Raw genomic sequence first — 283,234 nt, forward strand, 5'->3', positions numbered from 1 at the left:
TTTTCACAGTGGCTTCAGAATCTCTCTTTTTGTGACTTTCAGCCTAAGAATAAAGTAGGAAATGAAACAAAAGAAGTACGACTGTTGGAATGGGATTGTTCCGTGACTGTCATGTATAGGAAATGTTGCCTCAGCAGTCCAGACTGAAATATTTCTTTAGTGTTTATTTGTGTGTTTGTTTAAGGTTTTGATGAACTTACTGATTGGTAATAAAAACTGATCTCACTCAAAGCTGTGTTCTCTTTGCATTTTCAGATGGCTCTTTAACTCAGGACCACTAAACATGCTGTAAAAGTTGCTCCTGGTAAACTTTTTTTAAGGGAAATGATCAAAGATGACAAACTAAGGATTTTTCTGCCCAAAATCTAAACATCTACTGCTCACCTTCTCCAGAAAGTGGTTTTGTTATCTGCTAAGCATTTCCTCTGAAAACATTCTCCTTCAATTCCCTTCATGGATGTTCAGACCCAGTTTCTTACCTAAGCTACCAATGAGATCAGCCTTTTGTTTGCAAAACCTTGCTCCAACTACCTTTCTAAAATCTATCATCTCAGACTTTCAGCTGATTCCAACTTGCTGATTTTGCAGCCCTGGACCACCCCCTTTCCCCACCACACATATCACACACACACACTAACTCTACCTCACACACCAAACACCACCAGGCCAGGCAGGAGAATGGTTGGAATCCCTGACTGATGCATTTGCTGTGGCAAGATCCAAACAAAAGCCTTGTGGGGAATAACATTTGGCATGTGTTAAATCATTCTGACTTGCTCAGGCTCTTTAAAATTGTGAGAGTTTTAGGGAGACCTTTGCTCTTCAAAACATGCTCTGCTTGCTGTTACAAACTCCCAGCTCCTTGGTGATTAAAAGCAAGACAAAAACGGCCCAGCCCACATGTACCACTGCCCTAGCATTTACTTACAAAATCACAGAATTGTTAGGGTTGGAAGGGACCTCAAGCATCATCCAGTTCCAACCCCCCTGCCGTGGGCTTGGACACCTCACACCACAGCAGGTTGCTCACAGCCACATCCAGCCTAGCCTTAAACACTTCCAGGGATGAGGCTCCCACCACCACCCTGGGCAACCTGTGCCAGTCTCTCACCACTCTCATGGGGAACAATTTCCTCCTAACATCCAGTCTGCATCTCCCCACTTCTAGTTTTGCTCCATTTCCCCCAGTCCTATCACTCCCTGACACCCTCAGAAGTCCCTCCCCAGCTTTCTTGGAGCCCCCTTCAGATCCTGGAAGGCCACCAGAAGGTCTCCTCAGAGCCTTCTCTTCTCCAGACTGCACAACCCCAACTCTCTCCATCTGTCCTCATAGGAGACAAACTTATGCTTAAAGCCAGCTTGTAGTGGATTTCTCTAGTATCACAGTTCACTCTTCCTGCCATGCTACTTGACCTGTCCTATTGCACACCACATCTCCTCTTCGTGCTATGTTCTCTGCGCTAACCTCTCCTCTATTTCAAACTATATCCTATGGCAACCAACACCAACTGCATCAGTTTTGGACAAAGAGGGCCCTTGGTCTCCAAGCAGTATGGTTGGAAACTCTGGTGGCCCAAAGAGAGAATCAGGCCTGGTGGTTTGAATCTGTTTAAGAACTAAAAAGTGACTCGTGGGTTAAGTGTTAAAAGTACAGGTTCTTGCAGTTCTAAGACCAGAAAACTCTTTTTAAGACCAGAAAACTCTTTTTTTTAAACTTCAAGTAATTCAGCTTTTATTTCCCTGCCTTCATTTGGATCAAAGCAGCTGCTTTGATTTAACTCTGTTCCTAGATTCATAGAATGGTTTGGGCTGGATGTTATCTTAAAGATCATCTAGTTCCAATCCCCCTGCCATGGGCAGGGCACCCCCTGCTCCCCATCCCCTACTAGACCAGGTTGCTCACGGCCTCATCCAACCTGGCCTAAGGTTCCCACCCTACCCCAGTTCCCCAATCCTGGTAAAGCCAGACAAGATCCCAGCTGTCCATGGCTAGCACAAGGAACCAGAGCTTTCCCCTTCCCAGCTCTGCACTGACTATAAATAATGCCTTCCACATATCTATTTCCCAGCTACTTTGTTCACAGTGTCATTTCTGTTAAGTACTTAGGTAGCATGAACCTCATCAGCACAAAGAGGAAGCTTCACTGAAAACCTCATCACAGTTAGCTACTGAGAAATCCAAAGCTCCGAATCCATTTGTGTCCTTCACTGACCTGCAGCTGGTCGTGGTGAAAGGTTGTCATTACCAGGTTATGGATCCCAACAGCCTCATAGCAAAACTAAGTACTATTTCTTCTCACACCTATCCCCCTCTGAAGTGATCCCTGCAAGAGTAAAGGCTGTGGGCTAGGAGCCTTTAGGCCTTTGCATCGATCTTGACTTTGTTCTGTCCTAAGCACTTTTGCCATTCCCACTCGCCCTCATTGTAACCCTCCCAGCTGCTCCTTCCAGTTCGCTTCTTCCAAGCAGCCCTAGCAAGACAAATGGTTACTTCAATCCCACTGCTGTCAGCCTTTCCATTTCCTTAGCTAAAGGGAGGAGAATTCCTCCTTTGCACTGCTCAATGTCACCCTTTGGGCTGGTGGCACTGAACGTGGCTATAGGTGGCCGTGTGGATTTTTTGTGTGTGTGATATGAAAATGGTATTCACAGAATACACTTCTTTACATTTGCCTTAATTTTGGCCTCTATAAACAAAGTCCTTCTGCAGTTAGATTGTTTGCTACGTCTGCTTTTGGATACTTCTATTTACACATTTTTATCAAAAATATGCTATTTACATATGCTTAGTTAATTAATTTCCTCTACGTTTTTGTTTCAGCTCCTTTACAGTGTAGAAAAATACCAATTCTCAAGAGCTTTGTTTGTATTGTTTGTTTGTTTTTCACCCTAGGGAAGCACTACAGTGAAGGATTTGTTTCTAGATGGGCAGCTTCTGGAAACTCAAAACAACCCCAAAGTCACTTTGTAACTCCTTATGGAAAGTGAAATCTACAGAGACAACAAAAAATGAGAAGTGAGAGGAACCAAATGATTCCAAAACTCCTTGTGGAAAGGGAAATCTACAGCCACAACAAAAAATGAGACATGAGAGAAACCAAGTGATGCCTGAAAAGAAAAACAGAGCGGATCTTCCTCCTGGTAGAAAACACAGGTAAGAAATAGCTCCAGCTGCAGTCCTCTCTTTCCCCAGTCTATTCCAAACACATTTAAGCATCAATATTGCCCTGCATTTTTTTTTCTTTCCTGTTTTGTTTCGTTTGTTTGTTTGGGTTTTTTTTTGACTGCTACAGCATTGGCCTCTTATATTCACCCCCTCATCCAGAGCCCAGGGGGTGCTGGCAGCCTGGCCTCGGTGCCCTCCCTGCCTACGCGGAGCTCTGGGAAGAGCGATCGTCGTGGGGGCTGCCGTCCGAGTTCTCCGTCTCGCCCTCGGAGATGGCCTGCATGGGGGTGTTGTAGAGCCTGCAGCGCACGCTGTAGCGACTGCTGCTGGCTGCGGGGGGCGCCCGCGAACGCCCCACACGCGACGAAGCCGACATAGGAAAGCTCTTGGAGGAGAATCCTTCTGCGTTGACCCTTGGGGAGCAGGGGGAGAGCGGGGACGACGCATCAGGGCTCGCTGAGGGGGGAGGCTCCTCCAGGCTCTGTGGGGGGTCTGTCATCAACTCCCCAGGAGACTTGGGCAGGATAGGGCTTTTCAGAATTTCGGTGGCAGACATCCTGTAGCTGGAGTCGGAGCGGCTGCCCTTCTTAAGGAGCAGAAGTTTGAACTCCTCGTTGGAGGTGTTGGACTTTTTGGCGTTCCTGTATATGAGCCCAGGAGACCTCTGACTGCTCATGGGAGTGCCCACGCCACTGGCCGGTGGCACGTTGCTGGTGGGCAGGGGGTTGCTGGCAGGGGGCTGGCTGCTGGTTCCGGATGAGGCTCTCAACCTGTTCCTTACAGAAAGGTCTCCGGAATCCTTTCTCCCAAGAACTTTTCTTTTGGATCTGTAAAAACACAAAGGAACACCCTGTTATAGGTAATCTTTGTGGAGAAGCACTTCAGGCTGGCCTAAGGTTTGACAGGCTGACTGTGCTTTCATGTTAGCTAGAGCCCTCAGAATCCTTCTGTCAGGTTCTGGAGGCTAGCAGAGACTGGTGGCACTTTTAAGCCATGATAGCTGTTGTGTAATGAATGAAGCACTGAGCCAGAGAGTCCCTCTCAACACCCCCCAGCTCTTCCAAAACAATGTATGTATCCTAGAATGGCTCAGGCTGGAAGGGACCTCAGAGATAATTTCCTCCAACCTCCCCACCATGCCCAGGGACACCTCTCAGCTAGACTCAGCTGCTCAAGGCCTCATCCAGCCTGGCACTGAACACCCCCAGGCAGGAGGCAGCCACAGCCTCCCTGGGCAGCCTTTCCAGAGTCTCAGCACCCTCACACTGAAAATCTTCTTCCTCAGCTCCACTCTAACCCTGCTCTGCCTCAGCTTCAAATCATTGCCTCTTGTCCTGTCTCTGGACACCTTCACGAAAATCTTTCTGCAGCCTTCCTGCAGGATCTCTTCAGGTACTGGCAGGCAGCAAGAAGGTCCCTTCAGAGTCTTCTCTTCTCTAGGCTGAACAACCCCAGCTCCCTCAGCCTGTCCTCATAGCAGAGGTGTTACAGAGGTGTACAACCAGCTCTCTGTACAGACAACAATGCATGAAGTCTTCCATAACAATGCTACTACTCTGTGCAACCTCTTCCACATGAAAAATCTGTCATTTCAGTTGTGAGCACAAATTTCAGCTGAATACAAAACACTCCAGAACCGAAGAGATGCCTTCTCATCATCCTCACTGAAACAACTCCCTCAGCTCAGAGCTAGTGGGCAGAAGGCAGGAAGCACTGCAGGTGGTTTTGCTTTGGAGATGTGTATGTTTGTAGAGACAAGAGCCTGATAGAATCAAAGAATGGTCCAGGCTGGAAGGGACCTCCAAAGGTCATCCAGTCCAACCCCCCTGCAGTCAGCAGGGACGTCTCCAACAAGATCAGGATGCCCAGGGCCTTGTCGAGCCTCACCTTGAATATCTCCACAGAATCAACCAGGTTGGAAGAGACCTCTAAGATCATCAACTCCAACTGATCACCCAACCCTAACCAATCAACCAGACCATGGCACTAAGTGCCTCATCCAGTCCTTTCTTAAACACCTCCAGGGACGCTGACCCCAGCACCTCCCTAGGCAGCCCATTCCAAAGGCCAGTCTCTCTGTCTGGGAAGAACTTCTTTCTAAGACCAAGCCTAAACTTCCCCCTGCACAGCTTGAGACTGTGTCCTCTTGTTCTGTTGCCTGGGAGAAAAGACCAACCCTCACCTGGCCACAACCTCCCTTGAGGCAGGGCATCCAGAGAAGGGGCCTCGAGCAGCTCCCTATGCAACCTGTTCCAGTATTCCACCATCCTCACAGTGAAGAGCTTCTTCCTGACATCCAATCTCAATCTGCCCTTCTCTAGTTTGAAGCCATTGCCCCTTGTCCTGTCACCGCAGGCCCTTGTAAACAGTCTCTCCCCATCCTTCCTGTGGGCCTCCTTCAGGTACTGGAAGGCTGCTCTTAGGTCTCCCTGGAGCCTCCTCTTCTCCAGGCTGAACACCCCCAGCTCCCTCAGCCTGTTGTTATCTGCAAAACACCCTACACATGCCATGGAGGTACAGTTGCCCACTAGCCCATAACACAGCTGCTTTTTCTTTGCAACCTGAACTCGATAAACTGCAGAAAACAGCTTCAGGAAGAAGACTTCACTATTAAACAACCATCCCTGCAGCTGTCCTTAGCGAGTGGCTGTACAGAGCTCCCCCTCCTCACGAGGTTAGGTCACCTGTGAATGACTGCAAAGAGGTCCTCGGTGGTGCGCGGTTTGTTCGGTGACACGAAGACCTCCTCGGCCTCAGCCTGGGACTCCTCGCTCAGGGGGGACAGGATGGACTCGTCGCTTGGAGAAGACTCTTAAAGAAGGAAGGAGGCCATGCTGTGAGTCAGACCCCTGCTGTGCTTTGCAACAGCACTGCCAATGGGAGGCACCAGCCCTGCTCACAGCTGAGCAGCCAGCACCACCCTACAGAGGTTATCCTCTGATCTAAACATTGTGGATGGTACAGGGGGTAGCCCATAAAGGGGGCACTGCTAGGGACCAGAGCAGGGATCTCCTGTCTACTGTACAGCTCTGATAAAAAGGCTCTTCTGTACCCAGGGCTAGTGCTGCTCCCTTTTCAGCTGAAACAGCACAAGGGAGGAGGTGAGCGTCAGAGATACGGTTGGAATAGAATCATGGAAATATGGAATCATGGAATTGTAGAGTGGTCTGGGTTGGAAGGGACCTCCAAAGGTCATCCAGTCCAACCTTCCCTGCAGTCAGCAGGGACATCCTCCACTAGATCAGGCTGCCCGGAGCCCTGTCCAGCCTCACATTGAATATCTCCAGGGATGGAATGTTAACGACCTCGCTGGGCAGCATGTTGCAGTGTTGCAGCAGCCTCATGATGCGGAACTTGTTCCTCACATCCAATCTAAATCTGCTCTGCTCTATCTTGAAGCCCTTGCCCCTCATCCTATCACTACAGGCCTTTGTAAACAGTCTCTCTCCATCCTTCTTGTAGCCCCCTTCAGGTACTGGAAGGCTGCTCTTAGGTCTGCCTGGAGCCTTCCCTTCTCCAGGCTGAACAACCCCAGCTCCCTCAGCCTCTCTTTATAGCATTATAAAAAAAAAAAAAAAAGTATTTTTTACTTTCCTCCCATTTAACAGATCAGGGAGGGCTCTGAGCTGAACCCCTCAGAGGCAAGCTGATTTGCAATTCCAGCCTGCATTCTGACTCCTCTCCCAGTTAAGTCTGAAGCTGCCTGGTCTGGCATCGCACAGGAAAGGTTCACAACTGACCTTTCAGCAAGGGCTCATCGGGGCCATCTGTAGTCTCGTCCACCCTGCTGTCCTCAGAGGCACTTTTGGTTGGGATTCCTGATGCGAGGTCATTTTCCTGCTGGCAACTTACTTCGCCAGGTGAACTCCCTGCTGCCATCTCTGCCTCGCAGCTGAAGCTCCCAGGCACGTGGTGGCTTCCATCAGACTGCTGCTGAAGCTGCTCACTGGAAGCCACTCCCTCATCCTGAGCTGGGCTTTCACCCACAGGCTCAGCTTCCAGCCTCCCCTCCCCACCTGCAGAGAGCTTCTGCTGAGTCTGTGCTGGTGGAAGGCCATGCTCTGTTTCTGCTCCCTGGCCAGGCTTATCTTCCTCATCACCTGGGAGGACAGCTGAGCCTTTCTGCAAGCCATCCATGGAGGCAGCACAGCTCTGATTCAGAGTGCCTCCTGGCAAGTGCTCAGTGACCGGCAGCCATTGGTCCTTCCCAGGTTTGATTTCCACCACACTCACGCTTGCTGAGGCTACAGCTTCCTGCTCACAGCTCTTCTGCCCACCGAAGGAGGAGCTTTTCTCCAAAGGTGGCTTTCCAGGGCCCGCTTCTGCCGGGAGAGCATCAATGTAGGACATTACGGCCTCTTCCGTGGAGTACTGGCGTGATACTGGCTTCTTAGCTAGGAGTGGCCTCATTTTGCCTGGAGGAACATCAGCAGCCATCAAGGTGGTCTCCTGGATGCAGAGCAGGTCCGGGGCACTGCATTTCTGTTTGCCACCGTCAGGCTTGTTGACCGCCCGGAGGTGGACGGACTTGAGAACAGAGGGGGTGATGGCGAGGGCGGAGGGCTGGCTGGGGTTGAGGGCTTCCCCGACTGCGCTCTGCTTGCCGTGGCTGAAGGCGTGCAGCTGGTGCCTGTGAGTGAAGGGCTTGCTCAAGACGTTGTGAAGAGCACTTAGGTCGAGGTGAGTGGGAGGTATGATAGGGAGCTCAAGGTCTTTGCTGCCCGAGGCGGTGCTGTCTTTTGAAAGCGGCTGCTGCAGCGACGACTTCCTCTCCGGGACCTTCGGCTTCCTCTTGCTGCCCCCCGGAGACAAGGGGCCCGAAAAGAAAGCAGCGGGAAAAGAGGAGGTGGGCGTCTCTGACTGGCTGGAGTAGCCACTGGAGGGTGAGGCTAACCCCGCCAGCTTCTCGGGGGAGGCCAGTTTGAACTCGTTATCGACGGAGGGGAGGGATGGGGTGGTGGCTCGCGACCCAGACTGGGAGGTCTGGGACTCGGAGCTCTCCGGGGACTTGATGCACTCTATGACCGTCGTACCCGTAGCGGTGCTGGAATTGGACAAGGACCTGTAAGGATCGCTGGATTTCAAGTCGTTCAGAAGCCAGAGGTCTGCATAGTGAGGTTGTTCAGCACCTTCATCTTTAAAGGAGGGGATGTCTGTGGTCTCACATGGAGGGTCCTTCAAGCCACCGTCACCCTGGCTTGCCCAAGGGAGCTCCTGCTTGGCTGGCAGGTTGGGACCTTCCGCTTGGGAAGGCGCATTTGAGAACTCGAGGGGCAGCTTCATCTCCCTGGCGGTATGAGAGATGTGCTGGCTGCCGCTGATCTTTGGTTCTTTCTTGTCAGGAAGGTTGGTGCCACTCTCCGATTTCCTCAGGGAGGAGCTGCGTTTGGGTGGGGCTGGCTTTGCCTTTGGTTTCTTCAGGGAGATGCTCTGCCGTCCCTGCCTCCCGTGGCTCACGCACTCCTGCCAGACACAGTCGGCCAGGCTGGAGGCCACACTCCCAGGCTGGCCATTCTCGGAGCCTGGAGCTGCATAGTTGCAAATGTAGCTTTTGTTACTACCCTTGAGACCGCAGTCAAAGTGCATGGAGGTATAGTAGCCTTCGGTATCCACAGAAAAGTGGGAGCTAGTGTCTGCCTTGTCGGAGGGGGACTTTTCGAGGAAGCTGTCGTAGGTGGCCATGCTGGCAAAGCTGGGACATCCCAGGCTGTCAGCCTTAGGGCGCTCGGGGCTGAAGTCCTGGCGGCAGGAGGCATCGTGGTGGTGGTGCAGGTAGTTCCACTCACTGTCGCTGGTGTTGCTGTTGTTGGGGTCATCCAGCAGGTCCGCCACGGTGGAGGTGAAGGAGCTCGCCCTGTGGCCCCTCACCTTCTCGATGTGGTCACCAAACTGCTCCGTCAGGAAGACGCTGGAGTCCTCGTTGGGGTTGGGAGCGGTGTTGAGCGACAGCTCGGAGTCACAGTGCGAGGAGCCTGTCAGCGGCGGGGAGGCGGCAGGAGGAATGGTTTCAGACGTCTGGGAGGGACACGTGGAGCTGCTCCCGCTCCAGTTGCCACTGGAGGACTGGTGGTCGTCCTTCTGGTCCATGTGGCTGCTGAGCAGGACTCCTGCTGCGGAGATAGAGTGAATGGGGCTCCCGAAGGTGTCCGAGTTGGACGAAATCTCGCAGCTGCCCGAATCTGCCATCCGTGACAGCCGCGACCTGCCCCGCTCGCCGGCGCCGCGTTCGGGGCTGTGCAGGTGCTGAGGGCAAGTTAAACCGAGGAGCTGGTGCTCCTGGGAGCCCTGCTTGCTCAAGCCTTCCTTGCCCTTGGTCTGGATCCTTTCCTGGAAGCGTTCCGCTTCGTACCCTGCGTTCTTGGCGGTGGCATCCTGGTGGCCCTCGCCGGCCCGGGCACCCTCCCGGGGCAGGCTGCGGGATCGGATGCGGTTGCCGACGGCGGCGGCGAAGATGGCATCGCCGTTGTCCGCCAGCACCAAGATGTTGCCGGCGGAGTGGGAGAGGGAGGCGACGACGCTCTGCCCCCTCTGGGCGCGGATCCGGCGCCGGGAGGGAGCGGCGATCAGGATTTCTTCCGTCTGGCACTCGGAGTCCCGGGTGCCCGACCTCCTGCCGCCGGCGCCGGGCAGCTCCGGGTTGGTGTGCACGATCACCGTGCGCTCTCTCGCCACCGGCGACTCGTCCGAATCTAGGACACACGGAGAGCCGGGTGAGCGGCAGCCAGCTCCGGGTTTGCCGGCACCAGGCGCCCCCGCCGAGCAACCCCCAGGGACGTTCTCTGCTGCATTCTCTTTTGGGCTCTCGCTGAGCGCTGGGCCGAATTGAACTTAGCTATCAAAGAGCATGGAAGGCAGAGCTCAGCCCGCTGTGGTGGGGGGAGTTCTCCTAGTCCTGCCGTGTGAGCTCAGTTCTCCTATTTCTGCAATGCGATCTCAGGTGGAGCTGATCTCACCGTGGTAAATACTGAGATCATGATTAAGTTTTCAGGTTGTATCACTCTGTTTCAACCACTTAAAGCCAGTTTCTCGGAGTGGCTGCTGGGCAAAGCACTCCCTGAGCCCCTAAAAACCCTCTTTTGATTACCTCTCTGCTCGGAATTTCCTTTATCTGCTTATTTACTACCAAGAACATTTGGGAGGCCACAGGATCTTTTCTTTCATAGGTTCTCTGGTTGCTCATTCCCCTATGATAAACATTCCCTGTGCTTCCCATCGAGTTTTATGGCAAGGGCCCAGAGCCACCCTGCAGCTACAGATGTGTGTTAAGAAATTAATGATCCTGTTAAGTTTTGGGTTGGGTCAATACCATTCTTACACTAGGATTTCCCACCAACAGAGTTGCTTCTGATTTACCTGGGTCAAAAATAAGGTAGATTTAGGTAAATATTTAAATTCAGGTAAATATTCTTGGTAATAAGAGAAGGAATTAAGGAGAGGAGTGCTAAATAAAAGGGACATTTAGCAAAGCTTCCCATAGAGTACCAGCAGCTCTCTCTAAGGCAGATCCCCAGCTGCTCATCCCAGACTGCTGCCACAGCTCATCACCACTTTGATGAGCAACATCTGTCAGTTCCTTCCCCTTAAGCTCCCCTCACACAAGAAAAAACTTTCACTTCATCTAGTTACTTTTTATGCACATGAGTTCATAACAGAAATAAAATGGGGGGAAAGAAAAAAGAAAAAGAAAAAAAAGGACTGATTAACATTTACACAATAAGAGCTGAACACATACATCTATATTACTCAGTAAGGCCTCCAAGTCCATCAAGGCCATGTGGGGTAATATAGCTTTGTTCACTGTAGTAAATCAAACAAACAAACAAAGAAAATAGTAATAAAACAACCAAAAAAACCAACCAAACCACATTGTCCCCAAACTCCACAAGCATTTAACACTCCCCCAGGTGTCATGTCTTTGGCAGGCTGGCTACCAGCTCGTCTCCCTGCAATTTAAGCGGGGTTAGAAAGCTGTCTACGGAAGAGTTGTATTTATATACTACACCTATTTCTTGTTGCACTCTTCTGGGGATGCCAGAGATGGTTTTCCTCCTCCTCAACTTTCTTCTCCGTTGTAGGACAGATTGGGAATGGACAAGAGAGCAGCGTATGCTAGCCTCTCTGTCAAAACCAACTCCTGCAACCCATAAATAGGTCTCATTAGCCTTTAGAAAGAGTAAACAACTTTTCAATGGCTGGAACACAGTGGGGGTATGTGAGCTCGGATTTAAGCCTGTGAATAAACATAAGGGCAGCCCTTATGTAGCTCTCATGTAAATGGCATCGCAGCGTATCGACAGTTTTTACATCTAAACTCCAGCTCCCCCTCAGCAGCCTGCTCTGCCAAAAATAACAGAAGGCAATAATAAAATAGCATTAACAAAAAACCAAAAAACCACCCAAAACAAAACAACACAACAATCCCCAACCCACCAAAACAAAACAAACGAACAAAAAAGCCCCCCCCCCCAAAAAAAAAAAAGGAAAGGAAAGGAAAAGAAAAAGTTAGGAAGGAAAATAAGAGTTGAGAGCTGTTGGTAACAGTGCATCTTTCTTCCAGCTGTTTATGCATCTGTCATGGGGACAATGCCAGTAACTCATCTGCAAGGAGTAACCTCTTCAGCTAGGGCCTGACTTATTTTTAGCAACTAAGAGTAAGGAAACAATTTGAGGTTCTAAAGCCACATTGAGGGCTTCTTAGGAGACCAATGTGCCAACGTTTCAGTAAGGAAGGAGACAGCTAAGCTGGGGCCAAGTCCTGGTGCAAGTTTAGGGTGTGTTCTTCGTGCAGATGACACAGGGCCAAGGGTGACATAAATGGGCAGCTGCTGTTTATTTGCATCCATCAGTAAGTGGCCTGATTCTCACCAGTGCCCAGCAAATGGCAAGTTGCATGGAGTCCACTCTGGGCATGGCCTCATGCAGCCAGTCATGATCCTCAGTTGGGATTTAGGATCATAGAATTACAGAATGGTTTGGGCTGGAAGGGAGCTCCAAAGCTCATCCAGTCCAACCCCCTGCACTCAGCAGGGACATCCTCCACTAGAGCAGCTTGCTCACAGACTTCTCCAGCCTCCCCTTCCAACATCTCCAGCCATGGGGCCTCAGCTCCCTCCCTGGCCAACCTCTTGCAGTGTTGCAGCAGCCTCCTGCTGCACAACTTGTTCCTCACATCCAATCTCAATCTGCTCTGCTCTCATGTCAAACCATTGCCCCTGCTCCTGTCCCTGCAGCCCTTTGGGCACAGTCTCCACCCTTCATGTAGCCTCCCTTAAGATACTGGAAGGCTGCTATTAGGTCTCCCCAGAGCCCCTTCTCCAGGCTGATTCAGAGCCCAAGTTCACAGGCACACAGATTTATGTCAACAGCCACAGAGAACAGGCAAGAAACCCAGAGCTTTTTTTTTTAGGTTTCCTTGGCATTAGCAGAAGGAAGTATCTTTGACTTTGTTTTTTTGACACTGTGTTGTCCAAGCCAAGTCAAAAGGAGGCCTGCCAGCAGCAGTGCCCACCTGCCCTGGCCTTTTGCAAAGCTGTGTGCTCATGCTCTCTAAAGCTGACCTGGGACTGGTCTGGAAATATCATCAAACCACAGAATGGTTTGGGGTTGGAAGGGACCTTTAAAGGTCATCTAGTCCAAAGCCCCTGCAGTCAGCAGGGCCATCCCCAACTAGATTAAGGTTGCTCAGAGCCCCCTCCAACGTGACTCTGGATGTTTCCTGAGATGAGGCTTCTACCATGAGCAACGTGTGCCAGTGTTTCACCACCCTTCTTGTAAAAACATTTCTTCCTTACATCTAGCCCTAATTTCCCTTTCATCTTTTAGCTTAAAGCCATTACTCCTTGTTCATAGAATCATAGAATCAACAAGGTTGGAAAAGACCTCAGAGATCATCAAGTCCAACCTATCACCCAGCACCTCATGACTAACTAAACCCTGGCTTCAAGTGCCACATCCAATCCATTTTTGAACACCTCCAAGAATGGTGACTCCACCACCTCCCTGGGCAGCACATTCCAATGGCAGATCACTCTATCTGTGAAGAAATTTCTCCTCACCTCCAGCCTAAAATTCCCCTTGAGACTTGTCCTCTTGTTCTGGTGCTGGTTGCCTGGGAGAAGAGACCAACCCCCACCTGTCTACAACCTCCTTTCAGGTAGTTGTAGAGAGCAATAAGGTCACCCCTGAGCCTCCTCTTCTCCAGGCTAAACAACCCCAGCTCCCTCAGCCTCTTGTTCTTTCACAAAGACTGTCCACATCTTTCCCTTAGGCTCCCTTTTAAGCACTGAAAAGCTGCAATAAGGTCTCCCTGAAGCCCTCTCTCCTCCAGGCTAAACAACCTCGACCCTCTCAGCCTTCTATCCCATGTGCCAGGTCCATGGAAACCAAGAACAGAAGGATCTCTGGTACAGTGGTTTGTAATCTTAAGGAATGAATAAAAAAAAAAATTAACAAATTAAACCAAACCAAAGGAGGGGGAGGGGGAAACCAAACCAAAACCAACCAAACCAAAGCAAACCAAACAAAGCTCTTGCTAAGAGGCTGTGTTTTACCAGCGTATAATTATAGAGCCCATAATTATACACAGACATACACGCACAGATCAACACTACAGAACAATGTCAAACAGTAAAAAGTAACTTTCTTGTAAAAGTTCTTCTTGAAATCTACTACAGGTGAGACAGAGGCTTCACAGACAGATGTGTCCTGTAAGCACCAATGCCCCTGGAACAAGCAAAGAGGAAGAACTTTCTTTAATCAGGGAATCAAAGTGCTGTTAGAAACTCCCAACAACGGTTGTTTGCTCCCCACCCCCAGAAAGAAAAGAAAAGTGAATGTTTCTCAGGGTTGGGAGAGGATTTAAAAACAAACAAACAAAACAGCAAAACCAACCAAAAAAAAAAAAAAAAAGAAAAATAAAAAGGGAGAAATTGAGAAGCAAACTCTTTGAAACAAAATAAATCAGTCAGCATCAGTGCTGGGTTCTCAGCCACCGTGAGTTAGCCGAACATGCTCTGTGCGCCGGATGCCCCCAGTGGGAAGTGGCAGAGGGCATCTCCTCCCCCGTGAGGCATTCAAAACTATTCCCATTAGTGCCAATGAGAATGAGAGACAGAAACATCCAGAAAGATTACATACCAGTCTCGCTCGGTAAAACTGAGCGGTGCAAATTTGGGTCCAATCTATGGCGGGTGGAGTCTAGGCAAAAATGGCTATTGCTGGAAAAAAAAGTTAACGTTGGGCCCGGCCCTAACCCTCCTCTGAGCTGCCTTAGGGGACAGTAGCCATGGGAGGAAGCCCACACCAGATAGTTGTCTAGGAAGAGCATCGTTTTCACCCCAGCTTTGCCTCGGGGAAACCTGCCCCGCTATCCATGCCTTCCCGCAGGGATTTCTGTGGGTAGCACCCAGCCTGTGGCCTCAGCCAGCCAGCTCCCAGCCTCCAGGCAGGGAGGTCTGGGAGGGCCTGCGCAGGGTGCTCTGCTGGCTGCCTGCCTTTCCTCATGTGGGAGCCCAGCTGGCCAGAAACTCCATCCTTGTGCTGGGGATACCTGCTCCTGGCTTCCACCTCCTTGGATGGGTGGAGCTGGTGGCATTGTGCAGTGTTACCTCTGCTGCTGGGACTGTCACCAGGACTCACTCAGCTGATGGCTGAGCAGATGTAGGCTTCTCACTGTGACATTGTAGGACAGATGTGCTGCCAGCTCAAAAGCCCAGAGCAGCTCATTTGGGGGCTGAAGCTGGGCCATGGGCATCCAGCCCTCCCCAGCACCACGGTGACCCTGCAGCCTACCTTGCAGGAAGGTTGGGCACCACTGATAGACATGGGACAGAGGCAGTGGGAGGTGAGGGGCTGGGACTTGCCCCACCCTGGCAAAATAGAATTAAATACAAATATTTCCTCTGAGGAATGAAGGCTAAGTAAGAACTCCCTGCCTTTTTTTTTTTTTTTTTCTCCTGACTGTCTAAGTTTTAAAGCATGGAAGTCAGCCCACGTTATGCTCTTGTAATAATCCAAACTTAAGTGTGAAATAGTATGGAGGAAAACTCAGATCAACTTTATCTTTACTGTAGCCCTCTGGAAGGAGAGAAAGGGGGGGAAAAATAACCAACCAAACAAAAACAGCCAAAAAAAGGCAGCCTGATTTTTGATGCTGGAAATAACCAACCCCTTACATTTAATAGGTGATATATCTGCTGCTTCTGGCCACAAAGTCTCCTTCAAATAAATCCAGTCAAAGGTTCTAGAAATCAAAGAGTCAATCTAGCCAAGGTTCTAGAAATCAAAGAATCAATCTAGCCAAGGTTCTAGAAATCAAAGAATCAATCTAGCCAAGGTTCTAGAAATCAAAGAATCAATGTAGGCAAGGTTCTAGAAATCAAAGAGTCAATGTAGGCAAGGTTCTAGAAATCAAAGAGTCAATCTAGCCAAGGGTCTAGAAATCAAAGAGTCAATCTAGCCAAGGGTCTAGCAATCAAAGAATCAATCTAGCCATGGTTCTAGAAATCAAAGAGTCAATGTAGGCAAGGTTCCAGAAATCAAAGAAAATGCCATTACTGTACCTTCAGCACAGCTGCATGTAAAGAGATCTCAGAGCCATGGCCTGCATGCTACAGAGTCCTGTTTAAAGCACTGCAGCTAGCAGCCTATATTCTTTAGTTTCTCTCCTCCTGCTACACATGACAATCATATGATTAATTTCCCTGCCTTTCTGTATTCCTTCACGCAGCTACATTCAAGGAAAGAAAAAAAAGAAAAGGGCCTTCTGAGGTCTTTGTAAATGCAGCCTGTAGGTTATATACAACACAAAAGGACATTGTTTATGCAGGGAAAGTTGTGTGACAGTCCCATAACACCATTCTACAAACGATGGGGCCAAGTTAATCTTAGATGCAAGCTCCATGGACTCCAGCAGGAGGGATGAATTTAGCCCCACTGCCTTCCAGAAACTAAATCCTCGAGCTGGAGGGGAGTGTCTTTGCCCCTGGGCTTCACAACCCCCCAACTGCAAACCAAATTCAACAAAACAAGTAGCTGACCTCCCTTGAACCATGCAATAAATAAATAAATAAGAAAATTTCAAAAAGAGAAAGAAATAGAAGAGATTTGTACCAGTGACATTGATGGGGATAATGCAAGAAGAAATCACTTGGGCATCTTGTTTCATTTTCTCCTCTGGAGTTGGGAGAGGTAGTGCTTTGCTCCAGTTGGTTTGTTTATCCAGTGTAGAAGGGATGTTATGTATTGGGTTTTTCGGCCTCTGCCCTAACATGACATCTGTGTCTTCCTCCTCTGGCGGGTGGGACTGCAAACAAAGACATCCACAGATCAGTGTCTCCCACTGCCCCCCCACCAGGCTGAGTTTGGAAAACAGAGCAGACAGGCAGAGAGCAGAAATCAGCGGCAGGGAGGCAAAGAGGAATCATTCTAGTTCAAGTTCACATGGCACAAGCTCTTCTCCCAAGGGAAGGAAACCACATCCTGCTCACGAGGGGAAAATACCTTGGTGTGGTGGAGTGCAGCATCTCAGCAGGGACCTTCCCAGCAGCATATCTCTGCCCCCAGAAGGGGCACATCCTGCACCCCTAGGTGCCCTCAGTTAACCATTAGCCTCAGACACGTGGGCCCTCATTTGCATTTGCAAGCTATTGAACACCCTCCACACACACCACCACGTTGGCTGATGACCAGCAAGGACTGGCCCCACATAGCCATTCACTCAAAGACAAGCAGCAGAAGGCCCAGAGCTTTAAAGAAGACCCCCTCTGTACTGCAGCAAACCCTTTTGCATTTCATTTTTACAAACACAGGCCAAAAAGTTGCAGCCAGCCAGCAGCTATGGGGTGGGAAAGCAGCAGTGCTGAGGCAGGGGATGCAGGGGGACAGTGGCCAAAGAGAAGAGCAGCCCCCAGCAGAAGAAATTCTAAAGGTTATTTAGAAACCATGCATGTTTGGACAGCATGAAACAAGAGCAGCATGGGAGAGAAAGAGCTGGAGAGGAAAGAAGAGCATGGGAGAGAAAGAGCTGGAGAGGAAGGAAGAGCATGGGAGAGAAAGAGCTGGAGAGGAAAATAAAACTATGTGGAAGAAACACAGATGCTTTGTTTTCTTTAGGGAGAAGCAGCAAACTCCCCAACAACCCTCTGCCTTGCAAAGCCCTGGTAAAAGAAAGCCAAATGAAATGTGTTTTCATCTGCTGGCTACCAACTCAAGTTTGGGGTGAGGGGGGGTCTCTGCCAAAAAAAAAAAAAAAAGTTTGTTTTGCTTGGAAGGGCTGGAGAGGAGAAGCACTTACCTTTTCCTGCTGCTCTCCCTCACTTTCCCCATCAATCCATCCTTCTACAAGCTGTGACAACTCTTGGGCCAGCCCAGAACGTCCACCTGCCTGTGGTTTCTTCCAACTGGCATGCAATCCCTTTCAGACTGCCTCTCTCTCTCTTCACACCTGAATTCCCAGCTGCTTAACTACCAGCCTTCCCCCTCACGCCTGCTGCTTACACTTCATCTGTCAGTTCTAGCTGGGCTAGCAAACAGGCTGGGGACAAACCATCCCTCTCCCAGCTCCCCGGCAGGGCGTTGTGCGGAGCGCCGCAGAATCGCTCCTGCTCTGCCGTTGTACTTCTGCACCTTCTTCCGCCCAGGCTCCTCACAAATCCCCGGGGAATGAACCATCTCGGGCTTGCCGAGCAGCATTTACACCCCAGCCCTCAAAAGCATTTAAGGTCTTGGCTGGGCAGCTGCTGTTTCAGTGGATAGAAGGCAGGCACTTACCTTGCCGGCATCGCCTCCCGCAGCACCCCCGGAGCCGAGACAACGGAGGCGCCCTCCTCCTCCTCCTCCTCCCACTCACACAAAAACTCCCTCTTCCCCGCACAGAATTGCAGTCAAACATTGCAGCCTTCTTTCTGCCTGCAGCTTTTGTGCCAGTCCCCCGGGCAGACATGAATGGCTCATATAAACTTCAAGCACAAAAGACTTTGTTTCCTAGGTAACTCTCCCCCTCCCCTCCAAAAGTTTGATGCAGGCATGGGGGGAAAAAAAAAAGAAAACAACCAACCCCCAACCCTTGGGCACACGCAGGGACAGGCACACAACACACAGACACACACAGAGGCTGCATTTCTTGCTGATTCCTCCCTGGGATGACAATGAAGCACTGGACAAAGCAGGCAAAGTGACCCTTGGCTGCCAGAGCTCCTCCTCTCCAAACAGTGGCATCACACAAAACAGCCAGAAGAATTTAGAGCTGCTGCTGCTGCTGGGAACAATTTCTTACCGTTTAGGAAATAGGAAAAGAGGTAGTTTTGGGGGAAAAAAACCAACACAACAAAACAAACAAACAAAACAACAAAACAAAACAAAAAAGAAACAACACTGCAAGAGAAGCCAATGCTAACACTATCGAGGCCGCCTCGCTTCAGACCTTGTCAAGGAGGCAATAGGAGGAGGTGGCCTCACAACCATGAGCTCCTGAAACCCAGCTGAGGTGAGGAGTCACAGAGTCACAGGCTGGAAGGGACCTCCAGAAGTCATCCAGTCCAACCCTTCTGCAGTCATCAGGGACATCCTCAACTAGATCAGGTTGCCCAGGGCCTCGTTGAGCCTCACCCTGAATATCTCCAGGGATGGAGCTTCAACCACCTCCCTGGGCAACCTGTTCCAGTTGTTCCACCACCCTCACAGTGAAGCAAAGAATGAATGAAAAGGGGAAAGCAAAAAGCAAGTTGTTAATGTGTCCTACTGCCGTTAGAAGCCCAGCAAAGGCTGCTTTCTAGAACAAGAAAAGTGAGCAAGTGAAAAGCAAGCAGGAGGAAGAGTTAGGATCTGGAAGGGAGAAGAGTGAGACAGGGCTGTTAGTGGAAGATTGCTTGGTTGTTTTTTTTTTTTTTTTTTTTTTTTTTTTTTTTTTTTTTTTTTTTTTGTTTGCTTGTTTGTTTCCAGTACCTTTCTACTCCAGGGGGTCATGTGGCAACACTCAGTTGGGGAGGGCGAACGGGTGCTGTTAAACTAGAGATGAGAAATGTGAAGAAAACAAAGGAAAAAACCACAAAAAAACAGTGAAAATTAAAATTGAAAGCACACATGAAATGATTCTGGTTAAAAAACAACATCACCAACAACACCACCACCACAAATCAGGATAAATCAGCATGGGATGCAATGCAAGCTGAGATTCCCACCCTGTTGTCCCTCCTGATGGGGTTTTTGTTGACTTCTCTTATAAAATGCAGCTCCAGCAAACTGTGGTTTGGTGCAGCCTGTGATGGTTTTCCTCCTCAGATCAGGCACAGCTGCAGGAAAATTGGTGCAGCTTCCTTGGACAGATGTGATTATGATTGTCCCAAGAGTGCCTTGTATTGATTTGGTAACTGCCTGGAGCTACAGCAGCACTGTATTGGGTTGGGCTGAGCTGGAGCTAATTCTCCCTGTTCCTCTGGAATACCCTTCACAGAATCAAACACAGAATCAAACAACCAATCACAGAATGTGAGGGGTTGGAATGGACCTCCAGAGATCATCCAGTCCAAGCCCCCTGCCAGAACAGGAGCACCCAGGGCAGCTCACACAGGAACACATCCAAGGGGCTTTGGAATATCTGCAGAGAAGGAGACTCCACAACCCCTCTGGGCAGCCTGCTCCAAGGCTCTGTCATCCTCACAGGGAAATTTTTTTCCTCCTGTTTCCATGGAACTTCCTATGCCTTAGCTTCCACCACTGCCTCTTGTGTTGTCATTGGGCATCACTGACCACAGCCTGGCTCCAGCCTCTGGGCACTCACCCTGCACATCTTTATCAACATGAAAGAAGTCACCCCTCAGGCTCCTCCTCTCCAAGCTCAAGAGCCCTCAGCTCCCTCAGGCTCTCCTCATAAGGAAGATGTTCCACTCCCCTAAACATCTCTGTGGCTCTGTGCTGGACTCTCTCAAGCAGTTCCCTCAGGTCCTTCTGGAACTGAGGGGCCCAGACCTGGACACAAGATTCCAGATGTGGCCTCCCCAGGGCAGAGCAGAGGGGCAGGAGAACCTCTCTGACCTTCTCACCACAGCCTTCCTAATGCACCTCAGGATGCCCTTGGCCTTCTTGGCCACAAGAGCACATGGCTGGCTCATGGACAACCTCCTATCCACTAGGACCCCCAGGTCCTTTTCCCCTTCACTGCCCTCCAACAGGTCAGTCCTCAGCCTGTACTGCTCCATGGGGTTGCTCTGTGGAAGCTCTGATTTGTTTGTTGCAGTATCCTCTTTGCAAAATCATGAATGAAGGATGACTTAGAATCATTAAGGTTGGAAAAGACCTTCAAGAACATCAAGTCCAACCCTAACCCAGCAAAAAAGGAGATAATGGACATAACCCAAATCACAGGGAATTCCAACTCAACATGAAAAAAAAAACTCAGGTGCCAGAGCCCTGGAGCAGGCTGCCCAGAGAGGTTGTGGAGTCTCCTTCTCTGGAGGCATTCAAAACCTGCCTGGATGTGTTCCTGTGTGATCTACTGTAGATGCTCCTGCTCTTGCAGGGGGGTTGGCCTGGACGATCTTTCAAGAGCCCTTCCAACCTCTGACATTCTGTGATTCTACAAAGAAGAGAGGTCTGTTGGTCATATTGGAAAGCTCTAGCCTGTGTTCCCAGGTAGGGGTTGTCACCTCCTCCCTGCATTAGTTATCAAACTAATCCTGTGAACATTTTTCCACACAGTCACTATCAACACAATGGATCAGCCCCAAACTTGACTTTGAAAGGCTTTTCATCACATGGTATCACAGTACCACAGCACATCAGAGGTTGGAAGGGACCTCCAGAGAGCAACCCGTCCAAATCCCCCTGCCAGAGCAGCAGCACCCAGGGTAGTCTGCACAGGAATGCATCCAGGTGGGTTTGGAATGTGTTCCACAACCTCTCTGGACGGCCTGCTCCAGGGCTCTGCCACCCTCACTGGAAAGAATTTTCTCCTCATGTTGAGTTGAAACCCTCTCTGTTCAAGTTTGTCTCCATTGTTCCTTCTCTTATCCCTGTGCGCCACCCAGCAGAGCTTGGCCCTCTCCACTTGACCCCCACCCCTCAGCTATTGATAGACATTGATCAGATCCCTCTCACCTTCTCTTCTCCACACTAAACAGTCCGAAGGGCTCTCAGTCTCTCTTCACAGGGGAGATGCTCAAGTCCCCTAAGCATCCTCCTGGCTCTCCCTTGGACTCTCTCCAGCAGGTCTCTGTCTCTCTTGAACTGGGGAGCCCCAAACTGGACACAGGATTGCAGGGGTGGTCTCAGGAGGGCAGAGTAGAGGGGGAGAAGAACTTCCCTAGCCCTGTTGGCCACACTTTTCTTGCTGCACCCCAAGTATGGTCTCAACTCCAAAAAAAAAAAGAGCTGTGGTGAGCACTCCCAGCCCTTGTCAAAAGTCTCTTCTTGGCTTTCTTGTAGCCCCCTTCAGGTACTGGAAGGCTGCTCTAAGCCCAGAGCCTTCTCTTCTCCACCTCTCCATCTCTCTTAGCCAAATCCAAGCTTCCCCTCCAGGGCTGGTGACTCCACCACCTCCCTGGGCAGCACATTCTAATGGCCAAGTACTCTTTCTGGGAAGAACTTTCTCCTCACCTCGAGCCTAAACTTCCTCCTGCACAGCTTGAGACTGTGTCCTCTTGTTCTGCCACTGCTGAAGAGCCCCAACTCTCCCAGCCTGCCCCCACAGGGGAGGTTTTCCAGCCCTCTGATCATTTTCATGGGCTCCTCTGGACCTGCTCCAGCAGCTCCGTGTCCCTCTTATTCTGGGGGGCACCAGAACTTGTTGGATTTCATTCTCTGCTTGGAGAGTCCATGGCAGAGCCCCCAAGCTGCTGCAGGCAGTGGAAGATCTCCCTGTGAGGCCAGGCTGAGGCAGGTGGGGCTTGGAGCTGGGAGCAGAGGAGCCTGAGGGCTGCTCTCAGTGCTGGGGAGAAAGATGTGCAGGGCAGTGTGGGGAGGACAGAGCCAGGCTCTGCTCAGGGCTGGCCAAGGACAGCACAAGGGGCACTGGGTGCCAGCTGGAGCAGAGGAGGTGCCAGGGAAGAGGAGGGAAAGCTTTTTGGCTGTGAGGGTGGCAGAGGGCTGGAGCAGGCTGCCCAGAGAGGTTGTGGAGTCTCCTTCTCAGGAAACTTTCCAGCCCCATCTGGATGTGTTCCTGTGTGAGCTGTGCTGGATTCTATGGTCCTGCTCTGGCAGGAGGGTTGGACTTGATGATCTTTGGGGATCCCTTCCAACCCTTGACATCCTCTGATCCAACCCTTGACATCCTCTGATCCTATTCCCAGTGTCCTCAGCTCACAGCTGACTACTGAATCAGCCATGCACATTCCTGCCTATACAGTAGCTTTCTCCCCCTGCCAACTGATGCTGAGGAGGAATATTTCTGTCCCTTCTATTTCCAGCTACAAAGCAGAGCCCTGCTCACCTCCTGCCTGCCCCCCAGCACTTCTCTCCCTCTGTGTTCCATCCCCCTCAAGAGCTTTTCTTTTACCTCCTCGTGGGTGGTTCCTTCCCTCTGGGAGCATCACAGCTGTGGATCTGCTACAGCACTGCCAATCCTTTAATGATTAATGTGCTGCTCCCATGTTTTGACAAGGTGGAGAGAAAAGTGAGACATGTTTTCTGACAAGGACTCAGGCTCCACACGACACCCCAGCAGAGGAAGGTACAAAACAGTCATCCCACCACACAGGGTAGTGGATTTGAGGGAGGCTCCTTGCACAAAGAGTGCAGTGCAAGCTCACTCTGATGAGTGCTGCCAGCTCCTCTGGGCTACTCACAGCTGCAGGCAGAATGTGCAGGCAGAAAGTGTACATCTCAGATGTGCCCAGCCCTGAACTCAAGACACTTTCTTACTTCAGGCTTCCTGTAGCTTTAGCACGAAACTGAATCACAGAATCACAAAATCAACCAGGCTGGAAGAGACCTCAGAGATCATCAAGTCCAACCTATTCCTGACCCCTAACACCTCCTGACAACTAAACCCTGCCAACTTCTTCCCTCACATCCAATCTCAATCTGCTCTGCTCTCATTTCAAACCCTTGTCCCTGCTCCTGTCCCTGCAGCCCTTTGGGCACAGTCTCTTCAGCCTTCTTGGAGCCCCTTCAGGTCCTGGCAGGCTGCTCTGAGGTCTGCCTGGAGCCTTCTCTTCTGCAGGCTGAACACCCCCAGCTCCCTCAGCCTGTACTTGTAGCAAGCTGCTCCAACCCCCTGATCATCTTTGTAGCCTTTCTCTGGACCCACCCCAGCAAGTAGGTTTAGATTGGATGTGAGGAACAAGTTGTGCAGCAGGAGGCTGCTGCAACTCTGCAAGAGGTTGGCCAGGGAGGGAGCTGAGGCCCCATGGCTGGAGATGTGGAAGGGGAGGCTGGAGAAGGCTGTGAGCAACCTGCTCTAGAGGAGGATGTCCCTGCTGAATGCAGGGGGTTGGGCTGGATGCCCTTTGGAGTTCCCTTCCAACCCAACCCATTCTGTGATTGTGTGAAGGAAGAAGTGCAGTGAAAATGCAGGAGGAGGCTGAAGTGCAGCTGCAATGACACAGCAGCTTCACACTCCATGCTCTGCCTCAGCAGTGCTACAGGCAGGGTTGTCATGGGAACGTCTGCAAGGAAAATTTCCCTTATTTTAGCAACTCCATAACTTCCTCCTGCTCTCCTCAGATTATTTTTGATCTGTTTTGTTTTGATTTTTTTTCCTCCCTTCATTGTAAAAAAAAAAAAAAAAGCCTGAATGAAAGATATTTATAAACATGTTTGGTTGCCCAGAATCTTTCTGTGGAGAGGCACTAAAGATGCCAGAGGCTTTCAGCTTTAAAAATGAATGATTGGGATGGAGAAAGGAGTAAAATCCTGTTTGCAAAAGCAGGAAGGGCATGGAGGAAGGGAACCAGGGAGCAATCCTCACTGGCTGTCACATCCCAAAAAAACTAAAAGGGGTGAAATGAAATTAGGAGGCAGCAGGTTTGAAACAAGCAAAAGAGACATTTCCCATGGAGATTGTTACAGTCACAGGATGCTGTTGAGGCCAAAACTGTAAATATGCTAAAGAAAATGGAATAAACAAGTCTCAAAATCAATGCAGACAGGTTCCTTGGTGGCTGTTCTTCACAGATTCACAGAATCACAGAACTGTCAGGGCTGGAAGGGACCTCAAGGCTCTGCCAGTCCCAACCCCCCTGCCATGGGCAGGGACACCTCACACCACAGCAGGTTGCTCACAGCCACATCCAGCCTGGCTGCAAACACCTCCAGGGATGAGGCTTCCACCACCTCCCTGGGCAACCTGTGCCAGTGTCTCACCGCCCTTAAGGGGGAAAAATTTCTTCCTAGCATCCAATCTGAATCTCCCCTCCCCTAGCAGGAGGTTTCTCAGTGGAAACATCCACCCTGGGGCTGGCTGCTTGCAGATGTGAGCTGAGTTAGGCTGCTGGCAGCCTCTGGGGCCATCTGTGTTATGCCTGCCCAGGCTGGGGACACAACCCCTCAGGGAAGCACTGTCCCACTTGGGTCCTACAATGCTGACAAGACCTTCAAGGGTGAGAGCTGTAGCCAAGACTTACTGGTAGCAAGTGGCGGTCCTTGATCCCTTGCCTCTTCTGGGTGCAGATTGCAGGGAAGTGAGGGAAGGGAGGAGCCTCCACAGCAAGGGGGCCTTGGACCTTGGGCTCTCTGGTGTCACCTCGGCTTCGATGCTCTGTGTAGGGTGAGAGAGAAGTCTGTCAGAGTCTGGCAGAGTGTCACAAGGCTCTGAGCATCCCCAGGAGCAGCACAGCACAGCCACGCACAGGATGGGATCCCATGGAGGGAGGTCCTCTCCTCACCCGTTGCTGGGTGCCAGGGGAAGGGGACAGGCACTTACCAACCCTGACAATTCTGTGACAGAATATAAAGGTCCAGAAAGAACAAGGGCTGGAAATGTAACAAGAATGTGGCTTCTGCATCATCCAGACCAAGTCTGGCTATGAGGCATGAATCTCTAATTGCAACTGAGGGCTAAGAGAGCTCTACCTTAGGAAGACCTTCATTTATTTAGTTAGTTATTAAACATAACTTTATTTTCTGCCTACTAGTCACATCAGTGTTCCTTCTTTGTCCCTCTGGCTCCACTGAATTAACACAGAAGGACTAGTGCAGCAAAAGCTCTTCCCTGTGCACTCCGCCATAAGAGTAGACCACCTCACCTCACCTCCTCATTACAGGCAAGAGACAAAACCAGGGATGGAGGGGATCAGCCTGGAATAGTCAAGATCTCCACACCCCAGTCCCAGAGGACTCCTCCTTCACCCCAGTCCCAGAGCACTCTTCCTTCACCCCAGTCCCAGAGCACTCTTCCTTCACCCCAGTCCCAGAGCACTCTGCCTTCACCCCAGTCCCAGAGCACTCTGCCTTCACCCCAGTCCCAGAGCACTCTGCCTTCACCTCAGTCCCAGAGCACTCTGCCTTCACCATCAAGCCCAGAGGACTCTTCCTCCACCATGAGCTCACAATATTCATATTCCTCTTCTAGCTTCAGCCCCAAGCCTCTGAAAGTCTCCAGGTGAATGGGAGAATGCTCCTGGGCTTCCCACCTCTAATTTCAGGGGACAGCCAGCTCACTACTGCTGGTTTGCTGCTGCATCCCCTGAGGCACCCAGCTGCAGTCCAACCAGCAATGCTTTCAGCTGGCACAGGCTGTTTCCTGACCTAACATTTGGTTTTAATTACTCCTGGTTAATCAGACAATGAAATTCTGATAGAAGAAACAGGTGAGGGCCCACTAAATATGTCTGGGGTCAGTTTGTGATCCTCATTTCACTCCCATGCAGGCAGGTGACAGGGGACATAAGATAAAGCAGCCCAGGGCAAGCTGCCTGCTGAACCTGCACAGCTCCCTCTGAGCTCAGAGGATGGGAAGCTGCCAAAAGAGAGATTTCTAAGTTTTAGAACAATGAAGCAGCTCCTGACAGATGCCTTCCCCTGCTGCTGTCAGGATGTCTCCTGCCCACAAGATGGCAGGCAGAGATCAGCTTGGTCCTGGGACACTGGCACAGCAGAGTGCCTGAGAGCAGGCAAGGCACAGCTTATGCCCTACCCCAGCACTCCTGAACTCTGCAGAGAGCTTCCAAAGAGCTCACTCATTGGAATGCTTGATCCATCTGTCAGATAATCATAGAATCATGGAACTGTCAGGGCTGGAAGGGACCTCAAGGATCAGCCAGTCCCAACCCCACTGCCATGGGCAGGGACACCTCACACCACAGCAGGTTGCTCACAGCCACATCCAGCCTGGCTGCAAAAACCTCCAGGGATGAGGCTTCCACCACCTCCCTGGGCAACCTGGGCCAGTCTCTCACCACCCTCATGGGGAACAACTTCTTCCTCACATCCAATCTCAATCTCCCCATTTCTAGTTTTGCTCCATCCCCCCCAGTCCTATCACTCCCTGACACCCTCAAAAGTCCCTCCCCAGCTTTCTTGGAGCCCTCTTCAGATCCTGCAAGGCCACCAGAAGGTCTCCTGGGAGCCTTCTCCTCTCCACACTGCACAACACCAACTCTCTCAGTCTGCCCTCAGAGCAGAGCAGCTCCAGCCCTCTGCTCATCCTTGTGGCCCTTCTCTGGACACCTTCCAGTACCTCCATATCCTTCCTGGAACAAAGGCTCCAGAACTGTTCACAGAGCTCCAGGTGTGGTCTGAGCAGAGTGGAGCAGAGGGGGAGAATCCCCTCCCTGGCCCTGCTGGCCACACTTCTCTTGCTGCAGCCCAGGCTCTGCTGCTGCTGGAATGACAGCTTCAGCTTTATTTCTCAGCCTGAGCACTGAAGTTGTGTGCCTGAGCACCCTGCTGCTGCCAGGAGGGGACCCTGGCGAGTCCCCCTGTGGGTGGAGCCGGAGCTGGGCTGTGGCTGAGGACCTACCTCTGCGCAGGGCTCGCAGGTGCTGCTTGGCGTGGCGGTGCAGCTCCTCCACGCAGGGCGGCCTGCTGCAGGGCAGGAAGAGGTTCCTCTGCTGATGCCAAGGGGCTTGGTAGTAGACACTCAGTTTGCTCTCTGCATCCAGGTTGGAGACAGCTGTGGGATGAAAGCAGAGGGCAGGGTGAGGCTGCAGCATCAGCCAAGCAAAGGTCATTGCCTGGAGCAAGCGGCACCACGAGGCAGCACTGGGAGCCTTGCAGCACCTCTCCTCCCACCCACCAGCAGCAACCATTACCTTCTGCACCAGCACACACCACCTTACACCACAACACAGAGTCAGAGAGTCATGGAATTGTCAGGGCTGGAAGGGACCTCAAGGCTCAGGCAGTCCCAACCCCCTGCCATGGGCAGGGACACCTCACACCACAGCAGGTTGCTCACAGCCACATCCAGCCTGGCTGCAAAAACCTCCAGGGATGAGGCTTCCACCACCTCCCTGGGCAACCTGTGCCAGTCTCTCACCACCCTCATGGGGAACAACTTCTTCCTAACATACAATCTGAATTTCCCCACTTCTAGTTTTGCTCCATCACCCCCAGTCCTATCACTCCCTGACACCCTCAAAAGTCCCTCCCTTGCTTTCTTGGAGCCCCCTTCAGATCCTGGAAGGCCACCAGAAGGTCTCCTGGGAGCCTTCTCCTCTCCAGACTGCACAACCCCAACTCTCTCAGTCTGTCTCCATAGCAGAGCAGCTCCAGCCCTCTGCTCATCCTCGTGGCCCTTCTCTGGACTTCCTTTTGCCAGACTGCAAAGGGCTCTCTGGAGGCAAGTGGGTGCAGTATCAGCATTATAGACACAGAAGGAGGCAGCAACCACATTGTAGGCTGTAAAATCAAAAGGCAAAAAAGCTACACAGCCTTGCCACAGTGACATTTTGAGGAAGGGCAGAGGGAGGAATGGGGCTTCCCTTCCCCATTCTCCTGCCAATGTGCTCCTCTCACCAGCTTGGAGCAGAGGAGCCTGAGGGTGACCTCATTGCTGTTGATAAAGATGTGCAGAGTGAGAGCCCAGCAGGTGGAGCCAGGCTCTGCTGGGTGATGCCCAATGCCAGCACAAGGGACAGTAGTGGAAGTTGAGGCAGAGTTGAGGAAGTTCCATAGAAACAGGAGGAAGAATTATTTCCTTTGAGGGTGATAGAACCCTGGAGCAGGTTGCCCAGGGGGTTGTGGAGTCTCCTTCTCTGGAGATAATCAAGACCCACCTGAGTGTGTTCCTGTGTGATCTGTTCTGGGTGCTCCTCCTCTGGCAGGGGGCTTGGACTGGATGCCCCTGGAGGTTCCTTCCACCCCCTAACATTCTGTGATTCTGTGACCTTTATCCCCAGCACTGAGGGCAGCCCTCAGGCTCCTCTGCTCCAAGCCCCAGCTCCCTCAGCCTGGCCTCACAGGGAGATGTTCCACTGCCTCCAGCATCTTGGGGGCTCTGCCATGGACTCTCTCAAGCATTTCCCTGAGCTCCTTCTTTGACCTGAGGGGCCCAGAACTGGTTGTGAAAATCTGCAGAGAAGGAGACTCCGCAACCTCTCTGGGCAGCCTGTTCCAGGGCTCTGCCACCCTCACTGGAAAGAATTTTTCCTGATGTTGAGGAACCTCCTGTGTTCCCCTTTATATCCATTATTCCTTGTCCTATTACCAGGTACCACCCAAAAGAGCCTGGCCCCCTCCTCTTGCCCCCCACCCCTCAGCTATTGATAGACATTGATCAGATCCCTCTCAGCCTTCTCTTCTCCACACTAAACAGCCCTAGGGCTCTCAGTCTCTCTTGACAGCAGAGATGTTCAAGTCCCTTAACCATCCTCATAGCTTTCTGTTGGACCCTCTCCAGTAGCTCCCTGTCTTCCCTGCAGGACCTCTGATTTTTTGGTCAGGACTGCCACCAAACAAGCAGAAATGTTTGCACAACACACAGAGAACTCAACAGTTCCTTTAGAATACTCTGAAGCTGAAGTGGATTTTTGAGGCAGTCCAGAATAGAAACTGAAAGAAGAGGGAAGAGGGAAGAGGAAGCCAGGAGGGAAGGAATGTTCTCAGCCTGTGGTGGGGAAGGAACTCAGAGGGACGGATGAGCCTTGGTATGGCAGAGGACAATGCTGGCCCCAGGACAGATGAGTCCAAAGCCCCCAGGGGTGCAATTAGACTGGATGCTTGAGGAATGGCATCACAACCTCAGAGCTGCAGAGCTCTGGAAAAGCCTCCTGCAAAGGGAAAACCCAAGGAAGAAGCTAAGCAGGCCCTTTCTGAAGGGCATTAGCAGCTGTGGTTGCCTGCCAAGAGAGGGACTTGCTCCCCCTGCATTCCTTGCATACTGCCACACACAGGAGACCTTCCACGTCCTTTGCTCCTGCCCTGGCATCTTGCCTGGCCCCAAACAGTTTGGGCCCGGGATCCTGGAAGCTGGGCAGCATTGCTGGGAGCTGAAATCACAGATATCACGAGAGAAACATTCAGGTTGGAGAAGCCCCTCAGGATGCCCAAGCCCAACCATTAACCCTGCTCTGCAAGGGCCACCCCTAAACCAGAGCCCCAAGCACCACATCCAAACCACCTTGAAACACAGCCAGGCTTGGGGACTCCACCACCTCCCTGGGCAGCACATTCCCATCCCTCACCACTCTTGATGGGAAAAATGTTTTCTTCATGACCAGTCTAAAGCTAACCAGTGGCAGCTTGAGGCCATTCCCTCTTGTTCTGTCACTAATTCCCTGTGAGAAGAGACCAGCACCAACCTCTCCACAACCTCCTTTCAAGCAGCCAGAGGATGCAAGCACAGGACTGAGCCCTGAGGACCTCAAGGCTCAGGCAGTCCCAACCCCCCTGCCATGGGCAGGGACACCTCACACCACAGCAGGTTGCTCACAGCCACATCCAGCCTGGCTGCAAAAACCTCCAGGGATGAGGCTTCCACCACCTCCCTGGGCAACCTGTGCCAGTCTCTCACCACCCTCATGGGGAACAACTTCTTCCTCACATCCAATTTCAATCTCCCCACTTCCAGTTTTATTCCATTCCCCCCCAGTCCTATCACTCCCTGACACCCTCAAAAGTCCCTCCCCAGCTTTCTTGGAGCCCCCTTCAGATCCTGAAAGGCCACCAGAAGGTCTCCTGGGAGCCTTCTCCTCTCCACACTGCACAACCCCAACTCTCTCAGTCTGCCCTCAGAGCAGAGCAGCTCCAGCCCTCTGCTCATCCTCGTGGCCCTTCTCTGGACACCTTCCAGCCCCTCCAGATCCTTCCTGGAACAGAGGCTCCAGAACTGTTCACAGAGCTCCAGGTGTGGTCTGAGCAGAGTGGAGCAGAGGGGGAGAATCCCCTCCCTGGCCCTGCTGGCCACACTTCTCTTGCTGCAGCCCAGGCTCTGCTTGGCTCTCTGGGCTGCAAGTGTTTTTTATTTTCTCCTCTCCTCCTGTCTTCAACCAGAACAACCCCAACTCTCTGAGCCTTTCCTCCTACCATAGCCCTTTGCTGGTTTCCTCACACCCCTCCTGTCACACAGACTGATGCTAGGGGTTGTTCTCAAGAGTTTTGAAGGTTTCCAATCAGCTGTTTCACCCAAGCTGATCAGATTTCTCATTTAGAGACCCTTCTTGTCTTTGCATCCTCTCATTCACTCTCCCTCCCTCCCTCACCCTCCTTCAGCACAGCAGAGACAGGACCCTGCCCAAGCAGAGCTGGATGGAGATGCTTGAAGGCTGGGAGGCTTTAGTGCACTCAGGCATGGTTGTTCTAATAATAACCCCACAAAGGCCAAGCAAGAAAGATTTCTGCTCTATTTATCTGATGGATCCAGGGATTTTCCCCTCCAACTTCCTCTGCTGCTTGAGATGCTTCCCTCCCCCCACTCCTCTGCTCCTCCTGTTTCCCCAATTTCTGTTATTTTCTTCTGCATTAGGTGTTAGAGGGAAAAAAAAACCAACAACAAAAAAAGAAAATTAAGACAAACTTCTGTGTTTCCTGGTTGTAAGATAAAACACAGTTTGGAGAGGAGGGTGAGGAATTGTGCAGCCTGGGGGGAGGCTGAGTAGTGAGCAAGATGTCATGCCCTGAATCCCAGCACAGGCAAAGCACAACTGGCAGCCGATGAATACTTCTTAAACCATTCAAAAGACAAACCCCCACCATTAGAAAGGATGAGACTACAGAATAAGCCTATTCCAGAGGCCAATGGCTCTTAGGAGAGGCTCTCACAAGCCTCTGCAGGAGGCAGAGGAGCTGGGTGGTGGCTATGCACCCAGCAGAACTCCACTGCTCCTGCCTGCCAAGCTGCAGGGCTGCAGGATGCTCTCCAGGCTGCTGGGACCAGCAGTACGGTGCCAGGCTCTGCTTGGGAAGCCCTTCTCCAGCATGGGATCACAGAACCACAGAGTGCCAGGGGCTGGAAGGGACCTCCAGAGAGCATCCAGTCCAAGCCCCCTGCCAGAGCAGCAGCACCCAGGGCAGCTCACACAGGAACACAGCCAGGGGGCTTTGCAATGGCTCCAGACAAGGAGACTCCACAACCTCTCTGGGCAGCCTGCTCCAGCCCTCTGCCACCCTCACAGGCAAAAAGCTTTCCCTTCTCTTGCCCTGGCACCTCCTCTGCTCCAGCTGGCACCCAGTGCCCCTTGTGCTGTCCCTGGACATCCCTGTCACAGGCTGCTGGGGCCAGCAGTATGGTGCCAGGCTCTGCTTGGGAAGCCCTTCTCCAGCATGGGATCACAGAATCACAGAGTGCTAGGACTTGGAAGAGACCTCCAGACATCATGGTGCCCTGTGCTGGGTCCTGGTGAGGGCACAGCTGGAGTAGTGGATTCAGTTCTAGGCATCACAGCATGGGAAAGACATTGAGGGGCCAGAGAGTGCCCAGGGAAGAGCAACCAGGCTGGGGAGGGGTCTGGAGGGCCCCAACTGAGGCAGCTGGGGGAGTTCAGTGTGGAGAAGAGAAGGCTGAGGGGAGAGCTCCTTGCTCTCTCCAGCTCCCTGCAAGGAGGCTGGAGTGAGGCTGGGGTTGGTCTCTTCTCCCAAGCACCCAGAGACAGGAGGAGAGGCAATGAGGTGAAGCTGTGCCAGGGGAGGGTTAGGTTGGATGTGAGGGAAACCAGAAGTGGGTAAACTGAGATTGGATGTCAGGAAGAAATTCTTCCCCATGAGGGTGGTGAGAGACTGGCACAGGTTGCCCAGGGAGGTGGTGGAAGCCTCATCCCTGGAGGTGTTTGCAGCCAGGCTGGATGTGGCTGTGAGCAACCTGCTGTGGTGTGAGGTGTCCCTGCCCATGGCAGAGGGCTTGGAGTGGATGATCTTTGAGGTCTCATCCAACCCTGACCATTCTGTGATTCTTCAGTGAGAGAGTGGTGAGGGGTTGGAACAGGCTGCCCAGGGAGGTGGTGGAGTCCCCATGGCTGGAGGTGTTCAGGAAGCTGCAGCTGTGGTGCTTCAGGACATGGTTTAGTGGGCAGGGGAGCTGGGTTAGGGTTGGACTCACTGATCTTAAAGGTCTTTTCCAGCCTTGTTGATTCTGAAATCTCAGGGTGGATGTGAAGAGTAAACTCCAGCAGCAGAGGGCCATGGCATGGCAAGGCTGAGCAGCCTGGATCACACCACAGCTACCTTGCCCCTGGCAATGGCTTCTGCAAACCCAAGGCAGCACCACTGCCTGGGCACAGGCTGCAGCTGCCCTCCAGCCAGGCAGGGAGGCAGACATGACAGAACAAGTTAAGGCTTAAGCTCTCTGTGGGCAGCAACATCAGCACAATATTATTCTGTCCTGCACTCATGGGTGGACAATTTAAGCAGATTTTTCAAAGTCAAGCAGAAATCTTGAAATGTTTCCTACTGTCCAGTCTAACCCTACCCAGTCACAGCTTGAGGCCATTCCCTCTTCTTCTGTCACTAATTCCCTGCCAGAACAGACCAGCAGCAGCCTCTCCACAATCTCCTTTCAGGCAGCCAGAGGATGCAATCACAGGACTGACCCCTGAGCTTTCAGGACCACTCAACCTCTGATTTTCTGCACAAGGCTGAAGCTTTGCCTGCTGCTAAAACAAAGGCAGCAGCCCTGTGGCAGGGCAATGCAGCACTCAGAGACCACTGGGCTGACATCTCAAAGACTTGCACAGCCAAAGCCTCTCCAGATGCTTCAGCTAAGGGTTTGGCTAAGCATGAAGAGCTCCCTGCCCCTCTGTCCTGGGAAATGAGGCTGGCAGATCTCTTTCAGCAGTTCCTTCCACTCACTGTACTGCACCCAAGGCTGTTTTCACAGTGCTGAGCCTACACATGGCTGTAGCCCCTCATCATCATCATCATCATCATCACATGAATAATAAAGCAAGCAATACAGACTCACAGAATTGTCAGGGTTGGAAGGGACCTCAAGGCTCAGCCAGTCCCAACCCCCCTGCCATGGGCAGGGACACCTCACACCACAGCAGGTTGCTCACAGCCACATCCAGCCTGGCTGCAAAAACCTCCAGGGATGAGGCTTCCACCACCTCCCTGGGCAACCTCTGCCAGTCTCTCACCACCCTCATGGGGAACAACTTCTTCCTCACATCCAATCTAAAGATATCTGACATCCAATATAAGATATCTGACTAGACAAAGGTTTTCCCCAGCTGGGTATGTGCCTGCATGAAATCAAACATTTCACCCAGTGCTACAGCTTCAGAGACCACAACTCAGCTGGGAAGTGACTCAGACTCCAGCTCAGGGAGTGGAGGTGATGCAGAAGGCAGCAGTGGTGCTGCCTGCAGGGCAGTGCTAAAGGAGGCAGCCAGTACCTGAGCCCTGCCTGGCAACCTGCAGAGTGCTGCCAGGTTCAGTGTTCTGAGGATGTGTTCTTGGGTGAACCCCACCTGCAGCACTGCCTCCAGTTCTGGGGCCCCCAGCACAAGAGGGACATGGAGCTGCTGGAGAGGGTCCAGAGGAGGCCACAAAGATGATCAGAGGATGGAGAACCTCCCCTGTGGGGACAGGCTGAGAGAGTTGGGGCTGTTCAGCCTAAAGAAGAGAATGCTCCAGGGAGACCTTAGAGCAACCTTCCAGTACCTGAAGGGGAGTACAAGAAAGCCAGGAAGGGACTTTTGCCAAGGGCTGGGAGTGATAGGATGAGAGGGAATGGATTGAAGCTTGAGGAGGGCAGATTGAGACTGGAGATGAGGAAGAAACTCTTAAGAGTGAGGCTGGTGAGACTCTGGCAGAGGTTGCCCAGGGAGGTGGTGGAAGCCTCATCCCTGGAGGGTTTTGCAGCCAGGCTGGATGTGGCTGTGAGCAACCTGCTGTGGTGGGAGGTGTTCCTGCCCATGGCAGGAGCTTGGAACTGGTTGAGCCTTGAGGTCCCTTCCAGCCCTGACAGTTCTCTGATTCTATGATCTTTAAGGTCCCTTCCAACCTCAACCATTCTCTGGATCCAGGAATATCCATTTCAGTTCCCTACCATGCTCCATGGGAAGACAAAAGCCTAATGAGCCAAGAAAAGAGGGATGGCACAAACAAGTGTTAAACCCCTAACCCCAAGCCTAACTTAGGTAAGGTTCCTGCACTTGATGGGAGGGAGGACTGCTTTCAGCAGGCATGGTGTGCCCCCCACACCTCCACAGCTATGTGTGGGCTTGGGTACAGGCACAGCAGAGCAGGTGACTGAAATCAGTGTCTCCAGACAGCCCTTCCAGTCCCACTTCCTTCACTATCTGGCAGCACTGCTCTCAGCCTGACACTTTCAGAACAGATTTCTCCCCACCTGACCCTACACATCACTCTCACTCTTGACACGCAGCAAGATAAAGTCTCTTATCTCCTGCAGCAGAGAGTGTGGTCTCCAGAAAGCTCTTTGCAAACACACTCTTAGACATCCTCTGCATCTCTGCCTTGCTGCTCTGCTATTTCTCTCCTCTACTGACTCAGACCCAATCACTACTAAGCTTGCTCAAGCTGCTCCCACAGCTCACTACAGACCCAGGAAGATGATCTCTCATGCAAGGACAGGCTGAGGGAGCTGGAGTTGCTCAGCCTGGAAAAGGCTCCAAGGAGACCTTAGAGCTTCCTTCCAGTACCTTTGGGCTATGGGGTATAGCATGGACCTGATGGAGCAGGTCTAGAGGACAGCCACAAAGATGATCAGGAAGCTGGAGAACCTCTGCTACAAGGACAGGCTGAGGGAGCTGGGGGTGCTCAGCCTGGAGAAAATAAGGCTCCAGGCACACCTCAGAGCTGCCTGCCAGGACCTGAAGGGGCTCCAAGAAGGCTGCAGAGGGACTGTGCCCAAAGGGCTGCAGGGACAGGAGCAGGGACAAGGGTTTGAAAGGAGAGCAGAGCAGATTGAGATTGGATGTGAGGAACAAGTTGTACAGCAGGAGGCTGCTGCAACACTGCAAGAGGTTGGCCAGGGAGGGAGCTGAGGCCCCATGGCTGGAGATGGTGAAAGTGAGGCAGAAGAAGGCTGTGAGCAACCTGCTCTATTGGAGGATGTCCCTGCTGAGTGCAGGGGGTTGGACTGGATGAGCTTTGGAGCTCCCTTCCAACCCAACCCATTCCATGACATCCCACACAGTGCTGATGCTTTCAGAGCAGTGCTCCTGATTTCACAGGCCAGCACTCCAGGGAAAACCTTTCCAACATTCATCTACTATTCCACCTGCCTTGTTTAATGCTTAATTTCAGCATGTTGTGGAAAAAAAAAAAGAAAGAAAACCCACCAACCCCCCCTCACATCCCCAGCCTAGACATTCTGGTGATAGGTCACAGTGCCTTTTGGCAGCTGGTTTAATAGACTTTGCCTATTCTGCTACTCAAACCATTCAGTCCCCTCCCCCAGATTTCTATCTAACATCTACACCTGAAGTGCTCATTTCCCAGGAACAACAATTTGAGTCCATGCTGAGCAACCTCTTTACTAGACAAGCAGAGGCTCCCATGTTGGAGCACCTCTTTGCACATCACGGGATGTGGCAGTTCAGGCTGGGTGCCCCCTGCCACTGCCGCATGAGATACACCTCTGGTGTCCTGGGTGCTCACCCAATAGGGGTGGACACAGGAAATGGCGTATTTCTACCCATAAATCCTGCGCCCTATAAAGCCATAGAATCATAGAATCAAGAAGGCTGGAAGAGACCTCAAAGATCATCGAGTCCAACCTGTCACCCTACACCTCATGCCTATCTAAACCATGGCACCAAGTGCCACGTCCAATCCCCTCTTGAACACCTCCAGGGATGGTGACTCCACCACCTCCCTAGGCAGCACATTCCAATGGCCAACCACTCTCTCTGTGAAGAACTTTCTCCTCACCTCCAGCCTAAACCTCTCCTGGCGCAGCTTGAGACTGTGTCCTCTTGTTCTGGTGCTGGCTGCCTGGGAGAAGAGACCAAACCCCTCCTGGCTACAACCTCCCTTCAGGTAGTTGTAGACAGCAATGAGGTCTCCCCTGAGCCTCCTCTTCTCCAGGCTGAACACCCCCAGCTCCCTCAGCCTCTCCTCATAGGGCTTGTGCTCAAGGCCTCTCCCCAACCTCGTTGCCCTTCTCTGGACATGCTCCAGCAATTCAACATCTTTCCTAAACTGAGGGGCCCAGAACTGGACACAGGACTCAAGGTGTGGCCTAACCAGTGCTGTGTACAGGGGTACAATGACCTCCCTGCTCCTGCTGGCCACACTATGCCTGATGCAGGCCAGGATGCCATTGGCTCTCTTGGCCACCTGGGCACACTGCTGGCTCATGTTCAGCTGCTGTCAACCAGTACCCCCAGGTCCCTTTCCGCCTGGCTGCTCTCCAGCCACTCTGACCCCAGCCTGTAGCTCTGCATGGGGTTGTTGTGGCCAAAGTGCAGCACCCGGCACTTGGATTTGTTGAATGCCATCCTGTTGGACTCTGCCCATCTGTCCAGCCTGTCAAGGTCCCTCTGCAGAGCCCTTCTACCTTCTAACAGATCAACACCTGCTCCCAGCTTGGTGTCATCTGCAAATTTACTGATGATGGACTCAATCCCCTCATCCAGATCATCAATAAAGATATTGAACAGGATGGGGCCCAGCACTGATCCCTGGGGGACACCACTAGTGACAGGCTGCCAGCTGGATGTGGCACCATTCACCACCACTCTCTGGGCTCGGCCCTCCAGCCAGTTCCTAACCCAGCACAGAGTGCTGCTGTCCAAGCCATGGGCTGACAGCTTGGCCAGGAGTTTGCTGTGGGGGACAGTGTCAAAGGCCTTGCTGAAGTCCAGGTAGACTACATCCACAGCCTTTCCTACGTCCACCAGGCTGGTCACCTGATCATAGAAGGAGATCAGGTTGGTGAGGCAGGACCTGCCCTTCCTAAATCCATGTTGGCTGGGCCTGATTCCTTGGCCATCCTTCAGGTATGCAGTGATTGCCCCCAAGACAATCTGCTCCATGATTTTCCCTGGCACTGAGGTCAGGCTGACAGGCCTGTAGTTCCCAGGTTCTTCTGTCCGTCTCTTCTTGTGGATGGGTGTCACATTGGCCAGTTTCCAGTCTTCTGGGACCTCTCCAGTGAGCCAGGACTGGTGGAAAATGATGGAGAGAGGCTTGGCCAGCTCATCTGCCAGCTCTTTCAGCACCCTAGGATGAATCCCATCAGGTCCCATGGACTTGTGAATATCCAAGTGACTCAACAAGTCTCGAACTAATTCCACATGGATTTCAGGAGTACAACACTGCTCCTTGACCCCATCGACCAGTTCAGGAGGCCAGTTATCCTGAAGTCCTCCTGCCTTACTGTTGAAAATGGAGGCAAAGAAGGTATTTAGAATCTCAGCCTTCTCCTCATCCTTAGTTACAATATTACCCTCCACGTCCAATAAAGAGTGGAGGCTCCTCTTGCCCCTCTTTTTAGCATTAATATATTTATAAAAATGCTTTTTGTTGTCCTTCACGGAAGCGGCCAGTTTAATTTCTAACTGTGCTTTTGCCTCTCTAATTTTTCTTCTACATGATCTAGCAACATCCTTAAACATATCACTAGTTGCCTCCCCCCCTTTCCAAAGGCGATAAACCCTCTTTTTTTTCCCTTAAATCCTTCAGGAGCTCCTTGCTCATCCAGGCCGGTCGTCTTCCCCGCCGGCTCGTCTTACGGCATGTGGGAACTGCCAGTTCCTGTGCCTTTAGGAGCTCCTGTTTGAAGTAGGTCCAACCATCCTGGACCCCTTTCTTCTTAAGGGCTGTTACCCAGGGAACTTTCCGAATAAGTTGCCTGAACAACCTGAAGTTTGCCCTCCAAAAGTCCAAAGTGAGGGTTCTGTTACTGCTCCTCCCTATTTCCCTGCATATTGAAAACTCCACTATCTCATGGTCACTGCACCCTAGACAGCCTCCAACCATCACATCTCCCACCAGCCCTTCTCTATTTGAGAACAGCAGATCAAGCAGAGCCTTACCCCTGGTAGGTTCACCTAAGAGCTGCATCAGGAAGTTGTCATCCATGCACTCTAGGAACCTTCTGGACTGTCTCCTCTCTGCTGAATTAAGTTCCCAGCAGATGTCTGGTAGGTTAAAGTCCCCCACAACGACAAGGTCTGATGATCTTGAGACAGCTTCCATCTGCTTATAGAATATCTCATCGGCCTCCTCGTCCTGGTTGGGTGGTCTATAACAGACTCCAACCAGGATGTCAGTTTTGTGCAGCCTCCCTCTGATTTTAACCCACAAGCATTCAACCCTTTCTTCTGCAACCTCAAGTTCTGAGGCATCAAAGGATTCCCTAATATACAGGGCCACCCCTCCTCCTCTTCTCCCTTGCCTGTCTCTCCTAAAGAGCTTATAACTCCCCAGTGCAGTACTCCAATTGTGAGAATCGTCCCACCATGTTTCTGTAATGGCAACTACATCATAGTTCTCCTGGTGAACCAAGAGTTCCAGTTCCTCTTGTTTGTTGCCCATACTGCGTGCATTGGTGTACATGCACTTCAGCTGGGCTGCTGATTTCACCAGTTTGTGTGGTCCTCCCTCCTCTCCAGGGAGACTGGTTTCCTCACCCACCCCCTTCAGACCTAGTTTAAAGCCCTCCCAATGAGTCCTGCCAACCCCAGTGCCAGCACCCTCTTACCCTTTCCAGATAAATTCAACCCAACTTGGTCCAGCAGGTCAGGTGCAGTAAGAGTTGCCCCGTGATCAAAGAAGCCAAAATTCCGCTGCTGGCACCATCTCCTAAGCCAACTGTTGATGGTGTGAGTTTTCCTGTTCCTCTCAGTGTACAGCACTGCTGCTGAGGGAACTGAGCAGAACACCACTTGAGCTCCTGCCCCGTCAATCGATTTCCCAAGGGCCTTAATTTCCTTTTTAATCTTCCTGGTGCTGCTCTTTTCAATTTCTTCACTTCCAGCCTGGATTACCAGCAATGGGTAATAGTCAGAGGGCTGGATTAGTTTAGGTAACCTTTGGGTGATGTCCCTCACCCGGGCCCCAGGTAGGCAGCACACCTCCCTATGGGATGGGTCAGGACGACATATGGGTCCCTCTGTTCCCCTCAAGAGAGAGTCTCCAATAACTATAGCCTTTCTCTTTTTCTTTGTAGCACTGGTCCTTAATGTTTGGGGGGGCTGCTTCGTCTTTGGCATCTCCTTGATTGGTTCCTCTACAATACTCTCATCCACATTGCCCTCAGCCTGCAGAGTCTCATAGTTATTGCTCAAGGGCAGCGGGGGAGGGTTGGAGGGTCGGGGTGCATTCCCTTTGCTTCCCCTGACAGGGACCTGTATCCATCCTCCACTGCTCCCCTCTACTGGAGGGGGTTTCAAAGCCTGTTCTCACATATCCAACTCCCTTTCACATTCTCATATGGTCCTGAGCCTTGCTACCTCCGCTTTCAGCTCTGCCACTTCATCCTTCAGCTCAGCTACCAAATTTAGGAGAAAATTCACCTGGTCACACCTGACACAGGTGTCTCCTTCACCCTCCACACCAAGTGCCAGGCTCGAACACTCACTGCAGCTAGAAGCCTGAACACCAGCATGCTTGCAGAGAGACTCAGTCTGGGAACCTACTGCATGTTTAACACCCTTTGTCCGAGTTGTTACCATGGTAGGTACCTGCTGGCAAGAGATCTTGAGACTGGAGTTTTTATTGAGAGTTGTTTTTTTTTTTGTGGGTTGTTTTTTTTTTTCCCCCCTGTATCCTGTCAGCTGACCTGGCACGTGCAAGCAGGCAAGAAGCCTACAGCTCACCAGCCACAATGGCGTCGTGCGCTCAGCCCCGCCGGGTTTTAAACATTCCCACGGCTGACGTCACAATCCCGAGCAGGCACGCAAGAGGACGACCGCTGGTTGTCGCTCTTTGCCAGGGTCCTTCCGTCCCGCAAACCCCGAAAAGAAACGAAAAGAGAGAGAACCCAAAGCAGGCACAGTGGAGCCAGTGTCGATCCCCATCAGCTCACCAGCCAAAATGGCCCATCTACAAAGTCATTCTCTTTCTCTTTCTTCCCTCTCTGCTCCCATGGGAGATGTCCTCTCTTATCGGGTAATGCCGGGGGAGTATCCTCAAGGCCACTTAGGCCTGACTAGGCCTAATGCCACGAGGAGAATGGAGGTGGGGCAGTCTCAGACCTGGCCAGCCTGAGACTTGCCTAGCAGTGGGAGGGGGAAGAAAGAGCCCTGGGGGTTTTGGGTAGACCCTCAGGTGGGAGGAAGGGAGGATTGGGAAGCTTTAGGAATTCTGTGAGGGGTTCTGTATGCTTTTGGGATATTCTTGGCCCTATCCTTTGTAGTCTTTTGTAGCTTCACCAATCACTTTTCCATTTAAACTTTCCATCACTCTCCAATCCGTTTGTGTGAGTCTCATTCTTTTGTCCCTTTCGGGGCAAGAGATGTTCTGGCTGGCCTCAAACCAGCCCACCGGATCACTGAAATCACTGGAATCAATCACTGAATCACAGAGTGTCAAGAGTTGGAAGGGACCTCCAGAGAGCATCCATCCAAGCCCCCTGCCAGAGCAGCAGCACCCAGGGCAGCTCACACAGGAACACAGCCAGGGGGCTTTGCAATGGCTCCAGACAAGGAGACTCCACAACCTCTCTGGGCAGCCTGCTCCAGCCCTCTGCCACCCTCACAGCCAAAAAGCTTTCCCTTCTCTTGCCCTGGCACCTCCTCTGCTCCAGCTGGCACCCAGTGCCCCTTGTGCTGGCCTTGGCCAGCCCTGAGCAGAGCCTGGCTCTGTCCTCCCCACACTGCCCTGCACATCTTTCTCCCCAGCACTGAGGGCAGCCCTCAGGCTCCTCTGCTCCCAGCTCCAAGCCCCAGCTGCCTCAGCCTGGCCTCACAGGGAGATCTTCCACTGCCTGCAGCAGCTTGGGGGCTCTGCCATGGACTCTCTCCAACACTTCCCTCAGCTCCTTCTTCACCTCAGGGGCCCAGAACTGGACACAAGATTCCAGATGTGGCTTTAGCAGGGCAGAGCAGAGGGGCAGGAGAACCTCTCTGACCTCCTCACCACAGCCCTTCTACTGCAACCCAGGATGCCCTTGGCCTTCTTGGCTACCAGGGACATTGCTGGCTGAGGGGCATCCTCCTACCCAGCATCACCCCCTGCTCCTTTTCCCCTGTGCTGCTCTCCAACCTATCTTGCTCCAACTCCTGCACTTCCTTCTTTTCATTTTTCTCCCCCCTCCTTTTGTCTGGATTCCAAGCTGAGTGGCAGAGGTAGGAGCTTGTTTCCACACTCCCTACAACACCCTTAGCACACTTCAGCCACAACACAGAAGACGAGCAGATGGCTGGGAGCTGCTCTGTGTTTGCATCTGAATCGACTCCAACTTTTAGGGAGCAATATCCATAGGATAAAATCAGTTGCCTGGTGTGGCTCCCCTCCCCTACTCCCCCCCCACCCCCACCCCGCCCCATGCCAGCAGATGCTGCAGGAGTTGATAATATGTGAAGATTGAATTGCACCTCCCCCCTGCACCCCTCCCCTCCCCAGACAGCATCCTGCCAGCTCAGGGCTGGGGTCTCTCCGTGGGTGCTGACTGCCTGTGGCTGCTCAGCCTCGGAGCTGTCTGGCACCTCTGCCAGCACTGCTCCTTTAAACACTGCTTGGGAAACCCATTCAGAGTGAAGAGAGGAGGGGAAGGAGGAAGCAGTGAAGTGGGAGGGAGGTGCACATAAAGGATGGGAGGGGATCTGCTGGAGAGCAGCCCCAAGGAGAAGGAGCTGGGAGTGCTGGGGGGCAGCAAGTTCTGCATGGCACAGCAATGTGCCCTGGGGGCCAAGAAGGCCAAGGGGGTCCTGGGGGGCATTCAGAGGAGTGTGGCCAGCAGAGCCAGGGAGGTTCTCCTGCCCCTCTGCTCTGCCCTGCTGAGACCTCACCTGGAATATTGCATCCAGTTCAGGGCTCCCCAGGTCAGAAGGGACAGGGATCTGCTGGAGAGAGTCCAAGGGAGGGCTCCAAGGATGCTGAAGAGACTGGAGACTGCCTGGTGAGGAGAGGCTGAGAGCCCTGGGGGTGGTTAGTGTGGAGAGGAGAAGGCTGAGAGGGATCTGATCAATGTCTATCAATAGCTGAGGGCTGGGGGTCAGGAGGGAGGGGACAGGGACAGGCTCTGCTCAGCTGCACCCTGGGATAGGACAAGGGACAATGCATGGAAACTGCAGCACAGGAGGTTCCACCTCAACATGAGGAGGAACTTCTGCACTGTGAGGGTCCCAGAGCACTGGAGCAGGCTACCCAGAGAGGTTGTGGAGTCTCCTTCTCTGGAGCCTTTCCAAAGCCCCCTGGCTGTGTTCCTGTGTGAGCTGCCCTGGGTGCTGCTGCTCTGGCAGGGGGCTTGCACTGGATGCTCTCTGGAGGTCCTTCCAAGACCTCACATTCTGTGATTCTGTGATTCCAGAAGGGGTTCAGTCATGACAGCTGCAGAGCCTCTGCCTTCCCCAAATGCTCATTAACCCAAACCCTTCTGGACCCCATGCACACCACCTGCCCTTCCAACTGCCCTGCTGTAAGGCAAGCTCCTTTCTCACAGACCATGAAAGAACATCTTGAGGAATTCAGCTCAGCAGGGAGGTAGAACCATTCCTTCTGACCAAGCTGAGACACCAGCAGAAGAACCCTCTTTGGTTTTCAAGTTGTGACAGGACAAGGCTGATGGCTTCACAGCTCACTGAACAAGCCACAGAGTCACAGAATTGTTATGATCCGTGGAAAATACTACCAGGTGCTACAGTGGAGTCCCCAAACCAGTGCTGAACAAGAGATAATTAACTCTTGTGGGCTTGGCTCTGCATTTGGAGTTAGAGTTTGGAAGGGGGAAAAAAAGGCTTTGGTAGGGTGGTGCTGGGAGAAGGACTTCAGGGCAAGCTGAGGGCAAGAGAAAAAGAGCTCCTTCACTCCCTGCCCTCCCTTCTACAGTTTGACATGGGCATCCTGGAGAGAGCTGCAGCAAGGTGGGAACACAAAGCACACAGTGGCCTTGCTGATGGCAGCTGCACAGCAGAACCCCTGGGAGATAGAATCATAGAATTGTCAGGGTTGGAAGGGACCTCAAGGCTCAGCCAGTCCCAACCCCCCTGCCATGGGCAGGGACACCTCACACCACAGCAGGTTGCTCACAGCCACAAGCAGCCTGGCTGCAAAATCCTCCAGGGATGAGGCTTCCACCACCTCCCTGGGCAACCTGTGCCAGTCTCTCACCACCCTCATGGGGAACAACTTCTTCCTCACATCCAATCTCAATCTCCCCACTTCTAGTTTTGCTCCATCCCCCCCAGTTCTCTCACTCCCTGACACCCTCAAAAGTCCCTCTCCAGCTTTCTTGGAACCCCCTTCAGATCCTGGAAGGCCACCAGAAGGGTAGGTGTGGGCTGTCAGCACGGTCCAGGCTGCAGAGCTCAGGGCTAGAGCATGCCAGGAGCTCCAGAGATGAATCCTTCTGACCTGTGCCAGTGCAAGCACAGCACAGCACTCAGTCATACCTTGTCAGCAGGGCCACATTATTGAACCGCAATAACTCTCCATAACAACTCATTAGTGTCACAAAGACTGGGCACTTAATGAAGAGAGCAAGTGCCACAGCTCCTCTTCCTCCAGCAAACCTCACTGCTGAGGTCCAGCTTTGCTCGGCTGCAGCACTGGCATGAAAAAGGACCTGCACATCAGCCAGGGTCTGCCCCTTGCCAGCCAGTGTTGAATCAAACTGATGGTGACCACCCCCAGCTCTGCAGAGCATCCTGCCTGGACAGCAGGCTCTGGTGTGTGAGGTTATCCTGCTGGAGAGGGGCCAGAGAGCATCCCTGTGGAGACAGGCTAGGAGAGTTGGGGCTGCTGAGCCTGGAGAAGAGAAGGCTCCAGGCAGACCTTAGAGCAGCCTTCCAGTACCTGAAGGGAGCTACAAGAAAGCCAGGAAGGGACTTTTGCCAAGGGCTGGGAGTGATAGGATGAGAGGGAATGGATTGAAGCTTGAGGAGGGCAGATTGAGACTGGAAATGAGGAAGAAATTCTTTAGAGTGAGGCTGGTGAGACTCTGGCACAGGTTGCCCAGGGAGGTTATGGATGTCCCCTCCCCTGGAGGTGTTCCAGGCCAGGCTGGATGAGACCTTGAGCAAGCTGGGCTGGTGGGAGGTGTCCCTGGGCATGGCAGGGGGTTGGAACTGGATGATCTTTAAGACCCTTTCCAACCCAAACCATTCTATGAATCTCTGAACCCCACTCTCCTCCTTGAGACATCCTCCAGCTCCCACTCCCCAGTGGGGACCTGACCCTGCAAAAGGATGCTCCCAGCAGCACCCAGCTCAGGCAGGGCTCACTCCTTCCAGGAATAGCCTCACTCCTCCCACAGAGACCAGAGACATCCCCGAGACATTGGGAAACCTGAGGGAGTGTTCATTCTGGTGGGCTCAACAAATGGGCAGCTCTCCTTTCCCCTCCAGCAAAGAGGAGGCAGTAGCTGTGGTACCTTCTCATTCAGCAAAGGCAGCCTGGATCTGAATCACTCTGCCAGAACAACAGCAAAGACACAAGGCCTTGATTGCCTGCCTGCCTTATCAGACACCACAGGAAAAGTCTAGATAAGGACTGCTGAACAAGCCTGCCCTGATTAGCATTCCCCATGCAAACACTTCCCCCTAATCCAGAGTCATTCTGTATCCCAGCAACCCCTAAAATTTCCTTCCCGTTGAACTGCCAGATCTTTATCAAAATGTAATTACAGCCCTAATTTGGATGATAAATTTTGGATTGCCTGTGCTGTGCCAGAAAAAAAAATGTACATATATATATTAAAAATATCACAGAATCAGAGAATTGTCAGGACTGGAAGGGATCTCAAGGCTCAGCCAGTCCCAACCCCCCTGCCATGGGCAGGGACACCTCACACCACAGCAGGTTGCTCACAGCCACATCCAGTCTGGATGCAAAAACCTCCAGGGATGAGGCTTCCACCACCTCCCTGGGCAACCTCTGCCAGTCTCTCACCACCCTCACTTAACATCCAGTCTGAATCACATGAGGTTCAACAAGACATACTGCAGGGTCCTGCACCTGGGTCAGGACAATCCTCATGATCAATCCAGGCTGGGGCTTGAGGTGATAGAGAGCAGCCCTGTGGAAAAGGACTGGGGAGTTCTGGTGGGGGAGAAGCTGGGCAGGAGGCAGCAATGGGCACTGGCAGCACAGAAGGCCAAGGGCAGCCTGGGCTGCATCCAAAGCAGTGTGGCCAGAGCTGGAGAGAGAGGATCCTGCCCCTCTGCTCTGCTCTGGGGAGACCTCACCTGCAGGGCTGGGTCCAGATCTGGAGCCCTCAGCACAGGAAGGACATGGACCTGATGGAGAGGGTCCAGAGGAGGCAACAAAGATTCTCAGAGGGTTGGAGCAGCTCTGCTGTGAGGACAGGCTGAGGGAGCTGGGGGTGTTCAGTCTGCAGAAGAGAAGGCTCCAGGCAGACCTCAGAGCTGCCTGCCAGGACCTGAAGGGGCTCCAAGAAGGCTGCAGAGGGACTGTTCCCAAAGGCCTCAGGGACAGGAGCAGGGACAAGGGTTTGAAAGGAGAGCAGAGCAGATTGAGATTGGAGGTGAGGAACAAGTTGTGCAGCAGGAGGCTGCTGCAACTCTGCAAGAGGTTGGCCAGGGAGGGAGCTGAGGCCCCATGGCTGGAGATGTTGAAGGGGAGGCTGGAGAAGGCTGTGAGCAACCTGCTCTAGTGGAGGATGCTCCTCCTGAGTGCAGGGGGTTGGATTGGGTGACCTTTGGAGCTCTCCTTCCAACCAAACCATTCCATAGTTCTGTGGTATATTCTGACCCTGCTCCCACCTGCAGCAGATGCAGAACCAACCTCTGCATAGAGCTGTCTGAGGACAGAGGTGGAAATCTCAGCACTTTGAGCACTATCCCTAAAGCCCTGCTGCTGCCTGCTGGAGAGCTTCTCTTCTACCTTCCAAAAACTGATAGAATTACAAAGATTTTTTTTTTCCCCCAAACTTGAGCATGTAGCCTAAAAAAATGGATCCCAGGAGAGCATAGCTCCTGCCTGCTCCACCAAGAGAGCCCAAAGGAGAGGAGACAGCCCAGCAGAGAAGCCAAGGAGGTTACGTAGTTTGTGATTCATCAGACCACAGCAGTCCAAACCCACTTCAGTTCTGCCCTGTGGAAATTCCAGGGGGGAAAACTAATTACTTGGATGTCAATGGCAGCACCAATGCAATTAGACACTTGACCTTAGTGCTTCTTGGTCACATGCACAGAGTTGAACTCATTGCTAAATCTGGGGCTGGAAAGTTCTTCTTTCCCTCCATCCCACACACACTCAAAATGAGTGTCTTGCACTTCTCCTGCAGCCCTCCTATGTATCCTTTCCTAGGACAGAAGTGATCTCAGCCCTTCAAAGTGGTTTCTTCACCTCATGTGGAGGCTTGGGATACCCAGCATCGGGCCTCTTTATCCTTCTGCACCTGTGATCGTGCTTGCATGCACCATAAAATGCCTTTCTGACACAACTGTTAGCTTGAACTAACTCCCAGGGAGCTTCTGCTGTCCTTAGATGACATCAGTGTTGTCCTTGAGAACAAGTGGGGACAGCCAGGAAACTCTACTGCATGAACACACAGCAGGATTGCACTGCAGGCTCAAAGTCACATGGTGAGAAACCTGTGCTCCCTTGTGGGCAGCTACATCACTCAGGAGAAGGCTTTTTCTTCCCTGCTCCACTGCCATGTCCAAGAGACTGCTCCAAGCCAAGTGCAGGTTTGAGCAGAGTATGAGGCAAGCAAAGACAGTTGTCAACTGATCACAGGATGTGAGGGGCTGGAAGGGACCTCCAGAGAGCATCCATCCAAGCCCCCTGCCAGAGCAGCAGCACCCAGGGCAGCTCACACAGGAACACAGCCAGGGGGCTTTGCAATGGCTCCAGACAAGGAGACTCCACAACCTCTCTGGGCAGCCTGCTCCAGCCCTCTGCCACCCTCACAGGCCAAAAAGCTTTCCCTTCTCTTGCCCTGGCACCTCCTCTGCTCCAGCTGGCACCCAGTGCCCCTTGTGCTGTCCTTGGCCAGCCCTGAGCAGAGCCTGGCTCTGTCCTCCCCACACTGCCCTGCACATCTTTCTCCCCAGCACTGAGGGCAGCCCTCAGGCTCCTCTGCTCCAAGCTCCAAGCTCCAAGCCCCAGCTCCCTCAGCCTGGCCTCACAGGGAGATCTTCCACTGCCTGCAGCAGCTTGGGGGCTCTGCCATGGACTCTCTCCAGCACTTCCCTCAGCTTCTTCTTCACCTGAGAGGCCCAGAACTGGACACAAGATTCCAGATGTGGCTTTAGCAGGGCAGAGCAGAGGAGCAGGAGAACCTCTCTGACCTCCTCCCCACAGCTCTTCTACTGCAGCCCAGGATGCCCTTGGCCTTCTTGGCTACCAGGGACATTGCTGGCTCAGGGGCATCCTCCTGCCCAGCATCACCCCCTGCTCCTTTTCCCCTGTGCTGCTCTCCAACAGCTCAGTCCCCAACCCATCCTGCTCCCTGTGGTTGTTCTTTCCCAGACTCTCCCTTTGCCCTTGTTGGATTGCATTAATGATAAGACCTAATGCTCAGTGAAGTCCAGAGAGATACTGCAGCCTTGCACTGGTTCCCCTTCCCTGCCAATCATGGCCATCATGGCCATCAGCAATGCTTTTGCTGACAGTTGCAGCAGCAAGATTTCCAGCTGAATGGGCTCAGGTCCTAGAGCAATCTCTTTCCTGTGGTGGTAGAATCCCAGTGGGGCTAAGTCATCCTGCAGTAGAAATGGAGGGCTGTAAGGAACCAGGAGAGACCTGTCTGGAGTCCAGGACTCTTCCAACCCTGAAACACAGCTAAAAGGCTATGAACAGCCAGGCCAGGACACAGAAGATGCTTCCTCTAGTGAATTTTCACTGATGTGTGACCAAACCTGTCCTAAAAACACTCTAAAGTGGGCTAAGAGCCTCCTGTGCACTCCAACTTCATTCTTACTTCTTCTTCACAAAGCCTACAAGGAGGTCATCCCACAAGCTCCACAGGATGGCCACCTCAGGGTTTTTTCTTTCTCTTTGCACTTGAGCAGGGCTTCCTAACCTTCCATGCAGCAAAGGCAGCTGGCTCCTAAGGGGGCAGGCTGCAGGAGCAGGCACAGTGGCTGCAGTCACATGCAGCCCTGCTCTCCTCTGGGCAGTAAATTCCACCTTTAGTGCTGTGAATCTGCACCTTCTCATCTCAGGTGAGCTGAGCTGAGTCAGACAAACCAGCACTAGTGCCTTGGAATACTCCAGGCAAGGGCAGAAGGAACTCCTGAGCCCCCCAGAGGAGGAGGAGGAGGAGGAGTGGCTGCTGGCTCCAGATGAGCAGATCTTTGCTCTCCTTTTTAAAGTGCAAGGATTCCCTGCTGCTGAAGGATGCCACACTCCCATCAGAGCAAAACAAAGTTGCCTGTGCACAGCAGCAGGTTCAGCCTAGTGTCAGAGAGATGGAAAAGCTTCCATGTGCCATGGGGTGGTCCCATGGCTCAGGACAGCCTCTTCCCCATCCCTCCACCTGGTGGGCTCCCTGCCCTCCCAGAACCATACCCCTGGATGAAATCCACGCTGATAGGAAGCTGGATTTGAAAAGCCTGGCTTTGGGCTCTGAGTTACATATTCCAGCACTAAGGCTGACACTAGGAGGGCTGGCAAGAGGAAGAAAGCCACCAGCTTTATCCTCCCCCTGCACGCTGGTGAGTGGCAGGGGGAGGAGTTCAAAATGGTCTCTGTGATGGCTGCCAGCATCTTCATGCTGGCTGCTAAGAAAGAGCCTTAATCCTCCCAGATATCTTCACTGAGGGCTTTCTGAAGGGAAGCAACAGATTCCCCAAGCCTTCAGCAGCAGCAGGAGGAACCTCCTGAAGGAACATTTTGTATTCAGGAGGTATCACAATGTTCCCATTTCTGTTCTCAAGCCCAAGCTCCCCCAGATCTGAGCTCCAGTTGCCATGATAGCCTACAGCTGAGGGTAGGAGGCTACCACATCCATGTCCTGAGCTCCTAGCAAGCAAAGCTGAGCTCTGGCTGCCTCAGCTACCTTGGATGGTCTCCTGGGTGAGAGGAGAAGCAAGTACTCAGCATTGCCAAACAGAAGCCCAGAGAGGAATGCAATGAACCTTCCAGAGCCAGCTGGGCTCCTGGCATTACAGCCTCTGCCTTTGGAACCAGCAGCACCACAAACCCCCCAAGTCCAAACCGTGGCAGAGAGACACTTGAAAAATATAAACCTGGGGATGTTCTTCCCCACCTCCCACTTCAGCCTTGAGGGACCTCTTCTGGACAGGTCTCATTCATCTCAAATGGCAAGACTGCTCCTGCTGACTGCAGGAGGCAGCCAGCAGCACAACCATCCCTGGTGCAGCCTGGCAGACCCCTGACTGATGGCTGTGAGACAGCAACAGGGCAAAGGCAGCACAGGGAGCAGCATGCAAGGGGTTAAGGCCTGCCATGAAGAGATAAACACACATGCATCTACTACCTCAAACAGCCAGAACCTCTTCTGTTGACATTCCCTACCCAGCTCCACTAGAATTCAAGCACCCAGGATAAAATCAAAAAGCAAAGGAAATTGCCACCAAAGCAAGGTTCATTTTCATCTCTGTAGTCGACCAGAACGTCTTTCTGCCTCTTACAAGCAGCACCAAATGCCATCCACTGCAGCAACAAATGCCAGCCAAACCCCTTCCTTCCCACCTGTGATCTTTTAAAAGTCCCTTTATTTCCCATGCAGAAAGCTGTGTGCTTGGCAACCTCTGCATCTCCCCTCCTGACGAGCAGCAGAAATGCTGCATGCTAAGCTCTCTCTCCTCTGTAATACTATGGATTCCCACACCACAGGGAAAAAAAAAATCCTCCTACTACTCAGGCAAAACTTAAATAAACCTGCAAGGGATTTCACAGATGGGAGGCAAGAGCAAAAGTTAAACCTTCAAAGCATACAGAGAGAGAGACAGAGAGAGAGAGAGAGAGAGAGAAATGCCCTTTGCTTGACCCAAAAATAACAGAGCAGTTGTGCATAGGAAAGAAAATGCATTTACCATCGTGGGGACCCTCAGTCATTTAGAGTCTCCAGTCAAGGCTGAGAGCCATTCTGAGACTGCAGCTTTTCCCTCTAACTTCACTGCCCGGCTCTGCCAGGAGCTAGTTAAAAAATGACATCACTGCTGCTACTGCCCTCCTCCTCCTCCTCCCTCTCCCCATTCACTTCGCTAAAAAAGCTGAGGTTGCTCCTCTCCCCCAACCCCCCCCCCCCCCAGCATTGGCTCTCCGGATCTGCTGCTCGCTGCTTGCCAAGTTCCCGGTCCGCAGCTGCCCGTGCGGGTCGGTGCGGGCGCAGGACGCCTCGGTGCGCTCCTGCAGCATCCCTGCGGGCACCCCCCGGCGAAACAAACCAGCCTCTCCCTCCGGAGAGCAGAAAGGGGCTAACCTCCCGAGGTGTAACGCATGATACAGCCAGCTCCCTTGACAACAGGCAAAGAGTCTTCCTCTTTGCAGCAGGAGGAAGAGAGAGAACCCCCTAGGGGCTCTGCCTTGTATCGTAGAAGCACCTCTCTGGGCTTTGCTTGCATCCTCCCTACGTTAGGACTGCAATATGCCTCTTAAAAATATTATAATTATTATTTATTTTTGTTGTTGTTGTTACTACCATTATTATATTTTATTATTATATATGTATTATTATTATTATTTCCCTCGCCCTGAGCGTGACATCATAGAATCAGTCAGGGTTGGAAGGGACTACAAGGATCATCTAGTTCCAACGCCCATCATCAGGCACCAATTCTCCTCCTCTAATGAAAAAAGATCCTGGAGCAGAGCTACCTGGGACGAGGTCAGCTGGAAGACCCAGGCTGAGCAGTTCTCACCCTGCCCTTGCTGTAGACCAGCCCCCCCCAGCGCCGGGATGAGACCAGCCTGGCTGCTCCACTGGCACCAACAGCAAGCAGGCACCCACAGAGCACGCCCCTGGTACCCACGATCCACCTCGCAGCTCCCAATTTGTTTTTTCCCTGCCCTGACCAGCGGGGAGGATGCTGCAGCAAAATCCCTCGGCCGGCACTGCCGGCTGCTGCTGCGAAGCAGCCAGGCTGGCAGCACCTGGCACACAGCCTCCCAGCGCTCCTCTGCTCTCCTCAGCCTGAGCTGGAAACGTCCTCAACCCCTGCCTGACGGCTGAGGCCAGCCCCAGCGCAGGGCCCGTTCATTGCCAAGGGCACCGACCGCTGTCTGCTCCCTACCTGCGTCCTCTCTGCTCGGGCAGCGCTGGGACTTGCGCTGAGCGCTGCCCATCCCCCGAGGCTCCGGGCATGCAGCAGGGTGGCAGGGCTGAGCCCCACCACCCCTGCTGGGGTGAGGGCTGGATGGCAGCTCCCAGGCTCGGCAGGCTCCGCGGCTTGCTCCCATGCTGCTAACCACGCAGGGAGCTGAATGCAGATGCAAAACGCAGAGCTGCATTCTGGATTTCTTAGCACTACCAGCAGTGCTGCAGACCTATCAAACGCTGCACAAGGAAGAGGACTGAGGGGGTGTTTGGGGCTCCCCAGTTCAGGAGGGACAGATATCTGCTGGACAGAGTCCAAAGGAGGGCTGCAAGGATGCTGAAGGGACTGGGAGACTGCCTGGTGAGGAGAGGCTGAGAGCCCTGGGGGTGGTTAGTGTGGAGAGGAGAAGGCTGAGAGGGATCTGATCAATGTCTATCAATAGCTGAGGCATGGGGGTCAGGAGGGAGGGGACAGGGACAGGCTCTGCTCAGCTGCACCCTGGGATAGGCCAAGGGGCAATGGATGGAAACTGCAGCACAGGAGGTTCCACCTCACCATGAGGAAGAACTTCTGCACTGTGGCAGAGGGCTGGAGCAGGCTGCCCAGAGAGGTTGTGGAGTCTCCTTCTCTGGAGCCATTGCAAAGCCCACTGGCTGTGTTCCTGTGTGAGCTGCCCTGGGTGCTGCTGCTCTGGCAGGGGGCTTGCACTGGATGCTCTCTGGAGGTCCCTTCTGTGCCCTAACATTCTGTGATTCTCTGCTTCTGGCATGGGCTGGAAAGAGCCTGGGACTGAGGAGGGATGACTCTGGTGGGTAGGGATGTGGGACCCAAAGCTTTGATGCTCCTCTGGTGTGAAACTTGAGATAAAAGCAGAACAGGTTGTCCTCTGCCACCACTCATTAATCAAACCTCAGTTTTTCCCCACCAGTGAGTTAGGAATATCACAGTCATGAGCAGAAGGGGATGGTACATCTAGGTAGTAGCATCAATACCATCTCTGGAGTCACATTGATTATACATCACATACAGAGGATCAAAACAGGAGTAATCAGCACCAAGTGTTGCCAATTCACCAGGCAAAGCTCCATGCTCCAAGTGTGCAACGCAGCTTCTTCAGGAGAAATTCACCCCTCTGCCTATCCCCTGCAGTCCATCCCCAGCATTTTGGAGCTCCTTTCCCCAAATCTGCCAGAAGAGAATCACAGAAATCCCAGTAACACTCAGGTTGGAACAGCCCCTCAGGATCCCCAAGCCCAACCATTAACTCTACTCTACAAGGCTCACCCCTAAACCATAGCCCCAAGCACCACATCCAAACCACCTTGAAACACCTCCAGCCTTGGGGACTCCACCACCTCCCTGGGCAGCACATTCCCATCCCTCACCACTCTTGATGGGAAAAAATGCTTCCTACTGTCCAGTCTGACCCTACCCAGTCCCTCTTGTTCTGTCACTAATTCCCTGTGAGAAGAGACCAGCAGCAGCCTCTCCACAACCTCCTTTCAGGTAGCTGTAGACAGCCAGGAGGTCTCCCCTCAGCCTCCTCTGTTTCACACTACCAGCTCCTTCAGTCTCTCTCCATCAGATTTCTCCTCCAGGCCCTTCCCAGCTTCCTTGCCCTCCTCTGCCCTGGCTCCAGCACCTCCACATCTCTCCTGCATTGAGGAGCCCCAAACTGGACACAGCACTCGAGGGGTGGTCTCCCCAGAGCTGAGTACAAGCCACCATTGGGTTAAGTTGGTACAGCCTGTGGATAACAAAAGTGTCTTTGTTTAAACCCAATGAGAGTCACTCTCATGAAGGACAGCCAGGTAGAAGTCAGCTCTGGGAAGATACTGGCCCTGTGCTAGCAGTGGGAGAGTGAAGAGTGTCCTGTGGCCTTCCTCAGAGGGCAAGAGAGAGTTCCAGAGAGTACAAAGTTGACAAACCCACATCAAACACTTGACTTAATGGGAGAATTTCTTTAGTGCTTCTGTTTTCTCTTCCTAAATCTGTTTCTCATGGGTCTGGAACTCAAACACCCAAATATTTTATCCCTTGAAGAAACCTTTGAACATCCTCTCCTCCTTTTATTTTGGTTCTCCTAAGCCAGGGCATGCTGGCCAGGAACACTCACAGGCTGCCTTCTACTTGCTTATAAGAGCTCCCAAACATGACAAGTCCCACACTCGGCCCCAGCTGTGGGATGTTTGCCTGTTCTCTCTTACAAAAACACAGGGCAGGGCTGGAGGGGTGGAAAGAATCCAACAGAAACAAGGGAGGGCTGAAACTACATCCAGAGCTCCCCTTTCAAGGTCCCAGTCAGAGAGGTAGGAATCCTTCCAGCTGCAAGAGGAGGTTGCTCACCTTTCCAGCATTTCCCTTCCTGCTGTCCTGACACTACCTCACAGTCTCACTTGGTGAACACAGAGTGGTTCATCTATTTGGGTGACTGAGTTGAAGATCTGTGCTCAAGTAAATGAGTAGCAAGCACCAGCACTGTCCTAAGGCAGGCACTGCAAGTGTGCTGTGAGGGGATCCTGCCCCTCTGCTCCACTCTGGGGAGACCTCCTCTGCAGGGCTGGGTCCAGCTCTGGAGCCCTCAGCAGAGGAAGGACATGGACCTGATGGAGAGGGTCCAGAGGAGGACATGAAAATGATCAGAGTACCTCTGGTTGGGGACAGGCTGAGGGAGCTGGGGGTGTTCAGCCTGCAGAAGAGAAGGCTCCAGGCACACCTCAGAGCTGCCTGCCAGGACCTGAAGGGACTCCAAGAAGGCTGCAGAGGGACTGTGCCCAAAGGGCTGCAGGGACAGGAGCAGGGACAAGGGTTTGAAAGGAGAGCAGAGCAGATTGAGATTGGAGGTGAGGAACAAGTTGTGCAGCAGGAGGCTGCTGCAACACTGCAAGAGGTTGGCCAGGGAGGGAGCTGAGGCCCCATGGCTGGAGATGTTGAAGGGGAGGCTGGAGAAGGCTGTGAGCAACCTGCTCTAGTGGAGGATGCCCCTGCTGAGTGCAGGGGGTTGGATTGGGTGCTCTTTGGAGCTCCCTTCCAACCCAGACCATTCTAAATGGGGTGGAACATGCTGCACACTCTATGAATTCTGAACCTGCCTTAGCAATTGCACCTCCCTCAGGACTTCCAGCAGCCCTCTGCCTCCCCTGAGCACAGGTCAGATCTATTGTGCCACACAAATGAGTGTTTCCCAGCTTGAGAGTCATTCAGACCTGACAGTTCAGACTACTCTTGTGCTTTGGCCAGACTATAAATGCAATCAAGTGTAGTAACAGGCATGAAGAAGCCAGCAGATGAATGTCACACATCTACAGCCTCTGCTATTTTTAACACCACAGAGTGTGCTGAGAGGAAGAACTCAAAGTTCTCTTCTTTAACGATGTCCCTCAAATTCTTTCTCTCTCTTTTTTTTTTAATCTAAATTTCCATACTCTTCCATTTCAGCCCAAACTGTTACAGAGTAAATCAAGGTCATGGCTGTCTGTCACTTCCCAAATCACTCTGGAGTAAAGACTGCCCTCAGCCAAATAATCTCAGTCTAAATAGGAGCTCAGCCTTTCCTGTTTCATTATCCCAGGGAGGTTTCCATTTCAAAGCTGAGTTGGACTACATAAAAATCAGCTTTTAAGCAGGAGCAGGATGAATATTCCTCCCTCCCTCTCTATTTTACCTTCTCAAGGATGAAGAAAGAAGAAAACAAGACCCATGGCAGGGGGCCTGGAACAAGATGGTCTTCAAGATCCCTTCCAACCTAAACCCTTCTATGAATCTTATGAATTTGTTTCTAATTGGAAGCATGCTTGAAAATGTTAGGCAGGTTTGGTTATTCTCTTGCTGCAGCTTAAATCTTCTGGATTTAAATTGGCTGCTCCCTGTACTTTGGGGACTTCAGGGGTCACACACAAGGTACACACATACCTATGGATCTCTGAGTCTCTCTCCACACATACACATGTCAAGGTACTGTGACTGACTTTGGTGTTGGAGCTCTGAACTCCCGAGGCAAAAGAACTTCACCTGTGGAAATCAAAAAGTTCCCCTCAGCTGCCATCATCATAGAATGGTAGGGGGTGGAAGGGACCTCCAGAGAGCATCCAGTGCAAACCCCCTGCCAGAGCAGCAGCACCCAGGGCAGGCAGCACAGCCATGTGTCCAGGCAGGTTTTGAAAGTCTCTAGAGGAGACTCTCCAACCTCTCTGGGCAAGCCTCTATCACCCTCACAGAAATGAAGTTTTTCCTCATCCTGAGGCAGAGCTTCCTGTGTTCCAGTTTGTCCCCAGCTCCCCTCATCCTACCACAGGAGAGCAGTGAAAAGGAACTGGCCCCTTCTTGACACCCACCCTTCAGAGTTTATAAAGGTGCCAGACTCTACCCTTGCCCTTGTTGAATTTCATTCAGTTTCTCTCTGCCCAACTCTCAGCCTAAGTCTCAGTCTCCCTGAATGGCTGGAAGGGACCCCAAGGATCATTCCAAGCCCCTGCCATGGGCAGGGACACCTCCCATCAGCCCAGGTTGCTCAAGCCCTCACCCAGCCTGCCCTTGAACACCTCCAGCCTGCCCTTGAACACCTCTAGGCTCTAGCCTAGAGCACTAGTGGCATTGTGGATCAATCCCATGGGACACCAGGACAGCATGCAAGGGAATGGCATCCTGCAACTGCTTGCCCTGAGTTTTATTACAGAGCCTTGAGTTTTGTTGGCAACATGACAGGCCAAGGGAAAAGCCCAAGCCCAAGGGCCACTGAAGTTTGACAGATGGCAAAACCAACACTAATAAAGGCTTCATACAAAGCAGGATCTCTCTTTTCATCAAGGGCCAGCTCCCAGGGGCAGCAGTCAGGATAAAGCAGATGTCAGACACAAGGAATCAGGAAGGCAAAAAGGTGTGGTGGTTGAACATGTCCAAGGGAGAGTGGAAGTGGGGGGAAGGGAGGGTGGACATCACAGATAGGAAGCAAATGGTGCAGAAGAGACAGTCACAGCCATATGGAAATGCCTGCTGAGGAACTGCAAGCCAGGCTGCTGGGGAGGCATCACCAACCTCACTTCCTCACCACACTCTGCAACTGGAAGGCATCCAAGCATCTATCTCAATTCCTTACTCAACTATATTGCTATGCAGCTTCTTCCTCCTAGTGTCTGTGAGACCTGGCTGAACTCCTGTAAACTCAGAGTAAATCTAGGACTGAGAGCCTGGAATGGGTTGTCCAGGGAGGTGGTTGAGGTCCCATCCCTGGAGGTGTTTAAGGCCAGGCTGGATGAGGCTCTGGCCAGCCTGATGTAGTGTGAGGTGTCCCTGCCCATGACAGGGGGGGTGGAACTGGATGAGCCTTGTGGTCCCTTCCAACCCTGACTGATTCTATGATTCTAGGACTAAAGTCCAGGAATAGTTTTATAGAAGCCTTTCCTTAGTTCATAGTCTGGAAGAGACCTCCACAGCTCATGCAGTCTGACCCCCCACAGTCAGCAGAGACAGCCCCAACTCCATCAGGTTGCCAGAGCCTCATTGAGCCTCACCTTAATACCTCCAGGGAAGGAGCCTCAACCACCTCCCTGGGCAACCTGTTCCAGTGTTCCACCGCCATCATGATGAAGAGCTTCTTCCTGATACCCAGTCTCAATCTGCCCTTCTCAAGTTTGAAGCCATTGCCCCTTGTCCTGTCCCTGCAGGCCTTTGGGAGCAGTCCCTCTGCAGCCTTCTTGGAGCCCCTTCAGGTCCTGGCAGGCTGCTCTGAGGTCTCCCCTGAGCCTCCTCTTCTCCAGGCTGAACACCCCCAGCTCCCTCAGCCTGTCCTCATAACAGAGCTGCTCCAACCTCCTGATCATTTTCATGTCCCTCCTCTGGACCTGCTCCATCAGGTCCATGTCCTTCCTACACACAGTACTGCAGGTGAGGTCTCAGCAGAGCAGAGCAAAGTGTCAGAATCACCTCTCTGGCTCTGCTGGCAACACTGCTTTGGATGCAGCCCAGGCTGTGCTTTGCCTTCTGTGCTGCAAGCTCACCCTGCCTGCTCCTGTCCAGCTTCTCATCCATACCAGGAGAGGGAATTAAAGGAAGGTAACAGAACTGATCTCTGACAGCATTTCAAATCTGCTTCCCTGGCCCTTTGAAATATGGTTCTCACCAAAGCTCCCTGTTCAAACAAGCCCCAGTGCACCCTGCACAGAGCATTGGTCACAGGCAGCTTTGTTCTGCACCCACACCAAATGAGAAGTGACACTTCCCTTCCATTGCAGGCCAGACATCAAGCAGAGTCCTCTCCCCACTGCTAGTTTATTTAAAGCCATGGCTGGCTTTTGGGGGGATCAAAGAGAAAGGGTTATGGGAGGGAGGGGGGGGGATGCTGCTCAGGAGAAGGCTGGGGAACAAACCAGCCCAGTGCTGGCCACACATGCCTCTGACTGCTCCTTCTGGGCTCTTTAACTTGCTGAAATGCAATGTGGCAACAGAATGCCAGAAAGCAGCAGACACTGAGTGACAGCCTAGGAAGCTTTGTCGCTTGGTTAGCAGCTTGGGTCTGTGCAGTACCTCTCTCAAAGGTAAGGAATTAGAATGGAGCTGGAGCTCCTCTCCCATGGAGACAGACTGAGAGAGTTCCAGGGAGGGGATTCTCCTCCTCTGCTCCACCCTGTTCAGACCACACTTGGAGCTCTGTGTCCAGTTCTGGAGCCTCTGTTCCAGGAAGGATCTGGAGGTGCTGGAAGGTGTCCAGAGAAGGGCCACGAGGATGAGCAGAGGGCTGGAGCTGCTCTACTCTGGAGACAGACTGAGAGAGTTGGGGTTGTGCAGTCTGGAGAGGAGAAGGCTCCTGGGAGACCTTCTGGTGGCCTTCCAGGATCTGAAGGGGGCTCCAAGAAAGCTGGAGAGGGACTTTTGAGGGTGTCAGGGAGTGACAGGACTGGGGGGGATGGAGCAAAACTAGAAGTGGAGAGACTGAGATGGGATGTTAGGAAGAAATTCTTCCCCATGAGGGTGGTGAGAGACTGGCAGAGGTTGCCCAGGGAGGTGGTGGAAGCCTCATCCCTGGAGGTTTTTGCAGCCAGGCTGGATGTGGCTGTGAGCAACCTGCTGTGGTGTGAGGTGTCCCTGCCCATGGCAGGGGGGTTGGGACTGGCTGAGCCTTGAGGTCCCTTCCAACCCTGACAATTCTGTGATTCTAGGACACAAGCACTCAGGACATGGATTCACAGCCACCTCCTCCCAAGGGAGAGCAGAGGATGGGATGACTTTAGTCCTTGTTTGCTGACTGTTTATGGAAGTGAGTCCACAGGGGCAGGGGCAAAACTGAGAGCATAGCCAGCACCCACTGGCTGAAATGCCCCAAGCTACCAGCCCTAGGATGGGCACCTGGCTGCCTGCTCTGCATCTAACACTGAAAACTTCCAAAGGTCACTGTGTAGAGAATGAAGAAAGTCCCAAAGAGGAGGAGGACCACAGCTAGGGCTCCAGCCTCACAAGGATGTCTATGAAGCAGAGATCTTCCCCCATGCTGCCCTTTTCCTCAGATACCACCAAAGTGTCCTTCCCCTCTGCCAGGGGCTGCAGGGGCAGCACAATCACCACCCTGCTGCCCTGCCTGCAACAGTACAACATCCACCCTGCCACCACAGAATCTCATAATCAGCCAGGTTGGAAAAGACCTTGGAGACCATCAAATCCAACCTCTCACCCAGCACCATCCAATCAACTAACCCACGGCACTGAGTGCCTCATCCAGGCTCTTTTTAAACACCTCCAGGGATGGTGACTCCACCACCTCCCCAGGCAGCACATCCCAAAGGCCAATCTTTCTGGGAAGAATTTCTTCCTCACACCCAGCCCAAACCTCCCCTGGCACAGCTTGAGACTGTGTCCTCTGCTTCTGTCACTGCTTGCCTGGGAGAAGAGACCAACCCCCCCTGGCTACAACCTCCATTCAGGCAGTTGTAGACAGCAATGAGGTCTCCCCTGAGCCTCCTCTTCTCCAGGCTAAACACCCCCAGCTCCCTCAGCCTCTCCTCACAGGGCTGTGCTCCAGACCCCTCCCCAGCCTTGGTGCCCTTCTCTGGGCACCTTTCAGCATCTCAACATCTTTCTCAGACTGAGGGCCCCAGAACTGGACACAGCACTCAAGGAGTGGCCTCAGCAGTGCTGAGCACAGGGCAGGATGACTTCCCTGCTCCTGCTGACCACACTCTTCCTGATCCAGGCCAGGATGCCCTTGGCCTTCCTGGCCACCTGGGCACACTGCTGGCTCATGTTCAGCTGCTCTCCACCAGTACCCCCAGGTCCCTCTCTGCCTGGCTGCTCTCCAGACACTCTGTCCCCAGCCTGTAGCACTGCCTGGGGTTGCTGTGGCCAAAGTGCAGAACCCAACAGTCAGACTTGCTCACTCTCATGCCCTTGGACTCTGCCCATCTGTCCAGCCTGGCAGGGTCCCTGCAGAGCCCTCCTACCCTCTAACAAATGGACTCCTGCTCCCAGCTTGGTGTCATCTGCAAACTTACTGATGATGGACTCAATCACAGCCACTGCTGGCTCTCTGCTCTCCAACCCCAACCAGGCTAAGCTGGCAAAAGAAGTAAAATATCAGCTCAGCTGTGTTTTTGGAGGGACTTCGCAAGAGGCCAACCAAAGCAAGGAGGCTCCCAGCTCCTAGCTCAGCACAGCAAGAGGTCTCAGAGGAGCCTTGAATGAGGAGAAACAGATTTGCTGCATTACAGACTCGTGTCAGAGGGCTGTGCTGGAGCTTCAGCTGGCAGCAGCTCTCCATTTCTTTGCACTGCTTCTCTTAAGCCAGAGGGCTCTGCAGCCTTGTGTTTCAGATTTTCCCAGCCATCTCTCTCTCTCTCTCTCTTTTTTTTTTTTTTCCCTCCTTAATCTCATTGATCAGAGCCCAACCTTTCTTTCTCTCCTTAATTTTGTTGATCAGATTCCTCCATCCCAGGAGGCTTTTGCAGCCAGGCTGGATGTGGCTGTGAGCAACCTGCTGTGGTGTGAGGTGTCCCTGCCCATGGCAGGGGGGTTGGGACTGGCTGAGCCTTGAGGTCCCTTCCAACCCTGACAATTCTGTGATTCTATGATAGCTCTCTTGTGGTTATCTTCCTCCAGACTGGCCCTGCTGGTTTTGCCATGGGGATGACTTTTATCACAACTCCTGCTGGAGTAAGGCACCTCCTGGTACACCAAAGGCTGGCCCACAGATCAGATTGCAGCAATTAACATCAAGATCACAGAAACCTTCAGGTTGGCACAGATCTTCAGGATCCCCAAGCCCAACCATTAACCCTGCTCTCCAAGGGTCACCCCTAAACCATAGCCCCAAGTACCACATCCAAACCACCTTGAAACACAGCCAGGCTTGGGGACTCCACCACCTCCCTGGGCAGCACATTCCCATCCCTCACCACTCTTGATGGGAAAAAGTTCTTCCTACTGTCCAGTCTAACCCTACCCAGTGGCAGCTTGAGGCCATTCCCTCTTGTTCTATCACTAATACCTGTGAGAAGAGACCAGCAGCAGCCTCTCCACAACCTCCTTTCAGGTAGTTGTAGTGAGCAATGAGGTCTCCCCTCAGCCTCCTCTTTTCCAAACTAACCATCCCCAGCTCCTCCAGTAGCTCTCCATCAGCTTTACGCATAAGGAAATAAGATGCACACAGTATGAGAGGGTAGGCAGCTATGGTACAAACCCTTCAGGTTCAGCTGAGATGGAGCTCTTGCTTGGTTTGGAGCAAATTGAGTTCAAAGAATGGTTTGGATTGGAAGGGAGCTCCAAAGCTCATCCAGTCCAACCCCCTGCACTCAGCAGGGACATCCTCCACTAGAGCAGCTTGCTCACAGCCTTCTCCAGCCTCACCTTCATCATCTCCAGCCATGGGGCCTCAGCTCCCTCCCTGGCCAACCTCTTGCAGTGTTGCAGCAGCCTCCTGCTGCACAACTTGTTCCTCACCTCCAATCTCAATCTGCTCTGCTCTCCTTTCAAACCCTTGTCCCTGCTCCTGTCCCTGCAGCCCTTTGGGCACAGTCCCTCTGCAGCCTTCTTGGAGCCCCTTCAGGTCCTGGCAGGCAGCTCTGAGGTCTCAGGTCATAGAATCATAGAATGGTTTGGGTGGGAAGGGAGCTCCAAAGGGCATTCAGTCCAATCCCCTGCAGTCAGCAGGGACATCCTCCACTAGAGCAGGTTGCCCAGGATGAGGGACAACAGTTTTAAACTAGAGAAGGGTAGACTTAGATTGGACATTAGAAGAAATTCTTTGCTATGTGGGTGGGAGAACACTGCAACAGGCTGCCCAGGGAGCCTCCCTGCCTGGAGACATTCATGGTCAGGTTGGACAAGGCTGTGAGCAACCTGATGTAGTTGGGGATGTCCCTGCAGGGGGCTTGGACTGGATGACCTTTAGAGATCCCTTCCAACCCAGTGCCTCTGGGTAACAACAAACTGTTGAAGACATGATTAGGAAGTACTAACTTCTAATTATTAATTTATAGGGGTACCCAAATAATCAGGGGGGAAAGGGGAATGGAACAATTTCTGCCAAGAAGGTGCCCAGGAAGCTAGCCTGCCTCTGCCAGCTGACATCTGTGCAGGTAAAGGACTTGGTTTGCATAAACCTGCCAAGTAACAGCTCTGCAGGGTCTTCAGTGAGATGTTGCAGAGTGCCACTGGGAGGTGTCCCTCCACAGCAATAGCATCAGGCCAAGCAGAAGAGCTCTGCACCTGGGTTAGTCCCAGGGCACTACCAAAAGGGGAAATGGGGTGGGGGTGATGAAGTCATTAACACCTGGATGCCTGGCACTTCTGTCATTGGGTGCCATCCAGCTGCTGGCAGGGATTTAAAATGACCCACCCTGGCCAGAGAGCTGTGTCATACCTCACAGAATCACAGGGCCACAGAAATCAGCATGAGCACCACAGGGCCACAGAAATCAGCAGCACCCCAGGATCACAGAAATCAGCATCAGCCCCTCAAGGGCCACAGAAATCAGCAGCACCACCCCAGGGCCACACAAACAATCACCACAGAACCACAGAAATCATCACCACAGAATGTTAGGGATTCCAATAATGGGGATTGGAAGAGACCTCCAGAGATCATCCATCCCCTTTTGCTCATGACTGTGATATCCCCAACCCAGTGGTGGGTTAAAAACTGAGGTTTGATTAATGAGTGGTGGCAGAGGACAACCTTTTCTGCTTTTATCTCAAGTTTCACACCAGAGGAGCTTCAAAGCTTTGGGTTCCACATCCCTACCCACCAGAGTCATCCCTCCTCAGTCCCAGGCTCTTTCCAGCCCATGCCAGAAGCAGAGAATCACAGAATGTTAGGGCACAGAAGGGACCTCCAGGCATCATCCAGTCCAAGCCCCCTGCCAGAGCAGCAGCACCCAGGGCAGCTCACACAGGAACACAGCCAGGGGGCTTTGCAATGGCTCCAGACAAGGAGACTCCACAACCTCTCTGGGCAGCCTGCTCCAGGGCTCCATCACCCTCACCACACAACAGTGTCTCCTCCTCTTGAGGTGGCACCTCCTGTGCTCCAGCTTGTGCCTGTTGCTCCTTGTCCTGTCACTGGGCACCACCAAACAGAGCCTGGCACCTGCATCCTGACCCCCAGCCCTCAGCTATTGATAGACATTGATCAGAGCCCCTCTCAGCCTCCTCTTCTCCAGACTGAACAGCCCCAGGGCTCTCCTCTCAGCCTTGTGCTGCTGCAGCCCTCCCCTTGCCTCCAACAGGCTCAGCAGCTGCCAGCACTCCCCCCAGCCATGCACAGCCCCCCGAGGCTCCTCACATTAGCAGAACCTTCAGCAGGCAGCAAGAGGTTTGACACTAACGAGGCTGAACAACAAACCCAAGCCCTGTCCCGCTGACCCCCTTCAAGTGATGGAGGGAAAACTGCTGAAAGAGCTAAGTGCCCAAGTTCAATGATCAAGCCTCATCCTGCTCCCCCTTCCTCTCCAGCCCTTCCTCTCTCCCTCTCCTACCACCTCCCTCCCTCCCTGATCTCCCTTATTAAACTGATCATGCAGCTGATGCAAAACAAAAACGTTTGACTGAATCTGCATATTATTTTTTTTGCCCAGGGTCTCATCCAGTTATTTATTTCATTTAGTGTTTCATTTGACAACAACCAGAACTAAAATCCTGCCCAGTCTGCAGCTTTGGGGTTTGGTGGTTTATTTTTTTGCATGCAAGAAGGTAGGCAAACAGAGCTATTTCTCCATGGACAGCAGAACCAAACCAACTGAGGATGGGTTTACTAAGCTGCTTCTACAGATTTTTATCACCAAACCAATTAGATGGCATCAGTACTGTCATTAAGAAAAGAAAGAGAGAAAGATAGAAAGAAGAAAGGGCTTAGGGTGCTTCATAAAGTCCCTGGGCAGAGAGGAACCTAATGAGGTCCAACAAGGATAAGAGCAGAGTCCTGCACCTGGACAGGAAGAATAAACTGCAGCAGGACAGGTTGGGAGGGGATCTGCTGGAGAGCAGCCCCAAGGAGAAGGAGCTGGGAGTGCTGGGGGGCAGCAAGTTCTGCATGGCACAGCAATGTGCCCTGGGGGCCAAGAAGGCCAAGAGGGTCCTGGGGGGCATTCAGAGGAGTGTGGCCAGCAGATCCAGGGAGGTTCTCCTCCCCTTCTCCTCTGCCCTGCTGAGACCTCACCTGGAATATTGCATCCAGTTCTGGGCTCCCCAGGTCAGGAGGGACAGGGATCTGCTAGAGAGAGTCCAAGGGAGGGCTCCAAGGATGCTGAAGGGACTGGAGACTGCCTGGTGAGGAGAGGCTGAGAGCCCTGGGGGTGGTTAGTGTGGAGAGGAGAAGGCTGAGAGGGATCTGATCAATGTCTATCAATAGCTGAGGGCTGGGGATCAGGAGGGAAGGGACAGGGACAGGCTCTGCTCAGCTGCACCCTGGGACAGGACAAGGGACAATGGATATAAACTCCAGCACAGGAGGTTCCACCTCAACATGAGGAGGAACTTCTTCAGTGTGAGGGTCCCAGAGCCCTTGAACAGGCTGCCCAGAGAGGTTGTGGAGTCTCCTTCTCTGGAGCCTTTCCAGCCCTGTCTGGATGTATTCCTGTGTGACCTGTGCTGGATTCTCTGCTCCTGCTCTGGCAGAGGGGTTGGACTGGAAGCTCTCCAGAGGTCCCTTCCCACCCTAGCCTCCTGTGATCCTCAGCCATGTAGAAACAAGAAATCAGATCTTCCTAACCATGAAACACTGAAGCAGGCTTGCCAGCTCCATGAAGCAAAGGCAAACCCTGCAGAGGCTGAGCAGTCTGTAAATCAGGTTTGATAAGAAGTACCTGTTAGGGAAAGCTTTTACTGCATTCTTTGGCTCCAGAAATGGAAAAAAAAAAAAAAAAAAGAGAAGGGAGGAGGCATCCTTAAATGAAGTGTGACTCTGTGCAGGAAAGCAAACTCTGCTCTGCAGGAGCTGAAGGAAAATATCCTCCCCCCCCCCACTCCGAGCAGCAGCAAGGAAATCTCCCAGAAAAAGAAAAGGACTCTACCTGCACTCTTCAGCCCACAGCAGCTCAGGGCCATGGCTGCACCTCTCAGCAAAGTGTCCTGATGTCCAAGGGCCTCCTCTGCCCTTCATGGCACCCTCTGAGCTCCAGCCACACCAGGCTGCTGCAGGGCTGATGCTAGAGGAGGAAGGGGTGTGGGGAAACAACCTGCTGGCAGGAGGTCATAGCCAGGCTCTGCATGGCCTCCCTGCTCCCCTTCTAAGCACACAGGTGGTCCAGCCCTGAGGCTTGGACCTCCTAATCTCCCCACCGACCAGCCAGGGTAGCAAATGGGAGTGGGGAGCAGTAATCCCCCTGCTCCTTCTGGCCACTGTGTGCAGGGTTTAACACTTTCATGACCCGAAGAAGCTAGAGGTGGCTTCTGCCCTGGCTTGCTTGCAGAGGCACTGGGAAACATTCCTGCTGTGGATGGGAGAGGTGGGACATCTGAGACATCACCCAGGCAGCAAAGGTGAAAAAAAAAAAGGACTGGTAAGGTGTGCTAGGAAGAAAAAAGGGGGGAAAACAAGCCACAGGTGTGCATAAACCCAGCCCCTCACACCCTCTCAGCTGCAGCTCCCTGCACATCAGGCACTTCCCATCCAGCACAGACACCTGCTGCTCTCCTGGCCCAGCACAGGCCAGCAGAAGTCAGCCCCATGCTGTGCCACTCCCAAGGCTTGGCACTGCAATGCCAGCCCAGGGAAAGTGCAGCGAAGAGGGATGGATGGCCAACACCCCCTGCAGTGCTGCCTTGCGTTTCACAAGCATCAGCTGCCTGCTTCCAGCCTCTTTGTTTATGATCCCTGCTTCTGGGAGCTCACAGGATCACAGCCTCACAAGATATCAGGGGTTGGAAGGGACCTTTGGAGATCTTCCAGTCCAACCCCCTGCCAGAGCAGGACCAGAGAATCCAGCACAGGTCACACAGGAACACATCCAGACAGGGCTGGAAAGGCTCCAGAGAAGGAGACTCCACAACCTCTCTGGGCAGCCTGTTCCAGGGCTCTGGGACCCTCACAGTGAAGAAGTTCCTCCTCATGGTGAGGTGGAACCTCCTGTGCTGGAGCTTCCATCCACTGCCCTTTGTCCTATCCCAGCAGAGCCTGTCCCTGTCCCCTCCCTCCTGACCCCCACCCCTCAGTTATTGATAGACATTGATCAGACCCCTCTCAGCCTTCTCCTCCTCCAGACTAAAAAGCTCCAGGGCTCTCAGCCTCTCTTCACAGGGCTCCAGGCCCTTCAGCATCCTCCTATGTGATGGTGTGCAGAACAGCAAGGAGGACAAAAAAGCAATTCCAGCTAAGGAGCACTCCCAGCTCAAAGCCACTGGCAGCTTCCTCATGCAGTGGCATCTCCAATGTCATTATCACTGTGCAGGAGAGACCAATTTCCCCTCTTGTTCACTTTGAAATGAAAGTTGTTCACTTCTTAAAATGAAAAAAATTTCATTTTAAAAATGAAAACTTTCACTTTAAAAATGAAAAAAATCTTCATTTTGAGAAGTCTTGACTGCTGCTTCTGGTTCACTGCATATGGTGATGGGTAACTGGGTTATGGACACATGGAGACCAAAGGAAGGGAAAAGGTGGGATTGGATGTTAGGAAGAAGTTGTTCCCCATGAGGGTGGTGAGAGACTGGCACAGGTTGCCCAGGGAGGTGGTGGAAGCCTCATCCCTGGAGGGTTTTGCAGCCAGGCTGGATGTGGCTGTGAGCAACCTGCTGTGGTGTGAGGTGTCCCTGCCCATGGCAGGGGGGTTGGGACTGGCTGAGCCTTGAGGTCCCTTCCAACCCTGACAATTCTGTGATTCTATTAAAAGAGATTTAGGAAGACATTTCAGTGATGAAAAAAGCCACAATATAGCAAGGGCAAAATGAGGAATTTTCTTTTGGGAGTCTGTGGTTAATGCTCAGGCTGCCCTGGGCAGCTCACCCACCTCAGCCATGAGAAGAAGAGCTGAGCAGTGCAGCTCCAGTCAGGAGGGGAAGCTTGAAGCACAGCAGAGGCTTCTTTGATGCATTAAGACAGCCCAAGACAAGAGCAGATCTGGCTGGAAGGGAGGCAGCACTCTTGGAGAGTGTGACCTACATAAGGGTTTCAGCCTCCCAGGCAGCAGTGAGGGGAAGCAGAGGCTGACAGGGCTCTGGCTCCTTCCTGCAGTGCTCCTTGCTGCAGCACTCAGCAGCTGCTCCCTCCCCTCCCTGCGTCCCTTTGTGTGCCCATCCTGGCAGCAGCAGGAAGCAGAGGGCAGACAACCAGCCCAAACATTTCTGTAGGGTTTCACTGAGGTCTGCCTTATGAGTGAGGGTTTTCAGGGACAATAAAAAGGGAAATTAATCCCTACATTGAGGCAAAATCCCCTGATCTGCTCCCAAGGCAGGCCCAAAGCAACCTTCCCTTCCCAAGCCAGAAATTTCTATTTTTTTCAGTGAAACTAACCTCAGAAATGGAAGGAAGAGCTGCTTTACATTTTATTTTCTCTAGGAAGTAATAATAATTTTTAAAGGGGTGATATACCCCTTTACTTAAAGGGGTGATATACCTTTCTTTCTTTTTTTTTTCTTTTCTCTTTTTTTTTTTTTTTCCCCTTAAACTGACCCCAAGCTGCACAGGAGAAATCTTTGCTCTCAGTGCTTGAGCAAACCTCAGTGAATTAAGTTTTTGTTTTTCATGGCACAGCTGCTGTTTATCTGCAGGGAATCAAACCAGATGTGGAAAAAAAGAAGTAATGGAGGGTTTGGTGGCTCAGCAGCTTGCCCTTCAACCACTGTCTAGACCTGATCAAGCTTGCCCTAAAAAGCTTTGGGGATGGCTGAGTTGCTCTGTCATGGCCATTGGTGCCCACTTGGAGAAGTTGAAGGGGAGGCTGGAGAAGGCTGTGAGCAACCTGCTCTAGAGGAGGATGTCCCTGCTGAGTGCAGGACTGGATGCCCTCTGGAGCTCCCTTCCAACTCAACCCATTCTGTGATGCTGTGAATTGATGATGCAGAGCTGCAAGCAGCACGCAGGGAGGTGTCCTGCACCCCAGCCTGGGGCTGTCTCTGTGTGCATGGCAAAAGAGCTGACTGAGGAAACCAGGTTGCCTTTGCCATGCCAGGCACAGGTCTCCTTCCCCCCTTCCCTGGAGAAATCAGGATAGAAAGAAGCCAAGCTTTCTTCCTTCTTGATGTTTCCTAACTAGGCCAGATCCCTCTGGAAGATGGCCAAAAGTTCATTTAATATTCACTGCTGACCTCTTTTATCCCTCTGAGGTTTCAGCAAGAAGTTAGGTGAAAGCCTTCTCCTTTGTTTGTCTGCAAGTGCCTCTGCAGCCTCCCTGCCAGCCCCTGGAGCAGCCTGCAGTGCACACAGAAAATGATTTATTCAGAGCCACTGCTACCTACTTGCTCCATCAACACACTCCTGCAGAAACCTGCTAGCTGCTGCTCAGGTAATAGTCAGTGGAAATCTCAGCAGCAGCAGCAGGAGGGAGAAAAAAAAATCATCTTATTTTAACATATTTCTTCATGCCTCTTCAGAGCCAGGAAAGAGAGTTGGAAGAGAGGACAGAAATGTCAAAGTCTCAGCTCTTCCCTAGCTGGCTTCACATCACTGTGCTGGTTAGATGGGAGGTGATGCAGCTGTGTAATCTGCAGTGCAAAGCTGAAACCCTCCTGCTGCCCATCAGGACAGAATCACAGAACCATCAGAGAACCACAGAATCACCACAGAACCATCACAGAATCACCACAGAATCATCACAGAACCTCTCTAGTTGGAAGAGAGCTCCAAGCTCATCCACTCCAACCCTCAACCCAGCACTGCAGGGTCAGCACCAAACCATGTCCCTAAGCACCAGCTCCACAGACTGCTTCAATACCCCCAGGGATGGTGACTCCAGCACTGCCCTGGGCAGAACGTTCCAATGTCTGAGAACCCTTCCAGTGAAGAAATATTTTCTAACATCCAGTCTGAACCTCCTCTGGCACAGCTTGGAACCATTCCTGCCCCTGTCCCTTGCCACCAAGGAGCAGAGGCTGTCCCCTCCTCCCTTCTGAAAATTCCCAAGAGGCAGACATTCCTCCCTGGCACTAAACCCTGTTGGAAACCTGCCCAGTTGGGTGACTTTCAGTTCATCCAGCACCAGCTCCTGAAAATGAAGTGCTCCCTTCTGTCCAGGCTCCCAGACCCATTGGAGTCAACAGACAGACATGGACCCTTGGAAGGCAGCTCCCATGGCTTACCCTGGACATCTCCACCCTGCTGGAGTGAATACCCAGAGCACCCCAGAGCAGATACCTCACTGGGAGGGAGCTGCTATTAGTAAAGATGAAGCTCAGCCTCAGCTATCAGTTGAAGTCGTCTCCTCTTTGTCCTTATTCCCCTGCTGGGAAGGCTCTCAAGTGCCCAAGCCCTCAGTGTGAGGCTCCAGGTAGGGCAGTGTCTGTTTTCAATCCACTGGCACCATTTCCCACCTCCCACATTCATTTCACTCTCAGAGAGATGAATTCAAACAGATCCCTTCAACACCCAGGCAGAGTTTTTCTGTGTGTAAACAAACCTCTAACCCTTCCTGAGGGTCTTTTCCTCACAATAAATAAACTTGCAAGTTAATTTTTTTTCCCCAGAAAAGCTGGAACTGAAAACTGCTCATTTGTCTTATTATTTTTTTTTTTTCTTGGCTTCAAATAAGAGCAGAGCAGATTGAGATTGGAGGTGAGGAACAAGTTGTGCAGCAGGAGGCTGCTGCAACACTGCAAGAGGTTGGCCAGGGAGGGAGCTGAGGTCCCATGGCTGGAGATGGTGAAGGTGAGGCAGGAGAAGGCTGTGAGCAACCTGCTCTAGAGGAGGATGTCCCTGCTGAGTGCAGGGGGTTGGACTGGATGAGCTTTGGAGCTCCCTTCCAACCCAAACCATTCTGTGATTCTATGACTCCCTCTTCTGAGCCTAACCTTGACTCTGTGTGCCAAGCTCCACTTACCCAGCAGCTCCCCTGCCACCTCCACCAGCTCTGGGCCTCACAGGAGGAGCCCCAGTGGAACATATCCTCAGCAGCTATCATGCTGCTGCCACATAGCTCAGCTCTCCTTTGATTTGCAGCCTCCTCGTGCAGCTCTGATGCAGGCATCCTGCTGCCCAGCATGGCTGAAGAGCTCCTCTGAGTCCTGCCAAAAACATCTGGTCTGGAGGATTTTCAGGGATCTTAAACCCAAGGTGTTGTCCAGATTCCTCCAGTGATGGGGAGCAAGATGTCTGCACCTGTGGGAGCCTGTTGAACGCTTCCTTCAGCAAAGGATGGCATTGGAAAGGAATAAAGACTTCCTTGGGGCATCCAAATCAATGCCAACGCTCTGGAGGTGGGAAGGTATTTTGTCTCCACAGAAACAAATCCTTCCTAGCAAAGACATTTTCATGGGTTCAGAGAATGGGTTGGGTGGGAAGGGACCTCAAAGATCATCCAGCTCCAACCCCCTGCCATGGGCAGGGACACCTCCCACCAGCCCAGCTTGATCAAGGTCTCATCCAGCCTGGCCTTGAACACCTCCAGGCAGGAGGCAGCCACAGCCTCCCTGGGCAACCTGTGCCAGAGTCTCACCAGCCTCACTCTAAAGAATTTCTTCCTCATCTCCAGTCTCAATCTGCCCTCCTCAAGCTTCAGTCCATTCCCTCTCATCCTATCACTCCCAGCCCTTGGCAAAATTCCCTTCCCAGCCTTCTTGTAGCTCCCTTCAGGTACTGGAAGGTTGCTCTAAGGTCTGCCTAGAGCCTCCTCTTCTCCAGGCTGAACAGCCCCAACTCTCTCAGCTTGTCACCTATAGGGGAGGTTTCTCCAGCCCTCATTTTTCTTTGTTGAAAACTTTCCATGGATGAGAACCACTTTAAAAATCTCTTGTGTCAGCACAATTTAATGTTTCACTAAGTAAACAACCTTTCTTTACCAAATCCAGATATTTTGGACCCCCAAAGTGCAGACATTTCAACAAGTACAAAGCCAAAGAAAGAAACTCTGGGCACACAATGAGCAGCTAGTGGTTAGGTTGGGGTTTTTTTGCTACCAGTGGTGGTATCAAACAGTGAATCATAGAATAATTGTCAGGGCTTGAAGGGACCTCAAGGCTCAGCCAGTTCCAACCCCCTGCCATGGGCAGGGACACCTCACACCACAGCAGGTTGCTCACAGCCACATCCAGCCTGGCTGCAAAACCCTCCAGGGATGAGGCTTCCACCACCTCCCTGGGCAACCTCTGCCAGTGAGCTGCTCCAACAACTCTATCTTCAACACTCCTTTGGGAAATGATTCCACAGCACAGGAACACTCAGGCCATTTTTCCCTTTGAAGAGTTGCTGGTTACTCATCTGAGTAATTCCAGTGTCCAGACCTACTCCAGTCTCTCACCACCCTCATAGGGAACAACTTCTTCCTCACATCCAATCTCAATCTCCCCACTTCTAGTTTTGCTCCATTCCCCCCAGTCCTATCACTCCCTGACACCCTCAAAAGTCCCTCCCCCTTTCTTGGAGCCCCTGTCAGATCCTGGAAGGCCAACAGAAGGTCTCCCTGGAGCCTTCTCCTCTCCAGACTGCACAACCCCAACTCTCTCAGGGTGTCCTCAGAGCAAAGCAGCTCCAGCCCCCTGCTCATTAACTTCTGAAGGTGAGCAGGTCAAGCACAGGGCAGGGCAGGAGGCAGGGCTCAGGGAGTCACACACTCATGCCCTAACTGCAAACCTCCTCCTGTGCTCTGACTCATTTAGATTTAGCATCAATAAAAGAACAACTTGCAACCCCCTGAGTGGCTTTTGGGGGTTTCTCTTTGGTGCAGAGACAGCAAGCAGGCAAGCACACCTGAGCAGGCAGAGGAATATTCAGGTTGAGCCTAGGAATTATTTATACCTGGTAGTTATTTTGGAGGAAGAAAGGCTGGGGGGGAGGAAAGGGGAAGAAGCAGAATGTACTTCAAATAGCATTATTTATCATTTCCTGCCTAAATATAGAGCTGTGGCTCAGGAAGAAGATTGACTTGAGCTATCCTTTCAGCAGCAGAGGGAATGAACCCCTGCTGGGCTTGGCTGGTAAAGCCTTCAAATGTGATCCACAGCTTCAAGTGACAGCATCACAGGGGGTTAGGGGTTGAAAGGGATCTCTGGAGAGCTTCCAGTCCAACCACCCTGCCAGAGCAGGAGCAGAGAATCCAGCACAGGTCACACAGGAACACATCCAGACAGGGCTGGAAAGGCTCCAGAGAAGGAGACTCCACAACCTCTCTGGGCAGCCTGCTCCAGCCCTCTGCCACCCTCACAGTGCAGAAGTTCCTCCTCATGGTGAGGTGGAACCACCTGTGCTGCAGTTTCCATCCATTGCCCCTTGTCCTATCCCAGGGTGCAGCTGAGCAGAGCCTGTCCCTGTCCCCTCCCTCCTGACCCCCAGCCCTCAGCTATTGATAGACATTGATCAGATCCCTCTCAGCCTTCTCCTCTCCACACTAACCACCCCCAGGGCTCTCAGCCTCTCCTCACCAGGCAGTCTCCAGTCCCTTCAGCATCCTTGGAGCCCTCCCTTGGACTCTCTCCAGCAGATCCCTGTCCCTCCTGACCTGGGGAGCCCAGAACTGGATGCAATATTCCAGGAGAGGTCTCAGCAGGGCAGAGCAGAGGGGGAGGAGAACCTCCCTGGATCTGCTGGCCACACTCCTCTGAAAGCCAAGTCCAAGCTGAGCTGCTGGCAGTGGTTGTGAGCAGAAGTTTCCCCTTTGGATGACAGCTGGCCATGAAAACAAGAAATAAAATACGATTTTCACTTAACTCTTGCTAACCTCAGAGCATGGAGGCGGGGGGGGGGGACAGCCAACTCCTTCTTCAGTCATCATTAGTGTGCCCAGGTGGCCAAGAAGGCCAAGGGCATCCTGGCTTATATTAGAAGCACTGTGGTCTTTCTTGGAATTTGTGGGATTTTTGGCATCTTCTCATGCTCAGAAAGTGAGAATCTTCATCTGTTGTGCTTGATTTTTCTCTAGCTTTGCTACACAACATCCTCATAGCCACCCAATTGCAGTTGCCGTGGCCTTAAAGCAACACACCAATGAAACTAGCAGCCAAAAAGGACAACTCAGAGGATCCCAGAATGGCTCAGGTTGGAAGGGACCTCAAAGCTCATCTCCTCCAACCTCCCCACTGTGCCCAGGGATACCTCTCAACTAGATTCAGCTGTTCAAGACCTCACCCAACCTGGCCTTGAATACCATGAACCAGCAGTGCCCAGGTGGCCAAGAATGCCAAGGGCATCCTCGTATGGATCAGAGACAGGGAGGGCAGCAGGGCCAGGAGGTGACATCCCCCTGAGCTCAGCAGCAGCAGGGACAGGAGGTGACATCCCCCTGTGCTCAGCTCTGTTGAGGCCACAGCTCGAGTGCTGTGTTCAGCTCTGGGCTCCTCACTCCAGGAAGGACATTGAGGGGCTGGAGCCTGTCCAGAGAAGGGCAATGAGACTGGAGAAGGGCCTGGAGCACCAGGGCTAGAGGAGGGGCTGAGGGAGCTGGGGGTGTTCAGGCTGGAGAAGAGGAGGCTGAGGGAGACCTCATTGCTCTCTACAGCTCTCTGAAGGGAGGTTGGGGTGAGGAGGGGGCAGCCTCTGCTCCTTGGTGACAAGGGACAGGAGCAGAGGAAATGGTTCCAAGCTGCACCAGGGGAGGTTCAGGCTGGGTGTTAGGAAATATTTCTGCCCTGGAAGGGCTCTCAGATATTGGAATGTTCTGCCCAGGGCAGTGCTGGAGTCACCATCCCTGAGGGTGTCCAAGCAGTGTGGAGCTGGTGCTTAGGGACATGGTTTGGTGCTGACCCTGCAGTGCTGGGTCAAGGGCTGGACTGGATGAGCTTGGAGCTCTCTTCCAACCAGAAGGATTCTGTGATCAGCCAGCTGCAAGCAGGCAACCTACCTCCAAACCTGCCCTTTCTGCTCACTCAGGTGGTAAATCCAAACAGAAGTGAGCCTGCAAGCTTCAAGAGATCCTTCCACAGAGCAGTGTGAGGCTAGGGAAGAAACTAACATCCTGAATTTCCCCAGTTTTTTCCTTTTTTTTTGGTCCTGCCTGCCTCCACAGTGTGAGGGAACCAAGCTGGCAGTGCTGCCCAGGAGAAGGCTGGAGCAGGAGCAGTGTTTCAGTCTTATGTTCCAGCAGTCACCTCCAAAGGTGTGCAAATAGGCAGCACCAAATGTTCCTTTAAGTGATGAAAATTCACAGGAAAATTGAAGTAATGGCCCCTTTGGAAAATCAACCAATATTTCACCCAGCCAAAGAACCCTTTGCCTTTGCTCTCCCAGCACCAGGCTTTGCTTTACAGACCTCAGAATGGACTCTGTCATTTACATTTCATCAGCTACAGCACACCAGGGTGCTATAAACACAGTCCCAAAGCAGCTGCCAGCTCAGCTCCCAGAAGGCAAAAAAAAAAACCACCTCCAACCCCACCAGGCCATCAAAGCCAAGACCTGCTCCAAAGGGCAACACACAGCAACCCTGACCTCTGCTGCCAACAGGGGGAGAGGGCAGTGCCTGCCTCCCACCAGGGACATCAGCCCTCTGCAAGCACTTACAGCTGGGGTGCTCCAAGGGTCACAGGACAGAGAGCTGAGCCCAAGCCAAACTCATGAAGTTCAGCAAGGCCAAGTGCAAGGTTCCTGCACCTGGGTCAGGGCAATCCCAAACACAAATCCAGGCTGGATGAGGAGTGTCTGAAGAGCAGCCTGGAGGAGAAGGCCTTGGGGGTGTCAGTTGGTGACAAACTCCCCAGGAGCCAGCAATGGTCCCTGGCAGCCCAGAGCCAGCTGTGTGCTGAGCTGCATCCAGAGCAGGGAGAGCAGCAGCACAGGGAGGGGATTCTGCCCCTCTGCTCTGCTCTGCTCACACCCCACCTGCAGCACTGCCTCCAGTTCTGGGGCCCCCAGCACAAGAGGGACCTGGAGCTGCTGGAGAGGGTCCAGAGGAGGCCACAAAGATGATCAGAGGATGGAGAACCTCCCCTATGGGGACAGGCTGAGAGAGTTGGGGCTGTTCAGGCTGGAGAAGAGAAGGCTCCAGAGAGACCTTAGAGCAACCTTCCAGTACCTGAAGGGAGCTACAAGAAAGCTGGGAAGGGACTTTTGCCAAGGGCTGGGAGTGATAGGATGAGAGGGAATGGATTGGAGCTTGAGGAGGGCAGATTGAGACTGGAGATGAGGAAGAAATTCTTTAGAGTGAGGCTGGAGAGACTCTGGCACAGGTTGCCCAGGGAGGCTGTGGCTGCCTCCTGCCTGGAGGTGTTCAAGGCCAGGCTGGATGAGACCTTGAGCAAGCTGGGCTGGTGGGAGGTGTCCCTGCCCATGGCAGGGGCTTGGAACCAGATCATCTTTAAGGTCCCTTCCAACCTGAAGCATTCTATGAAATCTATGAACCTCTGAGGCCATCACCCTCTCTGGTTTACTCCACTGAAACAAATGAGTAGCTCCCAGCTCAGTGAGCAGAGCCCTGTGTGAGCACACAGCAGTGGTTCACAGCCTGACCCATTTTCTCTGCTGCTCATGGCAAAGCATCCTGCCACAGCTGCTGCAGTCTGCATGCTGCTTGTGCCCATGGTAGGGGCAGAGGTGGCATCCCTCTGGACGTGGCTGTGCTTCCCTGGCACACTAGGGTGGTGGATAGGAACCAGCTGCCTTCCCTCCAGTGGAAGGGCAGAGCTGTGGTGGCAGCAGTGAGACCTGCCTGCTCTTGCTGGTCCTATCCATGGCCAGGCTGCTGCCCAGCCTGGATTTGTGCTTGGATTGCCCCCACCCAGCTGCAGGACCTTGCACTTGGTCTTGTTGAACTTCATGAGGTTGGCTTGGGCTCAGCTCTGCAGCCTGCTCAAGTTCCTCTGGATGGATCCCTTCCCTCCAGCCTCTCAGCCACCCCACAGAGCTTGGAGTCTTTATGCACACTGATCTCCTTCAGAGAACCACAGAACTGTCAGGGCTGGAAGGGACCTCAAGGCTCATCCAGTTTCAACCCCCCTGCCATGGGCAGGGACACCTCACACCACAGCAGGTTGCTCACAGCCACATCCAGCCTGGCTGCAAAAACCTCCAGGGATGAGGCTTCCACCACCTCCCTGGGCAACCTCTGCTCCAACAACCCTACTTCAACACTTCCACAGCACAGGAACACTCAGGCCATTTTTCCTTTTCAAGAGTTGCTGGTTACTCATCTGAGCAATTCTTCTCCTCCCTTGGTCTTTACTTGCTCTACAGGTGCAGAATCACAGAATGCCAGGGGCTGGAAGGGACTTCCAGAGAGCATCCATCCAAGCCCCCTGCCAGAGCAGCAGCACCCAGGGCAGCTCACACAGGAACACAGCCAGGGGGCTTTGCAATGGCTCCAGACAAGGAGACTCCACAACCTCTCTGGGCAGCCTGCTCCAGTGTTCCATCACCCTCACAGTGAAATAATTCTTCGTCCTGTTCCCATGGAACTTGCTATGCCTCAGACTATTGCACCTCCTGGGCTGTGGCAGCACCAAGCCAGCCAGGTTTAGTTCCTGTAAAGCACAGCCCACAGCCTAACCAACTCCAGCCACCTCTGCTTTTCTGGCTGCTGAGGGATCAGAGCCAACTCCAGAATTCCAGTTCCAGATGGATTCTGAGAGAGAGAATTCCTGCCTCCTTCCCTGGCACCTGCAGTTACTCCAGGATGCCTGATGCATTAAAGCTGCTTTGAAGGCAGGCTGTGGAGCAGTGCCCACCTTCCCACAGGCTCCTCTGATGTGACTCTGTTCCACTTCAAAACATCAAACCTACCTTTCATGTCCTTCCCTAGAGCTTAAGCTGCTCTTTTAAGAAGTCAAATCTCACTTGGTGATTTTCTGCTCATTTTTCCATCCTGCCAAGGCCTGCCTGCAGCCCTGCTCAGCACCACTCAGGATTCTCAGTGCCATAGTCCTCATCCAGTTCAAGCTCCCTGCTTGAGTTAGCAGCAGAATGAGAGAATCATGAGGTTGGAAGGGACCTCCAGAGTGCATCCAGGCCAAGCCCTATGATGCATCTGCCATCAAAAACCACCAGAACCTCTGTTGTGAGGTGAGGGAGCTGTGGAATCGATCACAGAATCACAGCATGTGAGGGGTTGGAAGGGACCTCCAGAGAGCAGCCATCCAAGCCCCTGCCAGAGCAGCAGCACCCAGGGCAGCTCACACAGGAACCCAGCCAGGGGGCTTTGCAATGGCTCCAGACAAGGAGACTCCACAACCTCTCTGGGCAGCCTGCTCCAGCCCTCTGCCACCCTCACAGCCAAAAAGCTTTCCCTTCTCTTCCCCTGGCACCTCCTCTGCTCCAGCTGGCACCCAGTGCCCCTTGTGCTGGCCTTGGATATCCCTGAGCAGAGCCTGGCTCTGTCCTCCCCACACTGCCCTGCACATCTTTCTCCCCAGCACTGAGGGCAGCCCTCAGGCTCCTCTGCTCCAAGCTCCAAGCCCCAGCTCCCTCAGCCTGGCCTCACAGGGAGATCTTCCACTGCCTGCAGCAGCTTGGGGGCTCTGCCATGGACTCTCTCCAGCACTTCCCTCAGCTCCTTCTTCACCTCAGGGGCCCAGAACTGGACACAAGATTCCAGATGTGGCTTTAGCAGGGCAGAGCACAGGGACAGGAGAACCTCTCTGACCTCCTCCCCACAGCCCTTCTACTGCAGCCCAGGATGCTCTTGACCTTCTTGGCCACCAGGGCACATTGCTGGCTCGTGGTCACCCTGTTGCCCACCAGCACCCCCAGCTCCCTTTCCCCTGTGCTGCTCTCCAACAGCTCAGTCCCCAACCCATCCTGCTCCCTGTGGTTGTTCTTTCCCAGATGCCAGACTCTCCCCTTGTCCTTGGTGGATTTCATTCCATTTCTCTCTCAGCCAACCCTCCAGCCTGTCCAGGTCTGGCTGAATGGCAGCACAGCCTTCAGAAAGAAAAGGACAGGAGGCAAGCAGAAGTCTCCAACCCCCTGTGGTGTGGCATTGGGTCTGCAGGGACGTCAGGCACAGCTGCATTGTCTCCCTCCAAACTCTGCCCTCTGACAGGGGCTGGCTGCTTGCATTCAGCTGTAATGCCTCCTGATGAAGCTCTCTGCTCCTGTTTTCCACATACAGCAACACAGCCAAGCTCCTCATGGAAGACAGCATGCCTGGGAGCAGACAGAGCTTTAAAAGCCTGCAGCTTTGCAAGCCCCCAGAGCATCAGCAGGTGCTTCCCCTCATACCCAAAGCAGCTAATTGCAGGGTGGGTTCTGGCCTCCAGGATCTCTTTTCTTCTTGGTGTTTTTGTTTTTGTTTTATTTTTTAGTCTCAAAGTCTTTTGAGTGCTTTCTGTAGTTAGTGACCACACACACAAAGAGGTCTTTCATTAGCAGTGCTCTTCAGGAAGACAGGGCAGGGAGTAAATGATGCTTTCATGTGGCCTTGCACAGCTGCAGTGGGCTGACAATGACACTTGTTAGCTCCTCCTGCCCTGCAGCTCTGCACCTTGCAATCAAAGCTTACGACCACCTCCTCTTCAGCCAGCCTCCAGAACTTTGGGGGAAAGTGTTTTGATGAGCTCCTGTAGGAAGATGGAAGGAAGCCAGCAGTGTGCCCAGGTGGCCAAGAAGGCCAAAGGCATCCTGGCCTGGATCAGGAAGAGTGTGGTCAGCAGGAGCAGGGAAGTCATCCTACCCTGTGCTCAGCACTGCTGAGGCCACTCCTTAAGTGCTGTGTCCAGTTCTGGGCTCCTCAGTCTGAGAAAGATGTTGAGATGCTGGAAGGTGTCCAGAAAAGGGCACCAAGGCTGGGGAGGGGTCTGGAGCACAGCCCTGTGAGGAGAGGCTGAGGGAGCTGGGGGTGTTCAGCCTGGGGAAGAGGAGGCTCAGGGGAGACCTCATTGCTGTCTACAACTCCCTGAAGGGAGGTTGTAGCCAGGGGGGGTTGGTCTCTTCTCCCAGGCAAGCAGTGACAGAAGCAGAGGACACAGTCTCAAGCTGCACCAGGGGAAGTGCCATTGACCTTCTAGGCTGCCAGTGCCAATTGCCAGAACTTGAGAGAGAGGATCCTGCTCCTCTGCTCTGAGGGGACCTCACCTGCAGGGCTGGGTCCAGCTCTGGAGCCCTCAGCACAGGAAGGACATGGATCTGATGGAGAGGGTCCAGAGGAGGACATGAAAATGATCAGGCAGCTCTGCTGTGAGCACAATGACAGCCTGAGGGAGCTGGGGGTGTTCAGCTTGGAGAAGGCTCCAGGCAGACCTCAGAGCAGCCTGCCAGGACCTGAAGGGGCTCCAAGAAGGCTGCAGAGGGACTGTTCCCAAAGGGCTGCAGGGACAGGAGCAGGGACAAGGGTTTGAAAGGAGAGCAGAGCAGATTGAGATTGGATGTGAGGAACAAGTTGTGCAGCAGGAGGCTGCTGCAACTCTGCAAGAGGTTGGCCAGGGAGGGAGCTGAGGCCCCATGGCTGGAGATGTTGAAGGGGAGGCTGGAGAAGGCTGTGAGCAACTTGCTCTAGAGGAGGATGCCCCTGCTGAGTGCAGGGGGTTGGACTGGATGAGCTTTGGAGCTCCCTTCCAACCCAACCCATTCTATGGTTCTGTGATTCTATAAGCAGGTAAAGAAGGAGAGGAGGAAGAGAAGGAGATGTGTAAGGTATGAGCAAGAGAATGGGATCCACAGCCATGGGATAAAGACTGCACTCTCAGAGATCTCCCAGTACCTTTTTTCCCAGTTGAAAGTGATGATTTTTTTTGTTTGTTTGGGTTGGTTTTTTTTTCTCCATGCACATCTCATTTCCACACTGTTTTGGGTTTTTTTTGGCCCCCCTTTTTTCTCTCCACCTCTGTAAGCTTTTCCTTTTAAGGCTTCTGCTTCACCTTTTGGCAGCACCTGGCTCCAATATTTCTTTTGCCTTTTCTTTTTTTCAATCTCATCAGCTTGTTAGCTTTAAACAACCCACAGGCTGCATCAAAAGGAGAGAAAATACAAAACAAGAACCCCTATTAACCTCTGTTATCCACCCAAACTCATTAACTCTGACCCCTCTCCCCAATTATCCCTGCAGAGGGAAGCTGCTTTTATGAGCTTCCTGCTCTTTTTTCACCCTGCCTCTCTGTGGCTGCTTTCTCTTGCTGCCTCCCCTTGCAGCCCCAATGGCTCCACAAGCCCTGAGCTACTGCAAGATGCTGAGCTGCAGATCCCTGACCAGCAGCCAGGGTACCCTTTGGGTGCCTCAGGGGCAGGGGGGTGAGGCAAGAGGCTGCTTTTCACTCCCACTTCTGGTCACGCTCTGCTTGTGGAGTCCACAGGCAAGGGGTGGTGACCTCTTAGCTTCTGACCTTGGATTATGGTTTAGGTTTTTTTATAAATGGGCTTCCTGCCTGCTGATTAAAGCTTGTTTGCTGAAAGCAAGGGAAAAAAAATGGATTAAAGAGGGTAATTATAATCCTGCTAATTTCTGTGATTCTCCAGGCTAAGCCATGCCTGTATGCAGAGGCAGCTGTGGGCACACGTGCCTGGGATGCTCTGCCTGGGCATTGGGTTTCAACCTGTGCCAGCAGTGAGGGAGGCAAAGATGATGAAGTGGCTGCTGTTAGCCCTCCCTGTGCCATATGTCTGCCAGCACACACCAGCCTCCTTCCTTTGGCACTCACAGCTAACTAAAAGCAATGAGGAGTTCCAGTGTGCCAGGCTCTCCCTCCTGATGAGGGAAGTGATTCTGCTCCAGCGAGACCTCACCTGCAGCACTGCCTCCAGTTCCAGGGAGGGGACATGGAGCACAAGAGGGACATGGAGCTGCTGGAGAGGAGTCAGAGGTGGCCACAAAGATGATCAGAGGATGGAGAACCTCTGCTACAAGGACAGGCTGAGAGAGTTGGGGCTGTTCAGGCTGGAGAAGAGGAGGCTCCAGAGAGACCTTAGAGCAACCTTCCAGTACCTGAAGGGGGCTACAAGAAAGCTGGAAGGGACTTTTGCCAAGGGCTGGGAGTGATAAGAGGAGATGGAATGGATTGAAGCTTGAGGAGGACAGATTGAGACTGGAGATGAGGAAGAAATTCTTTCCAGTGAGGCTGGTGAGACTCTGGCACAGGTTGCCCAGGGAGGCTGTGGCTGCCTCCTGCCTGGAGGTGTTCAAGGCCAGGCTGGATGAGGCCTTGAGCAAGCTGGGCTGGTGGGAGGTGTCCCTGCCCATGGCAGGGGCTGGAACTGGATGATCTTCGAGGTCCCTTCCTGAACCTGAAGCATTCTCTGAACCTCTGAATCCATGAATTGCTACTCACCAAGCAGCCTCACACACAAGGGGAGAGCAACTGCAGCTGTCCCATCCAGCTCCATGCAGTGTTTTGGTCCTCTCTCTAATCAAGCAGAACCACAGTGCCACACTCCCAGTGCCCTCTGCACTAAAGGAAGGTATTGTTCAAGCAGAAGCCAACCATGTGGACTGGTTGCTACTGGCTGTATGCAAGTGGAGGGGGCCTTGGTCAGAGTCCAAGAAAGCAGAAGGCAGCAAGCAGGAGAAACTCAGCTCCTGCCTGCAGGAGAGATTGTTAATGATAGCAGGGCTGGGGTGCAGCCATCAAGCTCAGCACCACACAAAACAAGAGGATCAATTCAGACCTCAAAGCAAGAGGGAGGGCAAGGCTCTGTCTCTTGGCAGCCCCTCCTCAGTTCTTTTGTGCCAAGGAAGGAGTCAGATGGGCAGCCCTGGAAACTGAGCTCCTCTCTGCAGCTGGGCAGGGCAGGCAGCCCAGTGCAGACTTCAAGGAAAACTAAAGGCTTGGCTCTGGAGCTGCTTTGGACTGGATCTAGAAGCTGATTGAGAGACTTTTCAATGTGCTTCATGAGCACCAGAGCTGTTGGATTAGGGCTTGGTGAAGGCAGCATCCAGAGCAGGGGCTCTGGCTCCTCTCCAGTGAGTACAGTGCTGCAGGACACAGACAGGGAGGGTGCAGGCAGCCAGGGCCAAGGCACAGGATCTGGCCAACCTCATCCTAACAATGTCAGTCACAAAAACTGACTCCAAAGCACCCATCTGAGTGCACTTTGAGGGACAACAGAGAGGAAATTGCTGTTCTGGGTTTTTTTTCCCCCCTGACAAACACTACAGAAAGAAGCAGTGCAGAGCCCTCAAGGTGTTTGCTTTTGGGTTTGTTGCCTTCTCCTTAGCAGCTGGCCAGCAGCAGTGCTGCAGGAACCTGCAGAGACATCTCAGGCTAATTGTCACATCCCAGGGGGTCTGACACTCCAGCATTACCAATCCAGGAACTAAAAACCCCAAGAAGTGGCTCTGCTGTGCAGGCATTACAGAAGTGGCCTCCATTGCAGGGGGTCTGGCTTTGATGTCAGAGTCCTGCACTGGGCAGGAAGAATAAACTGCAGCAGGACAGGTTGGGAGGGGATCTGCTGGAGAGCAGCCCCAAGGAGAAGGACCTGGGGGTGCTGGGGGGCAGCAAGTACTGCATGGCACAGCAATGTGCCCTGGGGGCCAAGAAGGCCAAGAGGGTCCTGGGGGGCATTCAGAGGAGTGTGGCCAGCAGATCCAGGGAGGTTCTCCTCCCCTTCTCCTCTGCCCTGCTGAGACCTCACCTGGAATATTGCATCCAGTTCAGGGCTCCCCAGGTCAGGAGGGACAGGGATCTGCTGGAGAGAGTCCAAGGGAGGGCTCCAAGGATGCTGAAGGGACTGGAGACTGCCTGGTGAGGAGAGGCTGAGAGCCCTGGGGGTGGTTAGTGTGGAGAGGAGAAGGCTGAGAGGGATCTGATCAATGTCTATCAATAGCTGAGGGCTGGGGGTCAGGAGGGAGGGGACAGGGACAGGCTCTGCTCAGCTGCACCCTGGGATAGGACAAGGGGCAATGGATGGAAACTGCAGCACAGGAGGTTCCACCTCACCATGAGGAGGAACTTCTGCACTGTGAGGGTGGCAGAGGGCTGGAGCAGGCTGCCCAGAGAGGTTGTGGAGTCTCCTTCTCTGGAGCCTTTCCAGCCCTGTCTGGATGTGTTCCTGTGTGACCTGTGCTGGATTCTATGCTCCTGCTCTGGCAAGGGGCTTGGACTAGAAGCTCTCCAGAGATCCCTTTCAACCCTTAGCCTCCTGTGAGCCTGTGACACAGCTGGGTGGCCACTGGGGTGCTTCTACCTCGTTGGATGGTCCCAGATGCTCCCTGCTGTGCCCTGCATGAAGCTCAGCTTGCTGGCAGTGCTGGGGTCCAGCCAAAGCTGTCCTCTCTCCCACCCCCACACTGGTACCTAGCTTGTCCCCCTGAGACAAGCATCCCTCATCTTTTGCTCCAGCAGCAGCAGCAAAATTAAAGCAGCAGATGAGAAATACTCAAGATTTTCAGCACTCCCTCTCCATCTTCCTCATTGGGAAACTGCTTTCAATCACTTTATGGACTGAAAACAAAGATGAAAGAGAAATAAATAAATAAATAAATAAAAACCAAACAAAAAACAAAACCCAACCAAAACAACCTCTCAGTTGTCAGAGCAGCAAACCAGAATTCCCTGAGCTCCTTTCAGAAGTGCTAATATCCTCCCCTAGGCCTTCATTATATTGCACACAGATCTGCAGTCCTCTGCACACAGACAGGGAGGGAACAGCCTGGAAAATAATAATAATAATAATAATAATAATAATAATAATAATAATAATAATAATAATAATAATAATAATAGGGCAGCTTTAGGTATTTAGTTATTTATCTATCCACCTAGTTATTCGTTAATTAAAAATATAAACAGCAACAAAAAAAAAATGTTGCCAGCTCCAGCAAACAGCAGATAAGAGAATGGAATGAAAAAAGGGAAGGCTTTGGTTCTAAGAGCAACCAACCCATTTTGATTTTCAGAATAACTAAATTTGGTAAGATGGAAGCCTCAAAATAGTATTTTTTTTTCTTTTTTCACTTTAAATTTATACTACCCAAGAAAAGGAAATCACAGCCAACAGGTTTTGGGGAGACTTCTCCAATTTTTAGGAATCATCACTTTCAACTGGGAAAAAAGGTACTGGGAGATCTCTGAGAGTGCAGTCTTTATCCCATGGCTGTGGATCCCATTCTCTTGCTCATACCTTACACATCTCCTTCTCTTCCTCCTCTCCTTCTTCACCTGCTTATAGAATCACAGAACCATAGAATGGGTTGGGTTGGAAGGGAGCTCCAAAGATCATCCAGTCCAACCCCCTGTACTCAGCAGGGACATCCTCCACTAGAGCAGGTTGCTCACAGCCTTCTCCAGCCTCACCTTCAACATCTCCAGCCATGGGGCTTCAGCTCCCTCCCTGGCCAACCTCTTGCAGTGTTGCAGCAGCCTCCTGCTGCACAACTTGTTCCTCACATCCAATCTCAATCTGCTCTGCTCTCCTTTCAAACCCTTGTCCCTGCTCCTGTCCCTGCAGCCCTTTGGGCACAGTCCCTCTGCAGCCTTCTTGGAGCCCCTTCAGGTCCTGGCAGGCTGCTCTGAGGATGAGCAGAGGGCTGGAGCTGCTCTGCTCTGAGGACAGGCTGAGAGAGTTGGGGTTGTGCAGTGTGGAGAGGAGAAGGCTCCCAGGAGACCTTCTGGTGGCCTTCCAGGATCTGAAGGGGGCTCCAAGAAAGCTGGGGAGGGACTTTGGAGGGTGTCAGGGAGTGACAGGACTGGGGGGAATGGAGCAAAAGTAGAAGTGGGGAGACTGAGATTGGATATTAGGAAGAAGTTGCTCCCCAGGAGGGTGGTGAGAGACTGGCCCAGGTTGCCCAGGGAGGTGGTGGAAGCCTCATCCCTGGAGGTTTTTGCAGCCAGGCTGGATGTGGCTGTGAGCAACCTGCTGTGGTGTGAGGTTCCCCTGCCCATGGCAGGGGGGTTGGGACTGGCTGAGCCCTGAGCTCCCTTCCAGCCCTGCCAGTTCAGTGATTCAATGTTTAAATGCTGCTCTCTGCAAGGTCAGCACAGCATGAGCCACAGTGCAGCAAACCCTTACAGAACAAACCTCAACTCCCTGCTTTGCTGCTCAGGGCACACAGCTTGCTACCCAAAAGGAAAGGTCAGATGTCAAGATGTGATTGATGCCCCTCAAGGATGCCACAAAGGACAAGGGGCCCTTCTCTCAACCAGGGCACCACAGGCCCAGAGAGAAGGTTTTATTTATCTTGGGCTGAGGGTAAGATAACTGCGAGCATCCAGCTGGCAAGGCTGACAGGGCATTTCCCCAAGGCAGAGTCTGAGCCTACAGACTCCACTGGGCAAGACAAACAGATGTACCAAGCACACACTGAGAGCTCCAGCAGTGCACTGATAAGGCTTTACACCATGTCTAGGAACAATCCCACCAAGGTTTATGGCATGGATGCAGTGACCTAGATACTTGCAAGGCTCTTGCAGTAGAAGGCAGCAGAATTATTCTGTTAGAGCTAGCAGAAGGAAGACAGAAACACAGAGTGTGAGGGGCTGGAAAGGACCTCCAGAGAGCATCCATCCAAGCCCCCTGCCAGAGCAGCAGCACCCAGGGCAGCTCACACAGGAACACAGCCAGGGGGCTCTGCAATGGCTCCAGACAAGGAGACTCCACAACCTCTCTGGGCAGCCTGCTCCAGCCCTCTGCCACCCTCACAGGCAAAAAGCTTTCCCTTCTCTTCCCCTGGCACCTCCTCTGCTCCAGCTGGCACCCAGTGCCCCTTGTGCTGGCCTTGGATATCCCTGAGCAGAGCCTGGCTCTGTCCTCCCCACACTGCCCTGCACATCTTTCTCCCCAGCACTGAGGGCAGCCCTCAGGCTCCTCTGCTCCAAGCTCCAAGCCCCAGCTCCCTCAGCCTGGCCTCACAGGGAGATCTTCCACTGCCTGCAGCAGCTTGGGGGCTCTGCCATGGACTCTCTCCAGCACTTCCCTCAGCTCCTTCTTCACCTCAGGGGCCCAGAACTGGACACAAGATTCCAGATGTGGCTTTAGCAGGGCAGAGCACAGGGACAGGAGAACCTCTCTGACCTCCTCCCCACAGCCCTTCTACTGCAGCCCAGGATGCTCTTGACCTTCTTGGCCACCAGGGCACATTGCTGGCTCAGCAGCCCCACTGGGTGATGAACCTGTCCCTCAGCTCTCCCTGAAGTCCCTGAGCAATGCCTGAGCACCATCCCAGTGCCTACACCCAGGAGCTAAACAACCCAGCTGAAGGTGTCTGTGACAGTTGGGTGCAAAGGAGGTTGGCTCAGGACTGGGTAAAGGCTGGCTCCATCCCTGGGTTTCACAGACACCTGTAGGCAGACATGAGCCACAGCTTTGGATTCTACTTCCACCTCAATGGCATTGCTCCAAAAAATAAACCTTCTCCAGCAGGTACCACAGATGGGCACTCAGCACCTTACCAGCCAGAGCAGTGTCAGTGCCCTGTGTGAAATCTGCTGGAAGGAGGATTCCCTGCATTTATCTGCCATGAGATTCTAGCTGACGTTTCAATTTAGTTACCCTGGCATTCAGCTAACATTTAGCTTTAATTCTTTAGTCCTTCCCCATGAGGGTGGTGAGAGACTGGCAGAGGTTGCCCAGGGAGGTGGTGGAAGCCTCATCCCTGGAGGGTTTTGCAGCCAGGCTGGATGTGGCTGTGAGCAACCTGCTGTGGTGTGAGGTGTCCCTGCCCATGGCAGGGGGGTTGGGACTGGCTGAGCCTTGAGCTCCCTTCCAACCCTGACAATTCCCTGATTCTATAACCTTCCCTGCACAGCAGCTACTTACAGCAGGAACAGAACCAGGGAACCATTAAGACTGGACAGAACCTTTAAGATCATCAAATCCAACCCTAACCCAACTCCCATGGCCAGTAAACCATGTCCTGAAGCACCAGAGCTACAGCTTCTTGATGGAGACTCCACCACCTCCCTGGGCAGCCTGTTCCAACCCCTCACCACTCTCTCCATCAAGAAGTTTTTCCTCATGTCCAGCCTAACCCTCCCCTGGCACAGCTTCACCTCATTGCCTCTCCTCCTGTCTCTGGGTGCTTGGGAGAAGAGACCAACTCCAGCCTCCTTGCAGGGAGCTGGAGAGAGCAATAAGCCTCAGCAATAAGCCTCAGCCCTGCAAGCAGCACAGGCATGGGCAGAGCTAGATCCAAGCAGGCTGCTGGACAATTAACCAGAGGACTTCATGTGTACTGCCTAGGGATTGGACAGAGTATGGAGCAGGCTTAGTCAACAGCCACACAGTGAAATTCCTTCAGAAGAGGGCTGGAGAACCTCCCCTGTGGGGACAGGCTGAGAGAGTTGGGGCTGTTCAGCCTGGAGAAGAGAAGGCTCCAGGCAGACCTTAGAGCAACCTTCCAGTACCTGAAGGGAGCTACAGGAAGGCTGGGAAGGGAATTTTGCCAAGGGCTGGGAGTGATAGGATGAGAGGGAATGGATTGAAGCTTGAGGAGGGCAGATTGAGACTGGAGATGAGGAAGAAATTCTTTAGAGTGAGGCTGGTGAGACTCTGGCACAGGTTGCCCAGGGAGGCTGTGGATGCCTCCTGCCTGGAGGTGTTCAAGGCCAGGCTGGATGAGACCTTGAGCAAGCTGGGCTGGTGGGAGGTGTCCCTGCCCATGGCAGGGGGTTGGAACGGGATGATCTTTGAGGTCCCTTCCAACCTGAACCATTCTGTGGATCTCAGAATCTTGTGGTGCTGTCTGATGACAGCCAGGAAGAAGACCACACAACCTGCTGCTCCCTCTGGGTGAAACTCTTCTTCAAATCTCAAATTGCTTTACAGCTGTTCAGCAAGCCTCAGCCCCTCCCCTGGCACTGGCTGCCTGCCCAGTCTGCAAATCCCCCCTGATGGAGGCATCAGTGCCTGTTGGCTGGGGAGCAAGGAGTCAGAGGAAGAATCCTGATTTCACATCCCTCCCATCACCCTGGGAGATTCCCTTCCCTAGGAAGCCTTTAAACTTGAGCCACACAGAGGTCAGGAACATAAATTAACAGACTTGTTATTACTTCTGGGCATAGCTCCCAAGAAAGGCAACAGGAAGAAAAAAAAAAAACAACTTTGGCATTCCTTTCTGCCTCCCTCCCCACCCTGCAAGCCACTGGCAACACCCTGCTGAAGTCACTGGAGCCAATACTCTTTGCACTGTTAATTATGAGTTGGTAAAGCTGTGCTGTCATTATCTCCAGGAGGGGATGTGGTGATGTTCAGACCTACATCTAGGAAGAGGGACTCTTACAGATCAACCTGTGCAAGACCAAGAAACTGATGCTCTGTGGTGTCTTACAGAGCCCAGGTGTTGCTCTCAATTTGACAATGACCAAACAATAAATGATCAAGATCAGGAGCAGAAAAGCTACCACAGAATGTTAGGGGTTGGAAGGGACCTCCAGAGAGCATCCATCCAAGCCCCCTGCCAGAGCAGCAGAACCCAGGGCAGCTCACACAGGAACACAGCCAGGGGGTTTGGAATGGCTCCAGACAAGGATCTGATGGAGAGATTCCAATGGAAGGCTACAAGGATGAAGGAAGTGGAGGAAAGGCTGAGAGGAAAGGCTGAGAGCCCCTGGGGCTGTTTGGTCTGGAGAGGAGAAGGCTGAGAGGGATCTGATCAATGTCTGCCAATAGCTGAGGGCTGGGGGTCAGGAGGGAGGGGACAGGGACAGGCTCTGCTCAGCTGCACCCTGGGACAGGACAAGAGGCAATGGATGGAAACTGCAGCACAGGAGGTTCCACCTCACCATGAGGAGGAACTTCTTCACTGTGAGGGTGGCAGAGCCCTTGAACAGGCTGCCCAGAGAGGTTGTGGAGTCTCCTTCTCTGGAGCCTTTCCAGCCCTGTCTGGATGTGTTCCTGTGTGACCTGTGCTGGATTCTGTGCTCCTGCTCTAGCAGGGGGTTGAACTGGAAGCTCTCCCTTCCACCCCTTAACCTTCCACCCCAGGGTCCCTTTCCACCCCCTAACATCCTCTGATCCTGTGAGCACTATGCTCCTCTAAAGGAAGCTTTGCATTGCAGCTCAGGAGGTACAGAAACCATTGCGCTTGTGCCCAAAATGCCAAGCCAGTCATTTCCAGCCTGGTGTCTTTGACAGTCTTAATGAAGGAGCTCAGCAGAAAAAAAAAAAACAACCAAACCAACCAGGGGCTGGAATAGAAAGAGAGATTCTCTTAGGAGGACTGACAAGCTGTTAGATTAAGACTGCCTGGGACCTGCCCTAAATATTCTTAGCCACTCTCTGAGGTCACTTCCTCACTTTCCTAAGCATGGAATTCACTTAGATGTTCAGGAAAACAAACAAACAAAATCAAACAAACCCCAAAACTAGCAAGCAACAACAAGGAAAACCAAACCAACCAAACAAAACCCAAAACCAAATGAAACAAGCAAAACAAATCCCCAAAATTAACAAACAAGAAAAAACAAACCAAACCAACCAAGTGTACAAACAAAACCCCAAAACAAACCCCCAAAATCCCAAACTAACAAACAACAAGAAAAAACCAAACCAAGCAACCAAACCCTAAAACCAACCAAACAAACCCCAAAAACCCTAAACAAACAAGAAAAACCTAACCAACCCAACCAACTGTACAAACAAAACCCAAAACCAAACAACAAACAAAACCCAAAAAATCCACAAACAAAAAAAATCAAACCAAACCAACCAACCAACCAAACCCCTAAACCAACCAAATAAACCCCAAAACCCCCAAAACTAACAAACAACAACAAGAAAAACCAAACCAACCAACCAACCGAAATCCAAACCAACCAAACCCAAAAAAAACCCAGAACTAACAAACAACAATAAAAACCAAACCAAACCAAACCCCAAACCAAACAACAACAATAAAAACCAAACCAAACCAAACCCCAAACCAAACAACAACAAGAAAAACCAAACCAAACCCCAAACCAAACAAACAACCCCCCCCCCCAAACTCCCAAAACAACAGAAACAAACAACCAAACAAAACTCCCAAACCAATCAAACCCCTCAATCCCAAGCCAGGGGGTGCTGGGGAGAAGCAGAAGTGGTGATGTGTGGTGTCCCAAGCCTCTGAAGGTAAGCAGGGCAAAGCTCTGCCTTCTCCAAATGCCCTAAATGCATATTTCCAGGAGGGAATGCAAGCACTCCACAGAGGCTGAGGATGTGCATTTTAAGTCCAGCTAACTACATAGTGACACAACCAAGACAATAATCTCCATTAAGGACATTCTCAGTGGGGTTGGTGTGGTTGATTTCCCTCTCCCCCCTGCCTCCCCTCCACATTAGGAAACTGAGCAGTTACTAAGCCATCAAACTGCAGATCAGCTCCTAGCTACTGCATGTCCTCAGGGCACTGCAGTGCTACCATGCCTGTGCTGAAGCCTAGAAACTTCCTTATGAGGAAAGGAGAGAGGCTCCCTCTCTTTCTCTCTCTCTGGGGTTTGATAATTAACAGTCATCTTCCAAGAGATCTCCTACAACTGCAGTTTCTCTGCTGCAAGCAGGATCCTGCTCGAGTCACTGCTGAGCTGTGGACTCATCAGGAGGAGAGGAAACAGGGAAAAAAAAAAACCAACTCAGTTGAGAATGGACTTCCTGAATGAATCAGAGAATCAATCACAGAATCACATCACAGAACAGAGAATCATAAAATCGTAGAGCATAGAATCATGGAATCATAAAATCATAGAGCACAGAATCATGGAATCATAAAATCATGGAACATAGAATCATGGAACACGGAATCATAGAATTAATAAATCATAGAATCACAGAGTCATGGAATGGTTTAGGTTGGAAGGGAGCTCCAGAGGGCATCCATCCAACCCCCTGCACTCAGCAGGGACATCCTCCACTAGAGCAGCTTGCTCACAGCCTTCTCCAGCCTCCCCTTCAACATCTCCAGCCATGGGGCCTCAGCTCCCTCCCTGGCCAACCTCTTGCAGTGTTGCAGCAGCCTCCTGCTGCACAACTTGTTCCTCACATCCAATCTCAATCTGCTCTGCTCTCCTTTCAAACCCTTGTCCCTGCTCCTGTCCCTGCAGACCTTTGGGCGGAACAGGCTGAACACCCCCAGCTCCCTCAGCCTGTCCTCTCCAACCTCACAATCATCTTTTTGACCTCCCCTGGACCCTCTCTACCAGCTCCATCCTATACCCCACAGCCCAAAGCTGGAGGCAGCAGGACTCCCTCTTCCCCAAGGCAGTGCTGCCCACAGGGTTTGGCCAGCAACTCAGTGGGACCAGAGTCACCACGCTGGTGGATTTGCAGTGATTTCCAGCCCCTCCAGTACAATACCTCTGGAGGGCTCCATGGGCCAGCTTAGTTAGTCCAGTCCAGTCAATCTCTCATGCGAGAGAGAGCCTCCAAACTCTACTGAGCCTTCTCTTCTCCAGACTGAAGGTCCCCATCTCCCTCAGCTTGTCCTTGCACCAGAGGTGCTCCAACATCCAGGATGTGGCTATCCCTGACCCTCATCTGCAGACAAAAAATCTCTTGCACAGCCTTACAAATATTTCTCTCTGGTCACAGCCCTGCTGGCCTGAGCACAACCAACACAGGGACATCAAAAAGGAGAGAGCACAGAAAAGAATAAGCCTCAGCAGGGTCATCAAGGGATAGATCAAGAAGAAAGCAAGGCAGCCAGCACAAGAGGAGTGGGAAAGCAGTGGAGCTTTCAACAGCACACAGGGTTTGGGGCCACAAAGCTGACACTGAGCCTGCACACTTTGCATTCCAACCTGACACATTTATTGGAGCAGCAGAAAGCTAATGTTGGCCTACCAACAACTGCTGTCCCCTGTAAATCTCTGCAGGACCTCCCTTGAAGCATTCCTGCCTGCCATTTATCTCACAGGCTGCAGGGAACCCTTTGCCCTCTTCCATTCAGTGCCCATTAAATCAGACACTGCATTGCAGGGAGAGGACCAAAGCCTGAGGGGAAGACAGACTGCTCCAGGACAAGCTTCAAAATGTGGCTGAAGGATGAGACCTCACCTGGAGTACTGTGTCCAGTTCTGGTGCCCCCAGCCCAAGAAGGACATGAAGCTGTTGGAGCAGGTCCAGAGAAAGGCTACAAAGATGCTCAGAGGGCTGGAGAACCTCCCCTATGGGGACAGGCTGAGAGAGTTGGGGCTGTTCAGCCTGGAGAAGAGAAGGCTCCAGGCAGAATTTAGAGCAACCTTCCAGGACCTGAAGGGAGCTACAAGAAAGCTGGGAAGGGAATTTTGCCAAGGGCTGGGAGTGATAGGATGAGAGGGAATGGATTGAAGCTTGAGGAGGGCAGATTGAGACTGGAGATGAGGAAGAAATTCTTTAGAGTGAGGCTGGTGAGACTCTGGCACAGGTTGCCCAGGGAGGCTGTGGATGCCTCCTGCCTGGAGGTGTTCAAGGCCAGGCTGGATGAGACCTTGAGCAAGCTGGGCTGGTGGGAGGTGTCCCTGCCCATGGCAGGGGGTTGGAACGGGATGATCTTTGAGGTCCCTTCCTGAACCATTCTGTGGATCTCAGAATCTTGTGGTGCTGTCTGATGACAGCCAGGAAGAAGACCACACAACCTGCTGCTCCCTCTGGGTGAAACTCTTCTTCAAATCTCAAATTGCTTTACAGCTGTTCAGCAAGCCTCAGCCCCTCCCCTGGCACTGGCTGCCTGCCCAGTCTGCAAATCCCCCCTGATGGAGGCATCAGTGCCTGTTGGCTGGGGAGCAAGGAGTCAGAGGTCCCTTCCCACCCAAACCACTCTATGAATTCATAAATCTATCAATCCATGAATCTACCAATCCAGGAATCTGTGAACCTATGAATCAATGAACGTACCAATCCATGAATCTACCAATCCATGAAGCTCTCAACCCATTGGACTTCTGTGCTGCCTGTGCCCACTGCTGGCTCCTGCCCAGCTTCTCCCCCAGCAGCACCCCAAGCACATCATCAGCCCAGCTCATAAAAGAACCAGAGGAAGCCAAGAGCTGTGTTGGACATGCAAGGTATGAGGGCACAGGGTCAGGTGTGCCCTCCAACACCTGCTGCACTGAGGGGATGGAGCTGGGCTGGCAGGGATGGAGCAGCTGCTTGCCAGCAGTGTGCAGGGCTGCAGGGCTGCCCTCCCAGAGGCAGCCTGGATTTACTCCCAGACTGCCAACACAAGCCAGGCATTGCTCTCTTCTCTTACCAGTGCTAAACACAAAGCTAGGAAGGTTCTGCCCAGCCAGTAAAGGCAGCAGTGTGAGATTCAAGAGGGCCAAGGCACCAGGGGGAATGAGAAGCTGTAGAAGAAGTTAGTAAGTGGTGGAGGGATTTTTTTTTTTCTGGCTGAACTCTGTGTCCAAGGGACCCTGGAGATCCCCAGGCACATAGCTCCCAGGCCTGGTCAAAAAGGAGGCTGGGACAGACCTCAAGAGAAATCCACAGCAACCCCTGTGCCTGCTGCCAGAAGGTTCTGAGTGCTGTACAGCACAGGGCAGGGTGGAAAACCAGATCAGATACACACCTGCCTGGGGGCCAACCTTGTATCCCTTGGATAAAGCAATCCTCCTTTGGAAAACTGCCTTCAGACCTCTTCTGCCCAAGGTGAGCAGGCAACAACCACCCCCTGGGCTGGCTGACCTGGGGGTGCCACAGTGATGCCATGCCATGAAAGCAGAGTTTGCTGTCAACTCACAGCACCTGCTCACAGAACCAGTTTGAAAGCAAACAAGGAAGAAGGTTTAGCTCTTGCTATCCCTTGGAATGGTTGAGGAGTGTGGGAACTCAAACAGAGCAAGCTGCTATGGTTCTGTTCTGCTGTGTCAGCAGTTTTGGCCTGATGAAGCACACCTCTCAAGGTTTCATAGATTGGTTTAGCTTGGAAAGGACCTAAAAGATCATCTAGTCCATATCCACCTGTCTTTTGGGTACCTCCAGGGATGGTGGCGCCACCACCTCTCTGGGCAGCCTCTTCCAGTGGCCTGAGAACCCTTTCAGAGAAGGGCAACAGAGCTGGGGAAGGGTCTGGAGAACAGGGCTGGGGAGGAGCAGCTGAGGGAATTGGGGTTGGTTAGTCTGGAGTAAAGGAGGCTGAAGGGAGACCTCACTGCTCTCTACAGCCCCCTGAAAGGTGGGGGTTGGGCTCCTCTCCCTAGCCTCAGGTGATAGAAGAGGAGGAAATGGCCTCAAGTTGTGTGAGGGGAGGGTTAGGTTGGAGATTAGGAAGAATTTCTTTGCTGCAAGAGTGGCCTGGGATTGGCACAGGCTACCCAGGGAGGTGGTGGAGTCCCCAGCCCTGGAAGTGATCAGGAAGCCTGTGGCCATGGCAGCTGGGGACATGGTGTGGTGGCCATGGTGGTGGTAGGTTAACAGTTGGAGTCAATGGTCTTAGAGCTCTCTTCCAGCCCAGGGAGTTCTGTGATTCTGTGTTCTCATGCTCTGTGCTATTCTGGAATAACCAGGCTGGAAAACACCTTCCAGACCATCAGGTCCAACCTCTCACCCAGCACCATCTGATCAACTAACCCATGGCACTGAGTGCCTCATCCAGGCTCTTTTTAAACACTTCGAGGGATGGTGACTCCACCACCTCCCCAGGCAGCTCATCCCAAAGGCCAATCTCTCTGTCTGGGAAGAATTTCTTCCTCACACCCAGCCCAAACCTCCCCTGGCACAGCTTGAGACTGTGTCCTCTGCTTCTGTCACTGCGTGCCTGGGAGAAGAGACCAACCCCCCCTGGCTACAACCTCCCTTCAGGGAGTTGTAGACAGCAATGAGGTCTCCCCTGAGCCTCCTCTTCTCCAGGCTAAACACCCCCAGCTCCCTCAGCCTCTCCTCACAGGGCTGTGCTCCAGACCCCTCCCCAGCCTTGGTGCCCTTCTCTGGGCACCTTTTCAGCATCTCAACTTCTTTCTCAAACTGAGGGCCCCAGAACTGGACACAGCACTCAAGGAGTGGCCTCAGCAGTGCTGAGCACAGGGCAGGATGACTTCCCTGCTTCTGCTGGCCACACTCTTCCTGATCCAGGCCAGGATGCCCTTGGCCTCCCCAGTCTCAGCTGTTGCCAGGAGCAGGGCTGCAGCTCACACGTGCAGCCACCACCACAGCTCTTCCACACACCTACAAGATTTTATCAGGGCTGCTGTGATATTGTAATCATCTTGCCCTGTGCCTGACCAGAAGGGTGGCACTTTAATTACCCCTCAGAAGGCTGGCTGCAAGTTGGCTGGCTCAGAAGCTTTGCTTGCTTCCCATTGCCTTATTGCTGCAGGCTGTAGAGAGCCTTTTGCAATAACTGAAAGCATCTAAGCTATGGAAACATTATCCCCTGGAAAAGTGAAAACAAAGCAGGATTGGGGTTTAGGATGGCTTAGCAGAGGCAATTCTCATCCAGAGTCCTCACATTCTCACTGAGGCTTCAGTTTATTGAGTCCCTGATGTTTGGTGTTGCTCTTTGATCATTAAAGTCCACTCTGGGTTTCTAGGGCACTGCTGAAGCAATGCTCTGGCAGGCTCCATGCTCAGTGCTGTTAAAGCCTGCAGAGAAGAAAGGCTGAGTGAAGGGAGCAGCACAAAGAGAGGGGCAAAGCAGAGCCACCAAGGCTTCCCCTGGCAGCTAGAGGGAAGCCTGGCAAAGAACTGATCACACGCTGACTCCTGTGGCAAACCAGACTTCCAATTGCTCCTCAGGTAGCAAGGATGTGGCTGAAGAAATGAGAAGGTGGTGAGATGGGACCCATTCAGACTGGCTTTATCTTGGATCTTACAGAACATGAGCTGCAGAAGCACTTCCTCTTTTCTTTTTTTGTCCCAAAAAGGTTCCCAAAATGAAAATAAAACTTTCTGATAGGTCTGAAAAAACTCATAGGCTTGAGCAGGTCTAACCTGGTAGGACAGTGGGAGAACAGCAAGCAAGCAAAATAGCCAGGGCTGTTCAGGCAAGAGAGGAGAAGGCTCTCAGGAGACCTTCTGGTGGCCTTCCAAGATCTGAAGGGGGCTGCAAGAAAGGGGGAGGGACTTCTGAGGGTGTCAGGGAGTGATAGGACTTGGGGGGGATGGAGCAAAATTAGAAGTGGGGAGATTCAGATTGGATGTTAGGAAGAAGTTGTTCCCCAGGAGGGTGGTGAGAGACTGGCAGAGGTTGTCCAGGGAGGTGGTGGAAGCCTCATCCCTGGAGGTTTTTGCAGCCAGGCTGGATGTGGCTGTGAGCAACCTGCTGTGGTGTGAGGTGTCCCTGCCCATGGCAGGGGGTTGGGACTGGCTGAGCCTTGAGGTCCCTTCCAACCCTGACAGTTCTGTGATTCTATGCAAGCAGTCTGTGGAAACCAAGACCAGAGTTAGCCATGGCAGCCATAAGGACATGTCAAAAGGTCTCAGCTTCTTCACTTGGTGAGAGCATAACCTTGATTTGGAAAAAAAAAAAAATATATGTATCTATCTATCTAAAAATTCCAATTCCCCACAGCTGTAAAGGCAATGTTTACAAATGAGCCAATACTGCTCCACCTGGAGCAAGCCTTCCAGAAGTTCTTTCCCAAGGTATAAGCAGTCCCTGTTGATCTGAACCTCAACCACAGCCAAAGTGGGGATAGAAAAGGAGCTGGGTTGTAAGGGTGCCCTGCAAGATGCTTGAAGGGTTGCCAATGCCTTAATTAATCAATGACTTGTGACAGCAAATTAAACACAACTTCTCCAGAGCAGCTCACAATGTTCAGGCACAAATCACAGAACCACAGAGAGTGAGGGGTGGAAGGGACCTCCAGAGAGCATCCATCCAAGCCCCTGCCAGAGCAGCAGCACCCAGGGCAGCTCACACAGGAACACAGCCAGGGGGCTTTGCAATGGCTCCAGACAAGGAGACTCCACAACCTCTCTGGGCAGCCTGCTCCAGCCCTCTGCCACCCTCACAGCCAAAAAGCTTTCCCTTCTCTTGCCCTGGCACCTCCTCTGCTCCAGCTGGCACCCAGTGCCCCTTGTGCTGGCCTTGGCCAGCCCTGAGCAGAGCCTGGCTCTGTCCTCCCCACACTGCCCTGCACATCTTTCTCCCCAGCACTGAGGGCAGCCCTCAGGCTCCTCTGCTCCCAGCTCCAAGCCCCAGCTCCCTCAGCCTGGCCTCACAGGGAGATCTTCCACTGCCTGCAGCAGCTTGGGGGCTCTGCCATGGACTCTCTCCAGCACTTCCCTCAGCTCCTTCTTCACCTGAGGGGCCCAGAGCTGGACACAAGATTCCAGATGTGGCTTTAGCAGGGCAGAGCAGAGGGGCAGGAGAACCTCTCTGACCTCCTCCCCACAGCCCTTCTAATGCAGCCTAGGATGCCCTTGGCCTTTTGACCACCAGGGCACATTGCTGGCCAGGTGGACCATGGGTTCTACCACAGGCAATACTACAGCACCAATACAGCAGCAGACTGCAGATTCTGAGCTGCCAGCTTGGTCATTTGCATCAACACTGGACACACTTCAGGTTCAATTTGCACACAACAGCCTGGCCAGTGCTAACTCTGGAATGCTGCAGCTTGGCAGGGAAGACCAAACTGCACTGTGCACAGTCAGAGGCCCCCCAGGATCCCAGCCCAGCACCCTGCAGTGCCCTTTGGAGGGATCTGCTCAGCCAGGGCTCCCCATGCCACTACAGAGCTGCCAGATGAGTCAGTTTCCAGGTTTCACCACTCTCCTTCTCTCCCTCTTTCCCTCCCCTGCACACAGTGTGTACACAAACACTCCCACAGACTCAGCAGAGCTCTTGCACACACCTCTGCCAATCCCTTTGCTGCATATTTATGACTTCCACTAAAACTGGCAGGAGTTCAGTGGGGAAAGGAATGTGTGTTCCTCTCTGTACCATAACACAGCCAGCACTGCTTTCTACCACTGCCATTTGTTGTGTGGGAAACATTCAGAGCACGCAAAACACTTAGGGATGTTGGAAAAGGGGAGGGGAGAGACTGTCATAGAATCACAGAATTGTCAGGGCTGGAAGGGACCTCAAGGCTCAGCCAGTCCCAACCCCCTGCCATGGGCAGGGACACCTCACACCACAGCAGGTTGCTCACAGCCACATCCAGCCTGGCTGCAAAAACCTCCAGGGATGAGGCTTCCACCACCTCCCTGGGCAACCTGGGCCAGTCTCTCACCACCCTCATGGGGAACAACTTCTTCCTAACATCCAATCTCAATCTCTCCACTTACAGTTTTATTTCATTCCCCCCAGTCCTATCACTCCCTGACACCCTCAAAAGTCCCTCCCCAGCTTTCTTGGAACCCCCTTCAGATCCTGGAAGGCCACCAGAAGGTCTCCTGGGAGCCTTCTCCTCTCCACACTGCACAACCCCAACTCTCTCAGCCTGTCCTCAGAGCAGAGCAGCTCCAGCCCTCTGCTCATCCTCGTGGCCCTTCTCTGGACACCTTCCAGCACCTCCAGATGCTTGTTCCCATCAGGAGCAAATGCTTTTATCCATCACCCTTTGGGAGAGCAACCTTTAGAATGAAGAACAAGACTCTCCGTTCTGAACTCAGAGTGCCTCAGTCACCTAAGAGAGCAGGGTATCATCAATTAACAAGAGAATTAACTGAAGTATTAGAAACTTACACCAGAAAATTGCTTAGACACAACCACAGAACAGAGAAGAGTAGGGAAGGGCTGAGGCTCCACAGGTAAGTCACAGAGTCACAGAATGCCAGGGGCTGGAGGGGACCTCCAGAGAGCATCCATCCAAGCCCCCTGCCAGAGCAGCAGCACCCAGGGCAGCTCACACAGGAACACAGCCAGGGGGCTTTGCAATGGCTCCAGACAAGGAGACTCCACAACCTCTCTGGGCAGCCTGCTCCAGCCCTCTGCCACCCTCACAGCCAAAAAGCTTTCCCTTCTCTTGCCCTGGCACCTCCTCTGCTCCAGTTGGCACCCAGTGCCCCTTGTGCTGGCCTTGGCCAGCCCTGAGCAGAGCCTGGCTCTGTCCTCCCCACACTGCTCCTCTTCACACTCAGTAGCCCCCCAACACCTTCCAGGTCTAACACTTTCCCTCCTTCATTCTCTACCAATTTTGCTCTCAGCTTTCTGTGTGAGATGAGAAACATTTTCAATACCTCAGGTTCTGCCAAAGAGGGAAACCAATCCCAAATCCCAGGCTACTGCTTGATGTGCTACATCTGGGGTTCACTCAAAGCCTTGTCCTTACTTTCTAAATCAAGAATTAGAGTCATGCAATGGCAGTTTTAGCCTCCTACAGGGATGCAAAACGCCCTTCAGAGCATCAGGTTGGAGGAATTCTTACCTTGCTGAGAAAATGCTGCCTAAGAATGCCTCTGACCTGAGCTGAGCCCCTTTGAACACCTCTCCAATGAGGACAGGCTGAGGGACCTGGGGTTGTTCAGCCTGGAGGAGACCTTTGCAATCCCTCTGCAGCCTTCTTGGAGCTCCTTCAGGTCCTGGCAGGCAGCTCTGAGGTCTCCCTGGAGCCTTCTCTTCTCCAGGCTCCCTCAACCTGTCCTTGTGGCAGAGATTCTGCAGCTACCTGACCATCTTTGTGGTTTCCTCTGGACTCTCTCTATCAGGTCCATGTCCTTCCTGTGCTGAGGGCTCTAGAGCTGGACACTGCCCTGCAGGTGAGGTCTGCCCAAAGCAGAGGGCAGGATCCCCTCTCTCCAGCTCTGGCAATGGGCACTGGCAGCCCAGAAGGGCTGCCATTGGCCTTCTGGGCTGCCAGTGCCCATTGCTGGTTCCTGTCCAGCTTCTCCCCCACCAGCATCCCTGATATTTTTTTCCACTTTCTGGATCAGGCTGAGGCCACCAGCACCCAGTGCATCCTGCAGGTCTGATGAAGCTTTCCTCTGGGTGAAGCTACAAAGCCATGTGGAGAGCAGCTCTGTCCTGTCCATTTTCATTAGGTGGGAGCTGCAGAGCTCGTTTGCAGTGCATTAATGAAGTTGTTCCTGTTACAGCTTGGTGCCAGCAGGAGTTCTGATTGATTAAAAGTAGCCCCAGCCATGCTCTTCTCCAACAGGTGTCAGAGGTCTGCAGCTGAGTGCCCACAGAAATGAGACTACTCCAATTTGCCTTTCATTAGCCAGCAGGTTTCAGCTGGAAATACCCTGGAGGAAACTCTGCCCTGCTCTGTGATCTGCAGCAGAAACATTTCACTCCCCTAGGCTCAGCTAAGGGCAGCACTGAACACAAGCCTAGCTTTAAGGTAGTAACTTAGCAGAACTACTCTGGACACAGAGCTCTGCTCCTGCACAGGCTTATTGAACCCAGAGCTAGAAGTGGATCAGGCTGAGAAAGCAAACAAGAAAGCAAAGGGCTGGAATGGAGCTCCTCTGCTGTGAGGAGAGGCTGAGGGAGCTGTGTGCTGGGCTGCAGCCAGAGGAGTGTGGGCAGCAGGGCAGGAGAGGGGATTCTGCCCCTTCGCTCTGCTCTGCTCAGATCTCACCTCCAATCTTGCCTCCAGCTCTGGGATCCCCAGCAGGAGAAGGACACAGAGCTGCTGGAGAGAGGCCAGAGGAGGCCACAAAGATGATCCAAGGGCTGGAGCAGCTCTGCTGTGAGCACAGGCTGAGGGAGCTGCGGGTGTGCAGCCTGCAGAGGAGAAGGCTCCAGGGGCACCTCAGAGCTGCCTGCCAGGACCTGAAGGGATCCTGCAGGAAGGCTGCAGAGGAACTTCTGCTGAGGGGGTCTGGAGCCAGGCCAAGGGGGAATGGTTTGAAGCTGAAGCAGAGCAGGGTTAGAGTGGAGCTGAGGAAGAAGTTTTTGAGTGTGAGGCTGGTGAGAGTCTGGCACAGGCTGCCCAGGGAGGCTGTGGCTGCCTCCTGCCTGGGGGTGTTGAAGGCCAGGCTGGATGAGACCTTGAGCAGCTGAGTGTGGTTGAGAGGTGTCCCTGGGCATGGAGGGGAGGTTGGAGGAGATGAGCTCTGAGGTCCCTTCCAGACTGAGCCACTCTGGGATTCTATGACTAACAAAATTCTTCAGGAAAGTTCCCAGCACCCCTACTTAAGGAGCTGCCACCTGCCTCAGCCCTGCAGCACCAGACAACCCTTGCTTGCTGCAGGGCATCCCAACTGGAGCCCTTTCTGCAGCAGGTTGTTTCTCCAAGCAAGCTTTGTTTGGCCATGGGGAAGGAGCTAACATTAATCCCTGCCACATGCAGTGAGTGCAATCTATATCCAGTCAGAAACACAACAAAGGGAAACATTTTTCCCCACACAACCACAAAATGCTCTCTCCTGAAAGCCAGGGGTGTGGGAGCCAGGGGGTGACAGAAGGTGTCCTGCAGGCATCAAGGAACTGAGTGGCTGCAGCTAGAGGATCCACTCTTACCACCTAGGCTTTCACTTTGCTCCATCAAGTTCCTCATGAAGAGCTCAATCCTCCCAGGTTGTGGTGGTTAAGAAATACCTCTGGATAAAAAAAAAAAACACAACTCTGCCATCCCAATTTTAATAGGGACTCAGCCACTTCAAAGCTCTTCATGCCTAACACTTCTAATCCTTTCCACCACTAGCTGCCTGCCTGCCAAAGTCAAGGCAATTAGTTAAGAAGTCATTAGAAAAGCCCTCAGATATGAGAGCCTTGAAGTCCAGCTCTGTTGTGGCCTCTCTCTCTCAAAAGAGAGAGCTGCTGCTGTGGGTGCTGCTGGTTTGCTATCGCAGGGCTGCAGTTTTCTACCTGAAACACAAATACAAACCTAGCCTGACTCATTTGCTTGGTCTCACGGCATCCTCAGGCACTGGGAGAGGCTTTCTCCCAGAAAGGAGATGAGCAAGGATCAGCAGAGCAGCAGCCACAGGCTTCAGGCTGCCTGAGGGTCTCTAAGGTCCTTTCCACTCTATGATTCCAAAGGGCTGCAGGGACAGGAACAGGGGCAAGGGTTTGAAAGGAGAGCAGAGCAGATTGAGATTGGATGTGAGGAACAAGTTGTGCAGCAGGAGGCTGCTGCCACACTGCAAGAGGTTGGCCAGGGAGGAGCTGAGGCCCCATGGCTGGAGATGTTGAAGGGGAGGCTGGAGAGGGCTGTGAGCAACCTGCTCTAGTGGAGGATCATAGAATCACAGAATTGTCAGGGTTGGAAGGGACCTCAAGGCTCAGCCAGTCCCAACCCCCTGCCATGGGCAGGGACACCTCACACCACAGCAGGTTGCTCACAGCCACATCCAGCCTGGCTGCAAAAACCTCCAGGGATGAGGCTTCCACCACCTCCCTGGGCAACCTGGGCCAGTCTCTCACCACCCCCATGCTTAAGATGCTTCCTCACATCCAATCTCAATCTCCCCACTTCTAGTTTTATTTCATTCCCCCCAGTCCTATCACTCCCTGACACCCTCCAAAGTCCCTCCCAAGCTTTCTTGGAACCCCCTTCAGATCCTGGAAGGCCACCAGAAGGTCTCCTGGGAGCCTTCTCCTCTCCAGCCTGCACAACCCCAACTCTCTCAGTCTGTCCTCACAGCAGAGCAGCTCCAGCCCTGTTGGATGCCCCTGCTGACTGCAGGGGGGGTGGGCTGGATGCCCTTTGGAGGTCCCTTCCAACCCAACCCCATTCCATGTCTGTGTATAAGGCAGGAGTCACTTCAGCAGATCTGCTCCCACCAAGCCCTGCTCCACCTTCTTGGACACCTTCAGGGATGCTTCTTTGCCTCAGACTTTGTGCAAAAGCAATCCCCCAGACTAACCCACCCTCAGTGGCAACTGCAGTCCCAGCCACTCCTCCATGCCATGAGTCATCTCTCCCCTCAGGGCCAGATGATGTATGCTGGGTCAGGACTGCTCTCAGTGTGGGGCCCAGCAACTTCCCTGCCAAGAGAAATATTTGGCCTCTTTCTGAGTGGAGCCCTGAGTGCAAACACTTCTACCTACAGCAGGAGTGAGGAGCAGAGCCATGTCCCAGGGCAAAGCAGGGAGGGGACCAACCTGACAGCACAGCAACACCCAGGGAGATTTATTTCCATTTCTGGCCCATCCCCTCCAGTGAACTGATCTCCTGCTGCCATACAAGCTCTAACCCATGCCAAGACTCCACATCTTCTTGTGGCCTTCCAGCATCTGAAGGGGGCTCCAAGAAAGCTGGGGAGGGACTTTTGAGGGTGTCAGGGAGTGATAGGACTGGAGGGGATGGAACAAAACTAGAAGTGGGGAGACTGAGATTGGATGTTAGGAAGAAGTTGTTCCCCATGAGGGTGGTGAGAGACTGGCAGAGGTTGCCCAGGGAGGTGGTGGAAGCCTCATCCCTGGAGGTGTTTAGGGCCAGGCTGGATGTGGCTATGAGCAACCTGCTTTGGTGTGAGGTGTCCCTGCCCATGGCAGGGGGGTTGGGACTGGCTGAGCCTTGAGGTCCCTTCCAACCCTGACAACTCTGTGGTTCTATGACCTTTGCACTTCCAGGCTTGGCCTCAGCAGTCAGGCATCCTGATGGCACCAACCCCTGTCCCAGTGGTGCCCCCATGTGCTCCCTGGGTATCGCATGTGCTCCCTGGGTATCCCACAGCAGTGACATGCCAGACCTAGCTGCACTGAAGACAGCTGGCACCCTCCCTGCTGACACCCTCAGGGCTGCCAAACAGAAGGGGACCCTTTTCTGCCTGGCTGTGGAAGGTGGCATTGACTGCTGAGCTGTTCCCTCCCTCCTTGGTGGAGCCACACCTCAGCAAACAGCACAGCCAGGTGCAGAGCAAAGCCTGCAGCCCTATGGGGATGCAGAGACACAGCTTGGGAAGCTGCCTACCAAGCCCTTTCCCTCAGCTCATTTGCATCCCAGGGCAGGCTCTCATCAAAGCTGGCATTGCAAAACAGAAACTGGCAGGGACCAGGCACTGGCACAGGCTGTCCAGGGAGGTGGTGGAGTCACCAACTCTGCATGTGTTTGAAGGTGGTTTAGAGGTGGTTCTTGGAGATATGGTTTAGTGGTGAATCTGGCAGAGGAGGGTCAGTGGTTGGGGTTGGTGATCCTGAGAGGCTTCTCCTTCTGAAAATTTCTGTGATTCTGTGACCAAATGCAGGAGCCTGCTGCAAGCACCTCCTCACCAGCCCTGCAGCTCCTCACAATCACACAGTCAGAAAGGTTGGAAAAGCCTTCCTGAGACCACAGAGTCCAACCACCAACCCAATACCACCATGCCCACTACACCCTGTCCGTCCCAGAGTGCCATGGCCATCTGCTTGTTTGAACACCTCCACCACATCCCAGGGCAGCCTGTTCCAAAGCCTGGCCACTCCTGCAGGGAAGAAGTCCACAGGTTCACAGGATGTTGGGAGTTGGAAGGGACCTCTGGAGAGCTTCCAGTCCAACCACCCTGCCAGAGCAGGAGCATAGAATCCAGCACACGTCACACAGGAACACATCCAGACAGGGCTGGAAAGGCTCCAGAGAAGGAGACTCCACAACCTCTCTGGGCAGCCTGTTCCAGGGCTCTGGGACCCTCACAGTGCAGAAGTTCCTCCTCATGTTGGGGTGGAACCTCCTGTGCTGCAGTTTCCATCCATTGCCTCCTGTCCTATCCCAGGGTGCAGCTGAGCAGAGCCTGTTCCTGTCCCCTCCCTCCTGACCCCCAGCCCTCAGCTATTGGCAGACATTGATCAGAGCCCTCTCAGCCTTTTCCTTTCCAGACCCCCAGGGCTCTCAGCCTCTCCTCCCCAGGCAGTCTCCAACCCCTTCAGCATCTTTGGAGCCCTCCCTTGGACTCTCTCCCCCAGATCCCTGTCCCTCCTGACCTGGGGAGCCCAGAACTGGCTGCAATATTCCAGGTGAGGTCTCAGCAGGGCAGAGTAGAGGGGCAGGAGAACCTCCTCCTCCTCCTCTTAAGTTTCTGGCCACACTCTTCTTAAGTTTCTCCTAATCTCCAACCTAAACCTCCCCTGGTGCAGCTGGAGGCCATTTCCTCTTCTCCTGCCACTTGTTAGCTTTGAGAAGAGACCATCCTCCACATCACTCCAACCTCCCTTCAGGGAGCTGCAGAGAGCAGTGAGGTCTCCCCTCAGCCTCCTCTTCTCCAAACCAAACCACCTCAGTCCCCTCAGCTGCTCCTCATCAGCTCTGCCCTCCTGCCAAAGGAAAAGAAGAAAATGGCATGAAAATCCCCAAACTCTCCTGCAGTCAGGAAAGTTTATTGTCCAACCTTGTTGTGGAGCATTCACAACACAACTGAAATATCAGCTCAGGAATAAAATGAACACAGCCACAAAGCAGCCCAGGAAATGTAAACCAGACACAGGCTGACAGGTGGATATATCTATTATTTTTTTCTGTACCTTTCCATTTATTCCAGGCACAAATCCAGGCTGGGTGCAGAGTGGGTTAAGAGCAGCTCTGAAGAAAGAGCCTTGGGGGTGCTGGGTGCTGAGCAGCTCCCCAGGAGCCAGCAGTGCCCTCCTACAGCCCAGCAGGCAGCTGTGTGCTGGGCTGCAGCCAGAGGAGTGTGGGCAGCAGGGCAGGGGAGGGGATTCTGCCCCTTCGCTCTGCTCTGCTCAGACCTCACCTCCAATTCTGCCTCCAGCTCTGGGGTCCCCAGCAGGAGAAGGACACAGATCTGCTGGAGAGAGTCCAGAGGAGGCCACAAAGATGATCCAAGGGCTGGAGCAGCTCTGCTGTGAGCACAGGCTGAGGGAGCTGGGGGTGTGCAGCCTGCAGAGGAGAAGGCTCCAGGGGCACCTCAGAGCTGCCTGCCAGGACCTGAAGGGATCCTGCAGGAAGGCTGCAGAGGAACTTTTGCTGAGGGGGTCTGGAGCCAGGCCAAGGGGGAATGGTTTGAAGCTGAGGCAGAGCAGGGTTAGAGTGGAGCTGAGGAAGAAGTTGTTGAGTGTGAGGGTGGTGAGTGTCTGGCACAGGCTGCCCAGGGAGGCTGTGGCTGCCTCCTGCCTAGGGGTGCTGAAGGCCAGGCTGGATGAGACCTTGAGCAGCTGAGTCTAGCTGAAAGGTGTTCCTGGGCATGGTGGGGAGGTTGGAGGGGATGAGCTCTGAGTTCCCTTCCAGCCTGAGCCACTCTGTGATGATGATTCTGGGCTTCACTCATCATCCCACTGCCGTGGAAGCCTACTAATAACTTTCAAAATTCTATTTAGTTTCCAAACTCAGACCCTAAACCAATTAGCGTGGAAAATTTCACAACACATCAGGACATTTTCTTTAATTAGCGGCCAATTTTTTTTTTTTGACATTGGGAAGTTTCTTTTCCAATAGAGAGAGGGACAGACACAGAGAGATGATAGAGATGATAGAGATGATAGAGATGATAGAGATGATAGAGATGGAGATGATAGAGATAGAGATGATAGAGATAGAGATGATACAGAGATGATAGAGGAGATAGAGAGATAGAGATAGAGATGGAGATAGAGATAGAGATAGAGATAGAGATAGAGATAGAGATAGAGATAGAGATAGAGATAGAGATAGAGATAGAGATAGAGATAGAGAGATAGAGAGAGAGAGAGAGAGAGATGATAGAGATAGAGATGAAAGAGAGAGGTGATAGAGATAGAGAAATGATATAGAGATAGAGATGATAGAGATAGAGATGATACAGAGATGATAGAGGAGATAGAGAGATAGAGATAGAGATGGAGATAGAGATAGAGATAGAGATAGAGATAGAGATAGAGATAGAGATAGAGATAGAGATAGAGATAGAGATAGAGATGTGATAGAGATAGAGAGATAGAGAGAGAGAGATGATAGAGATAGAGATGAAAGAGAGAGGTGATAGAGATAGAGAAATGATATAGAGATAGAGATGATAGAATGAGAGAGAAAGGGAGAAAGAGAGAGAGACTGAGAGACAGAGAGAGAGCTCTAGGTGTCGATACCTGTACAGCTCTAGATATGTAGATTTCTATGTACACACACATCCACATTTCATCCAAGACCTATCTAGTGCAGAAGGGACTTGGTCTGCCTGCCAGGTATGCACTAAGCAATGCCCTTCTGAAGAACCCAATCACCAACACCAGTGGTTTTCAAAGCAACCTTTTTGCCTTTTCTGTGTGAAGCTGGGCTGCTCCCTCAGAGCAGGCTTTGCAGGAGGACCTTTATGGATTGGCTGGATGTCAAAATGCTTTCGGAAGAAGATGGAGGAGGAGGAGGCACCATAAAAAAAAAAAAAACCAAAACAAACTCATTTCTAATGAATCCAAGCTGGTTTGACATCCCTGAGGCAGCCCTGTGTTGGTTTTGGCAGGCAGGAGGTGAAAAATAACACTGAGCCTGGGACCCCAGAGCAGTTTCCTGCATGGGTTCTGGATTTGCTTTGTTTTCTGTTGTGATTGTTGTCATTAGAGGGGGGTTGTAGACAAGAGCATCGTGGTGCAGGGAAGGGGGGGCGGTGCTGAAGTAGGAAGAAGCTAATCTGTCGTGTCATCACTCCTTCAGTGCAAAGCCTAGAAGCTGGGCTGTTTGGCTGTGTTGTTCTTCAGGGGTTATTTTTTCAGTGTGAGGTCTGATAATGATAATCCAGCACCACCTGAACAAACAGGCTGCAGGGCTCTCCACACCACGACAAGTGGGAAGCGAGAGGTCCTCTGCCTGCCTCTCTCCTCCTGCTCCAAGGAAGCTAAAACCCTGTGCAAAGGGCACCTTGTCCTGGCAGCTGTGCCACAGCACACAGCAGATAACCACAAAGCTCTCTCACAGCCAAAAGGCTGCTTGAAGCTTGAAGGCTTGCTTGAGACCTTGACCTCTGCCAGCTGGAGATCCTGGGGCAGCCTCCCCTTTTGGAGGCAGGCACACATCTGAAAGGGAGCAACCCAGCACTGGTTTTTAACAGCCTCCTGCTGCACAACTTGTTCCTCACATCCAATCTCAATCTGCTCTGCTCTCATTTCAAACCCTTGCCCCTGCTCCTGTCTCTGCAGCCCTTTGGGCACAGTCCCTCTGCAGCCTTCTTGGAGCCCCTTCAGGTCCTTGCAGGCAGCTCTGAGATCTGCCTGCAACCTTCTCTTCTGCAGGCTGAACACCCCCAGCTCCCTCAGCCTGTCCTTGCAGCAGAGCTGCTCCAACCTCCTGAGCATTTTCCTGGCCCTCCTCTGGACCTGCTCCATCAGGTCCATGTCTTTCCTGTGCTGAGGGCTCCAGACCTGCACACAGCACTGCAGGTGAGGTCTCAGCAGAGCAGAGCAAAGTGTCAGAATCACCTCTCTGGCTCTGCTGGCAACACTGCTTTGGATGCAGCCCAGGCTGTGCTTTGCCTTCTGTGCTGCAAGCTCACACTGCCTGCTCCTGTCGAGCTTCTCATCCAGCAGCACCCCCAAGTCTTTTTCTACAGGGCTGCTCTGGAGCCCTCAGTACAGGAAGGTCATGGACCTGATGGAGCAGGTGCAGAGGAAGGGCATGAAGGTGATGAGGGGGCTGGAGCAGCTCTGCTATGGGGACAGGCTGAGGGAGCTGGGGTTGTTCAGCCTGGAAAAGAGGAAAGCCTCATCCACTTCTGCCTAATTCCCTCTCTTCTCCTTTTGTCTCAGGAAGCCCAGGCAGCTGTCACCAGCATCTCTCTGGCAATTCTGTAGTGAGCTCACAAGCAACAAGACAGCTAAAAGCAGTCAGAAACAGCTTAATGCTGCTCTTAATTTGCCATGCCCTGAAGTGAGTATTAAGGCTGTGCTCAGCCTCCTGCCCCTGCTGAGCCTGCCAGGACATTCAGCGCCAAGAAGGGAAGCAGCACTTTTTTATCAGCTCTCTTTGCCTTCCCCTCCACCCTCTCTCTCTTTATCTTTCAAGCATGACTGTACTGTTCTCCAAAAAAAACCAGCAGGAACTACTCCAGCTTATCTCAGGGTGTCTGTGCCTTCCTTCCACCCAGCAGGGCTTTAATACTATATTTAATGCCAATTCTAAGTTCTCAAACTGGATTCCCCTCCCTCCCCTCCCCCTCCTGTAAACCTCTGCAGCCTAAGCAAAACTGAATGTGCTTCAGAAGCAAAATGAGGTTGGCTCACACGACACCTTTCAGAGGCCTGCAGCTGCTCCCCTGCCTCTTCATCTGCATCTTTAAGAAGAGAGTATTGTAAGGTACATACCATGGTGTCCCCATCATGGGAATCACAGAATTGTTAGGGTTGGGAGAGACCTCCAGAGTTCAGCCAGTGCAAGCCCCCTGCCAGAACAGCAGCACCCAGGGCAGGGCACACAGGAACACATCCAGGCAGGTCTGGAATATCTCCAGAGAAGGAGACTCCACAACTCCCCTGGGCAGCCTCATAGCCCTCATAGCCCTCTGCCACCCTCACAGTGAAGAGATTTTTCCTCCTGTTTCCATGGAACCTCCTATGCCTCAGCTTCCACCACTGCCTCTTGTGCTGGCATTGGGCATCACCCAGCAGAGCCTAGCTCCAGCCTCTGGGCACTCACCCTGCACATCTTTATCAACAGCAATGAGGTCACCCTCAGGCTCCTCTGCTCCAAGCTAGAGCCCTCAGCTCCCTCAGGCTCTCCTGCACTCCATCATTTTGTGGCTCTGTGCTGGACTCTCTCAAGCAGTTCCCTGAGCTCCTTCTTGAACCCAGGGGCCCAGAGCTCCTTCTTGAACCCAGGGACACAAGATTCCAGATGCAGCCTCAGCAGGGCAGAGCAGAGGGGCAGGAGAACCTCTCTGACCTCCTTCCCACAGCCCTTCTAATGCAGCCCAGGATGCCCTTGGCCTTCTTGGCCACCAGGGCACACTGCTGGCTCAGGGGCATCCTGCTGCCCACCAGCAGCCCCTGGAAGCAGCCAGGCAGGTATGAGGGCAATGCCAGCCCCTGCTGGGGTTGGCTGCTGAGATTGCCCAGGCTGCTCTCACCCTCCTCATTTTCACTGAGGGCTGCTTCCTTTCTCTCTAGGGAACCCAAAGCTGTCCCTAAGCCCCCCTGGCTGCACAGCACCTGGCCCCAGCACGCTGTGCTGCCCCTCTCCTTTCAGCAATGTGCTGGCAGCAGCTTTCCTTTTGTGTCCCCAGCTGATCCCTCCCTCTGCACCCATTCAGCAGCCCTCTGCCCCACTCCCGCTGCTCCCAGCCCCGGCTCCAGCACGGCCATTGTCTCTGGGAAAACAGTAGGAACCCAGAACAAAGGTGCCCAGAGCTGCCTAAATCCTTCTGACATCAGCCCCAGGCCAAGCCAGCTGAACCTGGACCCTCCCCCCAGCCAGGCTCTTTAGGGCTTGTTCAGTGTTGCTGACCTGGTGTCAAATAAGCCGGGGACAGAGTCACAGACTGCCCTGGGTTGGGAGGGACACTCAAAGGGCATCTTGTCCAAGCCCCTTGCAGCCAGCAGGGACACCTCCAGCTAGAGCAGGCTGCCTCCAGCCTGAGCTTGAATGTTTGCAGGCACAGGACCTCAACCACCTCCCAGGGCAGCCTGTTCCAGTGTCTCTCCACACTCATTGTGCAGAACTTCCTCCTGATGTCCAACCTCAATCTGCCCTGCTTCAGTTTCAAACCCTTGCCCCTTGTCCTATCACTCCAAACCCTTCTAAACAGTCCCTCCCCTGCCTTCTTCTAGGGCCCCCTCAGATATTGAAATGAGAAGGCTCCAGGCAGACCTCAGAGCAGCCTGCCAGGACCTGAAGGGGCTCCAAGAAGGCTGCAGAGGGACTGTTCCCAAAGGGCTGCAGGGACAGGAGCAGGGACAAGGGTTTGAAAGGAGAGCAGAGCAGATTGAGATTGGATGTGAGGAACAAGTTGTGCAGCAGGAGGCTGCTGCAGCACTGCAAGAGGTTGGCCAGGGAGGGAGCTGAGGCCTCATAGCTGGAAATGTTGAAGGTGAGGCTGGAGAAGGCTGTGAGCAACCTGCTCTAGTGGAGGATGTCCCTGCTGAGTGCAGGGGGTTGGACTTGATGAGCTTTAGAGCTCCCTTCCAACCCAACCCATTCCACGACTCTGGGACTGTGTACAGAGCACAAGACAAGCCTCTCCCCAGGCTGTGCTGGCAAAGCCTGCCCAGAACCCTGAGGCACTGGACTGGATTTCTCTCAGCTACATCACCCTGCACCACTTCAGCTCACTGGAGGCAAGAGTTACTCACAGGTCCTAGGAAGAAGAACTGAGGATTACCCACAGCTAGAGATGCTTGGGTAGCACTTAACCAAACTATGACATCTACCAAAGCCACTTCCTTCCAAGCAGATCCTTGGGACTCTGAAACACTCTCTAACTCCATGTCTACACCAGGTCCATGAGATCTCCCACAACCACTGACACAACCACCCAGGAGCAACTCTATGATCTCCTCTGACACCAAAAGCCACCAGAACCTCTGTTGTGAGGTGAGGGAGCTGTGGAATCAATCACAGAATCACAGGATGCCAGGGGCTGGAAGAGACCTCCAGAGAGCATCCATCCAAGCCCCCTGCCAGAGCAGCAGCACCCAGGGCAGCTCACACAGGAACACAGCCAGGGGGTTTTGCAATGGCTCCAGACAAGGAGACTCCACAACCTCTCTGGGCAGCCTGCTCCAGCCCTCTGCCACCCTCACAGCCAAAAAGCTTTCCCTTCTCTTGCCCTGGCACCTCCTCTGCTCCAGCTGGCACCCAGTGCCCCTTGTGCTGTCCTTGGCCAGCCCTGAGCAGAGCCTGGCTCTGTCCTCCCCGCACTGCCCTGCACATCTTTCTCCCCAGCACTGAGGGCAGCCCTCAGGCTCCTCTGCTCCCAGCTCCAAGCCCCAGCTCCCTCAGCCTGGCCTCACAGGGAGATCTTCCATTGCCTGCAGCAGCCTGGGGGCTCTGCCATGGACTTCCCTGAGTTCCTTCTTCACCTGAGTGGCCCAGACCTGGACACAAGATTCCAGATGTGGCAGCTTGGTGGCTCTCCCTCCCAGCCAGCAGAGCACAACCCACCAGTACCCTGTGGTTTTACACCAGGCTTTGGCAGGATCACAGCTGCTGCCTGCTCTCACCCTCTTGCCAAGCAGTACCTTTTGCTTTCCCTTCTGTCAAGCATTTGCAAGCTGCAGGAGTCCTCTGCATGCTGCCTAAGTGTAAAGTGCTGTGGGCCCTGGGAATGTGTGACCCTGCAGAGCAGCAGGCAGCCTCCTCTCTGCCTGCTCTGACTGTGGGCAGACTCCTCCAGGACTCTCTAAGAGGCTGACAACTAACCTGGGAAGCAATAAGCAACCAAATTAAAGTTCTTCAGTGGATTGCTAAATTGACTGGGTTACAAAGGGAGGAGAAAAGAAAGCCAAAGGCAAAAAAAAAACCCCAAAAAAACCCTTCCTTCTAGATCCTCCCCCAGAGTCTCCTTACACTTAGTGTTTGGCTACCCAGACAAAACAAAACAAAACAAAAAAAAAAGAAGAAGAAAAAATTCTGTTTAGTGGAATTTCCTCTCTTTTTTATGTAAAAATGATTGCTCTTAATGCTGGGGAATTTCTTCATAGGAGGACTTCATCCTTAACAGGTGCAACTTTGAATGAAAAATTCATCTCTGAAGGTAGGATTGAGGTTCAGTGAAAAACCTCCTTCCAGGGAGCACAGCTGACTCTGTCCTGCTCTGCTGTGCCCAGCAGAAAGAGGACACAGAGCTGCTGGAGAGAGTCCAGAGGAGGCCACAAAGATAATCCAAGGACTGGAGCAGCTCTGCTGTGAGCACAGGCTGAGGGAGCTGGGGGTGTGCAGCCTGCAGAAGAGAAGGCTCCAGGGGCACCTCAGAGCTGCCTGCCAGGACCTGAAGGGATCCTGCAGGAAGGCTGCAGAGAGACTTTTGCTGAGGGGATCTGGAGCCAGGCCAAGGAGGAATGGTTTGAAGCTGAGGCAGAGCAGTGTTAGAGTGGAGCTGAGGAAGAAGTTGTTGAGTGTGAGGCTGGTGAGAGTCTGGCACAGGCTGCCCAGGGAGGCTGTGGCTGCCTCCTCCTTAGGGGTGCTCACCCTTGTGGAAAGTCCCTCTCCAGCCTTCCTGTAGCCATGATTTAAAAGGCAAAATAAAGAAATCCTTCCTGCAAAGGCAAAAAGAGCAAAGCATTGTCAGCTCTGCCGCCTGCAACACCAGAGCAAGGCTTGCACAGCTTTGGGGGGTGAGTGGGGAGGGGTGCTCTGGAAAAGGAAGTGTCTGATAGATACAAAAGGCTACCAGACCAAAAAAAATACTGAAAAATTGAAAGCAGTTAGTGCATGAACTGGCAACAGAGGGAGACTGTGGGGATTTATTTGACAATCCTTCCTACAACACCCCAGCAATCTGATAAGTGGTTGGGACTTTCCTTTGGCCAGAAAAAGAAAACCAACCCAGAAGGAGTCAAGTCTGACTTATTTTCTAAGGATCACATGGAACTAAATCTCTTTTCCTGCACGCTGCCAAAAGACAAACCAGGCAGGAAAGCAGCAGCAGCAGTCTGAGCTCCCTGCATTCCCTCACTCAGGGATTCCCAAACTCTAAACTTGTGGGTTTGGGTTTTTTGTTTCTTTTTTTTTGTAAGCATCCTGCAGGGATTGGTCTTCATGGTGCACAAAAAAAGGCAGAAAGCAGCTGGTCAGCTACCCTTTTATGGCCAGGGCTGCAGCAAGAGGAACACCACAGCCTGGCCAAATATGGAATGAGACGAATTGCTGAAGCCATTTCTGGCCCTGGAGCCAAGCCACTGATTCTGCTTTTTTTGGTTTGTTTTTTTTTATTGCATGTTGTGTTCAGCTAGGCCAAGTCTAACAAAGCCATGGAGATGGAGGCACATCCATGCCTCCTCTTCCAAACATCTCCCCCCTACAAATACCGCACAGCCTGATTGAATGCTGACATTGGCAACAGGAATGATAAAGGCAGACAGGAGAGCAGCCTTTGGGTTTACATTGCAGCCCTCCTTGGTAAGTTCAGAGCAGTTGTGACAGTGTGGAGAACTGGGAGCTGTGCTAGGAGATATGATGTGTTCCACAACAAAACCCCAAACCCATCCTGGGATTGTGCTGTCCTGGAGGAAAGCACAGCAGCACAGCATCACAGAGTGTGAGGGGCTAGAAGGGACCTCCAGAGAGCATCCAGTGCAAGCCCCCTGCCAGAGCAGCAGCACCCAGGGCAGCTCACACAGGAACACAGCCAGGGGGCTTTGCAATAGCTCCAGACAAGGAGACTCCACAACCTCTCTGGGCAGCCTGCTCCAGCCCTCTGCCACCCTCACAGGCAAAAAGCTTTCCCTTCTCTTGCCCTGGCACCTCCTCTGCTCCAGCTGGCACCCAGTGCCCCTTGTGCTGGCCTTGGCCAGCCCTGAGCAGAGCCTGGCTCTGTCCTCCCCACACTGCCCTGCACATCTTTCTCCCCAGCACTGAGGGCAGCCCTCAGGCTCCTCTGCTCCCAGCTCCAAGCCCCAGCTGCCTCAGCCTGGCCTCACAGGGAGATCTTCCACTGCCTGCAGCGGCTTGGGGGCTCTGCCATGGACTCTCTCCAGCACTTCCCTCAGCTCCTTCTTCACCTCAGGGGCCCAGACCTGAACACAAGATTCCAGCTGTGGCCTTAGCAGGGCAGAGCAGAGGGGCAGGAGAACCTCTCTGACCTCCTCCCCACAGCCCTTCTACTGCAGCCCAGGATGCCCTTGGCCTTCTTGGCCACCAGGGCCAAGGAAATGGTCATGGCTCCCAGGAGCCCTCAGACAAAATGTTCCATCAGCTGAGCCTGGGCAGTGGTTTGCTGAGCCACCTCCTGCCTGCCTGCCAAAGGCACCTGGCAGCCTCTGCACCTAAAGGCAACAGCACCATAGAGAAATCACCACCAGGCAAAGCCACTCTGAGCCCTGCAGTTCATCACTAAGACATCATTTGGCTCCTGTGCAGCTCAGCAGCAGCACCTGGGTAGAGGTTGGGCACTGGGGGTTGGCTGGGGCAAGGAGGGGCCTGTGGCACTCAGAGGTGGCAGGTGTCTGTAAGAGGACTGCTGGAGAGATGCTCAGCCAAACTCACCAGGCACACTGGGGAAAACATTTAGCAGTGAATGACATGAAGCCCTGGAAGGACAAAAGCAGTGGCTACAAGCAGCGAGGCTCAGCCAGAGGCCACTGGGCTCACAGATCCCATACCCAGCTCCATTCCTCCACTCCTGCCATCAGCCTGAGGAAGGCAATGAAAAGCAAACAAGGAGACACAAGAGCAATATCCCTGCAGCAAACAAGGAGCAGCAAGTGAGAGCAAGAGGCCATAGATTCACAGCTGTTTGCCCCTGGCCCTGCTTCTCCAAGACATTTTTTGTCCTACTCCATGCCCTCCTCTGCTCTGCTTTGTGCTGGCACAAGCATCTGCTCAGCTCTGCAGGAGAACTAACCCAGGCTGGAACTGATCTAAGCCAAAACCCCAACTCCAGCACAGGGGCAGGAATGCAGAGCCAGGGCAGTGGGGAGGGCACCATCAGCACCTTCAGCAGCAGTACCCCCCTGGGGGGTACCTTGACCCACCTGCAAACCTTGGTGTTCAGAGGCTGTCCCTGTGAGGGCAATCTGCTATCCTCAAGTCTCAAAAGTTGGACTGTAAATTAGGATCTACTTGAGAAAAATTTCACTTCCTTTTCTTCCCTTTCCTTCCTTCCTTCCCTTTCCTTCTTTCCTTCCTTTCCTTCTTTCCTTCCCTTTCCTTCTTTCCTTCCTTTCCTTCTTTCCTTCCCTTTCCTTCTTCCTTTCCTTCCCTTCTTTCCCTTCCTTTCCTTCCTTCTTTTCTTTCCTTCCTTCTTTTCTTTCCTTCCTTCTTTTCTTCCTCCCCTTCCTCCCCTTCCTCCCCTTCCTTCCCTTTCCTTCTTCCTTTCCTTTCCTCTTCCTTTCCTTCCTTTCCTTTCCTTTCCTTTCCTTCCTTTCCTTTCCTTTCCTTTCCTTTCCTTTCCTTTCCTTTCCTTTCCTTTCCTTTCCTTCCTTTCCTTTCCTTTCCTTTCCTTTCCTTTCCTTTCCTTTCCTTTCCTTTCCTTTCCTTTCCTTTCCTTCTTCCTTTCCTTCCCTTTCCTTTCCTTCCCTTTCCTTCTTTCCTTCCTTTCCTTCTTTCCTTCCCTTTCCTTCTTCCTTTCCTTCCCTTCTTTCCCTTCCTTTCCTTCCTTCTTTTCTTTCCTTCCTTCTTTTCTTTCCTTCCTTCTTTTCTTCCTCCCCTTCCTCCCCTTCCTCCCCTTCCTTCCCTTTCCTTCTTCCTTTCCTTTCCTTCTTCCTTCCCTTTCCTTTCCTTTCCTTTCCTTTCCTTTCCTTTCCTTTCCTTTCCTTTCCTTTCCTTTCCTTTCCTTTCCTTTCCTTTCCTTTCCTTCTTCCTTCCCTTTCCTTCTTCCTTTCCTTCCCTTTCCTTTCCTTCCCTTCCCTTTCCTTTCCTTTCCTTTCCTTTCCTTTCCTTTCCTTTCCTTTCCTTTCCTTTCCTTTCCTTTCCTTTCCTTTCCTTTCCTTTCCTTTCCTTCTTCCTTTCCTTTCCTTCTTCCTTCCCTTTCCTTCTTCCTTTCCTTCTTCCTTTCCTTCTCCTTCCTTTCCTTTCCTTTCCTTTCCTTTCCTTTCCTTTCCTTTCCTTTCCTTTCCTTTCCTTTCCTTTCCTTTCCTTTCCTTTCCTTTCCTTTCCTTTCCTTTCCTTTCCTTTCCTTTCCTTTCCTTCTTCATTCCCTTTCCTTCTTCATTCCCTTTCCTTCTTCCTTTCCTTTCCTTCTTCCTTTCCTTTCCTTTCCTTTCCTTTCCTTTCCTTTCCTTTCCTTTCCTTTCCTTTCCTTTCCTTTCCTTTCCTTTCCTTTCCTTTCCTTCTTCATTCCCTTTCCTTCTTCCTTTCCTTTCCTTCTTCCTTTCCTTTCCTTTCCTTCTTCATTCCCTTTCCTTCTTCCTTTCCTTTCCTTCTTCCTTTCCTTTCCTTTCCTTTCCTTTCCTTTCCTTTCCTTTCCTTTCCTTTCCTTTCCTTTCCTTTCCTTTCCTTTCCTTTCCTTTCCTTTCCTTTCCTTTCCTTTCCTTTCCTTTCCTTTCCTTTCCTTCTTCCTTCCCTTTCCTTCTTCCTTTCCTTCTTCCTTTCCTTCTTCCTTTCCTTCTTCCTTTCCTTCTTTCCTTTCCTTTCCTTTCCTTTCCTTTCCTTTCCTTTCCTTTCCTTTCCTTTCCTTTCCTTTCCTTTCCTTTCCTTTCCTTTCCTTTCCTTGTTTCATTCCTTGTCTTGTTTCCTTCCTTTCCTTCCTTTCCTTCTTTCTTTCCTTCCTTCTTTTCTTCCTCCTCTTCCTCCCCTTCCTTCCCTTTCCTTCTTTCATTCCCTTCCTTCCTTTCTCTTCCTTCCCTTCCCTTCCTTCCTTCCCTTCCCTTCCTTCTTTCCTTTCCTTCCTCCCCTGTCCTTTTCCTCCCTCTCCTTCCTTCCCTTCTTTCCTTCCTCTCCTTCCTTCCCTATCACAGCAGGGAAAAACCCACTTGGTTTGGCCAGAGGCACACAGGGCTTTGAGCTCAGGAGCTCCAGCTGCTTACTAGCAGCAGAGAGGAGCCAGCAGAGAGCTGAGCAGAGCCTGTTTGACAAGGTAGGTAAATATTCAGCAGCTGGCTGGGCGCTGATGCAGTTCCACCACTCCCTTAGCCATGATTCAATGTCAGTGTCAGGGGGGTGGTATCCATCAGAGTCGTCACAGAGGATTAAGCACTGCAGGTACAGGTCAGGACCTCCAGCTGGTTCCATTCCTGCCAACTCAAACTGCTGTTCCAAATGCATAAACCAGCAGGTATTTAACTTTTTAGGTATTTTTCCCCTCCATTTCTACCATATGTAAACAGCTTTTAAGAACACCAAAAGGAGCACTGCCACCCCAAAATCAGCCACAAGAGATTATTTCCTTGCCTTCCCCAGCTCCTTCAGTCTCTCTCCATCAGATTTCTCCTCCAGGCCCTTCCCAGCTTCCTTGCCCTCCTCTGCCCTGGCTCCAGCACCTCCACATCTCTCTGGCATTGAGGTGCCCAAAACTGGACACAATACTCCAGGTGTGGCCTCCCCAGAGCTGAGTGCCAGGGGACAATCCCCTCCCTGCTCCTGCTGGACACAGCATTGCTGATCCCAGCCAGGATGCCTTTGGCTTTCTTGGCCACCTGGGCACACTGCTGCCTCCTCTTCAGCTGCTTATCCATTAGAACCCCCAGGGTTGATTACCAGTGCCTAAAGAAATGCCAGTTGGCATTTCTTGCAAGCCAGGCAAGCTTGCCTGCCTGCAGCCAGGCCTGGGTTTCTTTGGCTCTCCTCTCACTGGTGCTGCCTGCACACACCTGCCCCAGCTCCCTGGCACCCAAAGACTCTTCTCAACTGACTCAGGAGGGTGGAGGATGCCTCTGTGGTGACTCCAGATGGGCTGCCAGGGCAGGAGGTGAGCCCTGCTTCCCTGACCTGACTTTGCCCTTCCCCATTGATCAGCTGTTGCGGTTTGTAGCTGATGGCTGTCAGTGTTTCTCCTAGGAGCACTGCACTCTGCAGTGGCAGTTCCTGCCTGCACTGCAGGGCCAGCTGCCATTTGGCAGTCAGCTGCAGACAGCAAGCTCTGAGGGAGAAGCCACATGATTTCTTCTCTTTTTGTTGTCTCCTTGTTTTGCTGCTGTGTTTAAATACAAAACAAAGGTCATCCTGACTGACTGCCAGCATGGAATTGCTCTGTGGAAACACAGAACCAATGCACTGCAGGTAGAAAGGGCAAATGGCCTTTAAGCAAAAGCAGAATATATTATTATTATTATTATTATTATTATTATCATTATTATTATCATTATTATTATCATTATTATTATTACTACTACTATTATTATTAAGAAAATATTTTTTTCATCCTCAGACAGTTTCTTTTTGTGGGTCAAGGAATCACAACAAACTCACAGGAGATGCTGCAGTAGCACCAAAGGAAATACTTCCACTGCACAGAGCTGCAGCAGTAGCAGCAAAGGAAATACTTTCCCTTTCTCTCATCTACTCCACAGAGACTGTCAGCTAAGGAGCCAGCAGCATTTCCTCCTGTTCCCCCGGCACCTCCTCTGCTCCAGCTGGCACCCAGTGCCCCTTGTGCTGGCCTTGGCCAGCCCTGAGCAGAGCCTGGCTCTGTCCTCCCCACACTGCCCTGCACATCTTTCTCCCCAGCACTGAGGGCAGCCCTCAGGCTCCTCTGCTCCAAGCTCCAAGCCCCAGCTGCCTCAGCCTGGCCTCACAGGGAGATCTTCCACTGCCTGCAGCAGCTTGGGGGCTCTGCCATGGACTCTCTCCAGCACTTCCCTCAGCTCCTTCTTCACCTCAGGGGCCCAGAACTGGACACACGATTCCAGATGTGGCCTCTCCAGGGCAGAGCAGAGGGGCAGGAGAACCTCTCTGACCTCCTCCCCACAGCCCTTCTACTGCAGCCCAGGATGCCCTTGGCCTTCTTGGCCACCAGAGCCAAGGAAATGGTCAAGGAGCTCTCCCAGAAGGCCTCAGACTAAATGTTCTATCAGCTGAACCTGGGCAGTGGAGCAGGCTGCCCAGAGAGGTTGTGGAGTCTCCTTGTCTGGAGCCATTGCAAAGCCCCCTGGCTGTGTTCCTGTGTGAGCTGCCCTGGGTGCTGCTGCTCTGGCAGGGGGCTTGGGTGGATGCTCTCTGGAGGTCCCTTCCAGCCCCTCCCAAGCTGTGATTCTGTGATAATCAGAAACCAGCATGACACAACCTGTGGCAGATGCAGCTCCTCTGGCTGCAAACAGAGACATGTCGCTGCAGGCCAGGGACCACTTAGGGGTTGCAAAATAGATTTCAGAACCTATTATATGCATGGAGTGAGCAGAAAAGCAAACATGAAACCTGATGAGTCCAGCCAAGAGTTACCCCAGAGTCTGGAGAAAGCCACTGCAAAACTTGTGAGCACAGTCAGGTGGAAGCAAAGCAGTGCTCTGCAAAAGTGACCTTCCCCTCACCACACCACGACAGCTCTGTCAGCAGGAGATGTGTGGAGGCAAGAAGAGGGAATGAAAACAAATGGGAGTGTCAGATCATCATAAGAAGCTTGCAGGAGAGAGAGAAATCCCAGCTGGAGATGGGTTTTGAAGAGCAGGAATAGGAACAGTTCAGGTCCCATCTCTGCTACCACTCTGGGGGCAAATCACTGCAACCTCCCTTATCAGTTGCATGCAGTGCAGCACTGCTGAGGATCTGTGCTTGATGGGTTCCTTCCCCAGCCATGCAGAGCAGCAGCCATGCACTCAGCACCCAGTGCCCTGGGTCTGGGTTCCTTCCCCAGCCATGCAGTGCAGCAGCCATGCACTCAGCACCCAGTCCAATTAACACAGCAAGTGCTTGGAAATCCCAGGCACAGCCTGTGCAGCACTGGCTATGATGTGGTCTGCAAGCAGGGATGGGAATGAGGGTAACATCTACACAGGAAGGAAGGAAGGAAGGCAAGAAGGAAAGAAGGGAGATGGAAAGAAGGGGAAAGGAAGGAAGGGATGGCAAAGGAAATAAAGAAGGGGAAAAGAAGGAAAAAAGGGGAAAGGAAGAGAGGAAGAAGAGGAAGGAAAGAAGGGGAAAGGAAGGAATGGAAAGAAGGGGGGGAAAGGAAGGAATGGAAAGAAGGGGGGGAAAGGAAGGAATGGAAAGAAGGGAAGGAAAGGAAGGAAGGCAAGGAAAGAAGAAAAAAGGAAAGAAAGGAAGAAAGGAAGAAGAGGAAGGAAAGAAGGGGAAAGGAAGAAAATGAAGGAAGGGAAGGGAGGGAAGGAAGGGAGGGAAGGGAGGGAAGGGAGGGAAGGAAGGAAGGAAGTGAATTTTTTCTCACATAGATCTCAAGTTATGCTCCAGCTTTTGAGACTTGAGGATTCCTATTCTGCAGATTTTCATCCAGCCAGGACGATTAACAGATGCAGCCTGAACCTGAGCCTGAGAAGTATGTCAGGAATTTGGAGTAAGTCATTAATCTCTGCCAGCTCTGGAGGGGGCTGCACTCCAGTGACATCCTCATTTATCTCCTTTGGAGTACCTGTCACTCCCAGACCCCTGGCTGACTTGGTGCAGACCCAATATTCCCCTGCAGCTGAGCTCCCTGCTGAAAATGCAGCATGCAGCAGATGCCAGGCACAGGCTGTACTGCCCAAAGCACTGTCAGTGACAGTGAAGTGCTGGCACCACCTGAGGCTGGGGTTTAGCAGCCACCCCTGCAGCACCTCCTGCTCTGTCACTGCCTCACCACGGTGCTCATGCAGGCTAAGAGACGAAAGCAAAGCAACCACCCAGGATCACAGGATGTCAGAGGCTCTGCCACCCTCACTGCAAAGAATTTCTTCCTCGTGTCCAGTCTCAGTCTGCCCTCCTGAAGCTTCAATCCATTCACTCTCACCCTATCACTCCCTGACACCCTCAAAAGTCCCACCCCAGCTTTCTTGCAGTCCCCTTCAGATACTGCAAGGCCACCAGAAGTTCTCCTGGGAGCCTTCTCCTCTCCAGACTGCACAACCCCAACTCTCTCAGGCTGTCTCCAGAGCAGAGCAGCTCCAGCCCTCTGCTCATCCTTGTGGCCCTCTCTGGACACCTTCCAGCACCTCCAGATCCTTCCTGGAACAGAGGCTCCAGAACTGTTCACAGAGCTCCAGGTGTGGTCTGAGCAGAGTGGAGCAGAGGGGGAGAATCCCCTCCCTGGCCCTGCTGGCCACACTTCTCTTGCTGCAGCCCAGGCTCTGCTTGGCTCTCTGGGCTGCCAGTGCTCACTGCTGGCTCCTGTTGAGCTTCTCCACCAGCACCCCCAAGGCCTCTTCTCCAGGGCTGCTCTCAAGCCAGTCCCTGCCCAGCCTGTATCAGTGCCTGGCATTGCCCCAGCCCAGCTGCAGGACCTTGCCCTTGGTCTGGTTGAAGCTCCTGAGGTTAGGTTGTGCTCACTTCTCCAGCCTGTCCAGGTCCCTCTTTTAATAACGAAAGAAAGCTGAAAACCATCTCAGGGCACGATCCTGAGCATGTGCTGCTGAGAGCAGAGCAGAAGAGCTGCCTGCACATGGTCTGGATCCCATGGCAAGCTCTCCTTGCTGGCCCCATGAGCAGGCAGCTCAGCATCAGGGCAATTACAGCGATTACAACTTGCTTGTGAAACCCAGAGCTGAGCAGAGGTACAAAGAGATTTAAACAGCATCTGATGAATCATGTGAGGAAGGTAGAGCCAAGCTGTGAGAAACATCCTCTCTTGGCTCCCAGCCTAGGGGCTCCCTCTCACAGATGATCTATCAGCAGAGCACATAAATCTCCTTTTATTTCAAAGCAGGAGGTAATCAATACCCTAAATAAGACAAAGAAGGGGAAAAAAAACCCCAAACCAACAAACCCACAACCCAGGGCTCTCTGTGGAAAGTTGCTTTCTTGGTGGAAGGCAGAGAATAAATATCCCCTAATAGGTACCTGCTTGCTTTTAAATAATAATGGCATCGGGTGGGTAATATGAGCTGCCTCCATTAGAGCCCCATTGTGCTCAGAGATGTACCAACAGGTCAGACTGGTTCCAGCTATTCTTGTGATAATGTTCAAAAAAATAAAGGACAGAACCTGGGAAACCACCGAGATGCTGAACCTGAAACCTTCCTGGAGTTCTGACAGAGATCTCCAGGTGAGAAATCCCCTGGGAGGGGGGGGAAATAATAATCTATACTAAGCAAAGTGCTGGGTCAGGCAGTGCTGAATGAAAAAATACACCCAGGGAAAGCACTGGAAACTCAGTCTGCAATCCTTCCTGCTTCATGGGATCTCAGAATCTATCTGGTGGTTGGAAGAGAAATCCAAGCTCATCCAGTCCAACCCTCCACCCAGCACCAAAGCATGTCCCTAAGCACCAGCTCCACACACTGCTTGGACACCCCCTGGGATGGTGACTCCAGTACTGGGCAGAACATTCCAATGTCTGAGAGCCCTTCCAGTGAAGAAATATTTCCTAACACCCAGCCTGAACCTCCCCTGGTGCAGCTTGGAACCATTTCCTCTGCTCCTGTCCCTTGTCACCAAGGAGCAGAGGCTGCCCCCTCCTCACCCCAACCTCCCTTCAGGGAGCTGGAGAGAGCAATGAGGTCTCCCTCAGCCTCCTCTTCTCCAGCCTGAACACCCCCAGCTCCCTCAGCTGCTCCTCATAGCCCAGGGTCTCCAGGCCCTTCTCCAGTCTCATTGCCCTTCTCTGGAGAGGCTCCAGCCCCTCAATGTCCTTCCTGGAGTGAGGAGCCCAGAGCTGAACACAGCACTCGAGGTGTGGCCTCAGCAGTGCTGAGCACAGGGGGATGTCACCTCCTGGCCCTTCTGTCCTCCCTTTTTCTAACCCAAGGCAGGGTGGCAATGATGGAGGGCAGCAAAGGAGTGTGAGTGCTGAGGTCACTCCCTGCAGACACACACACACACAGGCACACACTTGCCTGCTCCCTACACATAGCAAAGAAAATCACAGAGCTTTGCTTCTCCTAAGTAATCAAATGAGTCACATCCAGCCATAAATTAACAAGATTAATAACTGAAGAGCAATCCCCTGCTTTCCATTTGCCCCTGGCACTTGCACACACAGGCATTTCCAGAGGGGGAGTAACCAGAATTTTGCACAAACAAAAGCATCTCTCATCCTTCAGCACACCAGACAGGCATGAGAGGTGGCAGCAGCCTCCCACACCGCAGGATGGCATTTGGAAGGTCACTCAAAAACGGGGTTTGAAATACGCTGGTGGAAGGGACTGCCAAGCCTCCTTTGATTTGGGAGCTAATTACACAGATACTCTCATCCTCTTTGATTCCTCTTTGCATTACCACTATCATAGAATCAGAGAATCACAGAATGGCTCAGGCTGGAAGGGACCTCAGAGCTCAGCTCCTCCAACCTCCCCTCCGTGCCCAGGGACACCTCTCAGCTACACTCAGCTGCTCAAGGTCTCATCCAGCCTGGCCTTCAACACCCCCAGGGAGGAGGCAGCCACAGCCTCCCTGGGCAGCCTGTGCCAGACTCTCACCACCCTCACACTCAACAACTTCTTCCTCAGCTCCATTCTAACCCTGCTCTGCTTCAGCTTCAAACCATTCCCCCTTGGCCTGGCTCCAGACCCCCTCAGCAAAAGTCCCTCTGCAGCCTTCCTGCAGGATCCCTTCAGGTCCTGGCAGGCAGCTCTGAGGTGCCCCTGGAGCCTTCTCCTCTGCAGGCTGCACACCCCCAGCTCCCTCAGCCTGTGCTCACAGCAGAGCTGCTCCAGCCCTTGCATCATCTTTGTGGCCTCCTCTGGCCTCTCTCCAGCAGCTCTGTGTCCTTTTCCTGCTGGGGACCCCAGAGCTGGAGGCAGGATTGGAGGTGAGGTCTGAGCAGAATCAAGGGGCAGAATCAATGTGCAGAACCATCTACGGTAGGAGATGTGAAGCCTTCAACACAGCTTCAAAGATCCTGGAGGTTGCAGTTCAGAGATCTCATAAAGAACAGATGTTAGGTATGGAGCCAGGCTCTGCTCAGGGCTGGCCAAGGACAGCACAAGGGGCACTGGGTGCCAGCTGGAGCAGAGGAGGTGCCAGGGCAAGAGAAGGGAAAGCTTTTTGCCTGTGAGGGTGGCAGAGGGCTGGAGCAGGCTGCCCAGAGAGGTTGTGGAGTCTCCTTGTCTGGAGCCATTGCAAAGCCCCCTGGCTGTGTTCCTGTGTGAGCTGCCCTGGGTGCTGTTGCTCTGGCAGGGGGCTTGGATGGATGCTCTCTGGAGGTCCCTTCCAGCCCCTCACACTCTGTGATGCTGTGAACCTGGGGAGCTATTGCCATGCTCTCACTTTGAGCTCATGTCCTGCATCCTTCACAACCCCACATCACGATGAGCTGTGACCCTTCACCACAGGGGAGGAATTGGTTTGCCCATGCTAAAGGGAACAGGGGAAGCCTGAAGCATCTTTTAACCCTAAACCTCCCCAAGCAGCCTGGCAGTGGTGCCAGAGGTGATATACTGAGGTGTGAGCCAAACCATTTCATCAAAACCTCACCAACTTTTTATGGGGGGGAGGGGGGAGAAATCCTTCAATGTTGAGGTCCAATTACCCTCCTGAGAAGCTGATGTGATCACAGTACCTGTGCCAGGTGAAAAGCAGATAGGAGGCCCTGCTCTCTGCCTGGGGGACTCTGTGATCTAAGCATTTCACCACCCTTAGCCAAAGCCATATGCAAAGGTATGGTGAGAGAGAGAGAGCTGTAAGCAAATGCTTCCCATTTGTACATCTGAAATATTATTACCAAGTGCTGACTCCTCTCATCCAGTGCCTCTCAGCTGCATAGCTCTGGGTGGAAAACAGGGTTAAGGAGTGGCTTCAGAGGCAGGAAAATACTTCACTTACAGATCAGCTGCAGATTTCACATCCAAAGTATGCTTAGTGGGAAAGAAAAAAAGAGGAGAGAGAAAAATCTACAGGCAGGGCTGTCAGGGCCAGCAGAGAGTCAGAGTGTGGAGGAGAAGCACACAAAGGCAACCAGAAAGGGGAGAATGGGGTTGAGCATGAAGGGGGGAAGGACAGGGAGCTCCTCAAAGCTGATGGCAGCAGGGCTGGAGAGAGGGAGATGAAAGCAGCTCTGTTGTGAAAGAGTGGGGAAAAGTTCTGGGTGGGAGATGAGAAAGTGCAGACAGCTTGGAGCACAGAGTGGCTCAGGCTGGAAGGGACCTCAGAACAAAAAAAGCCAACAGTGTAGTAAGCAGCAGGACCCAGCAGAGGGGACTCCTGTGAGGGACACAGAATGAAACCCACACAAAACTGTCAACAGCTCATAGGATCACAGACTGGCTCAGGCTGGAAGGGACCTCAGAGCTCAGCTCCTCCAACCTCCCTTCCATGCCCAGGGACACCTCTCAACCAGACTCAGCTGCTCAAGGTCTCATCCAGCCTGGCCTTCAGCACCCCCAGGCAGGAGGCAGCCACAGCCTCCCTGGGCAGCCTGTGCCAGACTCTCACCAGCCTCACACTCAACAACTTCTTCCTCAGCTCCACTCTAACCCTGCTCTGCCTCAGCTTCAAACCATTCCCCCTTGGCCTGGCTCCAGACCCCCTCAGCAAAAGTCCCTCTGCAGCCTTCCTGCAGGATCCCTTCAGGTCCTGGCAGGCAGCTCTGAGGTGCCCCTGGAGCCTTCTCCTCTGCAGGCTGCACACCCCCAGCTCCCTCAGCCTGTGCTCACAGCAGAAGGAGTCAAAGGTGATGAAGAGTTTCCACTGGGAGGCTCAGGCTGGTGAGGCACTGTCCCATTTTTCCAGAGCAGGTCCCTTTGTCCTGGCCTCACTGCAAAACTACCTCCAGCTTTCCACACCATGCTCAGGCAGCCTTGGCCTCTCTCCAGCCACTTTGTGGGCTTCAGTTGACAACCCTGGCACCTGGGCAGCTGCATTTGGATTTTAAGGTGGCAGGAGGTCACCACTGGCTGCTCTCCATTGCTGTAGTACTTACAGCACCAGCAAAAGCACCAAAGCTCTTCCTTTCCCACAGGAAATGACTGACTTACACTCCATAGAGTCATAGAATGCTAGGGGTTGGAAGGGACCTCCAGAGTCCAACCTCCCTGCAAAGCAGGACCAGTTAGAGCAGGTCACACAGGAACACATCCAGGTGGGAGCTGAAGATGTCTAGAGAAGGAGACTCCACAGCCTCTCTGGTCCCCTGGAACAGGTGGATCAGAACCACAATTCCTCCTCTTCCAGCTCTCCTGGCAGCCACCTGCCAAGAAAAGCTGTGCCCTGACTGGTCTCCTGTGCAGAATGATCCACCCCTAGTGCCTGTGCCAGATGTGAACCACACAGCTGGGCAGCAGCAGGCACTGCTGCTGGGGCTTTTGGAGAGCAATCACCACAGGTTCAGGAAAGAACCTCTGGGTTCCAGTGGTCAGGTCTGGAGCTCTCCACACAGGAAGGACATGGACCTGATGGAGCAGGTCCATAGGAGGCCATGAAGATGCTCAGGGGGTTGGACCAGCTCTGCTACAAGGCCAGGCTGAGGGAGCTGGGGATGTTCAGCCTGCAGAAGAGAAGGCTCCAGGCAGACCTCAGAGCAGCCTGCCAGGACCTGAAGGGGCTCCAAGAAGGCTGCAGAGGGACTGTTCCCAAAGGGCTGCAGGGACAGGAGCAGGGACAATGGTTTCAAACTAGAGAAGGGCAGACTTAGATTGGGTATTAGGATCATCTTCTTCCCTGTGAGGCTGCTGGAATACTGCAACAGGTTGAGACCCCATCGCTGGAGATATTCAAAGTGAGATATTCAAACAAGACCCTGGGCAAGCTGCTCTAGTGGAGGATGTCCCTGCTGACTGCAGGGGTTGGACTGGATGACCTTTGGTGGTCCCTTCCAACCCAAACCATTCTCTGATTCTATGTGCTGGGAGCACATCCTGCATCCCTGACCTCAAATCAAGGAAAGGAAGAAAGAAAGAGAGAAACTCATTGCAGCTTTGTTCCACGAGAGACTTTTCAATGACGAGCTTAAGAGAGCAGAAGGAGTGGAAGGTGATGAAGGGCAGGCAGCTCAGGCTGGGGGAGAAGCAGGCTGGTGAAGTACAGACTCATTTTTTTTCCCCAAAATAGGCACCTTTGACCAGGCCACACTGCAGAACTGCCCCCAGCTGTTTAAAACTACCTCTTAAATCAAGAGTTTAAGAGACCTCAGGTCTGTGCTTGCAGCAGGAAGGTCCACGTTCTCCATCAGCCCTGGAAAGCCTAAAGCAGGACAGAAGGTGATGTTTTCAGAGGGCAGCTCCTAACTGCTGTGCCAATCATAGCTGCAGAGCCCAGAGCAGCAGAAGAAAAGAAAAAGACCTGTGGAGGGGAGAAAGATGCCAACATCACCACACCAAAACTTCCCCTGGGAGGGGCTTGGTCCTTTCCCACTCCTGGCCCTGCTTCTGGAGGAGGGAAGCACTGAGCTGGGGGAGCTGCAGCCCAGCTTTCCCTTCCAGGGCTGAACCCAGGGCACAGCTCCACACCCATTCATCCTGGCTCCTTGCTCCCAGCTCACATTTGCTCTGGATCAGCGCAGGGCACACAAGCACACTGCAGATGAATTAGCTCCCAGAGGTGGAGGCCATGGGGGATGAGGGACACTTGAGCCCCCCCAGCCCATCCCCCAAGCCTGCCAATGCACAGCTCCCCCCCAGTGCTGCTTTTGGGGCTCAACACCAAGCAGCAGAGCCCCATCAGCCCCCTGCAGCCAGCCTGCATGGCTTTCATGCAGCTCCTCTCAGTCAGGAGGCAGCCTGACTGCAATCTGAGTTAATTATGAAGTCAGGGTAATCATCTCAGTCAAATTACCTCTGATATCTCACAGCAGGGCTGGAACTCAAGGTGGGAGGATCTTAATTCCCCTAGACTGGGGGTAAACAAACACATGGTGCCTCCTACAGCCTTGTCTCCTTCCTTGCTGGCTCTGCTCAGGGCATGTCCCACGGTTCCCCAGGACTACAGCAGGCAAAGCAGTGCTGGAACTCCTCCCTCAGCATTTGGGAAACAAATTGGCTCCCCGCTTTGGGTGCATAGAATGGCTCAGGGATCTCAGAGCTCATCTCCAACCTCCCCACCAAGCCCAGGGACACCTCTCAACTAGACTCAGCTGCTCAAGGTCTCATCCTGCCTGGCCTTGAACACCTCCAGGCAGGAGGCAGCCACAGCCTCCCTGGGCAACCTGTGCCAGTCTCTCCAGCCTCACTCTAAAGAATTTCTTCCTCATCTCCAGTCTCAATCTGCCCTCCTCAAGCTTCAATCCATTCCCTCTCATCCTATCACTCCCAGCCCTTGGCAAAAGTCCCTTCCTGGCTTTCTCACAGGATCCCTTTCAGGTACTGGAAGGCTGCTCTAAGGTCTCCCCTGGAGCCTTCTCTTCTCCAGGCTGAACAGCCCCAACTCTCCCAGCCTGTCCCCATAGGGGAGGTTCTTCATCCTCTGATCATCTTTGGGGCCTCCTCTGGACCCTCTCCAGCAGCTCCAGGTCCCTCTGGTGCTGGGGGCCCCAGAACTGGAGGCAGTGCTGCAGGTGGGGTCAGAGCAGAGCAGAGGGGCAGAATCCCCTCCCTGTGCTGCTGCTCTCCCTGCTCTGGATGCAGCTCAGCACACAGCTGGCTCTGGGCTGCCAGGGACCATTGCTGGCTCCTGGGGAGTTTGTCACCAACTGACACCCCCAAGGCCTTCTTCTCCAGCCTACTCTCCAGACATTCCCTGCCCAGCCTGGATTTGTGCTTGGGATTGCCCTGACCTAGGTGCAGGAACCTTACACTTGGCCTGGCTAAACTTCCTGAGGTTGGCTTGGGCTCAGCTCTGTAGCCTGTCCAGGTCCCTCTGGATGGATCTCTTCCCTCCAGAGTGTCAACCACACCACACAGCTTGGTGTCATCTGCAAACTTTTGAGGGAAGGGGGAAGGGAGAAGAGAGAAGGGAGAAGGGAGGCAACTTGGCTCATCTCTTGGCCTCCCACTTCACCTTGCCTAGGTTTCCTTTTTCCTAATAGGATAAATCATTTCTGCCTTGAGCTAAACAATCCTTTTATTGTCAAGCGGTAACAATATTTCATTAATTCTGCCAGTTGCAAAAGAAAAAATGAAAGGGGAAAAAAAGACTCTCTCCATGTCCTGGGTGAACCATCTTCTGCTCTAGCCTGATTCAGGAGATAATCTGTCCTTAACATACACCCTCCTAAGCCTGTAATGCTTAAGTTTTAGATCAGCATAATATTCATTCCTTGCTGTGACTCAGTGGATGCTGCAAGAGATGGTGGAGGAGAGAGGGGAGGGGAAAGAAAAGAAAAGGATTTTTATAGCAGGTTATTTTTATTAGAAAATAGTGTGTTGTATAAACCCAGCCCTTATTGAATTGAGGTGTTCAAAGCAGCTCCTGCAGAGCAAGATTACAGTGAGCAGAGTGGAGGTGAGAAGGTCACAACTGCACACTAAATGCAATTGATTCCACTGGTGCAGAAAGGCAGGAATGTGCTGCAAGGTAATGACAACCACCTGTGGCACAGGGCCCCTGCATGCCTCCATGGGGAGCACACCACACCAGCCTGAGAGCTGCCCTCAAAGGCAGGAATGACAACAACCAGAGCAAAAAGAACAACCTCTGAGTCTCCTCACAGAGTGCCAAGGGCTGGAAGGGACTTCCAGAGAGCATCCATCCAAGCTCCCTGCCAGAGCAGCAGCACCCAGGGCAGCTCACACAGGAACACAGCCAGGGGGCTTTGCAATAGCTCCAGACAAGGAGACTCCACAACCTCTCTGGGCAGCCTGCTCCAGCCCTCTGCCACCCTCACAGCCAAAAAGCTTTCCCTTCTCTTGCCCTGGCATCTCCTCTGCTCCAGCTGGCACCCAGTGCCTCTTGTGCTGGCCTTGGCCAGCCCTGAGCAAAGCCTGGCTCTGTCCTCCCCACACTGCCCTGCACATCTTTCTCCCCAGCACTGAGGGCAGCCCTCAGGCTCCTCTGCTCCAAGCTCCAAGCCCCAGCTGCCTCAGCCTGGCCTCACAGGGAGATCTTCCACTGCCTGCAGCAGCTTGGGGGCTCTGCCATGGACTCTCTCCAGCACTTCCCTCAGCTCCTTCTTCACCTCAGGGGTCCAGACCTGGACACAATGTTCCAGATGTGGCCTTTCCAGGGCAGAGCAGAGGGGCAGGAGAACCTATCTGGACCTACTCACCACAGCCCCTCTGATTCTTCTTGGCCACCAGGGCACATTGCTGGCTCAGGGGCATCCTCCTGCCCACCAGCACCCCCAGGTTCCATCCCCCCATGCTGCTCCCCAACAGCTCAGTCCCCAACCTCTAACAGATGACTTTCTGAAGTAAATAACTGCATGGCTAAGACCACCAAACTCATTCTGTGTTTAAATAAAGTATTTACTGAATAAGAAGAAAAGGGAAGTGTGCAGGGGGCGGGGGAGGGAAGGCTATGTGTGAGTGGTCCACCTCTGCTTGAATCCATAGTAAAGTCCAAGCCAGAATGGAGATCAGTTTGAAAATGAAACCCAGATGGCATATGAAGAGTACATAGGTGAAGTAACCAGAGCGCGGTGGAAGTTAAACAGGTATGGAGATGAAAGCAATGCAAAGGGGAAGATAAGGCAAGATAAGGCATCTGCAGGCTGCCTGGGGGAAGCAGGGTGTGAGGTCACACTGAAATTTTATCTGTCTGGATGCAGAGAAAGCACGTGAAGCATTTCTGCAGACCTGCAGAGTGACCATGAGACCATTCAGGAAAGACCAACAACTTCTCACTGCCCAGTTGCTACCTGCTCCCAGCTCATCTCACATTAACTCTGCCCACTACAGATGTGGGGCAATGGAAGATGCAATGAGGGCAGCTCATGAAGAGCAGAGCTCATCTGCAGTGCTTTGGAAACAGAGGGGATGAGGATGGGGAGAGCAGGAGAGAGAGAGAGTAAGAGCAGGAGGCAGTTAAGTCACCAAACCACCCACACTGCTCTAGATGCAAAACCAAACTGTCCACCAGCAACTGCTCTGACCTGGGACTTTAATTAAAACCCTCACACTTATGTAAACAGCATCACAGGGTGGAGGAGAGCTCCAAGCTCATCCACTCCAACCCTCCACCCAGCACCAAAGGCTCAGCAGCAAACCATGTCCCTAAGCACCAGCTCCACACACTGCTTGGACACCCCCCAAGGCTGCTGACTTCAGCACTGCCCTGGGCAGAACATTCCAAGGTCTGAGAGCCCTTCCAGGGCAGAAATATTTCCTGAGATCCAGCCTGAACCTGCCCTGCTCAACAGTTACCCAAGACCAAAGCAAATGAAGAAAGGGAAGACTGGGGAAGGAAGTTTTTCTCCTTTACCCTGGGAAAAGAGGTTTCTCTCCATTATTCCACAGCTCCTTCTGTGCAGAGGTTTCTCTCCCTTGTTCATGGAATCATGGAATGGTTTGGGTTGGAAGGGAGCTCCAAAGGGCATCCAGTCCAACCCTCCTGCACTCAGCAGGGACATCCTAGAGCAGCTTGTTCACAAGTTTGTCACCAGCTGACACCCCCAAGGCCTTCTCCTCCAGGCTGCTCTCCAGCCACACCTCATCCAGCCTGGATTTGTACTTGGGATTGCCCTGACCCAGCTGCAGTACCTTGAACTTGGCCTTGTTGAACTTCCTGAGGTTGGCTTGAGCTCAGCTCTGCAGCCTGTCCAGGTCTGTGCTGGTTTGAGGCCAGCCAGAACACCTCTTGCCCCGAAAGGGACAAAAGAATGAGACTCACACAAATGGATTGGAGAGTGATGGAAAGTTTAAATGGAAAAGCGATTGGTGAAGCTACAGAAAACTACACAGCATAGTGGCAAAGAACATCCTAAAGCATACAGAGTCTCTTACATAGTACCCAGAAGCTTCCCAATCCTTCCCTTCTCCCACCTGAGGGTATACCCAAACCCCAGGGCTCTTTCTTCCCCCCTCCCACTGCTAGGCAAGTCTCAGGCTGGCCAGGTCTGAGACTGCCCCCCCTCCATTCTCCTCCTGGCATTAGGCCTTGGATACTCCCCCGGCATTACCCGATAAGAGAGGACAGTTCCCATGGGAGCAGAGAGGGAAGAAAGAGGACGAGAATGACTCTGCAGATGGCTTGATAGGGTGCAGGATTTATGGGTAGAAATACGCCGTTTCCTGTGTCCACCCCTATTGGGTGAGCACCCAGGACACCAGAGGTGTATCTCATGCAGCAGTGGCAGGGGGCACCCAGCCTAAACTGCCACAAGGTCCCTCTGGATGGACCCCTTCCCTCCAGAGTGTCAACCACACCACACAGCTTGGTGTCACCAAACTTGCTGAGGGTGCCCCAATACCACTGCCCATGTCACTGACAAAGATTTTCACCACCACTGGTCCCTGTCCCAACCCCTTCATGAAGATGACTTACAAGAGGAAAGCTCTGGCTTGTGGTTGGAGAGGAAAGTGCTTTCCTCTCCCAAAGATGCTTCAGCTGTTCCACTACCCAAACCACAACTACACAGCCAGGGCAGGTAGGGGAAGTCTGAAGAACAGGACAAGATCTCAGTGGCCACAACCAGAGGGTTGGCACTTGGTTTATGGTCTCACCCCACTGAGAACACAGCTCACAGCTGCTGCTGTAGGAACAGAGCCAGGCTGCTATGCAGGGCTTGGGGTAAGAATATTTGTTGAAGGAGTTCTCTCAGTTGCATGTTTTCTTTTCCTTTTTCTTTTCTTTTTCATGTCTCTAAAGGAGAGCAGTTTATGGAAGTAACAAATCAGAGGAAAAAAAAAAAACACCACAAAAGGTTCTGTAAAGGCTTTACAGGAGAAACAGAGAAAACTCAGCAGTTAACTGCCAGAGATTAGAGACCCAAATGTTAATAGTTGGTTGGGAACCAACCTCAGGATTTCAGCTGCCCTTTGGGCTTTGAAGAGCCTGACCTGGAGGCAGAGCCCTACCAAAGAATTAGCAGCTTCTAACCAAAGCAGCAGCAAATGGCAGCTGAAGCGGGGGAGAGAGCAAGATCTGGTTTGTTCAAGGCCAAGTCCATCCTGCAGCAGCAGTGACTCGAAGCTTTAAACACTACAGAGAGCTCTCACTCCTGTGGGGGCAGCAACAGCATCGCTCCTGCCACCTCCACACAGGAAGTGATCCTGGCTTACATCTCAGTTCTCACACTGGCCCACAAACAGACTCTGCTCTCTGGTCTTGACTCCACAAATCCTCCTTCTGTACTGGAGGGCAGCATGTGCCCTGCTGAGCTGAGAGACTCAAAACAGCCCTGAATTGGGAGTGTTCAGCCTGGAGAAGAAAAAGGCTCCAGGGAGAACCTGGAGCAGCCTTCCAGTACCTGAAGGGGCTACAAGTAAGCTGGGAAGGGGCTGGGAGTGATAGGATGAGAGGGAATGGATTGAAGCTTGAGGAGGGCAGATTGAGACTGGAGATGAGGAAGAAATTCTTTAGAGTGAGGTTGGTGAGACTCTGGCACAGGCTGCCCAGGGAGGCTGTGGATGCCTCCTGCCTGGAGGTGTTCCAGGCCAGGCTGGATGAGACCTTGAGCAGCCTGGGCTGGTGGGAGGTGTCCCTGGGCATGGCAGTGGGCTGGAACTGGATGATCTTCAAGGTCCCTTCCAACCCACCCCATTCTCTGAATCCTGCTCTGGCAGGGGGCTTGGACTGGATGATCTCTGGAGGTTCCTTCCAACCCCTAACAAGATTCTGTGATGCTGTATTTTGACATCTGATGGGCATGGAGGTTAATTAAAAAGCAACTGAAGACACTCTTGGAAGGCAATTCCACTTACCCTGCTCTGCAAGCCTTGCATTGCTTTTGCCCTGGGGACTTAAAATGCAGGGCAGGAGGTTTAGTTGAAGATGGCTCTGGCCTCTCCAGGAGCACAGCAGTTAGCACAGGAGCTCCCCTGCCCTGCTGACAGAGCTGCCATGGGCTCCTTTCCACCTCCCATTTCAAACAAGAGCCAGGAACCCAGGGCTGGGGAGAGTGCAGGGTGACATTTCTCTGTACTTACCATGTTGCCTAGTAGATATTTTCATCATGATGGGAAACAATCAATCTGCCACTTTATTCTTCCCTTCCTGTTCTCTGTTTCTGTAGAGCCCCCAGGAAGAGCAAGGTCCCTTCAGACCTCCACACACTTACTACCTTTCTTGACACTGATGTCTCACCTGCAGCCACAAGCTGAGAAATGTCAATCTTTGCCTGACTGACAAAGGGGAATGGGGGACTCAGGCAGCTGATCTTTGGCTCATTTCCTCCACACAGGCTACAGTCAGTGTGGAAAAAAAGAATTTAAAGAATCCCTACTCTGGGTTTTAGATGATGAGTACACAAGAAGTAAGAGATGTCCTGACTTCCTGGAGGAGGAAAGACAAACTCTCCAGTCTGCCAAAGAGCAGAATCATCACATACAGGACAATTTACCTTCCTCATCAAGAAGAAATACATTCTGAGCACTGGGGGTTGTTTCTCCAATGCCAAAAAAAAAAAAAAAAAAGGTACCAACAGCCTTAACTATGACACTCTCAAAAAAAAAAAAAAAAAAGGTACTCTACAGCCTTAACTATGGCAGTTCAAAGAATCCCAGAGTGGCTCAGGTTGGAAGGCACCTCAGAGCTCAGCTCCTCCAACCTCCCCCCATGCCCAGGGACACCTCTCAACCAGACTCAGCTGCTCAAAGCCTGAACACCCCCAGGCAGGAGGCAGCCACAGCCTCCCTGGGCAGCCTGTGCCAGACTCTCACCACCCTCACACTCAACAACTTCTTCCTCAGCTCCACTCTAACCCTGCTCTGCCTCAGCTTCAAACCATTCCCCCTTGGCCTGGCTCCAGACCCCCTCAGCAAAAGTCTCTTTGCAGCCTTCCTGCAGGATCCCTTCAGGTCCTGGCAGGCAGCTCTGAGGTGCCCCTGGAGCCTTCTCCTCTGCAGGCTGCACACCCCCAGCTCCCTCAGCCTGTGCTCACAGCAGAGCTGCTCCAGCCCTTGCATCATCTTTGTGGCCTCCTCTGGACTCTCTCCAGCAGCTCTGTGTCCTTCTCCTGCTGGGGACCCCAGAGCTGGAGGCAGGATTGGAGGTGAGGTCTGAGCAGAGCAGAGCCAAGGAGCAGAATCCCCTCCCCTGCCCTGCTGCCCACACTCCTCTGGCTGCAAGCCCAGCACACAGCTGCCTGCTGGGCTGCAGGAGGGCACTCCTGGGGAGCTGCTCAGCACCCAGCACCCCCAAGGCTCTTTCTTCAGAGCTGCTCTCAACCCACTCTGCACCCAGCCTGGATTTGTGCCTGGTCAGCCACTGACCAAAGCAGCTCTGTGAAGAAAACCCAAGACCCTGCAGGAGGTCTGATGCCTTCCAACGTTTTCTCCTTTAATGACTAAGGGCAGCTCAAGTATTGCTCCACTTTGAGTACATCAGTTTTGGCCTTGGGTTTTCTGGTGCCAAGGTATCCTCTGAGTTACAAACCCCCCTCATGCCTCTGAGGTACCAACAGGCTTGGAAAAATGGATATGGCCTCACTGTCCACTGACAGCCTCCATTCATGTCACTGAGCAAGGAAGGTGATGTAAGAAAAGGTAAGGGAGGTACTAAAGCACCTTGAGTCCAGCAGGAAACCTTCAAGCTCAAAGTGGCACTCTGGCTGCTGTCCCACAGCCCCCAGCAGAGGTCAAGAGCCGAAGCAGGAAATTAGAGGGGAGCAGAATTGACATCTGGCATAGGAAACCTTTAGGGGATGTGGCATGGGAACACCTGGAGAGGCTGATTAAGGACAGGCAGCACACATTTAGACATGGGAGGTCAGGCTTCACTAACCTGCTGGGCAGCTTTGAAGATAATGGTGCCAGAGCAGAGAAGGAAAACATGACAGATGCTGCACAGCACCCCCAGGTCACATCCTGCAAACAGAGTTTTGATGAGGTTCAGCCCCAGAGATGACTAATGGAGGTAAACAGGTAGTGATGGATTGCAAAGGAAAGGAGGGAACTGGCTGTGGAGTAAGAGAGAAAAGCAGGTACTGGGTGGGACAAGGGTGCTGAAAGAGGAGCCCAGATCGACAAGGGCTGTCCCAGACACTGCTTCTGTGTCAGCACCTTCACACAAAAATGCCCTCATGACTTGATGACACTACCTTTGGTCAGGGCTCTTGCACCACTGACAGGTTGAGGGAGCTGGGGGTATGCAGCCTGCAGGAGAGAAGGCTCCTGGCAGACCTCAGAGCAGCCTGCCAGGACCTGAAGGGGCTCCAAGAAGGCTGCAGAGGGACTGTGCCCAAAGGGCTGCAGGGACAGGAGCAGGGACAAGGGTTTGAAAGGAGAGCAGAGCAGATTGAGATTGGATGTGAGGAACAAATTGTGCAGCAGGAGGCTGCTGCAACACTGCAAGAGGTTGGCCTCCAGGGAGGGAGCTGAGGCCCCATGGCTGGAGATGATGAAGGGGAGGCTGGAGAAGGCTGTGAGCAAGCTGCTCTAGTGGAGGATGTCCCTGCTGAGTGCAGGGGGTTGGACTGGATGAGCTTCGGTGGTGTCTCCCAATACAGACCACTCTATGATTCCATGGCAGTGATGAACAATGGCGTCCAGAGTTCCTTCTAGTTGCCAATACAGACTATGTGCTTGCACACAGATGTCCAAGAGCCTCTTCACACAGGGCTGGAGCTCTCATGTGAGGAAACAAATCTAGGCTGAGCACAGTCAGTGCACAAGAATTTGGTTCACTCAGCAAACACAGCTCAGCACAAAAGGCACTAAATCAACGAATCCCTAAAGCAGGAATCAGGCAAAGCTCTATATGCTCAGTACCACAATGACAGCACTCTTTGTAGAGGTAAAAAGGTTTTATGGGTTGTAGTGGGGGAAAAAAACATAATTAAATCCACCAATATATGGCAGAACATCAGAGAAATGGGGGGGAGGGAAGGAAGAAATGGGGGGACGGGGGAAAGAAATGGGGAAAAAAAGAAATGGGGGGGAAAAAAGAAAGAAATGGGGGGAAAAAGAAAGAAATGGGGGAAAAGAGAAAGAAATGGGGGGGAAGAAAGAAATGGGGGGAAGAAAGAAATGGGGGGGAAGAAAGAAATGGGGGGGAAGAAAGAAATGGGGGTGGAAAGAAAGAAATGTGGGGGAAAGAAAGAAATTGGGGGAAAAGAAAGGAATGGGGGAAAAGAAAGAAATGGGGGAAAAGAAAGAAATGGGGGAAAAAGAAAGAAATGGGGGAAAAAAGGAAGAAATGGGGGAAAAAAGGAAGAAATGGGAGAAAGAGGAATAGGGGAAAGAGAAAGGAATGGGGGAAGAAGAAAAATTGGGGGGTGGGAAGGAAAGAATAGGGGGGGGAAAGTCAGAAATGGGATAGAGTCCTGTGTTAGTAGAGACACAGCAATGCCAAGTGGAAAGCAATGCCTTGCTCTGGAGGTGCAGGCTCCACAGATGCTCTCCATTAGTCCCAGCATCACAGGCAGAGTGTTATTGCCTGAGAGGCTGCAAGAGCAGTTCAAGAAAAAGTGAAAGCAGATCTTGGCTCCTAGCAGCCCTAACTGCTGAGGTGGGTGAAGCCAGAGCCATGCTGTGCTCATTCTCACTGGAAAAGAGAAGACTTTGATGTCACCAAGGAGATTTCCAAACCCCTGCAAGGAGCTGACCAAGGTAACCTCTCCCAAGCTGAGATGGAGAAGCAGGGGACGAGGAAGGGATGGTAAAAGAGGCTGCAAACATCTCATATATCATAACTGGGAGTAAAGAGGGGAAGCTGTCAGGCAGCACTGCCTCAGCTGAAGGGTAAGAAACATGTGGAAGAAGTTAGCAGGAGGGGCAGCTGAAACAAAGGCTGCACCACACCAGCTCAGAAGACACCTGGGCTTGTTTCAAGAGGAGAGAGGGGGCTGAGGATGCCTGTGAGAGCCAGAAGGCTGGGGTGAGGATGTGCTGCAAAAGGGGAGGTGTGCTGAGCCAGGTCAAGGGGGCCTCAAACCATGCACACTGCAAAGCAAAATGCCCTCTGCAACTGCCACAGCCACTCCCTGGAGGCACAGTGAGAAGAGCTCCACATGCACCTTCCCCACTGCAGCTGAGAAGAGTTCTTCTCCCAAACACCTCAAGGCTACCAATAGCTAATGGCTGTAATGAGTCAGAAATGAGCTACAGCATCAATGTACCCTGGTGGCCAAGAAGGCCAAGGGCATCCAAGGGCTGTGGGGAGTAGGTCAAGAGAGGTTCTCCTGCCCCTCTGCTCTGCCCTGAGGAGGCCACATCTGGAATCTTGTGTCCAGGGCAGTGTGGGGAAGACAGAGCCAGGCTCTGCTCAGGGCTGGCCAAGGACAGCACAAGGGGCACTGGGTGCCAGCTGGAGCAGAGGAGGTGCCAGGGCAAGAGAAGGGAAAGCTTCTTGCCTGTGAAGGTGGCAGAGGGCTGGAGTAGGCTCCCCAGAGAGGTTGTGGAGTCTCCTTGTCTGGAGCCATTGCAAAGCCCCCTGGCTGTGTTCCTGTGTGAGCTGCCCTGGGTGCTGCTGCTCTGGCAGGGGGCTTGGATGGCTGCTCTCTGGAGGTCCCTTCCAAGCCTTCACACTCTGTGATGCTCTCACCACAGTTCCCATCACTAACAACTGCTCATTCCCAGATAGGAAGAAGGATAACCACACAGACATCTCTACATACCTAGCTCCAGACTAGGAATCTATTATGAAAAAAAAAACAAGAACCCAGGAGGATCAGAGTTTATTATTCCACACTGGCACAGCAACTGGCAGAGAAACAAATCATCTCCTCCCCACGGCAGAAGCACCTGGAACCACCTGGTTCTGATAGAAACAAGGGCCCTGCTGAAAGACAGCCTGGGGCTGGGGGCTTGGAGGCTTCCCCTTCCCACTGCTCTCTAAATCATCTAGTCCCAGAATAGCGCAGCAGGTTTCACCAGGATATTTTCCCCTCCAAGCAGCCTCCACAGCTTTTTTAATGAAGGAAATATAGCTTGGGTGAATTATCATAGAATCACAGAATCATAGAATCAAGAAGGCTGGAAGAGACCTCAAAGATCATCGAGTCCAACCTGTCACCCTACACCTCATGCCTATCTAAACCATGGCACCAAGTGCCACGTCCAATCCCCTCTTGAACACCTCCAGGGATGGTGACTCCACCACCTCCCTGGGCAGCACATTCCAATGGCCAACCACTCTCTCTGTGAAGAACTTTCTCCTCACCTCCAGCCTACACCTCTCCTGGCGCAGCTTGAGACTGTGTCCTCTTGTTCTGGTGCTGGCTGCCTGGGAGAAGAGACCAAACCCCTCCTGGCTACAACCTCCCTTCAGGTAGTTGTAGACAGCAATGAGGTCTCCCCTGAGCTTCCTCTTCTCCAGGCTGAACACCCCCAGCTCCCTCAGCCTCTCCTCATAGGGCTTGTGCTCAAGGCCTCTCCCCAGCTTCGTTGCCCTTCTCTGGACATGCTCCAGCAATTCAACATCTTTCCTAAACTGAGGGGCCCAGAACTGGACACAGGACTCAAGGTGTGGCCTAACCAGTGCTGTGTACAGGGGTACAATGACCTCCCTGCTCCTGCTGGCCACACCATGCCTGATGCAGGCCAGGATGCCATTGGCTCTCTTGGCCACCTGGGCACACTGCTGGCTCATGTTCACGCTGCTGTCAACCAGTACCCCCAGGTCCCTTTCTGCCTGGCTGCTCTCCAGCCACTCTGACCCCAGCCTGTAGCTCTGCATGGGGTTGTTGTGGCCAAAGTGCAGCACCCGGCACTTGGATTTGTTGAATGCCATCCTGTTGGACTCTGCCCATCTGTCCAGCCTGTCAAGGTCCCTCTGCAGAGCCCTTCTACCTTCTAACAGATCAACACCTGCTCCCAGCTTGGTGTCATCTGCAAATTTACTGATGATGGACTCAGTCCCCTCATCCAGATCATCAATAAAGATATTGAACAGGATGGGGCCCAGCACTGATCCCTGGGGGACACCACTAGTGACAGGCTGCCAGCTGGATGTGGCACCATTCACCACCACTCTCTGGGCTCGGCCCTCCAGCCAGTTCCTAACCCAGCACAGAGTGCTGCTGTCCAAGCCATGGGCTGACAGCTTGGCCAGGAGTTTGCTGTGGGGGACAGTGTCAAAGGCCTTGCTGAAGTCCAGGTAGACTACATCCACAGCCTTTCCTACGTCCACCAGGCTGGTCACCTGATCATAGAAGGAGATCAGGTTGGTGAGACAGGACCTGCCCTTCCTAAATCCATGTTGGCTGGGCCTGATTCCTTGGCCATCCTTCAGGTATGCAGTGATTGCCCCCAAGACAATCTGCTCCATGATTTTCCCTGGCACTGAGGTCAGGCTGACAGGCCTGTAGTTCCCAGGTTCTTCTGTCCGTCCCTTCTTGTGGATGGGTGTCACATTGGCCAGTTTCCAGTCTTCTGGGACCTCTCCAGTGAGCCAGGACTGGTGGAAAATGATGGAGAGAGGCTTGGCCAGCTCATCTGCCAGCTCTTTCAGCACCCTAGGATGAATCCCATCAGGTCCCATGGACTTGTGAATATCCAAGTGACTCAACAAGTCTCGAACTAATTCCACATGGATTTCAGGAGTACAACACTGCTCCTTGACCCCATCGACCAGTTCAGGAGGCCAGTTATCCTGAAGTCCTCCTGCCTTACTGTTGAAAATGGAGGCAAAGAAGGTATTTAGAATCTCAGCCTTCTCCTCACCCTTAGTTACAATGTTACCCTCCACGCCCAATAAAGAGTGGAGGCTCCTCTTGCCCTTCTTTTTAGCATTAATATATTTATAAAAATGCTTTTTGTTGTCCTTCATGGAAGCGGCCAGTTTAATTTCTAACTGTGCTTTTGCCTCTCTAATTTTTCTTCTACATGATCTAACAACATCCTTAAACATATCACTAGTTGCCTCCCCCCCCTTTCCAAAGGCGATAAACCCTCTTTTTTTCCCCTTAAATCCTTCAGGAGCTCCTTGTTCATCCAGGCCGGTCGTCTTCCCCGCCGGCTCGTCTTACGGCATGTGGGAACTGCCAGTTCCTGTGCCTTTAGGAGCTCCTGTTTGAAGTAGGTCCAACCGTCCTGGACCCCTTTCTTCTTAAGGGCTGTTACCCAGGGAACTTTCCGAATAAGTTGCCTGAACAACCTGAAGTTTGCCCTCCAAAAGTCCAAAGTGAGGGTTCTGTTACTGCTCCTCCCTATTTCCCTGCATATTGAAAACTCCACTATCTCATGGTCACTGCACCCTAGACAGCCTCCAACCATCACATCTCCCACCAGCCCTTCTCTATTTGAGAACAGCAGATCAAGCAGAGCCTTACCTCTTGTAGGTTCACCTAAGAGCTGCATTAGGAAGTTGTCATCCATGCACTCTAGGAACCTTCTGGACTGTCTCCTCTCTGCTGAATTAAGTTCCCAGCAGATGTCTGGTAGGTTAAAGTCCCCCACAACGACAAGGTCTGATGATCTTGAGACAGCTTCCATCTGCTTATAGAATATCTCATCGGCCTCCTCGTCCTGGTTGGGTGGTCTATAACAGACTCCTACCAGGATGTCAGTTTTGTGCGGCCTCCCTCTGATTTTAACCCACAAGCATTCAACCCTTTCATCTGCAACCTCAAGCTCTGAGGCATCAAAGGATTCCCTAATATACAGGGCCACCCCTCCTCCTCTTCTCCCTTGCCTGTCTCTCCTAAAGAGCTTATAACCCCCCAGTGCAGTACTCCAATTGTGAGAATCGTCCCACCATGTTTCTGTGATGGCAACTACATCATAGTTCTCCTGGTGAACCAAGAGTTCCAGTTCATCTTGTTTGTTGCCCAATACTGCGTGCATTGGTGTACATGCACTTCAGCTGGGCTGCTGATTTCACCAGTTTGTGTGGTCCTCCCTCCTTTTCAGGGAGACTGGTATCCACACCCACCCCCTTCAGACCTAGTTTAAAGCCCTCCCAATGAGTCCTGCCAACCCCAGTGCCAGCACCCTCTTACCCTTTCTAGATAAATTCAACCCATCTTGGTCCAGCAGGTCAGGTGCAGTAAGAGTTGCCCCGTGATCAAAGAAGCCAAAATTCTGCTGCTGGCACCATCTCCTAAGCCAACTGTTGATGGTGTGAGTTTTCCTGTTCCTCTCAGTGTACAGCACTGCTGCTGAGGGAACTGAGCAGAACACCACTTGAGCTCCTGCCCCGTCAATTGATTTCCCAAGGGCCTTAAATTCCTTTTTAATCTTCCTGGTGCTGCTCTTTTCAATTTCTTCACTTCCATTCCACATTAGTATCCCCCCAGAGCTCTGGGCAGGTGGAAAGAGTCCTGGTTATAACAAACTGTTTGCACCAAGTTTTTTGGTTTTGCTTCCCTACAGTAAGTGTCTATAAAAAGCTTTGACTTCCTTGTAAAGCAAATAAAAATGAAGCAGAGAAACGGAGCCTGCACATTCTTGCTGGCCAAGGACCACAGTGAGAGCCAAAACCTTATCAAAGTTTAAAGAAAAAAAAAAAAAAAAGAAGAAGTTAAACCCCCAAACAAACCAAGACAGATGCTTAGCTTAACCTGCAGTGGCACAGTATCCACATTGCTGACCCTTCCCATTTCCCTCACTGCTTTTTGGGGGCTTGGCTGTGCTACTATCTTGCCAGTTCACCCTTGGCAAAAGTCTCTTCCCAGCTTTCCTGTACCCCCTTCAGATACTGGAAGGCTGCCCTGAGGTCTCCCTGGAGCCTTCTCTTCTCCAGGCTGAACAGCCCCAACTCTCCCAGCCTGTCCCCACAGGGGAGGTTCTCCAGGTAAATCACATCACCTCATCCCATGAAATAAATGTCCCTAGACCCCTGAGCAGTGGCCCTGCAAGTACCTCCATGAGCTGAGCCCTAGGCTCTGCAGCTCAGCTGCAGTGCTCCCCTTACACTCCTCGTATCCTGTTGCACAGTAATGGCTTAGGGAAGGGATTTCCAGATCTCCGTCAGAAACCAATTTAGCCCTGAAGAAGCTGAATGAATTCTTGTCAGCTCAGCCTCCACTGATTGCATCAAAGACAAGGACCCAGTCAAGAAATCAGCAAGGCAAAATCCAGGCCTCCATGCTCCAGCTGCTTCCAGATTGTACATTTCTCGTGTCCTTCTTTGGATTAGCTCTTCCTGATCCAAAGGAACTGCTGAACAACTGAGAAGAAGGTCATCCCAGAAAACAAGAGCCCAATTCTGCTACCTGAAGTGATCCAAGTGGCCCAAGGAGAGGCACAGCTCACACAACTCTTGCTGTCAATAGATTCATTCAAGAGGAAGCTTGTCAAGCCCCAGTGACAATGTCTAGGGAACAAGGAAGCCTTAGTGTCCCTCTCCTCCTCCTTCCCCACTTGGGTCAGCCCTGCTCAGTGTGTCTGGTGGTGGCAATTAGCTTCCCCAGCTGCAGTGCACACACTCAGGGGGGCAGGCACTATACAAGCACTGTGGGAGCAGCTCTCCCAGCCCTTTAGGGTCCAGCACCTTGGGATCATGCAAATGAGTAGGACAGACCCAGCTGGGGGGAAGTGCAGAGAGGCAAATCAGCTTGCCCCAAATCCCAGGGTAAAGCCATGGCTTGGCCAGAGCTAGGACACCAGTCCCTACCTCCCAGTGTGCCTTTGCCACAACAGGAGTGTACTCACAGGAAAAAGAGATCCATGAGGAGGGACAAGGATTTTACGGGCCACTGGCACCACAGTCTCACAGTCTCACAGTATACCAGAGGCCGGAAGGGACCTCCAGAGAGCAGCCAGTCCAACCCCCTGCCAAAGCACCATCACTTAGGGTAGTCTGCACAGGAACACATCCAGAGAGATTCGGAAAGGCTGCAGAGAAGGAGACTCCACAAACCCCTGGGCAGGCTGCTCCAGGGCTCTGTCACCCTCACTGCAAAGAAGTTTCTCCTCATGTTCAGCTGAAACCTTCTCTGTTCAAGTTTGTCTCCATTGTTCCTTCTCTTATTCCTGTGCACCACCCAAAAGAGCCTGGCCCCCTCCACTTGACCCCCACCCCTCAGCTATTGATAGACATTGATCAGATCCCTCTCAGCCTTCTCTTCTCCACACTAACCAGCCCCAGGGCTCTCAGTCTCTCTCCACAGGGGAGATGCTCAAGTCCCCTAAGCATCCTTCCCTCACAAAGCATATCCCATCTTTGTTAAGGCCATCTCCCACCTCAGCTCCTCACCCAGCTCCAAGCTGGCACCTGGGTTGGCATCACTGGCACTGCAATGCCCCCAGGGAGCTGGGGCAGGTCTCCAAACCACTCTCAGGCAGGTCCTCTGGCAGACACTGCAGGGTTAATGCAGAGCCACATTCCCCTCTTTTCCTTGCTCAGGGCTCCCGAGGCTTGCTCCAAACCCGGGCTTCTGTGGATTTGGGGCAGAGGCGTTGCTCACGCCCTGGGCCAGCAGTCAGGGCTTGAGCTTTGCAGGTCAAACCTCTAGAGGTGGGAGATTTTCCCACCTCTTTGCTTTCCTCCTAAAGCGCTTCCTAACGACTTTTGCAAAGCCTGCAACGTGCAAGGTCTCCTCCCCTCGGCAGTCTCAACACTCAGCGGAGTCAGAGCCCTTCGCCTGCTCTCCACCCCAGCACCTGCAACCTCTGGCAGCTGCCTGCACTCCACAAGTCTCCGGGGTGAAGGGAGGTGGCTGGGAGTGGGGCAGCTGATGACGAAGCAGTGGAGAGACACAAGGATGCTGCCTGCTATGAGAAGCAGGTCAAAACCCAACCCTCACGCCCTGCCCGTCTGTGCCACACCGAGGCTTTCAGTGCCACCCTTCCGGGCAGACCTTCACATCCCTGCTCCTTCCAAGGCTTTGTTTGACAACAGCATAAACAGAAGCAGAAGGTGGGGTTGGAAAGGAGGACAGGAGGAAAAAAACCCACCAACGGTAAGTAGTCTTTTGTTTACACTGGGAGGAACAACGAAAGGATGAAGGGGAGGACCCAGCCTGACTGCTGGCAGGGAGGGGCATGACCTCCCCTGGCACCACCCAGCTCTGTCCCATGCACACACAAAGGAGCCGCAGTTAAATGAAGCCCTGAAGTTAAACGAAAAGCTCTGAAGCACCATGTAGGAAACGACACAGAGCCCTGGCACTGCTCTCTGCTTGCTATGGAGACAAACTCTTATTTTGGGAGCCAAAGGCATTTGACTGCCTCTGAATCTTCACTTGGCAGTAATGCACAGAAGTCATATTTCCTTTTTAAGGTGATTTTACTTGGAGCAGATGTCAGCACCTGAAAATAAATCCAAAACATACACAGGAAGGACATGGACCTGATGTAGAGGGTCCAGAGGAGGCAACAAAGATGATCAGAGAGCTGGAGCAGCTCTGCTACCAGGACAGGCTGAGGGAGCTGGGGGTGTTCAGCCTGCAGAAGAGAAGGCTCCAGGCAGAACTAAGAGAACATGAAGGGGGATACAAGAAGGCTGCAGAGGGACTGTGCCCAAACGGCTGCAGGGACAGGAGCAGGGACAAGGGTTTGAAAGGAGAGCAGAGCAGATTGAGATTGGATGTGAGGAACAAGTTGTGCAGCAGGAGGCTGCTGCAACACTGCAAGAGGTTGGCCAGGGAGGAAGCTGACGCCCCCTGGCTGGAGATGGTGAAGGGGAGGCTGGAGAAGGCTGTGAGCAAGCTGCTCTAGTGGAGGATGTCCCTGCTGAGTGCAGGGGGTTGGACTGGATGCCCTCTGGAGCTCCCTTCCAGCCCAACCCATTCCATGATGGCCTGTTTGTGACACTCAGTGCTCCACAGGTATTTAGCAGCTTGATGCAGAGGCCAGTGAACAATTTGCACACTGCTATGGTCAAGCCACTTTAAACTCCATCCCCAGCTGCCCTCCTGCTGAGGCTTCTGCCTCTGAAATGATAAAGTTTTAAAGCAAGTATTGCTTGTGCAGGAGAAAACAAAATAAAGGAGAAAGAACCCCCAAATCTATCTTGTTTTGTTTGTCAAATATTGGTCCATTGCTTCATTTCATAACCATTATGTGGGCTCCCCCCCAAAAAAAATTAAAATAAATAGAAGGAGAGAGCAGTGAATGCCAAACGTCTCAAAGAGATCAATTAAAGACCTGCCTAGGGCAGACTGAGCACTAAGACTCTGCACAAGCAGTTTCACTGACCTGCCTCTTGAACCTTGTGCTCTGGTAGCCACCTAACTTAATCTGCTTAGCATGGGAGTCAGCAGTGAATCAGATTCTTAAGCCATCATCAGTCTGTGCCAGGAGGAAAAAACAAACCCCACCAAGCAACATCAGCAGTATTTACTCTGGACATAAATCCTAACATCAGGAAGACAACACAGCAGTGGCACAAAGAAAAATGAATTAACAGCAAGTTTGATCCCCCTCATCCTCAGCCACAAGAGGAGAGGCTTACAGGTTATCCCAGCTACCACTGGAGGTTTGTAAGGCAATTTCCTCTGCTCCCTGAATGCTTATTTGCACAGAGATCCATCTCCACCTCCCCTATGTGACAAGGCTGTGCTGCCATGCAGCCAGACCCAGACAGAGGGGAGAGTGGAGTGAGGAGAAACTGAATGAAACATACAAGGGCAAGGGGAGAGTCTGGCATCTGGGAAAGAACAACCACAGGGAGCAGGATGGGTTGGGGACTGAGCTGTTGGAGAGCAGCAAAGGGGAAAGGGAGCTGGGGGTGCTGGTGGGCAGGAGGATGTCCCTGAGCCAGCAATGTGCCCTGGTGGCCAAGAAGGCCAAGGACATCCTGGGCTGCAGTAAAAGGGCTGTGGGGAGGAGGTCAGAGAGGTTCTCCTGTCCCTCTGCTCTGCCCTGCTAAGGCCATATCTGGAATCTTGTGTCCAGCTCTGGACCCCTCAGGTGAAGAAGGAGCTGAGGGAAGTGCTGGAGAGAGTCCATGGCAGAGCCCCCAAGCTGCTGCAGGCAGTGGAAGATCTCCCTGTGAGGCCAGGCTGAGGCAGCTGGGGCTTGGAGCTGGGAGCAGAGGAGCCTGAGGGCTGCCCTCAGTGCTGGGGAGAAAGATGTGCAGGGCAGTGTGGGGAGGACAGAGCCAGGCTCTGCTCAGGGCTGGCCAAGGCCAGCACAAGGGGCACTGGGTGCCAGCTGGAGCAGAGGAGGTGCCAGGGCAAGAGAAGGGAAAGCTTTTTGCCTGTGAGGGTGGCAGAGGGCTGGAGCAGGCTGCCCAGAGAGGTTGTGGAGTCTCCTTGTCTGGAGCCATTGCAAAGCCCCCTGGCTGTGTTCCTGTGTGAGCTGCTCTGGGTGCTGCTGCTCTGGCAGGGGGCTTGGACTCTCTTTCTAACCCAAAGGTGACAGCAAAGGAGAGGATATATTAATGCCAGGAGACAAAGAATATCTTGTGAGTGACGAGGAAAGTCCTGTAATAGAGTGGAAAGCACAGACAAGACTCATGCAGAGAGATGCTCTCTTTACATCCCCTAAAACAATGCCCATGCTGCAGGCCAAACCTTTGCTCCACAGGGTCTCAAGGAAGGGAAGAAAGAGGCAAAGAAGACCTGGAGCTTCCCTAGCAGCTGGCAATGTGGGTGCTGTGCCTTTCAGGAGCTGCAGAACTGGGATCCAAGCATTAATTCCTCTCAGCCATGCTGCAGAGCCAGATCCCAGCTCCAGCTCAGTGCTGCCCAGCAGAGCAGCTGCACTCCAGGGAGCATCTCCCCTGCATGTCCCTGAGCTGCCAGCTCACAGCACCATCACCCAGACAGCCCAAAGCGAGGCCAGCACAATGGGGAGGCTCACACTGACCTGCTCAACAACATGTTCTGCAGGCACAGAAAGCTGGGGAGGGAATTCTTAGGGTGTCAGGAAGGGACAGGACTGGGGGGAATGGAGCAAAATTGGAATGGGTTTAGGTTGGATTGGAAGGGACCTCCAGAGGGCATCCAGTCCAACCCCCCCCTGCAGTCAGCAGGGACATCCAGCAGGGCTGGAGCTGTTCTGCTCTGAGGACAGACTGAGAGAGTTGGGGTTGTGCAGTCTGGAAGGGAGAAGGCTCCCAGGAGACCTTCTGGTGGCCTTCCAGGATCTGAAGGGAGCTACAGGAAAGCAGGGGAGGCACTTTTTGGGGTGTCAGGGAGTGATAGGACTGAGGGGAATGGAGCAAAACTAGAAGTGGGGAGATTGAGATTGGATGTTAGGAAGAAGTTGTTCCCCATGAGGGTGGTGAGAGACTGGCACAGGCTGCCCAGGGAAGTGGTGGAAGCCTCATCCCTGGAGGTTTTTGCAGCCAGGCTGGATGTGGCTGTGAGCAACCTGCTGTGGTGTGAGGTGTCCCTGCCCATGGCAGGGGGGTTGGAACTGGCTGGGCCTTGAGGTCCCTTCCAGCCCTGACAGTTCTATGATTCTGTGAAATCCAACAAGGAAAGGCAACTGCAGAATGCATCTCCAGCCTCATCTCATCTCCCATCAGTAGCTCTATATGCTTGAAGCATTTTGATGAGCTTCCTGAAGTGCTTGCCTGGATAAAATGGCCATCAAACACCAGTACAATGCAAGCTTCAAGCCTCTTGCCTCAGCTTTGGACCCCAAATGCTCTATGTAATGTGGCAGGAGGACCCCCAAACAGATCAACTCAGGAAACACAGAATGGCTCAGGCTGGCAGGGACCTCAGAGCTCAGCTCCTCCAACCTCCCCACCATGCCCAGGGACACCTCTCAACCAGACTCAGCTGCTCAAAGCCTGAACAACTCCAGGGAGGAGACATCCACAACTTCCCCGGGCAGCAGAAGAGCTGGGACTAGCTACCAGTCTATGGTGGAATATTGATCCTTATAATTATTGATCCAGAGTAGAATGGTCTTGACTCTTTATAGCTATGAACCTCAAAGAAGAGATAGGAAAGAGTCAGCTGGCAAAACTGTGCCCTCTGAGCTGCACAGCTGAGCCCTGTTCCACCACTGCCCAGCCTTATGTGTGTGTGCCAACACAGAGAGCAGAATGCTTTGCCCACAGACCTGAGCCTTAGAGCAGTAGCTTCTACTAAGAATAAAGTAGGAGTCATGTGAGACATTAAAAGAGGGCAATGAAGCACAGAAACCTAGGCTCAGCTTCTCAGGAAAGCAGTGCCTCAGCAGAAGAGGGACCTGGAGCTGCTGGGGCAGGACCAGAGCAGGGTCACATGCTCAGAGGGCTGCAGAACCTCCCCTGTGGGGACAGCCTGAGAGAGTTGGGGCTGTTCAGCCTGGAGAATAGAAGGATCCAGGGAGACCTTGGAAGAGCCTTCCAGAACCTGAAGGGGGCTACAAGAAAGCCAGGAAGGGACCTTTGCCAAGGGCTGGGAGTGATAGGATGAGAGGGAATGGATTGAAGCTTGAGGAGGGCAGATTGAGACTGGAGATGAGGAAGAAATTCTTCAGAGTGAGGCTGGTGAGACTCTGGCACAGGTTGCCCAGGGAGGCTGTGGCTGCCTCCTGCCTGGAGGTGTTCAAGGCCAGGCTGGATGAGACCTTGAGCAAGCTGGGCTGGTGGGAGGTGTCCCTGGGCATGGCAGGGGGCTGGAACTGGATGATCTTCAAGATCCCTTCCAGCCCAACCCATTCTATGAGCCTGTCACACATTTCTTCCCAGCAGCCTCCTTCAAGCAGCAGTGGGGGTGTCCCTGCTTGGGCACATCTAGGTGCCAAGGGATTCCACTCTTATCTCCCACACAACAAAGAGCCAGGGAAGGGGAGCACCAACAGGAGTGCCCAAGTTTGCCTTTCCCTGTTCCAAATGTCAGCACTCTTTTAATCACTAAATCACTCCAGCAGCTTATTAAGCAGATGTCAGAGAGCTGCTGCCACTCTCCCATTCATTTAACAACACTAATGGGTTTGGGAGGTTTTTGTTGGTTTGGGTTTTTTTTTTTTTTTTTTTTTTTTGAGCATTATTTCTTTCTGAATGAAAAATACTCCCTGTATTCAAACATGACCATTTTGGGCTCCACAAGGCAGCCTGTGCGGCTGTTGACAAGAACGCCCCCATATTTAGGAGGGATTTTAACACTGCAATAAGTTTTTAAGGTTCCTCTCCAGCTTTGCTGTCTTATTTCTTTGTCATTTCAAAGCATCCCCTCCGTTTGGTTTTTCCATCTGCAGACAAAACTGACATTCTCCTGACAGATATTATTCACAGGCTGAGGCCAATGCCAGCAGAAGCCCTCAGTCACTTCTCTGATGACAACAGTAAATAAATAATGCACACTTTGAACCTTCAAAGCAGGGCATATAAATATCAGTTTGTTTCCACAGCGCCCCTTCGAGTGCTGAGCTGAATAGTTTCACCACTTCAGCAGGCATCAGCTCTGATTCAGGAAGAGATTAAGATCCATCTGAATCAATTTGTGCATTACCCACACAAGACACTGAATCACAGAATAGCTCAGGCTGGAAGAGTCTTCAGAGATCATCTCCAACCTCCCCACCATGCCCAGGGACACCTCTCAGCTAGACCCAGCTGCTCAAGACCTTCAACACCCCCAGGCAGGAGGCAGCCACAGCCTCCCTGGGCAGCCTGTGCCAGACTCTCACCACCCTCATACTCAACAACTTCTTCCTCAGCTCCACTCTAACCCTGCTCTGCCTCAGCTTCAAACCATTCCCCCTTGGCCTGGCTCCAGACCCCCTCAGCAAAAGTTCCTCTGCAGCCTTCCTGCAGGATCCCTTCAGGTCCTGGCAGGCAGCTCTGAGGTGCCCCTGGAGCCTTCTCTTCTGCAGACTGCACACCCCCAGCTCCCTCAGCCTGTGCTCACAGCAGAGCTGCTCCATACATTCTGACACACGAGCTCTCTATACCAGACCATTAAAACCATATTCCACCCTCCAAAAGCAAAGCTGAGCCAGCTTGTTCCCATTTGAGGAGAAAGCCAGGAAGCATTCACTTAGCAGGACTGCTCCAGCGCACTGCCATGCTCTGCTGCCCTTCCCTTTGGCTACTGACAGCTTCTGCTTTCCCACAAACACAGAGGGGACAGAAGGCACTGCTATCTGCCTTCTCCTGATGCTCTCCTTCCTGGAGGACAAAAGGCTGGAGCAGGAGCTACACCATCTTTGTGGCATCTGCATCAAACCTGTGCTGTCATCCACTCCCACCCAGGGAGAGCACAGACTTCCTGCAGGCAGCAACCTGCTCTGAGCACAGAATTAAATAAAGGGAGGGGAAAAAATCTTTTTTTTTGGTGGTGGTGGTACTGGTCAAACACTGGCACAGCTCATCTGGAGAGCTTGTGGAGTCTCCATTCTTCAGGATACTTGAAACCCATCTGGATGTATCCTAAGCTGCATCAAGAAGGTGGTGGAGTCACCATCCCTGGAGGTGTTAAAAAAAAAGCTTGGATGTGGCACTTGGAGCCATGGTTTAGTTGTCAGGAGGTGTGACATAAGAAGTTGGACTTAATGATCTTTCCCCACCTGGGTGATTCTGTGATCCTGGAAGGAGTGTGGGCAGCAGGGCAGAGAGGGGATTCTGCCCCTTGACTCTGCTCAGACCTCACCTCCAATCCTGCCTGCAGTTCTGCTGTCCCCAGCAGAAGAGGGAAAGGCCAGGCTGGTTGAGGCCTTGAGGAGTTGAGTCTAGCTGAGAGGTGTCCCTGCTCATGGTGGGGAGCTTGGAGGAGATGATCTCTGAGGTGCCTTCCAACCTGAGCCATTCCATGATTCTCTGGCTGCTGCAGCCAGCCCTGCCCTCAGCAAGGCTGGGACTGGATACCCTCCAGAGATGCCTCCTTGCCTCAGTTCTTCTGTGTCATTTGAGTTAGAGCTGAGAGCCCTCATTTGGCTTGCTGCATGCTCAGGCATCAGAGACAGCAGTGTTGGAGGCTTCCAAAGCAGTTCACTGCCTTTTGCTTTGCTGTGGGTACAGCCAGCAATGCCATACCCCTGGCTAGAGATGTCACCAACTAACTCCCCAACTCGTGCAGCAAATGCTACAGGCAGCCAGAGACAGGAAAGGAAGACCACAGAAGGAGAAGCAAACGCAGACATCTGATGCCAATATAGTGTGCAAGGAGGAGAGGCTGTTCTCTGGAAGCCTTTCAGCTCTAAAAGAGAACTACTGTCTGTTCTCCAACAAAAGGCTGGGATTCAGTATCAAACTTTTCTCTTTTTTTGGGTTCTTGTTTTGTTTTCCTCCTTCTTTCCTTTCTGCTCAACAGCTATCAGTCAGACTAAGCATCTTTCTCCACAGCTTCCCTCCACAGATAGAAAAGCGTCCTGCCCATTACATCTTTGGTTATTTCACATCCCGTTGATCACTCTGCCTGGCCAGCCAGCAGAGCAGCAGCAAACCAGCAACCAAACCAAGATAAGGGAAGGAGATTTTTTTTTTCCCCTGGAAAGCTGCAGCTCTGTGCTGCCTCTGTGGTATTTTTCCTCTCCCTTTCACCTTTCCCCTTTCCGTATCTCAGAATCATAAAATTCTCAGGGTTGGAAGGGACCTCAAGGCTCAGCCAGTCCCAACCCCCTGCATGGGCAGGAACACCTCACACCACAGCAGGTTGCTCACAGCCACATCCAGCCTGGCTGCAAAACCCTCCAGGGATGAGGCTTCCACCACCTCCCTGGGCAACCTCTGCCAGTTTCTCACCACCCTCATGGGGAACAACTTCTTCCTAACATCCAATCTCAATCTCCCCACTTCTAGTTTTGCTCCATTCCGCCCCCCCCTCTCCCCCCCCCCCAAGTACTATCACTCCCTGACACCCTCAAAAGTCCCTCCCCAGCTTTCTTGGAGCCCCCTTCAGATCCTGGAGGGCCACCAGAAGGTCTATGATCTTCAGAGTCCCTTCCAACCCCTAATATGCTGTGAACTGTCTCCAGGGCAGCACCCTGGGAAACACAGACTCAGGGATAGGGGTGGCAGAGTCACAGAGCACATTGTCTCCAACCTAGGCAGCTCCACTCTGGGTCCCAGGGACAGGTCCCCCACGGTCAGGCATTACCAAACGACGCAGCCCTTCGACTGAAAACATGAAGAGATGAAAGGAGGGAAACAAAAGAGGTGGGCGGGGAAGGATAAAAGTTCCCAGTAAATCAATGAATGCAGGAGTCTGCTTCAGTCTGCAGGCAGCCCTGGGTAATTGCTGTGAGCTGCTGGCTGTGCTGGGTGGGGGCTGGTTACCGCTGCAAGCTCATCCTCCCCTGCGCGGCTGGGAACCTCCACGCCGCTGAGCTCCCCACTCACTGTCTGTAATTATTGGCAAATTAATCAGGGCAGGCTGTCAGTACTGGGTTCAGGCTTCATTGTCCCATTTCCTTGCAGCCCCAGATTCCCACCTTCCTCCCTTATCCCTCCCACAGAATCACAGAAACATTCAGGTTGGAACAGCCCCTCAAGATCACTAAAGCCCAACCACTGACCCTACTCTGCAAGGGTCACCCCTAAACCAGAGCCCCAAACCACCTTGAAACACCTCCAGGCTTGGGGACTCCACCACCTCCCTGGGCATCACATTCCCATCCCTCACCACTCTTGATGGCAAAAAATGCTTCCTACTGTCCAGTCTAAACCCACCCAGTGGCAGCTTGAGGCCATTCCCTCTTGTTCTATCACTAATTCCCTGTCAGAAGAGACCAGCAGCAACCTCTCCACAACCTCCTTTCAGGTAGCTGTAGACAGCCTGGAGGTTTCCCACTCAGCCTCCTCTGTTCACACTAACCATCCCCAGCTCCTTCAGTCTCTCTCCATCAGATTTACTCTCCAGGCCCTTCCCAGCTTCCTTGCCCTCCTCTGCCCTGGCTCCAGCACCTCCACATCTCTCTGGCATTGAGGTGCCCAAACTGGACACAGCACTCGAGGTGTGGCCTCCCCAGAGCTGAGTGCCAGGGCACAATCCTCTCCCTGCTCCTGCTGGACACAGCATTGCTGAGCCCAGCCAGGATGCCTTTGGCTTTCTTGGCCACCTGGGCACATTGCTGCCTCCTCTTCAGCTGCTTGGCCATGAGCACCCCCAGGTCCCTTTCTGCCAGCAGCTTTCCAGCCACACTGCCCCAAGCCTGCAGCATTGCTTGGGGTTGTTGTGCCCCAAGTGCAGGATCTGGCATTTGGCTTTCTTACATCTCCTCCTGGTAACATTGGCCATGGATCCAATCCCCAGCCCCTGCACACTCATTATTTTCTAGGCTGGCCTAACCCCAGGTCCTGTTCACACAGCAGTGAGGCAGACAAAGATTTCTGAGACCCTCTGTTTCCACTCCTTCAGGACTTGGTCTCTTTCAGAAGCCACAACATAACTCCAAACTCTGGACAGCACAACTCCAGACACAGCTTCAAACCAGGGGGTAGAACATTTTATCATCACTGCTGCTGTCTCTGCTTAGCACTGGGAACACAACCACTCCCCAGTCCTGATCTTCTCTGGAGCGGTGGAGAACCAGGGGCAACACCATCTCAAACCTTGCATTGCACATTAGGGATTACTCCTGGAGTAAGAGAAGGCTGAGGAGAGATCTTATTGCTCTCTACAGCTCCCTGCAAGGAGGCTGGAGTGAGGCTGGGGTTGGTCTCTTCTCCCAGGTAACCAGAGAGGGGCAATGAGGTGAAGCTGTGCCAGGGGAGGGTTAGGTTGGACATGAGGAAAAACTTATTGCTTGAGAGAGTGGTGAGGAACAGGCTGCCCAGCGAGGTGGTGGAGTCTCCATCCCTGGAGGTGCTCAAAAAGCTGCAGCTTGGTGCTTCAGGACATGGTTTAGTGGCCATGGGATTTGGGTTAGGGTTGGAGCCAATGGTCTTCAAGGTCTTTCCCAGCCTTAGTGATTCTAGGATTCCACTTAACAGGGTTTTTTTCTGTCTAAAATCAGCACAAGCAAGATAAGAACCAGCTCTGAAATATTTATCATGTAAGTGTTCAGAGAAGAGGTCAAGAGCCTGTCAGTGGTTGAAGAGGATTTCCTCATCTCCCTCTCAAAGTCTTAAGCCCCCAGTTCCTTTCTTCTCCATCTCCCCAAAACACTGAAGGATTAGTAGGACTGCACTGGGACATTCCATGCACCTTTCACAATGGTAAACCACAAAGTGTGCAAAAGATTCCAACACAGAGAAAGAGACTCTGCTCCAGGAACAGAGAGGACAGGACAAGATAAGAGCAATTAAGGAATAATTAAGTTTGAACAGAAGATATTTAGTTTAGCTGTAAGGGGGGGAGGGGGGAAGCAATAGGAGCAGGAAAGTCCCTGACTACATTACCTAAGGGAATGAGGGATCTGTCACCACTGGCTTTTAGGAAGCACATAGACAAGCAGCTGTCAAGAATGATGCAGACATAGCCTGAAGACATTGAGGTGATCTGAGAGACTTTTCCCAAGCCTCAAGTGGCCTGGCTAGGCTAAGGGGAGGATAATTACAGAGGAGCAAGGCAGCAGCAGGGATCCTGAGGACCTGCTGGAAACAAAACTGCAGTGACAAATGCAGTACTCATGGTTTTGCCCTGCAGAGGTTTGAATATCACTTCCCACCACCCTTCAGTGTGGGTGCAGCCTTCACACACCACATAAAAGTGACTGAAATTGTCCTTGATTCTTATAATACAAACTGATCATTAACAGCACAGTCCAGGAAAAAAAAATAAAACCAAAAAACAGTGCCTCAAACTGAACACTTCATTTATTAATCAAAAATCACAACCCCCCCAGCAGCATGAGTTCCACAGAACCACAGAATGGGTTGGGTTGGAAGGGAGCTCCAGAGGGCATCCAGTCCAACTCCCTGCACTCAGCAGGGACATCCTCCTCTAGAGCAGGTTGCTCACAGCCTTCTCCAGCCTCACCTTCACCATCTCCAGCCATGGGGCCTCAGCTTCCTCCCTGGCCAACCTCTTGCAGTGTTGCAGCAGCCTCCTGCTGCACAACTTGTTCCTCACATCCAATCTCAATCTGCTCTGCTCTCCTTTCAAACCCTTGTCCCTGCTCCTGTCCCTGCAGCCCTTTGGGCACAGTCCCTCTGCAGCCTTCTTGGAGCCCCTTCAGGTCCTGGCAGGCTGCTCTGAGGTCTGCCTGCAGCCTTCTCTTCTCCAGTTCACCACTTCCCATCACTGTGCAGACAAAGTTAGTCATTTCTATAATGCCACAGGCACAACACAACCACACTGCTCCCCTTTCTCACCCAGCTAAAATGATCCACAAGGCACCAAAGGAAAGGCCAAAGCAGTGCACAGGCAGCATAAGCAATATTTCACTGTTCCTTTTTCAGCAACATTTAAAGAATTTGTAGAGGTGGCTCATAAAGTTCCTTCATTAATTCTAGGCCACTGACAGGTGAGCAAGTTCATTGTTTTCATGCCCTCAGCACCAGAGGGACCTGGAGCTGCGAGAGTGAGTCCAGAGGAGGCTACAAAGGTGATCAGAGGGCTGCAGAACCTCCCCTGTGGGGACAGGCTGAGAGAGTTGGGGCTGTTCAGTCTGGAGAAGAGAAGGCTCTGGGGAAACCTTAGAGAAGCCTTCCAGTACCTGAAGGGGGCTACAAGAAAGCCAGGAAGGGACTTTTGCCAAGGGCTGGGAGTGATAGGATGAGAGGGAATGGATTGAAGCTTGAGGAGGACAGATTGAGACTGGAGATGAGGAAGAAATTCTTTAGAGTGAGGCTGGTGAGACTCTGGCACAGGCTGCCCAGGGAGGCTGTGGCTGCCTCCTGCCTGGAGGTGTTCAAGGCCAGGCTGGATGAGACCTTGAGCAAGCTGGGCTGGTGGGAGGTGTCCCTGCCCATGGCAGGAGTTTGGAACTGGATGATCTTCAAGGTCCCTTCCAACGTCAACCATTCTATGAATCCAGCACCGTGGAGCTGCTCACAAAGAACTCAGCCAGGACTCTGAAAGCAGAGGAAGGACCTGAACTCTGAACTCCCAGGCAGGGTCCCAACTCCTTCATTCCAGCATACTACCACAACACTCCTTTACTTCTGGCCTCTCACTGAGAAACAGAAAGCCTTCAACCCCCTGAGGTCAGGCTGCAGGAGAATGAGCCTCAGCATAATTACACTTGAGGAAGAAGCACTTTCACTGAAGTGTGCCTTTGTCACTGCACTCCCTCTCTCACTCTTGCTTCCTAAAAATGCAGACAAATTAGCAAGTCTTTATCACCCTAGGAAAAAAAAAAGGCATCTTAGCATTTTATTGGCACTCAGCCTCCCATTCATCAGGGGTGACATCATTTACACATTTCTATTTCCATCAGCATGGCAATTTAGGACTCATTGTACAATGCCAGCGAGATGCATCCCACTGCAGGGCTCTGATCTCCCCTCTCTGCTGGGAGGAAGGAATCCAGCACCCACAGAAGGGATGCAATCCTTTAATCTTCACATCACTCACTGCACTCAGCTCCTGATCCCTCACTCTGGGAGAGCTTGGGGAAGAAGAAGGACAAGAAGGAAGAAGAGGACCATGATGAGATTCATTCTTCGAAAAGAAAATCATAGAATCAGAAAATGTCTTTTGGGGTGTTTTTTTTGGTTGGTTGGTTGGTTTTTGTTGCTTTGTTTTTATCTAGACATGTGCAGCAGCAGAGATTGTTAGTTAAAATCAGTCTTTAAAAGATGTTTCAATTAGCCAGATCTTTATTTTTCCTCTCTGAAGGGCAGACAAGGAATGATCTGCTTCAGGAATTAACACGGCAGGCTCCCACTGGGGCAGGTGGAGGGGCTGCAGCATGCTCTGCCATAGCACTGCCTCATCTTCTCCTTTGCAAACCCAGAGGCACAAATCCATTTGTTGTCCTCTCAGTCCCCACACTACTCTAAACTAAACAGCCCAGACAGCTCCTGGGCTTCAGCTACCTCATTCTCAGCCACGTGCTGGAAGGTGTCCAGAGAAGGGCCACGAGGATGAGCAGAGGGCTGGAGCTGCTCTGCTCTGAGGACAGACTGAGAGAGTTGGGGTTGTGCAGTGTGGAGAGGAGAAGGCTCCCAGGAGACCTTCTGGTGGCCTTCCAGGATCTGAAGGGGGCTCCAAGAAAGCTGGGGAGGGACTTTTGAGGGTGTCAGGGAGTGATAGGACTCGGGGGGATGGAACAAAACTAGAAGTGGGGAGATTGAGGGTGGATGTGAGGAAGAAGTTGTTCCCCATGAGGGTGGTGAGAGACTGGCAGAGGTTGCCCAGGGAGGTGGTGGAAGCCTCATCCCTGGAGGGTTTTGCAGCCAGGCTGGATGTGGCTGTGAGCAACCTGCTGTGATGTGAGGTGCCCCTGCCCATGGCAGGGGGGTTGGAACTGGCTGAGCCTTGAGGTCCCTTCCAACCCAATGCAACCTGTGGCTCTGTCTAACCACAGGGTTCCATACTAGCAGGAAAGGAGGAGCGGACAGAGCAGCTAAAGCCAGTTCCAGGCACAGTGCAAATCAAACCAGGACAAGGCTGAGGAGTTTGCTGGCACTGATTCTGCTTTCCTTGTCCATTGTGTGCATTGCAGCCTCAGTGCTGAAAAATGTTCCCAAGGTCTTTTTTCTCAGCCTGTTTACCCCTGGGGCTCATATTTTGTGCTGGGATTTTAGCTGTGCCAACAGCAGAGTCAGCTAGACCATGAGTTAACCACTCCTTGGGCTCCTCTGCTGGATTCCCAGGCGCCTCTTGGCACTGCAGTCATTCCTCTGTTACTGGTAAGTAATTGGAGGTGGGGAAGATGTGGGAAGGAAGAACGAGATGCAGGCAGTGGCTTCCACAGAGGAGAAGTTAAAGACAGTTAAGGTCCCAGATGGATAATTTCTTAATTATCTGTATGGATTTGCTGTCTGTCTTTGCTGCTGCTACCACTGCATCTCGTTAGGAGCTTCAGACACTCTCACAATTGGTGTTTCTCTACGCTTTTGAAAATGACTATAATTTGCTTGTTACTTGTGTTAAACAAGGCTTGAACAAGGAGCTTTGTCCAACACATGCTTACCAGCTACTACAGAATCCATAACAGAATTTCCCTCTCTGACACTTGAGGGGTTGGGTTTGTGTTGTTATGAGGTTGGTTTCTTAATAATCTGAAGCATAATAAACCAACCAAAGAGGTAATCCCAAAGGAGAGCTCTCAAAGTGTTAGCCTGGAGCACTGGGACTAGGACTTCACAGAACCACAGACTGTGAGGGGCTGGAAGGGACCTCCAGAGAGCATCCAGTCCAAGCCCCCTGCCAGAGCAGCAGCACCCAGGGCAGCTCACACAGGAACACAGCCAGGGGGCTTTGCAATGGCTCCAGACAAGGAGACTCCACAACCTCTCTGGGCAGCCTGCTCCAGCCCTCTGCCACCCTCACAGCCAAAAAGCTTTCCCTTCTGTTCCCATGGCACCTCCTCTGCTCCAGACGGTCCTTGTGCTGTCCTTGGCCAGCCCTGAGCAGAGCCTGGCTCTGTCCTCCCCACACTGCCCTGCACATCTTTCTCCCCAGCACTGAGGGCAGCCCTCAGGCTCCTCTGCTCCCAGCTCCAAGCCCCAGCTCCCTCAGCCTGGCCTCGTAAGGAAGATGCTTTCCAGAAACAGCAGCAGCAAACCTAAGAGCAAAAGACCCTTGGGAGGATGAGCAATGCAAGAGAGTAAAGGGAGGGATTTCAGTGGCATTGAGCTCAAACTGCAACTCTTCATGAAGATCAGTGGGGTTTGGATGTTACCGAGCCTCCATGTACCAACAAAGTGCCTGCACATAACTCATCCCTGTCCCTTGGGAGCAAGCCCAGTCATAGAATCACAGAATTGTTAGGGTTGCTCACAGCCACATCCAGCCTGGCTGCAGAAACCTCCAGGGATGAGGCTTCCACCACCTCCCTGGGCAACCTCTGCCAGTCTCTCACCACCCTCATGGGGAACAACTTCTTCCTAACATCCAATCTCAATCTCCTCACTTCTAGTTTTGCTCCATCCCCCCCAGTCCTATCACTCCCTCACACCCTCCAAAGTCCCTCCCCTGCTTTCTTGGAGCCCCCTTCAGATCCTGGAAGGCCACCAGAAGGTCTCTTGGGAGCCTTCTCCTCTCCAGACTGCATAACCCCAACTCTCTCAATCTGTCCTCAGAGCAGAGCAGCTCCAGCCCTTGCTCATCCTTGTGGCCCTTCTCTGGACACCTTCCAGCACCTCCAAATCCTTCCTGTATAAGGGAGTCCTGGAGCTGGCCAGTGTCTCTGCTCAGGATCTGGTGTCAAACCACATCAGCCTGTGAATCATTTTTCTCTAGGCTAGCACTGACCTTCATCTTTCAGGAGGAAGGCTCCAGGCCTGATTCATCCTCACTTTATGCCACAGCAGTTCCACAGAAGTCACTGGAGCAGCATCAGTCCTGCTCAGCTGTCAGGAAGTGCTGGGCTCTCTCCTAGATAGCTTCTTAGGAAGGGAAGGGCTGATGAGCAACAATGGTGCTTCTGGAACACCCTCCCTATGGGCACAGGCTGAGGGAGCTGGGGGTCTTCAGCCTGGAGAAGAGAAGGCTCCAGGCACACCTCAGAGCAGCCTGCCAGGACCTGAAGGGGGCTACAAGAAGGCTGCAGAGGGACTGTTTGCACTTCAAAGTTGTTTTTTTTAACACATGCCAAAATGTGCTTTTTAGCATGCCAAAAATACTTCTATCAGTCACCATTCAGCTCCTCACTACCACAGCAAACATCAAAGTGAGTGAGTGGGCACAGATGCACTGGGCAGGAGAAAGGGGCTAGGGCAGGCTGCAGCCCCTCCACAAGCACAGCTGACTGGCCCACACTTTCCCAGCTCCTCAGCTCTCCTCTCCCCTCTGCTACCCATATCCATTTTGGCACTGCCAACACCCTGGTGCTGCCCAGAGGAGCTGCCTGTGCCTGGTGGCACTGCTGGAGCAAACCAGTTCACCCGAGCTGGGGAGCCTGTCAGTCACTGCTTCAAAGCTGCTCCAGTTTTGCTGTGCATAAATTATCCTTGACACCTCCTGCAGCAGGACCTCCACTCTTCCTGTGCATCCAGCTGCACTCCATGGCAGCTCCTCACTGCAGGCAGCAAGGGAAGGACTCTGCTTTCAGGCAAAAAAAAAAGAAAATGTGAACAGGAGCTTGCAGGGGAGGTGGAAGGTGTTCCTTGCAGGGCAGAGTTTTGGAAGGAGCTGAAAGTCAAATCCCTCAGAACACTGATTTGTGTATCCCTTTGATGTGTGGTGCTCAGCCCTGGGGCTGGCTGGCTGTGGCACCTTCTGCTGCTTGCTTTGTGCAGGAGGGATGACAGTTGTGAGGGCCGTGAGTAGAAGGCAGCACTAGTGTGGCCCTGCTCCCCGATCAGCTGTGTTTCCACACCTCTTCTGATGACCCAACCAGTCCCACTCAGAGCACAACCTTTATCTTTTAACCTCCTGTTATCACACTCAGCAAATGAACCACTTCCCATGGCCTGGGTCAGGCATTGCAAACAGCCAGGCAGGACTGAACCCTCCAGCTTCTATCTGCAAAGCCAAAAATACCTTGGCTTTGCCAAATCCAAACCAGAGCCACCTTGGCTTTGCCAAATCCAAACCAGAGCCACCTTGGCTTTGCCAAATCCAAACCAGAGTCATCTTTGCCTTGCCAAATCCAAACCAGAGCTACCTTGGCTTTGCCAAATCCAAAGCAGAGCCATCTTTGCCTTGCCAAATCCAAACCAGAGCTACCTTGGCTTTGCCAAATCCAAACCAGAGTCATCTTTGCCTTGCCAAATCCAAACCAGAGCTACCTTGGCTTTGCCAAATCCAAAGGAGAGTCATCTTTGCCTTGCCAAATCCAAAGCAGAGCCATCTTTGCCTTGCCAAATCCAAACCAGAGTCATCTTTGCCTTGCTAAATCCAAAGCAGAGCCATCTTTGCTTTGCCAAATCCAAACCAGAGTCATCTTTGCCTTGCCAAATCCAAAGCAGAGCCATCTTTGCCTTGCCAAATCCAAAGCAGAGCCACCTTGGCTTTGCCAAATCCAAAACAGAGTCATCTTTGCCTTGCCAAATCCAATCCAGAGCTACCTTGCCTTGCCAAATCCAAACCAGAGCCACCTTGGCTTTGCCAAATCCAAACCAGAGCCAGCTTTGCTTTGCCAAATACAAACCAGAAGTGCCTTTGCTTTGCCAAATCCAAAGCTAGGAGGCAGCTTTGGATGGTTGTGTAGCAAATAGTTCATGCAAATCCTGGCACTGTTGCTTTGTTGTCTTGTTTTATATTTTTTTTAAATTAAATATTCCATCAGATACTTTTCTGTTATTCCAGACTTTGACTAACTTGACTACCAAATAATGCTCTGCAAATATTTACCAGGAATCATTGCATGAGATTTGAATGCATTCTCCTTTTAGAAAACTAAAAGCAAGCTGGAAGAAAGCAGCCATGGCTCAGCTGGAGGCAAACTCTTGTGTTTGGACTGCAACCAAATCTAGCCCCTGGGGAAAAGATAACGGCAGCAGATCAGGAGGCTCTCCCCTGTTTTGCTTTGGTGCACACACAGCCTGGCTGGGATCAGCAAACAAACAGGGCAGCAGCAAGCCTGAGGAAGGATAAATTCTGGGCTTAAGCTGTGAGCACAGCTCCTGTGTGGAAAGCAAGCCAAGAAGGCAGAACACTCAGCAGCCTGCAACTTGGGCAGGACGTTCTGCTGGAGAAGCAAAGCCCAGACATCTCCTTGGGGTAAAGGCTGCTGCGAAAACAGTCAAAAGCCATCCCAACAGCAGTCTGAGATGCCAGGACATGCAGGCACTCCCTTGCTGCCTATGTACAGGATGTAGAATCACAGCATCAGTCAGGGTTGGAAGGGACCACAAGGATCATCTAGTTCCAACCCCCCTGCCATGGGCAGGGACACCTCACACTAGATCAGCCTGGCCATGTACTGGGATCTGCCATGGACCAGAGTGAGCTTGCCACCAGCAGAGTTTTGAGAGTACCCACAGATGCAGGCTGCCTTCCCCCACAAGAATTAACCCAGCCTTGAAAGCACTCCCTTAGGAGGGACCAGAGCCAGGGCTAGGCTCAGCTCCAGCCATGCTATCATTGGCTACACTGGTGCTAGATTTTCTCCCATAACAGCAGCTTTGTTTCATCTAAAAGGACAAACCCAAAACACCCAACCAAGGCAACCCAACCCCCCACCTCACTCTGCTTCTCCATATTTGCACAGCAAAGCAAAGATTTGCAGTGGTGCTAAACACCATGGTGTCAACAGGACACCAGAGCACACAGAAACTGGTGACATGGACCTGATGGAGAGGGTCCAGAGGAGGCCACAAAGATGATCAGAGAGCTGGAGCAGCTCTGCTAGGAGGACAGGCTGAGGGAGCTGGGGGTGTTCAGCCTAGAGAAGAGAAGGCTCCAGGCAGAACTAAGAGAACATGAAGGGGGGATACAAGAAGGCTGCAGAGGGACTGTTCCCAAAGGGCTGCAGGGACAGGAGCAGGGACAAGGGTTTGAAAGGAGAGCAGAGCAGATTGAGATTGGATGTGAGGAACAAGTTGTGCAGCAGGAGGCTGCTGCAACACTGCAAGAGGCTGGCCAGGGAGGGAGCTGAGGCCCTGTGCCTGGAGATGTTGAAGGGGAGGCTGAAGAAGGCTGTGAGCAACCTGCTCTAGAGGAGGATGTCCCTGCTGAGTGCAGGGGGTTGGACTGGATGCCCTCTGGAGCTCCCTTCCAACCCAAACCATCCTAGGATTCTAGGACCTGCATCAGCAGCTACCATAGCTGGCATGGCTTCCCAAGCAGGTATGCCCTGGCTGGAAGCAAGGCTCACTGTGCCTTTGCAGTGACCCATGCTGTCTGCTGAGAGCCCAACCAAGCTTTCCTGCTGCCACCCCAGCTCTCTTTTCAGCTGCCCCCTGCCCCCAGCTCACTTCACCAGCCAGCAGCCCTCATTCACCTTTGCCACGCGATTATGGCACTAATCCAGACCCGAGCTGGCAGCAGCAGCAAAGGACCAGCATCACCCTATTCAGCTGCCCACAATCTACTTGTCATCCTTTTGCGAACCAGTGACTCAGATGTAACTTTCTTGCTGCCTGGCAGACGGTGGAAGCAGGCAAGAGCTCCAAAGAGAACACTGTGGGGCAGGCAGCGAGCCCTGGAGCGTTGTGCAGGGCAGGGCAGGGCAGGCTGCCCACGACCCTCAGTCAGGCTCCAGCAGCATTCAAACAACATCACCCTGCCTGGGGGCAGATTCTTCACCTCCTGCAAAGCCAGACTTTCTCTCAGGGATTTTTTGCTGTACCTATTTACTATGTCTGGAAGCCAAGGGATGGTAAAACAGAAGAGGCAAGTTCTCTGCCTTTCCTGCATGCTCCTGCTGTTAGGAACCCCACTGAAGCCTACCTCTGGGGCTTTGCAGATCACAGAATCACAGAAACGTTCAGGTTGGATCAGACCCTCAGGATCACTAAAGCCCAACCATTAACCCTACTCTGCAGAGCTCACCCCTAAACCAGAGCCCCAAGTACCACATCCAAACCACCTTGAAACACCTCTAGGCTTGGGGACTCCACCACCTCCCTGGGCAGCACATTCCCATCCCTCACCACTCTTGATGGGAAAAAATGCTTCCTACTGTCCAGTCTAACCCTACCCAGTGGCAGCTTGAGGCTATTCCCTCTTGTTCTATCACTAATTCCATGTCAGAAGAGACCAGCAGCAACCTCTCCACAACCTCCTTTCAGGTAGCTGTAGACAGCCTGGAGGTCTCCCCTCAGCCTCCTCTGTTTCACACTAACCATCCCCAGCTCCTTCAGTCTCCATCAGATTTCTCCTCCAGGCCCTTCCCAGCTTCCTTGCCCTCCTCTGCCCTGGCTCCAGCACCTCCACATCTCTCTGGCATTGAGGTGCCCAAACTGGACACAGCACTCGAGGTGTGGCCTCCCCAGAGCTGAGTGCCAGGGGACAATCCTCTCCCTGCTCCTGCTGGACACAGCATTGCTGAGCCCAGCCAGGATGCCTTTGGCTTTCTTGGCCACCTGGGCCCACTGCTGCCTCCTCTTCAGCTGCTTGGCCATGAGCACCCCCAGGTCCCTTTCTGCCAGCAGCTTTCCAGCCACACTGCCCCAAGCCTGCAGCACTGCTTGGGGTTGTTGTGCCCCAAGTGCAGGACCTGGCACCTGGCTTTGTTGAAGTTCCTTCTGGTAACTTTGGCCATGGATCCAATCCCCAGCCCCTGCACACTCATTATTTCCTAGGCTGGCCTAATCCAGGTCCTGTTCACACAGCAGTGAGGCCATTCCCTCCTGTTCTATCACTAATTACCTGGGAGGAGAGACCAGCAGCAGGCTCTCCACAACCTCCTTTCAGGTAGTTGCAGAGAGCAATCTGGTGGTTGCCTTGCCCAGGTACCTGGGAGACAGCAAACCAAAGTAAGGCTTCACTCTTTTGCAGGGCTGCTGACAAGATCCCTTTCTCCTTTTTTTTTTTTTTTTCCCCTTAGATGCTGTATCTGAAGTGGGCAAGTGAGGGGAACCTTACATTTACTCCAGGCAACCTTTCCCTCTTCAGTTGTGGTTTCTGAGGAGAGATGGGCAGCCCCCATCTGCTCCCTGCACTGCCACATTCTCTGCCTGCTCCCACCCACTGCAGTGCCCTTCCAGTCCTGCTGGATCCAGCTGGTTCTGCAGGCTTGCTGAGCATGAACCAAGGAACTCATGTGGATAGATGAAGAGGGGGGAGGAAAAAAACAAACAGTGAAGCACCTGAAGCTGAAAGCAAGTGCAGGCTCTTTGCCTTTTGCTCAGGGTCCCCTCACACAAGCATCCCTGGCAGGGAGCCTGTCCTGGCAGTTTTGCAGATGCTCCAGCCAGGAAAGAAAGAAAAAAAATATCCAACTCCTCTGTCTCTCCTCAGCCCCCAGCCAGTATCTAACTATAATTATTTCAGCCCCACCTCGACGCTGCTGCAGACAACAGAAACAGAAGAGGGGAAGGGAGAAGGGCAGTTGTGGGAGGGGTGAACTAAACACGTCTTGCTTTTCCTTTCCCCAGCCCACTCCCATCCTCCTCCTCCCCAAAAATTGCAACTGGGGGGGATGGGTTAGGACGGCGGCCGTCGATGCCGTCCTAACCCATCCCCCCCAGCTGCAATTTTTGCCTGCCTCTTCCCAGAGGCTTGCTGCAGCCGCCTCAGCAGCTGCTCTTCTCTTTCTCAAGCAAGCAAAGCAAGAGCTAAATTGACCTAATTCCTGCTTGTTTCCCCCTGCTTGTTTCCCCTTGCCCACACAACAGCAGGCGAGCGCCGTGCCAAGGCGCTCCGGTGACGGCGGCGGCGCCGCCTCCCGTTGGTGCGCTCCGATCGCCGCAGGTCCCACAAGGCTCGGAAGCTGCAGCGGTGGACAATGATTGCAGAGAGCTCCTTAAGCGGCCTTCAGGATAAGTGGATTTTGATTTTTTTTTTTTTTGCCCCCTCTTGAACCCTATCGCACATCTTTATCCTGCAAACGTCAGAGCGAGCTATCTGTAAGAAAAAAAAATAATAAATCCATGGAGATGTCTCTCAGCTGCTGTCTCATCTCCTCTCCTGATGCACTCCAAATCTGCAGGCAGGTTTGGACTGTTGGGATGGGTTCTTATTTATTGCTTTTTTTTTTCTTTCAGCAAAAGCTGGATTCTAACTTCAGCAAAAATAACTTAAAATTCATGGAATGGCTCAGGTTGGAAGGGACCTCAGAGCTCAGCTCCTCCAACCTCCCCTCCATGCCCAGGGACACCTCTCAACCAGATTCAGCTGCTCAAGGCCTCATCCAGCCTGGCCTTCCACACCCCCAAGCAGGAGGCAGCCACAGCCTCCCTGGGCAGCCTGTGCCAGACTCTCACCACCCTCACACTCAACAACTTCTTCCTCAGCTCCACTCTAACCCTGCTCTGCCTCAGCTTCAAACCATTCCCCCTTGGCCTGGCTCCAGACCCCCTCAGCAAAAGTCCCTCTGCAGCCTTCCTGCAGGATCCCTTCAGGTCCTGGCAGGCAGCTCTGAGGTGCCCCTGGAGCCTTCTCCTCTGCAGGCTGCACACCCCAGCTCCCTCAGCCTGTGCTCACAGCAGAGCTGCTCCAGCCCTTGGATCATCTTTGTGGCCTCTTCTGGCTTCTCTCCGGCAGCTCTGTGTCCTTCTCCTGCTGGGGACCCCAGAGCTGGAGGCAGGATTGGAGGTGAGGTCTGAGCAGAGCAGAGTCAAGGGGTAGAATCCCCTCTCCTGCCCTGCTGCCCACACTCCTCTGGCTGCAGCTCAGCACACAGCTGCCTGCTGGGCTGCAGGAGGGCACTAACACTGTGATTCTGTGACCAAGTCTGAATACAAAATGCTGAGGGACCTTCCTGGAGTGCACTGTGTCCTGGGGCAGGTTAACTGAAAAGTCTGAACTACTACATATAATTCTCAGTGATCCTTTGAGTCTGAAATCCAAAGTCAGCTTCAAAACACCAGCCCTTGAGAGCCATTTCTGTCTAGCCATCTAGCATCAACCATTTGTATTTCACAGAATCACAGAGCATTAGAGGGTGCAAGGGACCTCCAGAGAGCATCCAGTGCAAGCCCCCTGCCAGAGCAGCAGCACCCAGGGCAGCTCACACAGGAACACAGCCAGGGGGCTTTGCAATGGCTCCGGACAAGGAGACCACAACCTCTCTGGGCAGCCTGCTCCAGCCCTCTGCCACCCTTACTGGAAAGAAGTTTCTCCTCATGTTGAGCTGAAACCTTCTCTGTTCAAGTTTGTCTCCATTCTTCCTTGGCTTATTCCTGTTTACCACCCGAAAGAGTTTGGCCCCCTCCACTTGACCCCCACCCCTCAGCTATTGATAGACATTGATCAGATCCCTCTCACTTTCTCTTCTCCACACTAAAAAGCCCCAGGGCTCTCAGTCTCTCTTCACAGGGGAGATGCTCAAGTCCCCTAAGCATCCTCCTGGCTCTCCCTTGGATTCTCTCCAGCAGGTCTCTGTCTCTCTTGATCTGGGGAGCCCCAAACTGGACACAGGATTGCAGGGGTGGTCTCAGCAGGGCAGAGCAGAGGGGCAGCAGAACCTCCCCAGCCCTGATGGCCACACTTTTCCTGCTGCCCCCCAGGATCCCATTGGCTCTCTTGGCCACCAGGGCACATTGCTGTCCCCTGCAGAACTTCCTGCCAGCACTCCAAGGTCTTTCTCTGTGGAGCTGCTTTCCAGCAGGGCATTCCCTAACCTGTCCTGGTGCCTGCACTTGTCCCTGTTGAACTCCATGAGGTTCCCCTGCACCCAGCTCTCAGCCTGTCCAGATCTCCTGTCAGCCACCCTCCTCCCACCCCCAGTTTTGTATCACACACCCACACACTTGCTGAGGGTGCACTCAATCCCCTCACCCAGGTGAGTGGTAAAGACACTGAACAAAACTGGACCCAGTGCTGATCCCTGGGGCAAAGCTCCTTGATCTGGTTCAGTCACCACAATATTGGCACATCCCTGCTACCAGCATTTGAAAACCAAGAAACTCCCAACCAGAGCACCACATGAAGTCCAAACACCCAGCAGCAGCAATCCCAGCCTAGTTCCTTACTCTTATTTCTCTTTCCAGTGAACTGCATCTTTCCACAGCTGCACAAACCTCTCCTGTCAACCTCAGACCAAACTTCAAGTCCACACAGAACCTGGGTGCTAGGAACAACTGAGCTGATGAAAGGATGCAACAGTCTGAAGCAGAAAAGAAGGGGGCCCAGAGATGAAAGGGAACCCAAAGGCAGGCAGCCTGCACTGGCAAGCACTCCAGCAAGGAATCCCAGCAGTGAAGTTCAGAAGGGGGAGGTTAGATGAGAGGAGGTGCTGTTTTTCTTCGGGTTCCTAATCACAAGCCTGTGGTTCCAATTAGGGAAGCAAAGCTGCCTGCCCAACATGCTGTTACCAGCTTTTTGGCAGGCAAAGCCATTCACAGCAACCAGGCTCTGCCTCCCTTGCACTCCACTATTTGTTGTGGGTTGATTGTTTTTATTTTTTTTTTAATATTCTGTGCTTCTCAGACTCTCCAGTTCTTGGAACAGACTCCAGGCACACTTGGAGAGGGCAAAGTCCCTATCAGATGGATCCTCAAGCAGAACAAAATGTTAGTACTTTCTCCAGGCTGCTATTCAGGCACACCCTTCATGGGATTGCTGTGAAGATGATGGAGTGATTCCAGTTATGATGTATGGAAAGAAAAAGAGCCTGAAAGCAGCAGGAGAGGAGTTGTTAGGGGCCTTTTTTAAACTTCAAGGCTAAAGTTCATGGTAAAGCTCCCCGGAATCGTGCAGATCACTTTCCTTCTGACCTTTGGGATGGGGCTGGGAGCAGGCACAGTGCTGTGGCCCAGTGCTGCTGTGCAGGCTGTGGAGTGGCAGAGGTGTTTGGCTGGACTGGAGCAGAAAGGAGGAAAAGGAGTCTCCTGCTCTGGAACCTTTCCAGCCCCACCTGGATGTGTTCCTGTGTGACCTGTGCTGGGTTCTGAGCTCCTGCTCTGGCAGGGGGGTTGGACTGGATTATCTTTGGAGGTCCCTCCCAACCCTAACATCCTGTGAGCCTGTGAGGGATAGTCACAAGGACTGGCAGCTACCTAGGGGGAACTGGGGCTGCCAAAGTCAGGCTCTGAGACCTCTCCTCTCTCACTTCCCATCCTGCTGTGCCTTGATCTTCAGTGACTTGAGGTGCTTGGTGAGCTCCCTTTTGAGCTTCACTCTTCCACACAGCCTCAGTCCAAAGCAAAGCTGCTTGTGTTCAGCAGAAAACATCCTCCATTTTTTTTTCCTTCCATGTTTACTTAAAGCTCCTCTCCCTTGTATTTACTGGTGCTCTGCCTTTAATAAATAATAATTGTGTGCTTCTTGGAAGCTCTAGGCATCTGAAAGCATAATTAATCATCCAACCCAACCCCAGGAGCCTTCAAATCATCATTAGAAAGAAATGATGACCCTGGAATGAAAAGAAACAAAAAAAAAAATCTTTTCTCTCCTTTAATTGGTGTGGGAAGCACAGCCACAGCTCTCTCCAACAGATGCCTTCTGCACCATATGCACAGACCTGGGCTAAGACCAAACCAGGGAAATCAATTCCAGCTCCCAAGAAGGCAGTGTGGTGCCAGCACAATCTGTCAGGTTGAAGTGACCATGAGGAAAAGGAAAAGGGAGAGGAAAGAGGGGAAAAAAAAAAAAAGGAGGGGGGAAGCATCCTTTCATCTCAAATCAAGAAAGAATAAATATGGGAAGTGATAGTTCAGGGATGAAACAGATGGACACAGGCAACTTCACAAAGCTGCTGCCAGCTGCTGCACATCCACCCTAAAGGTGGGAGTGTGTTCGGAGATTCATGGAATGGAGTGGGTTCGAAAGGACCTTGAAGCTCATCCAGTTCCAAGCCCCTGCCATGAGCAGGGACACCTCCCACCAGCCCAGGTTGCTCAAGACCTCACCCAGCCTGGCCTTGAACACCTCCAGGGAGAAGGCATCCACAGCCTCCCTGGGCAACCTGTGCCAGTCCTCACAGTCACTTCGAGCATGATTTAGAGAATTCCCATTGTTGAACAGATGGCAAGAGAACCTTTTCACTCTTCTGAACATCCAACACCTCCTTAAATCTGGAAAGATAAGCTCAATCTAACTTCCTTTGCAGTGACTGTCAGCCTTGAATGCAACTGGACAGTCAGGATGTACCTGTAGCAACAGCAGAAGCTTGCTTCTAGTCCACATCGAATCACAGAGTGTTAGGAGTTGGAAGGGACCTCCAGAGAGCAGCCAGTCCAATCCCCCTGCCAGAGCAGCAGCGCCCAGGGCAGCTCACACAGGAACACAGCCAGGGGGCTTTGCAATGGCTCCAGACAAGGAGACTCCACAACCTCTCTGGGCAGCCTGCTCCAGTGTCTCACCACCCTCACAGGGAAAGAATTTCTTCCTATTCTCCAGCCTCAGTCTGCCCTCCTCAAGCTTCAAGCTGTGTTCAGAGGGAATCACAGAATGCTGGGCATTGGAAGGGACCTCCAGAGAGCGTCCAGTCCAAGCCCCCTGCCAGAGCAGCAGCACCCAGGGCAGGTTACATATTAATCATACTCTAAGCTAAATGAGCAGCAGTGTCACAGGCTGGGGGTTTTCCCCTGCCTCAGCAGAGCTCCAGGTTAGCTCTGTCCCCATGTACTGGGAAGCTTGGGAAGCAGGGAAAGCTTGGAGAACTGGCAGCTCAGTAAACAAAGTCCAACCATCTGGAGCAGCAGCCTAACGGCTCCAACGGCCATCCAGAGCAGGGGCACCCTCCCTGCACCCCATCTGCCCCCCCTGGGGCCAGGCACAGCCACTGGCATATCCCCATAGCACAGAGGTGGTGCAGAGATCCACCAGCTCTGTTTTTCCCCAGGTACTGACTGAGGCAGCTTCCCAGCTTGCCTCCTTCACCTGAGGTCATAGAATCAGCTTGTGGGATCCAAGGAGGTGCTCAGCACTAACCAGCTGCCAGTGGAAATCAGCTTCCCCTCAGATGCTACCCTGGCTTCTTAGAATCATAGAATGATAGAATTGTCAGGGCTGGAAGGGACCTCAAGGCTCAGCCAGTCCCAACCCCCCTGCCATGGGCAGGGACACCTCACACCACAGCAGGTTGCTCACAGCCACATCCAGCCTGGCTGCAAAAACCTCCAGGGATGAGGCTTCCACCACCTCCCTGGGCAGCCTGTGCCAGAGTCTCACCACCCTCATGGGGAACAACTTCTTCCTAATAGAATCTCCCCACTTCTAGTTTTGTTCCTTGCCATTGGAATAGCCACACCACAGGGCTAAGCCCTTGTGCTCTGCTAGCAGGTAAGAGCAGAGAGCACCAACAGACACCTGATTTCCTTTGCCCTTCCTTTAAATCCCCTGCAGTTTTCACTACTGCTCCACGAGGAGGCAAGGTCTAATAGGTAATGGATTGCTGGGAGGGCAGAAGGAGCAAATAGTTAACTTATTTGTTTTACAAGGACCACAGAAAAAAAAATGAAAAAAGAAAAAAAGGAGAAAAGGAGAAAAGGAAAAAGGATAAACTGAGAAAAGGAGAAAGAAAAAAGAAAAAGGAAAAAAGAAAAAAGAAAAAAGAAAAAAGAAAAAAGAAAAAAGAAAAAAGAAAAAAGAAAAAAAATAAGATATATGAAAAAAGAAAAAAGAAAAAATAAGAAAGAAAAAAGAAAAAAGAAAAGGAATAAAAGAGAAAAAGAAGAAAGAAGAAAGAAAAAAGAAAAAAAGAAAAAAACCCCAAAGCTTGCAGCCTACTATATTGTGCCCATGAACTTTATCCTTCTGAATAACACACAGTGTCCAAGAAAAATTTCCTCCTCCCAGAGTCTGTAACCCAGGACTGGAGGCCAAAGAATCCCAGAAGCTTTAGCAGGCAGCAAGCAGCTGTGTGTCCTGAGGGAATGGCTGGAAGCTGGCACAAAATCCTCCCTGCTCTAACAAGGTTGCCTGGAAGTGGCTTGAACAGAAGAAAAGGGAATGCTGCTCTGATCAAGTGACTCACAGAAAGAGGGAGGGAGTTCTTCATATACTCCTTGGAAAGGATTTCAAAGCTGAGCATATTGTTCCAGGAAACGTTTACAGACTGGAGAAGAGGAAGCTTGGACTTTCATTGGCTTGTTCTGTTGCAACATGGCATGGTTACCAAAAAAAAACAACCCACAACAACCCAAACTCAACAGAAAGAGAGGGAAAAGAAAAGCTGCCTTCTGAAGAAGAGTTGGGCAGCAGGCAAAGGGAGTGCAGCTCTGCTTTCAAGAGCCAGCCAAGACGAGAAAATGAACTGGATTCCATCCCAGCCCCGCCACATCTCACAGAAGAACTAAGCCCAGAGTGACTCAGAGGAGGCCAGCCAGGGCAGCAGGAGCAGCAGAGCCTCACTGCAGCCTTTGAGGCCATGCCTGTCACACACTCCTTGCTTGACAAAGAGGACAGGGGAAGTTTAGGCTGGAGGTGAGGAGAAAGTTCTTCCCTTGGCTAGGGGGTGTGTTGCCCAGGGAGGTGGTGGAGTCCCCGTCCCTGGAGGTGTTCGAAACACGCTTGGCTCTGGCACTTGGAGCCTTGGTTTAGTTGTCAGGAGGTGTTAGGGATTAGGTAATAGGTTGGATTTGATGAGCTCTGAGATCTTTTCCAACCTGGCTGATTCTGTGGCAGCACTGCTCCCTGAAGGTGTGAGCAGTGGCTGGCAGGAGGCACATTTAGGAGGCTGGAGGGCTGGGGGGAGGTGTTTTGGCAGATTGAACATGTTCACACCAACCAGCACACAGGGCTCAACTCCATGGATGCTGCTGTGGAAGAGCTCAAGGACATCACATCATGTTTAGGGCACCAAAGTTTATTACAGGTGAGGCTCCTGTGAGAAAATGGGCAGGGATCTGTGCCTTTCACAGAATCACAGAGTTAACCAGGTTGGAAAAGACCTTGGAGATCACCAAGTCCAACCTCTCACCCAGCACCATCTGCTCAACGAACCCATGGCACTGAGTGCCTCATCCAGGCTCTTTTTAAACACTTCCAGGGATGGTGACTCCACAACCTCTCTGGGCAGCCTGTTCAAGGGCTCTGGGACCCTCACAGTGAAGAAGTTCCTCCTCATGGTGAGGTGGAACCTCCTGTGCTGCAGTTTCCATCCATTGCCCCTTGGCCTATCCCAGGACACAACTGAGCAGAGCCTGTCCCTGTCCCCTCCCTCCTGACCCCCAGCCCTCAGCTATTGATAGACATTGATCAGATTCCTCTCAGTCTTCTCCTCTCCACACTAACCACCCCCAGGGCTCTCAGCCTCTCCTCACCAGGCAGTCTCCAGTCCCTTCACCATCCTGGTAGCTCTGTGTTGGACTCTCTCCAGCAGATCCCTGTCCCTCCTGAACTGGGGAGCCCAGAGCTGGATGCAATATTCCAGGTGAGGTCCCAGCAAGGCAGAGTAGAGGGGGAGGAGAACCTCCCTGGCTCTGCTGGACACACTCCTCTGAATGCACCCCACGGGGACTCATGTGAGAACAGCTCAACAGAAAGTCAGGGCTGAGGGAGCAGAGCAAGTGTGCCTCAAACTGCACTGCCCCCCCCCCTGCTCTGACAGCTCCTCACAGCACCTTCTCTTTTTCTACCCACCCTGTGACTCTGGCTCTAAAAGAAGACAGAAGTGCTTTGAAATAAGCCACAGAGTTTGTTGGGAGGGAGGAGAGCACAGACTCCTAGAACAGCTCAGGTTGGAAGGGACCTCAGAGGTCATCTACTCCAACCTGCCTGCCCTGGGCAATGAGAACCAAGGCTGATCACAGGCCATGGCAGCAGAGATCAAGCCAATGGCCATGGAAGCTGAAAGGATGTTCACTCAGAATGACACCAAGACAAGCAGCCTGACCCAGAAGAAATGAAAGGAATTTGGGGAAGAAGGTGAGCATTGCCCTCCTGGAGATGTGTGCCAGAGGGATGCAGAATTCCTCTTGTTCATCCTTAGGCCTTTTTGTAAACCAGAGATATCCACTTTCTAGCACAGTATGAAGCCTAATGAGGGGTTTGAAGGAAAAAAAATAAATTGGCACTTTGTTCAGCAAACCATTTCCTTGAGAAACAGGATCAGAGAAGCACAGAATGGGTTGAGTTGGAAGGGAGCTCCAAAGCTCATCCAGTCCAACCCCCTGCACTCAGCAGGGACATCCTCATCTAGAGCAGGTTGCTCACAGCCTTCTCCAGCCTCACCTTCAACATTTCCAGCCATGGGGCCTCAGCTCCCTCCCTGGCCAACCTCTTGCAGTGCTGCAGCAGCCTCCTGCTGCACAACTTGTTCCTCACATAAAACCATAGAATGGGTTGGGTTGGAAGGCACTTCCAAAGGGCATCCAGTCCAACCCCCCTGCACTCAGCAGGGACATCCTCAACCTGATCAGTCCTGTCCAGCCTCACCTTGAATATTTCCAGGAATAGGGCCCCAACCACATCCCTGGGCAACCTGTTGCAGTGTTTCACCACCCTCATGGTAAAGAGGTTCTAGAGTCCTGAAGCTCAAGGTGAACAAAACCAAAACCAAGCCAAACACAACCAACCAAACCAAGGCTGCAGCTTGATTCATTATCCTCCTAAAGTCCATTTTTGGTCTCCTTTCCGGTATTAAACACAGCAGGTTTAGAGCATTTTGTCAAAACAGGAATGAAGATGAAATGCTGCTGTGGACTTCATCACCTACTCCTCAGCTCTCTTAAAATAAGAAAGAAGAAAACCAACCCACTCCCCACAAAAAAAAAACAAAACCCAACCAAACAGTCCCAAAGAAGAAGATGGCATTTTCAAAGGAAGTTTTTAAACCCAATAATATATTTGGAGTCAAATCTCAATCTGCTCTGCCCTCATTTCAAACCATTGCCTCTCACCCTGTCCCTGCAGAAGACCCTCAGATGCCAATGCTGCTGTAACCTGGGGAGCCCTAAGTGACTCAGCTTTTGCCTTGGAAATGAAAGGTCCCTGTAGCTCGATGACTTAAAGACATTTATGAAACCCTAACCTATTTGACAAGATATTAGTCACACAGCAAGGGCCAGAGCATGTGAATTAATAGGAGCCAGATGTAACTGCTTAATGGTAACCACTCACTTAATCTGGGGTAGCTCAACAGCCTCACCAAAGAATTAGCCAGTAATATCCACTTAGCAAACATGATCCAATCAATACCAGGATTCTTTTTTTTTTTAAGTGCTGAACTGCTTTTGACACACAGAAAAATGTGGTTCAAATCAGACCTAACTGCACCACAAGAAAAAAAAATAAAGAGAAAGGTTTGTAAAGAAGCCCAAGCCTGAGGGCTTTAAACAATGCACTGAAGGGAAGAACATTCACCATGGGATTCACCCTGGGAGCATGGGGGAAGGAAAGAAGTGGTCCCTCAGTCCTTTTTAGAAGCCATCACACACAGGTTTCATCTTAGATGATCGACCTCCCCCAGTGCTGGGCTTCCAATGAAACCTGGAGTGTTGGGCAGAGCTGTAAGGGGAGGAACAATCAAATTCCCTTCGCCTTTCTCCTCCTGATTGCCCTCATTTACATTAACTGTAAGAGCTAATGGAGCAAGACTGTTACAGTCCCGGTTCAGCGGCACTGACTAACTGGGAACACTAAAAGGGTAGTCAGAAACAGCAAAACGCTTTAGCAATGACACTTTAGCCTTCGTGGGGAAAATAAAAAGACCAAAAAAAACCCAAAGAAACAACAAAACAAAAAAGAGAAAAGAGAAACACACACAGGTGAAAAAAAAAAAAGCCTAACAACAAAAGCAAAACAAATCTCAGACAAGAAACAGACAAAAACCTAAACAAAACCAAACCAAAACACAAACAAAACCAAACCAAAAAGCAAACAGCACTCAAAAGGAAAAATAAAAACAAAACCCCCAAACAAAATAAAAACCAAACCCAAACAAACAAAACCAAAACAACAAGAAGAAAAACTACCAAAACACAGAACCACAGAAACGTTCAGCTTGGAACAGAGCCTCAGGATCCCCAAGCCCAACCATTAGCCCTACTCTGCAAGGGTCACCCTGAAACCATATCCCCAAACACCACCTCCAAACCACCCTGAAACACAGCCAGGCTTGGGGACTCCACCACCAACACAACCAAACCCCAAACACCCCAAGACTTCATGAGCAAACCTCACTGCCCACAGCTGATCTGATTTTCTCTGTGCCCAAACTGCAGCTGAATCAAACTTCCTGCTGGAGGTGGTCTCAATCCAAGCCCTCAACCCCACCAAACCCTGCAACTGTCTTGCCTCAGGCCAGATGTGGTCCCTAAGGAGCATCCCAGCTGTAGTTTTCAGGTAGTGTTTCATTAACCTAAGCATTAACCTAACCACAGGTTAGTCCCTGGGCTGGCTCATACTCAGAATCACAGAATCAACCACGCTGGGAGAGACCTCCAAGATCATCAAGTCCAACCAATCACCCAACCCTTATCTAACCAGCTAAACCATGGCACAAAGCAGACACCAATGAAGCCAATCCAGTTGGATCCAATGCAGAGAACCTCAGGAGGTTCAATAAAGCCAAATGCAAGGTCCTGCACCCAGGTCAGAATAATCCTCATGATCAATCCAGGCTGGGGGATGAGGAGATTCAGAGCAGCCCTGCAGGGAAGGACTTGGGGGTGCTGGTGGGGAGAAGCTGGACAGGAGGCAGCAATGGGCACTGGCAGCACAGAAGGCCAAGGGCAGCCTGGGCTGCATCCAAAGCAGTGTGGCCAGAGCTGGAGAGAGAGGATCCTGCCCCTCTGCTCTGCTCTGGGGAGACCTCACCTGCAGGGCTGGGTCCAGATCTGGAGCCCTCAGCACAGGAAGGACATGAACCTGATGGAGAGGGTCCAGAGGAGGGATACAAAGATGATCAGGGGGCTGGAGCAGCTCTGCTATGAGGACAGGCTGAGGGAGCTGGGGGTGTTCAGTCTGCAGAAGAGAAGGCTCTGGGGAGACCTTAGAGAGCTGCATGTCAGCATCTGCAGGGGACCTCCAGGAACGCTGCAGAGGGACTGTTCAGAAGGGGTTATAGAGATAGGACAAGGGGCAAGGGTTTGGAACTGGAGCAGGGCAGAGTTAGGTTGGACACCAGGAGGAAGTTCTGCACAGTGAGAGTGGTGAGAGACTGGCACAGGCTGCCCAGGGATGGGGTTGAGGCTCCATCCTTGGAGATATTCAAGCTCATGCTGGATGTGTCCCTGGGCAGCCTGCTCTAGCTGGAGGTGTCCCTGCTGCCTGCAGGGGGTTGGACAAGATCCCCTCAAGGCTCCCTTGCATCCCAATGCACTCCCTGAATCCATGAAGCCCAGCCCTGAGCTCTGCACATCTACAAGGTGCTTAAAAACCATCAAGAGCACAGCAGTGCCCAGGAGGCTGAGCCACTGCACTACTAGAGCTGAGCACACTGCAAGGACCTCCAGAAGCAGGCTGCCACATCTCCTCCAACAGGTCAGAGCTCCTTTGCAGCTTCTGGCACCCCTGCTGCTCCCCCTGGAGCTGCCCTGATGGGTGCTGAGCCCTTGGTGGAAGCCAGCCCCGTGGGGTTCTCAGGGTGCAGTCGCTGCTGTCACAGCCATACCCTCAGCAAGGTTTGTGCTAACCAGGCTGCTGCTGTCCTCACAGTACCCAGCTCACAGCTCCAGGGTGCCCAGGTGAAGCTGCCTGCTAGGGGACCTGGGCAACCCTTCCAGGCTGTTTTGCAGGCTGCAAAGCTGGGGCTGGGGCTGGGGCTGGCAGCCAGCCCCACATTGCTCAAGGCTTGGCTGCACTTCAGTGCACTCCCAGCACGCTCCACAGGTTGCAGGTGCTGTGGCCCTCCTCCTCCTCCATACCAATCAGAAGGTGAACCAATTAGCACTCAGTTATTCCGCCCATTAAATGTTAACTTCCCCAAACCATGTCAGGATCCAAAAGAGTTTGGTTACTAAAAAAAAAAAAAACCAAAACAAAACCCAACCCCAAAGTGCTGCTTTTGCAAAGCTTTGACTTTCTTGGCTATTTCCTTCCAAAGGTCACAGGGAGCAGGTTTTTAGGATTCAAAGCATTGGTTACCCTTCCAGGATATTGCCTTCTGGCTTCACAGCTGAGGGAGGATGGACAGACATGAGTGGGCGTCTGAAATAAATATTCATCCCCACATGCCTCAGTCAAACATTAACAGCAATGCCTTGCTCTGAGAGCTCAGCTACAGGAAAGCTGAATGTGCACAGTGACAGTCATAGCAACACAGAGTGTGAGGGGCTGGAAGGGACCTCCAGAGAGCATCCATCCAAGCTCCTGCCAGAGCAGCAGCACCCAGGGCAGCTCACACAGGAACACAGCCAGGGGGCTTTGCAATGGCTCCAGACAAGGAGACTCCACAACCTCTCTGGGCAGCCTGCTCCAGGGCTCCATCACCCTCACCACACACCAGTGTCTCCTCCTCTTCAGGTGGCACCTCCTGTGCTCCAGCTTGTGCCTGTTGCTCCTTATCCTGTCACTGGGCACCACCAAACAGAGCCTGGCACCTGCATCCTGACCCCTACCCCTCAGCTATTGATAGACATTGATCAGATCCCTCTCAGCCTTCTGCTCTCCACACTAAGCAGCCCCAGAGCTCTCAGCCTTTCTTCACAGCACAGATTTTCAAGTCCCACAGTCACCCTGGTAGCCTCCCTTGGACTCTCTCCAGCAGGTCTCTGTCTCTCTTGACCTGGGGAGCCCCAAACTGGACACAGGATTGCAGGGGTGGTCTCAGCAGGGCAGAGCAGAGGGGCAGCAGAACCTCCCCAGCCCTGCTGCCACACTTTGCTTGCTGACCCCCAGGATCCCATTGGCTCTCTTGGCCACCAGGGCACATTGCTGTCCTGTGCAGAACTTGCTGCCCACCAGCACTCCAAGGTCTTTCTCCATGGAGCTGCTTTCCAGCAGGACAACCTCCAACCTGTCCTGGTGCCTGAGTCAGATATTAAAAAAGACAAACAAGGCAATGCCAACAGCACCTCAGAAAGGGCTTCAGCCCTTGGTGAGAAGAGTCCCAGGTCACTCCTCTCTGTATCTAGCACCAGAGGAACTGTTCCTGTGTGGCTTTCATCTGTTTCTGCACTTCAATTGTTCTTTATTCAGATGCCTCTCCTCAGCCATCTCAAGCTGGCAAGCTATCCTGAGAAGGACATTGTGCCCCTTAGGATGACAAAAGCTTCCATCAGAAAAAGAGACCAAATCATTGGAGGTGCTCACAGCCAGGCTGGATGAGGCCTTGAGCAAGCTGGACTAGCACAAGGTGCCCCTGTCCATGGCAGGGGGGTTGGAACTAGATGATCTTCAAGGTCCCTTCCAACCCTACCCATTCTATCAATCTCTGATTTCTAGCCCAGGCTCTTGAGGAATAGAAAAAGAAAAGAGGCAGGAGAGCTAAGGTTTGAAGAAGCCATTTCTGCCCTGACAGCCAAATGTTTCCCTCCCTGCCCACAGACTGCCCAGCACAAAGCTGAGCCATCTCCACAGCTCACAGGGGAGGAAAGGATGTGGCTGGGGCAAGGGGATAGAGGAAAGGGTCCCTGAGCTGGATGTGCCACACTGGCTGCTGAGACTGAGCACCCTGCACCAACTCAGGCTCAGGGAGCTAAGCCAACACACCAATAATTACAGAGAAAAAAAAAAAAATCACAGTCAGTGTTTGCCAAAGCTCTTAGGAGCAGCAGGACCTGTTCCAAGGAAGGTGATTTCACAACTAAGCTCAGCCTAGCATCAGGCTGATAATGTGGTGAGCTGAGAGACGTCTCCTGAGGGGGTCCAGAAACAAGACAAGGGGGAATGGTTTGGAGCTGAGGCAGAGCAGGGTTAGAGTGGAGCTGAGGAAGAAGTTGTTGAGCATGAGGCTAGTGAGAGTCTGGCACAGGCTGCCCAGGGAGGCTGTGGCTGCCTCCTGCTTGGGGGTGCTGAAGGCCAGGCTGGATGAGACCTTGAGCAGCTGAGTCTAGGTGAGAGGTGTCCCTGGGCATGGTGGGGTGGAGCTGAGATCTGAGGTCCCTTCCAGCCTGAGCCACTCTGTGATCCTATGACCCTGTGACAATGTGAAGTCTCTCTGGGCAGCCTGTAACCAGGCTCCAGCACCCTTAAACTAAAGAAGGTCCAACTCATGCTTAGATGGAGCTTCTGATGTTCCACTTTGTGTTCATTACCCCTTGTCACTCAGCACCACTGAACAAAGCCTGGTCCCATCCTCCTGCCACCCACACTTGGAGTATTGACCAGCACTGACGAGCCCCCTCAGGCTGCTCTTTTCCAGACTGAACAGCCCCAGTTCCTCATCACAGATATGCACACAGTGGTGCCTGAGCTTCCAGGAGGGAAACATGCCACAGATTCATCCCACTTCCAAGGAGTCAGTCAGGAAATGCCACAGTGCTCAAGCCCAGGCAGTGCTCTGCACTCCTGACTCAGCCGAGCACACAGCAGCCCCTGCCAAGAGTTGCAGGAACCAATGGCAGGGTGCAGCAGAACTCCTCAGAACTCCTCACAGCATTACTCTTCTCCTCCCCAACACCTGGCAAAGAAAGGAATCTGAAAACTTCTCTCCCCTCCCCTAAGCTGAGCCTAATTTGCAACATCACAGGTATCCCGCCACAGAGGGCCCAGGGGTGTGGTTGTGGGGTGGTCCTCATCCCTGGAGACACTCAGGATCAGACTGGATGTGTCCCTGGGCAGCCTGCTCTAGTTGGAGTTGTCCCAGCTGCCTGCAGGGGGGGTGCACAAGATGCCCACCTGGAGCTCTGTGTCCAGTTCTGGAGCCTCTGTTCCAGGAAGGATCTGGAGGTGCTGGAAGGTGTCCAGAGAAGGGCCACGAGGATGAGCAGAGGGCTGGAGCTGCTCTGCTCTGAGGACAGACTGAGAGAGTTGGGGTTGTGCAGTCTGGCGAGGAGAAGGCTCCCAAGAGACCTTCTGGTGGCCTTCCAGGATCTGAAGGGGGCTCCAAGAAAGCTGGGGAGGGACTTTGGAGGGTGTCAGGGAGTGATAGGACTGGGGGGGATGGAGCAAAACTAGTAGTGGGGAGATTGAGATTGGATGTTAGGAAGAAGTTGTTCCCCAGGAGAGTGGTGAGAGACTGGCCCAGGTTGCCCAGGGAGGTGGTGGAAGCCTCATCCCTGGAGGTTTTTGCAGCCAGGCTGGATGTGGCTGTGAGCAACCTGCTGTGGTGTGAGGTGTCCCTGCCCATGGCAGGGGGGTTGGGACTGGATGGGTTGAAGGTCTTTTCCAACCTGGTTAATTCTGTGATTCTATGGTTCTGTGATCCTTGAGGTCCCTTCCAACCCTGACCATTCTATGCCCTTTGAGGCTCCCTCCCAACCCAACGCAATCTGTGACTGTGCGAGGCCACTGGGTTCCACATTACTGGGAAAGAGCAGAAGGACTGAGCAGACAAAGGCAGCTCCTGTAGGCTGTGACCCATCCTCATCACCACACACTGCTACAGACAAGTTCTGTCCCCAGAAGTGTCACCTTCCTTTTAAACAATGGCCTCTGGCGGGAACAGTGAAACAACAGACCTCAAACAGCTCTGCTCTGGCAGAGGCACCACCACCAGATCCACCTTCATGCTCCCAGAGCAATCATTGTGTCCCTGGGATGCTGAAGGAGGCACTGAAGGTTTTCTGTACTGGCTGTGCCCTTTTGGGGCTTGAATCACATGTAGAGAGCCCCAGGGAAAGTCTGCTGCCTTTCACTGACCTGCTTCTGGCCTTCTGATCAAAATAAATGCCTGACCTAAGGAAGCAACAACAACAACAAAATCTTTCCCAATTCATGTTAGCTGCTAGGGGAGCAGGCACTACAAGTTAGCAAGCACTAAACCCAACCTCTTGACAATGCACAATGCAGCCTTGTAAACCCCAGAGAAGGGAAGCATGTCTAGGTGAAGAGATTACCTCAGTGAAAGAAATCCAAAGCAGTGTAGCCAGAGCTGGAGAGAGAGGATCCTGCCCCTCTGCTCTGGGAAAACCTCACCTACAGGGCTGGGTCCAGATCTGGAGTCCTCAGCATAGGAAGGACATGGACCTGATGGAGAGGGTCCAGAGGAGGCCACAAAGATGAGCAAGGGGCTGGAGAAGCTCTGCCATGAGGACAGGCTGAGGGAGCTGGGGGTGTTCAGCCTGCAGAAGAGAAGGCTCCAGGCACACCTCAGAGCAGCCTGCCAGGACCTGAAGGGGCTCCAAGAAGGCTGCAGAGGGACTGTGCCCAAAGGGCTGCAGGGACAGGAGCAGGGACAAGGGTTTGAAAGGAGAGCAGAGCAGATTGAGATTGGATGTGAGGAACAAGTTGTGCAGCAGGAGGCTGCTGCAACACTGCAAGAGGTTGCCCAGGGAGGGAGCTGAGGCCCCATGATTGGAGATGTTGAAGGTGAGGCTGGAGAAGGCTGTGAGCAACCTGCTCTAGTGGAGGATGTCCCTGCTGAGTGCAGGGGGTTGGACTGGATGCCCTCTGGAGCTCCCTTCCAACACAGACCATTCTATGAAATAACAGGAGCTTGGCTTTAATTTTGAGTGGATTCCCCTGGAACATTTCACCTCAGCATCCTTCCTCCTGTGGGCAGGTATGGCCCTGGCAGAAGTCACTGCTGAACTGTTTGAACCCCTTTGGGTATGTTTTTTTGCAGGCACTATCTCTTGCAGTGAGGTTGGTGGAGGAAGGAAGGTGCTGCCAGCCTAGTGACTGCCTGCAGGGACAGTCAGGGCAGCCACACAGCATGAGAACTGCAGCTCCAGGAGGGAGTTGTGGCCCCATCCTTGCAGAAATGCAAGGTGAGGCTCAAGGAGGCTCTGGGCACTGTGATCTAATGGACGATGCCCCTGCTGAGTGCAGTGGGGTTGGACTGGGTGAGCTTTGGATGTCCTTCCGAACCCAAACCATTGTGTGATTCCCACAGGAGAAGTGCAGCTTCATGCCCTGTTCTGCTGTGCTTCCATGGCCCTGGGTCTATTATTAACCATCCCTCTGAGGGAAACTTCAAGCAGTTTTTCATCTCATCCTCCAGCACAACAGCAAACTGCTCTGTTGGGCAACATGGGAAAGCCAAAGCAAGCCTCTTCCTTACCCTTTTCAGCAGCTGTGCTGCCTGCAGAGTCTGGGGGAAAGCAGGAGGGTTGCTGCCCACCCTTGCTCCTGTTTTGCCCTGGGCATTCCATAAGGAACCAACAAACCTCAGCTTGCTGGCTCAGCTGAAGCTCTCACTAAAGAAGAGATCAGGATAATGTACAGAGGAACCCTAAGCCCACCATCAAAATGCCTGGAGATGCAGGGAAACCAGCTGTCAGGAAGGGGCAGGTCTCAGATGAGTCCTGCAGCAGCCACCGGGCTCTTGCCTTTCACCTCCCCTCTATCCTTGTTCAAAGAGAAGAAAAAAAACACAAATCCACTTCCAGCTCAATTACTGGAGGCCATTTCCTCTGGTACTCTGCTTCCAAATAAGAGGGCAAGCAGCTGCCAATTAACTGCACAAAGACAAGCACAAAATCCCAGGTCCTCAAAGGCTTTCAGAAGCCATGCCCCAGGTACAAGCCTTGCCTGCCTGCCTGCTTCTGCACACAGAGCAAAGTGCTTCCTCTCTGCCCCTCTGCTCTCTACTTTGGCTTCTGTAACACCTGCCAGACACAGGCACTCTCAAGGAGCTTTTTGCTAGAATCCTAGAACAGCTCAGGCTGGAAGGGACCTGAGAGCTCAGCTCCTCCAACCTCCCCTCCATGCCCAGGGACACCTCTCACCTAGACTCAGCTGCTCAAGGTCTCATCCAGCCTGGCCTTCAACACCCCCAGGCAAGAGGCAGCCACAGCCTCCCTGGGCAGCCTGTGCCAGACTCTCACCAGACTCACACTCAACAACTTCTTCCTCAGCTCCACTCTAACCCTGCTCTGCCTCAGCTTCAAACCATTCCCCCTTGGCCTGGCTCCAGACCCCCTCAGCAAAAGTCCCTCTGCAGCCTTCCTGCAGGATCCCTTCAGGTCCTGGCAGGCAGCTCTGAGGTGCCCCTGGAGCCTTCTCCTCTGCAGGCTGCACACCCCCAGCTCCCTCAGCCTGTGCTCACAGCAGAGCTGCTCCAGCCCTTGCCCAGGGAGGGAGCTGAGGCCCCCTGGCTGGAGATGTTGAAGGTGAGGCTGGAGAAGGCTGTGAGCAACGTGCTCTAGTGGAAGATGTCCCTGCTGAGTGCAGGGGGATGGACTGGATGAGCTTTGGAGCTCCCTTCCCACCCAGACCCTTCTAGGACTCAGTGTTACAAGAGACCATGAGCAGAAGCTGCCAGAGAAGCTGAAGGCTGCAAAGGGGTCAGGCAAAAACTACATCTCCAGGTTCCAACCTGTGGATGCAACCTTGTAGTGAACACCTGACTTATGCCTGACTTTGGTACAGAACTAAGAGGACACCAGCACTTTTGGTGAGGCAAATTTCACCTCCAGCCCTCTAAGGGAAAGAAGATGCTGCTCCTGGCCAACAGCTCACTCCCTGTGCTGTTCAAAGCTACAGGCTGACAGAACTGCAGTGCAGGGGAGAAGGGAGCAGAAAGCCATCCAGAAGCAGCCTCTATCCTCCTGCTGTATTGTATGCATCCATCACAGGGCAAGACCAGAAGGGGAAAGGCAACTTCCTGTGTTTCAGAACAAAAACAGACACTCTGAGTTCAGTTGTTACAGCTGTAGTGTTCTCCCACTCTCAGCTCTGGGCCTTTTTTCATTGTTTTTTCCCCCATACCACCCACCACACTTGGATCAGCTTCCAATTTCCTTTTTACCTAATGCCCTAAAGCTCCACAGAACCCAATTTCCCCCTCAAGCCTTCCTACAGCTGCCAGATGCAGGTCTCCCTCAACATCCTATTCACCAAGCTGGAGAGATGTGGGTTTGCTGGGTGGACTGTTCAGGGGATAAGGAATTGCCTGGATGGTCACATCCAGAGGGCAGAGCCCAAAGGCTGAAAGTCCAGGCAGAGAGCAGTGGCAAGAGGTGTCCCCAGGGGTCCATACTGGGACCAGCTCAATGTTTTTATCAGTGCCACAGAGTGTAGGATCCAGGCACCACCAGCAGTGTGCTGATGACACCAAGCTGAGTGGTGCTGTTGATATGCCAGAGGGATGGGATGGGATGGCATCCAGAGGGACCTGGGCAAGCTGGAGAGGTGAGCACAGGTGAACCTCAGAAGGTTCAATAAAGCCAGTGCAAGGTCCTGCACCAGGGTCAGAACAATCCTCATGATCAATCCAGGCTGGGGGATGAGGAGATTCAGAGCAGCCCTGCAGGGAAAGGACCTGGGGGTGCTGGTGGGGGAGAAGCTGGTCAGGAGCCAGCAGTGGGCACTGGCAGCACAGAAGGCCAAGGGCAGCCTGGGCTGCATCCAAAGCAGTGTGGCCAGAGCAGGAGAGAGAGGATCCTGCCCCTCTGCTCTGCTCTGGGGAGTCCTCACCTGCAGGGCTGGGTCCAGATCTGGGGCCCTCAGCACAGGAAGGACATGGACCTGATGGAGAGGGTCCAGAGGAGGTCACCAAGACGATCAGAGGGCTGGAGAAGCTCTGCCATGAGGACAGGCTGAGGGAGCTGGGGGTGTTCAGTCTGCAGAAGAGAAGGCTCCAGGCACACCTCAGAACAGCCTACCAGGACCTGAAGGGGCTCCAAGAAGGCTGCAGAGGGACTGTGCCCAAAGGGCTGCAGGGACAGGAGCAGGGACAAGGGTTTGAAAGGACAGCAGAGCAGATTGAGATTGGATGTGAGGAACAAGTTGTGCAGCAGGAGGCTGCTGCAACACTGCCAAAGGTTGGCCAGGGAAGGAGCTGAGGCCCCATGGCTGGAGATGGTGAAGGTGAGGCTGGAGAAGGCTGTGAGCAACCTGCTCTAGAGGAGGATGTCCCTGCTGAGTGCAGGGGGTTGGACTGGATGCCTTTGGAGGTCACTTCCAACCCAAACCATTCCATGATTACTTTACCCAGAGTCTTTGCACCATTTCATAGCCAAATTGCTGTCCTGGTGCTGGTAAACCACCTGGAACAGATCTGCACTTCCCTCAGTGTTTGCTCCTGCTGTGGCAGGAAGGTTGGACTGGATGATCTCTGGAGGTCCCTTCCAAGCCCTAACACTCTGCAGAGCTCTCCATGCATTGCTGCAGTGCTGTATGCAGCAAGGGTCTGAGAATGCCTCCCCACAGCCACGCTGCAGCAGGCTGTCATTGCACAGACCCTCACACAGCCACACTTGCAGCTGCCTGGCAGCCACAGCTCTGGCACCACCATGGGGCTGAAGCAGCAGTGTGGGGGAGAAAACCCAAAAAAGCCCCAAATGAGGCTTCTTGTTTTGTTCAACATCCATTTTTGCCCCCCTCACACTCACTTTACTCACAGGAAAGCAAAGAATTCCTGGTCTCCACTCCACATCTCTGCTCATTTTGCTGTTAATGTTATTACTAATGTTTAATTAGTCTTTGCTCTGAAGATGAACAGCAGTGGAAGCACAGAAGTTAGGCTGCTGCAATTACTGTGATTGCACTCACAAAAACCCAGCTAATTGCACTTGCAAATTAGGACTCAGCTGTTTGCACATGGACTGCCCCTGTCTGCTGGCACCAGAACTGTGCACAGAAGCTAGGGAAAAGAAAAACCAAACTGGAGGGAATGACAGCAATTCTTAGGGCCACTGCTGGGTCTTCATTTCACTTCCTACACACCAGCAGCTTCTGATTCTCTTCCCCTAGCACAAGGGTTTACAACTGATGGTGTTTCACAATGCGAGACCTGAAGATGTTCCTCAGTCTGCAGGCTCTGAGAGATGCTGATGCTGTCCCCCTCAGCCTGGCCTCACAGGGAGACCTTCCATTGCCTGCAGCAGCTTGGGAGCTCTGCCATGGACTCTCACCAGCACTTCCCTCAGCTCCTTCTTCACCTCAGGGGCCCAGAGCTGGACACAAGATTCCAGATGTGGCCTTAGCAGGGCATAGCAGAGGGACAGGAGAACCTCTCTGACCTCCTCCCCACAGCCCTTCTACTGCAGCCCAGGATGCCCTTGGCCTTCTTGGCCACCAGGGCACATTGCTGACTCAGGGGAATCCTTCTGCCCACCAGAACCCCCAGCTCCCTTTCACCTCTGCTGCTCCCCAACAGCTCAGTCCCCAACCCCTCCTGGTCATTGGGGCTGTGCTTTCCCAGATGCAAGCACTGGAGAGTCTGCAGTGGAACCATCTGCTCACATGTGACAGGTCATGAATCTAGGAGTCAATGGCTGTGGATTTTTCCTGTCAATTCCTTATGTCCCCAGGATGTCTGAAGGTAGCAGGAGCAGAAGCCTGCACCAAGGCTCTTTTTTTCCTGTTGAACAGATTTCACTGCATCCAATTCTGCAGCAGTCATCCTCTCTAACAGCAGTAGGGGCCTTTGAATGCCTCCTGCTCCCCCTCAGCCCATGAACCATGTGTTTGGTTTTTCTTGGTTAATCTTGCTGTCACATCAGCCTCCACAGGTCACACACAGAAAGGAGGACACTCCAGTAACATCAATCTCTGCCCCACAGCCTCCTCTAAACAGGGGGGAAAAAACAAACCAAACCAAACCAAACCCAAACCCAACCCAAAACAAACCAAACCAAACCAAATCCAAACCCAAACCCAACCCAACCCCAACCCAAATCAAATCCAAACCCAACCAAACCAAACCAAACCCCTCAGAGCCACAGAGCACAACTGCAGGACTGCAATGAACACCAATCAAGTGCCCCCTTGCCTAATTTCTCTGCAGGCCCTTTCCAGAGCTTTACTCCCAGCAGTGCTCCTTGCTTTGCCTGCAGGAAATCCTGGTCTGTCTGCAGAGCAAATCAAAGGGAATTAAACATGAAAGCACCGTGACAGCAAGGCAGGTCTGCTGCAGGAGCCACGCTGCTCAGTGGGGCACTGAGGTGCTCCAGTGGGCTAGACCTTCCTCCTCCTCCTCCTCTTCCTCCTTCTTCAGACATATTTGATTATTTATGAGTTCATTTGTGCACAGTTCAGCAGAAAGCAGAGACATCCTGCTGCAGTGGATGCCTGCAGCTGTTATCAGTCTGGCACTTCGGGTGGTGCGCACTGTGTGATTCCTCACCAGAGGAATCCCTCTGCCTTTAATGGGAGGCTAAGGGGTGCATGAACACCCTCTGCCTGCACACCATTACCACTGACCCTCTCACAGCACAGAGTATAAAAAGCATCAAAGAGATGTCTTGTTCACAGGTCAGACCCTGCAGCACCTTGCACTGACTGACTGCCCTCCTCTTGTCTGGCTCACAGAAGGGTCGGCAAACTGACTGCAGCTGGCAGATCTCTGCTAGGCTCCTTCCCCTCCCTTTTAACCATACATCTCCCTGTGAGGCCAGGCTGAGGCAGCTGGGGCTTGGAGCTGGGAGCAGAGGAGCCTGAGGGCTGCCCTCAGTGCTGGGGAGAAAGATGTGCAGGGCAGTGTGGGGAGGACAGAGCCAGGCTCTGCTCAGGGCTGGCCAAGGACAGCACAAGGGGCACTGGGTGCCAGCTGGAGCAGAAGAGATGCCAGGGCAAGAGAATGGAAAGCTTTTTGCCTGTGAGGGTGGCAGAGGGCTGGAGCAGGCTGCCTAGAGAGGTTGTGGAGTCTCCTTGTCTGGAGCCATTGCAAAGCCCCCTGGCTGTGTTCCTGTGTGAGCTGCCCTGGGTGCTGCTGCTCTGGCAGGGAGCTTGGATGGATGCTCTCTGGAGGTCCCTTCCAGCCCCTCACACTCTGTGACTCTGTGTCACTGGCAGGTTGTTAACCTCTTGAGGACTGGCTCCTGTCTGCTCATTTTGCTCTCCCTGCTCAGCAAACCACCTGCCTTGAGTTTTCCACATTTGGCAGCACAACTCCATTCCTTCTTTTGCTCATTCTTCTTTGTGGCAGCAAATGGAACATGAGGCAGCAATGTTGCCCTTTACAAGGGAAAAACTGAGGACTCAAAGTGATCTCATGACTCCAAACAGAATCAGATGCTCTCTGGAGGTCCCTTCCAACATTCTGTGATTCTGTGATTCCTTTGGCCAACTCTGCAGGGTTAGAAAATGAGAGAGGAGCCAAGGACCTGTGAACACGAATGAAGGGGAGCAGGCACCTGCAGAGCTACCAAAGGGTCCACAGAAACCAACTCCACATTGAGATATAAGGAAGAAGAGTTTGGCATCTGCATTAAGAGACCCAAGCAATCAAATACAACCTGAAGGAAAGAAATGAAAGGAGTAACTCAGGCAGCCTGCAAAGAGAATTCATTCTTAAGGCAAACCAGAGGGAGACTCCAGCCAGGGCCTTGCCTCCCCTAGAGTAGAAATCTGCACTTCAAATTAAGTCCAGAGGAAGTTTATCCACTGGAGCTGAATAATGAAACCATCATTCAGAATGATTTCAATGTAACTTTGGTGGTTGGTTGTTGTTTCGTTGAGGTTTGGGTTTTTTTTTTTTTTTTTTTTTTTTACCAAGAAAGAAGCTGCAAGGCAGTTTAAAGCACAGGTTCATGGGGAGGAGGTCAGCTGGAGAAGCTCTGATTCCCTCTGGGTGTTTTGATGACTCTGACTTACACACACACACACACAGAGTTCAGTTTCTCTCTCCCTCAGTCAGCCATGGCTGCCAAGCACTGACCAGCAAGGGTTGAGCAGGTGAACATCCTTCAGATTCCACCTTTTAGAGGTATTTGGCAGGTTCTCTAAAGATGCTTTACATTAATTACTAATGCTGGACAAAGAGTTGAAAGCCTCCTCCAGCACTGCTGAACCCTTTACCCTGTTTGCAAGCTTCAGGAGAATGACTTTGCATAACCACAGAACCACAGACTGTGAGGGGTTGGAAGGGACCCAAGGAACAACCAGTGCAACCCCCTGCCAGAGCATGAGCACCAGCCTGGAGAAGAGAAGGCTCCAGGGAGACCTTAGAGCAACGTTCCAGGACCTGAAGGGGGCTAGAAGAAAGCTGGGAAGGGACTTCTGACAAGGGCTGGGAGTGATAGGATGAGAGGGAATGGATTGAAGCTTGAGGAGGGCAGATTGAGACTGGAGAGGAGGAAGAAATTCTTTCCAGTGAGGCTGGTGAGACTCTGGCACAGGTTGCCCAGGGAGGCTGTGGATGCCTCCTGCCTGGAGGTGTTCAAGGTGTTTAAGGCCAGGCTGGATGAGACCTTGAGCAACCTGTGCTGGTGGGAGGTGTGGGACAGGCTCCCTCAGCCTGTGCTCACAGCAGAGCTGCTCCAGCCCTTGGATCATCTTTGTGGCCTCCTCTGGACTCTCTCCAGCAGCTCTGTGTCCTTCTTATGATGGAGACACAACAACAAGAAGGGTAACAACAAGAACAATAGTAGTAGTAGCAGTAACAATGGTAGTGGCAGAAATAAGCCCATAAAGAGCACTAGAGACAGAAGAAGCACTCTAACAAGGTCTGATGATGACAATGGGAAAGAGGAAATGCTCTGGGAGAGGGCAGAGGCTGTGGGGGGCTGCATGCAGCCCTTTCTAAAGCTCATTCTTAGCCTTCCGCCATGGAGAACCTTTTGAAATCTTCAGCCCTGATTAGATCAAACATTTCTCTCCCCAGCCCAGTGAAATGAGGGCTGGCATTTCAGCTGTCTGAGTGCAGAGTGAAGCCTAGAGGAGGAGAAGAGACTTTAAGCTTCACTGACACATCCTCCATGGCAGAGCCATGCCAGGCAGTCTTTTTGGGTCACTGCTAATCAGCAAGAACATTAAAACTTAGCTCTACTGCAACCATGGGGAAAACAAAATCAAATCTCTCCCTTTTATTCTCTACCAGCAAAAGACAGTCACAATGGCTGTGGAGAGCAGCCAAGCAAGGGGCCCTTACTCTCCAGCCCTGTCCTGCTGAAGCCAGTGGTGCTGCAGCAGTTACACCAGTGAGTAAAGGCAGCTTGCTGCAGCCCCAGGACATCAGAATCACAGAACCATAGAATTGTCAGGGTTGGAAGGGACCTCAAGGCTCAGCCAGTCCCAACCCCCCTGCCATGGGCAGGGACACCTCACACCACAGCAGGTTGCTCACAGCCACATCCAGCCTGGCTGCAAAAACCTCCAGGGATGAGGCTTCCACCACCTCCCTGGGCAGCCTGTGCCAGTCTCTCACCACCCTCATGGGGAACAACTCCTTCTGCTCCTGAGCTGCACATGGTGTGTTCTGGGTTAGCAGCACCTGGTGAGGAGGCAGCTTAAGCAGGGATGGAGCTCAGGGAAATGTTCCTGCTCACCAGCAGGCTACCAGTGGACACAAAAGGCGATTGGGTCTGAGCAAAGACAGCAGCAGCTCCCCTGGCTCACAGGCTCAGCAAAGCTGCTGCATTTCTGGGCTGCTTGGTCCTACTGAAATCAGCTGCAAGAGGCTCTCAATACCCTACATCTGCTCTCTGCTGCTTGCTCTCTTTGAAGTTCTTCAGATGTGAAAAGCAAGACTGTCCTGCTGGATGTCAAGTCATCCAAACCCCAGCTTTCACCCGCCATTAAAATGGCAACTGGTGAGATGAAGCAGGTCCTTATTTTACTTCAGCAGAGATTTGCCCTCAAATTAATCATCCATGCCGTGAGCAACCAAAGGGACTGAGATCTTTCTGCGGCATTGGGAGAGATGCTGCACTTGGGGCTCTGCAAGCAGGCTGCAGTGCTGCATGCTCTGCTGCTTCAGCGGCCTTTCAGCTGCTTCAGCAGCAACTGGAACCCTGACATGGATGACAGGAAGCCTTTCCTGACTTCAAATCATGCAATTTTCAAATCAGTACTATGCCTTCAAAGGAGAGCCCAAATGACTACACAGAGCCTCTTCAGAGATCGTGCTTAGGTATCATCAGCTTAAAGAAGGCTTACATCTATCCATCTCTCCATCCATCCATCATCTCTATCCATTCATCTCTCCATCCAACCATCTTCTCCACCCATGTGCTTGCAGCCCTGCAGGCAGCTATGCTCTGCTCAGACCCCACCTGCAGCACTGCCTCCAGCTCTGGGGCCCCCAGCACAAGAGGGACATGGAGCTGCTGGAGAGGGTCCAGAGGAGGCCACAAAGATGATCAGAGGATGGAGAACCTCCCCTGTGGGGACAGGCTGAGAGAGTTGGGGCTGTTCAGTCTGGAGAAGAGAAGGCTCCAGGCAGACCTTAGAGCAACCTTCCAGGACCTGAAGGGGCTCCAGGAGAGCTGGGAAGGGACTTTTGCCAAAGGCTGGAAGTGATAGGAAGAGAGGGAATGGATTGAAGCTTGAGGAGGGCAGATTGAGACTGGAGATGAGGAAGAAATTCTTTAGAGTGAGGCTGGTGAGACTCTGGAACAGGCTGCCCAGGGAGGCTGTGGCTGCCTCCTGCCTGGAGGTGTTCAAGGCCAGGCTGGATGAGACCTTGAGCAAGCTGGGCTGGTGGGAGGTGTCCATTCATCATCCTTGTAGCTCTCCATTGGGCTCTCTCCAGCAGATCTCTGTCTCTCCTGAACTGGGAACCCAAGACTGGACACAGTACGCCAGGTGTGGTCTCACAGGAGAAGCCTTCTCCTCTCCAGACTGCACAACCCCAACTCTCTCAGTCTGCCCTCAGAGCAGAGCAGCTCCAGCCCTCTACTCATCCTTGTGGCCCTTCTCTGGACACCTTCCAGTACCTCCAGATCCTTCCTGGAACAGAGGCTCCAGAACTGTTCACAGAGCTCCAGCTGGGGTCTCAGGAGAGTGGAGCAGAGGGGGAGAATCCCCTCCCTGGCCCTGCTGGCCACACTTCTCTTGCTGCAGCCCAGGCTCTGCTTGGCTCTCTGGGCTGCCAGTGCTCACTGCTGGCTCCTGTTGAGCTTCTCCACCAGCACCCCCAAGGCATTTTCTCAGGGCTGCTCTGAAGCCAGTCCCTGCCCAGCCTGTATCAGTGCCTGGGATTGCCCCAGTCCAGCTGCAGGACCTTGTACTTGGTCTTGTTGAAGCTCCTGAGGTTAGCTTGGGCTCACCTCCCAATCAAAGACATAACCTCCACAGATGCCAGGGAGGCCAGGAACTGGTGGGAACCAAGACAACAGTGCCATCACTTTAGCCAAGTCATAGAGAGTGGGAGATGCCCAAAACAAACAAAAAATTATTAAACTGAAAACGAGATTGTGCTGTGAAGTTTTAAATTAAAAGAAAACACCTTAAGAGAGTGATAAATATCGTTCACAGCTTTTATCTGTGCATCAGCTCAGAGTATTTCCTTCTTTTCTAATTAAAATAGGGATTCGAGGGCCAGAACAATGATCTCCACTCAAAGACTCTCACAGACAGAGGGATCACACCAACTCATTTCCTATTTAAACAATGAAATCAAGCTAAGGTTTGGGAGCCCAGCGTTTGTTGCTATTATTTGAGCTGGCACCACATGGCTTCTGCAGCACTTTGATGTGGCTGCCTTAGGCAGCTCATAACAGGAGTAATAATACTGAGAAATATAAACAATACTGCTTAGCAGCTTGGGGAAGGAGGGGAAGGAGGTAGTAGAGTCCCTGGGTTTGCAGCAAGCAGCAGCAGACAGACTGAGAGAGTTGCGGTTGTGCAGTGTGGAGAGGAGAAGGCTCCCAGGAGACCTTCTGGTGGCCTTCCAGGATCTGAAGGGGGCTGCAAGAAAGCTGGGGAGGGACTTTTGAGGGTGTCAGGGAGTGACAGGACTGGGGGGGATGGAGCAAAACTAGAACTGGGGAGATTGAGATTGGATGTGAGGAAGCATCTTAAGCATGAGGGTGGTGAGAGACTGGCAGAGGTTGCCCAGGGAGGTGGTGGAAGCCTCATCCCTGGAGGTTTTTGCAGCCAGGCTGGATGTGGCTGTGAGCAACCTGCTGTGGTGTGAAGTGTCCCTGCCCATGGCAGGGGGGTGGAACTGGATGAATCTTGAGGTCCCTTCCAACCCTGACAATTCTATGATCCTGCCTTCTCCTCTTGCAGGCTCTGGTAAAACCAATCCAAATGTGAATGGTGCCAAGTCTGAGCTCCTGAACATAATGGAAGGGGAGATCAGTGACAGCACACAGACCCCTCTGAGCCAGCCGTGAGGCACAGCCCCAGCCCTGGTCACTCCCTGGGCATGGCGAAAGATGGAGGCCAGGCTCATGGCAGGGTGGGACAGGGCTGTGGCAGCTGGAGCCTGGCATTGCTGCAGTGCTGCCAAAGGCCAGGGGGGGATCCTGCACCCTGCTCAGGGTGGGGGCAGTCGCAGGGGCTTGCCATGGGACTCTGGGCTGCAGGCAGAGCTGGGGGGAGCCCTGGGGAGTTAAGGCAGGGTCCTGAGCTGAGGGCAGGAGAAGTCATGGCCAACAAGGCTCACAGACAAGCCCACCACAGCTGAGCTGAACTGGGAGGTGGAACAGGAGGACTAAAACCAGAGAAATCTTAGTTTGCCAGGGGGAGATGTGAAGGTAAAGGTGACTTGGGTTTAATAACCACAGTCCTATCAGGGCCAAAAGAAAAAAAAAGAAAAGGCAGCACAAAAGCAGAATGAAATTAATGTTAATGCTAAAAAGCAGAGGGCTTCAACCCAATGCAAAGCAGTTTACTGTTCCACTACCAATCCCTGTGCTGAGAGCCTTCTGTGTTTTGAAGCCTAAAGCCCAGCTCACAACCTTGAAGGTTCATTAGATCAAAGGAAGTAGTTTACAGGAAGAGAGAGATACAAGGAGAGCCCCAAAGAGATCTGTTTGCAGGTCTAAACCCTTCAGGCACTGGTGGCATTGCTCAATCTGTACATAGCCAATGGCATCAGTGGTGAGACTGCTCCAGCTGCTTTACTAAGACACACTCAGGTGGAGACCTACAACACTGAGAGTAAATTAAGAGTAAATTTCTGCCTGTCAAAAACACTTCCTCACTGCCTTCACCACACTGGCTGTAGAAAGGTAGAATGGCAGCATCTGAAATGCTGCCCATAAAGAACAGCCTCTGAATCATCAAATGAAGGCAGGTTTTAAAGCAAGTCTATTCAGCAACTTCAGAGTTTATAAGGTTAAAGAAAAAGTCTTTGAGGGAAATAAATTAAAATTAAAATTGAATAAATAAAATATATTTTTAAAAACTTAAAACATAATAAAATAAAATAAAGTTTTAAAAAATTAAAAACAAAATAAAAATAAAATAAATATATAAAATAAAAATATAAAATGAAAACAAAATATGAAATGAAATACAAAATATAAAATACAAAATAATAAATATAAAATAAACTAAATATAAAATAAAACACAAAATATAAAATTAAATATAAAATACAAAATAAAAAATAAATACAAAATTAAACAGAAAAAAAACCCAAATTAAAAAAAATATAAATACAAACTAAAACAAAAATACAAAATAAAATATAAAATTAAATAAAATATAAAATTAAATAAAATATAAAATTAAATAAAATATAAAATTAAATCTAAAATAGAATTAAAAATATAAAATGAAATTAAAAATAAAATAAAATAAGAATATAAAATAAAACAAAAATATAAAATAAAATAAAACATAAGATATAAAATGAAATAAAAAATATAAAATACAAAATAAAATAGAAAATAAAAATAAGTAGGGCTTTGTGTGTTGCTTCCTACATGTTGGTTTAGAGCTTTTCACTCAACCTGAGGGCTGTGAACCTCTACAGTTCAAAACCCTCTTGTTTACAACCGGGCACAGCAATAACTTTCTTCTTTTTAAGCAAGCAGGAATGAACACTTTTGGCTTTCATTTTTGGCAGCCTGAGGTGGTTAATGAACCCACAGAAGCTGCACCACTGCCCATGCTGTCAGCAAGCCATGAACTGAGGGCCAGCAATTTATCTACCATTGTTAGAAGGTCTCCCTCCAACAATGTGCTTTCAGAGAGCTACTGACAGCATCTCTCCAGCATCCCAACCTCTGCCAGCACACACCAAAGCAGATGAATAAACCACCTGCTAATTGCACTGGGGACAACCACCTGCTAAACAAAGAAGAGGAGGACAAAGTGCTTGAGCTTCATTTGCACAGCAAACTTCATTTCTCTCCCTTAAATGAAATAGCAAAACCTTACAGAGAACTGCTGGCTCCAACGTTTTGCTCCTTCTCACCTTTCTAAAGCCACAACCTATTCACAGAATTCCTGAGGTTGGAATAGAGCTCTGAGAGCATCAAGTCCAGTCTATGACCTAACACCACTAGACTGACCAGACCATGGCACTGAGTGCCACATCCAATCTTGCCTTAAACACCTCCAGGGATGGTCACTCCACCACCTCCCTCGGCAGCACATTCCAACATCTAACAACTCTCTCCGTGAAGAACTTTCTCCTCACCTCAAGCCTAAACCTCCCCTTGCACAGCTTGACACTGTGTCCTCTTGTTCTGGTGCTGGTTACCTGGGAGAAGAGACCAACCCCTTCCTGGCTACAACCTTCCTTCAGGTAACCTAAACCTCCCCTGGCACAGCTCCAGGCCATGCCCTCTCATCTGGTCACAAGTTGCCTGGGAGAAGATCCTGACCCCCACCTCACTACAACTTCCCTTCAGTAGTGGTAGAGTCCTACTTTTCCCCCACACCATGCAGTGACAAAGGGTCAGGAAAAAATCAAGTTTTAATTTTAGTGCAGATTAGGCAAGCAGTAGAATTAGAGGAGGCTTGGGGTTTTTTTTGTGACTGCGAAGTAAAGACTCTTAAAGCTTCAGTGTTTTGGGTGCCAAACTCTCTCTCTGCTTGCAAAAGAAAACAAACATAAAGAAAACAAACCAAAACAAATACAAAAAGACCCAAACCAAACCAAAAAATCCCAACCCTAGGAAGTCACATCACAGGCACAGAAACCTCTGGGACTGTGCCACAATATATGGAGTGGCCACACTGGTTCACTGTGTCTGCCCAGCAGCAGCAGACCCCTCCAGCATCTTCCTCAGTGGAGGAAATGATCTCTAAGCTCCCTTCCAACCCATCTTAGGAAGCAGTTCTTCAGTAGGAGGCCACAAAGATGATGCAAGGGCTGGAGCAGCTCTGCTGTGAGCACAGGCTGAGGGAGCTGGGGGTGTGCAGCCTGCAGAGGAGAAGGCTCCAGGGGCACCTCAGAGCTGCCTGCCAGGACCTGAAGGGATCCTGCAGGAAGGCTGCAGAGGGACTTCTGCTGAGGGTGTCTAGAGCCAGGCCAAGGGGGAATGGTTTGAAGCTGAGGCAGAGCAGGGTTAGAGTGGAGCTGAGGAAGAAGTTGTTGAGTGTGAGGCTGGTGAGAGTCTGGCACAGGCTGCCCAGGGAGGCTGTGGCTGCCTCCTGCCTGGGGGTGCTGAAGGCCAGGCTGGATAAGGCCTTGAGCAGCTAAGTCTAGGTGAGAGGTGTCCCTGGGCATGGAGGGGAGGTTGGAGGAGCTGAGCTCTGAGGTCCCTTCCAGCCTGAGCCATTCTGTGTCTCTATGATTCTGTGAAGAGGCAGCTTCATGTGCTTGACACCTTGGACCTGATGGGTAACAAACTACCTGTGATCTCTAAGGTCCCTTCCAACCTAAGCTGTTCTCTGATGTAATTAATACAGAGGAGAGAAACAGGAGGTGCCTATATTTTGCTGCTGAAATTGTAGCAAGAGCCCCTGACTTTGAACATCTGAGAGTGAAGATGCCAGCAGGCTCTGCAAGGCAACAAGCAGACTGAAGCAAGCAGGGCAGTTTCTCAAGAGAAGAAAGATGACCCTGATCCCAAGCTCAGGCTCACTGCTGAGCCTCAGTTACTGCCAATGAATAGCCTAGAAACACACAGCCCCGTGCCATAATCAGTGTCACAGGATCACAGGAGGCTAGGGATTGGAAGGGACCTCCAGAGAGCTTCCAGTCCAACTCCCCCACCAGAGCAGGAGCATAGAATCCAGCACAGGGCACACAGGAGCACATCCAGACAGGGCTGGAAAGGCTCCACAGAAGGAGACTCCACAACCTCTCTGGGCAGCCTGTTCCAGGGCTCTGGGACCCTCACAGTGAAGAAGTTCCTCCTCATGGTGAGGTGGAACCTCCTGTGCTGCAGTTTCCATCCATTGTCCCTTGTCCTATCCCAGGGTGCAGCTGAGCAGAGCCTGTCCCTGTCCCCTCCCTCCTGACCCTCAGCTATTGATAGACATTGATCAGATCCCTCTCAGCCTTCTCCTCTCCACACTAACCACCCCCAGGGCTCTCAGCCTCTCCTCACCAGGCAGTCTCCAGTCCCTTCAGCATCCTTGGAGCCCTCCCTTGGACTCTCTCTAGCAGATCCCTGTCCCTCCTGAACTGGGGAGCCCAGAACTGGATGCAATATTCCAGGTGAGGTCTCAGCAGGGCAGAGTAGAGGGGGAGGAGAACCTCCCTGGATCTGCTGGCCACACTCCTCTGAATGCCCCCCAGAACCCCCTTGGCCTTCTTGGCCCCCAGGGCACATTGCTGTGCCATGCAGAACTTGCTGCCCCCCAGCACTCCCAGCTCCTTCTCCTTGGGGCTGCTCTCCAGCAGATCCCCTCCCAGCCTGTCCTGCTGCAGTTTATTCTCCCTTCCCTGTCCTGTGCTACAAGGATACATTCACGTTGGAATGGAGGGGAGGAGAAGAAGGGTGGGGGGAAAGATGATTTTTCCCACCTAAAAGAAGCCAGTGTGCTTCAGCAGCTCTCTGCTGAGGGCATCTGGAGGTGGCTGTTTAAGCAGCAAAGGAAGTTCAAGGGTTCAAAACAGATTTCTGGCTGTTTAACACTCAGAAATCTGCATTTTTTCCAGCTCAGCCTCCCCCGTGCTGTGCAATTATGGATGTATTTAAGACTAGTGGTTTCCTCACAAGAGGCTGTGTGGTGCAAGTGGGGGACAAAACCAGGTCACCCAACAACCAGATGGGAATTTCCCCCCACCAGCCCTTGCACTCCAGAGGCAGATAGAAAGGGAAGGGCAGGTTTTATTCCGTCCTCACCCCAGTCACATTTCTAATCACATCCCTTGCAGTTTTGAATACCCCTCTGCCCTTCCCTTCAGACCCAGGGACCAAGGTGGGAACCTAATTAAACCTTAAGGGGTAAAGACCAACACAGTGCAAAGGTTTGGCTGAACAGAAAGATCAGCCCTGTGAGAGATGCATCCTCTGTTTAAAGCCAGGTGCCTGCCCTCTCCCTCACTTGTATCTATTCCTTTCTCCTGCCCATTCTCTGATGTGCCTTTGAAAACCTCATTTAAAATTGTTCCTTTGTGACACTTCCATATCCCCACAGCCTGTTCACAATGGTCCCTAGGCAGCAGAGGTCCTTTGGCCTCAGGGAACAGCAAGCCTAGAGGAGAAGAGGAGACTCGTCCAAACTGCTGTGCTTTGTCCCATTCCTCACCTTAGGACCCCTCCAATTGTCAGCAGAAATTCCTCCAATTTCTCTGCAGCTTTGCATGGGCAAGAGAATCCTCAGCCAGCAAAGCCTGCCCCAGGGTGCAGCCTCCCTCAACTGTCACCTGTGGATGTGAGGGACATCCACATACCAAAAACCAGTGGAACATTTTACAGGTGTCCCTACAAAAGCCAACCTAGCTCCTGCTGTTGGACCACAACCTAGTGTTAGGGAACAGCTCAGAGACAAAACTTCTACTGCTAAAGCCAGCTGACTCTCATATGCCTTTCCAGAGAGCTCAGTAGTTAGGGGCAAGGCTTTTGCCAGGAAGACTTTGCAAAGGAGAGGACAGAATCACAGAATGGCTCAGGCTGGAAGGAACCTCAGAGCTCAGCTCCTCCAATCTCCCCTCCATGCCCAAGGACACCTCTCAGCTAGACTCAACTGCTCAAGGCCTCATCCAGCCTGGCCTTGAACATCTCCAGGACCTCAAACATGAACCATAATGGCTATGCCTGTTTCTCCTCTGCTCACAAACATTGTCTTCTGTGTGATCATGAATGCAAAAACAGGTGTTCCAAAGAGCCCCTCTGGGAAGAAATCACCTCCCTGACTACTTTGGAGGAAGCTACTCTCAAACCAGCTGAGGAAAGGTTTGCTCCTAGAGGGAAGAGATGACCCAGCTCCATCAACTTTATTTATATAGAATCACAGAAGGGTTTGGGTTGGAAGGGAGCTCCAAAGGGCATCCAGCCCAAACTCCTGCACTCAGCAGGGACATCTCCACCAGAGTAGGTTGCTCACAGCCTTGAATGTCTCCAGGGATGGGACCAAAACTACCTCCCTGTTGCAGTGTTGCAGCAGCCTCCTGCTGCACAACTTGTTCCTCACATCCAATCTCAATCTGCTCTGCTCTCATTTCAAACCCTTGTCCCTGTTCCTGTCCCTGCAGCCCTTTGGGAACAGTCCCTCTGCAGCCTTTTTGGGGCCCCTTCAAGTACTGGAAGGCTGCACTCAGGTCTGCCTGGAGCCTTCTCTTCTGCAGGCTGAGCACCTCCAGCTCCCTCAGCCTGTCCTCATGACAGAGGTTCTCCACCCCCCTGATCATCTTCATAGCCCTCCTCTGGAGCTGCTCCATCAGCTCCATGTCCTTTTTGTGTGGAGGGCCCCAGAGCAGTATCTTGTAACTCTGTCAACAGTTTCTTTAGACTAATTGAAGATGTGCTGTCAGAAAAAAAAAAGGGAAAGCAAAGGGAAAGCAAAGGGAAAGCAAAGGGAAAGCAAAGGGAAAGCAAAGGGAAAGCAAAGGGAAAGCAAAGGGAAAGCAAAGGGAAAGCAAAGGGAAAGCAAAGGGAAAGCAAAGGGAAAGCAAAGGGAAAGCAAAGGGAAAGCAAAGGGAAAGCAAAGGGAAAGCAAAGGGAAAGCAAAGGGAAAGCAAAGGGAAAGCAAAGGGAAAGCAAAGGGAAAGCAAAGGGAAAGCAAAGGGAAAGCAAAGGGAAAGCAAAGGGAAAGCAAAGGGAAAGCAAAGGGAAAGCAAAGGGAAAGCAAAGGGAAAGCAAAGGGAAAGCAAAGGGAAAGCAAAGGGAAAGCAAAGGGAAAGCAAAGGGAAAGCAAAGGGAAAGCAAAGGGAAAGCAAAGGGAAAGCAAAGGGAAAGCAAAGGGAAAGCAAAAGGGAAAGCAAAAGGGAAAGCAAAAGGGAAAGCAAAAGGGAAAGCAAAGGGAAAGCAAAGGGAAAGCAAAGGGAAAGCAAAGGGAAAATGTCTTTCCCTGCTCTGATTCTCCAGCACTGCCCACACTTTCAACCCTGACCCAGTGCAGTTCAGTGGTGAAGAGCTGTGGACTAATTCATGGCTTGTGAGTCAAGCAAGAAAATCAATCACTGGGTCCCAGTAGGAGCCTTTATCTGCAGAGAAGAAAAAGCCTGGGGTGGTTCCTTTCTTCTCATATACAATAAAATACAAATGGCTGCAAAGAATCTTGAAAGAGAAACTGAGATGTGGGAATCAATCTAAGAACTGGAGGTATTGCAGTTTAAATGTGAGGATGGATAGAGATTTAATGTGCAGGGACATCAGAGACTACAGCTAAGGTTCAAACTGAGCCACAGCCAGAGAAGCTGTGCTGCTGCTTTCCCAGCTCTCTGCCCTGCTGGGGTCACCAGGCTGTTGTTGTGTGAGAGTGGAGAAAGGAAAGGGAAAAAGAAGTTCTCAAATCATCTTTGGGGTTTTTTCAGCCTCATCTGCCACTGCTCTGCCTGCAAGAGGCTCTACTGAACACAAACCTTTTGCTTCACTAATTTTCTTCCTCATTTATGGAGGAAATGTTCTTCTGCCTGTATAGGGCAGCTATCACAGACTGCGTATCTCTGCCAGGCCAGCCATAAGCTGATCCTTGAAACTCAGGTACAGAGTGCCAGGGGCTGGAAGGGACTTCCAGAGAGCATCCATCCAAGCCCCCTGCCAGAGCAGCAGCACCCAGGGCAGCTCACACAGGAACACAGCCAGGGGGCTTTGCAATGGCTCCAGACAAGGAGACTCCACAACCTCTCTGGGCAGCCTGCTCCAGCCCTCTGCCACCCTCACAGCCAAAAAGCTTTCCCTTCTCTTGCCCTGGCACCTCCTCTGCTCCAGTTGGCACCCAGTGCCCCTTGTGCTGTCCTTGGCCAGCCCTGAGCAGAGCCTGGCTCTGTCCTCCCCACACTGCCCTGCACATCTTTCTCCCCAGGGCAGCCCTCAGGCTCCTTTCTGTTCCTGTGGAACCTCCTCTGCTCCAGCTGGCACCCAGTGCCCCTTGTACTGGCATTGGATGTCAATGCCTCTTGTCCGACCACTGGATGTCAATGGAAGAGAGATCTCAGGTGGCCACAGAAGAGCTATTAAACATGTGAGCAGCACTTCTGAAGCAGTGTTGCCCTGAAACAAGAGCAGACTCCCAACACCCCAAGCCCAACTGCTGCTGCTTCAGCAAATGTCCCTCCAGCACTAGCTGGGGGCCTGCAGAACAACTTCTCTCTGAAACCTTCATCCTCCAAGCACTTAATGTAAGCCTCATTTTTCCTTTGAATGCATTTCAAGGACTCCTCCCTGCCTCAAAGTGCACTTGGGTAGCTTTTCTATCACCTGATGCTTGTAAGACAATGGAAGTTCCCCACCAACTCTGTCTTTTGCTATGTGCCATGTCCTGCTCCTGTTGGGTCCTCCCAGCAGTGAGGCTCAGATGCAGGCAAGGCACAAATGAGGGAGCTGAAAGACTCAGGTTTGCCACACCTGTGCTAGCTGGGGGTCTGCAGCACAAACAGGCACCTCCAGACACAGAATCAGCAGCATCCAGCTGGCCACATTACTGCTGGGGTGGAGCCACATGAAGGATGTGGAAAGCATCAGCTGTGCTAGAGGCAGCTCAAGGAATCATAAAAAGTTTTTTTGCCCTGGAAAGTTGCAGTCCTGTGCTGCCTCTGTTGTATTGTCCCTCTCCCTTTCCCCTCTCTCCTTCCCGTATCTTAGAATCATAAAATTGTTAGGATTGGAAGGGACCTCAAGGCTCATCCAGTTCCAACCCCTCTGCCATGGGCAGGGACACCTCACACTAGAGCAGGCTGCTCACAGCCACATCCAGCCTGGCCTCCAGGGATGAGGCTTCTACCAGGAAGGAAGGAAGGAAGGAAATGGTAAAGCCAGGTGAGAAACTGGAACCAAATAGGCTCAGGACCCACTGATAAGACATGTGACTGGAAAACTATTAGATGGAAAAACAAAAGCAAGCCCAGCATCAGGAGCTGAGGTGATGAATTGTTCCAGACAGGAGCCTGTGCACCACTTGCTCTTCCTGTCCCATCTCCTCTTACAAAGCTGTGATGCCACAAAAATGCTCCCTCAGCTTCTCTTTGACTTCAGTTTCAGCAGGGACTGAAAGCAAAGGGATTTGGATTTCTCTTTCAGCTCTGCTTAGGCTTTCCAACCCATTTTGGAATCTGTCTCTCATTTTTTATCTTTGGGTTTAACAAAGACTGATGGCCTCCCTGAGGAAAAACAGGTGGGGAGGCAGCACAGGTGGGTGATATCATGCCCATAAATCTTCCTTCCCAAACAAACACAGCTTTCTCTCCTTGCAAAGCATGGCTCTGCTAAGGCCCAGGCTTTGTTCTTCAGGGAAGAAGAAAACTCTTTCAAGTGTGTCAGGGATGAACATGGCAGCTAACCAAGATGCTCAGGCCTCTAGCCTCAGTCACTTATCAGATGAATGCAGATCAATGCAGGATTCTGTGTTGTTCACTTCCAGTGGATGAGGTCATGGGGATCAGATAGCACAGCCTGGAAAGGCTGCAGACTTGAGATGGGAGAGACAGGGGGGCCAGAGACAAAGTGAGGATAAAGGAGCTCTCAGAACACACACAGAGGACACTGCTGTCTGCAGCCACCTTGGAGAAAGGAATGATAGAGAGAAATCACAGAAACATTCAGGTTGGAGAAGCCTCTCAGGGTCCCCAAGCCGAACCATTGACCCTACTCTGCAAGGGTCACCCCTAAACCATATCCCCAAGCACCACATCCAAACCACCTTGAAACACAGCCAGGCTTGGTGACTCCACCACCTCCCTGGGCAGCACATTCCCATCCCTCACCACTCTTGCTCAGACAAATGTTTCCTACTGTCCAGTCTAAACCTACCCAGGCAGCTTGAGCCCATTTCCTCTCATTCTATCACTAATTACCTGTGAGAAGAGACCAGCACCAACCTCTCTACAATGTCCTTTCAGGTGGTTGTAGACAACAGTGAGGTCTCCCCTCAGCCTCCTCTTTTCCAAACTAACCATTCCCAGCTCCTTCAGTTACTCTTCATAGAACATGGAATTGTCAGGGTTGGAAGGGACCTCAAGGCTCAGGTAGTCCCAACCCCCCTGCCATGGGCAGGGACACCTCACACTAGAGCAGGTTGCTCACAGCCACATCCAGCCTGGCTGCAAAAACCTCCAGGGATGGGGCTCTGAGCCCCCATTCATAAGATTTATTCTCCAGTAGAGGCGTTCCAGAGACAGCTTTAAAAATAATTAGTGGAGTGAAAAGATGGTGAGAGACTGGAGAGGGCTGGTGTGTCAATGGAGACAGAAGGGCACATGAAAGAGGTGCACAAAGTGGTGAACAGCACAGAGTAAGAACTCCAGGAGTCTTTAATCATCTGGTTTTGTAATGCAAGAACAGGTATTCAGAGAACCCTAGAATGGTTCAGGCTGGAAGGGACCTCAAGCTCATGTCCTCCAACCTCCCCTCCATGCCCAGGGACACCTCTCAACCACACTCAGCTGCTCAAGGTCTCATCCAGCCTGGCCTTCAACACCCCCAGGCAGGAGGAAGCCACAGCCTCCCTGGGCAGCCTGTGTCAGACTCTCACCAGACTCACACTCAACAACTTCTTCCTCAGCTCCACTCTAACCCTGTTCTGCCTCAGCTTCAAACCATTCCCCCTTGGCCTGTCTCTAGACACCTTCAGCCAAAGTTCCTCTGCAGCCTTCCTGCAGGATCCCTTCAGGTCCTGGCAGGCAGCTCTGAGGTGTCCCTGGAGCCTTCTCCTCTCCAGGCTGCACACCCCCAGCTCCCTCAGCCTGTGCTCACAGCAGAGCTGCTCCAGCCCTTGCATCATCTTTGTGGCCTCCTCTGGACTCTCTCCAGCAGCTCTGTGTCCTTCTCCTGCTGGGGACCCCAGAGCTGGAGGCAGGATTGGAGGTGAGGTCTGAGCAGAGCCAAGGGGCAGAATCCCCTCCCCTGCCCTGCTGCCCACACTCCTCTGGCTGCAGCCCAGGACAGGACAAATTCAGAGAAGTCCGGATTCAGAGCAGTGAAAGCAATTCCACAGAGCTCCCAGGCAAGGCACAACTCATCCAGGGGGCTGCTGGTCACATTTCAGCACTGAGGCCAAGAATTTAGGAGGAATTTCCAACAACAACAAAGAAAAAAAACTAACAGACCAAAACCAACCAACCAACCAACAAAACCCCAAGCAAACAAAGCCCCAAACACACCCTGCCAGCACAATCAATAGTAGCACAAACAATGACAACACAGAGTGAAAAAACCCAAACCAACCCATGTGAGAAACTTGTGCTCCAGGGAAGCTGTCCAAACCCAATCTTCCTTCTCCAGCAGAAAGCTTCAAGTGTGGGCAGTTGCTACTATTTCTTACTACAGCACTTCTTACACTTTGCTTGCACCATCTGGTACCAGCCAGGGCTTTTCCCATCCACACTGTTTTCCTGAGTACTTGAGGATTGCTGTTGATAAAGATGTGCAGGGTGAGTACCCAGAGCCTGGAGCCAGGCTCTCTGGGTGATGCCCAATGCCAGTACAGGGGCAGTGCTGGAAGGCTGAGGCAGAGGAAGTCCCATGGAAACAGGAGGAAATTTTTTTTGTCACTGTGAGGGTGCCAGAGCCCTGGAACAGGCTGCCCAGGGGGGTTGTGGAGTCTCCCTCTCTGGAGATATTCACCACCCACATGGATGTGTTCCTGTGTGATCTGCTCTAGGTGCTCCTGCTGCCACTGGGTAGATTTAGACTGGACAGTAGGAAGCATTTTTCCCAGCAAGAGTGGTTAGGCACTGGCACAGGCTGCCCAGGGAGGTGGTGGAATCCCCAAGCCTGGCTGTGTTTCAAGGTGGTTTGGATGTGGTGCTTGGAGCTGTGGTTTAGGGGTGAGCCTTACAGAGTAGGGTTAATGGTTGGTGATCCTGAAGGGTTTTTCCAACCTGCATGCTTCTGTGATTTCTGTGGTTCTGTCATGATCCCAAGGTGGCTCTTGGCCGAGATGAGCAAGCACTGATGTCCTTCATCTCTCCTGCAGATGAGGAAAGTGAGAGCTAGGACTACATGGGCTCACAGGGGCTTGGCAGAGGACAATGGACAATGTAGCCTGCTGGGCACAGTGACCTGCTTCATCCTAACCATGCCCAGGCATCGAGCCAGCCATCACCAGCCTTGGACTGTACAGGCTTTGGGATGCCTCCCCAAGGAGCTGAGCTATCCATGCCCCTTCGTGGTGCCTAAAGCAGAGCTTCTGCCTTAAGTGAATCTTAAGAGTGGCAGAATGGAAGGGGTTGGAAGTGTGGAGCAGAGCCAGCAGCTGGGGAACAGGGAGCCTGGGGCAGAAGGGGCACCCTTGGTACAGCTCAGGCCACAAACAATGGGACAGAGGGCAGGGAAAAACATAAACGGGAAGGATCCAGCTTGCTGTGAGTGCTCCACATGCCCACTCCTTTTAGTGAGCTCCCTCAGAGAGGTAAAGAAAAAGAAAAGCAAAGCCCCAGAAGTGATTCATGAGGGCACAGCAGCTTTGTCCTCCTGAATAATGAGCTAACGGTCGAGACAGCCCCGACGCCTTTCACAACCCCTTCAGCTCCTGCTTTGTTCTCAGGCCCTGCCCAGCCAGCGGCTGGGGAAGTTCCTCTGCCTCAGCAGCGTGCCAGCAAGGGTTAAACACCGAGCTACAAAAGGCCACTGCCATTGTACACGAGGCCTGGCAGCTGGGTTTGGGTGATTCCACTTTGCACAGAGTCTTTTTCTCTCCACTGCAACCCCTCAACAACAACAACAACAAAAAAAGCAGCTTCTCCCCACCAGTTAATTCTCTGCCTGGAGAATGCCAGCACAGCTCCAATCATCAGTGAGACATTCCAGCACCAAGTTCAGGGTCAAAATCAGACCTGGGCTAAGCTTTCAAAGAGAAAAGCTCTCACAAAAGCCCTACCCACGAAATCATTTAAGGAGAAGGCAGAATTTGGGCTCTGTCTATTCTGTTGGGGATTCCACACCCCCCACCCCCCAAAAAAAAAACCCTCCTCTTTCCATTTCTAAGAGTTCCCAGATAAGAACATCTGCTTTGAAATCGTCTCAGAGCTGCTTTGGAGTTTCTGCAGGGCACAACAACACAATCAGCTGCTTTTTATTAACTTAATTGTTTGTGGAGCAGTACTGCTGAATGTTCAACCATTCATCACTGTGCACCAAGCCACTGGGGCAGAGCCAGCAGCAGAAACCTTCTGTGTTTGCCAGTTCTGGTCCAGCAGCACTAACCAGTAGCTGAATGCTGCTCACCTTGCCTGAGCAGGCACTCACAGGATGTTAAGGCTTGGAAGGGACCTCTGGAGAGCTTCCAGTCCAACCCCCCTGCTAGAGCAGGACCACAGAATCCAGCACAGGTCACACAGGAACACATCCAGACAGGGCTGGAAAGGCTCCAGAGAAGGAGACTCCACAACCTCTCTGGGCAGCATGCTCCAGGGCTCTGGGACCCTCCAAGTCAAGAAGTTCCTCCTCGTGTTGGCCACCTGTGCACACTGCTGGTGCATCTTCAGCTGCTTATCCACCACTACCCCCAGATCCTTTTCCCCCAGGCTGCTTTCCAGCCACTCTGCCCCAAGCCTGGAACATTGCTTGGGGTTGTGCATGACCTGGGTACTTGGTCTTGTTAAACCTCACACACCAGACCCTGGCCCATGGATTCAGCCTATCCAGATCCCTCTGCAGGCCCTTCCCACCTCTGAGCAGATCAACACTGCCACCCAATTTGGTGTCATCTGCAAACTTACTGAGGGTGCACTCCAATCCCCTCACCCAGATCAAGAGATTAACCAGGGCTAGCCCCAAAGCTGGCTCCAAAGCTGAGCTGAGCCCTGGGGAACACCACTGGTGGCCAGCCGCACTCAGTCTGACCTACAGCCTGCTAGAGGCAAGTGGGGTCTGACTTCTCTGCAGGTCTTCCCAGTGGCTCAGAGCAGTGGCACTGGTGCCTATAAATGAAAAAGTATAGTCCTTGAAGCCTTTGACCATGGCACTTCAAGCCCTGAATCGCTTCAAGGACTGGATTATAGAGGAGTACACAAAGGAAACAGAAAATGCCAGAGAGCTCAGCCTGATTTTTGCAGCTGTGCACTCTGTAACTACTCTACCTGACCTGATTTTGCCTCTCTGCAATGACCAGAGGTGGGCAAGCTGTGCAGTGAGGCAGCAAGGGGTGGATGCAAGGAAAGGCAAGCCCCAATTTGTCCTGCAGTGTCTGCTGATCTCACAAGCAGGCACTCAAAGCAGTTCTGAAACGTGAGGCCAAAGCAGTGCTGCTGACCCTGCTGGGAACAAAAAGCACTTTGTAATCATGTCCCAAACTGGGAACCATGGAACCATAGAATTGTCAGGGTTGGAAGGGACCTCAAAGCTCAGACAGTCCCAACCCCTCTGCCATGGGCAGGGACACCTCACACCACAGCAGGTTGCTCACAGCCACATTCAGCCTGGCTGCAAAACCCTCCAGGAATGAGGCTTCCACCACCTCCCTGGGCAACCTCTGCCAGTCTCTCACCACCCTCATGGGGAACAACTTCTTCCTAACATCCAATCTCAATCTCCCAACTTCTAATTTTGCTCCATTCCCCCCAGTCCTATCACTCCCTGACACCCTCACAAGTCCCTCCCCAGCTTTCTTGGAGCCCCCTTCAGAACCTGGAAGGCCACCAGAAGGTCTCCTGGGAGCCTTCTCCTCTCCACACTGCACAACCCCAACTCTCTCAGCCTGTCCTCAGAGCAGAGCAGCTCCAGCCCTCTGCTCATCCTCATGGCCCTTCTCTGGACACCTTCCAGCACCTCCAGATCCTTCCTGGAACAGAGGCTCCAGAACTGTTCACAGAGCTCCAGGTGTGGTCTGAGCAGAGTGGAGCAGAAGGGGAGAATCCCCTCCCTGGCCCTGCTGGCCACACTTCTTTTGCTGCAGAAGTTTGATGCAAAGCCCTGCTCTGTACCCATCTCCCACTGCACTTCCAAGAATGGGGATCTCCACCTCCACTGAAAGGAACAAAGCTGCAGACCTGGGTTAGCAAGGTGAGGGAGATATAATTACATTTTACAAGCCACCTGCAGGCCTTGAGTAAACTATTGCTTCATTGGCTCATTCTTCTGAAATTCCCTTTGGTAAAAGAAGATCCTCACTCATGATGGTTTCTTTGATCCTTTCCAACACTGAGCAGCTGGATGAAGGCGGCAATTTTCTTTCCCTGTGTGTTCCCCTGTTTGTTTCCCTGAGTGTCAGCCTGCTGCAGCAGACAGTCCCCACTCCTGCTGTGACATTCTGCCTGGGCTGCAGCCAGAGTGTGGGCAGCAGGGCAGGAGAGGGGATTCTGCTCCTTGGCTCTGCTCTGCTCAGACCTCACCTCCAATCCTGCCTCCAGCTCTGGGGTCCCCAGCAGGAGAAGGACACAGAGCTGCTGGAGAGAGTCCAGAGGAGGCCACAAAGATGATGCAAGGGCTGGAGCAGCTCTGCTGTGAGCACAGGCTGAGGGAGCTGGGGGTGTGCAGCCTGGAGAGGAGAAGGCTCCAGGGACACCTCAGAGCTGCCTGCCAGGACCTGAAGGGATCCTGCAGGAAGGCTGCAGAGGGACTTTTGCTGAGGGGGTCTGGAGACAGGCCAAGGGGGAATGGTTTGAAGCTGAGGCAGAGCAGGGTTAGAGTGGAGCTGAGGAAGAAGCTGTTGAGTGTGAGGATGGTGAGAGTCTGGCACAGGCTGCCCAGGGAGGCTGTGGCTGCTTCCTGCCTGGGGCTGCTGAAGGACTTGAGCATCTGAGTGTGGTTGAGAGGTGTCCCTGGGCACGGTGGGGGAGGTTGGAGGAGCTGAGCTCTGAGGTCCCCTCCAACCTGAGCCACTCTACACTCAACTCTGCTTATCCCATGCATGATCTCTTCTAAGGCACTGCAGGTCCTGACAAATGCCAGCAGCACTGCTCATGAGGTAGTCATGGGGGGTCAGCCTTCATGTCTCCTCAGGCACAGTAAAGAACTTCCACCTCAGGACACTGCTTGTGCCCTTCCCAGCCTCTGGCAGCATGTTTGGGAAGGTTTGCCTCCTAACACATTCTGCCCTGCTCACATCCCCTCAGGAATCCCAACCAAACTTCAAGCTCCCCCAAATCCTTTTTTGCTGGATCCCCTCTTTCTTAAAGAGATTCCAATCTTATCACTGAAATATTCTGTGCCCCGCCCAGGGTGAGGCTGCTTTGGCCAGGGGGGCTGGACTGGATGATCCCTGGAGGTCCCTTCCAGCCCCTAGCATTCTGTGATTCTGCAGGTGAATGCCACCTGCACTGCCTCTGCTGTGCTGGTGCAGTATGGAGGAGCAGGAAAGATTAGTTTAATAAGGCACTAAGGTGATGGTAACAAAAGCAAAGCTACAGCTTTCCATAACATCAGATTTACTCTATTAAGCTTTTAATACTGCAAGAGATTAACAGTGACAGATTCAGCTGTAGAGCAGCAAAAGCTGCTGCAGTTCTTGCAGCTCTCCCATTAATCACATTTAAACAGGCTGCTAACAGATGGGCATCACAGAGGGCTGGGGCTCCCACCAGTCACTGCCAACATAGAGCATGGATGGGAGAGCTCCTGGCTGCGGCAGCTGCTGCTGCAACTCAGAGTTTGTCCATGCAGGCACTTTGTTACTGCTTTTGTTGTCTATGATTGCCAGAAAAGCTCCAGGGAAACAACATGACAGACTTCAGCGCAGGTGAGTGGGCAGGGGAAGGGAGGGGGGAGCAGAAAGAATCAAAACAAGACCACCCACACAAAGTTCTTCCAAGTTCAACACTTCTCAGGGATGAGCAGGACTTTGCCACAAGACAGGGAGAGCCTCACCTTCCCCTCTCCAGGGACAGCCTGACCTTCCCCTCTCCAAGCCTTCTTCCAAGACCAGCACTCACACAAACCTCTTCCCAAAGCCTGGAAGCAAGGGCAAGCTGTGAACAGTGAGGAGGCAAAGCCCAGGCTGGTAGAAGAGGGGATCCCAATCCATCCACCTCCTGCATCAGTGCAGGTGGGAAGCTCAGGTGGCCCTTACCTGAGCGAAGCTGGGAGAGTAGCTGAGAACCACAGCCTGAGCACTCAGCAGCCACATCTCTGCTGTTTGTTAAACTTCCCAGCACTGGGTTTTAATTAAATCCAGTCCCAAAGTGGAGCCTCACCTTGACAGGACTGTAATTAAACAGGACACCTTGTCTGCAGCATAAGAAAGCTCAGAGCTCCTCTCTCAGCCAGGCCTCCAAAGGTGGATTGGCAGCCACAGAAAGTCAGCCCAGCCTCAGGTGAGCTCTCACAAAGCAAGAGCTGCAGCTCTCCAAGAGGAAACACTGCCTGCTGCAGTGGGCAGGACAGCCTCACCCAGAGGTGCTGCCTGCCATCAGGAATCACAGAATCAGCCAGGCTGGACAAGACCTCAGAGCTTATCAAATCCAACCTATTGCCTAACCCCTAACACCTCCTGACAACTAAACCATGGCTCCAAGTGCCACAGCCAAGCTTTTCTTGAACACCTCCAGGGATGGGTACTCCACCACCTCCCTGGACAGAACATCCCATGGCCAATTACTCTTTCTGGGAAAAACTTTGTCCTCACACCTCGAGCCCAAACTTCCCCTGGGGCAGCTTGAGACTGTGTCCTCTGCTTCTGTCACTGCTTGCCTGGGAGAAGAGACCAACCCCCCCCCCTGGCTACAACCTCCCTTCAGGGAGCTGTAGAGAACAATGAGGTCTCCCCTGAGCCTCCTCTTCTGCAGACTGCACACCCCCAGCTCCCTCAGCCTGTGCTCGCAGCAGAGCTGCTCCAGCCCTTGGATCATCTTTGTGGCCTCCTCTGGCCTCTCTCCAGCAGCTCTGTGTCCTTCTCCTGCTGGGAACACCTGAACTGGAGGCAGGATTGGAGGTGAGGTCTGAGCAGAGCAGAGCCAAGGGGCAGAATCCCCTCTCCTGCCCTGCTGCCCACACTTCTCTGGCTGCAGCTCAGCACACAGCTGCCTGCTGGGCTGCAGGAGGGCACTGCTGGCTCCTGGGGAGCTGCTCAGCAATCCATGCACCAAACACATAGAAAAATGTCAAAGTGCTTCCCCATCCACTCCCATCCTGCTGCCGACTCCCCTCTTACATATCAACACCCTTCTGCTGGAGGCTGCACAGGACACAGGCAGGGCAGCATGAGCTGCACACCAACCCTGTGCAAAGGAAGATGCTGCCTTGGAAAGCAGCTAGGACTCAAAGAGAGAGCAGAAGACAAGCATCAGGCACTCTGTGTCCCCAGAGCTGCTACGCAGCCTGTCAGGGAAGGGGAGAAGGGGAGGTGGGAGACACAGCTCACTTGCTGCTATAAATGGCATAGGAAAGCAGGAAGGAAAATGGCTGCAGGACAGAAGACAAACCTCTGATGTGGTTTCCTGGTCAGTATGAAACCAGAATCCTCACTCCCCAAGCTCACAATGACATTTGCAAAGCCACATTCCAGTGTCCACATTGTGCTTGGCTAGGTCTGGGCTGGCATGGGACTTGCAGGGATTCATGTGGCACTCCCAACTCACCCCCACAACTCCACAACACAGCAGAGAGAAGGAAAGAAAACCTCAGGTAGGTTTCCCCAGGACCTCCAAGGTTATCAAATGCCCTGCTGGCCACACTCCACTTGATGCAGCCTAGTCCTTAATCCATCTTACAGGGAAAGCTGAGCTTTGGCTTGCTCACTGTGTGCAAGACTTCAGGCAATTGGATGTAGAGACCAAGACTTCAGGTTCCTGCAGCAATGCTGGTGGCAGGGGAACAGAGTGGCTGTAGAAGGGGAGGCTGAATCTCTTCAGCATGCCTGTGATGATGCTAACTGCTGGGGTACAGGAAGGCCAGGGGAGCTGTGTTAGGTACAGCCCAAAGCAGCAGAATCTCTGCTGTGCAGCCAGAAGTGTTTTGGGTAAGTATGAGAAATTCACACACAGAGGCGAAGAACAGATCAATGTTTTATGTTCAAAATTTGGACTGTGCAGAACTATGTAACTCCCAGGGTAAGACACTGGGCATGTTAAGTGCTCAACCCATGATACCTGCTTTGTGTTGGAGCACTGAGCTGGTACCCATCTCTTGACTATCCTCCTGTGTACAAAACATCCCCAAAAAGCCAAGACCACTCCCATGCCAAGAACTGCTCCTCTTTTTCCTGCAACCAAACAAACCTCACATGGAAGAAGAAATGAAGCTGGGTAGGTACCTGAACCCACTTTGATTTGCATGACAAGTATTGAATCCTAATTCACCTCCCATTTCAGTTACAATTAAATCATTTCTTATCTCTCACTAAGAACTGGAGGTGAGACACTGGAACAGGTTGCCCACAGAGGTGGTGGGAGCCTCATCCCTTGAGGTTTTTAAGGCCAAGCTGGTCAAGGTCTTGAGCAACCTGAGCCAGTGGAAGGTGTCCCTGCCCACGGCAGGATGGGTTGGAACTGAATGATCTTTGAGGTCCCTTCCCACCTTAGCCATTCTATGAATCCACGAATCTATGTGTAAGAGCCTACAAAAGGTTTGCCTGTGAGGATCACAGCAAGTAACTGCTGCTTCTTGTGAGCTTCATCATCAGCAAGGTCTGAGCCCTGCAATCACCTGAAGTTGCAGGCCATGGAGAGAACATTGCTGATAGTCTTATGGGGTGCGGAGGGGTGTGTGTGTAAAAAGGAACAATATAAAAACAGCAACACAAACTAAGCAAAACTGAGCACACACAGAGAGCCCAGTTTTGCCTTTAAAGCAAATCCAGGGCCAGTGCATGCAGAGCAACTTTCCACTCTGTGCCTCTCAGCTCTAAAATTGCCCTAATCCTGCAGCCATTAACACAGCTTCAAGGAGAATCACAGAACTGTCACGGTTGGAAGGGACCTCAAGGCTCAGCCAGTTCCAACTCCCCTGCCATGGACAGGGACACCTCACACCACAGCAGGTTGCTCACAGCCACATCCAGCCTGGCTGCAAAACCCTCCAGGGATGAGGCTTCCACCACCTCCCTGGGCATCCTGTGCCAGTCTCTCACCACCCTCATGGGGAACAACTTTTTCCTAACATCCAACCAGAGCAGCACTGTTCCCCCCCCAGCTTGCCCTCTCATCCAGGCCAACTTAAAGTCTGTTCAAACGTTGCCGAGCTAACAAAAAACCCCAAATCCAACTCTGAGAAGACAGAAGGGGGACAAGCTGCAGAGTCCTGGTCAAGCCACACATATTTATAGCCCAAAAACACTGCCCTATGCTCATTCTCCTTCATCACATCCACACATCAGCAAGACAGCTCCAAACCTTCTCAAGGCACTCAGTCTGAGTGGCTGCAGTTCAACGTACAACTGCCCTGGCAGCTGAAAAGAAAGAGAAAACCACAGTGGCTTTGGAAGAATTACAGTGATCCTATTTAAAACCAACAAGAGGAGGTCATTCTGTGCTGGGACTCCACATGGCAGTGCCACGAAGCACTCCTGGAACCCAGCAGCACTTCAAGCACACAGTTCCTGGTGTGATTAAACCACTGAATCACAGAACATTAGGGGCTGGAAGGGACCTCCAGAGATCATCCAGTCCAACCCCCCTGCCAGAGCAGCAGCACCTAGAGCAGATTATACAGGAACACATCCAGGCAGGTCTTGAGTATCTGCAGAGAAGGAGACTCCACAACCCCCCTGGGCAGCCTGCTCCAGGGCTCTGTCACCCTCACAGTGAGGAGATTTTTCCTCCTGTTCCCAAGGAACTTCCTATGCCTCAGCTTCCACGACTGCCCCTTGTGCTGGCATTAGGCATCACCCAGCAGAACCTGGCTCCAGCCTCTGGGCACTCACCCTGCACATCTTTATCACCAGCAATGAGGTCACCCTCAGGCTCCTCCTCTCCAAGCTCAAGAGCCCTCAGCTCCCTCAGGCTCTCCCCATAAGATGTTCCACTCCTTAATCATTTTTGTGGCTCTGAGCTGGACTCTCTCAAGCTGTTCCCTGAGCTCCTTCTTGAAATGAGAGGACCACAACTGGACACAAGATTCCAGGGCAGAGCAGAGTAGGTCTCTGGACCTACTGACCACATCCCTTCTAACCCAGCCCAGGATGCCCTTGGCCTTCTTGGCCAAGAGAGCACATTGCTGGCTCCTGGTCAACCTCCCACCCACTCTGACCCCCAGGTCCTTTTCCTCTTCACTTTATTAGCTTCCCATCATTATGGCTTTCTTCCTGCCATCAGCCAAGAAGGCATAAGAAACGATTGTCCAACCTGAGTCTTCAGTTTAAAAGAGGGTGGTTATGTATCTGCTATAAAACCTACCCTAAAAACATGCCAGCTGTTAAGCAGAGCACTGCATTAGAGGCAGTTAGATTTGATGAGAATGGAACTGGAAAGCATTTGAGGCAGAGATTTCAGCTCCAACCAGCAACACACTGCCTGCTATCTTTTATTTTAATCATGCTCCTAGCCCTGCCTTTTTGAACTTCTGACAAATTCTCCTGTCTCCCTTTGCAGTTACTCACATATTGGTATATACATTCAAAGAGCAGAAGCAATTAGGACTGAAGCACAGACTCCCTTCTCTTGATGCTAATACATCAAAGGAAGTGGAAAAAAAAAGAAAAAGAAAAAGCCTTCCCCCAGCATCCACAGTGGGTAACAGAGAGCTGCTGCTGCTCCTCACAGCCTCACAGCTCAAGGAGTTCCAATCCAGAGTCTAATGTCAGCCTCTGATTACATGGAGATGCCTGGTGACTGGAAAGAACAGCCCCAGCTCTGACTCAGGCCACACAGCCCTGCAAGGAAGCTTTTCAGATGCCTGTGTGCATCATCCACACCAGCCAGGACTATTTTTAACCCCACTCTGGGCACCGAGGCGTAGCTTCCGAGAGCTCCCTGGGGGACTCTGCTTGCTCTGGGTCCATGCCCAGTCATGTGTGAAGGAAATGTGTCAGATTAGGGCTTTTATTTTCACAAAGAGCTGGTGCTCACCTCAACTTGATCTCCTTGGCTACCCAGCTCTGAGAGAGAAAGTGCAAGGTACTGCCTTTGAAGCAACCACACTTAACAGCCTGCCTGTGCCAGAAAGGAGAGGGAGAGGATGGGACCCGCTCATGTCAGGGAGCAGCAAGGGGCAGCTTCCCCTCTGTTCTCCCCATCACTGCATATCTCTGCCAGACCAGCCATAGTCTGATCCTTGAAACTCAATCACAGAGTGTGAGGGGCTGGAAGGGACCTCCAGAGAGCATCCATCCAAGCTCCCTGCCAGAGCAGCAGCACCCAGGGCAGCTCACACAGGAACACAGCCAGGGGGCTTTGCAATGGCTCCAGGGAAGGAGACTCCACAACCTCTCTGGGCAGCCTGCTCCAGCCCTCTGCCACCCTCACAGCCAAAAAGCTTTCCCTTCTCTTGCCCTGGCACCTCCTCTGCTCCAGCTGGCACCCAGTGCCCCTTGTGCTGTCCTTGGCCAGCCCTGAGCAGAGCCTGGCTCTGTCCTCCCCACACTGCCCTGCACATCTTTCTCCCCAGCACTGAGGGCAGCCCTCAGGCTCCTCTGCTCCAAGCTCCAAGCCCCAGCTGCCTCAGCCTGGCCTCACAGGGAGATCTTCCATTGCCTGCAGCAGCTTGGGGGCTCTGGGATAGACTCTCTCCAACACTTCCAGTTAATTACAGAGGTTTTGCCTTCTGTTCACTATGAAGCCACAGAGCAGGTGATGTCAGCAAACCCTGATTCTGCTGCTCCAGGACAGCAGCTGAGTGGCAACCCTCACACTGGGTAAGTTCTGTTTGCTTCCTTGCAGGCTCTCCCTTCAGCCCAAGGACATTTGAGAACTCTGAAAGTTTTCTGGAAGCATTCCAGCCCCTTCATCTTCCAGGATGGCAAACCACCATCTTTTTAGCATGTGAATCAACAGGTGAATGACCTCCCCATGCCCTCAGGAAGTTATCAGAGCCTGCTTGTATCTTGCTCTCCAGATCTCTCCCCTATCAGCAAGGGAACCAATCCATTATTTCCCTGGAAGGCTCATCTTAGGTTTCTGGATGAACACATCCATGACACTATAAAGGGCTCTTAAACAGAAACATGGAGTTTTAAAGGGGCTGAGGGAAGTGTTTCTGTTAAAGCCATTGGATTCACAGCAAGTGTGAGCTGTTCACAGCCTTGATCCTATTCCTCCTCTGCAGCTTCACTCCTGTGTAAAGGAGACCTCGTTGGTCTTAAAAGATTTAAGCTGTTTCCAACAGGATTTCTAATAAAGGCACTGAAAAACTCTTTGTTTGGCTCATGAGCATGAAGTTCCACTCCTGATTATGAGATTATGCAGTGAGGGGAATCCAGCTTTGAATACTTTTGGATATAAGGTCTTTTGCCTGGCAAAAAACACAACACCTCCAAACCCAAACAGTCCAAACCTGTTACATGAGTTCAAGTTCTAGCTGTGGGATGAAAAGGGAGGAACAGAACAGCAAAGGCTTTCCATACTCTACCAGTGGAAGACCAAATACAAGAGGTTTGGCAACATTCCCAAAGTTTGGGAATGGCTTCAGAGGAAAACCATGAGGGTGGTGAGACACTGGAACAGGTTACCCAGGGAGGTGGTGGAAGCCTCATCCCTGGAGGGTTTTAAGACCAGGCTGGATGTGGCTGTGAGCAACCTGCTGTGGTGTGAGGTGTCCCTGTCCATGGCAGGGGAGTTGGGACTGGCTGAGCCTTGAGGTCCCTTCCAGCCCTGACAATTCCATGACTCTGTGATTCTAAAACCACTTCTGTCTGCCATTCATCTCCTCCCAGGCTGTGCCAGGTGAGGGCTGGTGAGCCTACCTGAGCATTGGGCACACTGAGAGCCTCACTGGCTGGGCAGGACAAAGGAGTTTTATACTCTGCTTGTACCTGCAAAGAGACCAGAGCCTGCTTTTCACAAGACATTGCCCTGCCAAATCCCATCCCATCACCTTCCATCACCTACTAAATGGATGACCAAAACCAACATCTCTCAAGGCCAGCCCCTGACTGGTCCAGCTCTTGGGTAAAAGGGCTTCTGTTGCTGGTCTGTGAATAAAGATCAGGCATCTTCCTCCAGAATGAGGACACTCTAGCTAATGGTGCTCTAGCTAAGGTGGGGGTGGGATCCTCACAGGAGCAGGTTTTTCTTCCTCTGATCCTTTGTTGTACTGACAAAAGGAAAGGTAAGGAAGAAAGCTTTGGCCTCCTGCTCTTTTCCACTGCTAATTTGCTGTCAACCCTCTGCATTTAGAATCCAAGCACCGAGGAAATTCTCCAACTTTCCCACACCCACATCTTGGGCTATTTGCATTCCTGGGCAAGATGCAGTGGAGTGCACCAGAGGGGAGAGTCCTCTAACACAAAGCAGTGTGCAGCAACCAGCACAACCCCAAAACACCTCACACCTGGCAAGTGACGCCCAAAGTCCTTCTCCTCTTCCAAGAGGACCAGTGGAGACGATGTGGCATTTCCACTTGGGCAGGTGCAGGGCACAAAGCTGAGGGCAATGGATTGCCTCATCCAGCCCTGCTTTTCTGTGGAGGTTTTATCCTGCATGCAGCAAGGATTCCACAGGTTATAGGACTTGAATGTGCAAAGGGAGCTCTGAATACATCCTTGTGCCTCACATTCCCCAGGCTACACAGGTGGCTACCTCTAAAGGGTAACTACCCTTACACTGAGATCTGCTTCTACACTCTAAAGCACCATCATATAGCTAAGGCAAGCTAGAAACCTGCTCTGTGTCCAGAATCACAGAACCTATATGGCTGGAAAAGACCTCCCTCCAAGCTCATCCAGCCCAACCTTTGACCCAGCACTGAAGGCTCAACACTAAACCATGTCCCTAAGCACCAGCTCCACACATTGCTTCAACACCCCCAGGGGTGGTGACTCCAGCACTACCCTGGGCACACCATTCCAATGGTTTAGAGCCCTTCCAGTGAAGAAATATTTCCTAGCATCCAGCCTGAACCTCCCCTGGCACAGCTTGAAACCATTTCCTCTGCTCTTGTCCCTTTCCACGAAGGAGCAGAGGATGCTCCCTCCTCACTCCAACCTCCCTTCAGGGAGCTGTAGAGCAGTATCTGAGATACCTTTATGTAGATATGGCCAAGCCATGGAGGTTTACACTTGCACCTCAGTGCAACAGAAAATCCCCAGAGTGAAAACTGCACGTGAAATTCTTCAGGACTTTGTGAAGCTGTGATGCAGCACAACACTTATCTACTCAACTTGCACCTTCTTCTTTTCTCTTTCCACCTACTCTGAAGCTCCTACAAACCTGCCTGAGGATTTCTGCAAGGATGCTCACCAATAGACAGCCTGGGACAGCCTGAAGGTGCAGCTGCATCCTGAGATGGAAGCAGTGCTGGAAGGAGGCCAGAGAGGGGCCACAAGGATGAGCAGACGGCTGGAGCTGCTCTGCTGTGAAGACAGATTGAAAGAGTTGGTGCTGTTCGGTCTGGAGAAGAGAAGGCTCCAGGGAGACCTTCTTGCGGCCTTCCAAGATCTGAAGGGAGCTATAAGAAAGTTGGGGAGGGACCTTTCAGGGTGTCAGGGAGTGAAAGGACTGGGGGGAATGGAGCAAAACTAGAAATGAGTAGATTGAGATTGGATGTGAGGAAGCATCTTAAGCATGAGGGTGGTGAGAGACTGGCAGAGGTTGCCCAGGGAGGTGGTGGAAGCCTCATCCCTGGAGGTTTTTGCAGCCAGGCTGGATGTGGCTGTGAGCAACCTGCTGTGTTATGAGGTGTCCCTGCCCATAGCAGGGGGGTTGGAACTGGCTGAGCCTTGAGCTCCCTTCCAACTCTAACAATTCTATGATCTCTAGATTCCATTTTAGCCAGAGTTGAGACTTCAGCACCTGAAGTGGCAGAGGAGGGGAGGCATTATCTGACAAGCTTTGGGCCCAGCACGTGTTTTGTAGGAATGGTAGGAGTGTGGCAGAAGGCACAGGAAAACCTTGCAATTGGCTAAACATTGCCCTGCAGTGCTCAGAACCCAAACAGTGTGTAAAAACAACAACAAACACACACACACACACACAAAACCCCTCCACACCAAACAAACACAAAAAGCAAACCAAAACCCCAAACCAAACATCACCAAAACAAAAACAAACCACCCCAAACGCCCAAGGAAAGAAACAAAAGCAAAAGTGAAACTATCCAGGGCTTGGCTTCGGTAACTTGAGTTCAAACAGAAGAAATTCAGGTGGAGCCTAAAACGATGCAGAATCTATTCACAGCTGCCTTTTATAATCTCAATCCTGACACTTCATGGAAGCAGCAAAGCTTGTAGGGGAGCTCACAATAGCACGGGGGACCTCTGAAGAGCAGAGATCTCCACGCTCCTAAGTGGCTCTGTCACTGACTGCAAGCATGCAGCAAAAAAAACCAAAACTCAGGTGTGGAATAGTGGAGCAGGGAAGATACAGAGCAGGGAAACCACACAGCTTTGAGGTGCTGGGTAACACATTGATGCTTTCCAAAAAAAAAAAAAGAAAAAAGAAAAAAAGGAAAAAAATAAAGCCTGGAATGTGTGGCATTCTCTGGGATGCCAGGGTGCAAAGAGGATCTTGTTAATGAGGGCTTTCAAAATCTGCTGCTGCCTGGTCACTGCCAATTGATTCAGAAAGCAAGATGGTTTACATCATCAGTTTCTGAGAGGTACAATGTTCCACTTGTGGGCCCCTGAACTGAGAATTCATCCTTCCAGACAACAGCAGAGGCAGCCAGTCCCAGGTCTGCACACGAATCCAGCACTTACAGAATCGCCAGGGTTGGAAGGGACCTCAAGGATCATCCAGTCCCAACCCCCCTGCCATGGGCAGGGACACCTCACACCACAGCAGGTTGCTCACAGCCACATCCAGCCTGGCTGCAAAAACCTCCAGGGATGAGGCTTCTGCCACCACTTCTCCTACCTTTCCCTGTATCACCCAAGATAATCAAGATGCTGATAACAGAACTGGGCAATACCACACTGCTCAGTTCTCTTGCTTGGCAGTAAAGGAAACTCTGAGCACCAGGCAGCCTGACAACCACCATGTCACTCCCACATGGTTCTGCTTTAGGAGCAGCCCCTGGAGCTTGCTCATGATGAAAAGCAGTAAAGCACTTGGAGTGGCAGAAGGGCAAAGCAGTTAGTTCAAGGAGCTGAGCAGGAAAATATTTCTCACCCTTGTTTCAATTCCACTCAGAGGGTGGGAAGGATTCAGATTTGCAAGATGCTAGCTGACCAGAGGCTCAGAACAGAGATGAAAGCACAGGCAGCATCTGAGAAGGCAGAGGCAAGGGACCTGGAGTGTTTGAAGGTGACCTGCTTGCAGCCACCCAGATTCAGTCCTTTACTGGGCCCAGCAAGGTGTTCCACGCTTTCTGAACAGTGGCAAAACCCAAAGAGCATCACACAGGTAAATACCTTCACAAGTATCTCAGAAGAGGAGTTTAAGTTCCTTCCTTACAGTAAAGCAGACCCAGTCCTGCAAACGTTCACCACCTCCACAGCAACACAGCTGAGAATGTTAAGGGGTCCTGGAGATTACAGTGGCAGTGATAAACATCACTGGGGGGGAAAAAAGGCCATGTGAAATTCATTTATCTCACCTGGACTCACCAAAGATGCTTCATTTGAAGAGAGTTTCAGTGTAAAATACTCCATCATTCTGTGAAATCCTAGGACATGCTGTTTTCAAGAGATCTCCTTTCCTGCTGCCCCTCCCTTTGGCATCACCTCTGCGATTGCCAAGGAATCACATCCTGGGCAAGGGACAGGGAAGCCCCTCTGTAACCACTGCCTCCAACAGCTCCTGAGATGGTGTCAGCCCTTTATTCCTCTTCCCCACCCATGCTGTGCCTTCACAAATGACTCTCAGAATCCAGCTGGCTTATGAAGCATGGAGAAAAAGGCCTTCCAGTGGCACAGCTCAGTATCTAGGGCATGTCTGGTAGCATTATTCTCAAACCACTATGCTGTGCTTGATGCTAAAACATCAAGAATGCCTCACTGTGGCAAGAGAGCCCAGCAGGTTCAAACTGAGTGCTTACAAAACATGTGGTCAGGGCAGTAACACAGCAGTACACATGGGCCAGGCAGCTCAGCACGTCCACTCCTGGCACACAACAAATTCCAGGTGACCATTACAGTCATGGCTTGGATGCTGTGGCTCCATGCCTGTCACCAACATGTTCTTCATGGTGCGAGTCCAAACCTCCAGCCAGTCCTGAGTTAAGTCTTAGATGTGCCATTTAGCACTGCCAAAAGAGAGCACAGAAGCCACCTCAGAGTCCCCATGATTGCTGTCAGCATGCCTTAGTGCGATGCTGGTAAGGTCTGGGGCAGCCCTGTGACCATCTGCTCACAACTGGGTGCAGTGACTTGAGTGTAATACCATCAGGAGTGAACTGTGTAGGCACTTCATGCTTAAAACAAACATTAGCATAGTCTTGCTGCAAGTCATAATGGAGGAGGAGGTGTCAGCCCAGCAAGGAGAAGCCACACTGTCATTAAACACTACAGCAAGGATGGGCAGCCTCCTGCCAGGCAGTTCTAACCAGCCCTTGGGAACACTGAGCAATCTGGAGGCCAAAGGAGGATGCTGCTGTGGGTGTGTATGGATTTGGGGGGGAGGGGGCAGGGGTGTGAGGAGAAGATATGCAGAGCAGTGCAGCTCAGCTCCAGGTTCTGTTTGAGGTGGTCAGACATAGCACTATGCAAACCCAGCTGTGCTGGGCCAGCACTGGGGATGGGGAATAAAAGCAGCTGGAGCATAGGGAGGAGCTGAAGGCTCCTGCACCTTAGGGTGGTGGCGAGACAGAATCACAGAAACATTCAGGTTGGAAAAGACCCTCAGGATCACCATTAACCCTACTCTACAAAGTTCAACCATTAACCATATCCCCAAGCACCACATCCAAACCACCTCTACACACATCCAGGGTTGGTGACTCCACCACCTCCCTGGGCAGCCTGTGCCAATTCCTGACCACTCTTGCTGGGAAAAAATTTTTTCCTACTGTCCAGTCTAAACCTACCCAGTCGTAGCTTGAGGCCATTCCCTCTTGTTCTATTACTAATTACCTGTGAGAAGAGACCAGCACCAGCCTCTCCACACCCTCCTTTCAGGTAGTTGGAGAGACTTTCACCTTTGAAACACGTGACACAGCACTGCACGGAGAGAAGTGACGAGGGCTGGGTGATGTGCCTGCGAGCAGCCGTATGGCTGGAGGCGAGGCAGACACCTCCCGGAGGACAGGTAGTGGCAGAGCCCTGCATTGTGGAACAGCCCTTGGCCGGCCAACCCAGGGACATCTGCAACCGCACCAGCGGCACTGAGCTGCGTATCGCATCGCGCACAGGGAGGGGGAGGAGGCAAGAAGGGAGGTGACAAGGAAGATCATGACCAAAAGTCTCTGCCTTTCCTAAAGAGAGAAGGCTTTAAGTGAAAGCAGAAAGAACACCACCAGAGCAGCGGAGCCTGCATTTATTATCAGAAGGGGAAAGCCAGACTCTCTAATTAAGCAGATGACATAACTGCGCTGTAATTTCAAGGGTTTGCAGCGTGCATTGAAAACAAGCTGCACTTGCACAATCCAGAAAGGGAAAAGCCGTAGGGATTAGAAAGGCTAAGCTCTGCTCTCACTTACCCACACTACATACCCACAGTTGCTCAGCTCCAAAGACTCACAGAGACGAGAACGCCGCACAAGAAGTTTCATTTCCTCGCCGCATCTGCCAAGCCTCCCTCTCACCGCGGCTCCCGGCACAGCCCCAGCACCCTGCTCTGATTACACACTCGTCCTGAAACCACAGAGAGCCTCCCCCCACCCCCTCGTGTCTGATCTACAGCTGATGTATATTAACGCATCACCAGCAAAGCCACTCCACAGCTGCCGATGATGTAGTTTAAATGAACACTTAAGGCTTGATTCTGTTAATCAGCACAGCTTCGCTGATCCGCGAGGACTTGTTTCTATCCCACACCATTCCAAATGGGAAGAAACACAAAGCACGATTTTTTCCCCCGCAGTCATTAAAAACACCTAGAAGAGGGCACGCTCGGGGTAAAGTCACTTCACTGTATCCACTGGAGGTACCCGGGATTTTGAGAGGAACGGCAGAAGGCACAAAATAAGCCAAATTCCCTTCACTGTATCCACTGGAGGTGCTCGGGATTTAGAAAGGAACAGCAGAAAGCACAAAGTAAGCGAAATGCCCCCTTCGAAGCCACCGCTTTTTCCTAAGCGAGACATCAAAAGCCAGGCAGCAATCTTCGCTGCTCCAGACTTCCAATCCGCTGCATTAGCTATCCAAAACACCCTGGGAAGCGTACGCGGCCGTGAGAGCACGAAACCATCAGCTGCTGTGAAGGGGAAGCCGCAGCCAGCACAAATCAGCAGCTGGTAGGGGCTGCGGAGCCTGTCACCGCTTTTCATGTTTGGGTGGAGAAGCAGCATTCGACCACATACTGCTCCTAGCACAAGGCGCACACTGCCTTAGATCTTTTTCCTTCCCTCCCCTCTCGCCCCTCGCTCCCGGTTCTTCGGGGCCACTCTTTGAACAGAAAGAAGTCATTAACCGAACTTCCTTGCTTTATGGCCCCGAAAGTTGGCCCACAACAAAATAGCTTCATCAGTTCTACTTAAGAGCTTAAAAATTTCCATCGGGAAGTCAGAGACGCATAGAAGGGGGGAGACAAATCCGCCCGGCAAAGGGGATAAGATCCAAAGATGCCCGGGGGCGGGGGCTCGGGCTCATCCCCACCAGCGCACTCGGAGCCCGGCTGACAGACGTTTGCCGGCCAAACCCTTGGCTTGCAGAAGATGCGCCCCGAGCCCCGCCAGCCAGCTCCTTACGTAAGGCACAAACCACTGACATCATCCCTCCCGCCGGCATCGCCGCGGCGCCCAGCGGCACCCACCGACCTGACCCGCCCGCCCGCGGCACGGCCTTTCCCCACCCTGCCGCCGGGGCTCCCTTCGCACCGGCTCCGGCCCCAAACTTTGAACCGAGGGTTACCGAGGGGTGGCTTCCTCAGCCGGCCCGGGCTGCGGTCCGCCCCATCTCCGCGGTACTTACGTACTGCCTCCTGCTTGGGGTCGAGGCCGCGCATAGCTCCCTGCAGCCCGGCTATGCGGCCGTGGAGCGCCCGGACGCGGCGGTGGGTGCCCTGGATGTCAGCCTCCACCTCCTGGAAGAGGGTGCAGGCGTGCCGGGCCACGTCGGAAAGCTGCCGGAGGATCCGTGACAAGGCCACGTTGCTGACCGAGCAGAGGTCCAATACCATCAGCACCGCCGCCGACTCTCTCTCCCCGCCGCCGGCTGCCTCCTCGCCCGCCGTCCCCGGCTCCTCCGGCGGCGCGTCCCGCAGCGGCGGCGGCTCCGGTCCCCAGCTGTCCTCCAGCACGGAGGCGGCAGGCTGCCTCCGGCACAGCCGCTGCGGCTCCACGGTCCGCTTGGCGAAGGGCATGGCCGAACCCTCGGCCGGGGCTCTCCCGGGCTCCCGCGGGCACTGGCAGGGTTCGCTGCCCTCCTGATGTTGTTGTTGTTGTTCCTCCTCTCCTCGCCGCCGCTCCTTGCCCCGCCGCCGTCACTCGCGAGCGGCCGCCTGCGGGCGGCTCATCGCCTCAGCTCCCTCCCTGCGCCGCTCTCCCGGGCTGCGAAGCGGCGGCCGCCGCCGCACCGCCGAGCATCCGCTGCCGCCGCCGCCGCGGGGAGCCGAGGCGCATCCGCGCCGCCTCGCTGCCTCTCGCTCGCTCCCTTCCACGCCGTCCCGCTCCGGCGGCGGGTGTGAAGGGGGGGCTCCTAAACCTGGAGAGAGGAATCCCGCGGCTGGCGAGGAGGAGCGAGCCACCGAAGCCGCCCGCCCGGTAGCGGCGGCGGAGGCGAGGGCGGTGCCGAGCGGCCGCCGCGGGGAGGCGCTGCAGGGCCCGGCGCGGCGGCGCTGGAGCCGTGGCCCCGGTGCGCCCGGCCGCGGGCAGGCGTCGGGGGTCGCTGTGAGTCGGTGACAGCAGCTCCTCCGGGAATCCGGCAGCTCGCACCGGTAGACTCTTCCGCTCCGTCCCCCAACCTCAGTCCTCCTTCCCTCCCCTGCCTTCCTCCCGCAGGAGCGCTACTCAGGTGCCAGGATGAAGGAGAAGGAAAAGATACCGAGAGGGACAGAAGGGAACCCAAGTCAGCTAAGGCTCGGCTGCTGCAGGGGACAGGTGCCTGAGCACGCTCCTGTCACCTCCCGGGGCACCGCGAAGGATGCAGCAACCCCCCAAAGCCAGCTGGATGCGTTTGGGCACCCAGTTTCTTAGAAGGCGTCGAGGGAAAGTGGGTTCCAGGCAGGCGAGGAGCGCCGTTTGTGACGCAAGGCAGCGTACGCTGCTGGAATCCAACGTGCCTCACGAGCAGGCAAGAAAGCTGAAGGGAAACTGTCAGTTATCAGTGGGAAAGGCACTGGAAGAGATGCCGTAAAAGCAGAGAGGAGCAGCTGCAAACGCGGCCGTTCCACCTTAGCTGAAGTTTGCCCACCTGACCTTAACTTATCAGTCTTTGCACACGTGTTGCAGTACAGTCTGTCGTGACATGACCACAAATAGGCAGCTTTCAAGTACCTCTGGTCAAATAGCCTTGAGCTGCAAATCTCAGAATCACACAAACATTCAGGTTGGAACAGCCCGTCAGGATCCCCAAGCCCAACCATTAACCCTGCTCTGCAAGGGTCACCCCAAAACCGTAGCCCCAAGCACCGCATCCAAACTACCTTGAAACACCTCCAGGCTTGGGGACTCCACCACCTCCCTGGGCAGCACATTCCAATCCCTGACCACTCTTGCTGTGGAAATTTTTTTCCTACTGTCCAGTCTAAATCTACCCAATCACAGCTTAAGGCCATTCCCTCTTGTTCTGTCGCTAATTCCCTGTGAGAAGAGACCAGCACCAACATCTTCAGAACTTCCTTTCAGGTAGTTGTAGACAGCCAGGAGGTCTCTCTTCAGCCTTCTCTTTTCAAACTAACCATCTCCAGATGCCTGTGCTGGAGGGATCATCTCCAGCAGCTCAGAGGTACCTGTGCCATGGAGCTCTGTGGGCACAGCAATTTGCTGCTGGGGTGAGCTGAGCTCTGCAGGACAGATACAGAGCTCCAGGTCTGAGCTGATCAGCTTTGCTGGCCCCACTGCTGGCTTTTGCCATGGACAATTCATGTGCCTCTGGGATGAGGAACACAGCATCACACAGCCTTACCATGGCTCAGTGTGCTAACTCTGCTTGAAATGGGCAGCCCTGGCTGCGGTCCTTTAGCCTGGAGAAAAGGAGGCTCAGGGGAGACCTTCTTGCTCTCTACAACTCCCTGAAGGGAGGTTGTAGCCAGGGTGGGGTTGGTCTCTTCTCCCAGGCAACCAAGGACAGAAGCAGAGGACACAGTCTCAAGCTGCACCAGGGGAGGTTTGGGCTGGAGGTGAGGAAGAAATTCTTCCCAGGAAGAGAGATTGGCCTTTGGGATGATGCCTGGGGAGGTGGTGGAGTCACCATCCCTGGATGAGGCACTCAGTGCCATTGGTTAGTTGATCAGATGGTGTTGGGTGAGAGGTTGGACTTGGTGATCTCCAAGGTCTTTTCCAACCTGGTTGATTCTGTGATTCTGTGTACCCAGACGAGGAGGAGGGCACAGAGCCTGACCCTTGCCTGTCCCAGTCTCAGTGCCACCTCTCCACACCTCCTGAGGGGCTTGAAGTTCAGGTATGACAGAGTGGGAGTGGGTAGGGATGTGAGAGCTGCCACAGATCTCTCTGGGCCAATGCTCCAGCAGTGCTGACGTTATTTCTAGGGCCCAAGTGGAGCTGCTGCTAAAATCACCAGGGCATTTTTACCCTGCACAAACTCTTCTGCAGCAGGGAGGCTTTTAGCCCTGCTGATGGAGCATGGACTGTGCTGCTCTTCCTGCCTGTGGGAGCCATGGCACTGAAAGTATTTTAACATTTCACTTGAGATTCATAAAGGGGGAGAGAATAGTGAAGTTGTAATGCCCCAGAAAGAGCAGCAGCAATCTGAGCTGGTGTGGGGTCACAGGAAAAGGACCTCAGGAGTCAAACCTGTTGGAAACAGCATTACAGCACTCACTAGGCAGGGCCAGGAGCTACCTCTGGGGAGAGCAGCTCAGGCCCTTGTCCTACCTCTCTTGGACCCAGAACGAGTCAGTGGATTGAGCCATTCATAAGAGGCAAAAGCTGCAAGACACAGGATTTTAGAGGGAGCCTTACCACAGCCTCCTGGTTGCAGGTAATGTCTGACCAGCTTGGATAGAACAGAACAGGAGCTTTGCAACTCTCCTCCTTCCCTTGGAAACAACACCTTGGTTCCTGCAACATATCCCTGCTTATCCTCAGCAGAGCTTCCAGAAGCCACTGCTTGCTCTTCCTTTACTTTCCCCAGCCTGTTATTACTGCTCTGCATTACCCTGGGCTCCAACATCTCTCTCTTTGTCCTAGGATTGGGAAGGTGCAGCTCACCATGGTTGCACTGCTAGTCCCATGAGAACTGTATGGCTTCTGTGTGTAGCAGCACCTGATGCAGCCACTGCCAAAGCCACACGAGTGAACTTGTTTAAAGAAGGCAGACCCTGCCAAGTCTCTGCATCTTCATCACAGGGAGCAGGTCTTCATCTTGGAGAGGTCCTTCCCTCCATGGATGTAGAGATGGTGCCAAGTCCTTGGTGCTTCGTTACAGACAGCACAGACTCCATAGAGAGCTTGGCTGAGGGCTGCCAGCACTTTCCAGTAGGCAGCTGGAGATGACATCTCACTTTCCTTCGGCCAGAATACTGCAGCCACTGAGGGATCAGCCACTGCCTTGCTCCACTCACACACCTACTGTATGTCTCCCATCAATAATATCAAGTGGTGCAAAGCCAAATCCAGCAGCTTCTTGGATGCCCCCAGGGCTGCTCTTGGTGTGTCTGTTCAAGAACAGATGTAGTAAGTGGGGAGTAGTCCCAAGTTTGAACCACAGCCTTGGAGCTGCTCGAGGGACAGGACCAGGTATTCCCTGTTTATCATTTCTTCCATGAGCTCTCCCAATACTAACATATGGTTGCTGTCCATGTGTCACCTCACTGATGCTATGCAATCTGAATTTTCTCCTGTCCTTTGAGTGTAGGGGAAAGGGAGCTGGGGGTTCTGGTGGGCAGAAGGATGCCCCTGAGCCAGCAATGTCCCTGGTGGCCAAGAAGGCCAAGGGCATCCTGGGCTGCAGTAGAAGGGCTGTGAGGAGGAGGTCAGAGAGGTTCTCCTGCCCCTCTGCTCTGCCCTGCTGAGGCCACAGCTGGAATCTTGTGTTCAGGTCTGGGCCCCTGAGGTGAAGAAGGAGCTGAGGGAAGTGCTGGAGAGAGTCTATCCCAGAGCCCCCAAGCTGCTGCAGGCAGTGGAAGATCTTCCTGTGAGGCCAGGCTGAGGCAGCTGGGGCTTGGAGCTGGGAGCAGAGGAGCCTGAGGGCTGCCCTCAGTGCTGGGGAGACAGATGTGCAGGGCAGTGTGGGGAGGACAGAGCCAGGCTCTGCTCAGGGCTGGCCAAGGACAGCACAAGGGGCACTGGGTGCCAGCTGGAGCAGAGGAGGTGCCAGGGCAAGAGAAAGGAAATTTTTTTGCCTGTGAGGGTGGCAGAGGGCTGGAGCAGGCTGCCCAGAGAGGTTGTGGAGTCTCCTTGTCTGGAGCCATTGCAAAACCCTCTGGCTGTGTTCCTGTGTGAGCTGCCCTGGGTGCTGCTGCTCTGGCAGGGGGCTTGCACTGGATGCTCTCTGGAGGTCCCTTCTAGCCCCTCACACTCTGTGAGCCTGGGTACCCTTTTTCTTCACTGCACTGTGAGAAGCTTGCTGCATTTCCCTGGCTCCTCTTGGTGAGGACACATACAGGCAGCAGAGCACTGAGTGTTTCCCTGCATTAATCTCTCTCCTGTCTGACTGAATTTCCCCAGGCACTCATGTGCTGTCACCAGCTTGCTCTGATCGAGCCTGCTACTGCTCTTGCTGCTATTTGCTAATGTTTGTATTACTATAAACCTCTTCACTCTTAAACTCTGACCCTACTGCTTCCATCACTGCTTTAAGGGAGCAAGATGCAGGGCCTGCAGGAGTGCCTGTGGTCGTAGCAAAGGCAATAAGTGGACTCCACATGGTGCTCCAGATCACACAGTGCAGGCAAAACAGACTCAGGAAGCTGCCAGCTAACTCCCTTTCTCCAGACTCTCCTAGTCATACTTACTCAAGAGTTTGTAATCAGAGCAGGGATGAGATTTCAAACTGAAGAGTGAGCATTAAATTGAAACCTCCTTCAGAGTTTCCCTTCAGCTTGAATTTTGTTAGGAAGAACCAGCTGCTGGAATACTTTGTCCAGTTTTGGGCTCCCCAATTCAAGAGGGAGGGGTCTGCTGGAGAGGGACATGGAGCTGCTGGAAAGGGTCCAGAGGAGAGCCATGAGGATGACCAGAGGGCTGGAGAACCTCCCGTATGGGGACAGGCTGAGAGAGTTGGGGCTGTTCAGCCTGGAGAAGAGAAGGCTCCAGGGAGACCTTAGAGCAGCCTTCCAGTACCTGAAGAGACTACAAGAAAGCTGGGAAAGGAATTTGCAAGGGTTGGGAGTGATAGGATGAGAGGGAGTGGACTGAAGCAGGAGGGCGGGAGGGCAGACTGAGACTGGAGAGTAGAAGGAAAATCTTTCCAATGAGGCTGGTGAGACTCTGGCACAGGTTGCCCAGAGAGCCTGTGGATGCCTCCTGCCTGGAGGTGTTCAAGGCCAGGCTGGATGAGACCTTGAGCAACCTGGGCTGGTGGGAGGTGTCCCTGCCCATGGCAGGGGTTTGGAACTGGATGATCTTCAAGGTCTCTTCCAACCTAAACCATTCTATGACTCTATCACCCCTACAGTGCCAAGTGGGAATATTCAGGACAAGAAGAAGTTAAAAGATGGTTGCATGTTAAGGAAGCACAATAAAAGAGGCTGGCAGAAAGAAACTGTGGGGTTGTTTTACAAATAAATATGATCTGCTCGAGGGAAAGGGGAAGCAGGAAGCTGTTTGACTTCCAGTGTGGGATCCATCCATCCTCTTGGCTGCTGACTCCTTCCCTGCACTTGATTTGCTAGCAGTGGGGGATTGAGCTGCATGTTGCATTTTCACTCTTGTCTTTAACATTGCCTGCTGGCATCAGGCAGTTTGTGGTATCCTGGGGGCCATTCAGAGGAGTGTGGCCAGCAGATCCAGGAAGGTTCTCCTCCCCCTTTACTCTGACCTGCTGAGACCTCACCTGGAATATTGCATCCAGTTCTGGGCTCCCCAGTTCAGGAGGGACAGGGATCTGCTGGAGAGAGTCCAACACAGAGCTACCAGGATGGTAAAGGGACTGGAGACTGCCTGGTGAGGAGAGGCTGAGAGCCCTGGGGGTGGTTAGTGTGGAGAGGAGAAGGCTGAGAGGGATCTGATCAATGTCTATCAATAGCTGAGGGCTGGGGGTCAGGAGGGAGGGGACAGGGACAGGCTCTGCTCAGCTGCACCCTGGGATAGGACAAGGGACAATGGATATAAACTCTAGCACAGGAGGTTCCACCTCACCATGAGGAGGAACTTCTTCAGTGTGAGGGTCCCAGAGCCCTGGAACAGGCTGCCCAGAGAGGTTGTGGAGTCTCCTTCTCTGGAGCCTTTCCAGCCCCATCTGGATGTGTTCCTGTGTGACCTGTGCTGGATTCTCTGGTCCTGCTCTGGCAGGGGGGTTGGACTGGAAGATCTCCAGAGGTCCCTTCCAACCCCTAACATCTTGTGAGCCTGTGATCAAGCCAAGCCTTCAGTCTTGATTCAGGATTCAGCTGACCTCAGCTGACATTTTGCCTATCAGGACACTGGTGCAGAGAAAGGAAAATGTATTGGGAACAGAAGGCAAGACCCCCACCATCCAGGGATGATCGTTTGTGCACCATTAACAGGGTGGGTTTGCACTTCCCCAAACAGTCTGGCACATGCTGCTTGCACACTGAACTTGTCCTGACTCACTCTCACAACATCTAGGCATGGAAGCAATCTGGAGCTGCTGTGCTCTGGTGTCAATCCAGCTTGCAGTTCACATCACCGAGCCAAGGCCAGCAAAATGTCCTTCCACTCCCCGTGCTAAACAGAGAGGAACTGAAGGAGGAGCTACCCTGGGAAAGGCCAGGCCAGGTCAGTGCCTCCACAGTTCCCACTGCTGCTCCCAAAGGGCAGAACCTTCAGTTTGGTTGGGTGGGTGTTTGCCTTGCCTGTGCCTTTCTGCCTTGTGGTGTGACCTTACCTCCCCCAGCCCTGGGTGCTGCTCGTGGAGCTGGGCACACCGAGCAAGCTGCAGTCTCCGTCCAGAGAGAGGAGGGTAGGTCCACTCTGCAGGTTTCCTTGCAGTGCCTCATGCCAGCCATCCCCCAGAGGTTTTAGCAAGCTCCTGCTGCTGGGCTGACTAAGGTGGATTCCAGTAGAGGAGGAGCAAGAGCAAACTTGGCTGGTTGCACCTTTCCAGATTCCCGGGGGAGAGCTTGTTAGGGTATTTAGGCTCTGGCATGTGGTGTATGGGCCCTATTCCAGCTGACTGTGGCACCAATTCAAATATTCAGAAAGTCCATGGCTCCAGGGGTCCAAAACAGAAAACAAAACAAAAAAAAAAAAAAAAGAACAAATCAGGTTTGAAGACCATTGGGGCAAGCAAATTGCAAAGCTCGTGCTGCCCTGCACGTAATCCTTCCAGCTGTATGGTTTCCATTCCCAATAAAAGTTTGTCTGCCAGGAGGAACGCTTTGATTTTTTTTTTTCAAAGAAATCAAAAAATAATAGAAGATAAATAATTACTCAGTAGGTGGGCTAATTCCTTCTTCCACCTCTCTGTCCACAATGGAGAGACAGGGAAAAAAAAACAAAAGAGAGTAGCTAAACAGCCAGTGGTTTGGCAGGCAGTGCTTCCAACCCTCCACCAAGAGGAGGCAAGGCACCCTAAACATTTTAACTCACCAGAAAACAGTGGGAGCTGCCTCACACCCCTTGAGAAGGCCAAAGAGTTCTGCCCTGTGGACCAGCTTTTCAGAAGAGCCTTCACCTGATGTAAAGCAGGTTGAGTTAAGAAGCCATTAGTGGTCTCATTGTGGCCAGTCAGATTGGGCTTCCTTCTTTTGAACTAACAAGCAGTACTTTAAGTGGTCCCAAAAAATGCATCCTGATGGGCAAAGCCTGATGAAGTAAAATGTTAAATAAAGGAACATCATTAGAGCCTGCATTGATTGTAAGGCCAAAGAGAGCTGCTGCAGAGCTCTCTACAGTTAGATCTCCTCTGTGCTCTGCCCAAAGGGCTCTGTTCCTCGAGCACAGAAAGCAACCCCAGCCCTATCCTGTTCATGGCTGAGCTGCAATGCACTCCAGATCATTACTTCAGATTTTGCACATGAAGCCTGTCTGCTGGCAGGAGGAAAACCTTCACAGATTATCTAATTATGGCTTCCAGCAGCACTAATGAAGAAGCTGCACAGGCTGAGGCCTGTTCTCTCCTCTCCGGAGGCGTCGACAGTGAGCCTGTGGTTGTGGCTGAGCAGCATCAGGGAGGAAGATTGGGGCTGCTAGGCAGAGGGAAGCTCAGCACTCAGAAGTGCAAACAGAGGTGGGGCCACATCCCCAGTGCAGCCTTGATTCATGAGGCTGAGCCCCCTCATCCATGCCTCCTGCCCCCTCCACCCTGGTAGCCTCAGCTAGCATGTGTTCCAGGGGTGGCCGGGGATGGAGCCTTTCATGCTGCAGAGAGGAGAAGCTGTGCAGCTGTGCCAGCACAAGTGCAGCCTGTGCCAACAAACATATTTCTGGCAGCAGGCTGGAAGCCAGGGCAAGGAGTTCCTGCCCAGCTTTGGGAAAGTCATGTCTGGCCAGTGGTGAGACTCGAGCTTGCATCCTGTGCAATCAAAGGAGCTGCACAGACCCATGTAAAGCAAGGCAAGGTCAGTGCAGACTCAGGCATCCATCCTGTGCAATCAAAGGAGCTGCACAGAATCACAGAATCACAGAACTGTCAGGGTTGGAAGGGACCTCAAGGCTCAGCCAGTTCCAACCCCCCTGCCATGGGCAGGGACATCTCACACCACAGCAGGTTGCTCACAGCCACATCCAGCCTGGCTGCAAAAACTTCCAGGGATGAGGCTTCCACCACCTCCCTGGGCAACCTGTGCCAGTCTCTCACCACCCTCATGGGGAAGAATTTCTTCGTAACATCCCATCTCAGTCTCCCCACTTCTAGTTTTGCTCCATCCCTCCCAGTCCTAGCACTCCCTGACTCACTCACTCAAAATTCCCTCCCCAGCTTTCTTGGAGCCCCCTTCAGATCCTGGAAGGCCACCAGAAGGTCTCCTGGGAGCCTTCTCCTCTCCAGCCTGCACAACCCCAACTCTCTCAGTCTGTCCTCAGAGCAGAGCAGCTCCAGCCCTCTGCTCATCCTCTTGGCCCTTCTCTGGACACCTTCTTTATAAAGCAAGGCACAGTCAGTGCAGACTCATGCATGCACCCTGTGCAATCAGAGGAGCTACCTACACCCATATAAAGCAAGGCAAGGTCAGTGCAGACTCAAGCATCCATCCTGTGCAATCAAAGGAGCTGCATACACCTATGTAAAGCAAGGCAAGGTCAGTGCAGACTCAGGCCAGTCCTCAGAGCAAGACCTGAAGCATGGCAGGGAGATCAAGGATCTTGCTAGTTGCCGTTGAGCCTGCTCCATGCTGGCATTCCTGACCTGTTACACATCCCTAAAACCAACCAGTTGAGGGTGAGCTGTGCTGGTTTTGTTTCATGTTGTTGGAACAGTATCATGGCCATAGTTGAAGTCAATAGTGTGCAGAATGGGGTGTCAAGGGATGTCAGAAGAAACTCCACTGGCAGCTTGCCTACACAAAATTAGAAAAGAGACCCAAACCCAGATCTGAGTTTTCTCCTACACCTCAAGAACCTCTGGAATGGAGACTCCAGAAAAGCTGTGATTTATTTATTTACTATAGATGTACTCAAATTATACTGCACCACTGAGTGTCCTGGCACTGTGAAAGTGACTTGCAACTATCAATTTTTTTTGGTTAATTCTTTGGAGATAAGTGAAAGCACATTCCCTTCCACCACTAAATTAAAAATAAAGAAAAAAAAAAAAACCAAACCCCAAGACAGAGGGAGGGGGGAAAAAAGAGAGAGAGAAATTGCAGAGTAACATTCAAAGGCTCATTAAAAGCAGCCAGGGAAAATAGATTACAGAGACTTCAAAGAGTCAGGCTCCTGGTTAAGAATCAGCTCTCTCTTTTTTCAAAGGAAATGTTATTAGCTAATCCTTGAAATTTGGGTTCTGGCAGATGACACAGGATTTCCTGCAGGTGCAGAAACAAGGCTGTGTTAAAAAAAAAGAAAAAAAAAAAAAGAAGAAGAAAAAGAAAAAAAAAACAGAGGGAAAAAAAAGTTCTGGTAATGCACAAAACTCCCCAACTAGACTTACAGCTCCAGGTCTTCAAGGCAGCCTGCATGAACTCCCTGAGAGCTTGGACCTGTACTGGGGCCCTCAATGTAGGAAGGACATGGACCTGATGGAGCAGGTCCAGAGGAGGGAAACAAAAATGCTCAGGGGGTTGCAGCAGCTCTGTTGTGAGGCCAGGCTGAGGGAGCTGGGGGTGTTCAGCCTGCAGAAGAGAAGGCTCCAGGCACACCTCAGAGCAACCTTCCAGTGCCTGAAAGGGCTCCAAGAAGGCTGCAGAGGGACTGTTCCCAAAGGGCTGCAGGGACAGAGGCAGGGACAAGGGTTTGAAAGGAGAGCAGAGCAGATTGAGATTGGATGTGAGGAACAAGTTGTGCAGCAGGAGGCTGCTGCAACTCTGCAAGAGGTTGGCCAGGGAGGGAGCTGAGGCCCCATGGCTGGAGATGTTGAAGGTGAGGCTGGAGAAGGCTGTGAGCAACCTGCTCTAGAGGAGGATGTCCCTGCTGAGTGCAGGGGGTTGGACTGGATGCCCTCTGGAGCTCCCTTCCAACACCATTCTGTGATACTCTGCAACACTACTGTTTTCCCTGTCATTACATTTAGGATCCTTAATCATGGATCAAGACCCTGCCATGCTAGGCACTGTGTGGAGAGAGAACATCAGGCTGGGTCTGGTTTCAAAGGCCTAAGAGCAAGACAATTCTGTCATTCTATGAAGTGAAGCAGCACTTCAGGAGCTGGCTGTGTCCTTAACTGAGAAACCAAATCTGTTGTTAAGGAATTTTTTTTACACACACACATATATATATAAACCCCTATATTATAGACTCATAGAATCACAGAACTGTCAGGGTTGGAAGGGACCTCAAGGCTCAGCCAGTCCCAACCCCCCTGCCATGGGCAGGGACACCTCACACCACAGCAGGTTGCTCACAGCCACATCCAGCCTGGCTGCAAAAACCTCCAGGAATGAGGCTTCCACCACCTCCCTGGGCAACCTGGGCCAGTCTCTCACCACCCTCATGGGAACAACTTCTTCCTAACATCCAATCTCAATCTCTCCACTTCTAATTTTGCTCCATCCCCCCCAATCCTATCACTCCCTGACACCCTCAAAAGTCCCTCCCCAGCTTTCTTGGAGCCCCCTTCAGATCCTGCAAGGCCACCAGAAGGTCTCCTGGGAGCCTTCTCCTCTCCACACTGCACAACCCCAACTCTCTCAGCCTGTCCTCAGAGCAGAGCAGCTCCAGCCCTCTGCTCATCCTCGTGGCCCTTCTCTGGACACCTTCCAGCACCTCCAGGTCCTTCCTGGAACAGAGGCTCCAGAACTGTTCACAGAGCTCCAGGTGTGGTCTGAGCAGAGTGGAGCAGAGGGGGAGAATCCCCTCCCTGGCCCTGCTGGCCACACTTCTCTTGCTGCAGCCCAGGCTCTGCTTGGCTCTCTGGGCTGCAAGTGCTCACTGCTTGCTCCTGTTGAGCTTCTCCTCCCCCAGCACCCCCAAGTCCTTTTCTTCAGGGCTGCTCTCAAGCCAGTCCTTGCCCAGCCTGTATCAGTGCTTGGGATTGCCCCAACCCAGCTGTATCTATATTATATATATAAAAGCTATATTATATATTACCTATATTATATATCTATAATTAATTCCTGAAGGAGAAGCCCTGTGCCGTTACGCCTGCTCCTGTCAGCACTACCAGGGGAGCTAACAGAGCAGCCAATGCAGTGCCCAGCAGTGCCTACACACAGGTTAACAACTGCATTAACAAAACACCAAGAGCATGCAAACAAACATCACTCCCCACCACCTCCCTGCTCCCATCAGCATGGAGCTGCTCTGACAGTTTGTCTCTTTCAAGATCTTCTTTGCAAGGTCCCTTCTGAGTGTTTTTGGCTGTTTTATTCATGGCTAATCCCTGCTCCTCCACTAGTTACAAGCCCCTGGTTATCAGAAGAGACAAGGCCAGCCACAGCTCTCTCAAGCCTTTGTTAGGCTGAGAGTCTTTGGCTTTGATTTAAAACTTGGCTGCCTTGTAATGACAATTTTCCCACAGAGGCTTTCACCTAAAATTTGGCCCAACAGATGCCCAAAGCTATGTCTTGCAGTTTCCATGGCAACCAACTGCTTGAAGTCAAATAACTGGGTTTAAGATGCTCTCAGTAGTTAGCAACCTGAAGAGAAGCACCTGAATCAGTAAGAGCTGGAGCAGCAGCAGAATCTGCAAGGGAACTTGCTCCTATGTTCTAGCAGCCCAAGCTCTGGTCCTGTTGCTGTTCATTTGCAGCTACACTCCAAAGACTGCTTGGAAATGCAGTGCACTGACCCCCAGGTGAATGCAATTCAAACCCTGACACAGCTGAAGCTGCTGGCTTGTAGAAAAGAGACCACCTGAGCTCATTAGGTTATCAGTAATGACAGACAGCTGTGTCCAGAGCCAGGAGGACACAAACCCTACAGGGACCCTGGGAAGCTTACCACAAAACTGAGCACTCTGCAGCTATCATGAAGAAAGCATTGCCAAGTGTTCTTAAGAATCATAGCATCAAAGAATGGTTTGGGTCAGAAGAGACCTCAAAGATCATCCAGTTCCAAGCCCCTGCCATGGGCAGGGTCACCTCCCACCAGCCCAGGTTGCTCAAGGTCTCATCCAGGCTGGATGTGACCACCCCTAGGGAGAAGACATCCACAGCCTCCCTGGGCAACCTGTGCCAGAGTCTCACCAGCCTCACTCTATAAAGAATTTCTTCCTCATCTCCAGTCTCAATCTGCCCTCCTCAAGCTTCAATCCATTCCCTCTCATCCTATCACTCCCAGCCCTTGGCAAAACTCCCTTCCCAGCTCTCCTGGAGCCCCCTTCAGGTACTGGAAGGCTGCTCTAAGGTCTCCTGCAGCCTTCTCTTTTCCAGGCTGAACAGCCCCAACTCTCTCAGCCTGTCCCCATAGGGGAGGTTCTCCATCCTCTCATCATCTTTGTGGCCTCCTCTGGACCCTCTCCAGCAGCTCCAGGTCCCTCTTGTGCTGGGGGCCCCAGAACTGGAGGCAGTGCTGCAGGTGGGGTCTGAGCAGAGCAGAGCAGAGGGGCAGAATCCCCTCCCTGTGCTGCTGCTCTCCCTGCTCTGGATGCAGCTCAGCACACAGCTGCCTGCTGGGCTGCCAGGGACCACTGTTGGATGCTGGGCAGTTTGTCACCAACTGACACCCCCATCTGCTGGTGAGGGAAAGCTTCTCCTTCTCCTCACAGCTTCAAGTGTGTTCTGACCCCACAGGTTGTGTAGGAGTACAGTGCCCAAAGCTGTATCAGAAGCTTGACACAATTACAACCTGCAGGAACCATCTGCTGCTAAACAGCCACAAGGTAGCAGACTGAGGAGTTGAACTGATTCAAAACGTGGATACTTCTTTGATAGGATTCTCAAGCCAGCCTGCCACAAGCACAGAGGCAAGCACCAAGATAAAGCTTTCATCCAGAGTGCTTTGTCTGCTTGGCTTCAGCACCTAGATTAAGTATTCTCCAATAAATGTCTTTAATTAGAGCTCCCAGAACCAGCTGGGATGACTGGAGCTGGAGGTGAAGGATGGCTGATGACACCAGGTGGGATTAATGGAACATTACTAGAGAAGCATCACCAACACTGTGCTACAGGTTGCTGGAAGGTGTCCAGAGAAGGGCAACAAGGCTGGGGAGGGGTCTGGAGCACAGCCCTGTGAGGAGAGGCTGAGGGAGCTGGGGGTGTTTAGCCTGGAGAAGAGGAGGCTCAGGGGAGACCTCATTGCTGTCTACAACTCCCTGAAGGGAGGTTGTAGCCAGGGGGGGTTGGTCTCTTCTCCCGGGCAACCAGCAGCAGAACAAGAGGACACAGTCTCAAGCTGCACCAGGGGAGGTTTGGGTTGGATGTGAGGAAGGAATTCTTCCCAGGAAGAGAGATTGGCCTTTGGGATGATGCCTGGGGAGGTGGTGGAGTCACCATCCCTGGGGGTGTTTAAAAAGAACCTGGATGAGGCACTCAGTGCCATAGGTTAGTTGATTGGATGGTGCTGGGTGAGAGGTTGGACTTGCTCACAGCCACATCCATCCTGGCTGCAAAAACCTCCAGGGATGAGGCTTCCACCACCTCCCTGGGCAACCTCTGCCAGTCTCTCACCACCCTCATGGGGAAGAATTTCTTCCTAAAATCCAATCTCAATCTCCCCACTTACAGTTTTATTCCATTCCCCCCAGTCCTATCACTCCCTCACACCCTCAAAAGTCCCTCCCCAGCTTTCTTGGAGCCCCCTTCAGATCCTGGAAGGCCACCAGAAGGTCTCCTGGGAGCCTTCTCCTCTCCACACTGCACAACCCCAACTCTCTCAGCCTGTCCTCAGAGCAGAGCAGCTCCAGCCCTCTGCTCATCCTTATGACCCTTCTCTGGACAGGACATGTTCTGTGAGGCTGCCTTGCCAAGCAGCCAAGGTTGAGCATTGCAAAGTGAGATCCAAACTGAAGTGGCAGTTCAGGAAAAAAAAAATAAGAAAATCCATGTGCAGAACACGTTAAACATTCACTGCAACATCCCTGACCAAGTGCAATGTCTTAGGTTACACCAAAAGGAGTTGCTAGAGCATGAATTGTTCTTGAGAGCTACTTGTCTTGCTCTCCATAATTAGTTTAATACTTTAGATGAGCAGAACAAAGGTTAAGGCTCACTCTGCCATGGGGGTCACTCTTGAAGGCATAGTCTCTCAGTTTGCTTCTAGGGAAGTTCAAACTCCTCCTGAAAAAATCGCCAGGAGTAATCCCTACAGCTCCTGCTGGAATTTGATTGGAGTAGTTCCCATCAGCTGTCCTCAAGTGTGGACATAGGAAGTAAACGATCAGGTAATTAACTCTCCGGGTCCACCACAAAAGAAGGGAAACAAAAAGACAGGAGGGCCAGGGGGGAAGTGTTGGACCTCAGATGAGGCTCTGCTCAGGGATTAAGGAGGCACCGAGGGCAGGCAGCATCCTTTCTTCCCATCAGGACCACACTGAGCAGCCTTCAGGTCCTGGGTACCACATTTCACAGCTGAAAAGACTTTCCACTTGCTTTTACTCTTAGTAGAAAAGGAAAAGCAGAGGACCTCCAGGGGGTAGTTTGGAGATGCCTCCACAGGTCCCAGACCCTCTCACAGTGATGTCCACTGCTGTGAGAGGGTCTGGGGCACGTGGAGGTATCTCTGAGTAATGTCTGAGGGGACGGAGAGAAGGATTTAGGGGGTGGGCTGTGCAAATAAACCCCCATTCCAGCACCTCTCTGGGGAAATGGAGATTGAAGGCAGTGGTTGGACTGACCAGGACAAAATGAATTTGATTAGGAGAGGATTTGGGTGTTTTGGAAGAGGCTTTCCTCCTGCCAGAGAGCAGACACCAAACTGCTTCACCTTCTCTGCAAGGAGGTCTCCCAGGGAGGTTGTGGATGTCCACTCCGTGGAGCTGTTCAAGGGCAGGGTGGATGAATCCTCGACCTGGGCTGGAGGAAGGTGTCCCTGCCCATGGCAGGAGGGTTGGAACTGCATCAGCCTTGAGGTCCCTTCCAACCCAAACCCTTCTATGATTCATCCTGAGGTCTCTTTATTAAGCCCTGGGTATTAGGAGCTGGTAGCCAGCCACAGGCACTGCAGGGGAAGTGCTAGAGGTCCCTGGTGGCTTCATGGCTGACTTTAATAATAATGAGCAAGAAATTGACTTGGTCTTCATGCCTTCTTGTACAGCTACACTGCTTCTGTGCCAGCTGCCTACCCCACTGCCTTTGCTTTGGTATCACTTCAGCTCTGAATCCCACTCCTTAAAAAGATATTTCCTACTTTTCACTGTTGGCATCAAGACTCCTTACTGAACCTGCTCCAACACTTCCATTCTGCACCAAAAGCTCCCACAACCCTGAAAATCCTCCCCCTGAGAGCAACACTACTGTTATGGGATATGCTGTTTCTCTTTAGACCTGCCTGGATTCAGATTTAAAAGCTATTATTACTCTGTTCTTCCAGAGCACAGCAGCAGGCACATGCTACAGGGGACAGATAGAGTTGCAAACAGCCCTTGTGTACAGATATCTCCTCTTAAAGATGTGGTTTAAAGAGAATAAAATAATCAGAGGTGCTGGGGCAGAGCTTTTGCTCCCATAAACTGGTGTGATGGCACTGGAGCTCTGCTGGTTTTAATGGCTAACACCCAGCTCAGAAACTTTAAAGCTGACCAAGCACAAATCCAGGCTGGGTGAGGAGTGTCTGGAGAGCAGCCTGGAGGAGAAGGCCTTGGGGGTGTCAGTTGGTGACAAACTCCCCAGGAGCCAGCAATGGTCCCTGGCAGCCCAGAGCCAGCTGTGTGCTGAGCTGCATCCAGAGCAGGGAGAGCAGCAGCACAGGGAGGGGATTCTGCCCCTCTGCTCTGCTCTGCTCAGACCCCACCTGCAGCACTGCCTCCAGTTCTGGGGCCCCCAGCACAAGAGGGACCTGGAGCTGCTGGAGAGGGTCCAGAGGAGGCCACAAAGATGATCAGAGGATGGAGAACCTCTCCTGTGGGGACAGGCTGAGGGAGTTGGGGCTGTTCAGCCTAAAGAAGAGAATGCTCCAGGGAGACCTTAGAGCAACCTTCCAGTACCTGAAGGGGAGTACAAGAAAGCCAGGAAGGGAGTTTTGCCAAGGGCTGGGAGTGACAGGATGAGAGGGAATGGATTGAAGCTTGAGGAGGGCAGATTGAGACTGGAGAGTAGAAGGAAAATCTTTCCAATGAGGCTGGTGAGACTCTGGCACAGGTTGCCCAGGGAGGCTGTGGATGCCTCCTGCCTGGAGGTGTTCAAGGCCAGGCTGGATGAGACCTTGAGCAACCTGGGCTGGTGGGAGGTGTCCCTGCTCATGGCAAGGGTTGGAACTGGATGATGTTTGAGGTCCCTTCCAAGCTGAGCCATTCCATGAGAAGCTGTTTATGACAGAGCCAAAGGAGACACTCTTGCTGCCTCACCTCAGCAGATTCAGCAGGGCACTTCCAGATGTGCTTCTCTTTTCTCACTGCAGGTTGAACATTTCGTTCTGCTCCACTTTTAGCATCATTTCTCTAGACAATGCAGAGCACTTCACACACTCTTCCAGAACACCTTCTTTCCACCTCCCCCAGACAAAGTTTAGGGAAAAAGAAATTTGTCACAGTACCTTGGCAAAAGGCAGCTGCTTTGTTGACGAGATGCCAAGCTGAAATTCAGACATGGATGGCCAGAAACAAGATTTATTTTAATCCTACTAATCCTGAGCTGTTGGTTGGTACAAGGCACCACTATAGCTGGGTAAGCTTCCCACACTTATCATCTGATTCTGTTTGGAGTCATGAGATCACTTTGGGTCCTAAGTTTTTCCCTTGTAAAGGGCAATATTGCTGCCTCATGTTCCATTTGCTGCCACAAAAAAGAATGAGCAAAAGAAAGAATGGAGTTGTGCTGCCAAATGTGGAAAACTCAAGGCAGGTGGTTTGCTGAGCAGGGAGAGCAGAATGAGCAGACAGGAGCTAGTCCTCAAGAGGTTAACAACCTGCCAGTGACACAGAGTCACAGAGTGTGAGGGGCTGGAAGGGACCTCCAGAGAGCATCCATCCAAGCTCCCTGCCAGAGCAGCAGCACCCAGGGCAGCTCACACAGGAACACAGCCAGGGGGCTTTGCAATGGCTCCAGACAAGGAGACTCCACAACCTCTCTGGGCAGCCTGCTCCAGTCCTCTGCCACCCTCACAGGCAAGAAGCTTTCCCTTCTCTTGCCCTGGCACCTCCTCTGCTCCAGCTGGCACCCAGTGCCCCTTGTGCTGGCCTTGGCCAGCCCTGAGCAGAGCCTGGCTCTGTCCTCCCCACACTGCCCTGCACATCTTTCTCCCCAGCACTGAGGGCAGCCCTCAGGCTCCTCTGCTCTCAGCTCCAAGCCCCAGCTGCCTCAGCCTGGCCTCACAGGGAGATCTTCTACTGCCTGCAGCAGCTTGGGGGCTCTGCCATGGACTCTCTCCAGCAGTGGCCAGTTAACTGTAGAGCCTGCTTGTACTGACTTCAGTGAAGCCCCAAGCCATCTTCAGAAGCTGAAGTCCCCTGCCTGGTGGGAAGGTTAAGCTTTCTTTTGCCTAGGGGAAGAAAGAGAGAAACAGGACTCCTGAGCCATTTTCCAACAGATTTGAGGACCACCAGAGAGCTGGTGGGAGCCTATTCTCCCATCTCGTATCAGCCAACAGACTTAGAATCACAGAATTGTCAGGGCTGGAAGGGACCTCAAGGATCAGCCAGTTCCAACCCCCCTGCCATGGGCAGGGACACCTCACACCACAGCAGGTTGCTCACAGCCACATCCAGCCTGGCTGCAAAAACCTCCAGGGATGAGGCTTCCACCACCTCCCTGGGCAACCTGTGCCAGTCTCTCACCACCCTCATGGGGAACAACTTCTTCCTAACATCCAATCTCAATCCCCCCACTTCTAGTTTTGCTCCCCCTACACTTATCCATTCTGTTGACTACAAGCTGGGCTGCTGCTAGACATGAAGCAGTGACCCAGCTCCAGCAGCAGCACCCACAGATAGGTCCTGCACTCACAGCCTGAGCTGCCTCCCAGGCCAGACCCCCACCATGAGTGGTTTTACACTTCACTAGGATGTTATCAATACATCTGCTGCCTGCTTTTAAGATCCTCTGGAAGGTGTTCTGGCCCTTGAGGGTTATCTAGTTGAAGGACACAGATCCCAATACCTGTTGGCTGGCCCCCATGCTGCAATGTTACCAAGGTAACATAAGCACACCAGCAATGCAATTGAAGTTGAAATCAAAACATGGAAGGGCAGTTTTTAGGCTTAACTTCATGTAGGGGCCTGGAAATGAAACTTGAAAAGACAGCAGATAACGAATAAAAAGCTACTGAGCTGTGGCTTCACATGGAAATAAAAGGTGGAAGTTTTCAAGAGGTGGGAACAGCTACGTTATGTGGATTTTTTACCTGAAGGTGTCTTCAGGGTGTACATCTGGTGGACAGAAGGATGCCCCTGAGCCAGCAATGTGCCCTGGTAGCCAAGAAGGCCAAGGGCATCCTGGGCTGCATTGGAAGGGCTGTGGGGAGGAGGTCAGAGAAGTTCTCCTGCCCCTCTGCTCTGCCCTGCTAAGGCCACAGCTGGAATCTTGTGTCCAGCTCTGGGCCCCTGAGGTGAAGAAGGAGCTGAGGGAAGTGCTGGAGAGAGTCCATGGCAGAGCCCGCAAGCTGCTGCAGGCAGTGGAAGATCTTCCTGTGAGGCCAGGCTGAGGCAGCTGGGGCTTGGAGCTGGGAGCAGAGGAGCCTGAGGGCTGCCCTCAGTGCTGGGGAGAAAGATGTGCAGGGCAGTGTGGGGAGGACAGAGCCAGGCTCTGCTCAGGGCTGGCCAAGGCCAGCACAAGGGGCACTGGGTGCCAGCTGGAGCAGAGGAGGTGCCAGGGCAAGAGAAGGGAAAGCTTTTTGTTTGTGAGGGTGGCAGAGGGCTGGAGCAGGCTGCCCAGAGAGGTTGTGGAGTCTCCTTGTCTGGAGCCATTGCAAAGCCCCCTGGCTGTGTTCCTGTGTGAGCTGCCCTGGGTGCTGCTGCTCTGGCAGGGGCTTGGATGGATGCTCTCTGGAGGTCCCTTCCAGACCCTCACACTCTGTGACTCTGTGATCTCAGAGGGGTTTTTGAGTCTGTCTTTATTCTTTTCTGCCTTTGTGCATCCCTGCTCTGGAGCCTGCTCTACCACCAAGCCCTGTATGTGCTATGGTGATAGAGGCAATAGCTGGTAGTAAACAACACAACCTCCTACACACAGGATCTGCATGAAGCTGCTGACTGAGAGAAGTTCTCAGGATCCCTTTTAGCAGGGGATGCAACTAGTTTGTTACCATTTCCGTGCAGCCTCACAAAGAAGCTGAACAACTTGGAAATTTAAGCTGGCTCATGAGCAGAGGCTGTGGTTTCACCTCAGCTCTCAGATGTTCTCTCTCCTTTCCACTGAGCATATTCATAAATCTTGAAGGGGATTCTCTTCTGCTGCAGGTGCCTAAACCATCCTGGAGACCATGAGGTCCTTCCAAACATCCCAGAACTTGCCACCAAGGCAGAACTTGCAGATTTATAACTGAGGTTAATTGCTGCAGGGGTGGGATCACAGAATCACAGACTGTCAGGGGCTGGAAGGGACCTTGAGAGGTCATCTAGTCCAACCCCCCTGCCAGGGCAGGAATGTGTAGCACTGACCAACACCCGTGTTTACTGCTCTCCAGCCTACCCAGCTCTTGCCCCTTACAAAGCAAAGGCATTGATCTAGCTACAGAAGCATTGTTTGCAAACCTCTTGGGTCAGGGATTGGCAGCTGCCTGCCTGTCCTCTCCAGAGTTCTGCCTCCCACGCGTAGGTTGTGGATAAAATCCACCTTTGGGAAGTGCTGCCTGGCAGAAAGGTCAAAGGGAAGCAAACAGAGGAGATGCAGCAGCTCCTGATCACCCCAGAGTTTGGGATGCAGGGGGCAGGAGTGCCAGCTGCTGTGAAAAGATGCTTGGAAGGGGAAAAGGAAGTGGAAGCTCAGCTCATGTATCTTATCCCCTCAGGTGTGCTACAGATCTCCATTGCAAAGAGCAGGCTCCTCAGAGACATGCAGCCTACACCTGCCTGCAGGTCTCTGTGCTGCTGAGGGCAGGGGAAGTCTCTGCACCAGTCAGTGCCAAGCTGAGTCACAGCATGGCTTAGGCTGGAAGGGACCTGAGAGACTGGTAGGGATCTAGCTCGTGCTGAAAAGACAAAAGAGCATTTTACAGAGTCACAGCATCACAGGACATTAGGGGTTGGAAGGGACCTCCAGAGAGCAGCCAGTGCAAGCCCCCTGCCAGAGCAGCAGCACCCAAGGCAGCTCACACAGGAACACAGTCAGGGGGCTCTGGAATGGCTCCAGAGAAGGAGACTCCACAACCTCTCTGGGCAGCCTGCTCCAGCCCTCTGCCACCCTCACTGCAGAGAAGTTTTTCCTCATTCTGAGCTGAAACCTCCTCTGTTCATGTTTGTCTCCATTCTTCCTTCTCTTATCCCTGTGCACCACCCAAAAGAGCCTGCCCCCCTCCACTTGACCCCCACCCCTCAGCTATTGATAGACATTGATCAGATCCCTCTCAGCCTTCTCTTCTCCACACTAAACACCCCCAGGGCTCTCAGTCTCTCTTCACAGGGGAGATGCTCAAGTCCCCTAAGCATCGTCCTGGCTCTCCCTTGGACTCTCTCCAGCAGGTCTCTGTCTCTCTTGATCTGGGGAGCCCCAAACTGGACACAGGATTGCAGGGGTGGTCTCAGCAGGGCAGAGCAGAGGGGCAGCAGAACCTCCCCAGCCCTGCTGCCACACTTTTCTTGCTGCCCCCCCAGGATCCCATTGGCTCTCTTGGCCACCAGGGCACATTGCTGTCCCCTGCAGAACTTGCTGCCCACCAGCACTCCAAGGTCTTTCTCCAAGGTTTAGTTGCTGTTGTTGATAGAGCAACAACAATTTCCACTAGCAAGAGGCTGCCCTCTTGGACTGGAAGATACATCTCTGAACAACTTTTGCTGCAACAGTGCTGTGCTGGCCAGGAATTCCCAGCCTGGCAGCAGAACACTGCTCCAGCAAGTTGATGGAGCTTCATTTAAAACTGCTTTCCTGAGAACTTTACTGGTGAGCTCATACTCCAGTTGGGCAGTGGACATCCCAGCAGGGAGGAGCAGCTCAGAGGTCCTTCTCCTTGTCCTAAATCCTTGATTTCTGATTCCCTACAGCTTATGCTCCTGACAGCTCACATAAATAGCCTTATTTGAAGCAGACCTGATGATCTCTTAATGCTTTTCCAGGCTAATGTTTCAAAAGAGTTTTTGCCTGGAGTTTGTTTTATGGCAGTGCTGTGCTTGGCAGCTGGCTTTAATGTATTCTTGGAGAGCCCTTGAGTTCTGAGGTATGCATATCAGATGCAGCCACAGCCACCAGGTCCTGGCAAACTGTGAGATCAAATGAGCTGAATCTCCTCTGCTTTATTGCCCCTAATTAATTCTTGAAGGATCAGTGAGCAGCAGGAGTGGGAAAGCTGCCAGCTTTGCTCACACTCTGCACTGGGTTGTGTGGGCCAGGACTGGAAAGCAAGGGTTGGCTTTCATCTGGCTTCAGAGGGGCAAGTGGCTAGGTAGGTGGGCAGGGGGCTTACTGTGGGAGTCTGAGGCTGTGCCTCCAAAGTTTTTTCACAGGTCTTGAACAGAAAGTGGCAAAATGTAAATAAATCACTGTTGGGTATAAAAAAGAAAATCATGATAAATTCTAAACAATCCCATTGGAAAGATAATGAACTTAAACCAGTTGTGCAAACCCATCCAAGCTCTCTTCTTGCTCAGGCTGGGAGGTACTAACTTTGTGCTTCTGCTGGCTTCTGCATCACCTTGGCTGCATTGCTTTGGCTAAGACTAACAAAACATCTCTCTGCTCCTTTCTCTTGTCCCTTTTTGTGTGCAAGGGGGGGGCAGGGAGGGAGAAGCCATTAGCTTCCCCTGGTCCTTGGCCTGGGGGGTCCTTGTACTGTTCATGCCAGCAGGGCCAGGGAGGGGATTCTCCCCTTCTGCTCCACTCTGCTCAGACCACACCTGGAGCTCTGTGAACAGTTCTGGAGCCTCTGTTCCAGGAAGGATCTGGAGGTGCTGGAAGGTGTCCAGAGAAGGGCCATGAGGATGAGCAGAGGGCTGGAGCTGCTCTGCTCTGAGGACAGGCTGAGAGAGTTGGGGTTGTGCAGTGTGGAGAGGAGAAGGCTCCCAGGAGACCTTCTGGTGGCCTTCCAGGATCTGAAGGGGGCTCCAAGAAAGCTGGGGAGGGACTTTTGAGGGTGTGAGGGAGTGATAGGACTGGGGGGGATGGAGCAAAACTAGAAGTGGGGAGATTCAAACTGGATGTTAGGAAGAAATTTTTCCCCCATGTGAGTGGTGAGAGACTGGCAGAGGTTGCCCAGGGAGGTGGTGGAAGCCTCATTCCTGGAGGGTTTTGCAGCCAGGCTGGATGTGGCTGTGAGCAACCTGCTGTGGTGTGAGGTGTCCCTGCCCATGGCAGGGGGGTTGGGACTGTCTGAGTCTTGAGGTCCCTTCCAACCCTGACAATTCTGTGATTCTATGATTTGGCCAATTTGTCTAAGGGGAGGAGGTGGAAGCCCAGCTGGCAAGCAGGCTGGAGTGTGAGATGTTTGTGGCTATGCCTGTTCCTGGAGTGGAAGGTGCAGGTGAAACTCTGTGAATGAATGCCACCAGTTCCATGCAATGTGCACACAAATCTGGGGCAGACCTCCCTGTGAGCTTAACTGAGCTCAGGGGCACAACTCCTTTGTTTCCATGAGGGAAAAAAAAAAAAAAGAACCAAGGGCTATTAGAACACTCAGGAGCTGACACTTAGTGACTGTTGTAGGTTTGGAGGTCAGACAGTGAGCTTTGGAGTGCTGTCCAGGGTGTTGGGGAGCTCTTCTTCTCCAGCAGCAGACTGAAGCTGGTGTGGGAGCCTAGAACTGCAGTGAAGAGCAGAAGCAGACCCAAGGCGAAGGCCTGGACCAGCCCTGGGGCAGGCTTTGCTCTTCTGGCTTCTCCTTTCCCAAATGATCTGCAACCAGTAAAAACTCTGCACTAACGCCAGCTGAACAGCTCTGCAATTCCATGGTTCCACTCCAGGTGCCCAGGGACCTTGCTGTGCCATGCGCCTCCTCCCCCTCTCATGCCACCTGCAGGGCTGGTGCACTGTGGCACAGCAAGGAGACAATGCTGCTGCAGCAGGCAGGGCTGCCAGCCCTGCACAAAACACCCTGCCTGGGACTCCTGCCACATATCTCACAATCTTGTCTATCATGCAGGAAACAGCCCATCTGTAGACAATCACACTGATAATAGACAAAATAGAATGACTCAGAACCCAAAACAGCTTCATTTTGCTTCCTAATCTGAGCAGAAATAAATCACAAGCAATCGAGCCCCGAGTTGGAGCGCCAAAATAAAAAGTGTGTCAGTGTGAGCTGAAATTCCCCCCCACCGACAATAACCAGGCTAGCCCAGTCTGGAAGCAAATGAAGGCTGTATTTACAAGCAGATGAAATGCAATGAATATGTACAAATACACAAAATTCACAACACTTACAAATATATACAATCAACAGAAAAACACAACCAAGCTCCCTTTGCTTCCCCCCTCAAGGGGACCCTCCCAAAGGGGCCTCTCTCTCTCCCAGGAGCTTCCCCCCAGACCCCCCTGGACAGAGAAGCAGAGTTAGTTAAGCAGAAAGTTGTTAACTTAGCTGCCAAGGTCAGTGTGTTATCTTCAGCCAGAAGAGAAGAAGAAAACAGCAGCCAGACAGCCCAGCAACTGCCCCCACTGCCGAACGCAGAATGTGCCGAATGCCTACTTTGTTTTGGGTAATAGTTCTTAAACATTTCTATCTATCCAATGGAAGTGTTTAGAACAATCGTTATTTTGCTTTCTTACACCCAAGAGTGACTTATTTACATTCTTTCACTTTCTCTGTTCTGAACTTTGCAAGGAAAAATTAAAAAGACAGTTTCAAACCATCACACCAGGACACTCCTTGTCCAGCACAGGCACTGGGGCACTTATCTCATGCCAGCATCACTGATGGAGGTGCTCTGGACTCTTGTGGCCAAGAGAGCCAATGGGATCCTGGGGGGCAGCAAGCAAAGTGTGGCCAACAGGGCTGGGGAGGTTCTGCTGCCCCTCTGCTCTGCCCTGCTGAGACCACCCCTGCAATCCTGTGTCCAGTTTGGGGCTCCCCAGGTCAAGAGAGACAGAGACCTGCTGGAGAGAGTCCAAGGGAGAGCCATGAGGATGCTTAGGGGACTTGAGCATCTCCCCTGTGAAGAGAGACTGAGAGCCCTGGGGCTATTTAGTGTGGAGAAGAGAAGGTGAGAGGGATCTGATCAATGTCTATCAATAGCTGAGGGGTGGGGGTCAAGTGGAGGGGGGCAGGCTCTTTTGAGTGGTGCACAGGAATAAGAGAAGGAACAACGGAGACAAACTTGAACAGAGAGGGTTTTCAGCTCAGAATGAGGAGAAACTTCTTTGCAGTGAGGGTGGCAGAGCCCTGGAGCAGCCTGCCCAGGGGAGCTGTGGAGTCTCCTTCTCTGGAGCCATCCAGGGGGATGTGTTCCTGTGTGAGCTGCCCTGGGTGCTGCTGCTCTGGCAGGGGGCTTGCACTGGCTGCTCTCTGGAGGTCCCTTCCAACCTCTAATGCCCTGTGTGACACTTTGACTTCTTGGCTCCCCAGCATGCCCACTCCTCTGTGGCCTGTGCTGCAATAAGGCTCCCTGGACAGAACCACACAAGGATGCCATAAGGGAGCTGGCACAGGAGGAAAGCTTTGACTCAGGGATCATTTCTTTGCTTTGACTCAGGGATCATTTCTTTGCTTTGGCTGCAGAGCTCTGCCCTGCCTGCAACACTGGAGCCTTCATCAACAGATCCAGATCTGTGTTTGCATGCTCAGCACCTTCACTGGCATCTGAATTTGTTCCAAACCACCCAAGCTACATAGCTCTGGCTGATAGGTCTGAAGCCCACAAGCTTCCTCTTTTCCCCTCCCCTCCTGTAATAGCTGTCTGCTGGTGGTTAGGCTGCTAATTAGGTAAGGGTGGACCAAAAAGAAAAGAAAATAACTTTTAAAAAGTGCTTTTTAACACCAAGACATGACCCCCAGGCACATAATTTAGGGCTCACCATCTCCTCTTGTCTTTGTACTTCATGTGGCATGTCACCTCCTGCACCATCTCTCCAAAGGCTTAAATGCAGCAGAAAATTACACTTAATATTTTAACAGCCTTCCAATCTGCACCCCAGCCTCACAACCACAGATAGGAAGAGACCTAGGGGAAGGAAAACCACTGAGAAGGGACATTTAAATTAGCTCTGCAGCTTGCTTGGAAGTATTGCAGGCTCTCAGCACTGTAATGAAGGTTTGGTTCCTTGGGCTTGTTCACACAGAGCCACCTGGAGTCATGGAGCTCCAGCAGATGCAGACCCAGCAGCACCTTCCCTGCCATACACAACCCTGCAGCACCAGCACAGCCTTCCATATTTATGGTCTAAGAAGAACAAGAATCACTTTGTCCAAATCACCCTCCTCTGAGCAGCAGCACAACATGAGCTTGCAGTACAGAAGGCAAAGCACAGCCTGGGTTGCATCCAAAGCAACACTGCCAGCAGAGCCAGGGAGGTGATTCTGCCACTGGGCTCTGCTCTGCTGAGACCTCGCCTGGAGTGCTGTGTGCAGCTCTGGAGTGCTCAATTTAGGAAGGACATGGACCTGATGGAAAAGGTCCAGAGAAAATGCTCAGGGGATTGGAGCAGCTCTGCTATGAGGACAGGCTGGGGGAGCATGGGGTGTTGAGTCTGGAGAAGAGGAGGCTCTGAGGAGACCTACTAGCAGCCTGCCACTGGCAGGAGCTGCAAGAAGGCTGCAGAGAGACTGTTCCCAAAGGGCTGCAGGGACAGGATGAGGGGCAGTGGTTTGAGATGAGAGCAGAGCAGATTGAGGTTGGGTATCAGGAAAAAATTCTTTCCTATGGGGGTGGTGGAACACTGGAACAGGTTGCCCAGGGAGGTGGCTGAGGCTCCTTCCCTGAGATATTCAAGGTAAGCCTCAACGAGGCTCTGGGCAACCTGCTGGAGTTGGGGCTGTCCCTGCTGGCTGTGGGGGGATCGGACTGGATGAGCTGTGGAGGTCCCTTCCAGCCTGCACCATTCTATGCAGCCTCTGCAGCTCCATACATTGGCGAGCTCCTGGTGCTCAGAGCACGCAGCCAGCTCTGGCTCCCCGGCAAGAGGCAGAAAGGATGCAAGCAGCACTGTTCCCATCGGCAGGGTCCTCCTGGAGGACCACACAAGCGCTTCCCTCTGCAGCCCCCGGCCTGAAAAGCAGTCTCCAGCCTTTGCCTGCGTCAGCACAAAGCACAGTTCCCAATCCCATGCAGATGAAGGCGCTGGGCTAATCGCAGCGTAGGGGGGTGCTGGGGATGCAGGCACGCGCTGGAGCAGGCAGGAAACACTGCGGGGAGGGGGAGGGCTGCTGGCGTGCAGGAAGGGAGCTGGAAGGGTATTGCCCGAGGCTGGCAGGGCAAAGGGGCAGTTCCAGACCTGCTGCTGCTCTGGTTTGCCTCGACACTCAGCTGAAATCTGTCTCTAGCTCAGTGCAAGTCCTGATTCAAACCCAAAGTAGCTGCTACTGGTAAGACTCAGTTCAAACTCCATCCTCTAATCTCTATCCAGAACTTCTGTCTTTGAATCCTTGAGTCCCCAAGCCTGGATGTGTTCAAAGGTGGTTTGGATGTGGTGATTTGGGATATAGTTCAGGGGTGACCCTTGCAGAGTAGGGTTAGTGGTTGGGCTTGGGGATCCTGAGGGGCTTCTCCAACCTGAATATTTGTGTGAAGTGGGAAGGGACCTCAAGAATCATCAGGTCCCACCCTCCCTGGGAAAAGCACAGTCATCATTTATCCTCAAGCTTCCCAGCTTCCATCTTTAGGGACAGTTTCCTATTGAAGGGGTTCAGAAAAACCAATGGAAGGATGACACCAAAGGGCTGCCCACCTCCAATCCCCCAGCCCAGCACTGCAGGAGGTCTCTGCACAGGGATCTCCATCATGCTGACAGCTGAAGCTGCCTGGCTCGCAGGATTATCACTAAATCCAGTCCTGTGCACCACCTTCTGTGGGCAGAAGGATGGCCCTGAGCCAGCAATGTGCCCTGGTAGCCAAGAAGAATCAAGAATCAAGAAGGTTGGAAGAGACCTCAAGGATCATCGAGTCCAACCTGTCACCCTACACCTCATGCTTATCTAAACCATGGCACCAAGTGCCACGTCCAATCCCCTCTTGAACACCTCCAGGGATGGTGACTCCACGACCTCCCTGGGCAGCCCATTCCAATGGCCAACCACTCTCTCTGTGAAGAACTTTCTCCTCACCTCCAGTCTAAACCTCTCCTGGCGCAGCTTGAGACTGTGTCCTCTTGTTCTGGTGCTGGTTGCCTGGGAGAAGAGACCAAACCCCTCCTGGCTACAACCTCCCTTCAGGTAGTTGTAGACAGCAATGAGGTCTCCCCTGAGCCTCCTCTTCTCCAGGCTAAACACCCCCAGCTCCCTCAGCCTCTCCTCATAGGGCTTGTGCTCAAGGCCTCTCCCCAACCTCGTTGCCCTTCTCTGGACATGCTCCAGCAATTCAACATCTTTCCTAAACTGAGGGGCCCAGAACTGGACACAGTACTCAAGAAGGCCAAGGGCATCCTGGGCTGCAGTAGAAGGGCTGTGGGGAGGAGGTCAGAGAGGTTCTCCTGCCCCTCTGCTCTGCCCTGCTAAGGCCACAGCTGGAACATTGTGTCCAGGTCTGGGCCCCTGAGGTGAAGAAGGAGCTGAGGGAAGTGCTGGAGAGAGTCCATGGCAGAGCCCGCAAGCTGCTGCAGGCAGTGGAAGATCTCCCTGTGAGGCCAGGCTGAGGCAGCTGGGGCTTGGAGCTTGGAGCAGAGGAGCCTGAGGGCTGCCCTCAGTGCTGGGGAGAAAGATGTGCAGGGCAGTGTGGGGAGGACAGAGCCAGGCTCTGCTCAGGGCTGGCCAAGGACAGCACAAGGGGCACTGGGTGCCAGCTGGAGCAGAGGAGGTGCCAGGGCAAGAGAAGGGAAAGCTTTTTGCCTGTGAGGGTGGCAGAGGACTGGAGCAGGCTGCCCAGAGAGGTTGTGGAGTCTCCTTGTCTGGAGCCATTGCAAAGCCCCCTGGCTGTGTTCCTGTGTGAGCTGCCCTGGGTGCTGCTGCTCTGGCAGGGGGCTTGGATGGATGCTCTCTGGAGGTCCCTTCCAGCCCCTCACACTCTGTGGTGCTGTGATGTTCAGTTTCTCACTTTCAGAAGTTCTGAGTTGCTGTGCACTTCAGACTGCAAGAGCCTAGCAAGTCCCTGGTGTCTCTCAATACCAGGACAGCTTGGTCTGGAGGTGACGCTTCTCTGGAATCTGTGAGTGAAGGTGAAATATGGAGACTACAAATGAGCTAACACAAAGCTGGAATCATAACATGCTTCCCCTATTTCTTAAATATATCAAGCAAAAGTACACCTCAACAATGAAGAAGAGATTAAAAGAAAAAAAATGTGGTAGAGCAAAATTCCTGAATTAGGTGTCAAGAAAAAGGTGGAGAAAGCAATTCACAAAGCTGAGGACACAAGGTACAGGAGAAGGCAACTCACAACACTGTGGATACAAACTGAGAGCTGAGAGTAGATTTAGAACCACAGAATTGTCAGGGCTGGAAGGGACCTCAAGGCTCAGCCTGGCCCAACCCCCTGCCATGGGCAGGGACACCTCACACCACAGCAGGTTGCTCACAGCCACATCCAGCCTGGCTGCAAAAACCTCCAGGGATGAGGCTTCCACCACCTCCCTGGGCAACCTGGGCCAGTCTCTCACCACCCCCATGCTTAAGATGCTTCCTCACATCCAATCTCAATCTCCCCACTTCTAGTTTTGCTCCATCCCCCCCACTCCTATCACTCCCTGACACCCTCAAAAGTCCCTCCCCAGCTTTCTTGGAGCTCCCCCTTCAGATCCTGCAAGGCCACCAGAAGGTCTCCTGGGAGCCTTCTCCTCTCCACACTGCACAACCCCAACTCTCTCAGCCTGTCCTCAGAGCAGAGCAGCTCCAGCCCTCTGCTCATCCTCGTGGCCCTTCTCTGGACACCTTCCAGCACCTCCAGGTCCTTCCTGGAACAGAGGCTCCAGAACTGTTCACAGAGCTCCAGGTGTGGTCTGAGCAGAGCGGAGCAGAGGGGGAGAATCCCCTCCCTGGCCCTGCTGGCCACACTTCTCTTGCTGCAGCCCAGGCTCTGCTTGGCTCTCTGGGCTGCAAGTGCTCACTGCTGGCTCCTGTTGAGCTTCTCCTCCCCCAGCACCCCCAAGACCTTTTCTCAGGGCTGCTCTCAAGCCAGTCCCTGCCCATCCTGTATCAGTGTCTGGCATTGCCCCAACCCAGCTGCAGGACCTTGGTCTGGTTGAACCTCCTGAGGCTGTCATGGGCCCAGCTTTGCAGCCTGTCCAGGTCCCTCTGGATGGCAGAGGTACAAGGTACAGGCAAACTCCTAGGTATCAGCAATTCAGCTGCAAGGGAGATCCACACAGCCACAAAATCTGAGGCTGCTTTCCAAAACTGAGGAGTCAGGACAGGAAATACTGAGATTTTTAAAAGAAGAGGAACTTCTATTCCAATTCCTCAGCCTGGAGAAGAGATCCCCCCCACCCCTCCAAGCCTTCTTTTGTTCCAAGCTATTTTTCACTTTGCTGTCAGCACAACCAGAAGCTCACAAGTCAAGTCTGAAATTCCTGAGCAATTAGCTGGCTCTCTAAGAGACACTAAATATGAACAGAGCCATGAGAAAGTCTTCTGCAGTGGCAAGGCAGACCCAGGAGCCCCTCAGGTCAAAGGCTATGTGAATTGCTGACTGAAATCAGGGCACAGCTCCCTATAAATCCTTCCTGAGCCAGTGGCTCTCTGAGCGACCTTTGGAAAACAGCTTGGTCTGGGGTTGTTCCTCTGTCTACTCAGCTGGAAAACTGGGTTAAAAAGAAAGGAAAAAAAGAAGGCAGCAGCAGGAGCTGACAGAAAAGCAGATGCTTAGCATGAGCTAAGCCTTTCCAGGTAGATAAATTATCTTACAATAATTATGATTAAAGGAAAGGTTCAGCATACCTCCTGCTCTCCTTGCAGTATTTACTGCTGGACCCAAGCCCACCCAGCCCAAGAGGATGCAGATGATGACAGCTGAGAGGAGGGATCTGGTGCCAGGTCAACAAGGAGAGCCATCAATCCTTGCAGGGAATGCCAGGCTGCCAAAGACAACACTCTGATAACAGCCAATCCCACCCAGGTTCCCAGCTCAGCTCAGGGACCAGGCTGAGGCCAAGGCCAGAGCACAGCATCACAGAGTGCCAGGGGCTGGAAGGGACCTCCAGAGAGCAGCCAGTGCAAGCCCCCTGCCAGAGCAGCAGCACCCAGGGCAGGGCACACAGGAACACAGCCAGGCAGGTCTTGGATATCTCCACAGAGAGAGACTCCACAACCCCCCTGGGCAGCCTGCTCCAGCCCTCTGCCAACCTCACAGGGAACAAAATTCTTCGTCCTGTTTCCATGGCACTTCCTATGCCTCAGCTTCCACCACTGCCCCACTGCTGGCATTGGGCATCACCCAGCAGAGCCTGGCTCCAGCCTCTGGGCACTCACCCTGCACATCAACAGCAATGAGGTCACCCTCAGGCTCCTCCTCTCCAAGCTACAGAGCCCTCAGCTCCCTCAGGCTCTCCTTATAAGGAAGATGCCTCCTGCCTGGGGGTGCTGAAAGCCAGGCTGGATGAGACCTTGAGCAGCTGAGCAGAGCTGAGAGGTGTTCCTGGGCATGGAGGGGAGGTTGGAGGAGATGAGCTCTGAGGTCCCTTCCAGCCTGAGTCTTTCTATGAGAGCTTGGGGACATATCCCAGAAGCAACAGAGGGAAAAAGAAAAGGTTGTTGGTTTGGGGTGGGGATTGTTTTGGTGAGTGTGGCTCTGAGTCACTGCCAAGGGTCACCCAGCAGCAGTTATTTGCTGCTGCTGCTGGCAGGCCGAGTGTGCAGGCTGCCCAACAGATTTATCTGCAGCACAACTGGGTGGTCACCATGCTCCTGTTGGAAGATTAATTGTACAGCCTCCTAGGGCACTTTGTACAGGGAAGTTTAAGCTATTTAAGGAACATAATAATGCATTTTTCTCCCTGGCTCTATCCATCTGCACCAGGGAAGTCAGGGTCTGCAACAGAGGAGCAGTGCAGCTCCACAAGCAGTGAGGAACAGTGGCTGCCACAGAGCAGGGAAGGATTGTGTCAGAGCTTATCAGATCATCCCCAGGCTCAGCAAGGCAATGCAGAGCTGAAAACACTGAAAACTTCCCTTGCTGCTCCCTTTGTTCCTATGGGAACACAGCTGTGGGCAGTAAATATTTCTCCCTCAAGGATTACCAGACCCACCAGTGAACATGACCACAGAGTAGCTCAGGTTGGAAGGGACCTCAGAGCTCAGCTCCTCCAACCTCCCCTCCATGCCCAGGGACACCTCTCAACCAGACTCAGCTGCTCAAAGTCTCATCCAGCCTGGCCTTCAACACCCCCAGGCAGGAGGCAGCCACAGCCTCCCTGGGCAGCCTGTGCCAGACTCTCACCACCCTCACACTCAACAACTTCTACCTCAGCTCCACTCTAACCCTGCTCTGCCTCAGCTTCAAACCATTCCCCCTTGGCCTGCCTCCAGACCCCCTCAGCAAAAGTTCCTCTGCAGCCTTCCTGCAGGATCCCTTCAGGTCCTGGCAGGCAGCTCTGAGGTGCCCCTGGAGCCTTCTCCTCTCCAGGCTGCACACCCCCAGCTCCCTCAGCCTGTGCTCACAGCAGAGCTGCTCCAGCCCTTGGATCATCTTTGTGGCCTCCTCTGGCCTCTCTGGAGGCCAGATTGGAGGTGAGGTCTGAGCAGAGCAGAGTCCAGGGGCAGAATCCCCTCTGCTGCCCTGCTGCCCACACTCCTCTGGCTGCAGGAGGGCACTGCTGGCTCCTGGGGACCTGCTCAGCACCCAACACCCCCAGGTCTCTTTCTTCAGAGCTGCTCTCAGCCCACTCTGCACCCAGGCTGGATTTGTGCCTGGATCCTGGTAATTCCTGTGTTTGTTTTTTTCTGTATTGCTTAGGGTGAGGACACAGCTCAGCCTCCTCCATGGATTTGCACTGGCACTGAACTCCCTGCCAGCTCCTCTGTCAGTTTTAACAAAGCTTTCAGGACCCTGCCAGCTCAGGATCACTGGGTGCCACTTTCCTGGGGCGTGTGGGTTGCTGGCTGGGATTTTCCTTCTTTTGATACTTCAGTGACCCCTGCTTGGCATAGCATCAGCTTCCCACTTCTTTACAGCTGAGTGGGCAATGACAAGAGCTCCAACACACAGGGACTGCTGCTGGACTCACAGCCACACACAGCAAGCAGAAGCCTCCCAGTACAGCAGCCAGCCTGCAGACAACAAACCCCTCTGGGTTTCTAATGCTCCAGACACAGTACAGAAAGGTCAAGTGCCAGCTCAACCCTGCAGGAATGGATCCTTCCTCTTTTTCTTCCCAATCCAGCCCTGTGGCACTCACTGCCTGCACAGCAGCCCATCCAAGAGGAGCAAGAGAGGCTCAGGAGCTGGGAGCTCTAGCCATGCAACTGAGAGGGAAGAGTTTCCCAGCCCAGCCTCTTCCAGCAGCTGGGAGCTCTAACCATGCAACTGGCAGGGAAGAGTTTCCCAGGCCAGGCTCTTCCAGGAGCTGGGAGCTCTGGACATACAACTGAGAGGGAAGTTTCCCAGCACTCACCAAGCTGCTGCAGGGTTGCCAGCAAGCACATCATCCTGTCTGCTCTCATGCTAAGCAAACGTCCCAGCATGGCTCTTCCTTACCCTCTGTAATTCCCCTTTCCAGAGACACCTCCAGGTTTCCTTGCTCCTGTTCCCTTATGCTAGCAGCACCTCTGCAAATCCTGGAGCCCTTCCCTTTTGCCTCTCCTCTGCAGCAGTTTCCTAGCCCAGAGTGCAGCCCTTGCAGCCCTCTCCAAGGAGGAGATCTTGCTCAGTATCCCTGCCAGTTGCTTTGCCCCTCAGCAGGGCACCCTTGCCAGCTTTGCCTTGGAGCAGGCTAAACCTTTTCCCTCCCAGCTGCCAGCCACAGTGATCACCCCAAGGCTGTCATGCACAACACACTCCAAACGCATCAGACCTGTACTAAGATCCAGCACCTAGGAGCCTGTCCATCAAAGGCACAGCATGAGCAGGAGGGTGGGAAAGCATCAAAGAACTGCAGCAGATGTCCTTGGGCCAGCCCTGGGGAACCCCAGGACTGTGAGGGCAGCAAAGGAAGGGGAGAACTCCTGCAGGCAGGAGGAGCCCTTCAGCAGATGTGGACAAGCTTCTGACTTGTTGGTCCACTGAAGGACCTGCCTGGCCCTGCAGCAAATCTTTTCCTCTCTCCCTGCCAAACCAACCACACAGATTCTGTGCTGTGGGGCAAGGTTGCAAGCATTACCCCTTGGAGATGCAGAGTCTTGCCAAGCCCTCTGAAACCCTGAGACCCCAGCCAAGACTACAGCATCTTCATCAATGGCCACAGGCCAGCTTGCCCCAGAGCGTCCCAGGGCTACCCTCTTCTTCATCACTTCACCACCCTTTCTCTCCTCTTCCTCACAGGCAGCACAGTCAAAAAAACCCCAAATGGTGTGACAAGAGCTGCTCTGCCTCCCCTAAGTGGTGTTGCCAACCCCATACAACTCAGACCTGAAAGTCCTCTCCTTCTGCCATTGGAGCTTTGGAAAAAAATCCATGCAGGTGACCCTGCTGTGCCTAGGACAGGCTGGATAACCAATGGCTGACCTGGGAGAAGCTTCCAGAAAGAGTCAGCCTTTTATTTAATTGTTTTAATTACAGGTTGACATCATTTAATGGCTTCCTTGCTAGGTGCATCAGTTTCAGAGGAAGCTTGGAATGAGTGAGGGTGGCAATAGCTCAGGGGAAGTGCTGCATGCACAGCAACACACAGGCTGCACTGAGCTGGAAGGGAGCCTCCAGGGACAGCCTCCAACCCCCTGCAGGCAGCAGGGACACCTCCAGCTAGAGCAGGCTGCCCAGGGACACATCCAGCCTGAGCTTGAATGTCTGCAGGGATGGAGCCTCAGCCACATCCCTGGGCAGCCTGTGCCAGTCTCTCACCACTCTCACTGTGCAGAACTTCCTCCTGGTGTCCAACCTAACTCTGCCCTGCTCCAGTTCCAAACCCTTGCCCCTCATCCTGTCCCCACAGCCCCTTCTGAGCAGTCCCTCCCCAGCCTGCCTGCAGGTCCCCTGCAGATACTGAAATGCAGCTCTGAGGTCTCTCCAGAGCCTTCTCTTCTCCAGGCTGCACAGCCCCAACTCTCCCAGCCTGGATTCTCCAGCCCCCTGATCATCTTGGTGGCCTCCGCTGGACCTGTTCTATCAGCTGCATGCCTCTCCTGTGTTGGGAGCCTCAGAGCTGGACACACCACAGTGCTGATATCAAGAGTTGCCCCAACCCTGATCCTTGCTTTTATTAAACCTCATGAGACACCCCCCCAGCTCACCTCTCCAGATGCCTCTGGATGCCATCCTGTCCTTCACCCTTGTCAGCCACCCCACAGCTTGTTATCATCTGCAGCCTTGCTGAAGCTGGCCTCAGCCCCACTGACTACTGCCAGCCAAGATGAGACTTGAATGGCAAAGTCACCAATTCTCATGAGAGAGAAAGAGACACACAGAAAGAGAGAGACCTTTTTGTGCAGTGCCTGGGGAAGCCTCACTCCCTGCCTGTGAGCACAGTGGGTGGTGATTAGAACAGATGATGAGGTGGGGAAACACAGAAGACATTTCTGCAGCAGCTCAGCTCCATGCTCCTCTTCTCTCTTTTTTTTTTTTTCTTTTCATTATTATGAGGCACAGATACTCTGCAGAAGTGCCAAGATGAGCTTGCCTTTGCCTTCTTAACAGAAAGGCCTTCTTGCCTCCCTCAGCAAAACCTCAGCATTCTTGCCTGTAAAAATGTCACAGGGCAAAATTATTGAAACTGGCAAGGATTCTACGCTGAGGAGCAAAGTGTTAATCTTCCTGCAGGTGCCCCAGGTGCCACTGTGACACTTCTCCAGAGAGGAATGGAGCATTCCCCTCTGCAACAGAGGCTTTGCTTAACAGCACTGCAGCCCAGCTGGAAAAGCTGCCCCCAGTTCATTTTTTCAGAGCTACAAAAGGGAAATGGAATGGAACCACAAATCCCAGTCCTATCCTTGCCTCCAAAGGGAGCTTGAGAGACCTGGGGGGGTTCAGCCTGCAGAGGAGAAGGCTTCAGGGGCACCTCAGAGCTGCCTGCCAGGACCTGAAGGGATCCTGCAGAGAGACTTTTGCTGAGGGGGTCTAGAGACAGGCCAAGGGGGAATGGTTGGAAGACGAGGCAGAGCAGGGTTAGAGTGGAGCTGAGGAAGAAGTTGTTGAGTGTGAGGCTGGTGAGAGTCTGGCACAGGCCGCCCAGGGAGACTGTGGCTGTCTCCTGCCTGGGGGTGTTCAGGCTCTGAGCAGCTGAGTGTAGCTGAGAGGTGTCCCTGGGCATGGAGGGGAGGTTGGAGGAGCTGAGCTCTGAGGTCCCTTTCAGCCTGAGCCACTCTGTGCTGGCTGGGGGCCCTCCCTGTGCATGTCTGCTGGAGTTCAGGGAAGCAACTGGAGATCCTCAGGGCTTCAAAGTTTGGTGCAGTCTGGAGCTTTTTAACAATCTGAAAGAAGCCAAAGAAGGGGGATGTCGGTGTGAGCTGAAATTCCCCCCCCACCAACAATAACCGGGCTAGCTCAGTCTGGAAGCAAATGAAGGCTGTATTTACAAGCAGAGTCTAAAATCTACAATGAAATGCAATGAATATGTACAAATATACAAAATTCACAACATTCACAAATATATACAATCAACAGAAAAAGCACAACCGATCTCCCTTTGCTTCCCCCCAAGGGGACCCTCCCAAAGGGGCCTCTCTCTCTCCCAGGAGCTTCCCCCCAGACCCCCCTGGACAGAGAAGCACAGTTAGTTAGAGCAGAAAGTTGTTAACTTAGCTGCCAAGGTCAGTGTGTTATCTTCAGCCAGAAGAGAAGAAGAAGAAACAGCAGCCAGACAGCCCAGCAACTGCCCCCACTGCAGAACGCAGAATGTGCAGAATGCCTACCTTGTTTTGGGTGATAGTTCTTAAACATTTCTATCTATCCAATGGAAGTGTTTAGAACAATCGTTATTTTGCTTTCTTACACCCAATAGTGACTTATTTACACTCTTTCACTTTCTCTGTTCTGAACTTTGCAAGGAAAAATTAAAAAGACAGTTTCAAATCATCACAGGGGAAAAGGCTTTCAGACTTCCCAAGTTTGCTCCTCTTGGGCAGCCTGAATCACTCATCTCCTCTGCACATCCAAAGGCACCTCTGCTTAACAGTTTCTTTTTTTTTTTTTTTTTCCCAGAACAGTTTGGGGCAGGATTTCAGCAGCATTCATAATAAAAGATGATTGCTGTAAGAGGGAGCAGAGAAATAGGAAGCAGGGAATGTGGTTTGCAGACATTGATGAGAAGTACAAGCAGGGAGGCTTCAGCACCCTGAGTCCAATCATAAAAGCACACAAAAGGATTGGTTCTGGAGCCATGCAGAGCAGCCAAGAGCTTCTGCACTCCCCAAATTGGGTCTGTGGTTTGGAGACCTTGGCTCAGACCACACAGATCAGAGGGAGCTGGAAATGGCAGTGGGTGGGAAGTGCAGAGACCCACAACACATGAAACCCTAGAATACTGTGTAGGAAGCGCCTCAGCCTCACCCACCTAAAAATGCCTTTCAAGTGGGGCAGGAGGGAGAGCCGAGGGCTGCCTCAGCATCCTGCTGCACAGCTTTGGAGCAGCCTGCTTGGATACTGAGGGCATCAACAGATGGAAAATATTGCCCAGATAACTCTGCAGCTTTCCCCTGTGGTACACAACAACTTTCCTGCATCAGCCAAAGCATGAAAAATGATTTAGCAAAGAGATCCTTTTGCTTCATGAGGCTCTAGCTTGACTGCACACAGAGGAGGGGAAGCTGAGCTACCCACCCTCCTCCATGGCTGAGAACATTGGACAAGTGGTAACTCACTGTCCAGAAGCTTAGAATCACAGAATGTGAGGAGTTGGAAGGGACTTCCAGAGAGCATCCACTCCAAGCAGGGCAAGAGAGGGGATTCTACCCCTTGGCTCTGCTCAGACCTCACCTCCAATCCTGCCTCCAGCTCTGGGATCCCCAGCAGAAGAAGGACACAGAGATGCTGGAGAGAGTCCAGAGGAGGCCACAAAGATGATCCAAGGGCTGGAGCAGCTCTGCTGTGAGCACAGGCTGAGGGAGCTGGGGGTGTGCAGCCTGCAGAGGAGAAGGCTCCAGGGGCACCTCAGAGCTGCCTGCCAGGACCTGAAGGGATCCTGCAGGAAGGCTGCAGAGGGACTTTTGCTGAGGGGGTCTGGAGACAGGCCAAGGGGGAATGGTTTGAAGCTGAAGCAGAGCAGGGTTAGAGTGGAGCTGAGGAAGAAGTTGTTGAGTGTGAGGCTGGTGAGAGTCTGGCACAGGCTGCCCAGGGAGGCTGTGGCTGCCTCCTGCCTGGGGGTGTTGAAGGCCAGGCTGGATGAGGCCTTGAGCAGCTGAGTGTAGCTGAGGGGTGTCCCTGGGCATGGAGGGGAGGTTGGAGCTGAGCTCTGAGGTCCCTTCCCACCTGATCCATCCTATGGTGACAACCCCCCCACCCCTCAGTGTTCACTGGTGCAGGTCCATCTGCCCACAGCTGGAGTGGCACTGGCATGGTGCATGCACAGACCACTACCTGCTGGGTGCACTCCACAGAGGCTCCATGCTGGCATAACACAACAGCTCAGGGAGATTTACACTGCTCCAGATGAGCCTGAAACCACACATCTGTCATCTGGCTGGTCCTGCTGATTGCACCCCCACAGCCTCTGGGTTTGCTGTTTTCACACACACAGACACACTGCAGTTGGGCTCAAAAGTATCAGAGGCTGGACTTGAGTCCTCACAGTAACCTCAACCATTTGGCTTTGTGCTGCTGTAGGTACTCACACAAAAACAGAGGGCTGCAAGTCAGCACTGCCTAGAAACTGGTGCTGCACACAAGAGGAAAGGGATCTCTCTCTCTCTCCTTCCTTAAAGGAATGCAAGGCCAAGGCCATTCTCAGTTCTGTACAGCCACAGCAGTGCCCTCAGCAGGGCAAGGCCAAGAGAAACAACCAAGCAGCATCTCTCACATCTCTGCTTAAGGAGCCACATCCCCAGCCCTTGCCAAAGAGCAAAATCCTGCTCTGGCCAGAAGGTAGCAGGGACACAGCAGCAGCATGCTGGACCTGGATGTCTTCCCAAGAGACTTGCATGGGTCTGGGCTTTAAGTTTCATCTCCCTCAGCCATGCCAGGCAAGAGCAGGCACAGCAAGACTGCTGCAGCTTGCTTTCTGTGGGTGGCTTGCAGACAGAAACTCAACAGCTTAGGAGTTGAACACAGCTGGGGCTAGTCAGCTTCAGGGACTGAATTTGCCTGCAAGAGGTGGTGGCTGCCTGGGAGGGTTCTGCTTTCATTCTTCCCATAGCCTTGATGGCCCTGCTCAGGCTCTGTGAGCAACAAAGCAAAGCTCCAGATTTCCCTGGCTGTGGGTGAAGGACAGAGTCCTTCAGAGAGGGAGCTTGAAAGATTTCTCTTCTAAGGAAAAGGAAGCACAGAAGCTCCCAGCTGCTTCTGAGAAGGCCTCCCATGCAGCTACAGACTCACAGCAATTAGCAGAGCTGAGAGCAGGAGGGGAGAAAAAAACACTCCTAAGAAATGTGCACCTTGCTCTCTGCCATGAGCAAGCCTCTGCCCATCTCTGGGAACACAAAACAGTTCCTCTGCCCATCTCTGGGAACACAGAACAATTCTTCTCCCCTCCCCACTGCTCCTGACTTGCTGAAGTTGTACCTGGCCTTACCTTCCACAGGCTCTGTCACCAGCACTGCCTCCTACTTCTGAGATATTCCTGCCAGAGCCAACACCTCCCAACTCTCTCCTAACCCTCCTGGGGCACCAAAAGGCTGATGGTTCCTCCTCATCAGCACTGATTGCCCCACACTGAGCACGGGGTGGGGCTTGGCTCCAGCACAGGTGGAGATGGTTCCCAGTTCAGGTTACATAGAATCACAGAACTGTCAGGGCTGGAAGGGACCTCAAGGCTCAGCCAGTCCCAACTCCCCTGCCATGGGCAGGGACACCTCACACCACAGCAGGTTGCTCACAGCCACATCCAGCCTGGCTGCAAAAACCTCCAGGGATGAGGCTTCCACCACCTCCCTGGGCAACCTGTGCCAGTCTCTCACCACCCTCCTGGGGAACAACTTCTTCCTAACATCCAATCTCAATATCCCCATTTCTAGTTTTGCTCCATCCCCCCAGTCCTATCAGTCCCTCACACCCTCAAAAGTCCCTCTCCAGCTTTCTTGGAGCCCCCTTCAGATCCTGGAAGGCCACCAGAAGGTCTCCTGGGAGCCTTCTCCTCTCCACACTGCACAACCCCAACTCTCTCAGCCTGTCCTCAGAGCAGAGCAGCTCCAGCCCTCTGCTCATCCTTGTCCTTCTCTGGACACCTTCCAGCACCTCCAGATCCTTCTTGTAATAGGAGCCTCAGAACTGGACAACCTCATCCTCCTTCCTCACTCCAATGTGCTCAAGGGAGGGTTACCAGCACCCTCTCAAAACCCCTCTCTGCATGATTCCTTGGCAGCCTGGTAGGGTGCTGGGTAGGGATGGATGAGATCACAGAACCACAGAATGAACCAGGTTGGAAAAGACCTTCCAGACCATCAGGTCCAACCTCTCACCCAGCACCATCTGATCAACTAACCCATGGCACTGAGTGCCTCATCCAGGCTCTTTTTAAAAACCTCCAGGGATGGTGACTCCACCTCCTCCCCAGGCAGCTCATCCCAAAGGCCAATCTCTCTGTCTGGGAAGAATTTCTTCCTCACCTCCAGCTCCAACCTCCCCTGGTGCAGCTTGAGACTGTGTCCTCTGCTTCTGTCACTGCTTGCCTGGGAGAAGAGACCAACCCCCCCTGGCTACAACCTCCCTTCAGGGAGTTGTAGACAGCAATGAGGTCTCCCCTGAGCCTCCTCTTCTCCAGGCTGAACACCCCCAGCTCCCTCAGCCTCTCCTCACAGGGCTGTGCCCCAGATCTCTCCCCAGCCTTGGTGCCCTTCTCTGGACAACTCAACATCCTTCTTGAGCTGAGGGGCCCAGAACTGGACACAGCACTCAAGGTATGAATGGGAAAGGATGAGATGAGTGGACAAGTGCAGCCAGAAAGTCTGGGAAGAGCTGACAGAGGAGCTGCTGCCTGGTGCAGCTGTGCACAAGGACATGAAGCTGTGTCTCTGGCTCACTGCTGGAGGCACAGGGCAGTATAAACAGCCACACTCTGCTCTAGGAAGGATTTTCCTGGTTATAAAATAAATAAAAAAACAACAATTGTGTGCAGCACTGCCCCAGATGCCATCCTGTGTGCAGCACTGCCCCAGCTGGCACCCTGTGTGCAGCAGTGCCCCAGCTGCCATCCTGTGTGCAGCAGTGCCCCAGCTGCCATCCTGTGTGCAGCACTGCCCCAGATGCCATCCTGTGCTTTTCAGTTCTCTTGTGCATGTTCATAGAAGCATAGAATCACAGAATCATAGATCCTGGAATGGTTTGGGTTGGAAAGGACCTCCAAAGCTCATCCAGCCCACCGCCCTGCACTCAGCAGGGACATCCTCCACTAGAGCAGGTTGCTCACAGCCTTCTCCAGCCTCACCTTCACCATCTCCAGCCATGGGGCCTCAGCTCCCTCCCTGGCCAACCTTTGGCAGTGTTGCAGCAGCCTCCTGCTGCACAACTTGTTCCTCACATCCAATCTCAATCTGCTCTCATTTCAAACCCTTGTCCCTGCTCCTGTCCCTGCAGCCCTTTGGGCACAGTCCCTCTGCAGCCTCCTTGGAGCCCCTTCAGGTCCTGGCAGGCTGCTCTGAGGTCTGCCTGGAGCCTTCTCTTCTGCAGGCTGAGCACCCCCAGCTCCCTCAGCCTGTCCTCATGGCAGAGGTGCTCCAGCTCCCCCTGATCCTCTCCTTCTGAGAGAGGAATGACAGCCCAGAACACTTCCTACCTCCTGCCTGCAAAAATAGAGTCAAAGTAGGACATTTCCTCTGCCACTCCAGGGCTCATTCTTTGTTCCTGAAGCAGATCATGGAGCAGTTTGCAATTAAAACCATCAACAGCATGGAAGGGCCATAGCACAATAGCTTTGTAGTCAATGATTTGATTTATAATTAAACATCTACAATTTCAGCTTACTGCCTAGAAAAGTAGGACAAGTCCTTTCTGTCTGCCTGGTTCTAGCACACACACACACACAAACCCAACCCAAGCAGAGCCAGGCAGGAATCCAGGCTGCAATTTCTCTAGCATGGATAATTTCTGTCCTCCAGCAAGGGCTGTCTAGACAAGGAGCAGGTTAGAACAAGGCAAGGTGTGGGATGTGTATTTCACTGTTGCCATAGCAACGATTGGAACCCCCCAATAAACAAACAGCTGGTGGCTATGAAGCCCCTCAGCAAGCTGGGAGGGAAGACACAGGGAGCAGTGCAGCCTGAGGATGGGGCTGGGGCACTCCCTGCACTGTGGTGATGCGCTCCTGGCCTCATCAGTGCTGCTCTCACAGCACAGCAATGGTGCACAGTGAGGCAGCAGCTCCAGCTGACCCTGAGCACATCAGCTTCCAGCTGCTTTTTCCACTCACACACCAGGGCTGGGTTGGTCATTTCTCTCTTCCTTCCCTGCCCCTCTTGTTTTGGGAGCCCCCAGAGCTGGACCCAGCCCTGCAGGTGAGGTCTCCCCAGAGCAGAGCAGAGGGGCAGGATCCTCTCTCTCCAGCTCTGACCACACTGCTTTGGATGCAGCCCAGGCTGCCCTTGGCCTTCTGTGCTGCCAGTGCCCATTGCTGGCTCCTGCCCAGCCTCTCCCCACAGGACCCCCAGGCCCTTACACAAACACCTCTTGATCCATTCTGCCTGTTCAAGGCCCATTCCTCAGCACCAGCCAGCCACAGTAATTGGCCATGGGATGTGCTGCCCAGGGAGGTGGTGGAGTCCCCAGCCCTGGAGGTATTTGAGAAAAGCCTGGATGTGGCACTGGGAGCCAGGGCTTATTTGTCAGGAGATGTTAGGGGTTAGGTAATAGGTTGGACTTGATGAGCTCTGAGGTCTTTTCCAGCCTGGCTGATTCTGGGATTACACACAGAACTCCATGACCACAAAGCTCAACTGGCAGAGCTCTAGAGCAGAGCTGTGTCCAGAGCTGTTACCCCTCGCAGCCACAGCAATGGTTACAAACCAAATCACCCTCATTTCCCCATCCTTTCCTTACTTTGTCATCCAGCCTGGGGTTTTTTGGTTGGTTGGTTGGTTGGTTTGGTTTGGTTTGTTTTTTTCCCAAATCAACTTCCCAGCTTCAGAGGGCAGCAGCTTAAGTATGAAGCAACCAAGAGGCATTTTTTGTATGACTAAATGTTTCCCCCCTGGGGTCTGGGGAATGTCTGCATCAGCTGTTGCCAAGTCATGCCTGCCTCCCAGCTACTGCAAGGCCATGGCCTCTCTGGGGAGGGAGAGAGGTTTCTCAGAGTCCTCCAAGTTGAGCAGGAGGTGACTCAGAGTGGCATGGAAAACATCCCCAGCTCCCAAAGCATTGTGCACGCCTAACACTGTACCAAGTGCAGTTATTTACCTCTCTGCAGGGCAAAAGGGGTCCAGAAGAGGGCTACCAAGATAACCAGGGGGCTGGAGAACCTCTGCTGTGAGGACAGGCTGAGGGAGCTGGGGGTGTTCAGCCTGGAGAATAGAAAGCTTCAGGGAGACCTCAGAGCAGCCTGCCAGGATCTTATGGGGGCTGCAAGAAAGCTGGGAAAGGACTTTTGACAAAGGCTGGGAGTGACAGGATGAGAGGGGATGGACTGAAGCTTGAGGAGGGCAGATTGAGACTGGAGACGAGGAAGAAATTCTTTAGAGTGAGGCTGGTGAGACTCTGGAGCAGGATGCCCAGGGAGGGAGCTGAGGCCCCATGGCTGGAGATGTTGAAGGTGAGGCTGGAGAAGGCTGTGAGCAACCTGCTCTAGTGGAGGATGTTCCTGCTGAGTGTAGGAGGTTGGACTGGATGCCCTCTGGAGCTCCCTTCCAACCAAAGCCATTCTCTGGTCCCATTCCATTGGTAGCCATAGGACACACCACTATTTTCTGCTGCTCTTCCCCATCCATGCCCTGGCCCTTCAGTCAAACGTGGAGCTTGCCACTTCACCAGCTCTAACTTGAATCCATGCCCCCTGGCAGGCACTGAATGCTTCAGTCTTGCCCCTTCACTTTCCCAGGGTCTCTAATTTCTCTTGCTTGGACAGCAGCTGCCTCCTTCCTGGCTTCCCACGTGGCTCTCCCACACAAGAGGTAACTGCAGATAACCTCTCTCTGGGCCAGCCCAGGAGGGCAGCAAGGGGGAGATGCTTCCCCCCCAAGCTAGCTGTGTGTTTGCCTTCCTGTGGCCAGCAGGCATGAATCATTTACCCAGCCAGGTGTCTGAGTCTCACCCAGTGTGGACTGGCTGCCTCCCAAGAACCCAGGGCTGCTCTCACTTCACATCCAAGGAGCAATTTGTCTATGCAAGTCTGCAGAAAGCCCAAGCAGTTCTCACTGGTAATTGGCACCAAAGAAATGGTTGTGTGTTTCTCCCCAGGCTTGCTAGATCTCATTACTGGCACTTCCTCCCTAACAGCCCCACTGCTGGGCATGGAGTGTGGCACGTTAGGAGGCACTGCAGCTAAGGCAGCAAGTGTCAGAGTGCAGTCTGGGCAGCCAAGCCTCACACCTTGCTTTGTCATCCTGCTCACTCAGCTGCAGCCAGCCACTTGCTTATTTGTGGGGAGTGTGAGAGAGCCTTTAGGGAGCATCAGAGAGGATCTGCTGAAACTGAGGAAGAAAAGCTTCAGCATCTGCACAGAAGGCAGGCATGGAGGGAGGGGAACTGCTGCCTGTTGGTTTAAGGCTGCATAATTAGGACTGAGCATACTCCTTGGAGAGCAGAGGTTGCCCGGCACACAAGCCTAGGGTCCAGAACCAAGCTGGTGCTGGAAGTGCTGATCTCCACCATGTGGCTTCTCAGCCAGGGTGAGCAGAATTCCAGCCTGCAGAGTCCTGAGCACAGCACAAGCAGGGAAGAAGCTGTGGCAAGGGGAGAGCCAGAGGCATTTTGTTATCTCTCAGTGGAGGCAGGGAGGGCTTCATGCTGATTCCAGGCATTGCACCTCTTTTTTCACTGCCCAGCACCTGCCTCTCAGAAGGGCTCTGGTCAGCTGGTGAGCAGTGACAGAGGTTGTGAAGTGCCAGCCCTGTCTAATCGAGGCTGTCATCACCACTGCCACAAGGAAGCACTCAGAGAGATACATTTCAGCCAGACTTGAGAGGTCTGGAGGCTGTTTGGTGCTGGCTGTATGCAGATCCCCTAAAGGCTGGCAGAGAATTGCTGAACTCCCATTGCTGAACTACACTACGCTCAAAATGATGATGAGAGACCACTTCAGCCACTGAGAGCTTCTGACCCAGACCTACAAAGTATGCCTCTGGTTTCCCTTTTCTTTTTCCCCTTTAGATGATTGTAAAAGGCATCTTTCAGGCTTTAGTCTGATGTAGAGGGGTCAGTCCCAGGCACAAATCCAGCCTGGGTGCAGAGTGGGTTGAGAGCAGCTCTGAAGAAAGAGACCTGGGGGTGTTGAGTGCTGAGGAGCTCCCCAGGAGCCAGCAGTGCCCTCCTGCAGCCCAGCAGGCAGCTGTGTGCTGGGCTGCAGCCAGAGGAGTGTGGGCAGCAGGGCAGGAGAGGGGATTCTGTCCCTTGGATCTGCCCTGCTCAGACCTCACCTCCAAACCTGCCTCCAGCTCTGGGATCCCCAGCAGGAGAAGGGCACAGAGCTGCTGGAGAGAGGCCAGAGGAGGCCACGAAGATGATCCAAGGGCTGGAGCAGCTCTGCTGTGAGGACAGGCTGAGGAAGCTGGGGGTGTGCAGCCTGCAGAGGAGAAGGCTCCAGGGGTACCTCAGAGCTGCCTGCCAGGACCTGAAGGGATCCTGCAGGAAGGCTGCAGAGGGACTTTTGCTGAGGGGGTCTGGAGGCAGGCCAAGGGGGAATGGTTTGAAGCTGAGGCAGAGCAGGGTTAGAGTGGAGCTGAGGTAGAAGTTGTTGAGTGTGAGGGTGGTGAGAGTCTGGCACAGGCTGCCCAGGGAGGCTGTGGCTGCCTCCTGCCTGGGGCTATTGAAGGCCAGGCTGGATGAGACCTTGAGCAGCTGAGTGTAGCTGAGAGGTGTCCCTGGGCATGGTGGGAAGGTTGTAGGAGCTGAGCTCTGAGGTCCCTTCCAGCCTGAGCCACTCTCTCATTCCATGCCCTGCTGGTAGTGTCAGGCTCAGCATCTCACTACCTCCTTCTGAGATCTTTGTAGAAATCTCTGCACTCTCTGTATGTGATTGCCCCACCTGAGCTTTGGCTTTTCAAGGGTCTGATTTGAGCTCCCTTCCATGGCACTGAGCTCACATGAACACAGGAGTGGGCAAGTTTGTCTTCAAGGACTGAAGTTTCAGTTTGATTCTTCCAAGAGATTATTACAAATGACTGTGGGAAAATGAGGGAAAAAAATGCATCTGGAGTCCTTTTGTAATACTTGTGCTGAGAAACACAACCAAAGGAAGAGATCTCCCCTTTTGTCTCTATTTTCTTGCATAATCCTGGGTGTTAAAGCTGTGATTGTATCTCTAAGCCCTTCTCTTAACAATGGTTGGCTCCAGCCAGGTTTGCTCAGATGCTAGGCTCAGATCTGGCTGTGCAGAGGCTCACAGACATCTAAACCCTTGTGCTGTGAACAGGACTGCTTCCAGCACAGCAAGGCTGAGCACATGCTGGAAGGAGTCCTGCAGGGGGACTGCAAGTCAAGACCTTTCCAAACAGTCTCACCCAGCTCATGGAGCTGAAGGAGAGGGTCCAGAGGAGGCCATGAAGATGATCAGGGGGATGGAGAACCTCTGCTCTTAGGACAGGCTGAGGGAGCTGGGGGTGTTCAGCCTGCAGAAGAGAAGGCTCCAAGCAGACCTCAGAGCTGCCTGCCAGGACCTGAAGGGGCTCCAAGAAGGCTGCAGAGGGACTGTGCCCAAAGGGCTGCAGGGACAGGAGCAGGGACAAGGGTTTGAAATGAGAGCAGAGCAGACTGAGATTGGATGTGAGGAACAAGTTGTGCAGCAGGAGGCTGCTGTAACACTGCAAGAGGTTGGCCAGGGAGGGAGGTGAGGCCCCATGGCTGGAGATGGTGAAGGTGAGGCTGGAGAAGGCTGTGAGCAAGCTGCTCTAGTGGAGGATGTCCCTGCTGAGTGCAGGGGGTTGGACTGGATGCCCTCTGGAGCTCCCTTCCAGCCCAACCCATTCCATGATGCAGTCATTAACTCCTTACACAGACTCTCCTTCCCCAGACACTGCACTTACCATAGCAGGGGAAAGCCCTTCTGCCTTTTCCTTCTTTGCTTTACAACCTCCCCTGAAGTTATCCTGTCTGAGTGTTTTGGTTTTGTTTGGTTGGTTTTGTTTTGTTTGGTTTGATTTTGTTTCATTTTGTTTTGTTTTCAAAGCCTCTGCTACAAGAGGGCAAAAAGTGTCAGAAACAAACAAACAGATGTTTGGGTTTGAGGTTTTTTTCTTCCTTGTTTCATTGTGTTCCAGCTGTCCATCTGCAAACCTTGTTCTTTGCCTTCATTGCTGCTTTTAGCTCTAGTGGAAATGTCCCTGCTGAGTGCAGGGGGCTGGACTGGATGCCCTCTGGAGCTCCTTTCCAACCCTTCCTGTGATCTGTGCAGAAGCTTCCACACTGCCTGACATTTGCAGAAGTCTACCCAGTCAAAACCAAACGGCAGGGGGGATGGAACTAGATGATCTTTAAGGTCACTTCCAACCTAAAGCATTCCATGGATCCCTGAATCTAGGCACTGCAGTTCAGATTGTCCTGCAGGCAAAGGCAGTTGTGCAGATTACCTGGGTGGGGGACAGCAGAGGCTGACCTGCCCCAAGGCCAGCAACTACACAGCTCCTGTGGCTCCAAGGCTGACAACACTTTTTGTACAGGCAGAAAATCAAACAAGACTCTCAAAGTGATGAAGAACAACCACAGTGGGGGGTTGAAGCCCTCTTCATCATCCCCACTCTCACCTGCAGCATCCAACCTGTGACTCTGGATGCTGAAGCCCTACTGGGTGAGCTGAGGTGCAGGGCTATAACCAAGCAAATGTTCCAAGAGATGTCAACATTTTCTGTTTCACAAGAGGAAAAGCAGAGGATGAGTTTTGTTCTCTGAGTGTGTCTCCTGTTGCTGCACCAAAGGGATATTCCCACAGTCATTCCTGGTGAATCTGTTAGAGGAGAAGCTTTGCAGGAAAACCTCTTCCAACCTAAGCTGGGCAGGGACTGGCTTGAGAGCAGCCCTGAGAAAAGGCCTTGGGGGTGCTGGGGGAGGAGAAGCTCAACAGGAGCCAGCAGTGAGCACTGGCAGCCCAGAGGGCCAAGCAGAGCCTGGGCTGCAGCAAGAGAAGTGTGGCCAGCAGGGCCAGGGAGGGGATTCTCCCCCTCTGCTCCACTCTGCTCAGACCACACCTGGAGCTCTGTGAACAGTTCTGGAGCCTCTGTTCCAGGAAGGATCTGGAGGTGCTGGAAGGTGTCCAGAGAAGGGCCACAAGGATGAGCAGAGGGCTGGAGCTGCTCTACTCTGGAGACAGCCTGAGAGAGTTGGGGTTGTGCAGTGTGGAGAGGAGAAGGCTCCCAGGAGACCTTCTGGTGGCCTTGCAGGATCTGAAGGGGGCTCCAAGAAAGCTGGGGAGGGACTTTTGAGGGTGTCAGGGAGTGATAGGACTGGGGGGGGGAGGGGGGGGGGATGGAATAAAACTAGAAATGGGGAGATTGAGATTGGATGTTAGGAAGAAGTTGTTCCCCATGAGGGTGGTGAGAGACTGGCACAGGTTGCCCAGGGAGGTGGTGGAAGCCTCATCCCTGGAGGTTTTTGCAGCCAGGCTGGATGTGGCTGTGAGCAAACTGCTGTGGTGTGAGGTGTCCCTGCCCATGGCAGGGGGCTTGGGACTGGCTGAGCCTTGAGGTCCCTTCCAGCTCTGACAGTTCTGTGACTCTCTGACTCTGTGGTTCTGTGGTCTGCTCCCACTCACCCCCACTCAGCAGCTTCAGTAACTGAGGAGTGAACAGTGATCAGCAGGTTGAGAGAAGCCTGTGGGCTTTAGTGTATTTCTTCAAAGAACAATAAATTATAACCAGATCACAAAGCTCAGACCCTGCCAGGCACATAAACAGCTTCTCAGTCCCTCCCTTGGGAGAAAAGCAAAACAAAGCTATGGTCAGCAGACTTAAATTCCCCCATGCAGGGATCCTTTCCCACAGGGAAAAAGTGCTAAAGGCTCCAGAAGGTAAAATGGTTCCAAAATAATCAGTTTTATACAGCAGGTTTGCTCTTATGCCTTGTGTCTGGGATATGATCTTAATTACTGAGAGGTAATTATGTCAGAATGAATCCACAACCTCCCTGGGCAGCCTGTGCCAGAGTCTCACCACTCTCACACCCAACAACTTCTTCCTCAGCTCCACTCTAACCCTGCTCTGCCTCAGCTTCAAACCAATCCCCCCTTGGCCTGCCTCCAGACCCCCTCAGCAAAAGTTCCTCTGCAGCCTTCCTGCAGGATCCCTTCAGGTCCTGGCAGGCAGCTCTGAGGTGCCCCTGGAGCCTTCTCCTCTGCAGGCTGCACACCCCCAGCTCCCTCAGCCTGTGCTCACAGCAGAGCTGCTCCAGCCCTTGGAGCATGAAGGCCACCAGGCTCAGCTGCAAATTAGGATTGAGATGGAACAAGCTGCTGAAGCTGGAAAGTGCAAAGGACTTCATGAAGCCAAACTCAGAAGTCCATCAGCTGTTGGGAAAAATGAGTATAAAAGGAGCAGAGCTATGTACACTTTGAGTTAAAGACTTTCTCAGCCCCTTGCAGGGACCCAAGCTGTTTCTGCTGCCTGAAAGCTGACTCACCCCAGGGCCTTGCTGGAAGATCCTTTGGATGGGGGCAGCTATAAGATGAGTTCCTGCAGGAGGAACTACCTCCAGCAGAGACGCCCTGATCTGTGTGCATAACTGCCCAGGGAAACTTAGGCGGGATTAGTTCTGTCTCCTGGCCTCACACAATGCCTGCAGTTAACTGTCAGCCCTGGCAGTGCTCCTGCCCCCTTGCACAAGCAGGACACTACCCTCCTGAGCTTCTCTTTATTGCTTGCATCATGCTGCTGTGACATGAGGGGAGCCAGGCAGCCCCCTTGCACCCCAATGCATCAAGGAATGAGGCCAGTCCCTTCTGCTCTGGTGCACCAATTATTTCCTAACAGAGAACATCTCACCCTGCAGGGGCTGGGGCACAGGATCTTGCATGGCAAGGAGCATGTCCTGTCAGTGATGGAGAGAATGATCTCTGCTGGAGTTTCTGCAGTGGGACTTTCAGGCACTTATGGCTAGGAGAAGGGCTAAGGAGTCTCAGTCTGACTCCTGAAGGCCAAGGCCAATATCCATCCAAGTCCCCTGCCAGAGCAGCAGCACCCAGGGCAGCTCACACAGGAACACAGCCAGGGGGCTTTGCAATGGCTCCAGACAAGGAGACTCCACAACCTCTCTGGGCAGCCTGCTCCAGCCCTCTGCCACCTTCACAAGCAAAAAGCTTTCCCTTCCCTTCCCTGGCACCTCCTCTGCTCCAGCTGGCACCCAGTGCCCCTTGTGCTGGCCTTGGCCAGCACTGAGCAGAGCCTGGCTCTGTCCTCCCCACACTGCACTGCACATCTTTCTCCCCAGCACTGAGGGCAGCCCTCAGGCTCCTCTGCTCCAAGCTCCAAGCCCCAGCTCCCTCAGCCTGGCCTCACAGGGAGATCTTCCACTGCATGCAGCAGCTTGGGGGCTCTCTCCAGCACTTCCCTCAGCTCCTTCTTCACCTCAGGGGCCCAGAACTGGACACAATGTTCCAGATGTGGCCTTGGCAGGGCAGAGCAGAGGGGCAGGAGAACCTCTCTGACCTCTTCCCCACAGCCCTTCTACTGCAGCCCAGGATGCCTTTGGCCTTCTTGGCCACCAGGGACATTGCTGGCTCAGGGGCATCCTCCTGCACACCAGCACCCCCAGCTCCCTTTCCATACACTGCTCTCCAACAGCTCAGTCCCCGACCTGTACTGGTCCATGGGGATGTTCCTTCCCAGCCTGGGGAAGCTAAAGCCTTGTGCCCTGATTCCCCAGAGCCTGCTGAGCCCTCAGATCTCCTGTTGGATTCAAAGGAGCTGTAGGTTCTCAGCACTTCAGAGGATGAGTCTGTGCCAGTTTGTGCTAACAGAATGATGCCATGCTGCACTTAAAAATAAACATTGCTTCCCCTTACCCCTACTCTCTGTCCCATTTTAACTTCCCTCCCCTATTTTTTTTCCCAGTGGATTTCATCCCTGGCTTTCTGAGCCTGAGCTAAGCAAAGAAAGTGCCTAAGTATTAACTAATTAATCTTTCAACCTCCAGCAGAAAACTCAGCAGAAAATGCTCTGCAGCCTCTTACCCTGAGATGCAAAATCAAGGTGCAGGCAGCACCACCACCAGAAAGATCCTCCTGCTGCTCCTTTTAGTAAGGAAAAATCTGAACCCTTCTGTCTTACTCTCAGTCTCAAGCAGCTCAAATGTTTGCTCTACCACAACTCTGACAGTGTCCCTTTAAGTTTCCTGACTCTTGGGGAAGATCTAGCCCTGGGCTTTTTTGGCTGAGACACAGTTCTTGTCAGAATCCTTCAGACTCTCTTCCTGACGTGACGATGCTGAATGGGTTGAAGGGTTGCAGATTTTTTTCCCCTTCTTCTTCTTATTTTTTTTTTCCCCAGAATGACCTTATTTCCAGCTCCAATTTTATGAGAATTATAGAATCACAGAACCATAGATTTGTGAGGGTTGGAAGGGACCTCAAGGCTCAGCCAGTCCCAACCCCCCTGCCATGGGCAGGGACACCTCACACCACAGCAGGTTGCTCACAGCCACATCCAGTCTGGATGCAAAAACCTCCAGGGATGAGGCTTCCACCACCTCCCTGGGCAACCTCTGCCAGTCTCTCACCACCCTCATGGGGAACAACTTCTTCCTCACATCCACCCTCAATCTCCCCACTTCTAGTTTTGCTCCATCCCCCCAGTCTTATCACTCCCTGACACCCTCAAAAGTCCCTCCCCAGCTTTCTTGCAGCCCTCTTCAGATCCTGGAAGGCCACCAGAAGGTCTCCTGGGAGTCTTCTCCTCTCCACACTGCACAACCCCAACTCTCTCAGCCTGTCCTCAGAGCAGAGCAGCTCCAGCCCTCTGCTCATCCTCGTGGCCCTTCTCTGGACACCTTCCAGCACCTCCAGATCCTTCCTGGAACAGAGGCTCCAGAACTGTTCACAGAGCTCCAGGTGTGGTCTGAGCAGAGTGGAGCAGAGGGGGAGAATCCCCTCCCTGGCCCTGCTGGCCACACTTCTCTTGCTGCAGCCCAGGCTCTGCTTGGCTCTCTGGGCTGCCAGTGCTCACTGCTGGCTCCTGGTGAGCTTCTTCTCCCCAGGCACCCCCCAAAAAATGTGATCCTGTCAGAATTTTCCTTTGGAGAGAATTTTCACTTTTAGGGATGTGAGGGATTTTTCAATCTCGTGCTTTGATGTGAAGTTTCTGTGATTCTTTTCCCTCTCCCATTTTTAATCTGACAGCCTGGACGACACATTCTCCAATCGGTAAAGCAGAAGGTTTTGCATGAGGGGATCTGGGTTCTATTTCTGGTCTAATCTCCAGCCTGGCTGTGTGATTTCAGCAGTGTGAATTCATTAAGTCTGTGTCTCTGGGTGTATTTCACTCTCTCTTGCCTTATAAATATACAAATAGGCACTGAGACAGCCAGCTGTGTGCACACAGGGCAGTGATGCTTCTCCAGCCTCTTTCTATGAATGCTTCTGAGTGGTTTAAGCTTCTTGATTGTGAAAGAAAAAAAAATAAATAAAAAGAAGCTATTAAGACACCTGACATACTGCTGACAGCCAGGGTGTTTTCCTCAGAAACTGCAGTTTGATGGATTCAAAGGAAAGGCTGAGGGAGTTGTGTCTCCTCAGCCTGGAGAAGAAAAGACTCTGGGCAGACCTTTGAGTGGCCCTCCAGGACCTGAAGGGGACCTACAGGAAAGCTGGAGGGGGCTTTTTACAAGGGCATGTGATGAAAGGACAGGAGGCAATGGTCTTAAACTAGAGAAGGGGAGACCTAGATTAGACACTTGGAAGGAGTTCTTTACCATGAGGGTGGGAGGTTGCCAAGAGAAGTTGTGACCACCTCATCCCTAGAAGTGGTTAAGACCAGGCTGGATGTGGCTTTGAGCAACATGATCCAGTGGGAGGTGGGTTGAAAATTCCTCCCAACACAGCTTAAAACTACCACACCATGTAGAGGTGTCCCTGCCATGGCAGGAGGGTTGGAAATAGATGATGGTGACAGGACTGGGGGGATGGAGCAGAACTAGAAGTGGGGAAATTCAGATTGGATGTTAGGAAGAAGTTGTTCCCCATGAGGGTGGTGAGAGACTGGCCCAGGTTGCCCAGGGAGGTGGTGGAAGCCTCATCCCTGGAGGTTTTTGCAGCCAGGCTGGATGTGGCTGTGAGCAACCTGCTGTGGTGTGAGGTGTCCCTGCCCATGGCAGGGGGGCTGGGACTGGCTGAGCCTTGAGGTCCCTTCCAGCCCTGACAATTCTGTGATTCTGTGATCTTTAAGGTCCCTCCTAACTCAAACCATTCTCTGGGTCTGTGATGCCATTTATGGGCCAGTGCCAGCTGCATGAGGTTCAACAAGTCACAGGGCAGGGTCCTGCAGCTGGGTCAGGCCAATCCCAGGCACAAATCCAGGTTGTGTGCAGAGTGGGTTGAGAGCAGCTGTGAAGAAAGAGTCCTGGGGGTTTTGGCTGCTGAGCAGCTCCCCAGGAGCCAGCAGTGCCCTCATGCAGCCCAGGCTGCCATTGGCCTTCTGGGCTGCCAGTGCCTATTGCTGGCTCATGCCCAGCCCCTCACCCAGCAGCAGCCCTAAGCCAGGCTGTGGCAGGGAGGCTCAGGAGCTCTGAGCTTGCAGTCAGGTATCTGTAACTGAGCTGTGTCGGTGTGAGCTGAAATTCCCCCCCCCACCGACAATAACCAGGCTAGCTCAGTCTGGAAGCAAATGAAAAGCTGTATTTACAAGCAGAGTCTAAAATCTACAATGAAATGCAATGAATATGTACAAATATACAAAATTCACAACATTCACAAATATATACAATCAACAGAAAAAGCACAACCGATCTCCCTTTGCTTCCCCCCAAGGGGACCCTCCCAAAGGGGCCTCTCTCTCCCAGGAGCTTCCCCCCCCCAGACCCCCCTGGACAGAGAAGCAGAGTTAGTTAAGCAGAAAGTTGTTAACTTAGCTGCCAAGGTCAGTGTGTTATCTTCAGCCAGAAGAGAAGAAGAAACAGCAGCCAGACAGCCCAGCAACTGCCCCCACTGCCGAACGCAGAATGTGCCGAATGCCTACCTTGTTTTGGGTAATAGTTCTTAAATATTTCTATCTATCCAATGGAAGTGTTTAGAACAATCGTTATTTTGCTTTCTTACACCCAATAGTGACTTATTTACATTCTTTCACTTTCTCTGTTCTGAACTTTGCAAGGAAAAATTAAAAAGACAGTTTCAAACCATCACACTGAGCTCAAGCTTTTCCTCTCCCTGCTGTCAACCAGAAGTGGGAAGGGAATCTGGAAAGCCACAATTATGTTTTCACAGTGCAGCTATGCTATTATTCATGAATCAGAGCAGAACTAGGGGCACTATTTACAGCTTGGTTATTAGCTGAAAGGGGATCTGTGCAATTGGGCACATCAGTCATAGTTCTTCTCTCTCAAACCAAACAATTCCAAGACCATAAAAGAGGTTTCAGCTCTGTCCCCTCAGCCTTGCCTTGCCAGGTGATCACTATCAGATGTGTTTTCACCTGATTTTCATTATACAGATTTATTTGCTGGGGAAAAGGGAAAAAAAAAAAAGATGGGAAAATTAATCTACTTGAATGTTGGTGGAAAGCACTTACAGGGACATCTGATACTGCAAAAGAGAATTTGCTGTTGTCCTCAGATCCTGGGTCTCATTCAGAGGTGCTTTGTATCCTGCTCACAGATAGAGCATCAGACCTGATGAATGATCTGATTCATCTTCATTCACATCCACTTGCAGAATGATCATAGGTGTGCAAGAAGGAACGTGGCTCTCCCACCTCAGGCAAAGTACCCCAAGGGACAGAGGTTTGGGGAATGGGAGAGACTGATTTGAGTGCTGCCAGGACCTGAAAGCCAAAGGAGGTTGTTCTTGGTCTTACAGATTCATAGAATGGTTTAGGTTGGAGGGGACCTCGAAGGTCATCCAGTGTCAACCCCCTGCCCAGGGACACCTCTCAGCTACATTCAGCTGCTCAAGGTCTCATCCAGCCTGGCCTTAAACATCCCCAGGGAGGAGGCAGCCACAGCCTCCCTGGGCAGCCTGTGCCAGAGGCTCACCACCCTCACACTCAAGAACTTCTTCCTCAGTTTCAGCGTCCCTCAGCTTCAAACTCTCCCTCAGCTTCACCTCCATTCAGTGTTCCTCAGCCTCAAACCATTCCCCCTTGGCCTGGCTCCAGACACCCTCAGCAAAAGTCCCTCTGCAGCCTTCCTGCAGGATCCCTTCAGGTCCTGGCAGGCAGCTCTGAGGTGCCCCTGGAGCCTTCTCTTCTGCAGGCTGCACACCCCCAGCTCCAATGCCTGAAGGGATCCTGCAGGTCAGCAATGCTGTGGTCTCTGTCTCCTAGAGGAGGGAGGAGGGACAGCAGAACTATGGCAGAAGGAGAGCAGTGCTGAGCTGTCCTCCATCCCATCCTGGTGGGATGCTAGGGCTGGAAGGTTTGTGCAGGCATGGCAGAGTCTGAGGTGCGCCACAGCAAAGCTGAGGGCCCACAGGTGCAGGTGCTGGGGCAGGCTGGCACACCAGCAGTGCTCCTCATGGTGAGGGGATCCCAGCAGGAACCACTGTGTGAGCAGTGTGGGTGACAGGGCAGGGTTGGCCCTGACTGCAAACTGGATGTGATTTGATAGCACAAAGGCAGCTCAGGCTGTTGGGATGAGTCCTCCCTTGGAGGCTCTTGTGGCTCCAGACACAATATGAGAGCTGAGGCTGCCAAGCAGAGCTGCACAGCCTGCTCCCAGCTGGGGCTGGCTGAGAGGAGCCTCCCTGCTGGCTCAACCCTCCCCAGCCTCCACAGGTTTGATTTCTCCCCTCTTTTACTGTGCCTGCTGGGGAAGCAGCCAAAGCCACACAGAGCTGGATCTGCTCCTGATGTTGCTCATCTCCAGGGCTTTGGGTTGGCCCTTCAGAGGAAGTAGAGCCAGCAGGGGAAACGCGGATCTGGCTCAGCTTTCTCAGGGAGGGAGTTTGGTTCCAGGAGGCTGTTACAAGCCCACCACTGTGTGCTACAATACAACTCCCTCATTGCTTCCCATCAGCCTGACTTGCCCTTGCTGTGTTGGTGGTCTCTTTTCCTCTGCTTTCTCAGAGTCTTTCCTTATAAATGGAACCAAAAGAAGTTTCCTGGTTGTGCTGAGTGATTCCAGGACACTTTCTGAGTGCTGTCTTTCACCCCTGCTTTACCTGTGTGCCTCTGGTCCTTACTGCCCTGCAAGGATCTTTAATGTGCCCACCCCTGGACACGCTGAGCCACAGCCCTTCAGCTTTGGAAGCACTGAAGCAGGCTGACATGGGCTGGATTATCTGACAGAGCAAGGCCTCAGGGTGCCCCTCTGCTGCTCTGAGAGAAAAAAATCCCTTCCCTTGACACTCAGCTCTGATTCACAGCTCCTGCCCTACGTGCCCAGCTCCCCTCCTCTCTTTAGGGGGCTGCTTTTGAGACAGCAGCTCACCAGGGCTGCCTTGAGGTACCTTACAAACTAGAAACTCATCACCTCATGCTGATGGATGGTGCTGGAGGTGGGGAATGATCCTTTCCCCATGCCCCAAGCCCAGGTGGAGCTATGCCTGCCCCACCAAGGTCAAGGGGGCAGACCCCTCCCTGGCAGCCAGGGCTCCCTCCCCAGTGAGCTCTGTGCTCCTTCTTCACCCTCCCTGGG

General features: G+C 52.5%; 1 protein-coding gene across 1 annotated transcript; it reads right to left on the bottom strand.

Moving 5' to 3' along the window:
- Positions 1-3,368: 3,368 nt before the first annotated feature.
- On the bottom strand, positions 3,369-226,280 carry NHS (NHS actin remodeling regulator). The gene is made up of 9 exons (XM_054397001.1): positions 225,890-226,280; positions 27,060-27,212; positions 24,724-24,857; positions 19,109-19,171; positions 16,277-16,469; positions 11,169-11,300; positions 6,907-9,855; positions 5,851-5,977; positions 3,369-3,993 (listed from the first exon to the last, which is right to left on the bottom strand). The coding sequence occupies exons 1-9, from the start codon at positions 226,278-226,280 to the stop codon at positions 3,369-3,371; spliced, it is 4,767 nt and encodes a 1,588-aa protein (XP_054252976.1).
- Between the last annotated feature and the right edge of the window lie 56,954 nt (positions 226,281-283,234).

The sequence above is a fragment of the Indicator indicator genome, chromosome 1 (assembly GCF_027791375.1).
Source record: "Indicator indicator isolate 239-I01 chromosome 1, UM_Iind_1.1, whole genome shotgun sequence".
NCBI lineage: Eukaryota > Metazoa > Chordata > Aves > Piciformes > Indicatoridae > Indicator > Indicator indicator.

Excerpts from the sequence above, each read along its gene's own strand:
- NHS (XM_054397001.1), bottom strand. The coding sequence starts at position 226,280 with ATGCCCTTCGCCAAGCGGACCGTGGAGCCGCAGCGGCTGTGCCGGAGG. Across the intron at positions 11,301-16,276 it reads TATCCCCATCAATGTCACTG|GAGTTGGTTTTGACAGAGAG; the intron begins GTACAAATCTCT and ends TATGGGTTGCAG. Across the intron at positions 3,994-5,850 it reads CTCTTTGCAGTCATTCACAG|ATCCAAAAGAAAAGTTCTTG; the intron begins GTGACCTAACCT and ends GTGTTTTTACAG.